The sequence below is a fragment of the Rhinoraja longicauda genome, chromosome 31, assembly GCF_053455715.1.
Source record: "Rhinoraja longicauda isolate Sanriku21f chromosome 31, sRhiLon1.1, whole genome shotgun sequence".
Taxonomy (NCBI): Eukaryota; Metazoa; Chordata; class Chondrichthyes; order Rajiformes; family Arhynchobatidae; genus Rhinoraja; species Rhinoraja longicauda.
The window spans coordinates 12,976,519-13,264,876 of record NC_135983.1 but is presented as its reverse complement, the minus strand read 5'-3'; positions in this window follow the sequence as shown (position 1 = coordinate 13,264,876).

Genomic DNA, 288,358 nt, shown 5'->3' with positions numbered 1-288,358 from the left:
GTGAAGTCCTGTGCCATGCCCACATCTTCATGCTTGGATCCAGGTGTTGGAAGTGCAGTCCAAGCATCCAGCGATCTCTGTGTGTCAGTGCAGTAGCACCATGGAACCATGTTTATTGGGGACATGCAACCAGTCCTGATGTCTGTCTGATTGCTGCTTTAACTGAGATTGCATCACACGACTTTGTCGATGCCAGAAACATGGCGACCCTTAGCCTAGGTGAGGTCTGTAATATATTTAACTGGGTTGTATGCAAAACAAAGCATTTCACTGTAACTAGGACAATAAAGTATCATTGGATCATTGAATCATTGCATCAGAGCACATTACATACTAATGATGCTTTGTGGCTTATACCTCAGGATTGTGTGGAGAAAGAAATAACTGCCATTTACTGATGTTTCTTTGCTGTTGTTTGATGTTTGCAATTGATCCACGATGGTGCACTGAACAACTTGGCCAATGAATTGTGCTAATAACAGGCAGTTAATACTCAACTCTCATGAAGCAGACAATGACTCTCTGAGGTTCCATTATTCCTACTGGATCCCCAGAGATTAACATCTTGGGTGGAATCACTGATCATTAACTGGACTTTTTGATATCAAAGTTCTGATTGCAAGTGATGTTCAGGCTCTATCATGGGCCACCTGTTTCCTAACCCCCTCCCCCCACAATGTCCTTTCAACATCCAGAATTAAGAACTAGGACTAACCCTCACACCTGCTTCGCCATTCACTATAATTTTAGTTTAGTTTAGAGACACAGCATGGAAACAGGCCCTTCGGCCCTCCGAGTCCATGCTGACCATCGATTACCCATTTACTAGTTCCATGTCCGACACGCTAGGGCCAATTTACAGAAGCCAATCAACCTTCAAACCTGCACGTCTTTGGAATGAGGGAGGAAACCGGAGCACCCGGAGGAAACTCACACGGGGAGGAAGAACAAACTACATACGGACAGCACCCGTAGTCAAGCTCAAACCTGGGTGTCTGGTGCTGGAAGGCAGCAACTCTGCCACCTTGCCACCCCTTTCACGGCAGAAGTTTTACCCCACTAACGCTTCCTTCACCTTGTCATTGATATCCAAAATTCACTTAAGCGCTCTCTCAGTGACTGACCCTCCATCGAACCTCTTAGGCAGAGATTTCCAATGGTTCATGGCTCAAAGGCTGAAGTAATTTCTCCTCATCTTGGTACTAAATAGCCAACTCCCTAATTCTGTGATGGTGACTGGTGGTTCTAGACACCCAGCCAGGGGCAACATTAACTCTGCTTGTACCCTGGCAAGCCAGCTAAGATTTTTGTACGACTCAATGGGATCATATCTCTCATTCTTCTAAACTTGAAAGAGCGCGGGGTTCTGAGCTCAATCACTCCCACAAGGTTCAAGTGAACACAAACCTCACCTGGACAAGTGTAGCCACATAAAACTCAAAGTGCTTGATTCATAAACCCCTCAAATGAATGTAACATCCAACTGCTCTATTGGTGCAGCTGTCGGGAGAACCAGTTGCAGGATGCACTGCAGCACCCGGATGCCACATCACCAGATGCCTCATGAGCTTTGCTGTCAAGAACAAGGACAGAAATACCTTGGGAACTTGCAGATAAATTACCAGTACTTCAATGCAACTGGGTCAGAACCCAGGCATTCTCTCTACATTAGCACTAGACTGCAGCATTCACAAAGGATGTCCAATTAATGAGGCACTACTCACCACTGATTTCCCAGGAGAAAGTTGCTAAAAATATAATTCAGATGAGATTTGCAGCAGAAAAACAAATGAATGCAAAGAGCAAGTGGTGCTTGGAGCATGAACCTATATCAAAGGTTTGTCCCACCAGTAGTAATTACACACATGCTGACAGATAAATCTAAATCTGCATGGAAATATTAGTTGTAAATTAATGACATATTAAGTTACACTCTGAATGAGCAGGGCGGCATGGTGGCGTAGAAGTAGATTAAGGACCTGTCCCACTCAGGCGATCTTTTTGGCGACTGCCGGCGACTGTCAAAGTCGTAGCAGATCGCCGAACTTTTCTTTTACCCGACGACAATGACCACGACAATGCCAAGTCAGGTCGAGATTACAGCGTCTTCTGAAACATCGCGAACATTCCCACGCTGTCAATGCTTCTCCGGCGTCCTGGTTTTCGCTGAAATCACTGACAAGTCGGTAAGTACTTGAGAGTTTTGACCCACATCTTGTATGGGTTATTTAAAAACCAAGCTTCACTGTAACAAGGAACAAACAGGATTTACTTCCAGTTTACTAATAGCTGTATTAAAAAAATGTTTTTAAGTGGTTAAGTGGATTTTTGTGAAAAGTGTGCGGGCATTCTTTGAAAATGTAAGGGAGATGTATATCTGTTTTTTTGGGTTGCTTATCAAGGTTTGGAGCTCACTTTAAATGTAATGGCTGAGGCCAAAAACATTGCGAAAATTCCCACGCTTACCTGACCGTCAAACTGTCGCCTCCAATCTACCTGTCAAATGTCCTGACGGTAAATAAATTGGTTAAACACAAGCATTTAATGGTATTTTGAAATGACTTTACTTATTTTTATATTATTCGCTTCTAATTGCATCTTAAGAGAACCTATGAAACCTGGGGACAGCATGCGACAGCGCCCGCAATATCATATCATATATATACAGCCGGAAACAGGCCTTTTCGGCCCACCAAGTCCGTGCCGCCCAGCGATCCCCATACGTTAACACTATCCTACACCCACTAGGGACAATTTTTACATTTACCCAGCCAATTAACCTACATACCTGTACGTCTTTGGAGTGTGGGAGGAAACCGAAACAGGTGCTTGATATAAATGTAAAAACAATTGTCCCTGGTGTGTGTAGGATAGTGTTAGTGTGCAGGGATCATTGGTCGGTGTGGACTTGGTGGCCCAAAGGGCCTGTTTCCGTGCTGTATCTCTAAACTAAACTAAACTATTGAAAATCATTAGTTAAGTAAAGTGCTACCTGATACTCACAGCAAACAGAAACCAAGCACATACTGCTTCCTAGGATGTTTTGGGTTTGGTAATAAGTAATGTTTCAGTCAAGTAATTGAACTGTCCTAATTTGGCACAAACATCATATTTAAACATGTAATTTTCCAAACCAAAATTAACAATTCCACATGGAGTTAATTGGACACAGTATTCTAATCTTTTCCTGGACAAAGCAATATGGCTTGAGCTATTTTTAAGAGGATCAGAATTATTATTTGAACTGAGGGAGTCACTTTTAATAGTCCACTGGAGCGACAGAATTGGCTGGATGGATTTTAATTGAATTATTATCCTCCTGCAATTACTTTCAGAATTCTTCCCCTCCGCAAACGAGTTTTTAACAAAGGCATCGCTGAATGCAGGTCTAATGTTACAACACGCTGCTGTGTCATTTTAGTTCCAGAGGCCAGTGTTGAATCAGCGCCATGTACAGTTATATTGTTTTCATTGTGAAAGGAATGTTCGCGTGTGTAGGTCGTGAGGATGAGGGGAGCTTGGTGGTGGGCGAACAAGCTGACAACGCTGGGGACTTAACTAAATGAAAGCAATGACAATTCCTGCTGGCCAAGATGGCAAGCTGGCTGGTGTCAGGGGTTATGGGGAGAAGGCAGGAGAATGGGGTTGGGAGGGAGAGATAGATCAGCCATGATTAAATGGCAGAGTAGACTTGATGGGCCGAATGGCCTAATTCTGCTCCCATCACATAAACTTATGGACTAATAGACAAACGCACAACCATATCAGGCTATGGATGGGGATATCTCTGGAGCAGCTTCTGGAAGACAGTGGGACTCAGCGGGTTGAGTCAGTCATGGATTCATATACCATGGAAACAGGCTTTCAGCCCACTATGTCCATGCTAACCACCGAGTACCCATGTACACTAATCCAGTCTACAATCCCTATGCAATTCAGGTGCTTGTCCAAATGCTTCTTAGATGTTGTGAGAGTCACTGCCTTCACTCCTCTCAGGCAGCCCCTACCAGATTGTAACCACCCTCTGGGTGAAAACATTCTTCCTTATTACAGGCACATAGACTCAGACAAACACACTAAAACAAATTGTGTGTACACTATACATACATTCTGCAAGAAGGTAAAAAAGTAAAAAGTGTAGAAAACAAGACATTAGTGCAGAGCACAATTGGAGAGAAAACAAGTCCGTGGCAGAGGAGAAGGTGGTCTACTGCTGAGGTGGGATTAGCAGGTCAGTTCAAGAAACTGATAGTTGTAGGAAAGTAGCTGTTCCTGAACCTGGTGGTGTGGGACTTCAGGCTTCTGTACCTCTTTCCCGATAGTCTCAGTGAGCAGAGGGAACGGCTCAGATAGCGTGGATCCTTGGTGATAGATGGTGCCCGCTAGAGGCAGAGCATCAGGTAGATGCTTCAATGAGAGGGAGGACTGTGCCCGTGATGGAGCTTACTGAGTCACACAATATTGCAGCTGTGGCCTAACCAATGTATTACAATGCGGTGCCATACATCCTTGCACTTATATTCTCTGCCCCAACAAGTGAAAGCAAGCATCCCACATGCCTTCTCCACCACCATATATACCTGTGTTGCCACTTTCAAGGACCCTTGGGCCTGTACAACAAACCCCCCCCCATTCCTCAATGCTCCTGAGGGCTCTACCATGTATGTCTGACCACTACCTGACCTCCCAAAGTGCATCACCTCACACTTATCAGACTTTATCAGGCCCAGCTTGTATCATTAGCCCTTCCTGATGCAAAAGGAAACTTGAACAATTGTCAATATGTATTTTCTAGCCTAGAATCCAGGTTGTTTCTGTCTGGGGAGGCAACACGGAACTAACCCGTCGACCACAAATAGGTTTTGATTTTCATTTTCCAGCGAAGGCCTCCCATCTTTGCTGCAGGTGCCTCGGTTAAAATTAGGAAACGGCAGAATGGAGGTCTAATTGAAAGATCGCATCAAGTGTTGTTTTAGCTGCTCCCCCTCCACCACTGGCCCACATCTCCTCTACCTGGTGCATCCAGGTGCGGCTCAGAGGAGATGATGCAACTTACTGAGCCTCTGAGAGAAAGGGAAACTTAAACCCATCTCTTCATTGAGCCTTTTCCAAAAAGAAGTGATGAGGTAGGTTTGGATGATTCCTGTGGTTAGTGTGGGTTTTGGGGGAGGGTTTCCGGGCCGACACCAGACTTTATGACTGCACTGCGTAGGCAATGTGCTCAAGTTGGAAGCCTACCAACTGACCCTAGAGAATCAGGCAGGGGGTTAGCCAAGATGCATGTGTAATTGCTGGAATCGTACCCTGAGTTGATTTAATGTCTCAATACAATAAGCTGTGTGCTACCAGGGGTTATATGAGTTGTTAAAATACCTCATTGTGACCACATCATTGAGAAAATCAAGCGAATTGGGACTTCTCCACAAAGGCAACAATATCGCACCGTTGTCTAGAAATACAATAGCATCACGGTGCTTTCCCTAACGTTACATAATAGACTGATATAAATCACACCTCTTTCAGTGTCAATAGTGCACGAGGTAACTATGTTTGTCCTCCCCTGATTTGACCTCCCAACGTGCATCACCTTGTGCTTATCAGACTTTATCAGGCCCAGGTTTGATCATTAGTCCTTCCAAGCTTTTTGGAACACAGTGGGGGAACTTGACCACGTTGGCTGGAGTGTAACTTTCACTGGGCAGTTGACTACAACTTATTCTTTCCAACCCCGAAATGTCCCGATAAACAGCCCCTGATGTACTGAGCAGTTGGCTACTTTAGCTGAATCTCCATTCCCGGCTAGACTCTGGGTGACCTATCCAAGATTTAAGTTGATAGATGTATCTTCTCTGACAAGGAATTTATTTGGCTCTCGGGCCAAGCTTAGTATTCTGAAAAATTATCCATCTCTGTGGTGTTTCTAACATCTATTTGGCAACCTAAACGGACTTTACGATGACATACATTGTAAGTAGAATAGTCTCCACTATTGCAGGAACACAGCCGTCATTTAGCTAGTAATGCGTTAATTATGAGACCGATTCTTTTTAGGAATGTTGATTGAGAGATAATTACTGGCTTACCTCTCCTTTGAGAGAGTCCTGTAACATCTTTGCCTGAAGTAATAATGGCTGTGCACTGTTTTGAGAATTCTGGCATGATACCTGCTCATCTTGGTTTGTTGCTCCAAATGTTTTCAAGTGCGAGTTTTCAGAAGCTGTTGGTTTTTTAGGCGTTGCCACAAGTTCTGATGAAGAATCTTCCATCTGACACGTTAACTCTGTTTCTCTTTCCACATCCACCATCCAGCCCATCTCACAATGCATTGCGTGCATGACTTGCTGAGCAATTCCAGCATTTTCTTCATTGCAAGAGTGATGGTTTAAATAATAAAATGAAGTACCTTTGTGTGTCAGTTTATTAGGTATGTCAGTGTGTCAGGTATGTAGGTTAATTTGCTGGGCAAATGTAAAAACATTGTCCCTGGTGTTTGTTGGATAGTGTTAATGTGCGGGGATCGCTGGGCGGCGCGGACCCGGTGGGCCGAAGGGCCTGTTTCCGCGCTGTATCTCTAAATCTAAAAACCTCAATCTAAAATTTATTCAGTTCCAGAAAGGAGATTCACATCGTGACTCAGGAGATTACATGACACAGAGCCAAAACTAACATCACTAGGCCATACCCACATTGGGAGAGCACATAACTCATTTGGTTTTCTCTTGATAAGTTCATAAGTCATTGGAGTAGAAGTAGGCCATTCAGCCCATCGAGTCTAAGCCATTCAATCATGACTGATCTATCTTGCCCTCTCAACCCTATTCTCCTGCCTTCCTCCCACAACCCTTGACACCCTTATACCAGTTAGGTATCTGCCAATCTCCGCCTTAAAAATACCTAATGACTTGGCCTCCGCAGCCGTCTGTGGCAATGAATTCCACAGATTCACTACCATCTGACTAAATAAATTCCTCCTCATCTCCTTTTCTTAAGGTACGTCCTTTTATTTTGAGGCTGTGCCCTTTGTGTTCTTCATTTACAGAAGGGCTGTGTAGAGAAGTGCGTAAGAATACAAACAAAGGTCATTGAGGGAATATAAAATAGACATCAGGGTTATCCAGTCGTGGTGTGCTAATATTGTTTGAAGGTTGAGTGTGAGATTGGTGTTCTAATATCAAGAGAAGACATGCCTTATCATTGGTCCAGTAATGGAGTGAAGTGACAGATAGGCCAGTACCTGATATCATAAGTACTGGATTTACAATGCTCGGCCTAAGCCTGCGACTTATGTTAGAGAGGAGTGAATGAGCACTGGTGGTGTCCCTTCTGAACTGCTGGACACATACTCTGCCCAGTATGTATGTGCAGAACTGCTGGATACATACAGAGTAACTCTGCCCAGTTTGTACAGTGCACAACTGCTAGACACATACAGAGTAACTCTGCCCAGTTTGTACAGTGCACAACTGCTAGACACATACAGAGTAACTCTGCCCAGTATGTATGTGCAGAACTGCTGGATACATACAGAGTAACTCTGCCCAGTATGTATGTGCAGAACTGCTAGACACATACAGAGTAACTCTGCCCAGGATTTTCACAGTGTACTTTCATCTCCTTTAAGATAAGAGTTTCACTCTTATTTAGACCACTTTGCCAGTAAAAGTTAACTTGATCTTTTCAAATGTTCTAATTTAAACGATATAGATAGCAGTCATGGTCTCCATTTGAAGGTGGGCGAGTGAGCAAACAGCAGATCCAATGAAGTCGAGAAATGAGGTTTGATTTCACTTCAGTCGTGACAGGAAGCAGCTTTTGATGAGCCTGGTGCACTGAATGTGAGGGGAGTTTGCAAATCCCTCGTTCATGCTGACTTTCGTCGCTTCAGCAAAAGTTCACGTCGACTGTGCTCAGCAGCTGTGCTCAGAAACCACTGAGGGTGTCTTTCATACCGAGACCAAATCAGATGATTGACCAAATCTTCTGATGCAAGCGGGCAGATTCACAAGTGAAACTAGTACGGTGAGTCCGCAAGTCCAAGACCCCACATGTTGGATTAATTCCTGGGATGAGGAGTTTGGTGTACTTTGAGATACATTGGCCCATACATCCCTGGAGTTTACAAGAACAAGAGGTTTCTCATCATGTCGTGTAAGACTCTGCGTGAGATTGACAAGGTCGATGTTTCATCCAGAGGTGTAGTCACGTTGCAGAGGTCCAACGACTTAGGAAAAGGAGTCAGGATCTTTGGATATGGAAACGTGATCACAAAATGAGGGGCTCTAAACTCAATTTAAGGGATTGGCCACTTCTGACTGAAATAAGGAGAAGTTTCTTAATGCAAGAGATTGAAACTAATTGGGATACTCTACCTTCGAAAGACTGTGGGTCTTCAGTCACTGAGTGTATTTGAGGATAAGGATGATCGATTTATGGCAACCATTAGAATCAGGTAACATAAGGATGGGATCAGAAGGTTAACCTGAGGCACAGAGTCAGCCAAAATCTCACTGTATGGCAGAGTGGAGTACCCCAGCTTCCACTTCCAATGTTCTCCAGTTTACCTTCAGAGGAAAGGGAGCAAAGGCCAGTGAGCCCACCAGGAGCACATTCTAGTTTCCATTGCAACCCTGAGCTAATGCATGGCTGTGTGGTACCCAGAGATTTCTCTTCAGTCAGACATCAAATATTCACAGAGCAATTACTTCCTTCCTTTCCATATTTTTAATGTTTCATGTTTGTAACGGATCTGACTCATAATTAGACCAATTACTCTGGAGGCTTGCAATAACTTTTCAACAACATTAAGCAATCTTTAATGTTGAAAGCTTGGCACATTGATGTATCCTTTCTTGGACCTTTTTATGATGTTTGAACTCTCTCTGGTAACTGTGCAGCTTTAACAGTTCTGCACCTGATATTTATGGGGATCCAGGGAGAGCGCATTGGACAAAGGATAGGTACATGGTGCAAATGCTGCTAATGTCAAGTTCCTGCAAAAAACTCTTGACTTAATGTCCTTGCCCATAATATCCATTCTGAACCAGGTGCAAAGTTAAACTCATCTCTTCGGTCTGCACATGATCGATAACCTCCATTCCCTGCATATCCATGTGCCTAGTTAAAAGCCTCCTAAATGCCACTATCATATCTACAACCACTGGCAGCACGTTCTTGTCACCCACTGCCCTCTGTGTAAAAAGAAACGCCCCACTTATCTCCTTTTAACTTTTTCCCTCTCACCTTGAAGCTGCGGTCTCTAATCTTTGGCATTTCCACCCTGGAAAACAAAATTCTGACTGTCGACCCTATCTATGCCTCTCATAATGTTATATGCTTCTATCAGCATACACATCGTGATATGAATTTATCAGTTTCACTTAAACCCACTGACAGTTAAACCCTTAATGTTTAGAGTCTGGGTTCCACTTTCACCCACTAATGGTCACCTATCCCCTTTCAAAAGCTCCCCCTTAGATTTGCAAATTCTATTACCAAAGAGCTCTGGAATATCACTCCTGATGTAATCATGTGGGTTATATCGCAGTGAATGTTGGCCTTGAAGTCCTTGACAATATTGAAATGCAAAATTAGATCATGGGAGTCCAAACAGTAAATAACATTTGTTAACATCTGGCACAAGCGTGGAGAAAATCTCATTTATCATTCTGACATTTCAACCTGCAATCAAAGCCCACGTGAAAACAGATGGAGGATGAATCAACTCATGCTGATTCCAACTGCTCAATATGATTAACAATTCTTTCGTGTCATTCATTGAGATTCATTTTCCAGCCTGCTAGTTGAAGACAATAGCATGGAATTTGTTTTGGAAGCGTTGAAGGTTGAATCATGAATGCATTCATTTTATATCATGAATGCATTCATTTTATATTATGAATGCATGAAATACTATAATAGTAAATAAATTCATCTCTAAACTCCTGGACCTTGTTCTAGTGTCCTCTGCAACTGGCTTCTGGACTTCCTCATGGTTTGAATTGGTCATAACGTTTCCGCCATCCTCCATGCTGGGTGGCACGGTGACACAGCAGTAGAGCTACTGCCTTACACGCCAGAAATCTGGGTTCAATCCTGACCAAGTGTGCTGACCGTATGGAGTTTGCACGTTCTCCCTGTGACCACGTGGGTTTTCTCTGGGTGGTCCCGTTTCTTCCCGCATTCCAAAGGCATGCAGGTTTCTAGGTTAATTGCCTTCTATAAATTGTCTCTAGTGTGTAAGATAGAACTAGTGTGAATGTATAATCACTGGTCGGTGTGTACTTGGTGGCCAAAGGGCCTGTCTCCACACTGTACCTCTAAACTAAAAAACAAAACTGGTTTTCCTCAAGTTGTGTGCTCAGCCTTTAGCTCTACTCTCTGTGCACCCACGACTAAAAGGTGCGGCATGTCCACGAGGATTCTGTTAAACTACAGATGTTCTCAGTAGAGAGTATTCTGGCAGGATGCTTCTCAGCCGGTGCAGCAACTGCTCTGCTCTTGACCAACAAGAGTGGTTGATCACACTCCAGTCCAAATCTCAGTCTCGTCACTCACCTCCACCCAGTCCATCTCCACAATGCGTTGTATCAACAGGGCTGGAAAATATCAAGGATGCCTTCCACCCTGGCTATTCCCTTTTCTCTCTTCTATCTTCAGAGAGATGATACAGGAGTTTGAAAGACCATTTGTCCAGACTTAAGAACAGCCCACTGCTCTTAGACTCCTGGACCAATAATCTCTTTGTCACCCTCTTCCTGGAGATGCTGCCACGTACTTTTACTGTTAACTCCACCTCATTTGCTTATTCCGTCATTGAAGTTTAGTCCTCAATCTGATGGTCTCGACCCAAAACGACACCTATTCCTTCTCTCCAGAGATGCTGGCTGACCCGCTGAGTTACTCCAGCATTTTGTGTCTATCTTCGGTTTAAACCAGTATTTGCAGTTCCTTCCTACACATTGTACTTTAGTATTTGTTTTACATTCTTCAAATTGCATTGCACCATATTGCTGATTTGCACCTGTCATTTATTTATTGCTGTATTTACTCAATGAGCTTGATACAAACAAGGAATATAATTGTACATTTCTCAGTCTTATGGCCTGTCATTTGAATGAAGGAAACATACTCACGTATTTATGCAGCAATAATACGTGACTTACACAAAATGCTGAAATAACTCAGCGGGTCAGGCGGCATCCCTGGATCTCAGTCTGAAGAAGGGTTTTGATCCGAAACATCACCTATTCCTTTTCTACAGAGATGCTGCCTGACCCATTGATTGACTCCAGCATTTTGTGTCTGTCTTCAGTGTAAACCAGCATCTGCAGTTCCTTCCTGCAGAATATTACACGACCGACTTCTATAAACCTAATCATTGAATGCAAATAAAATTGTGCTTTACAAAATAGTCCAACAGTCCAAAGCCCAATTTCTGCAGAATCTGAATCCATGTTTTATTGTCATAGGTCCAAGATGGAACAATGAAATTCTTACTTGCAGCATATCAAAAAGGAGAATGTGTAGGAAAGGCCAAAACATCACCCATTCCTTCTCTCCAGAGAGACTACCTGTCCCACTGAGTTACTCCAGCATTTTGTGTCTATCTAAAAGATGTTAATCTTTTTACTTTGTTGATTGGGTGAGAATGCAGTTATGTGAGCATGTTAATTATTCCATGTCAGTTTTGAGCCCGTATATCTTTTCTAAGTGCCCCCATGTACCCTACAGCTCTGTTAATACGGGTAGCCAAAAAAACTGCTTGCCTTCAACCTTTTGCCACACTAATATGATTTCACTCCCTTAGTCATATTTTAGCTTCAGAAACATTCTTTAGTAGATTAGAGTCACTTTGGTGATCTTTTTATATTTTCTTAATCCCTTTATCTCCAATTACTCTCAATAGTTATGTCTCCTTCTACTGCTGGAACTGAGGGTGGAATCTTCAAATGTAATGACTGCAAATTATTATCTACAGGGGTTCATCCATAAATTTTAATCCGTCTGTAATCCTGGTGATTTAGAGATCAAAAGTGGTAGATTTGGTTCTTGGTTCGATAACATCTCAAGCGCTTTTGCAAGTCAGGAGGGGAAAAACACTTCAGAAAAGAGCTTGAAAATGAGAAGTCAAGTCAAGTCAAGTCAAGTCAATTTTATTTGTATAGCACATTTAAAAACAACCCACGTTGACCAAAGTGCTGTACATCTGATTAGGTACTAAGGAAAAAAAATGAAACATACAGTAGCACGCAAACAGTTCACAGCGCCTCCTCAATGAGCCTCAAACGCTAGGGAGTAGAAATAGGTTTTGAGCCTGGATTTAAAGGAGTCGATGGAGGGGGCAGTTCTGATGGGGAGAGGGATGCTGTTCCACAGTCTAGGAGCTGCAACCGCAAAAGCGCGGTCACCCCTGAGCTTAAGCCTAGACCGCGGGTCTAGAAGTGGGTCTAGAAGTGGGTCTAGAAGTGGGTAAGAAGGAACTGCAGATGCTGGTTTAAATTGAAGATAGACACAAACAGCTGGAGTAACTCAGCAGGACAGGCAGCATCTCTGGAGAGAAGGAATGGGAGACGTTTCGGGTCGAGACCCTTCTTCAGAAAATGAGAAGAGTGATTTCAGTCATTATCTTCAGATCCAGGAGTGTAGATTAGGTACTTGGATCTCAATGTTTGAAAGTACTGGAAACATCGAGGGTTTTTTTTCTACCATTAAAGTAAAAGTAAAGTTGCTTAAAATTCTGCTCAGCCTATGGTTAGAATCATCTCAATGTTTATGTAGATAACATGAAAGGACACCTGGATGAGGAAACACTACCACTGTTGTGCAGCAGTGATTTACATCATGTTTCATTTTTAAATTTAAAACATTACAGCAGCTTAGCAAAAGTAAATGAAACACCAATATTTAGAGTCATTTGCCCATTAAAAAAAAAAATCAATCTTTATTAAAACCACAATATTATTTGCTACCACAACATGAATGCAAAGTGTGGAGCTGCACAAGATCAGATTTCACATCCCTTTTGCAGACCTGTATTTAATGATATGTTCTTTGGACAAATAAATTCCTGTGAAGAATATTTTGATAAACTGCTGGCAGAAAAAACCCCATCTGACTTAAATTGCTTTGGCAGGTCAACTGTTGCTGAACACTATTCGTTGCAATTCAGTCTCCTGGTATAAATGTAGCTTTTGAACATCTAACGCAGTGACAAAGAGCTAATTGTAATTGCTTCACTTTCTTGGTGGCAAGTCCAAAGTTTGGGTGAAGAAAGGAAATTACCTAACCAGGTGCCGGAATGGTAAAGGACTATTTCCTACCTCGTTAAAGGATTGTAAAAGAAAATTCCAGTCAGTTTGTTGGAAACTGTAACTAAGAAAAAGCATTTCGCTAACGTACATTGCAAATGACACCACATGTGCACAGTACCATCTTTTTTCTGGGCTTGTTGGATCAGTGGTGTAGACATATACCAGTGCTCTATCAACAACTCACTGATATTCTCAGTCTTAAGGCATGCCATTAGAATGAAGTAAACAGGGAATTATGCAGTCATTTTACGTGACAGGCTGCCGTAAACCTAATTACTGAATGCTAATAAATTTCGTTTTACAAAATAGTCCGCTAGTCCGAAGCCCAATCCCTGCAGTAGGTTTTTAAATCTCAACATTAAAAAGCACCAACCTTTCAGTGATTTTCTCTGTAGAAGATATCTGTTTCTCAAACCTGAAGGAAATAGTTTCATCGAGTAATCAAGATGTAAACTATGGTAACATTTGGCCCACCACATCGAAACCTTCCATGCTCATTAATCCCATCACCCAGCATCTGGACGTTCCTCTTCTCTGCCTAGGCAATTCAAGCATTGTTGAGGTATTTCTCAAATGCTGTCAGCTAACCTGCTTCAACCACTCTCTTGGACAGTGCATCCCAGCTATTCGCCACTCAGGGTGAAATACATCTGAATCTGAATCTGAATGACCTTTATTGTCATTCAAAATGAATTGAACGGAAATCATTTGCCACGCAGCCACAACAGTACAGAGTAAAAGACACAAGACACACAATTTTAACACAAACATCCATCACAGTGACTCCTCCAGACACCCCCTCACTGTGATGGAAGGCAAAAAAAATGTCTTCTCTCTTCCCCCATGCTTCTCCCACGGACAGATAGTTTGTCTTCTGCCGAGGCGACCGAGGCTCCCGACTCGCGCAGCCCCTGCAAGGAGATGGAAGGTCCCGCGGCCGAGCCGGGCGATGGAAAGTCCCGCGGCCGAGCCGCGCCGGGCGATGGAAAGTTAGGTTCCCCCCATCAGATCACTTCAAAATCTCTCATCCCCTTACCCTGAATCCATGTCCTGTAGCTTTATGTACCTCTGATGTTGGGTTGAAGTTTCCGGCAGTCCATCCTATCTATACCCCTCCACATTTTTTATACCATTGCTCCTCTGGCACCACTCTTGACAGAGATACACAAATCATCATTAACTGGGGAGCCCTGGTAACTAGAGCTGTTAACTAGAGCTGCTGCCTTACAGCTCCAAAGATCCAGGTTTGTTTCTGACCTGGAGGGCTGTTTGTGTGGAGTTTGCACTTTCTCCCTGTGACTGTGTGAGTTTCCTCTGGTTTTTTACTCCGGTTTTCTCTGCTTTTTTTGCTACGGTTTTCTCCCACATCCCAAGGACGTGCCGATTTGCTGGGTATTTGGCTTCTGTCAATTGTCCCTGGTGTGTAGGCAGCGGATGGAAAAGTGGGATAACATAGAACTAGTGTGAATGGATGATTGTTGGTTGGTCTCGACTCGGTGGGCCGAAGGGCCTGTTTTCATGCAGTATCTCTAAACTAAACTAAATGGGTGAGTGGCTGGAAGATTACGAGTTCCTACAGACAGCTATTTTTCTCATAACAATATCAGTCTAAGGGTTAGGGGGTGATATGAACATTGCTTCCCTTCATAAACTGTTGCTGTAGAGTCTTTTATTGCCACTGATGGGACAGACAGTAGCTGTGATGGTTGTGTCCTGTCCAGATGTGTCAGCCTGGATTATACACTCAAACCTCTGGAGTGGAAACCAAACCCATAATCAGAGATGGATATAAAAGGAACTGCAGATACTGAACTATTGAGCAAAACGCAAAGTGCTGGAGTAACTCCAGAAAGCACGTTGTACGTCTGGGTCAGAACAATCACATCAAGAGAGAAGCAAGAATCATAGAGGGGGAGTAATGAGAGAGTCATGAGGGCAAACGCAATGAGACTCGAGTCCAAACATAATGAAACTTGAGGGCAAACACAATGAGACTTGAATGCAAACACAAGGGCACCACAGGGACACTGTAGCTATCACAGTGATACGCGCTCTAGGAGCCAGGCTGAACGGTCATGTCAAGTCAAGTTTATTGTCATATGCACTAGTTCGTTGGAGTACAGGTACAATGAAAATCTTGTCTGCAGTAGCATCACAGGCACATTATCTCAGAGATTCACAAAAACTCATATGATACATGCATTCTTGAAGAAATGGAAAGCAAAAGATTGCGCAAAAGACAAGGCATTAGGCTTTCCTTCAGTTACAGCGCTGCAAGACTTCTTGTGGCTGCTGCTTTGTTTCTGACTCATACCAACTATCCAACCATTGAACAGGGATTGAGTATGAAATCCTCACTGGGCATTGTGTCAAGTTTTCAAATACACAGGACGTGATGTTAAAATCCAAAGTGCCAAATGTGAACTTGGTGGTAATGGGAGGCTTATGCACTCACCTATGCTCCTCCGATGTTGAGAAAGGCTGGGCAGACACGTCATTGGGGTTATCAAGCGGGCACCTCCTTTCATCGACGTTTCGCTGATTGGGCCCACGACGTGTCCAGTAGGCTCAGCGGTGCGTTCTGGCGTCCCAGAACCACCCCCCTCTGCATCTGCCTAGCCAGCTTTGTTTGTTTCTGCCAACTATCCAGCCATTGAACAGGGATTGAGTATGAAATCCTCACTGGGCATTGTGTCAAGAAACAACATTACAATCTCAGTATACGGATTGTGGGTCCTGATATTGGTATTTGATATTGGTTTATTTTTGTCATGTGCACCGAAATACACTGTGTGCATGTAAAAAACAAACTGTATGCACGCTATCCTGTCAAATGATAACACATATGAGAACAATCAAACCATAGATAATTACAATAGGGAGAAAGGGAAAATACTGAAGATAGTTTTACAGCATTATAGACTTACAGTTGCAGAGCAAGTGCAGAAAAAAAACCTATAAGGGCACAATGAGGTAGGTTTGGAGATGGGGAGCACACTTTTGGCTTATGAGATCCATCCACTATTCTTAATACAGCAGGGAAGAAGCTGTTCTTTAATTTGCAGTTACATGTTGTCAAACTTCTGTATCTCTGTCTGACAGGAGAAGGGAGAAGAGGGAATACTTGTTCCTTGATTACGTTGGCTGCTTTCCTGAGTCAGTGTGAAGTGTGGATGGAGTCAATGGTGGGGGAGACCAGCTTGTGTCATGGACTGGACTACATTATGAAAAATTTCTTACGATTTTGGGCAGAGCTGTTGCCAAGAACATCCGCCATCCGCAAAACCAATGTGGAGTACAAAAGCCCCTTTCGCAGTGGCTGGTGTGACAAAGGATAACAGAGCATAAGCACAGGCTTGCCACAGGGTATTGAATGTGCCAGAAGCAAAAGAGGTTAGAGCCAAACCTGGTGTCCCTGAACCCCGTGAAACAAAGGCTCCTGGAGTCTGTCTAAGCTAGCAGTCTGCTACTAAATACCTTGCACATTACATCACTTGGCTACTTCGGTGGTTCAGTTACATGCAATGGATTCCCTCACATAAATTGCATTGGATTTCCTATGTGGTGGCCTGAGCACTTACATCCCACCAGAGGGAATACGTGTTGGAATCCCCAGGGGCTGGCTGTCCAGACACATTTCAGGCAGTACAGCAATTTATTTACACGCTGGTAAGCGAACCCACAGAGGGATATAGTACCTACTCTTGGAAATATAACGTGCGAGGGAGTTGTGCACTGACTTTTAACTTAGATTAAACAGAATCAGACAGATTGATTACAGTGCCCCAGACAGTACAAGTGTCAGAACTCAGCAAGTGCTGATAGCAATGTAATTACAAGCCATTAATACTTCCCCTTCAAAGATTAATCATATTCTACTTCTGTAAATTAACTTACAAAGATTATGTTCTTAACAAATGGGAGCAGAGGGCAAGTCTGCATGGAATGAATTCAGGACAGTGGATTATAACGCTATTTAGGGCCGTAGAGTCATAGGTCCATTTGATTAGTACGGGTGTCAGAGGTTATGGGGAGAAGGCAAGAGAATGGGGTTAGGAGGGAAAGATAGATCAGCCATGATTGAATGGCGGAGCAGACTTGATGGGCCGAATGGCCTAATTTCCCCCCCCACAATCACTCATGACCTTATGAACTTATTGACTTATCCATTGAGTCATGGAGTCTTACAGCATGGAAAGAGGCCACCCGGCCAAACTTGCTCATGCTGACCAAGATGTCCCATCTATGCTAGTCCCACCTCCCTGCCTTTGCCCCATATCGCTCTAAACCTATCCATGTACAGTCATAGAGCATTTCAGCAAAGAAATGGGCCCTATGACCTAATTCGTCCATGGCGACTAACTTGCCCAACTGAGCAGATCCCAATTGCCTGCACCTGGTCCATATTTTTCTAAACCTTTCCCATCTATGTACCTGTCCAAGTATCTTTTAAACTTCATCGTACCTGCCTCTACACGTTCTCTGGCAACTCATTCCGCACACTCACCTCTGTTAAAAAAATCCTCCTCGGGTCCCTTTTGTTTCCCCTTTTATCTTAAACTTATACTCTCTAGTTTTAGACTCACCTATCCTAGAAACAAGACTATGGTTATTCAATCAGCTTGTTGTTTTTCACTTCATTTGGCTTGTTTAGTTTATTTAATGATAACTGGCTCACTGCGTTTCAAGAAAGAAACATTTTAACAGACTTGTTGGTTTCAACATTGGCACCGATGCTTTTGAATCCAAGACATATGTTTTGATTCGCAGTTTGGAAATTTGAGTGTAAGATGCATGCCAACGCAAAGGTGCAGATTCGAGGGAGTGTGCGACTGATTGAGGCACTGTCTTTTCCTCAGGATGTTAAGCCAAATAATGTCTGCCCTCTCAGGTGGAGGGATAATTCCATTGCGTCAAGCAGAGAAGATGATATCCCCGTTGAACTGGGTGATATTTGTCCCCCAACCAACGCTATGGAAAAAAATGATTTTGACACAGTCTCTTAGCAGTTTGTGTGACCTTACTGTCCACAAATTAACAGCTGAGTTTCATAAATTACAGCGGTTACCATTCAAAAGATTCCAAGAGGTGTTCTGGTATCCCGATGCTATGAAATACGCTAAATAAATATTTTCTTGAGCTTGAGGGGTGGCGCGGTGGTCGAGTTGCTGCCTTAGAGCGCCAGAGACCCGGGTTCGCTGTCTGTATGGAGTTTGTATGTTCTCCCTCTGACCCCGTGGGTTTTCTTTAGGTGCTCCAATTTCATCCCACACTCCAAAGATATACAGGTTTGTAGGTTAATTGGATTTGGTAAAAATAATTGTAAAAATTGTAATAATTGTAAATTGTCCCCAGTGTGGAGGATGGAACTAGTGAAATTTGGTCTTCGCGGACTCAATGGGCCGAAGGGCCTGTTTCGGCACTGATTCCCTCAAGTCTATATCACACTCACTTCAGAAAATATGGCTGCATAATGTGCAATGTGTGGGTGGGCAGAAAACTAAATTAAGCAGGTAGCTCCACCTCTCTTGGGTTTCACTGATTCTGCAGAAAGGTGGTGAACTGGAAGTCCTGGAGTTTCAAGCAACAGAAGCAGAATTTCATTAATTCCATTACAATAATCAGGAGATCCTGTCGGTGACTTTGGTTTCACATTACACATGTAGAAACCTCTTGAGATTGTTCGACTATTAAGGCAGAAATCAGAAATTTAAAGAAAATATTGTTTGGGTCACTTAAAGCTTCTACAGAATCTCAAATGTCACCACCGATGTGGGTAAGGTACTGTTGGCTTTCAAAGCGAAACAGTTCAAACTATTTTTCTTTCCCTTGTGCTCAGTGTCAAGTTAACACCTTCTTTCTTATTTAGAGCTTTATTTATTTAGATCTGTTAGTAATCTCTATTTCATTTTGTCTCAAATATTACAAAGTGACTAACCTTAGTTTTGTTTGCATTTTGACCTATTTTGCAGAATGATTTTATATCTTGAACTCAAGGGTGGTCATGTTCTACAGAAAAGCATTAAAACAAAATACTGCGGAAGCTGGAAATCGAAAATAAGAGCAGAAAATGGTGGAAGTGTTTAGCAGGTCCAATGGCTTCTGTTGTGGAAACAGACAAAGTTATTCTTCATCAATGATTTTTCATCAGAACTTTGGGGAAAGATACACTTATTTTATTACCCATGCAATAAATCCCTGCACTTCTGAGTAAAATCAACATGCTCTGAATTTATTGTTGATCTTCTCTGGTCAAGAGTTGAGGTTTATATTGTGTATATTTCATAGACTTGACATTGTTTCAAGCCAAGTTTCAAATCTTGGTTTTTCCTCATCTCCGTTCTAAATGGCCTACCCCTTATTCTTAAACTGTGGCCCCTGTTTCCTGCCTCTAGCGTGGCCAATCCCTTAGTATGTTTCCATAAGGTCCCCTCTCATCCTAAAGCCCAGTCGCTCCATTCTTTCAACATATCACAGTCCAGCCATCCCGGGAATTAACCTCGTGAACCTATGCTACACTCCCTCAATAGCATGAGTGTCCTTGCTCAAATTTGGAGACCAAAACTGCACACAGTACTCCAGGTGTAGTCTCACCAGGGCCCTGTACAACTGCAGAAGGACCTCTTTGCTCCCATACTCAACTCCTCTTGTTATGAAGGCCAACATGTCATTAGCTTTCTTCACTGCCTGCTGTACCTGTATGCTTACAGTGGGAGATAGGTGTAAAAGGACAGAGGGGGGGGGGGGGGGGGGGAAGGGGGGGGGGGAAGGGGGGCGGGCAAATAACAAGGTGACAAAGGTTGTGGGAGAGTTGCCAGATTGAGTGGGGGTGGGGGTGGGGGTGAGGTGTAATGTGATGTGCTTCTGAAGACCACCAGTCCCAACTTAATGTGTTGCTGATCTCAGCAGAAAGATTATTCAGGGTCTTATATATGTGTTCTCTGAATAGAGTGATAGACCAGAGGTGAATTCTACTTGCAATGGGTCTGATAGACCAGAGGGGAATTCTACTTGCACTGAGTGGAGAGAGGATTGGATGAGGTGGGGTGAACGGGCAATTTCTGTGGTGTACAATTCTATGATTCTATGAATTATATCGATTTAGTCTGGCCTGTCATTGCCACCACACTTGTCCATAACAAAATCATGAAAGCCAACTAATAAATAAGAGTCAACAGTCAAAAGTTTAGAGTGTTTAATTGTCTCAGGATCTGGCATCTCTTCTGAAGTTTTTAAAACTTTAGAGAACAGGCCCTTCGGCCCACCAAGTCCACACAGACCACCGATCACCCGTTCACACTCCCTACATGCTAGGGGGCAATTTACAGATGCCATTTAACCTACAAACCCACACATCTTGGGATGTGGGAGGAAAACGGAGCACCTAGAAGAAACCTATGCGGTCACAAGGAGAACATAATAGTAAGATAAACTAATCCCCTCTGCCTGCGTGTGATCCTTATCCCTCCATTTCCTGCATATCCGTGTACCTATCTAAACCCCCCTTAAACGGCAGCATTGTATCTGCTTCCACCCCCACGCCTCGCTGCACGTCCCAGGTCCCCACCACCCTGTGTGTACAAAACCGACAATCACCAACAGCTTCAATGTACAAGCAGAGCTTTTGACCAGTTGCAGAAAAGGGTGTTTAAAATTCAAGTTCTCAAACATGGCACAGAATTAACAGTTAGATCCCATATGTTCTCGTTCAAATCATTTGTATATACTACAAACAACAAAGGTCCCTGGTTTGATCCTTGTGGTACAACCACTTGTTCCAGACTGCCAGTTGGATAAACACCCATCCACCACCACTCTCTGCCTTCTACCACCAAGTCAATTTTGGATCCAATTCAACAACATGCCACGGATTCCTGGCACCTTCTCGATTGGGGAAAAGGTGCCACAATGCAGAATGAAAATATCATAGCATGCTTCTGATCTTCCAGTCTAATACTGTAAAGGTACTTTCACCCCGAGTATGTAATGTGACCCGATACATGAGTAACAGCTTCAGAAGAGGAGAAAATGAAAATAACCTGGGTGCTGTTAATAACTTTCTTAACCATGTCCAGACACCATGAAAAACAGAATAACGACCTGATCTACAGACTAAAGCATTTATTGCCATTCCTGAGGTCAACTCTAGAATTTAGAATCACCTGGTATTTATTGAAACTCACTTGTGGAAATTAATATTGTAAATGATAGGTATCCCTATTCAAGGTCTATTTGTTATAAAGCATTTAAGCATTTAACGACAGTGAGAATGAGGCTTTGTGAAGCTTTAATACATTTGTCATCCTGCCTTTGGAGTCTCCGCTGTTTAAACAGGAAAGCCCTTCCTTAACAGATCATTCTTATCTGGCTCATCTTGCCTACTGTTTGGTCAGAATTGGAAATCCATTACCGAACGTCATATATAAAGCAACACACACTGAACACATGGCTATCTTCAACTTATAATGTGGCTCTTTATATATTTCTTAATATAGTTCAAGATACCTAATCATAATCAAGCACATAAGCCACTTCCCCAGGATTCAGGAAAACACAGATAATCACAGTATTTATGTAAACACTGAAGGGAAACTATAAAGAAGAAAAAAATGTTTGAAATTGTCGGTCAAAAATATTTGAACATTTCCAATTTGTTTATGAACTGTGTATAAACCCTTCGGCATGGGCGAGTTTAGTTTCGTTGTTTATTGTTGTCACATATACCGAGGTACATTGAAAAGCTTTTTTGTTGTGTGCGATCCAGTCAGCGAAAAGACTATACATGATTACAATCAAGCCACCCACTGCGTACAGATACAGGATTAAGGGCATAACATTTAGTGCAAGATACAGTCCAGTAAAATCCAATTAAAGTAGATGTGAGGTCAGCAGCGCTCTGGACGGTGAGAGGATGGTTCAGTTGCCTGATTAACAGCGGGGAAGAAATAGTCCCTGAATCTGGAAGTCTGTGTTTTCAAACCTCTGTACCTCTTGCCTGATAGGAGAGGGGAGACTACTCCTTGCCTATGCTGATAGCCTTGCCAAGGCAGCGTGAAGCATAGATGGAGTCAATGGAAAGGAGGTTGGTTTCCTTGATGGACTGGGTTGTGTCCACAATTCTTTACAATTTCTTGCGGTCTTGGATGGAGCTGTTCCCAAACCATGCTGTGATGCATGGTTTAGAGGGCAATAGGCCAAATGCAGGCAAACAAGACAAGCCCAGTATACCAACTTGTTTGGCACAGACAAGCTGGGCCAATGGGCCTGTTTCTAGATTTTTAGATTTAGAGATACAGCACAGAAACAGGCCCTTCGGCCCACCGGGTCCGCGCCGCCCAGCGATCCCCGCACATTAACACACTCCTACACCCACTAGGGACAATTTTTATATTTGCCCAGCCAATTAACCTACAAACCGGCACGTCTTTGGAGCGTGGGAGGAAACCGGAGATCTCGGAGAAAACCCACGCAGGTCACGGGGAGAACGTACAAACTCCGTACAGTACAGCACCCGTAGTCAGGATCGAACCCGAGTCTCCGGCGCTGCATTCGCTGTAAGGCAGCAACTCTACCGCTGCGCCACCGTGCTGCCCTGTGCTGTGAAACTCTATGACTCTATAACCATGACCAGAACACCATGGGACTGTTGTAAAAACCCACCTCGAAAGGCTGACTTCTGTACTGAATTACTCTATTAGTTTGAGTGACCCACTCGACACCAGGCTTTGCCATATTTAATGCAACAGCTTGTGTCCCTTTTACAAGTAGTTTATCCCGTTGACCAGGTTGATGGTCTGACTGTACTCTCCTTGACCTCTCCTTGACCTCCCCTCTCAACAGGATACGATTTCGGTCTCAATTTCTAATTCATCTGGATTGCAAATTCCACTGGCGGGGGAAAATGCAAACAAAGTGACTTTGCTGTGGAAAGATGTTGCTTTATTTGCGCAGAAATCTCGGAGGTTCTCTTTCAGCGGAAGCCTTCATTTTGATCACAGTTTTGAACAGAAATCTGTAAAACCAAACCGAAGAAGAACCAGGAACAACAATTCTTTCCAGCTCTTCATTTTAAATTTTACATCTATTCAGTTCACCCAAGAAAACAAAAAATGCAGACAGGAGACACAAGCAACTGCAGATGCTGCAATCTTGAGGAAAAAACTAACTGCTGGAGGAACTCAGTGGGTAAGGCAGCATTAGTCTGGTAAAGGATCTCAACATGAAATGTTGTCTGTCCATTTCCCTCCACAGAGCCAAGCTCCCTGACCCACTGAGTCTGAACCAGCAGCTTGACTTTTGCACAAAACCAAAAATATATTTGTCAGAGTTTTCAATGGGTGATTGGGGAAAATATACATTTATGCAACATGGCTTTTTGTGCGTGACGATCAACAGATCCTTTTGCTGCACTATTCTAAGTTGGGATTGAAATATAGGCATAGGCTGGTGCAGAAAAAAATAGCAGCCATACCTTACCCGCTGGGACACGTTTACAAAGCCGGCTCACTTCCTAATCAGGGAGGGATATCGCTCGCAAGGAGCACAATTCAACACAGAGTGGAAAACAGGATTTCTGCTAGATTTAGTGGGAGGAGTTTCTGCTGTCTCTGATGCTAACAAGGGATGATGATCTAGACAGCTGTAAAGGAAGAGAAATATAACTCACCCAAACTGATGAGAATTATTTTACATCCAGCACCTTCCCATGGCAGAAGTCTGAGTGTTTGAGTTTATTTAGTTGTCCTCCACAGCAAATGTGTTACTTTTGATGAGCCATCATGTTGGCAAACATGGCAGAGGATGTGAGGGAAGGAACTGCAGATGCTGGTTTAACCACCATGGGTTGAGAGGGAAGAATAGATCAGAGCAAACTCAATGGGCCAGATGGCCTGATTCTGCTCCAATGTCTTATGATCTTATGATCTATGCACATGTACTGAAAAGTTTAAAGAGCAGGTTTGAGGTGCAATATTCTTAACATACATTGTGGGAGCGGGGATTCCCAATTCTAAAATGTATCGGCTTAAATGTGGAAAATTGAAACATTTAAGGAAATTCACCGTCATTTTCAATTTGCTTCAAGCTTCAAGTTCTTGGGTGGAAATATCACTAATATTTTGTCCTGGACAAGATAAATGGAATCTATGGCAAAAAAAGCATACCATTGCCTCAACTTCCTCAGAAGTGTGACATGTCTCCAATAATTCTTGCCATCTTCTACACTTGCACCATAGAAAGCATCCTGTCGGCTTGCATTACAGTTTGGTTTGGCAACAGCTCTGTCGAAAACCATATGAACTCGCAGTGGATTATGAATGTAGTTGCAGAACAGAGGAATGTAGGAATATAGGTCCATGGTTTCATAACTGCAGTGAGTAAGGTGGGCAGTGTGAAGAATATTTCACACTTTGTTTGGTATGCTTGTCTTTATAGGGAAGGGTTTGATCAAATAGTCCAAGATCACACTTGGAAAGGGTGCAGCGTAGATTCACCGGGATCTTACCTGGGCATGCTGGCTTGAAGTATGGACAGAGTATGGAGGATTAAGTGGGCTAAGGGCCAAATCAAGGCAAATGGGACTCGCCCAGTATGCCAACATGGTCAGCACGGAGTAGGTAGACCAAAGAGCCTGTTTCATGCTGTATAGCTTTCTGACTCTCGCCCAGTTCATCATATAAATCTATCTCTCCTCCATTGACTCCATCTACACTGCATGCTGCCTTGGGAAAGCACCCAATATAATAAGGACAATTGCAGCCCAGTCATTCCATCTTTTCCCCTCTCCCGTTTGGCAGGACATTACCCGAGCATGCAGGCTTGACTTTCTCTGCAATTGTAATGTAATAACACTGTAACACTATATATTCTGCACTCTGGTATTTTTCTCCTTGCACTGCCTGTTGTACGATTGTACTCCTGTGCAGAATGATTTGCCTAGACAGAACACAAACAAGTTTTTCTGCTGTATCTCGGTACACTTGACAACAAAAAGCCAATACCAGTAGGATTTCTTCAATGCTGTAATCTAACATTTCCTGATTTCCACTGGCAATCAGTGCAAACATTTCAGATCAGGCACTGTGTGAGGACAGCGACTGAATGACGTGGCAACTGTCCAAAGAAAACAGTGGAATGCCAACAGGACTTTGGATCACAGTTGGATACTTTTGGAAAGAGCAGAGAAACAGGATCTCTGGAAGACCCATTAAACTGGCATCAAACAGATCTACTGTACATTTAGTTAAGCTCAATTCTGATAATTCGACCAATTTCTCTTTCTTGCATTGGTGACTGCTGAACACAACACAGTACTGAAATATATCCAGGGAATTTAGCCTGGTTTAGGGCACAAATATTAATAAAACATCTGTAATCTCTATAACTAAATCATCATCTGTGGCAGCAGGGAGGAGGATTATATTCCGATTTCTGCACTTGGATATTTTTATGTAAGAATATAAACCTTAGCTGGTCAGGTAATCACAGCAAAGTACTTTTAAAATGATACATTGCCTATACCAAAGATATTATTTCTAGATTAATTACATTTAGTAACTAAACCAGCTGAAGGGGATGCAGATATAATTCTCATGGCTGTATAATGTAGCAAATAGCTGCTTTGGGATACATTTTCAAAAGGAAAAAAAATCATAATAGAAATATAGAAAATTAGAAAAATAGGTGCAGGAGTAGGCCATTCGGCCCTTCGAACCAGCCGCTATTCAATAACAATACAATCATGGTTGATCATCTAAATTCAGTACCCCGCTCCTGCTTTTTCCCCATATCCGTTGATTCCTTTCGCCCCAAGAGCTAAATCTAACTCTCTCTTGAAAACATGCAGTGAATTGGCCTCCACTGCCTTCTGTGGCAGAGAATACCACAGATTCACAACTCTCTGGATGAAAAAATGTTTCCTCATCTCAGTCTAAAACTGTGACCCCTGGTTCTGGACTCCCCCAATATCAGGAACTTTTTTTCCTGCATCTAGTCTGTCCAATCCTTTAAGAATTTTATATGTTTCTATAAGATCTCCTCTCATCATTCTAAATTCCAGTGAATACAAGCCCAGTCGACCCATTCTATCATCATATGTCAGTCCCGCCATCCCGGGAATTAACCTGGTGAACCTACACTGCACTCCCTCAATAGCAATAATGGCCTTCCTCAAATTAGGAGACCAAAATTGCATACAATACTCCAGGTGTGGTCTCATCAGTGCCCTGTACAACTGCAGTAGGATCTCCTTGCTCCTAAATTCAAATCCTCTCACAATGAAGGCCAACATGCCATTAACTTTCTTCACTGCTTGCTGTACCTTCATGCTTATTTTCAGTGACTGATGTGCAAGCACACTCAGGTCTCGTTGTACCAACCCTTTTCCTAATCTGACACCATCCAGATAATAATCTGCCTTCTTGTTCTTGCCACCAAAATGGATAACCTCACATTTATCCACATTATACTGCATCTGCCATGTATCTGCCCACAAACCCTACCTGTCCAAGTCACCCTGCAGCCTCATAGCATCATCGCAGTTCACACTGCCACCCAGCTTTGTGTCATCTGCAAACTTGGAGATGTCACATTTATTTCCCTCGTCTAAATCGTTAATATGTATTGTTAATAATTGGGGTCCCAGCACCGAGCCTTACGGCACCCCACTAGTCACTGCCTGCCAATCTGAAAAAGACGCGTTAATTCTTACTCCTTGCTTCCTGTCTGCCAATCAGTTCTCTATCCATGTCAATACCCTACCCCTAATACCATGCACTCTAAATTTACTTGTGTAGGACCTTGTCAAAGGCTTTTTGAAAGTCCAGATACAGCACATCCACTGGCTCTCCCTTATCCATTCTACCTGTTACATCCTCAAAAATTTCCAGAAGATTAGTCAAGCATGATTTCCCCTTCATAAATCCATGCTGACTTTGACCGATCCTGTCATTGCTTTCCAAATGCGCTGTTATAACATCTCTAACAATCGACTCAAGCATCTTCCCCATCACCGATGTAAGGCTAACTGGTCTATAATTCCCCGTTTTCTCTCTCCCTCCTTTCTTAAAAACTGGGGTTTCATTCTGATGGAGCTACAGTACTAATGGTCCTTCTGATGTAATACAATCAATATTTTTCAAAAATGGGTAATGTACATGTGCTTCGCTTTGAAATATCACGACACAAATAAGGGTGATATGAATTTGTGTTGTATCTTGTCTATTAGCAATGGCTTATTATTTCCACCTATACTGAGATACAGTGAAAAACTGATTTGCACGCTCTCGAGGCAAAACATTGAGTGTAATTATATCATACACGAGTTACAATGGGTGGTGCAGAAAGAGAAAGGCAACTGAGTGAAGAATGTAATGTTACAGCTACAGAGCAAGTGCAGATTAAAAAAAAGTACAAGGCCTGTAGCGAGGTAGGTTGGAAGATCAAGAATTATACAGCAATTACTACAGCAATTAATGACGTTTGTGCCTTCCCCGAAGTACTCCCATCATGTTAGTTTACTTTAGTTTAGGGATACAGTGCGGAAAAAGATCCTTCGGCCCACCGAGTCCGCGCCGACCAGCGATCCCCGTACCCTATCCCCGTACTATCCTACACGCTAGGGCCAATTTACAATTTATTTTTACCAAAGCCAATTAACCTATAAACCTGTATGGCTGTGGGAAGAAACCAGAGCACCTGGAGAAAACCCATGTGGTCATAGGGAGAACGCTACCGCTCTACCTCTGCACCACCATGCCACATGATATTTATCAGTCACAAATGATTGTGAAACTAGTAAACAACCACTCAGCCTTCTCAGCTTGTTATCTCTCCTTGCCATAGCCGCCCACACCATCCTCTCATGTTCCTTCACCAGGTGGGAAGACAGTCAGGGAACCACTTGGCATGGCTTCACCATCACCACTTGTACCATTGCCTGTTATTTAGCTCAGGGTGTTTTCCTTGGTCGTCTTTTGAAATAAATAGGCATGATATTCTCATCCGCTGTAACTTATTAGCATATTGCAGAATATATACTAACGCAATCAAGTGGTGTCCCAGAACATTTTTTAAAAATGCAACTGAAATATTCCTTAAGAAAAATAATGATGCTAAACTTTGCTTTAGTCAATGGATTTACCACAAAAAACATATTTTTAGTCGAAATATTTAGTTCACACCTACAACTAACTTAGATCTAAATCGTTGAAAATGATTTAAAAGTGAAAATACGGAAGCATTAGCTTGCTGTTGATTGGTATTGATAATAGTTTAATATTGTCACATGTACTGAGATATAGTGAAAACTTTGCATGGATTATACCATACACCACTGTATGTTTCTTTTTTTTTCCTAATCAGATGTGCAGCACTTTGGTCAACGTGGGTTGTTTTTAAATGTGCTATACAAATAAAATTTACTTGACTTGACTTGACGAATGCTATCTTATCATACATTAGTAAAAATGCAGAATATAGCGCGATAATGTCTTGGGCAGATAGGATGCATTCTATAGAATTTTTTAAGAATCATTGGAGACATGCCAAATTTGTTTAGTCTTTGAAGGAAGCAGAGTCATAGATTTATAGAATCATACAACAACAAAACAGATCCTTTGGCCCAACCTGCCCCTGCTGACCAACCATAATGCCCCTTCTAAGCAAGTACTACTTCCACAAATGTGTATGAAGCGTACTGGGAAAGGACGTGTGGCCTTGGTCTCGTAACCTCTCTTACAGAGAGGTACCACTTTAAAGTTGCTGGTTTGTTAGAACCTGAAGTGTTTGAGGCATGTCCTGTAATAGATGTTAGATGTGACTTTTGAGTTTATGGCTGTTCGGTGGCTGGCACAGATAGAATGGGCCGAAGGATCTGTTCCCTTACCATCCGTCTATATGTCTTCTTACAACTATTGCTTGACATCACATTGACTTCTGACTTCCAGGAATTTAAAAAAAAAGCAAAAAAAAGCCATGTTTACCTGATGCTGTCAGCAACAGAGAGATGGTACATATCTCAACATGTACAATCAAAGACGTACAGGTATGTAGGTTAATTGGCTGGGTAAATGTAAAAATTGTCCCTAGTGGGTGTAGGATAGTGTTAATGTACGGGGATCGCTGGGCAGCACGGACTTGGTGGGCCGAAAAGGCCTGTTTCCGGCTGTATATATATGATATGATATGATATGCAACACAAGAACCTACACTTGCTTTTGGCATTAAGAATAAGGCCTTGGAGTGAACTGCTGACTGTCTTTATTTTCATTGTGATTATTGTCTGGTTAGGTTATTAAAGGTGGGTGCAGTTTATATATATATATATATATATATATATATATAAACATGTACTATAACAGAAATGTGCCATACTTTCTTTATATTTAAAGTGCCTTTAGGTGCCTAAAAGTGACCTTGCTGTTGATGCGCCTTGTTATGTTATGTTAAATGTTTTTGTATGTTATTTGAAAAAGCAATAAAAATAATATTAAAAAAAATTAAAAAGAATAAAGCCAGCATGAGGTCTATAAATATTCCTTGTTCTAACGTGTTGTCATGTTTTCAACATGTTTTTACATCAGACTTTGAGCAGGCTAATGAAAGTGTAGTTTCTCCATTCACATTCTCATCTCAGGGCTACCTCAGATTTTTTTGTCTGTTCTCGGCTGCAGCCCTTTGCTGAGACCAGATGCTGCATCGCGGGAGATGGAAATGATATTCTCTGGTCTGTGCTCCCGTTGCGCCCACTAATCCATACATAAAGACTCGTGTTGCTGCTGTAACTAATGACTTGCAAGCCTTTTTTTAATTTTCAGTTCATTTTCGGGCAGCACGGTGGTGCAGTGGTCGAGTTGCTGCCTTACAGCGCCAGAGACCCGGGTTCGATCCCGACTACGGGTGCCGCCTGTACGGAAAACCCTGCGTGGGTTTTCTCCGAGATCTTCGGTTTCCTCTCACACTCCAAAGACGTACAGGTTTGTAGGTTAATTGGCTTGGTATAAATGTAAATTGGCCCTAGTGTGCAGGATAGTGTAAATATGCAGGGATCACTGGTTGGTGCAGACTCGGTGGGCCGAAGGGCCTGTTTCCGTGCTGTATCTCTAAACTAAACTAAAATAAACTAAATAGATGGGTGACAGGCTCAAAATGGAAGAGTAGTGACAAGCAACATGGCATTGTGCTCATCAACTGGTCCAACCAGTCCATGCACTTGTAATGAATAATGCATGCAAGTTGTGCTCTTCAATATTCTTACTGAGTCGGCACCAACCAGTGATCCCTGCATATTTACACTATCCTGCAGTAATATTCTTACTGTTTGACAACAGATCAATATAGTGAGGGGGTTACCCATAAAGGGTCTTCATGCTCTTTCATCAATATCACATGGGTCTTTTATTTCACCAGTTTTAAAGCAATGAGATTGTTTACTGCATTTGTGATCACATACTGGGCCTAATATATTTCAGCACAATAGTCAACTTTTGCTTTTATGTGTATTGGAATTCATATTTACTACTTTAGTCTGACGTGGGCTTCCAACCCAAAACTTCACCTATTAATGTTCTCCAGATATGCTGCCTGACCCGTTGAGTTGCTCCGGAACTTTGTGATTTTATTTGCTGCAATACTCTCTAGTATTCAGTTCAGGGAATCAGTGTCTGATCATTCACCTTTATCTTGATAACTTTGCCACCACATTATGATCCATTCCCAAAATTGAGTTTCACTGACTCAGTACCTACTGTCAGGAGGAAGATACCTAAAGTCCACACAACCTGATTCAGGAACAATTACTTTCCTACAACTATCAGGTTCTTGAAGCAATCTGCACAACTCTATGATTCAAAGTTTCTGTGGCAAGAATATTTGAAAAGACATGCTGTCGTACCATGAGTGCGTATTAATGTTATGGCTACAACAAGACTCACATTCTTCACATCTAAGTAACAATCACCACTTAAACAAACCTTGGCTTTATTAATGTCAAAATCATCAAATGTGGTTATAATTCTTCCTGTCTGGACAACTTGTTTCTTCTTATTTCCCTTTGCCTTTTTCATTGCACGAACATGTCCTGTCTTTGAAAGTGTCTCCAAAGCAAATTCTAAGCATGCCGAGTTCCCCAATGGAAATGGGATTGAACCAAAGTCCCACAAAATGTGGGTGGATGAAAGCAGATGTCCTCTTTTGGCACAAACCAAGCTTTGCATCAAAGGACAGATCAAAATTCATAAAGACCCCTGCCCTGTGTACTGAACTATGAATAAATAATTTCCACAAATAATTCTACATGGAAGTGCTCAAACAGTTGAAAAAACATTTGCTGCAAAGGTTGAGATTCAAGTTTTCATTATCTCATTCACATGACATTTGCCTTGGCAACATATTGCACAATTGGTATTGTATTGTTGCTGCCTTACAGCGCCAGAGAAGTGGGTTTGATCCCGACTATGGGTGCTGTCTGTATGGAGTTTACACGTTCTCCCTGTGACTGCATGGGTTTTCTCCGGGTGTTCCGGTTTCCTCCCACACTCCAAAGACATACCGGTTTGTAGGTTAATTGGCTTCGGTGAGATTATAAAATTGTCCCAAGTGTGCAGGATAGTGGTCACGTATGGGGCTCGCCGGTCAGCACAAACTCAGTGGGCCGAAGGGCCTGCTTCCACACTGTATCTCTAAAGTCTAAACTAAAGTCTAAAGTAAAATATAGTAAAATAAAGTAAAACAAGTTTTGGTTGGTTTGTCAACGAATAAGACCAAAATTGCCTTGTGGATACATGGGGCTTGGTTGATGGTCTTTAATGGGTGATGATTAATGCGAGATTGATCTGAATTCCATGTCCAACTCCCATATATCTAGCTGTGTGTGAGTTGGTGTTGCCCCTGGCTGGTGTTCCTACAACCACACTCTTTACATCAAGGTTGGCTCTCTACAGACAAGAAGATATTTCCTCACCCAGAAGGTAGTGAATTTTCTACCCCCATGATCTAAGCAGACTCAGTGCAAAACTCGAAGTGCTGGAAGAACAATGGCCAGTGGCTGAAGTTTTGAGTTGTGACACTTCTTCAGGCTGATAGGAGTGAGAGGGAGAAAGCTGGAAAAGAGAGAGAATGTCGAAACAAGGAACCGCAGATGCTGGTTCACAAAAGACAAAGTGCTGGAGTAACTCAGCGGGTCAGGCGGTACCTCTGGAGAATGTGGATAGGTGACTCCTTTTGTCCAGAGATGCTCTCTGACCTGCCGATTTTACAGCAGCTTTTTGTGTCCATCAGTGGAGGTAAAATATCAGCCAAGATCTTAATGATTGGCAAAACAGGTCTTGGGGTGAAAAGGTTGACTGCTGCTCCCGTTTCTTACTCTAGTTCCTGGTTCTTACATTGGTTTTGCAGACTAATGTCAATCTTTTCACATTTTTGTGATGATTGTTTCAATAGCAGCTCTCGGTAAATTCCCTATTGCTCATGATACAAAATCGGCAAAGGTAAAGTGAGATTGAAGGTTAGAACTTACCTTCTAACAGAGTCTGAAATAGAACCTTGAATTATTATCAGCACAGCGACTATTTGAAATGAAGTTGGGAAAATGTGTTGTGCAGAATGGAGCTAAAGACTGCAAACTAATCCACAAATCAATCATTCAATTAATCAATCAATCAATCATTCAATTAATCAATCAATCAATCAATCATTCAATTAATCAATCAATCATTCAATCAATCATCTTTGGGACTGCCACCTGGACAATTGAAGGGTCACTGATGAATGGCTTTGATTCTAATGTTACGAGCTTTCCTGGAGTTCATCATTTATGAGTTCATCATTATTTATTAACATCAGAATTCAGGAAGATATTTGATGTTTCTTGTTTCTTCACAGATTTTACCAGTAGCCCCAGCTCCCCTGGGAAATGAAATAAACCGAGTCATGCAAGACTGCTAAATTAATGCACTTCCAACTCTCCACTCCTGCAAGCATGCCCACTGGAGCAAGCAGTGGAAAGGGCATGACTAAACAAAGATCTGCCGTGTGGGGTCTCTCTCACACCCCACAAAGCCTTCGACAGCCTCTCATACACCTGCCTTTGACCAAGTCCCAAACATCCAGTACTTCCACACTTTGGGAATCTGTGCGGTAGGTCCTCCGGTGCGTTTCCCTAGTTACGGATGAGAGAGCCCATTAATTACGACGTTATTGTCGTGCTGAACGACACTGTGCCTCTGAACATTGTCTGACCCTCCATCTGCCGAATGACTTCTGTGAAAGTTAATGGCAAGCCAAGAGCGCAGCCAGTGAGCCACGCAGTTTGTGAATTGAGATAACGAGCTGGATTGGCCTTCCCTCGTTAATTATTAGTCAGCCATTGCGTCGTGCGAATACCTGCGACATAGTTACACCTGCGAGGACACTTTCCATTACAGTGCGACTGATGAATCTTCATGAATCTATCCCCTGCATTTGGGCGGCACGGTGGCGCAGTGGTAGAGTTGCTGCCTTCCAGCGCCGCGGATCCGGGTTCGATCCTAACTATGGGTGCTGCTGTATGGAGTTTGTACGTTCTCCCTGTGACCGTGTGTGTTTTCCCTGGGTGCTCCGGTTTCCTCCCACACTCCAAAGATTACAGGTTTGTAGGTTAATTGACTTTGGTAAAATCACAAACACCTGTTCGCAGCGTCGAAATGCTGGGTGTGAACATCTCTGATGACCTGTCCTGCAACCAGCACATGGATCTCATCACCAAGAAGGTGCATCAATGCCTCTAATTTCTGTACCTCACTGTACTTGTGCAGATTACAATAAACTCGATTTGACTTGAAACCTTTCTCATTAAAGGATATGTGTTAAATGTATGTTTTTTGGTGTTCTTTAGCTTGTTTTATGTGGGGGGAAGTTGGGGGAAACTTATTCCAATCTCTTACCTCGATGGAAATGCGATTTTTTCCATCTCGTATCTCCATCCGCACGGCGGCCTAACATCATGGAGTTGGTGGCCTTTGCTGGAGATCGACCGGGAGATCCATCGCGGGAGCCTGCGGACTTACCATCACGGTGATCGTGGTCCCTGTCGGGGGTCATTTTTGGGGGCTCCAACCATGGGAGCCTGCGGGACTTTAACATCGCTGTGCCCGCGGTCTCTGGTTAGAGACCGACATTGGGGACTCCAAGCCGCAGGAGTTTCGACCGCCCCGATGCAGGAGTTTCGATCGCCCCGACGCGGGAGTTTCGATCGCCCCGACGCGGGAGTTTTAATCGCCCCAACATGGGAGCTACGATCGCCCCGACCGTGGATGGTTCGACTGCCCTGACCTATGGAGAATAAAGAGGAAGGAGATTGGACCTTATTGCCTTCCATCACAGTGAGGAACGTGGGGAATCCTCTGTGGTGGATGTTTATGTTAACTTTTATGTAGTGGTGTGTCTTATTGCTTTTTTTTTAGTATGGCTGTATGGTAATTCAAATATCACTGTACCTTAATTGGTGCACGTGACAATAAACCGACCTTGACCTTAACCCTTGAAATATTTAATTACATTTTTATTGTGTCAGTGGGTGGGTTTCTGTTTTGTATCCATCCTATCACCTGCAATATTTGTTCTACTCTCTTTGCTTGTTACAAGTTTAATCTTTTCCCCAAATTCCACCAATGGAAATTGATTGCAGATGTTTAGCTGGATTTTGCAATATCCCTCACCAGGGCTGGAGTGAGAGTTTTGCTCAGATGCAGTGTGTATACTTCAGCGACCAGCAACTCATTCCATTCCAGCAGCGTGGCAGGGTTCTGGCAGACTGAATGCACCTGTAAATAGCTTGCACCCAGGGGGGATGCTGCAGCCACGAAGCTTTGAAGAATAAACCTGCTTTTACTTATGGGCTGGCGTACATTTCCTCCCGGCGGCCCGGTCTCGATGAGCTGCGTTCGGTTTTGGTCATCCTGCTGTAAGAAAGATACCATTAAGCTGGAAAGAGTGCAGGGAAGATTTACGAGTATGTTGTCAGGACTTGAGGGCCTCAGCTACAGAGAAAGGTTGTGCTGCCATGGACTTTATTCCTTGGAGCGCAGGAGGCTGAACGGTGATAGGATGAATACACAGATCCACCTTGCATCTATTTCCCCCCTTCCCCTCCTCTTCTACCTACATTCCTACCTCTGGCTTCACAATTCGCAACACTTCAATCCTTTTGTCTCATGCCTTCTGTTTTGATATCTCTCGTCTTTGTCCAGCCATCTGCCTTTCAAAAACCCCTGTCACCTGTATACACCTATTACTTGCCACGCTTTGCTCCTCTCTTCCAGCTTTTTTCCCCAGCTCCCCCTCCCCACAATCAGTCTGAATAAGAAGGGTCCCGACCTGAAACGTCACCTATCCATGTCAGCTGCCTTACCCGCTGAGTTACTCCAGCACTTTGTGTCTTTTTGCGCAAACCAGCATCTGCAGTTCCTTGTTTCGTCTACACTGTGAACATACCCAGCAGGTCAGGCTGCAATAATGGAGCTGGAGACATTTGCTGAGGGGAATGTTTTGGCTGTGGGTGCAAATTGTGGTCAAAATCGTTTTGAAGATTGGAAGGGAAAGTGAAACCAATTCAGGTGAACAAGGAAAAAGGGACAGGCAGAAATCGTGCTGTAAAGCAAAAGAGAATTCAAACATCACCCATTCCATCTCTCCAGAGATGCGGCCTGTCCCGCTGAGTTACTCCAGCTTTTTGTATCTATCTTTGGTTTAAACCAGCATCTGCAGTTCCTTCCTACACGAGAACTCTTCAAGGCATGCATTACATGGAATGGAGAGATAAGGATCATGTGCAAGCAGAGAATATTAATTTGGCTTCATGTTCGGCACAGACATTGTGGGTCAAAGCGTCTGTTCCCATGCTGTACTTGCTATGTTCTGTGTTGGCATTCCGGGAAGTGGCAGAGAATTTAACATTACATGAAACTCAAAGAAATCTGGATAAAAGTGAAAAATGCTGGAAACCCTCAGCAAGTATAGTTCTTTGTGTCTCGACCTTCCTCCCCCATGCATCTCCCTAGGCCACCCCCTGCTCACTAGCTCTTCTGTCTTCTGTCGACATGATTTCCATATTGTATCCGTGCCGCGCTGGGTAAAGTTTACCTGAATGCCATGTGGTGAATAAAGACACCCTGAGGAAAGCAAAGGGTTAAACTGTTCTGTATCTCGCTGGTTGGGCAATCTAAAAATAATCTAAACATCTAATCAGAAGTCTGAAGAAGGGTCCTGATCCAATACATCACCTATCCATGTTCTCCAGAGATGCTGCCTGACCCATTGAGTTATTCCAGCACTGGCCAGAAGTGAAGTTGGGGAATGTGTCCACACACATACCTTTTGGCATTGTGGGAGGAAATTGATTCCATTTTATATTTTAATTTTCAATCTTCAAATAATATTATGTTCACAGATGATATTAGATGATACATGAAAAAATTGGATTCATTAGCTGCTTATTTAGTCTGCTAGTCATGCTAATAAGCGAGTTAACTCAACTTAGGCACTGTTAACAGATACTTACCGGTGGCACAGTGGCGCAGCGGCAGAGTAGCTGCCTTACACCTCCAGGGGCCTGGGTTTGATCCTGACTATGGGTGCTGTCTGTATGGGTTTTGCATGTTCTCCCTGTTCTCCCTGTGCGTTTTCTCAGGGTGCTCCTGTTTCCTCCCACACTCCCAAAACATGCGTGTTTGTAGGTTAATTGAGTTTTGAATTTAGAGTTTAGAGACACATCGCAGACACAGGCCCTTCGGCATACCGAGTCCGCGCCGACCAGCGATCCCCATACACGAGCACTATCCTACAGACTGGGGACACATTTTACAAATTAGCTTCGGTAAAAATTGTAAATTGTCTCTAGTGTGTAGGATAGTGTTAGTGTATGGGGGTGATTGCAGGTCAGTGTGGACTCGGGGGGCCGATGGGCCTGTTTCTGCACTGTATCTCTAAACTAAACTAAACTTGGGTTGAAATGGTGTCCACTAAGAAATTGGCTCAGCCAGTAGCACATGGGATCCATGTGCCTAAAAACTTCCCAGCAACCGTCACACACTGAATGACATCACCAGCCACCAAACCTGATGACATCACCAGCCACAAACCTGATGACATCACCCGCCGCACACCTGATGACATCACCAGCCACACACCTGATGACATCACCAGCCACACACCTGATGACATCACCAGCCACACACCTGTTGACATCACCAGTCACACAGCTGATGACAAAACCAGTCACATACGTGATGACATCACCAGTCACCCACCTGTTGACATCACCAACCGCACATCTGATGACATCACCAACCGCACACCTGATGCCATCACCAGCTGCACACCTGTTGACAACACCAGCCGCACACCTGATGCCATCACCAGCTGCACACCTGTTGACATCACCAGCCACACACCTGACGACAACAACACTTGCACACCCTGTGTTTGCCTGTCACACTGTCACACAACCTGTGGCTTTCACCGAACGTCCGAGGTGCAACGAGGAGCCTGCCAAGCCACTGTTGCATTTACATCTATTTAGAGGGACCATCTGCTCACATTGACCAGGCAGCTGTAAAACTGGAGGCAAGTTGCTCAGGCACCTCCAGAACTTTATGAGCATCTAAATTAACATGGCTAAATGACTTTCAGTATGTAACTTCTGATGTATTCAGTCAATGGGTGCCTCAGAACCTCCTGTAAGAACTCAGACATAGACTTCACCATCTCAGTCCTTTTCCATTCTCAATGACTCTAAAATAGGAACTTAGCATTATATAGGAATGTGACAACAGTGATGGATGATCTTAAACCAATGCCATTGCAGTCTTAATACCCAAGTGAGGGTACCTATATCTGATATATAGTACCTATACCTATAGGTACTGAATCTATACCTATAGGTACCTATACCTATAGGTCTGAAGAAGGGTCTCGACTCAAAACGTCACCCATTCCTTCTCTCCAGTGATGCTGCCTGTCCTGCTGAGTTACTCCAGCATTTTGTGTCTACCTTCGATTTTAATCAGCATCTGCAGTTCTTTCCTACCTATATCTGATGTTACTTGCACATCTTTGGCCAGTTGGCCTCACGGCACAGGTTCATTGGCCTCCTGGTATCTATGGCTCAAGTTTACAGGATACCAAAGCACATAATGTGCCCACAGTGTGCTTGGTTGGAATTAGAGCTCAATTTTCAGGTTAAATTCTGTACCATATTGCATAAATATGTTACTTTCTTGGATAATTTCTAGGTTCTAGCTGTTATTTAACGTGATTGATGGAAATGATTACAGCACAAAGTCTATGACCCGTTCCTGAACAACTTGAAAGTTTTCACTTCCATTACATATTGCAGAAACCACATCACATCCAGCACAAATATTTGCTGTGTGAGTTACTTCTGGACCTCCTGAAGGTTCACCTTTGGTGGTTCGAATAAGACAGAAACTAACTTTTGCAAAACTTGCTCAAAAAAACAAAAACAAAGTGTGAATATTCCTAAAGCTGCAGAATGGAATGTGAGGCTGCCCACTTCCTCTTACAATCCTTTTAATAATTCACCTGTGAAATGTATGCAAATAATCTACAGTAAATGAACTGGAAAAATTAAAAGGAAACCCTTTAATTTGGATTGGTAATTTGCTACAAAATCAACCAAAATACAGCACAGCTAACCACAGAGATTGACAAGATGAAACGAAGGGGTGGAAGCAAACTCTCTCTTTCATTTATTCTTTGGCAAATCACCAACCTTTAATTAGACACAACATGCTGGAGTAACTCAGCGGGACAGGCAGCCTCTCTGGAGAGAAGGAATGGGTGACGTTTCGGGTCGAGACCCTTCTTCAGTCACAGTCTATCTTCGGTTTAAACCAGCATCTGCAGTTCCTTCCTGCACCAAACTTTAATTCATGTTTTCACAGGTGTGTGACCATTACTTGTTCAAAAGTATTTCAGGTCAATCCCAAGGTTGTGTGAGATGCTATATAAAACCAGCTCCGTCTTTCAAGGATGTATAGATTTCTTTTAATGGGAGCGATTGAAGTCCAGAGCTCGGAAGGTTTCCGCTGGGGTTGTGTGATTTGATATTCCACTGTTTAGAGTGGGGAAGCTGCTCCATTGAAGTTCTGTCTGGTGGGCTGTGCAGAGCATGACATGGCTGGCACGTAGGTTTTTCTTGTATCTGGGGGAAGCTCCTCAGAGGCTTGGAAAAACTGCAGCTGGAACTGTCAGCCACTGCTACGTAATCCGAGTTGATAAGTCCTTTTCCCCAATTATCCGATGGTGTCCGGATGTGGGTCTGAGTGCTGAAAATAACACCTGGGGCAGAATGAAGTCAACTAATCCAGGGTGGTCACGGAATAGCTGAGGAAATGGCTTGGACGGAAGTGAACTCACTGGGAATAAACCATTGGCAACTCGCTTGATGCTGACTGCTCATGCAGAATCCACAGATTTTAGGGGAAATTTGAATATATTCTTCAAGCAGTTACGATGAATATTATTCAGGTCCCAGTGCTCGCTCTCAAATCTCATGAGCTTCTTGCCGTTTGAGGCCTGTTAACAGAATCCTCACGAGAGCCTAAATTACTGTATCTATTCTATCAATGCAACAGACCTCCTGTGATGTAAACATATTTGGTTAAATACTGTAACTGCAAAACGTTACTTTATTGAGTTAGATTATGGATAATTGCCGTATGTTGATTCAAAATACTTTAATCTCTATGAAAATAGGAATTTACATACCACTGAATTATTTATTGTACATCCAAATGCATTATTAAAATGTACTGGTGGACTTGTGACTAACTATTTGGGGAGACTTCTCTCAATGCTGTCTTGTTTTATTACCAGTCCAGGTCATGGCCATGTATATATTATAGCTGAAATTATTGTCAACCTTCATTATCATTCTTTCCTCAAAAGGAGGTTTTAGAAATCCCTTGAGCAGATGACTCAGAATGTTTCATCCGAGCCTCGGTTATGACAGGGACGTAATTAGTCTGGGAATCCACACTCGGAGTCTCCATGAATCACTCCCAAGACAGCAGAGCAGGTCAGTAGCCTTGTTCAGTCTGAACCACGGACTGAGTATGGGCCAATTATGTCAGACAATTGGCCAGACATTCAGGGCCAATCTTATGGAAAGGACAAGACTTTTCCATAAGCGCAAAAAAATATTCAGTCTTTATTTTTCAAGATTTGTGCATTTACATTACAAATTGGTGTGTACGTTTATAAATTGACAGTTGCATTGGCCAAGCCAGCATTTATTGGCCATCATTGAGAGGGAGGTTGGGAGCTGTGATCTTCCAATCCATCTGGAGACGGGAGCACCCACCGTGCCCATGATCAGGGTGGTGCAGGAACTGGACCTGGCAGTAATGTGTATCTCTGTCAGAATCATGTGTGGCTTGCAATGAATCTGCTCCCCTGGGTGGCAGCGCTGGCAGGTTTGGCAGGCGCAGTCAGAGTAACCTGGGCAAGTGGCTGTAGTGCATTTTGTACCAAACAGGAAGTGGAGGGTGGTGCGTGGGTGTGGATTGCTTTGTCCAGGCCGATGTCAAGCTCTTGGGCTTTGGTGAAGTTGCATTATCCAATCAACTGGGGAGTATTGCATTGCACTCTGATCTAGAGCCGGTAGATGGGGCAAAGGCTTTAGGGCGTCAGGAGACATGACATTTACTGCACGATATCCAGCCTCGGATCTGCTGGTATGCACACAATATTTACGTGGCTGGTCCATTTGAGTTCTGAAGAAAAAGCTTTGATCTGAAACATTAGTTTTGTTAGTAGGAAATGCCTAGCAGGACCGAATCAATGAAGGGAGAAAAATTATTACAAATGTATTAGCTATCGGAGGACTGCTGGTGTAGATTCTTACAGCTCTGCTCTGCCCTCTGTGAGTGATGTGATCCACCTGTCTTTCCAAGTTCCTTTAAATGAGCCTGGAAGCTTAGTCCCTATAATTCGGAGTCATTGGCCCTGCCACTCGCAGGGAAGAAGTACTTTCCAGTGGCTGGATGCGTGCAGATAGTGTTTTGTGCACGGTCCTTTCTGTCTTGGCTGATGGGCTGTCAACCATGTCCGTGTGGGACTGAGTTGGCACGAGATTGCACAGTGGACTCGCTTGTTTTAAAAAACACTTTGGTTGAATATCTCGGCCATTTTAGTGCTTCTTAAAACAGCAATAAGGAAACCCAGGAAATACGTTTTCAAGTAAACAATACACTATCTATAAAATTCATATCCCGAACAGTACTGTTTAGTTCGGTTTATTTATTGTAATATGCATCGAGGTACAGTAAAAAAACATTTGTTTGCATGCTATCCAGTCAAAGAAAAGACTGTACATGGATACGATCAAGTCGTGTGCAGTGTAAAGTGTGCTGTGGCCTGATGCATTGCCAAGCTCCAATAGGTTTATCCTCTGTCTTGATTCCCTTAGTACCTGCAGCGGACATGAATTGGCACCTCTGTTTTCCTGGACTTGAAGATCTTGGCCTGCTGGAAAGCTTCTGGGTCGGCTTGAGCGCACACAACTGTCAGAAACTGTGCCACAAACTGAGCCCAGACGGCGCAAACTGTGCTCGCAGAGACAGAGAAACACCCGGGAACTGTGCATCCTTCGAGACATTGGAGATACAGCATAGAAACTGGCCCTTTGGCCCATCAAGTCCACACTGACCAGTGATCACCCCAGAGACTAGCACTGTCCTACACACTAGGGAATGTGATTCCTTGCAATGTAATTTTTGAATTATATAATTTATATTATCTAATCCTGATCTTTTTACCAAGATATATTAATTTTCTGCATTACATTTCATTGGTCCCATTCTACGAATCTGAAATCTATCGATCACTATACTTCCAAGTTTTGTGTCATCCACAATATTGCCTTTCCTTGACCTTCTGACTAAAATGCATTACATTTTTTGTGGCAATCCCTCTGTACTCAAGTCCATGGACTTAATATATATCAAGAAAATCTTTCCCTCGAAAATTCTAGGGAGTTTAAGAGGATTAGTGCAAGCATACATTCACATTTAGATTCTCCATTTGGCTGCAGTTGGCAGGAATGGTGGGATGTTTTTCTTGGGGCTGAATGGTCTATCTCCTGCTGCATTTACTGTATTGAGTGGGATAAATGCAGTGGGGGAGAGTAACGGTGGGGGCGACGGGGAGGGTGGGAGTAGGAGAGAGTGGGGGTGGGAGGGGGCGACTGGGGAGGGGGACAGCGGGGGTGGGGGGTTGGTGCTGGGGCAAGAGAGAGTAGGGGAAAGGGGTGTGCTGGGGAAAGGGGGGGGGGTGGGGGAGAGTAAGAGTGTGTCTGGGGGAGAGAGAATGGGAGGGGTCTGAGAATGGGGCCTGGGGAGGGGGACAACAGGGGTCGTGTGGAGGGGGCTTGGTGGTGGGGGAAAGAGGGGTACTGGGAAAAGGGGAGGTCGTGGGGAAAGGGGGGGTGTGGGGAGAGTAAGAGTGGGGCTGGGGGAGGAGAGAATGGGGGGTGTGGGAATGGGCTTTGCTAGTATAATATAAAAGCAATAACTGGCTGACTGGGTAGAAAACAAACTGTCGTGAGGGATTAGCGGGTCAGGTAGCAGCTGTGGGGGGAAGTGGAAAGACAGCGTTTCAGGTTGTGATCCTTCTTCAGATTGATGGACAAAAGGGGAGAGAGTTGGTTGGCTGGTACTTCATGTAACAACTAAAAGTAAGATTGGAACCATTAAATCACTATTCATTCAACAACAGTGAGAGGCAACTTTTTCCACACAGAGGGTGGTGGGAATATATGGAACAAGCTGGCAGAGGAGGTGGTTGAGGCAGAAACTATAACAACATTTGAAAGACATTTGGACAGGTACATGGATAGGAAAGGTATATGGGCCAAATGTGAACAGTGGGACTCGTGTAGATGGGGCACATTGGTTGGCATGGGCAAGCTGGGCCAAAGGGCCAGTTCCTGTGCTGTATGACTCTATAACTCTGTAACAGTGTGACAGTTCATTACATTTACTAGAAAATGGAAGTCAACTTAAAATAAACGGATTTGAGTATGAGGAGTAAATGCTGACTGCTCACTGAGTGTTATTATTCCAGTAGTTTTGTGCAGAGAATGGAAAGGTTGACATAATACATTTGATTTTTACTGTGCTTAGGATGGAAGGGCCTGTCACCAAATCCAAAAGATTAAGCTGAATAGTTTTGCTGTTCAGCAACACCATTAACATAAGGCTTACACTGCAAGCTGAATAAGTAATTTTGCGCAAAGTGCTTATTGATTTTTGGCATAGGTTACTTAAATATCAGTTCTGGTATAACTTATCTCGATTTAATAGCTGATACAAAGATTGTTAAATAATAATACATTGGCTACCTGAATATTACTTCTGATATAACGTATCTCAATTTAATAGCTGAAATAAAGATTATTAAATAATAATAAATTGCCTGCAGATTTTCCTCAGTAATCTCAGTTCTTTTTATGGAAATTGGTAACAAATGTAACATTTAACAAATTTACACTAGGTGTACAATGTTAAATACCATGCATATAAATTGTGGTTGCCTATTCGTAATAATTGTGGATGGTTACAGCAGTTATCATGACTACAAAAGGATTCTCCCTATTTGAAGGTGTGGGAAAGAACTGCAGGTAATAATAATAATAATGCATTACATTTATATAGCGCTTTTCATACACTCAAAGACGCTTTACAGGGATTTAAAGAACATAGGGAAGTGAATAAATAGATAAATAAGTAAACGAACAGAGAAAGGAGACAGAAGGTGAGGTGACCTTCAGTGGTTGAAGGCAGTACTGAACAGGTGAGACTTCAGTAATGTTTTGAATGTGGTGAGTGAGGAGGAGTCTCTGACGGTTTGGGGTAGTGAGTTCCATAGGGTGGGAGCAGCGATGGAGAAAGCCCTGCCCCCCAGGATCTGAGTTTGGTCCGGATGGGGGGGGATAGGAGATTGGCAGCAGCAGAGCGGAGGGTGCAGGTGGGAGTGTGCCTGTGGAGGAGGTCAGTCAGGTAGGATGGGGCCAGGTTATGGAGGGCTTTGTAGGTCATGAGGAGGATTTTGTACTGGATTCTCTGGGGGATGGGGAGCCAGTGGAGTTTGTAAAGGACGGGGGTGATATGGTCACGGATCGGGGTGTGGGTGAGTAGACGGGCAGCGGAGTTTTGAATGTATTGAAGTTTACTGATGATTTTTGAGGGTGCGCCATAGAGGAGGCTGTTGCAGTAGTCCAGACGGGAGGTGATGAAGGCGTGGATGAGGGTTTCTGCAGCTGTGGAGGAGAGGGATGGACGGAGACGGGCAATGTTTTTGAGGTGGAAGAAGGCTGTCTTTGTGATGTGTTTGTCGAAGGAGAGGGTTTGATCAAAGATGATTCCAAGATTCTGGATGTGAGGGGAGGTGGATACTGGGAGACCATCAATATTGAGGATGAAGTTTTGGGTGGATTTGGTGAGCGTTTTTGGACCAATGATGATGATTTCAGATTTGTTGCAGTTGAGTTTGAGGAAATTTGATTGAAGCCAAGATTTTATTTCAGTGATGCAGTTTGTCAGTGTAGAGTGTGTGGTGGTGGAGATTGACTTGGTGGAGATGAGGAGCTGGATATCATCGGCGAAGCAGTGGAAGTTGAGACCATGACGGCGGATTAATTGACCAAGGGGGAACAGGTAGAGGATGAAGAGGAGGGGGCCAAGGACTAAGCCTTGGGGGACACCTTGGGGGAGGGGAGCGGTGGGGGATTTACAGTTGTTAATGGAGATGAACTGGTGCCTGTCAGAGAGGTAAGATTTGAACCAGGATAGGGCTGTGCCGGTGATGTTAAAGGAGGTTTCAAGTCGGGTGAGGAGAATGGAGTGATTTATGGTGTCAAAGGCGGCGCTGAGGTCAAGGAGGATGAGGATGTTGAGGTTGCCAGCGTCGGAGGAGAGGAAAAGGTCGTTTGTGATTTTGAGGAGCGCAGTTTCAGTACAGTGGTTGGAGCGGAATCCGGATTGGAAAGTTTCATACAGGTTATTGCTGGTTTCATACAGATGCTGGTTTAAACCGAAGATAGACAGAAAACGTTGGAGTAACTCAGCGGGCCAGGCAGCATCTCTGGAGTGAAGGAATGGGTGACGTTTCAGTCTGAAGAAGGGTCTCGACCCGAAACATCACCCATTCCTTCTCTCCAGAGATGCTGCCTGTCCCGCTGAGTTACTCCAGCATTTTGTGTCTACCTCCCTATTTGAAATTATGTCAAGAGATCTCAAGTTCAAATTGATTTTATTTTCATATGCACAAGTATGGTGGGGTTCAGGTACAATGAAAAATCTCGGGTCCACCTCCCTTATACCGAGGACACTAAAAATCTAGCAAACAGAAATCAAGCAGAACACTTTGCAAAAGATAACAACCATAAGCAGACTAAAATCCAATTTGCATTCACTCTGGACATGGGTCAAAAATATCATTGCTGCAGCAATTTAGACCAACACAGTCTATTACTGACTAACATGGCCTTGATTAACTGACAAATGCCCTTTTCCATCACAGATCACCATTTCAGTGAAAATATAACATTATGGCGAGTCCGAAACTTGCTAGTTGTAGACGAAGTTTATTGCAGCCGCAATACACGAATACAGAGTCAAAACAACAAGTTACAGGACAACCAATATAAACTTACTGTCTTCCTTGAAGACTTCGCCGAACTGCCTAAATCGGGCGCCAAACGCGCACCTGACATCGCTGGCCAATCAGCGATGTCGTTTCCTGGACCAATCCCCATGGTCGCGTTCCCACGTGACCTCGCTGGCCAATCCGAGGGTTCGACGACCTGGACCATTCTCTATGGTCGCTACATGACCCCCCCCAGAACCCGAGGTGCGGAACCTAGCAGGGAGCCGGATTTCGCGACCATAACGAGTACGGAGAGGGACAGCCTGAACCACAGGAGCCGGACTTGGTGGAACAGCCGGAACGGGAGGTTCTGGAGGAACTACCGGAACGGGGGGTCCTGGAGGAACTGCCGAAACGGGGGGTCCTAGGGGAACTGCCGAAACTGGGGGTCCCGGAGGAACTGTCGGAATGGGGGTTTGTGGACTCGGCGGAACTAACGGAGGTCGGCCTCTTCTAGGGGTTTGACCGACCAGGACTGGTTGATCCGGGTCCAAATGGGCAGGTTTGAGCCGGGACACCGAGACGAGTTCACTCTTGCCGCCCATGTCTAAGGTGAAAGTAGCCGTTCCCTTACGTAAAACCCGAAACGGCCCTTGATAGACCCTCTGCAACGGGGCGCGATGGGCATCTTTACGCAAAAAAACAAACTCACAGTCCTTCAGGGAAGACGGTTCATGTACCATGGGACACCCATGACGTGAAGTCGGCACTGGAGCCAGGGAGCCCACCCGTTCCCGGAGAGCTGCTAACGCTGATGGGACTGTAGGGAGCAGGGCTGAAGTGTCCGGAAACAGATCTCCAGGTACTCGAAGGGTCGAGCCATATACCAGCTCTGCGGACGACGCACCGAGATCTGGCTTAGGAGCCGTCCGGATGCCCAACAGAACCCAAGGGAGTTGGTCTACCCAGTCTGGGCCTTCAAGCCTTGCACAGAGGGACGCCTTAAGTTGGCGGTGGAACCTTTCTACGAGTCCATTTGCCTGGGGGTGATATGCAGTTGTGGGTTGTAATTTGGACCCGTACAGTTCCGCCAGCGCGGCCCAGAGGGACGAAGTGAACTGTGGTCCTCTGTCAGTTGTAATAACTGCCGGGACCCCGAAACGAGCTACCCAATGAAGGGCCAAAGTCCTAGCACAAGACGCTGACGAGATATCAAACAATGGGAAAGCCTCTGGCCACCGGGTGAACCGATCCACCACCGTGAGGAGGTGGGTGTAGCCCCGGGAGGAAGGCAAAGGCCCGACCAAATCCACGTGGATGTGGAAGCCGGGACTTCGAAATCCTGTACGGGGGGCTGGACGTGGCGCTGGACCTTAGCGGTCTGACAGGGCACGCAGGAACGTGCCCACCCCGCTACCTGTTTCCGCAGGCCATGCCAGACAAACCTCGCTGCCACCAAGGCAGAGGTGGAGCGGATGGACGGGTGCGCCAGCCCATGAATGGCATCGAAAACCCGGCGCTGAAGGGAGGGCGGTACTACCGGCCTGGGGCGAGGAAGAGAAACATCGCACCAGACTTTCGTGCCCTCCGACCCACAAGCTACCTGGGCCAACTTCAATCCCGAAGTGGTGGACTGGTACGTCGAAACGGTATCCGCCAGGAGCTGTGCCTCCGCGAGCTCCTGGGGATCCACTTCGCAGTCCACCGCCGAAATAGGGGGAAAAGCAGGTCTAGACAGGGCGTCAGCAACGGCATTCAGCTTACCCGCGATATGACGGACATCTGTGGTAAATTCTGAGATAGCAGTCAGGTGCCGCTGCTGGCGGGCCGACCATGGGTCAGACAATTTCAAAAAAGCAAATGTTAATGGCTTGTGGTCCGTAAATGCCACAAATGGGCGGCCCTCGAGGAAATACCTGAAATGACGGACAGCTAAATGGAGAGCTAGAAGCTCTCGGTCAAATGCGCTATATTTCAGCTCGGCCGAATTTAGTTGCCGGCTGAAAAACGCTAAAGGCTGCCAACGGCCACCAACCTGCTGCTCCAGAACCCCGCCCACCGCCACGTCAGAGGCGTCAACCGTCAGGGCCGTGGGGGCGGAGGGGCTCGGATGGACCAACATGGTGGCGTCTGCCAAGGCTGCCTTAGCTGCCGTAAAAGCCGACTCTGCGGTCGGGGACCACAACAACTCTACCGGATTACCTGCAAGGCATTGGAAAAGTGGGCGCAGGACTCGCGCCGCTGCCGGAACGAATCTATGGTAGAAATTAACCATGCCTACGAACTCCTGCAGCCCTTTTACTGTGGTGGGCCTGGGGAAAGCCCGGATAGCCTCCACCTTCTCTGGCAAAGGGACAGCGCCGGCAGGGGTAATTCTGTGTCCTAGAAAATCGAGAGCAGGCAGGCCGAATTGACATTTGGAGGGTTGAATAATGAGCCCGTGGTCATGGAGCCGCTGGAACACGGTCCGCAAATGGGCCTGGTGTTCTTGCACTGAGGGGCTGGCTACCAGGATGTCGTCTAAATAAATAAACACAAAGGGTAAACCCCTGCCCACGCGGTCCATCAGTCGCTGGAAAGCCTGTGCCGCGTTCTTTAAACCGAAAGGCATACGCAACCATTCAAACAACCCGAACGGAGTAATAGTTGCAGTTTTTTGTATGTCCTCCGGTCGCACCGGAATCTGATGGTATCCTCGCACCAAATCGATTTTGGAAAACACCACCGCTCCTTCCAGTCCAGATGAAAAGTCCTGTAGGTGCGGTATGGGGTAGCGATCAGCCGTGGTGACAGCATTGAGACGCCGATAATCGCCACATGGCCTCCACCCCCCAGATGCCTTGGAGACCATGTGTAACGGCGAGGCCCACGGGCTGTCAGACTGACGAACAATTCCCATTTCCTCCATCTTCCTGAACTCCGCCCGTGCCACCACCAGTTTGTCTGGCGGTAGTCTCCTGGCCCGAGCGAAAACGGGAGGGCCTTCGGTGCGGATGTGATGGACCACACCGTGCTTAGCTGAAGGTGCGTCAAAACGTTGGACGAGCAGCTCTGGGAACTCTGCCAGAATCGCAGCATACGAGTCGGGGGCCGCGACGACGGCCTGGACAGTAGGGCTGGGCGAGGAGGCGATTGCCGGAGCGACGTGCTCGTCTTCAGCAGCGGGTCGGAGGTCGTTACCGCGGACATCAGGAACCAGTGAAAAAGCCCAGAGAAAATCTGCGCCCAGGATCGCTTGTTTGACGTCGGCTATGATGAATGGCCATTCGTACGTGCGGAGGCCTAACGCAAGGGACATCTTCCGTGTGCCGAAAGTGCGAATTGGGCTGCCATTAACCGCGATGAGGGTGGGACCTGTCTTACCCGATCTGGTTTCGAGGTCGGTCGGCGGCACTATGCTGACGATGGCTCCGGTGTCTACCAAAAATTCTGTGTCCGTGAATCGATCATGGACATAGAGGCGCCGGTTCTGGCCAATCGTAACTGCCCCTATGTACGATCGGCCGAGGCATTTCCCGCGAAGGTACAAGGCAAACGACAGTTGTGGGATTCGTTACCCCATCGTAGGTGATAATAGCACCAGCCGCGCTTGTGCGGATCTTTTTGGCGGGCTTTCGGAGAATTGGCGGGAGACGTGGCGCCATCTTGCCGTCGCTGTGGCGTGGTCACCGATGTCGAGACTTTGTTGATGGAATCACTTGCCTTGTTTTTTCCCGCTATGAGCGCGTCCGCTTTCGCTGCATATGCTTCAGGGTCCTTAAAAGAACAATCCGTAAGCAGCAGTCGGACATCCTCGGGAAGTTTCTCGCGGAATGCCTGTTCAAACATCGGGCAATCCGTATGCTCACCGACTAGCACCATCATTTCGGCCATGCGGACGGAAGGCAGTTGGTCTCCAAGCTCCGGTAGGTGCAGAAGTTTTGCCGCACCACCATGCTTATTTAACCCGAAGGTTCGCAGTAATGCCTTCTTCATGGTTTCATATTTGTCTTCCGCAGGTGAATTTATGATAAACCGCATCATGCGCTTGGTTGTGTCCGGCGATAGAGCGCTGACGAGGTAGAAGTACTTCGTGGAATCGTCCGACACCTTCTTTATGTGGAATTGAGCCTCGGCGTGGATAAACCAAGCTTGCGGTGCGTACGTCCAAAATAACGGAAGATGAACGCCTGCCGCGCTTGACTCCGATGTGCCCTGCTCGGTCATCGTCAACGAGGCGTCGGGTTCCTGCTCAGTTGGTGATCGTCCAGATCACGTTCGGGGTCACCAATATGGCGAGTCCGAAACTTGCTAGTTGTAGACGAAGTTTATTGCAGCCGCAATACACGAATACAGAGTCAAAACAACAAGTTACAGGACAACCAATATAAACTTACTGTCTTCCTTGAAGACTTCGCCGAACTGCCTAAATCGGGCGCCAAACGCGCACCTGACATCGCTGGCCAATCAGCGATGTCGTTTCCTGGACCAATCCCCATGGTCGCGTTCCCACGTGACCTCGCTGGCCAATCCGAGGGTTCGACGACCTGGACCATTCTCTATGGTCGCTACAACATAATGGATATTTTTAAGGCATAGATAGATAGATTGATGATTCGTACAGGTGTCAGGGGTTATGGGGAGCAGGCAGGGGAATGGGGTTAGGAGGGAGAGATAGATCAGCCATGATTGAACGGCGGAGTAGACTTGATGAGCCGATTGGTCTAATTCTGCTCCTATCACTTATGACCTTTTGACCTTATGCAAATGATATTTAAAGCTGTGTATTTATCACATAAGTAATTGAAATGATTCATTTAAAATTTGAATGAATCATTTAATATGAAGCTCACAGTGAGACTGAAACTGCTGGGCTTGAGGTGGAACACTCCCATTAGACTGAATAAGGTGATGCCCTGAACACACACACACACACACAAATACAAATACAGACACACAGAGAGAGAGACACACACACACACAAATACAAATACAGACACACAGAGAGACACACACACACACACACAAATACAAATGCATATACGCAGACACGCAGAGCCACACACATATATACAAATGCAGACACGCAGACACACACACGCACATACACGCAGACAGACAGACAAACACACACACACACACACACACACACACACACACACACACACACACACACACACACACACACACACACACACACACACACACACACACACACCTATTGCTCAGAAACAGACAGAGGTGAGGTACTTGTGAAATGAATCTTTTCATTGGCAACTTCAACAGCTGCGAGATATATTTTGCAGATTAGTTTGGGCCGTTTGGCATACAAAGACCTGAATGTGCTTTCACTAATCCTCCTGACACTATTCTAATCCTCCTGACACTCACACTGGTAGATGCAGTACCTGAAGGTTGATGGGGATACCCTCGCAACGTTTAAGAAGGAGCCAGATGTGCATCTACTACACCCAAGACTACGGACCAAGTGCAGGTGAATGGATTTGGTTACAGATATATATGATGGTAGGCATAGACAATATAAGCTGAAGGGCCACTTCTGTGCTCCATCAGTTTAGAAGTATAAGAAGGCATCGCACGAACAGAGGCTTCTCAGCACATCCTGTAGAGTCTTGCTGTGTGGGCGGACTGGTGGCATCCAGCCAAGTTCTTGATGGAGAATATAGCACATTGGAATTTGACCTCTTCCCCACAGAACTTTCAGGCAGCAAAACCAAATCCATTCAAGGATCTTACTGAGAAGCAATGAAGGAGCTGGTCATTGACTTCAGGAAGCGTGGTGGAGTATATCCCCCAGCTGGCATCAGTGCTTCTGAGGTGGCGATGGTCGAGAGCTTCAAGTTTCCGGATGCAAATATCACCAACAATATGACCTAGTCCAACCAAATTGATGATGCGGCCAAAAAAGCACACTGACACCTCTTCTTCCTCAGAGGATAAAGGAAATTTGACATGCCTCCAATGACTCTTAACAATTTCTGCAGATGCACAATAGAAAGTTATCCTATCCAGATGTACCTTGGTTTGGCAACTGCTCTGGCCAAGACCGCAAGACACTGCGGAGTTATGGAAGCAGCCCGGTCCATCACGCAAACCCCTCTCCCATCGATTCCATCTGCACTTCATGCTGCCTCAGGAAAACACTCAACATAATCAAGGTCTACTCACACCTCATCTCCCCTCTGCCATTAGGCAGATACAAAAGCTTGAAAGCACACACCATCGGATTCAAGAAAAGCATCTTCTCTGCTGTTGTCAAATTCTGGAAAGGACCTCTCATGTGCTAAGGATATATTCTCAATCTCCCACTCTACCATGTTGTGTCCTTGCACTTTTTTATCTGCACTTTCTCAGTCGCTGTAACTGAATATCCTGCACTCTTTTTTCCCTTTTGAACTACCCGTTGTACCCATTGTATTCATGTATGGGATATTCTGCCTTGATAGCAGGCAAAACAAAGGAAGAGGGTGGTCTTATTACCTACTTTATGAACTCCCGAAGACATGATTTGCTGCCCACCCTGCTCTTACTCCCTAGCTGTGCAGATCAATACAATACAAGGGTGCTCAGGTATGCTCATATTCACATGTACGCAGAATGCAGTATTGATACACACATACCAGTCTACCAGCTCAGCAAGCATCTCAACCTCTTTAGGCTTGGCAAGATTTAGTCCTTTCCCAGCCACACCAAGGTTTAGCAGCCAAGCAATAATAACATAGAAAGATAGGTGCAGTAGGCCATTCGGCCCTTCGAACCAGCACCGCCATTCAATATGATCATGGTTGATCATTTAAAATCAGTACCCCGTTCCTGCTTTTTCCCCATATCCCTTGATTCCATTAGCACTAAGAGCTAAATCTAACTCTCTCTTGAATACATCCGGTGAATTGGCCTCCGCTGCCTTCTGTGGCAGAGAATTCCACAGATTTGCAACTCTCTGGGTGAAGAGGTTTTTATTCATCTCAATCCTAAATGGCATACCCCTTATTCTAAAACTGTGACCCCTGGTTCAGGACTCTCCCAACATCGGGAGCATTTTTCCTGCATCTAGCCTGTCCAATCCTTTAAGAATTTTATATGTTTCTATAAGATCCCCTCTCATCCTTCTAAATTCCAGAGAATACAAGCCCAGTCGACCCATTCTTTAATCATATGTTAGTCCCACCATCCCAGGAAATAACCTGGTGAATGTACGGTGCACTCCCTCAAAAGCAATAATGTCCTTCCTCAAATTGGGAGACCAAAATTGCACACAATACTCCAGGTGTGGTCTCACCAGGGCCCTGTACAACTGCAGTAGGACCTCCTTGCTCCTAAACTCAAATTCTCCTGCAATGAAGGCCAACATTCCATTAGCTTTCTTCACTGCCTGCTGTACCTGCATGCTTACTTTCAGTGACTGATGTAGAAGCACACCCAGGTCTCGTTGCATCTCCCCTTTTCCTAATCTCACATAGTTCAGATAATATTCTGCAATCCTGTTCTTGCCACCAAAGTGGATAACCTCACATTTATCCACATTATACTGCATCTGCCATTCATCTGCCCACTCACCCAACCTATCCAAGTCACCCTGCAGCCTCATAGCATCCTCATCGCCGCTCACACTGCCACCCAGCTTTGTGACATCTGCAAACTTGTAGATGTCACATTTAATTCATTCATATTCATATTCATATATATACAGCCGGAAACAGGCCTTTTCGGCCCTCCAAGTCCGTGCCGCCCAGTGATCCCCGTACATTAACACTATCCTACACCCACTAGGGACAATTTTTACATTTACCCAGCCAATTTACCTACATACCTGTACGTCTTTGGAGTGTGGGAGGAAACCGAAGATCTCGGAGAAAACCCACGCAGGTCACGGGGAGAACGTACAAACTCCTTACAGTGCAGCACCCGTAGTCAGGATCGAACCTGAGTCTCCGGCGCTGCATTCGCTGTAAAGCAGCAACTCTACCGCTGCGCTACCGTGCCGCCCCTTGTCTAAATCGTTAATGTATATTGTAAATAACTGGGGTCCCGGCACCGAGCCTTGCGGCACCCCATTTTCTGCAAGCTCTCTTACAACATCCTATCAACACACTTCCACCGCTTGACCGTTGACAGTGAAGGACCTCAAGTTAGAAGTTTTCTGAGCCCATCACTGTGAAATGTTATTTGCCCAAGAGTCCTTTACAGATGGAAATGTCTTCAAGAGGTAAAGAGAGGAAAGAGTGAGTGCCTGATGTGCTACTTTTCCTGAGTTGCCGAGATCATTGAAGTTATCCATAGTCTTGAGATGAAACAGTAGAGACGCAGTAAAATGGTTTCCTGCATCAACTCCAGTGAAGATTCCTGATTAAGATGCTCGACAGACAACTTACAGTCTAGAAACTTGTTGACTCAGGTCTTTTTATCTACATTTATGTTAGTTCACGCTGAAAAAATATGTGGATCGTAAGCAATGGTATCTTAATGAGGAAAATTCTGAGGTGCAACCAAATTGCTCAGGTCTGCAGTTGTATGATAGACCTGTTGCCTTCACCTTACTCAGACCTTACCTAACTGGGCAAATTTCAATGAAAAACACCACACCAGGAGGGCCATGTTTTTCAACCAACAAGGTTGAACAAAGAACGGCTTGTAAAAATGGAAAACCAATGAATGGTGTTTATGTAGCCCATAACTCAGAGGCATATGCTGGGATACTGTATTATGTCTGGCACAGTGGAACGGGGTAAGGATAGATGTCAGCCCAGGGGCACACATACCCTACTACTCCATTACATCTTGGTTCTCAAAGACATGGCCCATTGACAGAAGCTGCCTTCAGCTATGAATAAGAGCACAGAAAGCTGGGACCAGGCTCAATCGTAACAATGGAAGCCTCAGTGAGTCTAACAGGCTCAATATTCCTTCATAAACACACAGGACTTCCCTGTCAGAAATGTGCTTCTAAATGTGAATTATTTCAGAAAATATTTTCCAAAACTCAACCTGCATGACTTTATTATTTGAACAAATATAAGCATTTACCTATGATAACATTTGTTGGCTCTTCTCATTGAAGGAACAATGCTGATGCTATTAATTAAATATTAATTTGCCAGCTGTCTTCACAAGCTCTCCGTAATAACAAATAACCATTTACAATCAGGAAGAGGGTCATCTAATACCTCCAGCCTGTCTAGATAATTGTTCTGCACCATCCAAAATAATTTACCCCGATGATGGATCCAAATGTTTTGAATCTACTTTGTTCCAGATATTTGATATTCTATTTACTTAGTTTCTTTCAACATGTTCTTGTGTTAGCTAATGAAGGACAATTAAAAGTGCAGCCACGGTGTTATTGTGGGTAATGTGGCAGCCAATTTGTGCACTGAAAACTCCTATCAGCAGTGATATTATAACGATCAGATAATCTGATGATGTTGAATGGGGGAGAAATATTGGTCAGGTCTCCAAAATATATTTTTTCATAGAAATAGTGCCATGGGACGTTACACACCTAGTGATGAGAGAAGGCACTGTCTTGGTTTGACTTCTCGTTCAGAAGACTGTACCCCTGCAATGGCTGCATTCCTCCCTGCTGCACTGAAATGCCAGCCCAGATTTCCGTGCTCAACCTCAGGAGTGGGACCTGGACCTTCTAATTCAATGCTAAGGGTGTGAATGTGTGGCACACATCAACCATTTGCATTGAATACCTGCACAAATACATTGGATATTGCAAAGGGTAAATGAAAATTGAAGGATACACATGAATGAGATTCAACCTCCTCATATGCTCAACATATGTTGAGGGGAGAGAACAATATATCTTTCATTCAACAAAGCCACAGAAACAGCATAAACCTATTAAATGCATTTAATTAGGGGGGGAAAAAGTCCCAGGAAAGCAAGTCAATCCCATTTGTATAGCTATTGAGAAAAAATAATATTAATACAGTACTTCTGAAAGGCTGTTTAAACAACCAGTAATGGCTTCTGAGGCAAGAATCAAATGGATTGGAATTAACAATCTGTGTAAATGCTCATAAAATGAATAGGTTGATAACTCTAATATGAGGGAATGAAATTTGATATTTATCTGTTCCTTCGTTTGTTGCAAAACTAATGCAGAAGACCACCGACCTTCAAAGGTTGGTCCAACAAGATTAATTTAGGAATGGAATATTTTGCCAATTGTGCCAACACCAGCCACCTGCAAAGTAGCGGAAATACCAGGAGAGACTCATTAAGGCAAATGGGCTTTACTGTGTGGTAAAGTCTGTGTTACTTTAGTGACTGATATTTAAGGGGATTAAGACGATAAGCTTTAATATTCAAGGGCAGGTGTATGGGGCAAAGTTAAGACCGTGCTTGAGGAGAGTGGGTCCCGCTGACTGATCTCCATACTCCCCTCCAGTGTGACGTTGGCATGGGAGCTGCCCGCTCATGGTAGACGGATTGCCCTTGTCAATCCCAGTGGTATCACCATGGCATCTGGAGTCTGACTGTGGGCCAGCCGGTATCTCAGTTTGCCGGCAAAACCAAAGCAAAGCCTCGTGGGGACTGCGGAGGCCACGGGCAAATGGTACTGGCATCTCACATCGGTTTTCTTGCCCGACAGTGTGAATGACTTTGTTCATATTATCTACACAAGAGCCAAGAGTCAAGAATGTTTAATTGTCAGATACACCGGGACTAGAACAAAGAAATTCTTACTTGCTGCAGCTCCATGGGCACATTTAACTCGACAGCACAACAAATAAATATACAATGACTTATTAGTTATACTAGGTAAACCTGACCATAATAGTGCAAGCCAAAGCAACTAGTGTAACCTATACTTAAACAATGTTCATAGTAATTTGGTGGCGAGGTAGGGTTGTGGTTATGTTGTGTCGGGAGGTTGCCGGCAAGACATTCTTGGAGCTGGCGGTCACGGTTCTCAAGCTCCTGTACATTCTTCCCAATGATAGCAGCGAGATGAGAGTGTAGCCAAGGTGGTGTGGATCTTTAATGATATAAGCTGCCTTCGTGAGGAAGCGCTTCCTGTACACTGAGATTTCATTGCAAATATTGAAGGTAAATTTCAAAATCTGGAGGTTTTGGATGCCTGTACGTTTGTTGATGTGGACTCTGGAGTTCTAATTCCAGTTTTTTTTATCAGCTGGGTGACTTTGCATTGGACCTGAGGTGGGAGCGGAAGCAGCAGGAACAGCGGCAGCTGTAGAAACAGCAGCAGGAGCAGCTCCAGCAGAGGAGCAGTGCCAGGGTCTGTGCCAAACATGGTCACAGGATCTCATAGCTGGCAACGCCAAGGTGTGTGGGCAAGCCGACTGCTTGATTGTTCACCACGGCAAGCAATCGTGTAAACTGTATTCTTGCAATGACAACAGCTGGGAAGAGATGGTGCTTGGATCTGCAATTCCCGACTGGATTCTCAAAGGTTCAGGATTATGTGGGCTGCACACAGACACTCTTCTGGTTCTGGTTCTGGTTGATTACTGCACAAACACCTCATAAGTGGTTATCTCGCGCAGGTTCTGGACAGTTGGTCCCACCTTCCCCTGGAAATGTTCACCAATAGACTTCTTTTTGTAGACATAAGGGGCTGCAGATGCTGGTTTACAAAAAAGAAAGAGACATAGTGCTCTAGTGCTATGTAACAAAGTAGTATGTAAGCAAAGTACTAGTAACAAAGCACAAAACTCCTAGGTAACTGCAGTGAACACTCTTGTTTAGTGGCATTCCGTCTTCTTAGTTCCTAAAGTTACTGTGTCAGTGCTGGGCGGTGATCGGGGAATGTGGGAATGTGTCAAATGTGGGAGTGTGGGGAATGTTACACCAACAGAGTGGGCTGGTGTGAGGGGTTTTATGCTGGAGGAGCCAGGGTGAAGGGTTGGGAATTCAGACACACCATGATACAGGAGAACACCTTCCTGCTCAACGACTTCCAGCATTAAAACCAAGTGCTCGCTACCAAGTTCCGACTCCATTGGCAATCCCTATCCACACCCCTTCTTAGTTCAGGCTTGCTCCGGCTATCAGGATGGAACATAATTTCCAGGGCAGCCTGTCTCCGTGTTGTAGGACCCTATAAAAGTTGTTATGCAGTTACAGAGTAAATTTATAAAGAAAGCAAAGGCAAGTAAAAAAAAAAGGATTGAGAAGCACTTGATAAAACAAGCTCAGAGCAGTAAGTGGCTCCTAAATAAACAGAAGGTGAAGAAAAATATTACTGAATATTATATTTGGAAGATAGAATCTGAGGTCAGGACAGATTTATTTTTCCTTCTTAGAAAAGTGGGAGCAGTTTTCCCTCTGGATCAGAGGGTTTGTGAGTTCAACTCTCCCTCCCACATTGAAAAAATCGCATCGCCTGACAACAAAAGTCGCTCTGAATGTTGTAACCAGTGTTACCATTCCCATGACAGTTCAATTGTCTGGTAGCAATTTGCTGCTAAAAGCCTCCAACATGCACAATCTACTGAGAGAGTTTATGCAGCCTGGATCCCATCTGCCGCTTGCTGTTTTCTAACTAAATCCCCGTTTGCCCTCCTGACTTCTCTCACTGACAGTAATCTGAAATATTGTTTTCCAGAAGTTGCTGTTGCTGGCGACACATGCAAACCCTCGCGGTTTGTTCATTCTGTCAATGATGAGAAGAGCCTCATGTTTCCCAGCTGCACAAGACATTGTTAATTAAATATTATCTAATATAAGAATTGAGGCTTATTAATAGTTCTATGGATAGGGAAGGATGCATATAATTGTAATTCACTGAGAAAATAGCATACATTTGGACATCATGGAATCAGGCCCTTCACTTCGCCATGTTGGCACTGATTATCAAGCACCCAGCTCACCAACCCCATTCATTTAGATGGACACAGCATACTGGAGTAACTCAGTGGGCCAGGCAGCATCTCTGGAGAAAAGGATTAGGAGCTGTTTCAGGTCGAGAACCTTCTTCAGACTGAAACCTAAACCGTGAAACCTCTCAGACTGAAGAAGGGTCTCAACCTGAAACGTCACCTATAACTTTTCTCCAGAGATGCTGCCTGACCCGCTGAGATACTCCAGCATTTTGCGTCTATCTTCGGTCTAAACCAGCAACAGCAGTTCCTTCTTACACATGCCCATTCATTTCCTTTTCCATCTTCTACCTCCCAACCCATCTACCCAGATTCAGGGTCACTTACAGCAGCCATTTATCCAACTAACCAGTCTGCAGAAGGGTCTCGACCCGAAACATCACCCATTCCTTCTCTTCAGAGATGCTACCTGTCCCGCTGAGTTACTCCAGCTTTTTGTGTCTATCGTCGTGTGGAAGGACACCCATGCAATCACACGAAGAACATTCAAACAGGCTCAAGTTCAGGACTGATGTAGGTCTCAAAGCTGTGAGGCAGGAGCTACAACCTGTGTCAGTGGTTCTAAACTGACCCCCACCTGTCCTGCATTTGAAAGATCTCAAGGAAGGGTAGGCAGACAACCAATGCCTTGTGTACTAGTTATTCCTCATCTAACATTGTTAATGAAACAAGTTATCTGATCGTCATTGCATTCCAGTCCAGGAATGTTATAACATTCCATAACCTTCCATCGCCCGGTGCGGCGCGGCCACGGGACTGAACAGCGCCAGCGCGGCTCGGCCGCGGGACTTTCCAGCGCGGCGCGGCCGAGGGACTTTCCATCTCCTTGCGGGGGCTGTGCGGGTCGGTCGCCTCGGAAGGGGTCGAGTTGTCTGTACGTGGGAGGGGCATGGGGGAAGAGAGAGGGGAAGTTTTTGGCCTCCATCACAGTGAGGGGGTGTTTGGAGTCACTGTGATGGATGTTTGTGTTGGGGTTGTGTCTTGTGTTTTTTGTACTGCTGGCTAAGTAATCTCGTTCGGAACGAATGACAAATAAAGCTATTTTGGATTTTTTATTTTTTTTTGTTAGTGGAGAGTAATCTTGGCTGAAGTGTAAACTCAGTGTTCCACTTGATTCCAGAGTGCGTTCCATTAAATTTACAGATTTGCTGATCTTACTGAGTTTTCTTTTAACATAACTCAGGAACAGGTCCATCAGCCCACAATGCCCATGACGAACACAATGTCAAGTAAATCTAATCTCCACTGCCAGCACATGATCCATATCCTTCCATTCCTTGCATGTTTATATAAAAAGCCTCTTGAACATACTATCATATCTGCTTCCACTGCCATCCCAGGCAGTGCGTTTAAGGCACCCATCAGTCAGCGAGTAAATAAAACTTGCCCAAAACAGATCCTTCAAAACCTTCTTCCTCTAACCTTAAAGCTATGGTCTTTCACATTTCCACCGTGGGGGAAAGGCTCTGACTGTTTACCCTATCTCGGTCTCTCATAATTTTACACACTTCTATCAAGTCTCCCCTCAACCTCCGACACTCTGGAGAAAACAATCCAAGTTGATCCAATCTCTCCTTAGAGTTAATGCTCTGAAATCCAGGCAGCATTCTGGTAAACCACTTCTGCACCGTATCTAAACCCCCCCACACCCTTCCTGTAATGGGGCGGACTGCACATAATACTCCAAATGCGGCAAAACCAAAGTTCTGTAAAGATGCCACATGACTTCCTGAGTCTTATACTCAATACCCTGCCCAATGAAAGCAAGCATATCATACACCTTATTGACAACTCCATCTACTTGTGTTGCTACTTTAAGGGAGTCATGGTCTCGGACCTCAGAACCCCTCTTTAAATCAACTCAATATATCAACATGTATCTTTCAGAAAATTGTAAATAGAGACACGAGCAAGGCTTTTGTCCTCTTGTGCCTGCTCTGTTGCTAAAAGGATTCCCAAATAACGTAATAGGCAGCTGCTCTGTGACATGAATTATGTGCTATAAGGAGAGCACCCCTCTAAGAATTGGAGCATGCGATCAGCTGCCCTCTATCTGTTGCTGTAAATATTTAAGTGCCGAGTTTTCTGGAAGTGGTTCATTCCACAGAAAAAGCAACTCTAGGAAATGGTGCTTTGTACCATGTATCTCAAACATATCTCCTCTAACCCATCACTGTTCCAGGGAGAGTAGACGTAGCCTCACCACTATCTCCTCATAAATGAAACATTCCAGCCTGGCATCCAGGTGAATCTCCTCTGCACCCTCTCCAGCCCCATCACATCCTCCTTCTATCGGGGTGACCAGTTTGGAGCAGAACCCCCTGCTCTCATATTGATTGTCCCAACTTGTGAAGGCCAGCATCCCATATGCACTCTGAACTGCCTGATCTATCATCTTCAATAACCTTTTGACCTTGGTAACTCAAGGTTCCTCAGTTCCTCAATGCACCTAGATGTACTTCCTGGCATCATTGGTACTCCCAAAGTGCATCACCTCACATTTACCTGTATTAGACTCTATCAACCTATTTCACCATCACAACGATGTCTCTCTGGAGCCTCAGTCCACCCTCCACATGTCAACAACTCCACCAATCTTTGTATCACCTGCAAACTTACTGATCATTCCACCTACACCCACATCCAAATTATTCACATATATTATAAACAAATATTGGGCAGCATGGTGGCGCAGTGGTAGAGTTGTTGCCTTACAGCCCTTGCAGCGCCGGAAACCTGGGTTCGATCCCGACTACGGGTGCTTGTCTGTACGGAATTTATATGTTCACCCCGTAACCGTGTGGGTTTTCTCCGAGATACTCGGTTTCCTCCCACACTCCAAAGACTTACAGGTTTGTAGGTTAATTGGCTTGCAATAAATGTAAATGGTCCCTAGTGTGTGTATGGTAGTGTTAATGTGCGGGGATCGCTGGTCAGTACGGACTCGGTGAACCGAAGGACCTGTTTCCGCGCTGTATCTCTAAAATAGATAGTACATGGATAGGACAAGTCTGGAGACAAATGGACCATGCGCAGGCAGGTGGGACTAGTGTAGCTGGAACATAGTGGTGGAACGTGTGGGCAAGTTGGGCCGAAGGGCCTGTATCCATACTGTATCACTCTATGACTCTAAGTATCCCAGCACTCATCCCTGTTGAATGCAGCTAGTTGACAGGCATCCAATCACAAAACAAAACAGCCCTCTACTAACATTATGTGGAAGCAAGGAACTGCAGACACTGGTTAACACACAAAAGGATACAAAGTGCTAGAGTAACACAACAGGTCTTGCAGGATCACTAGAGAACATGGATAGATGATGGAGAGAGTCTGAAGAAGGGTCTTCACCTGAAACGTCACCCATTCCTTCTCTCCAGAGATGCTGCCTGACCTGCTGAGTTACTCCAGCATGAAAGGGGAGACCTGGTGAATTAATAAGCACAAAGAAACTTCATCTTCTGCTTCCCATGCTTTATACTACGTTCAGCAGTGGGATAATAGGTTTAATTCTGCACTTTGTTTTCGCCAGTGGTGAAAATTTCTTGAAAATGCTCATAATTATGAGATGCCAAGGACGTACTTCAACAATTTACAATTCCATTCACAAAAGTAAGCTAAACAGAACTGGCCAACATCAGAGATGGAAACGCTAAGTTAAATCACTGGAAACAGAGGGTTATCCCAAATGATGATCTAATTGCCCAAGATTCCTTCCCAATGAAAACAAACCTTCAACAATGGGGCCGAGTTGAAATTTGGAGTGTGAAAATGATACTGATGTTTCAAGCAATCGTTACTGTATCAGCTTAAAAACAACACTTGGCAGGAAAGGTCATCTTGCTTTAATCATGGTCCATAGGGAATGAAGGTGGGGATTACCTCTGGTCTTCTTGACTGCGATCTACATTTTCTTCTGGGTTTGCTACTCTCGATTAATGAGGAACCCGTTCATTGTAAGCGAGCTGCAACTGGAAGTCACACGCTGTTTCTGTCTGACACAGTGGCCCACTCTCCGGCTGGCATGAGCTGCACACGCTCACAGTTCAACCCAGTCCACCTACCACAACACATCTGCATTCTATTTGCTCGCAGCAGCAAAGTTCACACATTTCAACACGTAATACTTCCAAGAAACACTCCACCAGTTTTAACGCAAGCTTAATGTATGGGAATGAGTCACATAGATTTACTGGATGAATCCCAAAAATGTAATTACCAATGGACAAGGTAAAGTATTTTGCATTTCTTCAACAGGATGAAGTTGTTTCATCCTGTGCCTTTGTTTTCATCGATACGCAAGGGGCTGCAGATGCCAGAATCTTGAGCAAAAATCGAACTGCTGCTAGAATTCAATAGGACAGGCAGGCTGAAGAGGGGTCCTGGCCCGAAATGGTATCGGTCCATTTTCCTCCGCAGATGCTGCCTGACTCCGTTGAGTTCCTCCAGCAGTTTTTTTAAAAACTCTTGTTTGTAACGACTCAGTAGCATCAATTGCAATGTCCCCCACTACTGGATTCTCCTGCTGATGTGGAAGAAGTCCAGTTGGATGAATTACGACAAGAGTTAGAGAAAGGATTAGTGGAACGGACTGTGGGCTGGCTGAGAGAGTTGCCCAAGAGCTGTGCACTTGAACTGCATGAAACATGTGAAAAAGGATTATGGAAACAAAAGCAAGCAATGGAGGATTATTAAACCATGTCCATGTAATAGTCACGTGGAGAGTAAAAAAGACGGACCATTCCTTCGGGGAAGATATATTTGGTGCAGAATTTCAAGTAGCTGGTAGCTGTAAATAGATATTTTTGATCTCTGTCTGCAATTATTTTCAGTGAATTTGACCTGGATGGTTGGTGAATTTATAAACGCTGAGTAGCATCATTACTCATTCTGTTGGAATTCACAACAGCAAGAATTTACATTCAGCTGCTACTTGAAATAATGACTCAAAGACTCCCTCAAAGAGTTAAACAGGAAACCGAATCGAGGATTTGGTCAATAACAGAAGAATATCAAGGAGGAGGGAAGATTGAAGAGAACGATTTCTTCGAGGCTTTCAAATGCCACAGGATTTAGGCGAGAAAATGTAATTTCTGGGTTTAATTTACAGAAAGAAGGTTCATTCTGATAAATAAGTCAGAAGTGGTGCAGCTAAATAAGCAACAAGGTAGAGACAAAGAACTGATGATACTGGTTAATGCACAAAAAGGCACAGAGGACTGATGCGTCTGAAGAAGGATTCCGACCTGAAGCTTCATCTATCCATGTTGTCCATAGGTGCTGCCTGACCTACAGAGTTACTTCAGCACGTGGTGGTTGTTTAAATAAGCAGCCAACTAGATTTCAGGCAATTAAGGAATCAGGGTGGAATGCAAGGTTGAAGGTTTTTCAAACAGAGTGAAGCATTTCTGGATGAATTTTAAAGTGGGATGAAGTTCTTCAAATTAATTGCTTTGGCTTATACCACAAGTTAGTGGTACTTATGTGCTTCAGAAACCGTTAACTTCCTTCAATCTGCTGTGAGTGTGAATGAGCCACACTGGAGCTGCAGATGCAAAGCCTGGTTTCAAAAGTACATTGATGTTTTAATGCAAAGATAACAATAGGTGATTAAATACAAATTCAATGGTGAAAATCATCTTTTTAACTGCAATATTTTGGGTTTAGTTTAGATACAGCGCCGAAACAGGCCCTTCAGCCCACCAAGTCCATGCCGACCAGCGATCCCCACACACTAACACTATCCTACCCACATTTGGGACAATTTACAATTTTTACCAAGGCAATTAAACTACAAACCTGTACATCTTGGGAGTGTGGGAGGAAACCGGAGCACCCGGGGAAAACTCATGCAAGTCATGGGGAGAACGTACAAACTCCGTACAGACAGCACACGTAGTCAGGATCGAACCCGGGTCTCTGGCCAGTAAGGCAGCAACTTTACCGCTGCGCCACTGTGCCACCACTTGCCTACTTGTAGGCAAATAACTTTGTCGAATCACATAGTTGCAATGGGACCACAACTCAATTGACAAGTCTGTTTTGAATATCGAAAGCTATGGATGGTCTAAAGGACACAGAACCCCAGACACCCAAAATATAGTTATTTTGCTACAGTGTTATGGGATGGTTCCCTGGATATGCAAATGCACAAACTATTGATTGATAAAACAAATGCCTTGAACTACGTTAAGTGGCAGTAATAAATGCCTTTAACTATACAAAGATAGCCACTTAATACCTTCCCTGATCTCATTTTGGGAGTTTCGTTGATGGTTAATTAAATAAACATTCATTTGTTGCCTCCCCTGTGATGTTACAATGGTGCAGACTAAGAACGTCACACACCCAGTGGCTAGTTTCAATGTCCGTAAGTAACAATGGGCGTAACATTGTACACATAATTTTTATGAAGACACAAGAGACTGTAGATACTGGAATCCTGAGTAAAAAACAAAATGCTGGAGGTGCTCGGCCGGTCAGGCAGCGCCTATGAAGGGAAGAGGACATACAACGTTTCAGGTCGGGAGCTTCCTTCAGATTTTTCACAAGGCTCCAAACCAAAGCACCGTCTGTCCATTTCCCTCCACAGATGCTGGCTGACCCATTTAATTCCACCAGGTTTTTTTTGAAGACTGGCTCCCGTTTGTATCAACAGGTTGCTACCCCCCATCCCATAACTCCAGAAAGATGTCCCGTGCTAATAATTCCTAACACATTCAAACAATAAATAAGGATCCAAATTCTTTATCTGTTACTGGTCTCTTCCAAAATGCACATCATAGGAACACACCAGATCATTTGAACATGGGTATTGGTGAGCAGAAGGGCCTGTGTCCTTGCTGTTTCTCTCTGTTGCTACATGACTCTATGATTGGTTATGATTTGAGCCTGTTGGGGAGATCTTTGTGAGCCCACAGATGTTCACCTGCATGTTGCTGGCATTACCAGGCTCTCTTTTGATTTAAAATCAAAGAGGACATCTTGTGCACGGAGTTATACATCAAACAAAATGGGAGGGAAAAGGACTGATAACCAATTTCTTCAGCATCACAATCAATTTTGGTCTATTCCAAAATCTTGGGAGAGGAAAATCGCCTCCGCCATTCCTCCTCTCGATGGAACCACTGGAATCAATATTTAACAGCGTGTATTATTTTAACATGGCAGCTGAATCTTCAGTTTCATCCTGAACATCTCCAGTGCTGCTACCACCCCATGACAAACAGGGGAACGTATTTAAACTGCACCTGATGCCAGCAATCATTTTAGGCTGTGCATACTCTAAAAAGTGCAAATAACTTTTCATATTCTAATTGACAACTTCAATGAATGACTATGATTGTAACTGTTTTCCATACAGCATAGAACAATACAGCACAGGAACAGGCCCTTCGGCCCACTCTGCCTGTGCCGAACATAATGCTAAGACCATCAGTTATCTACCTGCACGTAACCCATATTCATTCATTCCCTGCATAACCATATGCCTATCCAAATGCCTGTCTAAATGCCACTATTTCCACCACTACACTTGGTCTTCTCCTCAGTGGAGATCTAACTGGCTGTGAAAACAGTTTGATCTCTGATCGGCATTCTTGCAAATGCTTTTTTTGAGTTTTTAAACCTCATTCAAAAGGCAGTGGAACAGGTTGAAAGAAATAACTTGCTTTCTGCAAGGTAACAAGACCTTTTCTCATGTATTCAAGGGGCAATGCATTTATATAACAAATGTGCATTGCACATTTCTACTGCAGAAGTGGTTTCTATCCACTCCAATATTTTTGAATGATTAGTTCTTAAAGGATTAATTTTAAACAGTATTTTTGTGTTGCTTGTACTCAAGCTGTCCCCATCTTAAATTTAGGGTGATGTGAAATGTTCCTGGTAACATGCAGTGTACCTCACTCAGAAAGGGAGAAGGCCAGATTGTGCCAGCAAGGTCTGCCACCTACACCGCCCACGGACTCTTCTGTCATGAAAGAAAATACGCAAAGTGCTGGAGTAAATCAGCAGATGAAGGCAGCATCCCTGGAGAACATCCCTGGAGACGCTTCAGGTCGGGTCCCTTCTTCAGATTCTTTGCCCTACGACCCTTCTATCCCAGCCTTTCTGTACCAGATAAGGACAAGGCAACCCATCATGGAACCAAGGGGGAGTGGATCCAAGTGGCTAATAGGTCAGAGGCAACAAATCTTGGACCCTGCCCTAAATTACCCTGACACCCTTAGACAGCTCAGCAGTTGTTACAGACTGTTATTTAACAGTCTATAAATGCATCCAATAGTCACCATCTATATATTCAAATCGATTTTAAATAATTAAATAAATGAAATGATATTTTAGAAAATGAAAGGATAAAATTATGAAATACAATAACTGAAAATATTTAATTAAAAATAAAGTAATTCAAGCACATCCCATCATACACTTCCGGCTACAGGGCTGATGGTCCTTTTCAAATGAATGGAGTGATCTTTGTACTCCTGTCCACCCCAGTGTAAACCAGAGAGGGCAGGTGCGAACTGAATCTGGGATTCGCTTTTCAGCACCAATGCTCCTCCACTGAGCTCAGCAGTGAGTTTAGCACCGAGTCTGATGTTGTGACATTTGACCTTGGCTTGTCTTCTGCCTCCGCTGTGCCTGGCTGGCGTCCTGGCTTGTGCCAGGGTGGGAATGGCTCATACTCAGTGGTACCATTCAGGTCTGTTCTTGGTCAGCAGAAATGTTCTGTGGACAGTTCTGATGGAGCGACCATGCAGTCACTCAGCACTGCTCAATCCTTTAGTCACTATTTCATCCCATCTTGAACGATCCAGCAAAAGAGGTGGCTTTTGAATGACAATAGATCAATTGATCAATGAGTGCATTAGCTGAACTCTTGTCTCTGAAGAAGAAGAATCATGGATTCAGAAGGGGGAGAGCCTGTCTACCTAAGGGTCTCGACCCGAAACGTCACCCATTCCTTCTCTCCCGAGATGCTGCCTGACCTGCTGAGTTACTCCAGCATTTTGTGAATAAATACCTTCGATTTGTACCAGCATCTGCAGTTATTTTCTTATACCTAGTTGCCTGATTGATTTCAGGGGGCGCCATTCCCAGCGGACCCTGGGTCTGTCTGTGTCATGATTTATTGCTCCTTCAAAAAGAATATCAAAAAATACTTTAAAAAAAAATGTTGGGTTATCATTTATACCCAACGCTAACGAATTTCAGGACAAACTCTAGGAATAGATCAGAAACTGACCAAAGGATAAAACCATCAGAGTCCTTATTAGAAGATAGACACAAAAAGCTGGAGTAACTCAGCGGGACAGGCAGCATCTCTGGAGAGAAGGAATAGGTGACGTTTCGGGTCGAGACCCTCCTTCAGACTGAAAGTCACGGGAAAGTGAAACGAGAGATATAGAAGACGATGTAGAGAGATAAAGAACAATGAATGAAAGATATGCAAAAAAGTAACGATGCTATAGCGAACAGGTCATTGGTAGCTGTTTATTGGATGAAAATGAGAAGCTAGTGCGACTTGGGTGGGGTTGGGATAGAGAGATAGGGAATGCCGGGGTTACTTGAAGTTAGATAAATCAATATTCATACCACTGGGCTGTAAGCTGTTCAAGTGAAATATGAGATGCTGCTCCTCCAATTTGCGTTTAGCCTCACTGACAATGGAGGAGCTAGGACAGAAAGGTCAGTGTGGGAATGGGAAGGAGAATTAAAGTGTTTAGCAACCGGGAGATCAGGTAGGTTCAGGTGGACTGAGTGAAGGTGTTCAGTGAAACGATCGCCCAGACTACGTTTGGTCTCACTGATGTATATTGAGTCCGAGTTCTTATTAGATAGGCTTGTTTAAAATGCAAGGGGAAGTGCTAAATTTGATGCCCCTGAACACCAAAAGTGCAGACTATATCCCTGCATAATCCTTTCCTCTGACTTTTTTGTCGATCTGACTACTGTCTCCACAGCAACAAGCAACGGGCTCTCCTATTTACTCTAATCATTCATGATTTTGAAATTTCCTTCTCTTAGGCCTGTTTTCTTGATCTGGAGAACAGCATAATTTCACCGTTCCCTTCAGGTAATTGACACTGGGGAATTCATCGTCACACAGAAGGTATTTATTCACAAAATGCTGGAGTAACTCAGCAGGTCAGGCAGCATCTCAGGAGAGAAGGAATGGGCGACGTTTCGGGTCGAGACCCTTCTTCAGACTGATGTCAGGGGGGCGGGACAAAGGAAGGATATAGGTGGAGACAGGAAGATAGAGGGAGATCTGGGAAGGAGGAGGGGAAGAGAGGGACAGAGGAACTATCTAAAGTTGGAGAAGTCGATGTTCATACCACTGGGCTGCAAGCTGCCCAGGCGAAATATGAGGTGCTGTTCCTCCAATTTCCGGTGGGCCTCACTATGGCACTGGAGGAGGCCCATGACAGAAAGGTCAGACTGGGAATGGGAGGGGGAGTTAAAGTGCTCGGCTACCGGGAGATCAGTTTGGTCAATGCGGACCAAGCGCAGGTGTTGAGCGAAGCGATCGCTGAGCCTGCGCTTGGTTTCGTCGATGTAAATAAGTTAACATCTAGAGCAGCGGATGCAATAGATGAGGTTGGACACACAAGGTGTTCATTATCTATCTATCTTATATTACTAAAACTCTCTGTCCGTGTGTATGTGTGTTTGTGCGCAGCATAACTTTTATGGTTCGCACAGCCAAAACGGTACACCACAGCGCCACAATGTTTGCACCACGTTACTCACCGACTGACGGCAGTGCCGTGTCAGTGCCTTCCTCTCCCCTTTCCTCTCCCCCCTTGCACGGAGAAGCTTTAAGCATCGTTGCTGGGCCCGCAGGAAGGGGGTCGAGTGGGTGGAGGGGAGGGTGGGGGTAGGAGGGGAGTGGGGGTGGGGGGGAAGGAGAGAGTGGGGAAGGAGGAGGAGGGGGAGGAGAGAGGGGGGGTGGGGGTAGGAGGGGAGTGGGGGTGGGGGGGAAGGAGAGAGTGGGGAAGGAGGAGGAGGGGGAGGAGAGAGGGGATGGTGGGGGTAGGAGGGGAGTGGGGGTGGGGGGGGGGGAAGGAGAGAGCAGGGGAGGAGGGGGAGGGGAAGGAGAGAGGGGGGGTGGGGGGGAAGGAGAGAGTGGGGAAGGAGGAGGAGGGGGAGGAGAGAGGGGGGGGGGGGTGGGAACGAGTCAATTATATTCCCTTCCAATTTATTTTTCCTTTTATTTAATGAAAACATGAAACCAGCTCCCATTCTTTAAATCCTATTTAATCCCAATGGTTTAGTGGATGTCTCTACCAGGAAGGAGGCAGCCGCTATGATTTTGTTAACTTCATCGTTATTCTTTGGTCTCTAAGATTCTGTTCGCTCAACACGGAAAGGCTTAAAGCTCCTTCATGGGTCTTCATCTGGTCGAGGATAATACAAGCTCAACAAGTACATGCACTGTGGAAAGTATCCTCCCTTGTGGCATCATGGCCTGGTATGACAATTCCAATACACAGAAGACTGCAGAGAATGGTGCATACATATCATATATCATATCATATATATATACAGCCGGAAACAGGCCTTTTCGGCCCACCAAGTCCGTGCCGCCCAGCGATCCCCGTACATTAACACTATCCTACACCCCACTACACATTAACACTATCCTACACCCACTAGGGACAATTTTTACATTTACCCAGCCAATTAACCTACATACCTGTACGTCTTTGGAGTGTGGGAGGAAACCGAAGATCTCGGAGAAAACCCACGCAGGTCACGGGGAGAACGTACAAACTCCTTACAATGCAGCACCCGTAGTCAGGATCGAACCTGAGTCTCCGTCGCTGCAGCCCCGTCCATCACAGCCAGAGCCCTCCCTACCACTGAAGGCATATCCGTGCGATGCTGCCTCAAGAAGGCGACATCAATTATCAAGGACCCCCACCATCCAAGCATGTTATCGCCTCGCTGCTACCCCGGAGTAGGAGATACAGAAACCTGATGTCCCACACCACCAAGTTCAAGAACAGCTACTTTCCTACAACCAATAGGTTCTTGTCTGAAGAAGGGTCTCGAACCGAAACATCTCCCATTCCTTTTCTCCAGAGATGCTGCCTGGCCCGCTGAGTTACTCCAGCATTTGTTGTCTACCTTCGATTTATACCAGCATCTGCAGTTTTTTTCCTACGGGTTCTTGATGTGATCTACACAGCCCTAGTCCTACCTCAGAATTGTACACTACGGACCACCTCTTGCACTACCGAGGACTTGTTCTCTAATTGTGATTTGCTCTATTTATGCACAGTCTATATTCTGCTCAGTCCTTTTCTTTTCACTATATTGTCGAACTTATATGTAATTTATGTGTAATTTACATTTTTGGGTGTTGCCTAAGTCTATGTGTCAGTGATGCTCCTGCAAGCAAGATTTTCTTTGTACCTGTGCCTCACTGTACTTGTGTATATGACCTGAAGATGTGGGAAAGTTATTTGTATTGCACTTTCAATCGTGCGAGGAAGAACTTCCCTTGTGCCTGATGGCTTCAAATGACTTAGCTTGGGCTGGTGCCAGGCTTCTTTAGATGTCCTTAAATGGAAGAGATTACTTTTCCTGTACCTTCCCATGAGGATAGATGGCAAACCATTCAAGGCCTCTCCCTGGGGCAAGTGCTTCCATCCTTAATGACAAATTCCAGACCTCTGTGAGCCCTGACGTTGATCGGCTTTGACCACCCTAGTTGTCAGAATTCTTCATTCACTGAGGTGAGAACTAGTTGATTATATCCATGGAAGAAAAGATAGGAAGGAAATGCTAATAGAAATTGAACATTGTTTTGGTTCCTTATTATCCATGGACAATATTGACCACTCCATTGTACCACTGAACCATTTTAACTAGGCCAGGCCCATTTAACACCATGGACTGCATTGTTAACTGATCTCAGATCAGATGCTCGGCCTAACTCCTTGACCTTGAGGGCATTTACCCTGCATGGGAATCAGATCCACTTCTCTGTCCCAAGTTGAAGTGGAATAGTCCGCTGACACGGAATGCCTTCTGTAGTCTGACCTTCCCTTGGGAATCTTGTACAAGCCAAGCAGCGAGCACTTTGAGGGGGGGGGGGGGGGGAGGAGATTATAATCAAAGTTAGATAAGCTGTTGGGAAAAGAAGTGTAAGCAAGGAAATCTGCAGCCGTTAATAGGTTCAGTAAAGGCATTATTCAGAGCAGTAAAATGTTTTGAAATGTCATCATCATCTCAAACCCCAGTCACTCTGCTCCAAGGTTCTTTCAACATTCCTCATCACCAAGCCAATCCTCCTGGACTCTGCAGTGAGAAGCTGCCAGTGCAAACTATTGCAGCATAAAACCACCTGCCGTTTAATGCTTAGTTTTGCTAATAGATATTGTGCCAGTTTAAACTACTTATATCAACTTTTACACACTCAATTGAACAATTACCCTCAAAATTCAAGCTTACATACTAAAAATGGGATGGAACTGCAGAAGGTGGTTTACCACCAAGGACACCACAGTGGTGGAGCTACTCAACGGGTCAGGGGGCATCTCTGGAGAACATGAGTAGGTGATGTTTCGGGTTGGGGACAGATGGTGATCGGTGGGTGGGAGGCAGGAGAAAGCTGGAAGAGAAGTGGGCGCAGGACAAACCATCATAGTGTTTGCACTGTATTCTGCTCGAGTTCACACAATGTTTTTGCCTCTACGTTCCTCCAAAACCTCAAGCACTTAAGAGCTGCCATTGCCAGAGTTCTTTCCATTTGTGGACACTGATCCTGAATAACTTTGGGAATGCTGTTCCACAGTTGGAATGAACGTGTCCCAATTCATTGCTGTTCTTCCCTTCAGGAAGGGAGAGGTTCTTGGTGAGCACTGTGGCACACAATGTCCCTAATGCTGAGCAGGATAATCTGTTCAAACGATTCTTGTAGAAGAGCTAAAATCTTGAAAACTAATCCCAATTCAAATGCTATACGACATCAGTAAATATTACGTTTTAATGCAATAAATTTTAAAATAGAGTCATTCATTGTTGATTTTAGACATGGATACTTGAAAGAATATCTCAGACATTAATAAGTTTACCATTCTTCAAAAGCTTTTAGATATACAATGTTTGAAAATACGATTTTACACTAAATGGCAATGACATATTTATGGTCTCTTTGAGTGCTTTTGCATTTCCCAGAAAATAACAAATAACAGATATTTCAAGTAGTGCCATTGTCCTAACCCTCCAAGTCCAAAACTATTTGTACTTGCTTGTCCTGAGCTGTCCTTTCAACAGACCCTTCTCACCAAAAGGAGAAAAATAGAAAAAAATCTGTTTTACTAAAAACTGATTCCATGCATATACAGCACTCAAAGCATAACATGCACTCTCTCTTGAGGATGAATAAAAAAAAACTTCTCCTCAACTTGTGCTCTTCATCTGAGCCCAATTGTTTCTTCATTTTTAAAAGCTCATCATTCATCTTTATCTTCAAGTTTGTGAAGTGATTTTGAAGAAAGACCTTTCTGTCTTTCCTTGTTGTCAACTGCCTAGGTGTGGTGATGTTCTGTTCAGTGATGTCCTAATTGGCAAACTTAGGGCGGCACAGTGGTGCAGCGGTAGAACTGCTGCCTCACAACGCCAGAGACCCGGGTTCAATCCTGACCACGGGTGCTGTCTGTGAGGAGTTTGTACCTTCTCCCTATGACAATGTGGGATCTCTCTGGGTGCTCTGGTGAGGGTGCTGCATCAATGCAGGAGAGGTTTGGGCCCAACGGGTCCACTTGGTCTAGTTGTTTCTTAAACATTGCAATAGTCCCTGCCTCAGCATCCTCCTCCGGCAGCCCGTTCCATACACCCACTACCCTTTGTGTGAAAGAGTTACCCCTCAGATTTCTATTAAATGTTTTCTTCTTCTTTCAATGGCTTGTCCACCAATATTTTCCATAGTCCACCGTAATAAAATATCCTGCCTTCTTTTGACACATTTCCTGTATCTGCCAGCAACATGATCTCTGTAGCTCCTCCAAAATACTCGCTTCATTGAGTTCTAAATAAAACATGTGCATTTCTGATCATAAATTTGCGATGTTACTGCTAATGCACTGAACACATGGATATTTGTATTATCATATCATATCATATATCTACAGCCGGAAACAGGCCTTTTCGGCCCTCCAAGTCCGTGCCGCCCAGTGATCCCCGTACATTAACACTATCCTACACCCACTAGGGACAATTTTTACATTTACCCAGCCAATTAACCTACATACCTGTACGTCTTTGGAGTGTGGGAGGAAACCGAAGATCTCGGAGAAAACCCACGCAGGTCTCATGAACTTCCAATGGTCGACAGATATGCATTCCTTCCAAGTCAGTGAGATAATTCTTTTTCAAATTGCAACCAACTTGAAATTGGATTAAAGTCCTCTCCACACATCCCAAAAGCGAGGTATAGTGAAGGGATTGACAAGCCAGTTAATATATTAGTTACGGCAAATCAAAGAATTATTTCAGTCACTCCCCATGAATGCCGATAATTTGTCAGAAGCTACAACATGAAAACAACCTTTTCATCTGTTCGTTGCCCATTTTCCATCTTCCAAAGAAGCAGTGAATGTCAGACATTACCGCAGCGTATAAAAATGTTCACCTGAATAATGCACCATCTGGTGTTGTGGAGGTTGCAAGTAAACTGGGTAACATTTCCTCAACTCTTTTAATGCAGAAAGTACACCCAGATTAGCAAATAATCATTTCGAATTGATTGCAAACCAGACTGGATTAAGCTTCAGTGATATTTGAAGTAAAAGCAGAAAATGCTGGAAATACTCAGCAAGTCAGGCCACAACTGTGGGAAGAGAAACAGAGTTAATGTTTGAAGTCAGAGGTTTGATTTCCTGCCTGCTTCACTCATACGCTTTTTCCCCCTTTTGGTTGTATTTTTACACTCTGGGAGTGGAGGACGTGCCCAGCCTGCCTGGCACGCCTTTCTACTCATTTCATAACTTCTACATTCTTCTGTCGATGTCCACATTCTCCAACTGCTCCCACACACAAGCAAACCTTGTGTTCAGCTTTAGGTCTAGGGTTAGGTTTATTATTGTCACATGTACCGAGGTGCAGTAAAAAAGCTTTGTTTTGCATGTCACCCGAACAGATCAGAAACACCATACATGGACACAATCAGTTCAAGCTCAAGTACTTGTTCAAGTTCAAGTTCAATCTCACAGTGCCAGATTGAGCAAAGGGAAGATACAAAGTGCAAAATACAGTTCTCAGCATTGTAGCATGTTATAGCACATCAGTTCCTTAGATAGAGTCTAATGTCCTCAATGGGGTAGAGGTGAATCGAACAGTAACCTAGCTTATGGAAGAACCGTCAGAAGCCTGATAGCAGAGGGGACGAAGCTGTTCCTGAGTGCACACTTTCAAGCTTCCGTACCGTCTGACAAATAGGAGCAGGGAGAAGAAGGAATGATTAGGTGGGAAAAGTCTTTGATTATATTGGCTGCTTTTCCGGTTTTACCCTGACAGAGGCAACCCCCTCCCCCACGCGCCCTGCATCTTAACAAACTTCTTTTGTTTCCTTTCTCAGACCTGACGAAGGGTCTCTGACTTGAAACATTAGCTCTGTTTCTCGTTCCACAGATGCTGCCTGACCTGCTGAGTATTTCCTGCATTTTATTTTGGCGTTTATTTTAGATTTCAAGCATCTGCCGGTTTTTGTAAAAATCTTTATTTTGTTCACTTCCCTGGGCTAGAGCTACTTGGTTGATGAGATTACATTACCAAGAGGTGTTGTAGGACAATGAGGGCTGTATCGTACATGATGCCTGTTTGGGATTGGCATAGTTCCTTTTGCCAGCAACAAATAATCAAAATGTGCCTTGATTTAAGAAGCCATACATCAGAATGGCTCAGCCACTGAAACAGATGGGATAATGAGGGACCAATATTACAATGGAAGAAAGGGTAGTTGGATTGCTGCCCTTCACCATTTTGAACAGTTAAAGTGTTACAATCATTTGTTTCTAAAAATATAACAACACCACTTTCTCTGCTGCATTCTTATTTGTACATACTTTGCTAATTACCTTTTTGTCTTCCATTTCTCTTCAGCGTCCCTGAATCGCAGTATCCTTTTCTACAACTGTGAGTGGCACGGTGGCACAGCAGTAGAGTTGCTGCCTCACAGCGCCAGAGACCCAGGTTTGATCCTGACTACGGGTGCGATCTGTACGGAGTCTGCACATTCTCCCTGTGACTGCGTGGGTTTTCTCCGGGTGCTCCGGGTTTCCTCCCCAATTCCAAAGATGTGCAGATTTGTGGGTGAATTGGGTTTTGTAAATTGATCCTAGTGTGTGTAGAATAGAACAAGTGTACAGGGTGATCGCTGGTCGTCACGGACCCTGAAGGGTCTGTTTTCACGCTATATCTTTAAAACTAAAACTAAACACTGATAATTGTCCGTGCTAGATAATCTAAAGAAGGGTCCCTACCTGCAACATCGCCCATTTTCTCCAGAGGTGCTGCCTGACCCGCTGAGTTATTCCAACACTTTGTGCCTATCCTTGGTACAAACCAGCATCTGCAGTTCCTTGTTTCTGGATATTTATCCACCAGGTTGCAGCAGAAAGGGTTAAAACCAAAGGTGACATAAGTATTCTTCAACAGGAAGGCAATCAACTCAGTCCAGACAACATGGCTGGCAAACACTCTCTCAAAGGTGAAAAAGTTACCAGCATGAGTCACAAAGGCACTGTCAACGGAAGATATGAATTTCTATAATCTGATCAAAGGCAGGCATTTCATGCACAGGTCAAAAAGGAGCATCATTCGAGCTGGTCCCTCGGGGAAACCAGTGATTTAAAATTTCCATGTCTCAGTATGGCCTCATTAACAACCAACACCCCAGCTCTTAATAAAAAACAATCCACTTTGGGATTTTACCTGATCACAATTAATAACCAACTGCAGATAATCATTCATTTCAGAATTTCATAGAGTGCAATATAGTTTGATAACTTTGCAATCGCGAAAGTTGTTTACAAACGCCGACAGCTTCCAGGTCACCGAGAGTGTCAAGTGGGTCAATCAATAGATTCGCCACACAGACAATGAGATGATTACGGCCTGAACCACGTTGCCTGATTAGCCAACTGTTGAAACTGAGCCAATTTAAAGTGCTTTTAAACTCGGTAAGCAAAACATTTTTTTTGGCAGCTGTTTAATCGGCATTGTTAATAAAGAATGTAATTCTGTTTATCCATCATTTATTGCCATGTCCACGCGGAAATGGGCTGGTTTTCGGTCCTTTAATCCCATTTTAGTATCGTCTGGTGAAGGCCTTGTGGGAGGAAATCGCGTTTCTTCTTGTAGTGCGTTCTTTTTATTAAAATGTTTGGAAGTGCAGGGAAGTTAAGATTCAATGAGCGAACTTTTCGTGTTGCACCTTGAGCTCCGAGCAGTGTCAATGGGCACCCATTGTGGAGCCCCAACTTGTCCATTTCAATCAATGCCATTGAGACATGGGTCACCTGTGTGACAAAGAGAGGTCATCTGTTTTGCAAGGTGAGTTTTTAAAATCTTCGACGGACCATTCCTCGACCGAGAAATTAAAAAAAATTAAGTAAACAGCGCATTAACCGTGGACTTGTATCATTTCCCCCCCCTCCCCTCCAAGATATTCAGTCGTGGAGCTTGCCGTGGTTCGGGGCAGAAGCAGATGCTATTGAGTTGGTGGCTTTGGCTGGTCACCATAGTGAACAATATCAGTGGGGAGGAAACTGCGTTCTCCACATCAATATCCGTACAACACAACGAACCCCATTATTCCACACTGGGTCACTGAGGTATCAATCCACGACTTCCAAGGTAACCAGTGATTAATTTCAGCAGCACACCCTTTTACCAAGTTACCCTCTGTTGAAGGGAGGGGCAAAGGAAAATAAAAATATTTAATTGGCATTTATATGACAATCTGCTCTCACAAATTATAGTTAAATCTTATTTGTTTATATCACGATTTACATGATTTTGTACTTTGAAACGTTGTACTTTTTTTAAATGTTTACTTTTTGAAAATGCTTTACCAAAGGATTAATTGTCACCGCTTTTAACTCGGTGTAGTTACTCCAGCAGTATGTGTCTTTTTCTAAAATGTTGGTATATTGTACGTTAGAAAATGACACTATTCAAAAAAAAATATTGCAGTAGCAACATCAGAAAATTAATCGTTTGGTTACAGCGTTCATGCTTTGATAAATACATTCTGAGAAAGTTTTTTGTTGCATGATTATGTGACATCTGAGATGCCTTTACACAAATAATTAGAATTAATTTAATATTTTTGATGCCACATATTAATGCAAACAAATTGCCAATACATTGCACCAAGATGTATTGGCCATCCATGGAGCTACCAATAAGAATATACAAAAATGGAAATAGATATTACTTCATTAAAATGTGTTTCCCATTGAAGGTTGCTTTTATGTATCTCCTCCATCACAGGCCTCCTGCACCCTGCATTTCACTTCAGGTGATGTTCCCTATGGGAAAGGCAAGGGAACGTGTGATAAACAGCAGGTTTTTGAGTGGTGCAGAGCAACAAAGAGACCTTGTAATGTATCTTCACATAGTTCAATAAAATGGTTATAATGAAATGTGGAACACTGTTTTTGTTAGCCAAGGTAGGGAACTTAGTCTGGAATTACACACACCATTTGCTATACAACAGCTTGAGTACTGTGTGCTGTTGTAGGGCACCACATTATCGGAAACGTCTGATTACATTGGACACAGTACAGAGAAGATTCACCAATTGGCTAAGACTGAGAATTCTTTACGAAGAGGGAAAAAAGGATATTGCAGGGTTGTTTTCTGTGGAAAAGCGGCTTAATTGTGATGTACAAAATTATTTTGCCCTAAGATGAGAAAATAGAAAGACATGTTTTTCTTTGCAAAGGGGTCAAGTACTGACTTAAACTAATTGGTAGAATAGTTAGCAGGGAAGTGGAGGATGGGTTTTCCACCCAGAGGGTAATAGGTATCTGAAACTTGCTGCCAGAAGACTGATAGATGGAGAACTTCATCACATTGAAAATGTACGTGATGTGTACTCAAAGGACAACAAAAGCCAGTGCCCGAAGGTGGGAGTAATGTGGGCAGCTCTTTTTCAATTGGCTCAGATATGATGGGCTGAATGGCCTGACTGTTATACATGTTCTATGACTCTCTGCTATCCCTCCTACCATAAAGAACGTAAAACGTTGCAGCCATACTCCAGTTGAGCCCATCTGTGGCTGACATCATCGCTGCCTTTGTGACCTCCAGACTTGACTGTTATAGCATTCCCTTGGCTGCTAATCCTTCCTCTAATCACTTTGAACTTCATCCAAAGTCATTGAAAAATCTGCTTCCATCCCAGCTCCAAACTCAGTATTTTACGTTCCTAGTTGGCTTCCATACCCAGTGATTTAAGAGTTTTATCCTTCAGTTTAAATCCCCTTGTTTCTTCCTATTTTTATAATTTTCAATTGCATTTCAGCTCTCTTCTCCTTGACCCTGGCCAGCCTCCTCTTATGCTTTGTGCTATCATCTGCCAACCTTTGCACTTCCTCAGTACCTTCAACAGCCTCACCTCCTTGAAGGCATTTTTTTCAAAGTCACTTTTTCAACCAATCTTTCACTTGCTTAGAGTCATACAGCATGGAAACAGGCCCTTCAGCTCAATTTGCCCAAGCCGACCAACTTGCCCCATCAACTCTATTCCCACCTGCCTGCATTTGGCCCATATCCCTCCAGCTTTTCCATCCATCTACCTGTCCAAATGTTTCTGAAACGTTGTGATCGTACCTGCCTCGCCTATCTCCTCTGGTTGCCTGTTCCATTTTTACCTACCACCCTTAAAAACTTTTCCCTCTGGTTCCTATTAAATCTTTCTCCCTCTAACTTTAAACCTGTATCCTCTGATTCTTGATTCCCTTACTCGGGGTAACTGACTCTGCATTTACCGTGGTTAATCCTCTCATGGTCTTATACACTTCTATAAGATCACCCTTCATCTTCCTGCACTCCAAGGAATAAAGTCCTAGCCTGCTCAACCTCTCCCTATAGCTAAGGCCCTCGAGTCCTGGCAGCATCCTTGTAAATCTTCCCTGCAGCTTAACAATTTATTTTCATACTCAGCTTGACTTGTCTGATATCTCTCAGATTTGACATTCACCATTTATGAATTGACCTCTACCCTAGATGACAATGTTGCAGAAACATCACACACCCGCCCCACATAGTGTGGATTGCCTGACCATCACCCCCTTCAGGGGTCTGCAGCCTTAGTCTCAGCCTCTCCCACGTGTGTGGGTCTGCCTACCCGATTGTACACCGAGGCTCTCTTGCTTTAGCAACACGCACCAGGAAACAAATCGGAGACACGAGGAACAGCAGATGCTGACTTACCAAAACGACGGTGCTGGAGTAACTCGACAGCTCAGGCAGCAGTAGATGGAGAATGTGGATAGGTGATGTTTCCTGTTGGGATCAAACCAGTTAAGAACTCAACGGATCGGGCAGTGTCTGTGAAGGGAATGGTCAGTTTATGCTATGGGTCGGGGTGCTTCTAGAAACTAAAGGGTCTGAAGATTCTTGAAGGCTCCCGGCCAGAAACTTAGCCTGTCCATTCTCTCCACAGATGTTGCCTGACATGCTATGTTTATCCAGCACTTTGTTTAGGATTCTGGCATCTGCAGTCCCTAGTGTCTCCAGAGTTGCAAATTCCTGGATTTGGATAGAGTGGCAATGAGGAAACAATTGTTACTTGCAGTTTATCAGCCCAGTGTGGTTTCTTTGAACAGAATTATTGGTGAACATCTCCACTTCTACATTTAAAAAGAATACCTGTAAATGTAATTTGTCATTGTTATTAATGAATGCTTGAGACAATTGTAACGTAATTGGATTCTTGAGGACGTACTTGGGCTCTGGAGTCATTGTTTCTATTCCTGCTGCATCCAGGAGCTGCACAGAAAGAACTTTCTGTGTCTTGTTAAATGTGCGTTTGCCACGTTTTATTGTTTAAAAACGGTTGCTATTTCATAATGGGATCTGTCCCCAGTTATCCAACTTCCTGAGCAATTCTTCATCTTTTCAGAGCTTGAAATATTCCTCTAGTTTTTACTGGTCTCCTGGTACCGCACAGATTAGGCAACATGATGAATGAATTTGTATCAAATCGAAGAGCCAAGATATTAAAGCCTTTTAAATAAGCAAGTCTATTCAGTGAATCTTTAAGAATGCTATCTGGTTAAGCGCAAATCCATTTACTTAATTTTTTCACATTTATTTTTACTAAGTTTCTCATTGCAAGATCTGTTTTTCTTTCTTTATGTTCTTTGCAGAGTGTTTATGTCTGTGCTTGGTTTCCATCGAGTTGTCCAACAATAGACATTTTGGCTCCTATGTGTTCTCTGTATTTACTGAGCCAAACATTCTGCAAAACAGCTCCTGTTCTCATTTTGAAAATTGCCTTTTCCATTGCATATTTTCTATTGAACTTTGTTGGCCTTTTATATCTCGCTTGGTAACTTCAAATGTCATCGAGAGATACAGCGTGGATGCAGGCCTTTCGGCCCACCGAGTACGCACCGACCAGTGATCCTCGCACATTAACACACTATCCTACTCTAGGGACAATTTTTTTACATTTATACCAAGCCAATTAACCTACAAACCTGTACATCTTTGGAGTGTGGGAGGAAACCAAAGTTCTCTGAGAAAACCCACTCGATCACTGGGAGAACGTACAAACTCCGTACAGACAGCACATGTAGCCAACATCTCTCGTTATTTTAAACTAGCAAGGCATTCTATGACTTTTATTCCAAGGGGTGATTTTTGCCTTGAATTGTGCCGGAGGTGAAAATCTGGGACTTTGTGCTGTTCTCATTAGCAACCATGATGCGAGTGAGAAGTTACTATAATAGTTGAAAGATTAACTAGGAAGTGGAGTGGTCATTGTAAGTGACACAGTGTTGCTCTGCTCCAGCCACTCGAGTTTAATCTGGATCTCGGGTGCTGTATGTGTGGAGTTTGCATGTCCACCCTGTGATTGCATGGGTTTCTTCCTGGTGCTCCTGCTTCCTGGTGCTTACTGACATCCAAAACCTGTGCTGGTGGCTAGGTTAATTGGCCGCAGGAAGTCCACTCCAATGTTTGTGGCTGGTAGGTGGGGGAATCAGATTGGGGTTGATGTGGAAAGTGAGAGAACGGGAAATAGGGGGGAGGAACTGGACTGATGGGAATGCTCTGTGAGCTGACATAGCCATGTTGGACTGAATGGAATTATGAGAAAAGTATGGATCATTGGAGTCCCAAATTTCTGCTGCACGGCCTTGCAGAGCTGAGCTTTGAACAAAATTACTGAGTGAGGAAATTGCATGGTTGTGTACTATTATATTATATCATTATATCATTATTTGCGCAATTATGCACGGTAGCGCAGCGGTAGAGTTGCTGCTTTACAGCGAAGGCAGCGCCGGAGACTCAGGTTCGATTCTGACTACGGGTGCTGCACTGTAAGGAGTTTGTACGTTCTCCCCGTGACCTGCGTGGGTTTTCTCCGAGATCTTCGGTTTCCTCCCACACTCTAAAGACGTACAGGTATGTAGGTTAATTGGCTGGGTAAATGTAAAAATTGTCCCTAGTGGGTGTAGGATAGTGTTAATGTACGGGGATCGCTGGGCGGCACGGACTTGGAGGGCCGAAAAGGCCTGTTTCCGGCTGTATATATATGATATGATATGATATGATTACATGACATTTTGTGGTAAACTTTCCTCACTGATATAGCCTTACTGGCAAATATCCTTGGACCATGATTTCATTAATAAACCTTGAAGTGATATCCAAGATGGAATACAAGGAACAAGAGTTATTACCCACCCATACCTATTAAGTTTAGTTTAGAGATACAGCACGGAAACAAGCCCTTCGGCCCACTGAGTCCGCACCCAACACCGTACATTAACACTATCAAACACTCACTAGGGACAATTTTACATTTATACCAAACCAATTAACCTACAAACCTGTACGTCTTTGGAGTGTGGGATCTCGGAGAAAACCTACGCGGTCACGGGGAGAACGTACAAACTCAGTAAAGACAGCATCCGTAGTCTGGATAGAACCCGGTTCTCTGGCGGTGTAAGGCAGTAACTATACTAATGCACCAATTGCCGCCCTATTGCAGAGAGAACGCAAGAAGTAAAAAATAATATATAGGAAGAAATTGCACAAAATGCACAAAAGGCACAAAATGCTGGAATAACTCACGGGACAGGCAGCAGCTCTGGAAAGAAAGATTGGGTGATGTTTCGGGTCAAGGGATGATTAAGGGTCTCGACCTGAAGGTCACCCATTCCTTCTCTCCAGGGATGCTACCTGTCCCGCTGAGTTACACCAGCATTTTTGTGTCTATCTTTAAGTTAAGAATGATAATGGACACGGCAAACTCTTGTACAATTGTCCTATTCTACACAGCATACATTGTTTATTGCTCAGGTCACCATCCCAGCACATTGACTAATTAGTGTGCTGTAAAAACCCAAAACCCAATGTGCTGATAGCTTATGATGTCAAAGTAAACGGTTCGCTTGTCAGTTGCAGGTATCTTAGGGAGTTGGGGTGAGTTTCACTTCCTGCAATTATTCAACGTTTAATGTCTCTTCTGCAGAGTTAACAAGGAGGTATGATTCCAGCTGTCCTCTGCTGACAGCAGTTGGCAAATGGGGATCGGATTAATGTCTGCAACCTCTAACGATGGTGATCTTGGGGAAAGTCTTACAGCTGAAGATCTGCAAACTGCACATCACCAAAATAGTTCCTTTAAAATCATCTTGTGATGGTAGCTGCTCTATTAAATCCAGTCACTTTGCAGAAGGGTTAAGTTTTGTGTTGTTGGTTGTGACACTTCACATTGATTCCCACTGACTTCAATCCCACCAGGTTGAATCAAGGCTGTGCTGAGGTCTGTGGCTAAGTGAAGCAGCTGAAACTCGTACGTATCAGTGACGATTAAGTGCTGTGTTGTAGCACTGATAATGACTCCTTCCACTCCTCTGCTGTTGATTGAGAATAGACACTTGGGGTTGTGATTATCACTCATGCTGAGCACTACATAGCTGAGGCAATTTTCCACATTGTCAGGTTGACGCCATTTTGCAGCTGCAGCAGAGTTTGATTTGCTCTGGAGTGAAGCATTGCAGTAGGATGTTATCTTATCCGAATGCTCCATTGCTCTCGTTGATGGCTTGATCTTTGCCTGAACCAAATGTGTTAAAGACAATTATTTTAAAAGTGAGAGGACCTCATTCAAAGCCAGGACTGGTCATCTGCAGCATATTTAACTGAAGGGTTTAAAAATGCTTCAGCCTCTGCCATGGACACTACCATCAATGAGCATGGTGATATTCTTGAGCCTTCTCCGCCCATTAGCTGTTTGCCACTATTTACAACTGGACGGGGCTAGACAGCAGAAATCTGATCTACCAGTTATGGGGTAATTGAGCTTTGCTATTGCATGCTGTCTTTGGTGTTTAGCAGACGCATTGTCTTGAAGAGGTCGGTAGCTTTCCAGGATATCCAGTGTTGGTCCAGACATTAGTAAGTAGAGTTGGATACCTGGCTTAGAACTTGCCTGGAGTAGGGTTTTATTCTTACCAGGCCACAAGGTTAAAATTCCGCTATTGTTGATGACCCACAGGTCATTGAATGTGCAGTTTGAAGAAGTGTGAAGAAGTGTTGGGTAAACATAGAAACATCGAAAATAGGTGCAGGAGGAGGCCCTTCGAGCCAGCACCGCCATTCATTGTGATCATGGCTGATGGATAGTTTGTCAGCAAGTACAAAATATGTAATCTTAACAGATACTAACCTACTAATTGCTTGCTTCCAAGATGGAGCCCAACCCAGGTGACTATTTGTGTGCTAGCCTCGGAGGCAGATCTATAGACAATAGACAATAGACAATAGACAATAGGTGCAGGAGTAGGCCATTCAGCCCTTCGAGCCAGCACCGCCATTCAATGCGATCATGGCTGATCACTACAATCGCATATTACAATCACTCCACACTTTTAAATCTCTACCCCTCCAGAAGCACTTCTTCACTAAAAGTTATTCTGTTGTCATGTATCTCTACACTGTAAAGGGTTCAATTGTAATCATCTATTGTCTTTCTACTGACTGATTAGCACGAACCAATAGCTTTCCACTGTGCCTCGGTACGCGTGACAATAAACTAAACTGAACTGAACAGTATGTCGGTAAAAGTTTGTGTCCCACGCCTTTGCTTTTTATCTGGTGAAAAGATGAGAAATTATTATGGTTGCTAGTTTGTGTTCTTGGAGAAGTCAGATTATATTTTCCATGTTTTCCCTGTCAAACCTTTTCGTTATTTTAAGACCTTTCAGGGATCTCGAGTGTAACATAATATTGTTCTGAGTCAGCAAGTGATAAACTGCAGCCACCAAATCCTGCTGGGAGAAGGTCTTCCTCCTGCTGCGATACCTTGAGTCTCTTTAGACCGTGACTTATAGTCACATCAACTAAAATGCCTGCCCCTGCCTGCGGATGCTGTGTTCGGGGTCTGGTCCCAGTGAGTTGGGCCTCTGGAATGCCCCCCTCTCAGATGCAGCGGTGGGGAGGTGGAGAACAACTCGTGGCAGTGGCTGAGGGTTTAGTCCATTGTGATGTTGTTGTGGGCCCTGCAGCACCACACTATGGTGATGGGACTCTGCAGGAACAAGCGATGAAGGGGCAGGCAGCTCTTGAGTGTGGAGAATGGATGGCAGAGTTCTCACACGGAGCTCGAGATGCAAAAGAGTCAAGAGTGTTTTATTGCCATGCTATATGTGTTGAAGCAAAACAATGAAACTCCAATTTTGACAAACATTTCTTCCTCTGCAATCAGTGGCTCAGCTGATAAAGCTGCTGCTTCACCGCACCAGAGACCTGGAGTTCATTCCTGACCTTGGGTGCTGTCTCTGTGGGTTTTGCGTGTTCTCACTGAGACCGTGTGAGTGTCCTCCGGTTGCGTGGGTTTCCTCCCATATCCCAAAATTGTGCTGATTTGCAGGTTGATTGTGCTCCTGAATTGATCCAACTGCATAGGGGAGTGGGTGAGAAAGTGGGATCATATATATACAGCCGGAAACAGGCCTTTTCGGCCCTCCAAGTCCGTGCCGCCCAGCGATCCCCGTACATTAACACTATCCCACACCCCACTAGGGACAATTTTTACATTTACCCAGCCAATTAACCTACATACCTGTACGTCTTTGGAGTGTGGGAGGAAACCGAAGATCTCGGAGAAAACCCACGCAGGTCACAGGGAGAACGTACAAACTCCTTACAGTGCAGCACCCGTAGTCAGGATCGAACCTGAGTCTCCGGCGCTGCATTCGCTGTAAAGCAGCAACTCTACCGCTGCGCTACCGTGCTACCGTGGAACTAGTGTGATCGGTGTAGATTCTGGGCGAAAGGGCCTGTCTTCATGTTGTATCCTTTGATCGATCTGCCAGCAGGATTTCTGTGAAGTTAATTTTTCTACAGAGTCACGCAGGAATTGCTTTGCTCATCCAGGTTTCACTGCAGAGCTTCAAGAAGCTCAGGAAATCCAAGAGCACAAGTCCAAGCCTCAAACTTCTGTCGCTGTTGCTCTTGAAGAATAGTTTGCGTGTTGAGGTTAGTGATCTGCCACTCAACATGTTGTCAATTTTCCAACATTAAATTACTTCATCCTCCTCAATGCTACCCAGTCACAGGATTAAACCTGTCCCCACTTGTATGCACAGCAGTGAGTTAAGTTTAAATGTAGCTGACCAGTTTCCGCAACTGGTAAGTAAAGGAGGATATTATTGTAATTACGATGGAGTCAGTTTGAAACTTCTAAGAGAGTAATTCTGAGCGTTGTTTTTGTTGCCAGCCCTCTGTTTAAACCAATCCAAATGCTTATTCATTCTCCCCACAATGTAGACATCGATCTTTGCATCAACCAGTCTTGTGGCAAAATATTTTAGTTCGAAAACTCACTGAGATTGAAATTCTTCCAAATTTTTTTTTCATTTAATTTGATGGCCCTAATCGGTAGCAGGAAGCATGAAAGTTTTATCTGCTTTGCTCCAGTGGAAATAAACTCTATCTTCATAAACTATCTTTCACTGTCTCCGGTCATGTCTGGGGGAATTTGATGCTTTTTCATCATCCTGTTTATCATATCATATCATATATATACAGCCGGAAACAGGCCTTTTCGGCCCACCAAGTCCGTGCCGCCCAGTGATCCCCGCACATTAACACTATTAAAATGCAAAATGTTGTTCTTTCCTACTGCATTTTTAAACTGTGTACTTCATAGTCATAGAATCACTCCGCACACAAAACAGCTCCTTCAGAACATAGACCAAGTATGTAAAAGCAGTAATTCCTCAGGAACTACATGGTTGTCCTTCCAAAACTTATTGTAACTGACTTGCCTGAGGTTCTGCTGAAGGGAGATGTTCTATTTCAAATAATTATTTTTTCCTTCACCACCTCCCTATTACTCTCTCTCCCCCCCCCCCCCCCCACCTTCCATACAAGTGTGTTATGCAAGAACTCCTTTCTCTCTGTTTACCTTGCATCTTGCTCAACGGATCCTGTACTCCTGATCTAATATTGGTTCCATTTCACCTAGATCTCAATTTGCAAACTTGCAATTTTAACTCTTCCATGGCTTCAACCCTCTCCCTATCTGTGAACCCTCTTTCATCCCAGAGACGATGAGAATTCTTATTTCCTTTCATATTTGTATCCTTTTTTTCTTCCCAAAATTCATGACCCTGCACCCCTCTGCTGTACCTTATGCTGTCATCTTCAATCTGTCCCTGCCTTCCTTTGGTCCTGTTACCAGCAATATCACTTTCAAAAGCTTTTTCCCCCAATGAGATTCAATCTTAATGTTATCCCTACTTCTCTCATCTTTTTTTGTGGTTAAATTTGCTTTAAATCTCAATATGAGAGGCTTAAGGAATTTGTGGCTTAACTTTTCATAAGAACAGAAGAAAAATGGTCATGGCCCATGCTCTATTATTCAAGCTCATCGAAGATCCATCCCAGTCGCCATATCCTTTAATATTCAGAAGTCTATCGATCTGCCCCGATATATTCGACAACTATGGACCAATAAGTTCCCTGGGTAGAACACTAGATTTTCAGAATGCGATTTTTTGCATCTCGATCTGAATTGGCTTATCCTTTATCTTGAGACCCTGTCCCTTTGTTTTTCACTCTCCTGTTACATTGACACCAATAAAAGTAGTAGTGTTATGTGTGTTTGTACAATCAGGGACAACTACTCAGTGTCTGGTAAATAATGTCATAGTAAACCATTTTTCATAAATGGCTAAACTAGTTCCAGATGATATTGGAATATCATTTTGTGGTCTAAAACTGACTACTCATCAATTCAAATGGAGTTGAGAGGGAAAAATAGATCAGCCATGATTGAATGGCGACGTAGACTCGATGGGCCGATTGGGCTAATTCGACTCCTAGAACTTGTGACCTTATGAACTTGTGAAAATCCATCAGCCATAGTTAACCTACTGTGTTCTTTGTAGTTTATGGCCTGTCTAAACCACCATTAATTTGCCATTATGTATGCCATTACGTACACCGTAGTCTCTCAACTGTGCTAAGTAATTCGTGAATGATCATGGACAATCGGATTCGTATTGTTGTGGTACACCAGTTATCATTTCCTTTCAATTTCAGCACATCCCATGTGTATAGTACATCTGGCTGAAGTCTGAATCTTAACTGGTTGGGTTTAACCTTGCTCTGCCGTTGTGTAATGTCCCTGTTTATCCATGGACACATTCTGTTCTGCTGAAACATGCAGAATGATGTCATGCCTAAACTAATTTGGATTCTCAAGAAAAAAATTGTGGGAAAATGAAATATTATTTTTCAATATAAACTCACTAAATCTATGGCTGGAGCTTTTCTCAATCATAAATAATAAATATAATTTGAAATGGTGTTTAAATTTAATCTATTGGCTGAGCAGATACATTTTGCAAATTAGATTGGGAAGGCAAGTAGTTGATTTGGGGTTTATGATGCATTAACCTTCACAACTGCAGCTTAAACATGGATTTCGTTTTGTTATAAATCATCCTGTATCCCATGTAAATGTTTGTATGTAAGTGATATTATTTATGCATGACCTCTTAAACCATGCATAACTGTTTCATTCCTATGTGATTACTTACTGTGCAAGGATTTACCACTAAAGAAATGAGCATGGCCCTAAAATGATTACTAATTTGTCATCTAAACTTTAGGCCATCCATTCAGAGAACCAGGAATTCCAAAGCTCTGTTGTAAGGTTAAATGTAAATAGAGAGAAATGTTATGCTGTCTGGGAAATAATAATCTGCTGTGGTACATTGGTCCATTAGAGAGTCAGAGTGGACAGCTATGTGCTGAGCCGGAAGAAATGGGGGAGATATTAAACAATTTCTTTTCTTCGGTATTTACCGAGGAGAAGGATATTGAATTATGTGAGGTAAGCGAAACAAGTAGAGTAGTGATGGAAATTAGGAGGATTAAAGAAGAGGAGGTATGGACACTTTTGAAGAATATAAAAGTGGATAAGTCTCCAGGTCCTGATAGGATATTCCCTAGGACATTGAGGGAAGTTAGTGCAGAAATAGCAGGGGCTATGACGGAAATATTTCAAACGTCATTAGAAACAGGGATGGTGCCGGAAGATTGGCGCATTGCGCATGTTGTGCCTTTGTTTAAAAAAGGTTCTAAAAGTAAACCTAGCAATTATAGACCTATTAGTTTGACGTCTGTGGTGGGAAAATTAATGGAAAAGATACTTAGGGACAATATATATAATTATTTGGATAATCAAGGCCTGATTAGAAACAGTCAACATGGATTTGTGCCTGGAAGGTCATGTTTGACGAATCTTCTTGAATTTTTTGAAGAGGTTACCAGGGAAATTGATAAGGGCAAGGCTGTGGATGTTGTCTATATGGACTTCAGTAAGGCATTTGACAAGGTTCCACATGGAAGGTTGATTAAGAAGGTTAAATCGTTGGGTATTAATAGTGAGGTTGCAAGATGGATTCAACAATGGCTGAATGGGAGATACCAGAGGGTAACGGTTGACAATTGTATGTCAGGTTGGAGGCCAGTGTCTAGTGGAGTGCCCCAAGGATCTGTGTTGGGTCCACTGTTGTTTGTCATTTACATTAATGATCTGGATGATGGTGTGGCAAATTGGATTAGTAAATATGCAGATGATACTAAGATAGGTGGAGTAGTTGATAGTGAGGTAGATTTTCAAAGTCTACAGAGAGACTTGGGCCTTTTGGAAGGGTGGGCTGAAAGATGGCAGATGGAGTTTAATGCTGATAAGTGTGAGGTGCTGCATTTTGGTAGGACAAATCAAAATAGGACGTACAGGGTAAATGGTAGGGAATTGAGGAATGCAGTGGAACAGAGGGATCTGGGAATAACTGTGCATTGTTCCCTGAAGGTGGAATCTCATGTGGATAGGGTGGTGAAGAAGGCGTTTGGTATGCTTGCCTTTATAAATCAGAGCATCGAGTATAGAAGTTGGGATGTAATGTTGAAATTGTACAGGGCATTGGTGAGGCCGAATCTGGAGTATGGTGTGCAGTTCTGGTCGCCAAATTATAGGAAGGATGTCGACAAAATGGAGAGGGTACAGAGGAGATTTACTAGAATGTTTCCTGGGTTTCAGCACTTAGGCTACAGAGAGAGGTTGAACAGGTTGGGTCTTTATTCTTTGGAGCGTAGAAGGTTGAGGGGGGACTTGATAGAGGTTTTTAAAATTTTGAGAGGGACGGACAGAGTTGACGTGGGTAGGCTTTTCCCTTGGAGAGTGGGGAAGATTCCAACAAGGGGACATAGCTTCAGAATTGAGGGACAAAGGTTTAGGGGTAACATGAGGGGGAACTTCTTTACTCAGAGGGTTGTGGCTGTATGGAATGGGCTTCCGGTGGAAGTGGTGGAGGCTGGCTCGATTTTATTATTTAAGAGTAAATTGGATAGGTATATGGATAGGAGGGGATTGGAGGGTTATGGTCTGAGTGCAGGTAGATGAGACTAGGTCAGGGAGAATGGTCGGCGTGGACTGGTAGGGCCAGACAGGCCTGTTTCCATGCTGTAGTTGTTATATGTTATATGTTATATGTTACATGATATTCAAGAAGCTTTGTTTCATTAGAGGAATTCAAAAACACTCTTCCATTTGAAATTTTAAAACTACCTTGACCAAAGATTTATTTCATGCTGAGTAAGGTGCATTGCTTTATTACTGAGTAGTTGCAGCAAAATTAAATCTTTAGAAGGGAACTGCAGATGCTGGTATATGCCGAAGATAGACACAAAATGCTGGAGTAACTCAGCGGGACAGGCAGCATCTCTGGACAGAAGGAATGGGTGACGTTTCGGGTTGAGATGCTTCTTCAGACTGAAGGTGGGTCTCGACCCGAAACGTCACCCATTCCTTCTATCCAGAGATGCTGCCTGTTCTGCTGGGTTACTCCAGCATTTGTGTCTAAAATTAAATCTTTGTTCTGTGTGGAGCGCCTGGTGACTTGCTTTTTGTGGCCAAACTTCAGCGTGATTTGGTCCTTGATAACTGAGGAAGGTGCGTTGCTGTCGTACGGCACTGACACTCAGAGAGCAGAGGTGGAAGTGTGCTGTATGTGGGCCTGTAATCTAATCCAGATTGTCCACCGTCAATATCTGATCTGTCTACCACATAACAACTCTAATTGTGCCTCTATTACTTCCAAATGACTTCAGCAGTTATTGCACTTTAACACCTCAATTTGTGTTGAACATTGAACATTTCTTTGAAGATAAAGATTCGTGTCTTGCAGTCTTTGGGACTAGCTCGCACATAACAAGATAATTACAGACAAAGTAAGGATTTTGCTCAAATCCCTTCAATCGGCCAAACGGTGTTAGCTTCCATTACAGAATCCAGTAGGTTTTCTTTATTGATTTTCTGTTACTGTCTCTGGCATTCTGTCAGAATACAGTCATCGGTTACTACTTTGATCTCGTGTCCATTTCCCCATCCTTTCAAGTTCATTTATTGTTTCCAGACCATTTATTAACAGGCACAACAGTGAAATGCCATGTTTCAGAGGTCTCCATTTTGGGATTGAAAAGCCACACAACTTGAATCTCTAACATGAGGGGCCCTGGGCAATGAATTTTCCACTTTCTAAATGAACATTTTCAGTGAGTGGTTGTGTCATTGGATTGGCATCCAGTGGTGTGAACCTTTAATCAAGAGGTGGGATCCCATCATGACATTCAGAACTTAGAATGCAATTATAATATTGGTGACCACAAAGCCTTTAAAAAAAAAAATTCTGCTTCAAGATAATCAGCCATTTTTACCCAGGTGGAAACTCTGCTCACCGAGTCTGTGTCGACAACTATCACCCATACACTAGTTCCATCCTAAACACTAGGAACAATTTACAGAAGCCAATTAACCTACAAACCTGCACGTTTTTGGAGTGTGGGAGGAAACCAGAGCACCCAGAGAAAGCCACACAGTCACGGAGAATGTACAAACACTATACAGACAACACCCGTAGTCGGGATCAAAGCCGGTCCTCTGGTGCTGTAAGGCAGCAACTTTACGGATGCACATCACATTTGGACCTGTATGTGGCAATAAACCCACCAACATAGTTGACTCTTAACTGCATTGTAAGATAGAAAATAGGGGTCTTTGGATCCTGTGAGAGAATAATTTAAATTTTTCTGTGAGATCAAGACGGAATGTCGAGCAGTCAACCTGGTGAGTTTGTGCAAACCAATTCTGAGATGAAAAGATTTTCTGATATTAATGGAATGAAGGGCTAGTGCTGGAAAATGGTACTGATTATAAGATTCCCCACAATCTCATTACATGGTGGAACGAGCTTGCAGGGCCAGACAGCCCATCCTGCTCCTCTTCCTTGTGTTCTTGTCTTCAACAAGCTAAATTATGTGTTGATAACTGAGAGTCTGGTTGGGCTTTTATCCAAGATATTTTAAGCTACCCAGTGCTGGGAAAATTGAATCAGATTGACTCAATTCAGAAGTGAATGTTGAACGAAAAGCATTACCTCATGGCCCATGCAACCAGAAAGGACCCATTAGTGAATACAGAGGCAGGTGACTTCCCTTCCTCTGACTCTTTCAGTAGTTTTGGTTTCTGAGCACAACACAGTGTCAGATTGATTGAATCAAAATGTAATGGAATGCTGTCGAGGGAAGATAGAGGAAAAAGATTTTTCCTGTTTCGAAATTTAAAATGAGGAGTCATTGACCAGAAACTATAGGCAGGGTTTCTCCAGCTACTGGTATTACTTTATTATTGTCACGCATCGCTAGATATTATGAAAAAACTTGTTTTGTGTGCTGTCACAATCAACCATACACATGTACAGCAGGTAGTGCAAAAAGAGAAAGAAAGCAGAATGTAGTGTTACAGCAAGAGAAAGTGCAGATAAAAAAATAAAATACAAGGGCCGCAATGAGGTAGATTGCAAGATCAGGACGACATCCTTTGGTCTCAACCCAAAAAGTCATCAATTCATGTTCACCAGAGATGCTGCCTGACCTCTTGAATTACTCCAGCACCATATGTCCTTTTGTGTGTTAACCAGCATCTGCAGTTCTTTGTTTTTACATCTTTGGGTATTGTCGGAAAACATTTGGAGCAGAAGTGGCTAAAGTTTGGAACTGATTTCCAAGAGTGAAAATTAAATGAATCGAAGGTCAAAATATTAACCTTAAACATGTGACCGTTACATCCCTTACATTGATTGGACACAACTTCAACATCCAAGTAAGAGTCCCAAGATTAAACAAAATTCAAACAATAAAAAAATTAAACAATAAAGCTAAAGAAAAATAATAAAATATGGAATAAACAGCAAACCTTTAGAGACACAGTGTGGAAACAGGCACTTCGATCCACTGAGTCAGTGCTGACCAGTGATCCCGATACACTAACGCTATCCTACAAATACTGGAGACAATTTACAATTTTTCTTTACCAAAGCCAATATACCCACAAACCTGTAGATCTTTGAAGTGTGGGAGCGAACCAGAGCCCCCCGGGAACATCCACAAAGGTCACGGGGAGAACCCACAAACTCCGTACAAACAGCACCCGTGGTCAGGATTGAACCTGGGTCTCTGATGCTGTAAGGCAGCAACTCTACCAATGTAGAAGGGTGTCGACTCAAAAGTCACCCATTCCTTCTCTCCCGAGATGCTGCCTGACCCACTGAGTTACACCAGCATTTTGTGTCTACTCCATCAATGTGCCGCGTAAACTCTTCATTTAGCGTACAGATTTAAATGATCAGGGCTTAATCTTTGTCAAATGAATTCTCCATGGTCCTGAGCCACCCTAATCTGGGTCTGTGATCACCTGTGCAGGTTGAACATCCTGGAGCTCATCAGCAAGGCCCTGTGTGGTACATGGGCCGGAAAACCATGTCATCGGTGTAGTGATTAAGTTACTGGACTAGCATTCAGCGATCATTGATCCAGAGACTGAGGAGGAGATTGAATTCCACCACGGCAACTGAGCAAGTCAAATTGAATTAAATAAATCTGAAACCAAAGTGAGTTTAATTGTCTGAAACAATGAAGTCAATAATTCAACAGCCTGCCCCTCATTCTCAAACTCTTGTTTTCTGGTCTGAGAGACTTTTCAGTCATGGGAAACATCCTTCTGTTCAACCTCTTATGAATTTTATACATTTTTATGAGATCTTCTCCCATTCTTCAAAACTCTAGAGAATGCAGTTCCATCCACTCAATCTCTCCATAACTAGTGAACCCGCTGTTCCTGGAGTACAATGTCGCAACTGAAATATAATCTTTGAAGAATGAAGGCAATGCACCTAAATAATTTTAGAGGCCTTTGTAAATTATTAACAATAATGTAACGCTGCAGAGTTAGAATTTCTAGCTCTCACCTCGCCAATTTAGTTTATCACTGTGCTACCTTCTAAGATTTAAAAAATACAAGCTCTGCATTTCTAGAAATGAAAAGAATTCGGAAAAGACTGGAAAAACATCAGAATGAAGGTGGGCATTTCAAGGAAGGAAGTTTTCAGAATAAAATAATGAACAAAATTTTAACAGAATTTCAACCTCTCGCACGAGGAGGTAATTAATGGAATGAATAATCTGTTTTTAAATGTTGGATTGCTTGCCCATTATTGTTTGAAATAGAGCTAAATTTATCATTTATTATTTTAAGCCAAGTGCTTTCATGCACGTTTTGGTTGAGATGCACCTGGACAAAAGATTATTGGGCCATTGCAGACAGTTCCGGTTTGAGCCTCGAACACCAGTGCTGAAGCTGCAGTAAATCCAGGAATATGGCACTTGTGGTGCCAGGTGCTGAGGTCCTGGACTTACTGCTGCTAACGTCAGGACTCGGGATCTCTTGGTTACTGACGCTTGCCTGTGGTCCATGCTGGTGAACTTCCTCTTGGATCGTGCCTGGTGCCAAGTGGAGATTGCTGGGCAAAGGGTTGGGAACAAAGAAAGTTATTTAATTTAGTTCAGAGATACAGTGTGCAAAAGGGACATTCCACCCACCGAGTCTATGTCGACCATCGATCACCCATAGTTTTATCCTACACACTAGGGAAAGAAGACAATTAACCTACAAACCTGTGCATCTTTGGAGTATGGGAGGAAACTGGAGCACCTGGAGGAAACCCACGCGGTAGCAGGGAAAACGTGCAAACTCCACACAGACCGCACCCGAGTTCAGGATCGAACCTGGGTCTCTGGCGCTGTAAGGCAGCAACTCTAGTGCTGTGCCACTGCTATTGTTTTAAATGATTTTGCTTTACTTCATATTTTTAATTATTTTGCTAAATTTATTTTTTCTCATTGCTAAGTATTTAAATTTTGCTCAGAATGGATCATGAATGAGGTTAGACACAAAAAGATGAAGCAACTCAGCGGGACAGACAGCAATCTCTGGAGAGAAGGAATGGGTGACGTTTCGGGACGAGACCCTTTTTCAGACTGAGGTGATCACCTCGGGTCGGGCGATATCTGACCAGCGCTCCACAGATGGTCTCAGGCCTTTGTCTGGAGATGGAGTTCAAATGTTCTGAGTTCATGGGCTGGATGCGTTTTGATTTCAGCTCTTCAGCTTTGAGACTGGATGGTGCATTAATTAATGCATGCAGCCCCATTTAATGTGTGACTTAACCATCTTGATTAGAAAAACGGCTGCAGGTAACTGGTTTGCTTTATATTTTTTTACTTGAGCCTGATGTTTTGAAGCACGTTTATGTTTTATGGTATTTTTAGCTTTTTCTTTTTGAGTAATTAAAATCTGACTGCACTTTTTTTTTTAGTCATCTGGGACACTAGAAAGCAGAACTGTCAGCATTGGCCAGCCCATTGATCTTTGGTTGAGGTACATTTAAATCCAAGCCTAGGACAGATGCAATGAGCTGTTTACAAGCCCTCTGGGTGATTCCAGGACCCTGTGCACGTTTGTGAACTGCGCACTCCCAGTGACAATGAAGTCTTCTACATGAGGTTCCAAAAAGGGAATGCATTCTGGGGGATGAGTGAGTGTGGGGAGGGGGTGCAAGTCGAGCAGGGTCTGGCCCATCACATTTAATGGTGGCTGAATGAAATAGTCACTCCACCTCTGGAATTCTTTGCCACAAAAAGGCTGTGGAGGCCGTCAGTGGATATTTTTAACGCAGAGATGGATAGATTCTTGATTAGTACAGGTGTCAGAGGTTATGGGGAGAAGGCACGAGAATGGGGTTAGGAGGGAGGGATAGATCAGCCGTGATTGAATGGTGGAGCAGGCTTGATGGGCCGAATGGTCCAATTCTACTCCTATACCTTATGACATAGAGGTGTACAGCACTGAAACACCTTGTCCATGCCTCCCAAGTTGGCATCCTGAGGTAGACACATTTGCCCCCTATCCATATACCTGTCCAAATGTTTTTTTTAAAGTTGTATTTGATTCCACATCTGTAGTTTCCTCTGGCAGCTCATTCCAGATACACCACTGAAAATTACTAGCCTATTTTACCACTGGTAAAATCCAGGCACAGTCTGGGTTTTGTGGGTGTGGCTCCATCATCCAGCCCGGTTGCTGCTGAGATTGTGCTCCTTTACTTTATGAAGCAGATGGCTAACATGGGAGGCTCTCTGCGTGTAGGCGGATGTGACGTAGGTGTCATGAGGCGGCATCTCCGGGTCAGGGGCCAGGCGAGCCTGACCTCGCACAGTGTGGAAGCTCTTTCAGGTTCAGATTCCCAAAGATTAGCCATTTTTTGAAATTGCTTTCACCATGGCTGAACCACATTGCTGATAGATAAACACAAAAAGCAGGAGTAACACAGCGGGACAGGCAGCATCTCTGGAGAGAAGGAATGGGTGACATTCCGGATCGAGACCCTTCTTCAGACTCGACCTGAAACGTTGCCCATTCCTTCTCTCCAGAGATGCTGTCTGGCCCGCTGAGTTACTCCAGCTTTTTTGTGTCTTTCTTTGGTTTAAACCAGCATCTGCAGTTCCTTCCTGCCCATTATAGGACCATAGACTCTGGTCCCTGGCCCCTGATGGGGGGACTACATAGAGGCAGAGTGATGGGCAGAACGGCGACGTGCAAGGGGAAAATGAGTAATGTTTAGAGAAAATAAAACAACTTGCTGATGTGGGGACTGCTGATTAATTCATGTTACTCGGGCAAATTAAAATGGGCCAATTTGAGTGAAGTGACTTTGTATAATTGTTGCATGATTAGTTCATTCACTGTGAATTAAAGCAGCTTATTAGTTGGATGCAGCAAGCATCCTCTTGTCAATTTGTAATCCCTGCAGCTGCATTTTTGCATTCCGTTCCCCTCTCCCTGCTCTTCATCAGCCTTTTTCCAGAATCAAATTGACTGAGAGGTTTCCTGGTGTAAGCGTCCTTTGGCACGTTTGTTTTCTGAAGAGATACAGCAGAGAAACGGGCCCTTTTGCCCATCGAGTCCAGGCAGACTGTCAATCACCCATTTACTCTAATCTGACACTCATAAAATCTTACTTTATCCTCTCGAAAGAATCAATTTCTCCCAGATTCTACCACTCACCTGCAAATTACAGGGGCAATTTACAGGGGCCAATTAACCTGCCAACCCACACCTCTTTGGAATTTGGAACTCCACACAGACAGCACACAAGGTCAGGATTGAACCTGGATCTTTAGTGCTGTGAGGCAGTGGGTCTACCTACTGTGCCACCATGTAATTCCTCAATTCAATATGTTCAGTGTTGATTACAATTTGTAATGAATCGGTTGTCAGAGTCTGGTGAAAATAGAATCAAAATATCTGCCCGAGCTTTCCAAAGCAGCCAACGATTCCATCAGATGCCACTGGAGATGGGCCAGCACCTAATGTAGCACCTATAGGTTGGGGGCTGCATGCAGGAGCTAATGGTGGAAACCAAATACATTTGGTTCTCACGCCTTCGTACTTGATAAGATATTTAACGGAAGAATTCATCTTCTCTCGCTTAAGTTAAAAGGGCGCGAGGATATTGAGCAAATTGCAGAGTTCCCGAGGAACTCAGTGGGTCAGGCAGCATCGGTGGTGGGAATGGACAGGTGACGTTTCAAGTCAGGACCCCTCTACAGACGCTCATAGTGCAAGTGTAGTGACAGAGCCTTGTATCTATCTCCACATGTTTAATTCAACGGAGCTCAAAGGTTCTCTCACATGGGAGATGCGTGCAATCAATAGTGATACTCTTGCACGGTGCATGCTAGCATCCATAGGGCAACATATTCCCCAGAGTCCTTTATTAGGCAATAATGCTGGTCACAACAAGCAAGTTATTCATCTCCGCACTCTTGCAGTAAACAATCAACGCAATGTACTCTCATAGAAACAAGGAAATGCAGATGCTGGTTTGCAAAATAAGACACAAAGTGCTGGAGTAACAATGGGTCAAGCAGCATCTCAGGAGAACATGGATAGAATGGTCCCAACTCGAAAGGGCACCTATCCATGATCTCCAGTGATGCTGCCTGACCTGCTGAGCTACTTCAGTACTTTGTGTACCCTCTTGCTTTATAATCCTTTCCATTGACTTCAGGCAGTGGATTGCAGAGACAGTACAATGCACTGAATGCCCAGATATTGCATTTAGCACTAACAACCAAGTATTATTTTTGAGACAAATATTTCTGCAAAATTTGGAATAGGTAGTTCTCCAGCATCGTAGATCACTGCAAAATATCTTTATGCATTTAAATGTGTGACGAAGGTAAGATGAGCTAATTACACAGTTTAGAAAAGGTATTAAGATAATAGCAGAGGAAAACCTTGCCTTCGACATTCTTAAGTAAAAGTGTATTTCATGAACTTTAGATAAACCTCTGGTGAACTAACTACATATTTTTCTCTCACTCTTGATTAATAGGATCACTTTTAACCAAAAATGCTGCAGGATTAAGGCATAAGATTAACATGTTTGTCAGATAAGTTTTGTTAATTCCTCACATTTTGGGTCAAGTTCTGAACATTCTTTCCCTTTCCAGCTCTGTTCTTGAAGAAGCTCTTTCTCCCGAGCCTCTGTAGTATTATGAAACACATTTTCTTGACCATTGGTGATATTCATATTATCCTTTCCAAACTGAAATGCATCCAAAAATGATATAAGCACATTGGTTTTCAACTGGATCAGGAAATTGCCACATCGACAGTCATGGGGGCCACTAGAGACATCTCGGCTAAAACAAAGTAAAACAGATCTAAATAAAATTACCAGGTAGACCAAATATACAATGACCACAATTCCTCGGCAACTACATAGTTATACCTCTGAAAATTTTAGTAACCTTTGATTGCCCATTAATTTCTTTGTGTTTGAGGTTTTGTTGCAGTGAAATATTTTTTTCCCACAGTGGAACTTCAGAATCACCTCTCAGCTTTTCTAGAATAATGCTGTGCAAGACGACTTCTGTTTTTTTTTCCCCCTCCTTGCACCCATTCCAGTTCAGTGATCACTCCAGGGTCTCGATCCAAAACGTCCCCTATTCCTTTTCTCCAGAAACGTTGCCTGACCTGCTGAGTTACTCCAGCATTTTACGTGTCTTCAATGATCACTCTTATGCTCCTGGAATAATATTAGTTTTATTCCACCAAGGCCTCTGTTCCAAAACTTGTACTTTAATGATTCCATGGCTTCCCCCCCCTCTATCTGTGAACAGTCTTTCACCCCTGAGGCAAAGGTTTCCTTTAATATTTGCATCTGACACTTCCTCCTCCACACACAAGTATTTTTAATTTCAACTGCCCGAGCTTTTAGTCCTCCTCTGCTAAACCTTTCCAACTTCCTTTGAGATTCTGCCTCCTCGACCAACACCTTAAAGTCTTCCCTATGTAGTTAGTATCTTGGCTTCTTACTTTTTACCATTTCTTAGTTGGAACATTTAAAAGACATTTGGACAGGTACATGGATAGGAAAGGTTTAGAGGGATATGGCCCAAACACAGACAGGTGGGACTAGCGTAGATGTGGCATAGATGGTTGGCATAGGCAAGTTGTGCCAAAGGTCCTGTTTCCATGCTGTATGAGTCTCTCTGATTACATTCCTGTGAATTTCCTTGGAAATGCTTGTGAAATTCCTTGGAACATTTATCACGTTAGCAGCTTTATATAAATCTTGGGTCTTGTTGTCTACTTAGGCAGATGCCACAGAGTCATAGAGAGGTACAATATGGAACCATGCCCTTGGCCCATTGAGACTGCACCATCAGCTACCTATTTTCCACTAATCTGACAATAATCCTATATTTTCTAATTTTCTCCACATTCTCTTTAACTCCACTCAGATTTTCCCACTCACCTGCACATGAGGGGCAATTTATGGTGGCCAATTAACCTACCAATCTATAAGTCTTTGGATGTGGGAGGAAACCCACTTGGTCACAGTGAGGAGTGTATTAACTCTACACAGACAGGATCCGAGGTCAGGATTGAACCTGTGGTCTCTGGCGCTGTGAGGAAGTGGCTCTACCAGCTGTGCCACTGTGTTACACAATACCAAAAGTGGAGCAAGATTCCAAGCTCATGACACCACACTGCTGAAAGTATTGCCAGACCTAAATCGGCCAACAATTAAATTGTAGACTTTAACACTGAGCTCCAACTAAGGAATATATGACTGACCAAATGCAGCTTGCACTAAAAAATGGTATTAAAGCATATTGACAAGGTATTCCTCATATGCCTGAACCACGGTCATGTGATTCTAAATTACTTTGTTGACAAAAATCAGATGAAATGAGATCCCAAGATGTGGCTGAATATCAGTGTGCAACAAAAATCCGGAACTTCATCCCCATTAAACCACTGGCGTCCGTACACTTCGATGGAATGAATTTTGTAGGCAGGGAGAGAGCACGTAATGTGGAGTTCAGTGACTCCAGGGTAAAGTTCCACACATTGTTACTGATTGCCTGATTAAATCGTTTGAGAGAGAAACCACTTCAGTGGTGGGCGTTGAACGTGTATGATGGCACAATGGTGCCTTCACTCGGATGTTGCACTCCGAGGCAAAAGGGTGTTGGTGGAGTAAGTGCCTGAGGGAACTATGGTGGCATTTTACATACAGAGGGAAGTATCACAAGAATGATCAGTAATCACCTGATTCAATGCGCATGCTCATTGATGTTGTGAAGCTGGAAAGGGAACGGGGAAGATTTACAAGGATGTTGTTTGGACTCGAGGGCCTGAGTTATAGGGAGAGGTTGAGCAGGCTGGGACTTGTTCCTTGGGGTGCAGGAGGATGGCGGCATGATGGTGCAGCAGTAGACTACGGGTGCTGTCTGTACGGAATTTGTACTATCTCCGAGTGGGTTTTCTCTGAGATCTTCGGTTTCCTCCCACACTCCAAAGATGTACAGGTTTGGATGTTGATTGTCGTGTCATAAGTGTAAATTGTCCCTAGTGTGTGTAGGATAGTGTTAATGTGCTGAGATGGCTGGTTTGTGCGGACTCAATGGCTGAAAGGTCTGTTTCCAATCTGTATCTCTAAACTAAACTAAAAGAATGAGGGATAATCTTATAGAGGTGTATAAGATCATGTGAGGAATAGATTGGATAAAAAATTCAGCCCCAGGGGATGTCTGTTTTAAAACGCAGGGTCGTTTCCATTATCTGTGAGTGTTTGTACATTTTGATGGAAACATGAATAGGAAGGGTTTAGAGGGATATGAGTCCAACGCAGGCAAATAGGACAAGCTAAGCATCTAGGTCGGCATGGTTGAGTTGGGCCAAAGAACCTGTTCTGTGCCATATGACTATGACCATGAGGCTATATATAAATCCTTGGCCTGCAGCTTAACAATTATATCAGCCTCAGGTTATACATACACTTAACAATGGAGATAGACACAAAATACTGGAGTAACTCAGCGGAAAAGGCAGCATTTCTGGAGAGAAGGATGTTTTGGGCCAAGACTTCTGGTCTGAAGAAGGGTCTTGACAAGAAACATCACCCATTCCTTCTCTGCAGATATGCTGTTTGTCCTGCTGAGTTACTCCAGCACTTTATCTTCGGTGTTTATCTTTGGTGTCAGCCAGCATCTGCAGTTCCTCCCTACACATACCGCTTAACAATGGAGCAGATTGTGAATAGGTAATGGCCATCAACGGTTGATACGTTTGCGAGCATTTAGCAGCGGCAAAATTAAGCTATTTTCCAGTCAATGGCTATTGTACCACAAGCTTTTGGCTATTGTACCACAAGCAGTCATTCACAAAGTGGAATTATGTCAAATGATACCTTTCGGCCTGTAAACCACTCGGACATCTGAAGCCTATGATGTGTACCTAATGATGATAAATATGGATTGTATACGTGACTGGTGCAAACAACATAAGAGTCCACTGTAGGTTTTACAATCTTGTTGATTCACTGAAACCTGCTGATGCTGCTGACTACAGAATAAAAAGACATTCTAGATAGTAAAGTGAAGCTGTTCTGCAGTATATCCTAGGAACACTGCTGCCAAAAGCAATAATGTGATCCAGATGTGTTCTGTTTCATATGCAGGTGGTTACTTAGCAACTGCTAATAGATATACATCCTCAAGGTAATCTTGAAATAATTCATTTTTATTTTAGTTATTTAAAAGTCCAGGGCAAAGATAATATGAAAAGACCATTATGCAGAAGCAATCTCTTTTTCAGCAGTTGTACACTTTCTTGACCGTAGAGCTTCTGAACACAAGGCAGTTTGAAAGTACTGTCAGTTACGCAAACACAAATTAGATGGCAGGGGAAAAAAAAAAAGAATAAATGTTATAATATTTAAAGACATAAAAGTAATAAATTGTTGTTTCCAAGGAGATTTGCACACCCTCTTCTACTGGGGGTTTTGTATCCAGGAATATTCTATTTTCTTTATAATCTGTGCTGATAAATTCAGATTGGTTTTCCTAACACTATTCTTGCTGAGGTGTTCCCCTCAAAATCATCTCAAGATGTTTTCCTTGTATCTGATATCCTTCCTACAAATAAGAGAGCCTTGACTCTGTAGCTGAGAGTCTTTGAGGCCAAGGACAAGAGAGTCATCTTTTGGTGTAGCGTAGGTTACACCATAGGTGGCACGGTGATGCAGCGGTAGAGTTGCTGCCTTACAGCACCACAGACCCGGGTTCGATCCTGACTACGGGTACTCTCTGTATGGAGTTTGTACGTTCTCCCCGTGACCGCGTGGGTTTCCTCCGAGATCTTTGGTTTCCTCCCGCACTCCAAAGACGTACAGGTTTGTAGGTTAATTGGCTTGGTATAATTGTAAATTGTCCCTAGTGCATGTAGGATAGTGTTAATGTGCGGGGATCGCTGGTCGGTGCATACTCGGTGGGCCAAAGAGCCTGTTTCCGTGCTGTATGTCTTATCTAAACTAAACTAAGGTGTAAGAAAGTTCTGCAATATTTGGTCTGTGTTTGTTGGACGTCCATCTTAATGAGTGGGATGGGGCTGCAGTAAATGTATCTGTCTGAATGACCAATGATGACAAATTACATGAGTCTTCTACCTGGGCACTTCTCGAAATGTCAAAATAAACATTACTTTCTTGAAACCACTTGAATCAAGGTTAATGCTCATTACACAATGTTGAAGTTGGACTGTGGGCTGCAATGTGACCTGGTGCAGAGGAAGACAAAGTGGCTGCAAATCATCCGAGCTGTCTGTCCTTTCTCAGAACTGGTGACGTGCTTCCATAAGAAGTATTGCCACTCTGTGATTTACACTGACAGCAGAATCCCCATTGAGCACCACATGTTTGTCAAACTCTTCTTTCCCAATGAGAATGTTGGATAACAAGCTGCCAAAACTGTTGGAACACCATCTGCTTAACTGAAAATATTTTCAAACAGCCCGATGTTCTGAAACAGATTTGTTTTTTCGGCTCTCCTTGTTGTTGGTTACAGTGTACTTTGAGGTGGTCTGAGTCTCTCCTGTTAAGCTTCAAAGTTCTGCCTGTAATTATCTTCAAGAGATCCCTGGAGCTTCAGAACATGTGTCGGTACTTGAACGCAGACTAACTTCTATCGCATGCATGACCAGGTCATTATATCATGCACACTTGCCCAGAGTAGGAGAATCGAGATTTGCCCAGTGTAGGGGAATCAAGAACCAGAGGACATAGGTTTAAAGTGAAGGGGGAAAGATTTAATAGGAATCTGAGGGTAATTTTGTTCTCACAAATGGTGGTGGGTGTATGGAACAAGCAGTCAGAGAAGATATTTGAGGCAGAGACTATTGCAATGTTTAAGATTAGAGAATTAAACATTTTCACCTTCCCTTCTCTTCAGAGATGCTGCCTGTCCTGCTGAGCTTTTTTTGTCTTTCTACATGTATAGGAAAGGTTTAGAGGGATATGGGCCAATCGCAGGCAGGTGGGACTGGTGTAGATGGGACATGTTGGTTGGTGTGGGCAAGTTGGGCTGAATGGCCTGTTTCCACGCTGTATGACTCTATGACTATGACACCCTCATGACTCGTTTACATCTTTACATAAAGGTACACTGGGTCGGTTATAAAAGTCACTAGAATGCAGAAGGATGAGGGGGGATCTTATTGAAACATATAAGATAATTAGGGGATTGGACACATTAGAGGCAGGAAACATGTTCCCAATGTTGGGGGAGTCCAGAACAAGGGGCCACAGTTTAAGGATAAGGGGTAGGCCATTTAGAACGGAGATGAGGAAGAACTTTTTCAGTCAGAGAGTGGTGAAGGTGTGGAATTCTCTGCCTCAGAAGGCAGTGGAGGCCAATTCGTTGGATGCTTTCAAGAGAGAGCTGGATAGAGCTCTTAAGGATAGCGGAGTGAGGGGGTATGGGGAGAAGGCAGGAACGGGGTACTGATTGAGAGAGATCAGCCATGATCGCATTGAATGGCGGTGCTGGCTCGAAGGGCTGAATGGCCTACTCCTGCACCTATTGTCTATTGTCTATTGTCTAATACAAAATGTCAGCCGTTAAATTTGACATTTGCCTTTTTAATTAAACAACCGAAGATGGAGATGGGCCAACATCAGGAATGGGAAACAGTTGAGTGACCATCTCTCTTTCACTCTCTTCATTGATGTGGTGGGAATTTCCTTTTTAAGTTCTGCAGTATTTTTATTTTGGTGTCAGTTTACTCAATGTTATCTGGCGCTGAGGAAAACATTGACATAAGCTGCAGTAAAACTTGACCCTCCATACTCACTGAAGCAACTCACTCCCCTCAGAATGGAACCGCATGAGCCCTGCCTCATAGAGATGTCCAGTTATAAAACTGTACAGCACGGAAACAGGCCCACTTGTCCATGACGGCCGCCTTGGGATTTGGACTGCTGGCCCCATTTGTCAGCGTTTGTCACCCCGCCTTCCTAACCATATCTGTCCAAATGTCTTTGAAAAGTCTCCTTTTACTTCAGTCTCTGTCCATTGACCGATTTGAATTTGCCACTCCATAGCAACAAAATTATTAACAGCATCTTGTTCATTATGTCGAACACTTATGGCTGCTGAACCTTTCATAATGCACATGAAGTTTCCTTTTCTAAAACATACCGGGGAGCTTTGCATGTAAGGGGGCTTTCAGTTGTGAACCCAGACTGTAGCAACTTGTGAAGTACTCTTGATGCCCTGATGGTGAATCATCTCCTTTCAAGTGACAAGGTGCCTCCTAGCTTTTCAAGGTGTGTAGGATATCCGTTGGTTCACACATTACCCGGCCAGCAGTCCTAGCCCACCACAGCTCCAGAGAGGCTCTGTGAAGCCAGCTGGTTGGTCTGTCTTGTGTTTGCAAGCCCATTGAACGCAGCACCTGAAATGACTGCCTGGGTCCACTCCACTTGTTTTCCTCAAGTAACCAGTAAATTACTTTTAAACCTTGACGTGCTTTACATAGTGACATATTCTAACATCCGGACAAATTGTGAAGATCACGTCATTGAACTCCAAAAGAAGCCATCAAGAAATAATGCAAGAGGAAAGAAGGGGGAGGGGGGGATGGGGGGATGGGGGAGGGGGGAGGGGGGGGGGAGCTGCACACTTCCCCCTCTGTGGCTGATAGCAGCTTCAGAGCCTTACTGAAGGTGGCTGGAGCTGGGTGCACCAGTAACCGTGTGGAAAATTGCCTCCTTGTCTTTCTGGCTTCAGCGGTGTGGGTCCTGCAGTAGATTTGCCTGGGAACGGTGGCGCAGAAGGTTACACGTGGTTCTCTCACAGCTCCCAGAGGTTCGATCCTGACCTCCGGTGGTGTCCTCGTCAGGGTTACACCTTTTCCCTGTGACCAAGCGAGATTCCCCTCTGGTTTCCTCCCACATCCCCAAAGAACATGGGCTAATTGACAGCGGCAGACTAACCTGAGTGTGTAGGTGAGTGATGGAATCTGGGACCGTTGACGAGCTTGTGAGAGAGAATACATTACAGGGAAATGAATGGAGAATGTGATTGATGGGGTTGCTGCCAGAGCTGGCATCGCCTTGATGGGCCAAATGGCCTCCTTCCATAATGAAAGAATGAAAAGCCAGAAAGTCAACTTTGATCTGCCGTTGATTTACGGGATATTCATGAAATATCATGCGCCGGCCGCTAGCTTTTGCAGAGTTCATGATGTAATGCGATGATGTAACCAGTTGTACATAATGTATCTAATATGTGACTAGACTCCATGATGAGTATTAGCCTGACTGCCTATGGTTATAAGTCTCCCATGTCTCCCATGTAATAAAGGGTTATTGTTTGACTCCATACTGAATAAGCTGCCATGTTAAGACTGGTAAGAAGCCTGCAACACGGATTGTAATACATGCAGTACCAACATGCAGCATTAACACTATCCTACACACACATCAAGGACAACTTACATCTATACCAAGCCAATTAACCTACAAACCTGTACGACTTTGGAGTGTGGGGGGAAACCAAAGATCTCGGAGAAAACCCATGCAGGTCACGGGGAGAACGTACAAACTCCGTACAGACAGCACCCACAGTCGGGATCATACCTGGGTCTCTGGCGCTGCAAGCGTTGTAAGGCAGCAACTCTACCGCTGCGCCACCGTGCTGCCATTTGTTGGCAGGAGAGCATCGCCTGGAGAGCAAACACAACCACTGTTGAGCAAGAGCTGCGGTTACTTGGCCTAAGTGGACCAGGAAAGGACGCACACTGGTGGAGTAACGCAGCAGTTCAGGCAGCTTCAACAGAGATTCTGCCTGGCCCGCTGAATTACTCCAGCACTTTTGTGTCCTTTTGTGTAAACCGGCATCTGCAGTTCCTTGTTTCTATACTATGTCGGCCAGGTATGTCTTCAGGACTAAAAAAAAACACCTCCGAACAGAAGCGGCGTGGCCCATTGAGATAGGGCAGAAGAAAGAGTCCCAACTCTGCAAATTGCTTCAAAGACAGCCCAAATGATCCACATCGTTAATGCTGAACAAAACACTTCTGGGATAATGGACTTTGAAGATAATATTCATGAAGAAAGGATCAGATCCATTCATCCAATCTCTCTGAAATATTTGGGAAAGCTCTTGAAATAAGCTTGAAACATTGAATTATGTTTTCATCCAAATAGTATGTTAAAATCAGTGTACTTTGAGAACATTGGTATATTTGGAACTAGGGTGAACGAGTAAGGAGTGCTGAATGTATTGCATGGAGACAAGGAGGCAGCTAATATTTAAAAGAGAACACTTTATTTTCCTTGTGATTAATACTGCCTTGATTTGGATGGGTACATTCCATAGTCCTAGTTAGTTTAGTTTAGAGATACAGCGCGGAAACAGGCCCTTCGGCCCACCGGGTCCGCGCCTAACAGCGATCCCCGCACATTAACACTATCCTACACCCACTAGGGACAATTTTTACATTTACCAAGCCAATTAACCTACGTCTTTGGAGTGTGGGAGGAAAACCGAAGATCTCGGAGAAAACCCACACAAGATCACGGGGAGAACGTACAAACTCCGTACAGACAGCACCCGTGGTCAGAATCGAAACCGGGTCTCCGGCGCTGCATTCGCTGTAAGGCAGCAACTACTGCTGCGCCACTGTGAGCTGGATTGAGGTCTGATTCCATTTGATAACAAGTTGCATATCAATGTGTTACTTTATCTGTGAACCCCAGGGTCCAAGCTGTGATGAGGTTTTGGCATCACGCGGTGGTCTGTGTTTGAATTTGTTTTTCTATGTTTAGAGCTGGCACATGGAACAGCATAAGATCATGCCCTGTGGCTCACAATGTCACAGTACACTCTGAAGAGGAAGATAGACACAAAGTGCTGGAGTAACTGAGCGGGTCAGGCAGCATCTCTGGAGAAAAAGGCAGGTGACGTTTCGGGTCGGAACCCTTCTTCAGCCTGAAAGTAGAGGGGGAGGTAACTAGAGTAGGAAAAGGGCAGAACAAATCAGGGCCTGCAAAATATGACCACGGAAGGTTGGAGTCCATAATGGCCCAATGATGGCTGGGGAAGAGGTCACCTAGTCTACCTTTAGCCACACCAACATAGAGGAGGCCTCGTCAAGACCACTGAGTGCAATAGACGAGGTTGCAGGAGATGCACGTAAATCTTGGACTCACCTGAAAGGGCTGTTGAGGTCCATGGTTAGAAGTGAGAAAGGAGGTTTAGGATCAGGTGTTGCATCTCCTGTGTTTGTAGGGGAAAGTGCCTGGGGAGGAAGTAGTGGATAGGGAGGGATGAATGAATCGGGAGTCGCAGAGAAGATGGTCTCTGCAGAAAATGGAAAGGGGTGGGGAGGGAAGGTGTGACTGGAGGTGGGATTGCATTGAACCTGGCAGAAATGCCAGAAAAAGACATGGGGAGGGGGGAGTGGTGTTGGGGTGAAAGCTGACGTCCAAGGGAACTCCAGCGGGGGAGCTGGCTGGAGAGCAATGCTACAGGAAACTGAGGAAACACTGGTGAGGGATTTATCTGTGACTTTGGGGGGGGGGGGGGGGGGGGGGGGGGGGGGGAACCATGTTTGTTGAAATAAGGCAACATCTGGCATGTCCTCGGGTGGAACACTTCATATCAAGAGTGGATGTGCTGGAGACAGATAAACTGAAAGAAACGGATGGAGTCCTTGCAAGGGACAGGGTGGGAGGAGGTGTAGTCAAGGTAGCTACGGGAATTGGTGGGTTTACAGTAGATGTGGGTGGATAGTCTGCCTCTTGAAATGGAGGCAGAGAGATCAGGAAAGGGGAGGGAGGCATCAGAGATTATCAAAGTGAATTTGAGGACCGGGTGGTAGTTGGTGGTGAAGTTGCTGAAATGGGCAATGTCTATGGGCATCGGAGGTAACCCCAATGCAGTTGTCGATATAACAGAGAGAGATAGACATAAAATGCTGGAATAACTCAGCAGGTCAGGCAGCATCTCTAGAAAAAAGGAACAGTGATGTTTCGGGTCGAGACCCTTCTTCAGACCTTGATCACCTATTCTGTTTCCCCAGAGATGCTGCTTGACCCGCTGAGTCACTCCAGCATTGTGTGTCTTATCTTCGGTGTGAACCAGCATCTGCAGTTGTTTCCCAGCAGAGAAAGAGTATCATGGTACATTTGGAGCCAACATTGTTGAATGTGGCCAATGAATAGAGTGGTACAGCTAGGGCGCATGCGAGTGCAAGGGGAGTTTCAGATTTCAGCAGTGATCAGCATGTCAGGGCATTCATGTCCAAGCAGCGAGTGGTGAGTCCGTGTGTGCAAGAGTCCCTTAAATGCGTCTAGATTTCTATCTCCAATACTTAAGAGCATTGAAGATATAAATCTAGAAGCATTTAAGAAACTCTTGGATTCTACAAAGGAGAACTATTGGAGAGGGTCTGGGCAGGCAACCAAACATGGGACAAGTGGCCGGCTTCAACTGCATTAATCTTGTCGCTGTTCCTGCAGCACCAATCTATACATTTCTCATTGAATCATTGGACTGTATTGGGTGTTTTTATTGGATTATTAGGGTTTCATTAATAATCATGAGCAGCATGCTTTATCGAAAAGTTAGAAACAATGTTTTCCAGACTTGTTAATATTACACCGCACTTGGTTTTCCCCCCCCCACTGATAGCAATCTTTCAACATTTGGTGTTCATTTTAACGTTGAAAGTATATCAGTATATCAGTATATCAGTCCCAGACAGTATATCAGTCCCAGGGATAAAGCCAGCGTCACACCACTCAACTGTCTGAAGAGCCTGTTAACGCGGATGTGAATCATCGGATTTGGATAACACAGCTGCAATGTGTGCACTTCTAATTCTACTGCCCAAGTCACACACCAGGATAGCTCAGTTCATGGATACATACGTGTAACTCTGGAACTGAGGATGAAACCACCAGAAAGACCAAAACAATTTGCGTTCATGAAGATGAAGCCACTGAGTGGGAGAATGTCAATGACACCCAGATTGTAAAGATTGGATGGAATATTTTAATACTACATTAAAATCACTGTGATGGATGTTTCTTTGATGGATGTTTCTTTTTTTGTGTGTTTTTTTGGGGTTGGGTGGTTTGAATGCCTATTTAATGCATTTATTGTTGGACTGTGTTTTGGGGGGTTTTTGGGGTTGGGTAATTTGGGTGCCTGTTTAGTGCTTTTATTGTTGGACTGTGGGTGATTGAATTAACATTTTGTTCAAGATGGCCGCGCCGTTGTGTTTGGCTGCCTGCCACTATGTTTCTTTTTTTTTTTTTCCTAGTCAGATGTGCAGCACTTTGGTCAACGTGGGTTGTTTTTAAATGTGCTATACAAATAAATTGACTTGACTTGACTTGACATGTCTTTATGGCAATCCAGTACCTGCCACGAAAGGAATGAACATGAATTGTGAGGTCAAAATAAAAAGACAGATTGGATAAGTATTTGGCTAATTGCAAAATGTATGCAAATTGTTTTAACTGCCTCGCTCTCGAGTAAAGTTCACCAGGATGTTTCTGCAAATTTATACTTGTAAGTGAAACACAGACTGCAATTAACCTTTTTCTCCAGAGAACCTGCCTGTCCCACTGAGTTACACCAGCACCTTTGTCTTTTTCTCTGTATTTAAGTCAGCTGGTTGTCAGGAAATAGGCCTGGTGTAAAATGGTATCGAAGGTTTGATATCTCAAATGTTTAATTTGTTGTCTTTATGGTTAATATTCTGTAATCACAGCTCTAACACGTTTCCCAGTCTAACTCAGTTACAAAGGAACAATTACTTTCATCACTAATTGGGTGGGAAAGTTGCTTGTGATTTGACTAGTGATGACACTAAAGTTATAGATATGAAATCTTTATTCCATTCTGTTGGCTGCCCTCTCAGTGAAAACGCACACCTCCAGATTCAGGAACAGTTTCTTCCCAGTTATCAGGCAACTGAATCATCCTACCACAACCAGAGAGCAGTCCTGAACTACAATCCACCTCATTGGTAACCCTCGGGCTATCCTTGATTGGACTTTGCTAGCTTTACCTTGCACTAAACAATATTCCCTTATCATGAATCGATATACTGTAAATGGGTCGATTGTAATCATTTATTGTCTTTCCGCTGACTCGATAGCACGCAACAAAAGCTTTTCACTGTACCTCAGTGCACATGACAAAAAACTAAACTATAAAATTGTAAATAAACTATACACAAATGTAAGTCAAAGCGCATTGAGTTGCTTTTCAAGCAAAGGCAACAAAAGATTAATTACAGTTTCAACGGCCATTAGTCAAAGACACCAATAAATGATTAACTACAGTTGCAATGGAGTATTGCAATTACAAACCAAATTATTGTGTACATTTTTGGTCACCCTGCTAAAGAAAAGATGCCGTTAAACTGGGAAGAGTGCAGAGAAGATTTGAGGGTGTGGTTAGGATTTGAGGGTCTGAGCAAGAAGAAGAGGTTGGGTGGTGTAGGACGTTATTCCTCAGCAAGAGACTGAGAGGTGATCTAATAGAGCTGTATGAAATAATGAGGGCTATGTCTTCACACTATGCTTTAACAATTTCAATGTCGACAGGTAATGTTGCAGATTTACACTTCCAACAATGGGAGACTTTGCAGATGCCAAACTCCTCTGAATATTCAAGCAGCTTTGCTGGGATCAAGTCATTCACATGGATGGTTTAGAACACTGTTTCCCAATCTCCAGCTGCAGATTGTAGCTCTTTATTGGAAAGAACGCAACCTCTCACTTCTCCCCCCACCCCACCCTTAAACCCTCTAATGCTTTAATATGCATTCCTATTAAAGCGTTATCTTGGGCTTATCAGCAGACAAAGTTGTGAATGTGCAAACACGGACAAATATTCAAAAACTATTAAAAATTAATCATGCTTGTAAAAAAATAAATGTCATTAATGCTCACACAACAGCTGCTGAATACATTTAAGTAAATTTAAATTGTCAATTAATTAAGAAAAAATAAATGACCAAGCTTGCCTATGTCCTGGAAGCCAGTGATGCAGACACAAGGAACTGCAGATGCTGGTTTGCAAAAAAAGTCACAAAGTGCTGGAGTAACTCAGTGGGTCTGGCAGCATCTTTGGAGAACATGGATAGGCGACGTTTTGGGTCGGAATCACCGAGAAGAAAGGTCCTGACCCAAAACATCACCTATCCATGTTCTCCAGAGATGCTGCCTGACCCGCTGAGTTACTCCAGCACTTACTGTCTTTTAAAAAAATCCTGGTGCCGTTTTGGCACCAGGTGGCAACAGTGCCACTGTTTGCAAATGGCAATGAGTTCATACTCCAGTGTGGGACCTAATTGGAAGTCCAACACTGGAGTATGGTCGGAAAGACAGCAGCAGCAAGGGTCTCTCAGGATGTTCAGGACATCTGTGGTGTGCAATTGCAAATGTAGTTATACACTGCAGCATGCTGCAGGAAGAAGTTATCCTTTTTATAACTGATGCAAGGTTGGAAGAATTGGCAGGATAATCAATCGACATTTTGTAAGCCATCCTGTCAAGCAAGCAGATGTCGATGAAAGTGATCATTTTCTCACTGGAGCAAGATATTTTCCAAGTGGTTTGAACTCATTGCCATTGTCTTTACTTGGGATTCTTTTGGTTGTGATTATTTGAGTTTGTTTGAAATCTACCCAACTATGATCTCCGCAGAGATTTGTCCTTTAAAACAAGAAACAGAATGCTGGTCTATTATTGTCACGTACAAAGAAACAGTGGAAGAATATTGTTTTGTGTGTTATCCAGGCAAATCTTATTTTATATGAGTACTTTAGGTAGTGTAAAAGAGAAGATAAAGAAAGCAGGATACAGTATTACAGCTGTTAAGCTACAGAGAAAGTGCAGATAAACAAAGGTGCAAGGGGTACAACGAGGTAGATTGGAAGATTGGGAAGTCATCCCTAGCATATGAATGGTTTGTTCAGGAGTTTGGTAACAGCAGAGACGAAGCTGGTCTTGAATTTGGTGGTATGTGCTTTCAACCCTTTGTACTTGCTGCTTAATGGGAGAGGAGAAAAGAGAGAATGACCAGATGTCATCGAGTCAAAGGGTGATACTGTGTGAAAATCGGCCCTTCAGTCCAACACCGGCTAACATGTCCTAGCTTGACTATTCTCCCCTGTCTGCGTTTGGTCCATATCCCTCCAAACCTGTCCTTTCCATGTACCTGTCCATGTACCTGGGTGTGAGTGGTCCTCGATTTCGAGGCAGCGTTAAGATTTGATTCAGTGGTGGGGGAGGGGGGAGGGGGTGGGGAGGGGGGGCTAGATGTGTGATGGAATGAACCACGTTCACAGCTGTCCGCAATTTTAGGCAGAGCAGATGACAAACCAAGCTGTGCTGCATCCACATAGGATGCTTTCTATGGCACATCTGTAGAAAATGATACATAATCGTTGGAGGCATGCTGGATTTCCTCAGTCTTCCGCTATGTCTCCTTAGTAAGAAGCATTTCTTGGCCAGAGTGTGAATGATTCAAAGCTCATTTTGCAATTGCGATTCCATTTGCAACAGTTTGAGGCTAACCAGTGCTCATACATCAGCTGAAAACCTCTGTCAACAGCTTTGTACATGAAATCTTTGTATGTATACAGCTGTCTCTGCTATTTGAACAATGGCTACATAAGTGCTAATGTAACTGTGAGGTAATGTCTCCACTTTAAAGGATCTCTGACCACAAGCCCACGCTGTGATACTTGAGATTTAACTATCTGAGAATCTTTTCCATAAGCCCAGTGAAATGCAGTGACTCACTAATCAATTTCAGGAAGGTGACTTCCATAGTTTAGTTTAGTTTAGAGATACAACATGGAAACAGGCCCTTTGGCCCACCGAGTCTGCACATTAAAACTAGCCTACACACATACGAGGGACAATTGTTTTTTCCCATTTTATACCAAGCCAATAAATCTACAAAGCTGTATGTCTTTGGAGTGTGGGAGGAAACCGGAGCACCTGGAGAAAACTCACGCAGGTCACAGGGAGAACGTACACACTCCATACAGACAAGCACCCGTAGTCGGGATCGAACCCGGGTCTCCGGCGCTGTGAGGTAGCATCTCGACCACTGCCCATAGGTTCAATCAATTTTTTCTTAAAGACTGTTATCACTGTTGGTAATACCAAACTTGCTTCTATAGCTAATAATTGTAAAATGCAGTATTGGATGGCAGATTTTTAAGGTAACAATATGTTTTTTCTTTTTTTACAATGGAATTTGTTCAAATTATAAAAGGCTTGACTTTTACCTAAATATTTTGCTTTGTGTGAAATGGATAAATTCAGAGGATTAATAACAACAGTGGGGCATAATTTTTTTTGATTGAGATAGCATTAAAATAACAACCGCCTCTAGTTAAAATAATCCAATACTTTCAATAATCTTTGATCCTGATGGGCGTTTGGGCAACTAGGGACAAAAACTTTGGACAAATTGAATCGCATTTTCATGAGATATTCCAATAGTTCTGCTTGAAAACTGCAAGCATGTCCCCACTCAACACTGGGAAGTTTAGGAGTGAGATGATCATTACTGTCATTTGTCTGTCCTGTTACAAAGGATACCTGTAGAAGCAAGGAACTGCAGAGGATGGTTTATACCAAAGATAGACACAAAGTGTTGGAGTAACTCAGCTGGTCAGGCAGTATCTCTGGAGAAAATGGATGGGTGATGTTTCAGGTTGGGACCCCCCAAGGAAATGTACTAGTTTAACTTGCATTAGACTGGACCTGGTGTAGCTTTGGAACTTGAATAAGAGGGAAGGGGAAGGAGGAGAAAGGTAAATTAGTGCGATTTTTATCCTTTGACTTAACTAAGTTAAGTTGAAACTATTGCATTTCTGGTGGTTTATAACTATTTTATTTTTTATAATTTCTTAACATGTTTAATTTTCCACAGTTATTGAATACTTTAGGATTTTCATGAAAATCAGAGACAATTGTAAAAATTCACACATTTTAATTTTGTTTTCGACAGTCCATGTGCCTCGAAGCAAAGCACAGTGGCACTGCATCAGGACAAGCTTGCCTTCAAAAAGCAGGATGGCCCAGTTCAGGGACAAAGTTGCTGACAGAAGCTCTTCTGCAGGTAAGGGTGGACCTACCTACCGTAAGGACACGACAAAAGCTTTTCACTGTACCTCTCTGTACATGTGACAGTAAACTAAACTGAACTGAACCTTGTGGACAGTTTACTGGAGGTGACCGCCGCTCACAGGATATCACCGGCCCCAGGCTTCTCGCGCCTTAAAAGGAGATGTGTGGAGCAAATTATTTTACGCAGAACGTGGCATGTACCGGGAACTTGCTGCCAGGGGTGGTGATGGAGGCATACAAAATTGTGGCATTTAAGAGACTTTTAGATAGGCACATGGATATGCGAGCAATGGAGGGATATGGATCACATGCACGAAGCTGATATTAATGTATCTTGGCACAATGTTCGGCATGGGCAGTGTGGGCCGAAGGGCCTGTTCCTGTGCTTTTCACTGTTCTATGTTCTTCCAAGGTGAGAATGGTGACTATTTCCAGACCAGAGTGGTGCGCGACTTGCAGGAGAACTTGCAGGGATCAATGGATTAGTGCTCATTGTTATATTGCGCGAAGTGCTAATGTAGTGAAATTCTTTTTTGTACAAAAATGGTGATGATCTCGTGCTAATATTGTCTGTCTTGTTGTTGGAGGCTTTGCAGTGTCACATCGGCATGTAACTGCAGCGCCTCGTGTGAATGGCCAAAGGACACTTGTGGTGGAAGGAATAAATGTCATAAGGTCATAAGTGATAGGAGCAGAATTAGGCCATTCGGTTCATCAAGTCAACTCTGCCATTCAATCATGGCTGATCTATCTCTCCCTCCTAACCCCAGTCTCCTGCCTTCTCCCCAGAACCCCTGACACATGTACTAATCAAGAATCTATCTATCTCTGCTTTAAAAATACCATTGATGTTTATTCCATTTAATTCCATTGAAACATACCCATTGAAATGTTTTGGATGATTGATGGGATGCTGATCAATGGGGCGGTGGAATGCTGGGCATGTTGTCAAGCTTCTTCAAGGTGCTGAAGCTGCACTTACCCAGGCAGATGGGAATATTTCTTCACACTTTATGCTGTTTATGAAAAGGCTTTGGTACGTTGTGAGGTGAATCGCACCACCAGTTCGTCAGCCACAGTGGGGACATTATTTACATTGTTAGTGCGGCCGAGGTTCTGATCCATGATGCCCACTGAAGATAGCAGATTCTATGATGGCTGTGTGATAGATGGTTCAAGTCTTTCTTAATGGAGATGGTCATTACCCAGAATGAGTGTTGATTCCCTTTGAGCTTTGACATGATAATGTAATTATTATTAACTATAATAATAATTGTTACTATAAATAGGAAACAATGGCCATAGCTATAGAGTAGAACTGTTGAGATAGAGTTAGATAGAGGTCTGGGGGCTAGCGGAATCAAGGGATGTGGGGAGAAGGCAGGCACGGGTTGCTGATTGTGGATGACCAGCCATGATCATAATGAATGGTGGTGCTGGCTCAAAGGGCCAAATGGCCTCCTCCTGCACCTATTTTCTATGTTTCTATAACAGGTTGCTTTGGCAAGAGCTTTGCCAAAGACCGCACAAAACTGCAGGGAGTTTAGAATGATCCCAGGAATGATTGGGTTAACATATGATGAGCATTTGAAGCCACTGGGCCTGTACTCGCTGGAGTTTAGAAGGTTGAGGGGGGACCTAGTTGAAACATACAGAACAGTGAAAGGGCTAGATAGAGTGAATGTGGGGAGGATGTTCCCACTAGATGTTGCCAACCTACCACATTACAGCCTTCGCACTTTTTTAATGTGTCTCTGTAACTGTAACTTTCTAACATTGTAACAAATCATTCTACATTCTGGTATTTTCCTCTGCACTACTTATTTTACTTGTGTTTGGCTTGATTTTAATCATGTATCGTCTAAACTGAGTTCAATTCAATTATTTTTTAATATTTTAAATATATTTTATAATTGTAATAGTTAATTAATGTGTAATAGTTTGTTTTTGAATGTCAGATATGTACAGAGACATTCATGCTTGTTAAATAAAGATGAAAGTCAGCATAGCTGGGGCTATGGTAGACAGGGCTGTTCTACCTTATCTCCACAAGACAGGAATTACACACTGGAGTTGGCTGTCATCTCACAGACCTCACTATAGTGGGATTGGCTCCCTTCATCCACACTACATACCACTCGCTACACAACAGTTCTGCTGTGTAAGAAAAGTCATTCTCCGCTCAGCCCGAGAACGGGATGGAGTGTTAATAGATCACAACTGGAGTAAAAATGTCAGCCAACATATTATTTATTTCGCAGTGAACAAAAGGGTTGATTTATGCTTGCTGCAAATGAAATCAATCCATCATATTTTATGAAACATCTGGTTCATCTCATTGTGTAAGTTCCAAATGAATTTGGAAAATCAAATCATTGAAGAAAATGAGTGTCAGGTGAAAACTGGTGCTTAAAAATAAAACATGATCACTATTGAGACATTACCGTTCCCGTCTCAGACAGTGGCTTACAACTTTGATCCGATTCAAGTCGAGTTGAGTTTATTATTCATATGCACAAGCACAGTGAGCTCCAGGTATGATGAAAATCTTGCAGCAACACCACAGGCATACAGACTTGGGCTTCACAACAACTCATTGTACGTAAATTATAAATGCACTCTACAAGATGACGAAAACATAGAAACATAGAAAATAGGTGCAGGAGTAGGCCATTCGGCTCTTTGAGCCAGCACCGCTATTCAATATGATCATGGCTGATCATCCAAAATCAAGTTCCCCGTTCCTGCTTTTTCCACATATCCCTTGATTCCGTTAGCCCTAAGAGCTAAATCTAACTCTCTCTTGAAAACATCAAGATAAAGGTTGTGCAAATTAAAAAAGACATTAATGCAAAAATGCAACGGTATAAAACAAGTCCATGGCAGTGCACAAGGTGTTTTTAAAATTTCAATGTTTAAAGCACTGCAGTATTCTGTTGCCCACAGAGGAAGTTTCCCAAACATCTTTGGAAAATAAAACATGAAAATTAGCTTCATGTGAAGTGATTTTAAATAACAATTCAGAAATCTTTTCGGACTGAACTTTCACTGAGTGTTTTAAATATAATAATTCTGCGCAGTGGAAATTTTCATCTGCAGAAACAAGGCTGATAATTTCCCCTCAAACCTTTGTTCAAAGGGAGCTGAAATTGAAGCTGCTGTAAAGAATAACAACTCCTGGAGCCTAATATTTCACTTAGAATTCTAGGCTTCTGTTGGAAGGTGGACTGAATACAAACGAAAGTTAACACAGTTCAGGGACAATATGATCTGGTAAGGATGAGAAGTTGGCAAGACGAGGGAACCATAGATTTCAGATGTTATTGAAGGTTTGATCAGTGAAAAAAACTAGAAGCATATGACAGGTAGAGGCAACAACAATAGTGCAAGACCCATGAGGAATATAGTGGGGGGAGAAAAGGACTTAACTTGAAGGAAATTAGGAGGGCAAAGGGTGTTCATGGAATATTATGGCAGTTAAAATTATGGAGAATCCTAAATCAATTCATAATTATATTTATGAAAAGAACATATCTGGGGAAAGAGTGGGTAGTCTATGTGTAGAGCCAAAGGATGTGGGCAAGTGCAAAATGAATATTTCTGTCTGTAATCCTCACAAAGAAGGATGTGAAGGAGAGAGAGTTCAGGGAGAAGTGTGCTGATAGTCTGGAGGAACAAGTATTAAGGAGGTGGAGGAGTTAGATGCATTAGAACAAAAAAGGATGAGTAAATCTTCAGAGTAGAAACGAGGAACTCCAGGTGCGAGTTTACAGCCACTATCTTCCACAAAAGGGACAATTTACAATTTTTACTCATGCCAATTAACCTACAAACCTGTACATCTTTGGAGTGTGGGAGGAAACCGGAGCACCCGGATAAAACCCACGGGGAGAACGTACAAACTCTGTGCAGACAGCACACATAGTCAGGATGGAACCCGAGTCTCGGGTGCTGTAAGCGCTGTAAGGCAGCAACTCTACCGTGGCTCCACTGTGCCGCCCCTAAAAGTGTTGAATGTTAAAATTTAGTCATGTGGCCCTTTGCTCGTATTACCTTCAGGTGTGACTGTGGAGGCAGTGGCAAACTTCACTCTGCTCAATGCAGTCTTACCGCACACAATGGATACTCAGCAAATGAGCTAAGTTCAGTGTTCAGAAAACTTCAAGGATTTAACCACTGAGAACCAAACATTTGGTTATGGACCTGTTCAATAGGGCCCTGGAAATAGGACATGGTTTATAGTAGGAGCAGCCTTAAAGTATCTACATTGTGACCTAGACAATGAACTGGAAATTGGATTAAAGTCACAGAGATTAATAAAGTAACTAGTTCAGAAATGCAGAGTTGCTGATAAAATTTGAGGCCACTATACTTTCAAAGAGTCTGGATAACATGACCATACGATATGAGCTTCTCCTGGCCAGAGTATGGAGTCTGATAAGGTGTTCTTAATAATATTCGGTAAAGGACTTTACAACTCTGAGAAACAATTTCATTCATGAAGGATGGAGTCAAATTCTTCTGGACTAGTGAGACATTTAGTATTGGCACTCTTTCATATGGAGTTCATTGCTACGAGGACGAAGGATTGTTTAAGAATGAGTTGAATGGATCTGGAAAGGATAGGAAACTGATCACAAGGGTAGCATATATATTTATACGTGCATTTTAATCCAAATTCTTTCATGACACCAATGGCCAAATCTAAGAATAAAAGTTTCCTGATGTAAAAGACTTTTGGTAACACTTCAACACAATATAATGCTTTTTTCTTCTGATTTATGACTTTGGCATTAAACATCAATCATGTTATAAAATCTTATAAGGAGAGTCAGAAAAATCCATCAGACTTTTAATAGCTGTTTTTGATGGGAAAATACTAGTCCAGAATGAGACATTTCTCTAATAGGATGCATAAATATATCACTGGTAGCTTTGAATGAAAAGAAAATTGATAAACAGCACATAAATGGTAGTAAAAACTGGCGCAATCTGTGGAAAACTTTGCTCTGTATTTGATATTCTGCTTTCCAGAACATAATATTTCTTTGAAGCTTGGTTGCTATTTTATTTAATTCTAGGACTCAAGCTAATCTCAAAACGAATCATTGAGGAATTGTTGCTGAGCTTTCCATCACATTTCTTGTGCTCGTTGTTAAAGCTCTTTCTCTGAACCCTGTGATCATTAATTGACGCTGCATGTGGGCAGTGGACCTTCAGGACATGATCCTGACTCTTGGAGAGCAAAACATCTCGGACTAGTGAATTAGAGAGATGGTGTAGAGTTTCTCCTCTGGGAAAATAAGAGGCTAAGTCCCATTAGGTTTCCTTCAGTGTTTCATTCTGATTGGGAGAAATTGTGTGGAGCTATTCATGCCTGGGGTTAATGAAACAAATAACCTAGTCCTGATTCCGTCTTTATTATTAAGTTGACTTCAAACAAATCCATTCAGATTGTTCTCAGTGTGGGCAGGAATAACCGCTGTGAAGGATGCATAACAAATGTTGAAAGATATCCTTCATATGATTTGATATATATATATATATATTGGAGAGATTAAATCTTTATTGTAGAAGAACTCTCATAATTAAACAAAGTACTGGAAACACCCAGAAGGTCAGACAGCATCCATGGAAAGAGAAACCGTCGAGATTATGTCAGTTTTGTAAATACACCCTAACTATGTTGCTAATAGTTACTTATGGTACTAATGACACTTCATTGTCACATGTACCTAGATACAGTGAAAGTCTTTGTTTTGCACACAATTCAGTAAAAATCATACTGTATACATAAGCACAATCATAAATAAGCACAAAAGTGCATCAATTGTAGTGCAAGAATAGTAGATTACACTGTACCAAAGAGTGTGACCTAGACACACTCTAGGACTAAACATACTAGTTGGTGCCGCGTTTTTGGAACCAACTAGTATCTTTCAAGTTCTAAAAATATGTAGTCTTATCTTGGGTTTCCTGTTGTCCTGGTGGCAGCACTTGTTCAGAGTTGTAGGGATTGGCCTGGCCTACATTTTCACCCATTTTCAACTCAAAATGTTGGATTAATGTAGAAATATAATGTGCACAATTGAAAGGCTTAGCTTCCTCTCACCTTCAAAGATGATCAGCATCTAGATGAGCACTTCGATCATCACGACAAAGAAGGCTAAAGACCAAGTGCAGGAAAGAAGTTAAGCAGGGGATGGGATGGCTAAAGGAGACATGAAATGTCCCTGGTGAATAGGATTGACGAAAATCCCAAAGCATTTTGTTCATACATTAAAAACTGGCAGGTAGCCCTAGGATGAGCTAGGTATACTCAATGATAAATCAATGAATTTATGCTTGAAGTCAGAAGATGTGATGTGGCAATAAACAATTAATGAACTTTGCATCAGTATTCACCAAGGAGTAGGCCAAGGAGGGTAGTGAGACCAGAGAAGGTTAAAATGTTGATCTCAAAAAGGAGGAGGTGTTTGGGTTGGTTGAAGAACATTCAGGCAAATATCTCCCCAGGGTCTGATGGGATCTATCCCAAGCTATGAAGAGAGGAGATTGCTGGGGTCTTGACGGAGATCCCTGCATCTACTTTAGCCATAGGCGAGCTCAGAGGTCTGGACTTTAGCCTATATCGTGCCTCTGTTGTATCGTGCCTCTGTTTAATGTATCGTTCCTCTGTTTAAGAAGGGCAATAGGAACAAAGCAGGATATTAGTAGCAGGGAACTTATTGAAGAAGGTTATAAAGGATAGGATCTATTGGCATCTGGAAAAGTAAAGACTTACTACAGATCGTCTATGTGGCCAGGGCAGTATTGTCTTACAGACCTGATTGAGTTTTTAAGGAGCTGATGAAGATGATTGATGAGGGTAGAGCAGTTGTCCACTTAGACTTTAGCCAAGTATTCTACAAGGTCCCTCATGCTAGGTTGATCCAAAAGTTCAAGGCATGGGATCTACAGTGACTTGGTAGATTTGCAGTTGCCTGCTGATCCTGACAACGTTAGTGTATAGATTCTGAAATATTAACCATAAACTGAAGCACAATACAGTATCACACCAAGGTTTCAGGCAATGTTAGTGGAGATTTTTCATTACACTGTAATTCTTTCCCTACTTGTGATGATGTAACCGAGGCCGATTAAACAATTATTTTACAAGTAAACTAAAATCCTTTGCAAACAGCAGTCTGTCGATTTGATCTCACTCAGTTTGTGCTGCCATCGACTTTAAAATGTGACAAATTGTATCCTCTAACTTGCCATCAGCAGCAACACAGGAGATTTATTAAATCATGATCACAAAGACACATCACAAAGACAGCCTTCTTCCACCTCAAAAACATTGCCCGTCTCCGTCCATCCCTCTCCTCCACAGCTGCAGAAACCCTCATCCATGCCTTCATCACCTCCCGTCTGGACTACTGCAACAGCCTCCTCTATGGCGCACGCTCAAAAATCATCAGTAAACTTCAATACATTCAAAACTCCGCTGCCCGTCTACTCACCCACACCCCGATCCGTGACCATATCACACCCGTCCTTTATAAACTCCACTGGCTCCCCATCCCCCAGAGAATCCAGTACAAAATCCTCCTCATAACCTACAAAGCCCTCCATAACCTGGCCCCATCCTACCTGACCGACCTCCTCCACAGGCACACTCCCACCTGCACCCTCCGCTCTGCTGCTGCCAATCTCCTATCCCCCCACATCCGGACCAAACTCAGATCCTGGGGGGACAGGGCTTTCTCCATCGCTGCTCCCACCCTATGGAACTCACTACCCCAAAAGTTAGAGACTCCTCCACACTCACCACATTCAAAACATCGCTGAAGTCCCACCTGTTCAGTACTGCCTTCAACCACTGAAGGTCACCTCACCTTCTGTCTCCTTTCTCTGTTCGTTTATTTATTTACTTATTTATCTATTTATTCATTTCCCTATGTTCTCTAAATCTCTGTAAAGCGTCTTTGAGTATATGAAAAGCGCTATATAAATAAAATACATTATTATTATTATTATTATTATGATGCTTGTACGCTTTGGACTTTCTTAAATACAAATATCTAATAAAAAAACTCTACACAATGTAATGTACGAAATAGCATTCTGTAATCTTAAATCCTTGCCATTTCACCACAGTAACTCTTCCGCTTTACGTTGGACAGTGTAATCTGCAACTTCCACAGTGCATTCTTTACTGATCCACTAATCCACAAACACTTGGTTGGCTAGTAGTAAGTCAGCTTGGGAAATTCACAGAACCAGGATCTCGGCTTCAGCCAGATCCATTCTGGGCAGCTCTTTGAGATTAATAACTTGGATCCTGTCCAATGGCTTGCACAATCCAAAATATTCCAGCTGACGTTCTCAAATCAGAATGAAAAAGGAAAAAGAGGGATCGGACAGATGATTTTTTGGGCGGGGCTTCGAGACCCTTGAAGGGTCTCCACCCGAAACGTCACCCATTCCTTCTTTCCAGAGATGTTGCCTGTCCCGGTGAGTTACTCTAGCAATTTGTGTCTGTCTTGTGTTTAAACCAGCATCTACAGTTCCTTTCTACACAGAATATTTTGGGTCAGGACCCTTTTTCAGACTGAAGAATGGTCCTGCCCCGAAACGTCGCCAGTCTGAAGAAGGGTTCTGACCTGAATCATCGCTTGCCCTTTCCCTCCACAGATGCTGCCTGACTTGCTGAGTCCCTCCACAACTTTGTATTTTGCACAAGATTCCAGCATCTGCAGGTCCTTGTGTCACCTGCTGGGTGTTTCTGGGAGTTAGATGGTGCTCAGTGAAAAGTTATCTCCTTCATGGCAGAATGTTGTGGGTTCAAGACCCATCTGATCTGGGTTCTGCCGTTTGGGTGACTTATTCAACCATTCTGAGGAAGATGCACAATACCTATTTTGAAGTAATGAAGCTCTTCCTGTTATCATTCTCAATATCCATCCATCAACCAGCATCACTGAAACATTTTGCTTCGAAGTCGACATCTTTTAAGCAGGACACAAATTGAAATGTTTTTTAATGGTGAGAAATTGAAAGGTGTTGATATTCTGAGGGAACTGAATGTTCCTGTCTTATAAGTAATATTGCAGGTGTAGCAAGCAATTTCTGACACAAATGTCAGACTGCATACAGGCGTGGGGAGGAGCAAATCGAACATGCTGAAGTGGGGGATATACTGAAGATGCGGCAGACTGCGAGTGCGGACGGGGCCTCCAGATTATGGAACATCTCCTGAGCTGTTACATGCTGCATGACACACGCACTGCAAAGGATCTTGCAGAGGCCAACGATGTGGCACTAATATTTGCTCGCTATTGGCAAACGGTTGTGTGATGACACGAATAAATAAAAAGCAAACAATTTGGAAGGTATGCAGCAGGCTGACCATTATTGCATGAAGATTTGAGCTAGAGAGTAGATGTATCTTCTGCCAAAGATATAGCACCCTGGTGAGACCACATCAGGAAAACCATGTACAGGTCTGGTCTTCCTATCAAAGGGAGATTTGATTTGTAAAGGAAGCTGTACAGTGAAATCACACCAGATTGACTCCTGGAATAGCAAGTTTGTCCATGGGGAGAGTTTAAGTAGACTAGCCTCATACCCTCATGAATTTAGAAAAACATGAAGTGATTTCATTCAGTTGTCAGTCGCATAATGCTGGAAATTAAATATCCATAAGGAGTTCAATGTGCATGAGTTGACATTTCGTATCAACACATGACAATCACTTGTAGATGGGTCACTGAAACCCCGATGGAATAAGGACACACAGAGAGATGCCAAGAATGAACGAGACACTGGGCATTCTCCTGTGATAAGAAACACAGTTTATTTTTGCATCCATTCCAACACAGTATAATGTTAGCTGTGTCCAAGAATGTAATCCCTCGATTGTTGCCCAAGCCCACTGCTCTGTCTGGTACCTTTAAAACCGGATATGTAATTGTTATTTGTGTGTTGTTTCAGTTCCATGAGAGGACCCCTGTGACTTTTTATTTTCTAATCATTACTTTTCCCTTTTCCACCTATTAATCTCTCACACATTCCTCTGAGCTTTCATAAATGTGCTGCTGCCAAAAGTAGTTTCAGGATACAAACCTTCTTCCAGCTCTAACACCTTGGCCTCTTGCCAGATCACACACCATCTGTTGGGGACTGGTTAGCAGCCAGTGCCAGGCGAGTCCTTGCCTCATTGATCATTTGAGGGTGATCGTAAGTCACAGGAGCAGAGTTAGGCCATTTGGCCCCTCGGGTCTACTCCGCCATTCAATTATGGCTGACCTATCTTTCCCTCTCAACCCCATTCTCCTGCTCTCTCCCTGTAACCATTGACCCCCTTACTAATCACGAGCCCATCAATCTCCGCTTTAAAAAATACCCAAGGTCTCCACAGTTGCCCGTGGCGATGAATTCCACAGATTCACCACCCTCTGACTAAAGAAATTCCTCCTCATGTCCTTTCTAAAGGTACATCCTTTTATTCTGTGCCCTCTCATCCTAGACTCTCCCACCAGTGGAAACATCCTCTCCACATCCACGCTATCCAGGTCTTTCATTATTCCGTAGGTATCTTAAAACGTGAAGTGTCAATTCAGCGGACATTATTTCATTCATGTTTATGTCACCATACTTCTATGTCGTAATGCATGCTAATGGTTTATTACCTTTACTTTTTATAGTGCTAAAAAAAGAAGTGATAATAATAATCGATGCTCAATGCCACAATAATGAAAATTGCTACTGAATCAGAGTTTTCATTTGGGAATCAACCATATGATTGTTCCCTGCAGCTGTGAACTTGCCAAGTGTGAATTGACTTAAGCAGCAATCTGGATACTTTGCTCCTGGACACAGCTAACATTACACTCTGTTGGAATGGATGCAAAAGCAAATGATGTTTCTTATCAGGGTAGAGGGCCCAGTGGCTCATTCATTCTTGGCATCTCTCTGTGCCTTTAATCCACTTGGATTTCAGTGGCCCATCTACTGAATTGTTTTGAATTGCACATCTATCTTGGGAGAAGTAGTAATTGTCTTGTTTGTGGATGAATGTGCATTGCATGTGACAGTCTGAATGAAGGTAAATGTGAAGCCTCTCAATTGAGCTGCTGTAGCCTGATATCTGCTGTGGAGTCCAGTTCAGGCGAAGGACGCAGTGCACTAAAATAGCTGATTTAAATTACTCGAATCAGTTCATTAGCTGAAGTTAAGTTAAGCCATAAAAATACACTGTATTCTCAGGACAATCAAAATGCTCCATCGTGCAGAGATAAATTATATCAGTGTGATAGCTTCTGGAATTGCCACCTACTCTGCTTCATTTCACCAAGAGAAATAAGGCTGAGATCAAATTGCACAAGGGAGTTAGCGTTGTTGAATGATTGAAGACTTTGCCAGCTAGATTAATAACTTTATCTGCTGGTCACTTTGGCATCATCTAAATATGTAACTTACTAAAGGGGATACAATTACGAACTTCAAAAGACATTTCGACCGATACTGTATGTGGATCGGAAAGGATTGGAGGGATATGGGCCAAATGCAGACAAATTGGACTAGCCCAATATGCTAACTTGGTCAGCATGGGCAAGGTGGGCCGCCGGGCCTTTTACTGTGGAGGCAGGAGCTGAAGATGCTGGTTTACTCCGAAGATAGGCCCACCAGGTGGCGCCGTACGATGGCAGCCTCACCAACGGTCTGTCGCGTCCTTTTCTTCTTTTGTTGTTTTTAGTCTGTTGTTAAATGTATATTTTAGTGTATCTTTAGTTTTGTATTATGTGGGGGGAAGGGAGGGAAACTTTTTATCTCTTTCCTCGACTGAGATGCGACATTTCCGTATAGTATCTCGGCGGCCTAACATCGTGGAGCTGGTGGTCCCTTTGCTGGGGATTGACTTTGGGAGCTCCAAGTGCGGGAGCCTGCGGACTTAACATCGTGGAGCTCGCGGTCTCTTGGTTAGGGACCAACTTCGGGAGCTCCAACCACAGGAGCTTCGACCGCCCCGATCGTGGGAGCTTCGATCGCCCCGACGCGGGGGCTTCGATCGCCGGCTGCGGGAGCTTCGATCTGGAGGAGAAAAGGAGGGAAAAAGATAATTACATTATTGCCTTCCATCACAGTGCGCCGTGGTGGATGTTTATGTTAATTTTTATGTAGTTGTGTATCTTGTTGCTTTTTCGGTATGACTGTATGGCAAATCAAATTCCTTGTATGTTTTTACATACTTGGCTAATAATTGAATTACAATTACAACAAATTCTGGAGTAACTCAACGGGTCAGGCAGAAAAGGAATAGGTGACGTTTTGGGTTGAGACCCTTCAGACTGAGAATCAGGGGAGAATCAGGGGAGAGGAAAGCTAGAGGCATGCACCTTTCATTGCAATTCAGCTCAATTACTCTATGACAAATGGCAAAGGCTTATCTTCTGTTGCTGCACCACCGATATACAAATGGTTCTCTGTGGTCGGTGACAAACCAAGAATGTTGCTTTTCGTGTCATAAGGATTAGGCCATTCGGCTCATCAAGCCTATTCCGCCATTCAATCATGGCTGATCTATCTCTCCCTCCTAATCCCATTCTCCTGCCTTCTCCCCATTATCTTTGACACCTGTACTAATCAAGAATCTATCTATCTATGCCTTAAAAATATCCACTGACTTGGCCTCCACAGCCTTCCGTGGCAAAGAATTCCACAGATTCACCACCCTCTGACTAAATAAATTTCTCCTCATCTCCTTCCTAATAGAACGCCCTTTAATTTTGTGGCTGTGACCTCTAGCCCCAGACTCTCCCACGAGTGGAAACATCCCCTCCACATCCACGCTATCCAAGCCTTTCACTATTCTGTATGTTTCAATGAGGTCCACCATGTGTGGTGCTGCCAGTGACACGCTGCAGACGGTGGGAGGATCGTACACTTTAATGTGGAACAGAGACCAACTGAACATGATGCAAAGAAAATGGAATCACATATGCCTGCACATGGTCCAAATCCCTTCACTCCCTGCATATCCAAAACTCTCTTCCCAGGGCAACCAAGGTAATCCATCCCAATCGGTCCCAGCCCCATTTGAAAAGTAGAACAACTGGTCAGGGTTTTTCATAGAAACATAGAGCAGGAGAGCATGGAAACCGGCCCTTCAGCCCATCGAGGCTATGTTGACCGCCAAGCATGATTGACACTGATCCTATTTTATCCTTCCCAGATTCCCCATAACTGCCCGCAGCTTCTACTAGTTACCTATCCACCGGGGGAAATATGCAATGGCTAAATAACTTACCGAGCCATATACCTTTGGAATGAATGGGAGGAAACCAGAGCACCTCGCAAGATTGCACTGGGTCACTGGCACTACATGTTACAGGCACAATATGACTTGTCAGTGCCTACAGAACTGACAATCCAAAGGCAATCCAAAGATTTGATTGCATTTCTCTCTCCTCACCGCTACCTGATGATGGAGGGGGTAAATTTTACACACTTCATTTTTTTATTTAACAATCTTGTGTAGTTTACATATAGTTGATCTGTTTTGTGTTTGTCTGAGTTGCTGCCGCGAGCAAGATTTTCATCGTACCTGTGTCTCACTTTGTGTGTGCAGAGGACATTAAACTCTACTTGGCTTTATGTTCATAACGTTATCCTCGTGCCCCGTGAGAACACCGAACCCCAGCGTTGTTTTTACCATGGTGTCCCATCTGGGAATATCTCATCAAACCAGCAGGGGGGGGGGGGGAGGGGTTGGGGGGGGCAAGGCGGCTGATTACGTGTGAGAGAGAGTAGCAAGTATAGAATTGGGAGCAATCTTTCACCGTAAGCTGTCATGGAAAGCCCTTTTGCTGCAGTTACTTTGGGGAAATCAATGTCACAGTGAAGTGGGTTTCAGGCACTGTACCGTTACAAAGTGAGGAGTGTAGCTGCCAATAATCCGCACGGAACCTATAGTCTTTCCACAAGTGCAAGGCACATTGGATGCCGAGGATCAAATAACAGAACAGAAGGCGCTGGGAGTACTCAGCAGGACAGGCAGCTTCTGGGGAGACAGACATTTTAGTCCTTTGACTTTTCATCAGAACCGTTTTGATGAGAGGTAATTGATGTGGAATGTTGATTCTGTTTCTTTCTCCACAGATGCCACCCGGCCTATCGAGTGTTTTCTCATTTTATCACGAGTGTCTGACACCTCCGTATTTGCTATTTGATTTTCATCAACACTGATTGGATGACCCAGATTCCACAGGCTATTTATTCTGACTCATTGAAGTTAGGATTATGAGCTCGGAGAACGGAACATTTCTGATCTCCAACAGCTGGCCGTCACCGTCAACCGTTTCACATCTAGCAAAACAGCTGGATCCATTCCTGCACTGCTGTTGTTCATAAGTTCCAGGAGCAGAATGAGGCTGTTCGGCCCATCAAGTCTACTCCGCCATTCAATATGATCTATCTCTCCCTCAAACCCAATTCTCCTGTCTTCTCACAATAACCCTTGACACCCGCACTAATCAAAAATCTGTCAATCTCCACCTTAAAAAAATATCCATTGACTTGGCCTCCACAGCCTTCTGTGGCAATGAATTCCATAGATTCACCACCCTCCGATTAAAGAAATTCCTCCTCATTTCCTTTCTAATGGTACGTCCTTTTATTCTGAGACTATGCCCTCTGGTCATAGACTCTCCCATTAGTTGAAACATCCTCTCCACATCCACTCTATCCAGGCCTTTCACTATTCGGTAAGTTTCAATGAGGTCCGCCCCTCATCCCTCTGTAGTGTTGGGGCAGATCGTAACTGTTACTGAATGCTTCTGAATGTCTCACAACATATTCCATTATGCAAGAGCTACAAGACTTGTGAACACCCTCACACGAGAGCAGCTTGCACACTCAGTTTAATTTTGCACAAGTGACACCAGTCCCGCATTGCATGTAATTTGAGGCCAGTGTTCCTGTCTGGAACCCTTTGTGTTTAAGCCTCCAAGAACAGGGCAGCCCAGTAATAATAGAGTCACTGCCTCACAATGCTGCAACTGCAACTTCTAGAAGTGCTTTAATAATTTCGGGGTTAGTCCTGACTTCCGGTGCTGGCCGCGCGGAGTTTGCATGCTCATTATGTGATGCCTGCTTTATTCCCTCTGCTCTCTTTTTCCTCCCATATACCGAAGATATTCGGGTTGATCGGTGAATTGAACACGACATTGCCCCGAATATATGGATGGGCAGTCGAGTTGGAATTGATGGAAACGTGAGAAGAATAAAATAGCAGGTTAGGATTAATGTGTTAGAATTTTGATTGAATTACTGTTAAAATTCAAGCAAACAAAGCACCCAACAGGACACAAAGTGCTGGAGTAACTCAGTGAATCAGGCAGCGTCTCTGGGGAACACGGATTAGTGATGTTTCCGGTTGGGAACCTTCTTCCTCCAGATGCTGCCTGATTAGGTTAGAATTACTGGATGGGCCGCAGGGCCTGATTTCATACTGCATCTCTCTAAGACTATGAAGGTACTCAGTATTCTGCACCCACGGAGTAACCAGTGCAGCAAACATTCTAATTTAACTTCTCTATACCAAGCACAAACGTACCTTGTGACACAAAAGCATTTCTAGGCCATTATAAATACTTTTCTGGAAATACTTTGTAGTTCTTACATACTTATTCCCAATCCCATGTAACGATAAGGAGGAACTGGAATTCTTGGTGAAATTCTTCTCAGGTCCTCACTGAATTTTTTTTGATGAGCACCAAGCATCAGTTTGTATTGGTCAGGATCGGGCCATGAGTGTAGAAACCTCGGCCATGGATCCGTCCCACAGCATCCTGGAGTGTTAAAGAGGCCGTGAACAGTGGAGTGAGTAGTTGTAAGATAATGATGAAAGAATGGATTGACTGGGCTTATAGATGAAAGAATAGATCAACTGGCCTTATATTCACTGGAATTTAGAAGGACGAGAAGGGATCTTACAGAACCATATAACATTCTTAAGGTATTGGAAAGGCTAGATGCAGGAAAAATGTTCCCGATGTTGGGGGAGTCCAGAACCAGGGGTCACTGTTTAAGAATAAGGGGTAGGCCATTTAGAACTGAGATGAGGAAAAACCTTTTCACCCAGAGAGTTGTGAATCTGCGGAATTATCTGCCTCAGAAGGCAGTGGGGACCAAATCCCTGGATGTTTTCAAGAGAGAGTTCAATTTAGCTCTTGGAGCTAACAGAATCAAGGGATATGGGGAGAAAGCAGGAATGGGGTACAGATTTTGGATGATCAGCCATGATCACGTTGAATGGCAGTGCTGGCTCGAATGGCCGATTGGCCTACTCCTGCACCTATTTTCTATGTTTCTAATGCTTCCAGAAGATGTAACACAGACGGCATAAAAAGGAATTATTTAAAACAGTTACTCATTTTAATGGCAGTAATATTAATTTGTGTTCGGGGACGAGACTATTCACCTGATGGAGAGCTTTTGCATTCTTCATTTTGGATGAAAGAAATCTGGATGGCTCCCAATCAAAATGTCAAGCAACCAACAATAGGTTTTAATCAGTCATCTAGTACGGATAGAGAGAGAAAGTATATTTTCTTTGCATGGAGAAGTCCCTATTACTGCCCACGCAACACAGTAAAAATGTCTGTTATACAGAAGCAAATAGACTACCGGCATTTGGATGGGAAAATCGTTTGTTCTTTGCCAAAACCAGACGAACTGAAACACATGCATCGCTCCAGATATCCCTTTGTTTCAGTTTGGATTATTTTGCTTAGAGATACAGCACAGGAGCAGGCCCTTTGGCCCACTGAATCAATGCTAACCATCGATCACTTGCTCACATTATTCTGTGTTACTCCTCTTTCACATCCACTCCATACACACTGCGGGCAATTTACAGAGGCCAATTAACATAAACCCGCATGTCTTTAGGATGTAGGCGGAAACTAGAGCATGATGACATGCAAACTCCACACAGATAGAACCTGAGGTCAGGATCAAAGATACTAGAGGAGCAAGATCGACCACTCCGCCAAAATCGCCTATACTGAAGTGTAGTACGCAACGGAGCAGAACGTCCGCCATTTTAGTCGGCAAAACCCGCTGTTCGTTATGCCTCTCGCATTGTAATCAGTGTTGTGGGGGAACAGTATGTGTGATGATACCATAAAAATGCAGAGTATATTTCATCTATCAATTCACAGATTTTTGATATTTTTCTTTGTAAATGTTTCTGCAAGTTTCTGCCTACTAAAATGGCGCCGTGACATACTACAGTTTTGAGGGTCGAGTGGTTTATTATCTTTGGTCAGGATCGGCCTCTGCTCTATTATCTTTGGTCAGGATCGGCCCCAGGCCTCCGATGCTGTGAGGCAGTGGCGCCACCACTGTACCATTCACACCTCCTCCTACGATCAGCATTTTGATCATGCGTCCTAATATATTCTCACTGGCTTGACATTTTATTTTAGATTCGATATCTTTGAGAAACATTTGTATATTTTTGTAAGTTAAGGGCACTGTGTGGGTACAAGTCTGGAAATCCATGAGATGCTCTCATTATATTACAGTGGGAGACTGCTGACCAGTAGCTTTTTCTCGGATGCTGGAGAACAATAGCAGACTGTTGAGCAATAATAAATGGATTTCCTTTGTCAATATGCATTACTTCTTGCAAATGCATGTGCATTATTGCTTCCCCCGAATTAGGAATAATAATTCATTTAACATCATTCCCACCGATTGGTATACCAATGATGTGATGCAATAATACTCCCTATATAATTTTGCTACTCAGAGGAACAAATAACCTCCAGCAGCTTACCGAAGGAGCTGCCCTGCATGCATAATTTTGCAGAGTTTAGTACTCACAACGCACTCAGTGGGTCAGTCCGCATCTGTGGAGGGCGATGGATAGGCAACATTTGGGGTCCAAACCCTTCTTCAGCCTGAGAATCTTCATGAATTATGTACCAAGAACATGCAGGTTTCAGAAGTCAGGAAGGCGTAATTTAAGGCATCGTCAGGTTTGCAGAGTTATCCACAGAAAGGCTGCTTCCTGGTTGCAGGAAGCAACAAAGTCTTTTGGGGAAGACAGGCGCAAAGTGCTGGAGTAACTCGGCGGTAGGTTTGCCAACTGTCCCGTATTAGCCGGGACATCCCGTATTTTGGGCTAAATTAGTTTGTCCCATACGGGACCGCTCTTGCCCCGTTTTAGTAGGGTTGCCAACTTCCTCACCCCCAAATACAGGACAAAGGGTGACGTCGCCGCCTCGCGCCCCACGTGACCTCACCCAGCAAACGGCCGCCATTGGTGAAGCGGGAGCACGTGGCCGCTGGCTAGGTGTGGTCACGTGGGGCGCGGGGCGGCGACGTCATCTTGTCCCGTATTTTGGCGGGCCAGGTGACATTTTGGCGGGCCAGATGACATCTCTGGAGAAAAAGGATGTGTAACTTTTCTGGTCAGGACCTTTCTTCAGACTGGAATTAGGGGTGGGGGGTGGGGATCTACTTTGATCGATCTCCTCATTGAATGGGATGAAATTTGGTGCATGGGCCTGAAATGTCACACTGCCTCTTTATTTATATCACAGGGTTCCAGCTCCAGCTTAGGCAACATTCTGCCAATGTGTGGAAATAAGTTGTTTCACAACTTTAGGAGGATTGGAAATAGGGTGTGAATTTTCTCGTTGTGAGGAAAATTCCATTTCCTTCTTTGAAATCAGATTGACACGTTGGCCTTGGCCTTCATAACGAGAAGATTTGAGTGTAGGAGTAAAGAGGTTCTTCTGCAGTTGTACAGGGCCCTGGTAAGACCACATCTGGAGTATTGTGTACAGTTTTGGTCTCCTAATTTGAGGAAGGACATCCTTGTAATTGAGGCAGTGCAGCGAAGGTTCACGAGATTGATCCTTGGGATGGAGGGACTGTCATATGAGGAAAGATTGAAAAGACTAGGCTTGTATTCCCTGGAGTTTAGAAGGATGAGAGGGGATCTTATAGAGACATACAAAATTATAAAAGGACTGGACAAGATAGATGCAGGAAAAATGTTCCCAATGCTGAGGGAGTCCCAAAGACTGGGGCCACAGTCTTTAAATAAAGGGGAGGCCATGTAAAACTGAGGTGAGAAGGAACTTTTCACCCAGAGAGTTGTGAATTTGTGGAATTTTCTGCCACAGAGGGCAGTGGAGGCCAAATCACTGGATGAATTTAAGAGAGCGTTAGATAGAGCTCTAGGGGCTAGTGGAATCAAGGGATATGGGGAGAAGTTGGGCACAGGTTATTGATTGTGGATGATCATCCATGATCACAATGAATGGTGGTGGTGGCTCGAAGGGCCCGAATGGCCTCCTCCTGCACCTATTTTCTATGTTTCTATGACACTGCACAATACCCTAACTTTTTTACAGCCATCAAAGGGTTGACCACAGGGGAGACATTTGTGATGACATCCTGGCACCGTGAATGTAACATTAATTCCCATTCAATGGACCCAGTGTGACAGCTTTTGTAGAAGGCAGGCGTTAAATCAAAATTCTGAATTCATTCAATGGTCTTTGGTGTGATGTGGACCGATTGTCACGGTGCTTCATAGATACAGGCTCTTCAGCCCACCGAGTCAGTGCCGACCAGCGATTACCCACTTTACTAGCATTATCCTGCACACTAGGTACAATTTACAATCAACAGAAGCCGGCCTGCATGTCTTTGGAGTGTGGGAGGAAACCGGAGCGCCCAGAGAAACACCACATGGTCACAGGGAAAACGTATAAACCCTGTACAGACAGCACCCGTGGTCAGGATCGAACCTGCGTCTCTGGTGCTGTAAGGCAGCAACTCTACCCCTGCGCCACCGTGCTTATCGGGCAGAGGAATTGTTCTCGGGATTCATATATATCTTAGTGTTTCCTATGGAAATCTTCACTGTTCAGTAAACTGCGTGACTTGTGTGGGTTTTCTCCGAGTTCTTTGATTTCCTCCCACACTCCAAAGACGTACAGGCTTGTAGGTTAATTGGCTTGGTAAATGTAAAAATTGTCCCCAGCGGATGTAGGGTAGTGTTAGTGTGCGGGGATCGCTGGTCTTAGCGGACCCGCTGGGCTGAAGGGCCTGTTTCCGCGCTGTGACTCTAAACTAAACTACAAAACTAAATTGAATGGAGCTTATCTAAGGGCAGCATTTGGCATTTGCTCCATGGTTGATTCACACATTTCCCAGAGATTTCATTTCTGTCCGGTGGTCTCCTCGAGTTATGTGCCAGTCTCCTTTGTGCACTTGTTCTCCCATGTTGTGGCACCGGGGCGGCTGGGCGGTTGGTTTAAAATGGAGATCGAACTTCTGATTGAACATGGGGGTCTTAACGCCTGCCAAGAGCAGAGAGAGGAGAGAGAGAGAGAGCTTCACAGATGGTGGTGCTGGGGTGAGCATTGTGATAGAGATACATTATTCAAGGCTCTATCGACCGACACCCCACTAACAATTCCGAGCACGCTGCTTGGCACATTTGCACTGATGCTCAGTACAATGTGGAAAGCAAGTTGATGCAGTCTGCCACTCTCATGCAGTCAGGCAAGCGAAACAAAAGACCAGTCTTGTGTTTGTCCCTAGACTTGCACAATATCCTTGTTGTCCCAGTTGAAGCTGCAGTAGAGCTGTACTCTTTCACATCAGCTTTCGAGTAAAATGGAAGAAGCATTGTACTTATCTTGGCACCACAGCATATGTTTAGGCATGTTATATATTATATATATAGTAGCACCAAGTGGAGCTTAATATCATTAATACCATCATACATCACAGCTTCAGCATATGTTCGGCCACATTATATATTATATATAGTAACACTGAGTTTCTCCAGCGACGCTGCCTAACCTGCTGAGTATAGTTTAATTTAGTTTAAAGATACAGCGCGGAAACAGGCCCTTTGGCCCACCGAGTCCACGCCGGCCAGTGATCCCTCTACGCTAACACCATCTTACACACACTGGGGACAATTTACAATTTTGACCAGGCCAATTAACGCGCAAACCTCTCTGGAGCCACTTGCCTACTTGTCGGCAAATAACTGGAGAATCACATAGTTGCAATGGGACCACAACTCAATTGACAAGACAGTTTTGAATATCGTGGTCACGGCGAGAATGTACAAACTCCATACAGACAGCACCCGTAGTCAGGATGGAAGCTGGGTTTCTGGCGCGGTAAGGCAGCAACTCTACCGCTGCGCCACCGTGCCGCCTCTGTGCGCCACCGTGCCTCTCCAGTTACTCCAGCACTTTGTGTCTAACACAATATCATTAACAACACCGTACATCGCATGGCTTCAGAATATGTTTGGGCATTTCGAAGCTTTTTGTGAACAGTGAATAGCCCAGATGCTGGTTTTGCTTAGGATGGCCAAGCATTGTGTGATTGAAAAGTGTTTTCATTTTGATACTGTGTCCTAATCCAAGGTGTATTCTCCCCGGTTACAGCGAGCCTACCGGGCAGTAACCTCGACAATGGGTTTAGCCTTGACTTGCACTAAATTACTAAATGAGCACGTTATTTTGGAACAGCAAAGGCCTGAATGGTCAAATGTGCTGAAGTGGGGGGGAAGGATATTCCTCACCCATACTTCTCTTCGACGGCCGTGGGAGTAGGGGATGGGTGGGGGGGGGGGGGGGGGGGGGATCTGCTTCCACTCGGGGTGTGAAGAAGTGGACGAGGCTGAGATCACTGTGGGACACCAGGCTTCATTACAGGGGACAGGAGGTGCAGGGGAGGGGAGGATAGATTTGTAGTTTGGGTGGTGGCCCTTTCCACTGGGCCTCGTGTGCTCCTGATATTCCCAGCACCATCCTGGACACACCTTCTCCAATTTGATAATTGGCCAGGAATTCCCACAAGCCAGTGAAGACGCTACAATTTAAAAGAAAGCTTTGCGAACATCCTTTGTTCCACTTCCTTTGCCCCGCTCATAATGTCTTGCCATGATGGAGCTGGGAATTGAGCGCCTGTTTCAGGAGTCTGATGGAGACAAATGTTGCAACCTTGAGCAAAACACCAATTGTGAGTGACTCAGTGAGTCGGGCAACATCTGTGGAGGGAATGGACAGGCAATGTTTTATGGGTTGGACCCCTTCAGACTGATTGTTGTAGAGGGGAGATAGCTGAACAAAGGTGTAGGGGCAGGACAAAGCCTGGCAAATATAGGCGAATGTGGGGGGGGGGGGGGGGCGGGGGTTATTGGCCGATGGGTGGAATGAGTGACAAAGGCTAGAGATGAAAAGGGTGCTCAGATACGGAGAGAAGAGGAGTGAAATGTAAAGCCAGAGGAAGAGAAATAGGAGGAAGAGGATAGGGGGGTAGGAAATTGGGGGGGGATAGTGGGAGAAATGGGTTTGCACAGGGATTGGGGGGGGGGGGGAGGAGGTAGGGGCACAAGAAAGAGCTGGGGTGAGGGGGTATTACTTAAAATTGGTTCATACTTGAGGACCAAAGCTAATACCATATCAGGGGTTTAATGTTGGGCATGTGAATGTGGTGACTGCCTACTGGAGCCAGTTAAGTGTAATTAGTGCCTCTGTGTTGGGGATGTTGACCTGGAAGAGAATACTGACATTGATTATCCTGGCTGTGGTTTAGGGAGGGTATTATGGAGACAACATGGGTGTTACCGCTCCGATTCCTTGAGGTGCCCACTGATGGGGATACTGGTCTCTGAAACATGGTCCTGGTGGAACGTGAACTTTGAACCAGCTTTGAAGACATGACCTTCAGAAGGTCAGTGGCTGTGCCGGCTCAGTGAGGATGATGGTAAATGTTATTATCAACGCCCACCTTCACTGAGGGGCGGCTCGTGAGATACGAGAAGTGGTCCACTGACATCTCTGGGGTCAGGCCAGGAGGAAAGGTTGCTCCAGCAAACTTTCTGAACCATCAGAGCTCTAGTTTTGTGTAGGAAAGAACTGCAGATGCTGGTTTACACCGACGATAGACACAAAATGCCGGAGTAACTCAGCGGGGCAGGCGGCAACTCTGGATAGAAGGAATGGGTGATGTTTCGACTGAGAGTCAGGGGAGAGGGAAACGAGGGATATGGAAGGGTAAGGTGTCAAAAAGAGGGATCGAAGAGGAGGAAGATCAAAGGGAATGTAGAATAGATCATTGTTAGCTAGGGGAAGGTGACAACGAGACATACAAAGTAAAATTAAATCAGAAGGACTGTCAAACTGGTCGGAGAACTAGAATGGGGAAGGGATGGAGAGAGAGGGAAAGCAAGGGTTACTTGAAGTTAGAAGTCAATATGCATACCACAGGCAGCCAGCGGTATGAAGATTGACTTCTCTCACTTCGTAACTCAGCTCTACCAGCTGCACCACTGTGCCACCCTCAAGAAGAGTTGATCAAAGTTGGACGGAAGAGTTTGCAAAAACAGAAAGTAGGAGCAGCTGCAGAGCAGGAAGGAAGATGGCAATTGATGATGCTTTCTCTTTTGCATCTGTAAATGTGGATGTACAAAAAGTACTGAAGGAGTTATATTTGGCTGAGATGCTTTAAGCTAATCAAAACACCCAGGTGTGATGTGCACCGTTTTTTGAGAGATTCCAACTGCTGGCTCACTTACGTCAGGAGAACTAACAGATGGAAATAATTAGACTCTTAAGCCTTGCCTCAGCCACTATACGCATGCAGACAAGAGAGCCAGCAAGGTTAAAGTAGCAGTTTAGATGAAACGTCTTCCTGATTTGGCTTTCAATACACTGCAGGCTACCAACAAATGTTACAGCACTTGAACAAAATGTATTCCTCTCTAATTAACAGGTTTATTTATAAACCTGGCTTCCCCTCACCAAAATAATGGAGGAAAGAACTTCAGATGAATTAATTTAATGTTGCTACACTGGTATCCCTATCTTAATGCCAAAGTTTTATCATTTTTAATCGTTCACTCTACACTTTCTTTTCTCAACTTTTTTTTACATTAACAATATATTTTGGGTTGTTTGGTTAGCTTCCTGATAAAATCTAGAAGTTAGCATGGCAACATGGATTAATCCAGTGTTTAGTTAACACCAAATTAGTGTCACTCGCCAGAATCAAATTCCTACGGTCTAGGAATTCTATCCACAGCATAATGTTTTTGTGCACTGTAGGACTACATCTGAAATCCATCTAGTAAACCCAATGAGGTTTAGTTTCGTTTAGAGATACAGCACAGAAACAGGCCTTTCGGCCCACTGAGTCCGCACTGACAAACGATCCCTGCACATTAACACTATCTTACACTCGGGCCAAATTTTATACCAAGCCAATTAACTTGAAGGGTCTTGACACGAAATGTCACCTATTCCCTTTCTCCAGAGATGCTGAGTTACTCCAGCTGTTTGTGCCTAACCTACAAACCTGTACGTCTTTGGAGTGTGGGTGAATACCACGCTCGTCACGAGGAGAACGTACAAACTACGTACAGACAGTATCCGTAGCCAGGATGGACTATGGGTCTCTGGCGCTGTAAGCACTGTAAGGCAGCAACTCTCCTGCTGTGCCACCTAGTCTAGGGGCAGCCATGTCCTGGAGGTGCTTGGTTCACAGGGGACATATATGCAGGGCACGATTGAGCATTTGCAGAGATGTCAACATGCATTGGATGCTACTTCAGTAAACCTGTACAATGCTGCTGCACAAATGTCATGGACCTCAGACCTCCTTGAGGTGAGGGGGACTTTAATTGGAGGGTTAAGGCCTGCTTCACGCCACTACCTTCTCCCTTCCATTACCAAGTAGTCTGGGAGCTTCGTTGTTTTCCATATAGATCTCCTTTAAGTGATTTCTTAGGGTTTGCTCCGATGCATCCTGTCTGCAGATGATGTTGTCAGGGCCACCCTGACCACCTTTCTGAATGTCCCCCTCACACTGTCATCGCCAGTCAGCTGCCTGGTCAGCCATCACCATACATTCCCATCCCTGCCCCTCCTGTAAAGCCCCTCCCCACTCTCCTCATTGTTACCTCCACCCATCACCCCTTCATCAGAAACCTGTGACCTCTTGTATGAGTGACCCCAGCCTGGTCTCCTATTGACAATCAACACCCATCTGCTCTGATGCTTCCTGATCCTTTCTCCACCCCCAAACCCACCAATCTATCCCTGTAAGTAACGATACATGGAGATGGAGTGAAAAAAGGGGGCATATGGTATGTTCGCCTTCATCGGTCAGGGCATTGAGTATAAGAGTTAGGAGGTTGTGTTAAAGCTTTATAAAAGTTTGGTTGGGCCACATTTGGAGAGTTGTGTGCATTTCTGGTCGCCCTGTTACAGGAAAAATGCAGCGGCATCCATAAGGAGAGAATGAACAAACTTGGAATGTTATCTCTGGGGAGCATCAGAGGTTGAGGGGAGACCTGATAGAAGTATATAAAATTGTGAGAGGGCTAGATAGCGTGGGCAATCTGAACCAATTTCCCAGGGTAGAAAAGTCAAAGACTTGAGAGCACAGCTTGAAGGTCAGGGAAAGGGAGGTTTACAGGAAATTTGGGGGCAAGTTTTATTACACAGAAAACTGCAAGGGGAGGTGGTGGAGGCAGTTACGATAGTGGCATTTAAGAGGCTTTTAGACAGTCACTTTAATACATAGGGGATAGAGGGGTGATGTGCAGGCAGAGCAGGTTAGTTGAACTTGGCATTGTGATCCGCATGGGCATTGGGGGCTGAAGGGCCTGTTCTTGTGTTCTACTGTTCTATGTTCTATGTATGTTCTGTATACATCCAGCCCAACTGACTTGCTGCGCACAGCAAATAGTGGAAGGACCTTTGTTGCACAAAGTTCTACGCTCTCCTGTTTGACCTCCAGGGCCTTGTGCAGGATAGAATTTCACTGCCAGGGAACTGTACCCCAAACAACCTTGCCCTTTGCAGCACCTGGAATTTCTGGCTCTTTATATCTTTTCACTCTAGTAAGTGGAATAAATCATTGAAAAGGTGTCAGAAACCATTGGATCTGTTGCAAGAATTTGATTCATCTCCAGAAATATCTACAAAAAACAGTACTGCTCAAACAAAAACTGTATCTGACTTGGAATAACGCCTTGTGCGGTTTCTCAATCTCCAAATCTGAGATGAAGATTGAAGATTATGATAACTGTGGTCTGCAGTCAAGAACAAAGATGAATTGTTTTTCCAAACAAGGAATTGAGATTTTATTGTGATATTTATACCTAATTGCTCCAGGCTGTGAGAAGTTGTGATGTTCTTCCTTTCATGTGTTGAGTTAGTTTGCTTTGCCATAGTGCACTGATATCAACTAGTGCAAACTCACCCAACATTGTGTGGCCGCTGCTGATGGAGGTATTGAGGCTCTTTGGCGCGTCCGCAGTAACTTGGGGCGGCAATAGAGTTGATGTGGTTAGATTGTTTTTTCCTGAAGGTTAAACATAGTAAACACTAATGTAATAACTGTCTTCACCTGTCTAGTTTTGGAGGCCCTTAACTCTCGCGACGCTGAATTTTGCTATAAGGTAGACACAAAATGCTGGAGTAACTCAGCGGTACAAGCAGCATCTCTGGAGAGAAGGACTGGGTGACGTTTCAGATCGAGACCTTCTTCAGACCACTGAATTTTGTTATTGGGTCTTTAGAGTGGAGTTTGAGTTCCTGTCTCAGCTTTTGTGAGATGGATGGTTTGAAAGTTTTGTTTTCAGCCTTTGTTTATTTTCTCTTGAGGGATGACGGGGCGGACAATGATGTCATAGTTGCCAACATCCTGGTGCCTGAAGAGTTGAGTGTTCTGTTGTCATATGTCCCGAAGTGGAACAATGAAATTCTTACTTGCAGCAGCATGTTCCCAATGTTGGGGGAAGTCCAGAACAAGGGGCCACAGTTTAAGAATAAGGGGTAGGCCATTTAGAACTGAGATGAGGAAAAACTTTTTCAGTCAGAGAGTTGTGAATCTGTGGAATTCTCTGCCTCAGAAGGCAGTGGAGGCCAGTTATCTGAATGCATTCAAGAGGGAGCTAGATAGAGCTCTTAAGGATAGCGGAGCCAGGGGGTATGGGGAGAAGGCAGGAACGGGGTACTGATTGAGAATGATCAGCCATGATCACATTGAATGGCGGTGCTGGCTCAAAGGGCGGAATGGCCTCCTCCTGCACCTATTGTCTATTGTCTATAGCACAACAGGTCTGTAATTACAGTACTCAATAGCTAACACAATAAATAAACAAAAGGCAAGGACTTCAAAAAATAAAAACCCAATGCAGACGCTCCCCGGCCCACGTAAGGGTTATGTCCTGCGGATCCTTGTGTAAGTGGGATGTTGCGTAAGTCGGAAATGGTAGTGTTACTGCGCAAGTGTAAATTTGTTGGAGGTGGAGACCATGAGGGAGCTCCGATGCAGAGACCACATGCGCCTCAGGAATCGCTTACGTAAGTGTGAGTTTATGCCAGTTGCCAACTACGTATGTCGGAGAGTGCCAGTATAGAGTTCGTTGTGTTCAATAGCTTAATGGTTGTTGGGAAGAAGCTGTTCCTGAATCTGGACCTTGCAGTTTCCAGACTCCTATGCCTTCTTCCCCATGGCAGGAGTGAAATGAGAGGATGGCCAGGGTGGTGTGTGTGTGTGTGTGATTAATGATGCGGCTGCCTTTTTGAGATAACATCCCTTTTAGATCCTTTCGATGGTCGGAAGGTCAGAAGCCCTGATGAATCGGGCAGTGTTCATCACTTGCAATCTCCTTCGTTCCTGGGAATTCGAGTTGCCGAACCAGGACGTGATGCAACCAGTCAAAATCCTGCATTGCGTTTATAGTATCAACGTTCTGAATGCAGCAGCCGATGGAAGGATAAATTCTGCTGCACAGTTGCTCGATGAAGAGATACTTCATCCCACATTTTGACCGTCAGCGATCCTGACCATGAGTTCTTTGTGTTGAAGAAGATCACACTTGACTCAGAAAATTAGTAATAGACACAAAATGCTGGATTAACTCAGTGGGACAGGCAGCATCTCTAGAGAGAAGGAATGGGTGTCAGAAAATTGGTGGATCTTAAAGTAGGAGCCCACTGCTTCAAGGAGAAAAATCAAGGATTGAATGTCCATATGATAACTTTATCTTTACATTTAGGGCAGGACCAGTTGCCCTGCTTTGTAGGTACAATAGAGAGGAGTACTTGGGTCAATACATCATGTTGCTCCCTCTAGCCTACTCCGCAAGTTAATAGCCCTCTGAGCAACAGCTCGGATGATGTACATGATGTACATGTGGATAGTGTGCATTCTGAACATCTTTGATTTTATACGAGCAATTGGTTCAGACTTCAAAAAACAGGAATAAAGAAATCCAGTCTGAATTTTCACCTTTTATGTGAATGTACAGTAATATAATCATTATTTAAAAAAAATCAAATTCATGTCCCTTGCAGCCAACATAACTGTCCTAAATAGGATTGAAAGTAGAGATTTTAAATTATTGTAACTTATTGAAGGAAATGGTTACCCCTGAACAGAAACCATACTGTGGCTTTTTTTTTTTGCCAACAAAGGGTTTAACTTAAGTGTTCTCTCGAGCCTTTCATGACAGCAAACTCTTGATAGACTACAATATATTAAACAGACACACACTTTAAGATTTCAGAGACTTCATTTTAATTGTACTAAATGATTTATGGCCACTTTCTCGGCAATGTCACCGGACACATAGAGCCCAAGAATGCAGTAGGTTTTAACCAGATTTTAATCTTCCCCAGTTGTGTGAGACCAAGCACTTCACTGCGAAGTGTCTGCTTGACAGATGAGACCCTGATTGGGGAACCCAAACCCTCACCAGGAGTTAAGCGTAGGTCGTAAAGCTTGGCATCAGGCGTGAACTCTTGTTCTATATTCAGCAGCACGGAGATGTGCCTGGAGGAGGGGAAAAAGGTTTCTGACTGGAACAAAACGGTGGCCAGATCTATATTTCTCAAGTGACTGGGGAGCACTGGTGAAAAGTAATAAAGCTTAGTGCAATATTTATCTGTGTAAACTATGAACAAGGAAAATTTACATGCTCAACTTGTTCATGACACACTCACACAGTCTCACTTAAAGACATTCCCAGTCTAATCCTCAGCCCCGTCTTATTGCAGTTGGATTCTGTCCAGGGTTTCCAAACGGCAAGTTGTTTTTTGCGGGGAAGTGGAATTTATGTGGAAATTATTTTGCTCCCTATATTTGCATCTTACACTCCAATAGATGCTATTCTTATCAGTGGACTTTGCTCACTTAACAAAGATGACTGGATAATGTAATCATCCATTGGAATGATCAGCCATGATCACATTGAATGGCGGTGCTGGCTCGAAGGGCCGAATGGCCTCCTCGTGCACCTATTGTCTATTGTCTATAATGTGGTTTTGATGCAACAAGTAAATCATGAACAACAAACATGCAGATAACATGTTTGGGGGGGAGATTTTTCTTCTGTCCTATAATTTGGATGAGTGAGATAAGATCAGTAGGTGAGAGCACGTGGAACCTCTGGAGCAATGGCTAGACACCTCACTGCCTCAGGAACCAACTTACAGACAACCCGGTCACACTACTGAATCCCCATGTACACTTCTGTCAAAGAAACTTTGTTCAGCTGTTCTCTTTGTTCCAGCCCATTCCACAGACAACTTGCAAGAAAGGTATTGCTCTTCTGTTAATTGGTTCTGTTAATAGAACATATAGTGCCACACAGTGGTGCAGTGGTAAAGCTGTTGCCTCACAGTGCCAGAGACCCGGGTTCAATCCTGACTACGGGTGCTGTCTGTACAGAGTTTGCACGTTCTCCCTGTGTTCACTTGGGTTTTCTATGACCCGTGTTCAGGTTTCCTCCTACATTTCAAAGACATGCAGGTTTGTCGGTTAATTGACCTCTGTAAATTACCGCTTGTATATAGGAAGATAACTGCAGATGTTGGTACAAATCGAAGGTATCACAAAATGCTGGAGTAACTCAGCAGGTCAGGCAGCATCTTGGAGAAAAGGAATGGGGTCAAGACCCTTCTTCAGACTGATGTGATGCTTGTATGTAGGATGTGAACGTGGATAACATAGAACTCATGTGCGGGTGATCAATGGTCTGTATCTTTAAACAAAACTTAACTAAACACAAGAACACCGTGCTGCACATGAGGTGCACCAACTCATAATCCAAATCTTGAACACAAACGTGGACAATTGGGAGTAGCTTAGATGGGGCATCTTGGTCAGCATGGACAAATTGGGTAGAATGGCTTGTTTCTCTGCTGTATGACTCTATGGGTCTATGAGTCAAATAATTAGTTTAGTTTAGTTTGTTATAGACACGTGTACGGAGGTATACTGAGAAGCTTTTGTTGCATGCTATCCAGTCAAAGAAAATACAATACATGATTACAATCCACAGTGTACAGATATAGGGTACAATATTTAGTGCAAGATGAAGTCCGATTAGAGTCCATTCAAAGGTCTCCAATGAGGTAGATGGGAGGTCAGGACCGCACAAGCTGGTGAGAGAATATTTCAGTTGCCTGATTTCGCGGGTGAGATATCGCAGGTGTGATGTCGCAGGTGATGTCGTGGGTGTGATGTCGCGGGTGATGTCGCGGGTGATGTCGCGGGTGTGATGTCGCGGGTGTGATGTCGTGGGTGTGATGTCGCGGGTGAGATATCGCGGGTGTGATGTCGCGGGTGTGATGTCGCGGGTGTGATGTCGCGGGTGTGATGTCGCGGGTGTGATGTCGCGGATGTGATGTCGCGGGTGTGATGTCGTGGGTGTGATGTCGCGGGTGAGATATCGCGGGTGATGTTGCGGGTGATGTCGCAGGTGATGTCGCGGGTGAGATATCGCGGATGATGTCGCGGGTGATGTCGCGGGTGTGATGTCGCGGGTGTGATGTCGCGGGTGATGTCGCGGGTGATGTCGCGGGTGTGATGTCGCGGATGATGTCGCGGGTGATGTCGCGGGTGTGATGTCGCGGGTGTGATGTCGCGGGTGTGATGTCGCGGGTGTGATGTCGCGGGTGTGATGTCGCAGATGATGTCGCGGGTGATGTCGCGGATGATGTCGCGGGTGATGTCGCAGGTGTGATGTCGCGGGTGATGTCGCGGGTGTGATGTCGCGGGTGTGATGTCGCGGATGTGATGTCGCGGGTGTGATGTCGTGGGTGTGATGTCGCGGGTGAGATATCGCGGGTGATGTTGCGGGTGATGTCGCAGGTGTGATGTCGCGGGTGATGTCGCGGGTGATGTCGCGGGTGTGATGTCGCGGGTGTGATGTCGCGGGTGATGTCGCGGATGATGTCGCGGGTGATGTCGCGGATGATGTCGCGGATGATGTCGCGGGTGATGTCGCGGGTGATATTCCAGGACAAGTTGCTGGTGATATTGCGGGTGAAATTTGCCTGCACCCAACATTGGAGTTAATGTCACAACTCCAATATTGTGGCGTTAACCTAGGATTGCACAGGGGCACAGCTGGTAGAACAGCTGCCTCACAGCACCAGAGACCAGGGTTCGTTCCTGACTTGGGTGCGGTCTGTGGAGTTTGCTCTTCCTCCCCGTGACCACACGGTTTCCTCCGGGTGCTCCGGTTCCCCCCACATCCCAACCGCAAAGACGCTTGGGCTTGCATGTTAATTGACCCTCTGCGAGTTGCCCCTAATATGTAGGCAGTCTGATAACAGAACTAGTGTTAACAGGCGATGGAAGGCCGGCGTAGACTTGGTGGGCCGCAGAGCCTGTTCCACACTGTAGCTCTCAGCTAAACTGATGCAGTCACGTTGGCTGTGGCAAATTGATGCCCGGTTTCCCAGCCGAACGACAACCAACATTGCTGTTGCATGTTCAAACACAGGAGCATTCAAAGAGACATCTGTGTCACATTACCAAATAAAATGAAGCGGTTTCAGGTGGGCAACTACAGCTCGAATGTTCCACAACAGATCCATAAATATACAAGGGAATGATCGTAAAGCGAAGAAACTGAGACAACACTAATGTTTCCAATTGTCAGCAACATGTAAGTACAGTTTACTACAGCCACACATCCTGGTAAACAAGGCCCTGGGGAACTTTAAAACATTGATCTGCATTATTGATGCGGAGAACTCTTCTTTGCAAGCACAGCATCGATGAACGTGCTCTCATTAGTTTTGTGAAACTAGGCAGTTTAGGAGTTTATTAAATCAGCCTCCAGCTGGGACGCATTCAGGTCAATCAAATGAGTTTCAATTGGTGCCATGGGTTCTGTAACCTGTTGCAACCCAGTTATCCAATCAGCTGGTTCATGATCTCAGGTCGCCAGTATGGATTTTTCCAGACCAGGATACAGCACTCTGAGGAGCGGTTTCCAATGCAGCAGCAACAACAGCAGCGGCGTGTGCATCCTCTGGCTGCCGTCTGGGGCTATACCTGCTCCTGATATAAGGGGGGCTCTGTGTTAATAAGTGATTTGACCATCCACGTGTGATTTAATCAGCATTCTGTCCCCCACGTCACCAGCGAATCTACACTTTCAGACACTACAACGATAGCTTAGTTCTGCTTTGAATGGTCTCACTGACTGCAAAAAAGTTGAAATAAGGTAGTGGCGTTTAAGAGGCATTTAGATAGACACATGGGCGCAGGGTGTACCGGGATAGAGAACATGTATAGGCTGATGAGATCAGTTTAACTTGGCATCATGTTTGGCACTAATATAGTGGGCCAAAGGACTTATTACTGTGCATACTGTTCTATATAAATCCAAGTCCGATACCAGATTAATGTGTAGGAAGGAACTGCAGATGCTAGTTTACACCAAAAATAGACTCAAAATGCTGGAGTAACTCAGCGGGTCAGGCAGCTTCTCTGGAGAAAAGGAATAGGCAACGTTTCGGGTTGGAACCCTTCTTGACACCCTGAAGAAGTCTGAAGAAGGGTTCCGACCCGAAACTACGCCTATTCCTTTTCTCCAGAGATGCTGCCCGGCCCGCTGAGTTACTCCAGCGTTTTGTGTCTACCTACAGATGAATGTCAATTTTACAATGCCCCAACTTTCCAGCTTTAGTTTAGTTTAGAGATACAGTGTGGAAGCAGGCCCTTCGGCCCACCGAGTCTGCGCCGACCACCGACCCTCGCACACTAGTTCTATCCTACACACTGGCGCCAATTTACAGAAGCCAATTAACCTACAAACCTGCATGTCTTTGGAGAGCGTGAGGAAACTGGAGCACCGAAGAAAACGCTTGTGGTCACAGGGAGAATGTATAAACTCTGTACAGACGGCACCTGTAGTCAGGATTGAACCCGGGTATCTGGCGCTGTAAGACAGCAGCTTTACCACTATGCCGCCCTGTAAGGTTCTGCAAGGCTATTCGGTGCAGGATTCTTGCGGCTCACAGTAGACGATCTTTGTGTTTTGTATGACTAAGCTGCCATTGATATGCACCGAGGAAGCAAAGCAGCTTCAGAGAGAACGGCTCTGGAGATTTCCTTTTTCATCAGCATTGCATTTACAATGCAAACAGTATCATCCAGAGAGAAGGAAAATAGGCCAAATAAAACGGACTTTTCAGTGCAACCCACAGTCAGGCGATTGTTTCCTTTTGTCACTAAAATTGTACTTTCCATTCTGCATGCTTTCCATGAATATTCTGCAGAAATATCAGAAAGTAATGGCATTCAGATTTGAATGGGACAGTGTCAGCTGCTCAATCCCTGTAAACAATTTTGTCTCTCCAGATCTTGCCTTGCAAGCCAAATTTTTGCCATAAACATTGTGTCTTGGAAATTGCTTCTCTTCACTCCGAAAGAATGTTGAAATCTGTTTTTCTTTTAAAAGAGTATTCCCATGTAGTTGCTTTTGTCATGAATGCAGTGGGTTTCATTCTTTTGATGTGTGTAATAGGATACAGTGATAGCGTGTGAACATTTACTCGGGAAATAAATTCTTTGTCCCTTCATTACTCCATATTGTTACGTGTCTGATTTGCCTCCATTCAGGGGACCGGGCTGATTAAATGAACCTACAGTCCCCTCAGTAAAGAGCTGGCCATCGGATTATGGGTCCCCTATGGACAAGCACCAGTGAGGTGCGACTCTCCACGGCTTTCCTTTGCCTCTGTTTAAACTCCATGAATGCGGCTGTGTTCTTGCTTGCCGAGCCAGATGGGGGCATTTCAGTCCTCTGTGTTTAGCGACGGGCCTAACCACGTCTCTTCAGCAGAAGTGTAAATTGCTTTGAGCAGCAGAGCCGCAGGCTCTGGGTGCCCTTGGGTGCGTCTATTCTAGGTTTACACAGTCCTGAAATATTTTAATAAGCCCACTGGTGTCTTCCCACAAAGTCAACTTTGTTCTCCCGCGCCCCTGCAAATTGCAGCCATCCTCAGAACAGCCAGCTTCCGAGCGCCACTGTATTTCTGTGCATGTGTGCTTTGGAACTTGAGTTGCTAACAAAGTAAAAAGGTGAATGATAAAACGGTTGGTGCAATGTTTATTTGTGGAAGCTATCATTAAGTAAAAGTTATGCTTGCAACTGGTTTACAACACATACAGATGCACACGCACACACTGACGCACATGCACACACAGATGCACACGCACACGCATACACATGCAGGCACATAAACAGGCGGACACACAGACACAGAGTTTATTTGTGGAAGCTATCAATAAGTAAAATTTATGCATGCAACTGGTTCATGACTCACAAGCGCGCGCACACAGATACGCACACACAGACACGCACACATAGGCACACATACATAGGCACGCAAACAGAGGCATGCACACATAGGCACGCAAACAGAGACATGCACATACATGCGCACGCACACAGACGTGTGCACACACAGACACGCACACACAGACACACACACAGATACGCACACACAGACACGCACACACAGACACGCACACACAGACGTGCACACACAGACACACACACACAGACACGCACACACAGACACGCACACACAGACACGCACACACAGACTTGCACACACAGACACGCACACACAGACACGCACACACAGACACGCACACACAGACACACACACACAGACACGCACACACAGACACGCATACACAGACGTGCACACACAGACGTGCACACACAGACGTGCACACACAGACGTGCACACACAGACGTGCACACACAGACGTGCACACACAGACACGCACACACAGACATGCACACACAGACACGCACACACACGTGCACACACAGACACGTACACACAGACACGCACACACAGACACGCACACACAGACTCGCACACACAGACACGCACACAGAGACGTGCACACACAGACACGCACACACAGACACGCACACACAGACACGCACACACAGACTCGCACACACAGACGTGCACACATAGACACGCACACACAGACACGCACACACAGACATGCACACACAGATATGCACACACAGACACGCACACAGAGACGTGCACACACAGACACACATACATAGACACACACACACAGACACACACACACAGACACGCACACACAGACACACACACACAGACACGCACACACAGACACGCACACACAGACACGCACACACAGACGTGCACACACAGACACGCACATGCAGACACGCACACGCAGACATGCACACATAGACACGCACACACAGACACACACACGCAGACACGCACACACAGACGTGCACACACAGACACGCACACACAGACGTGCACACACAGACACACATACATAGACACACACACACAGACACGCACACACAGACGTGCACACACAGACATGCACACACAGACGTGCACACACAGACAAACATATATAGACACACAGACACGCACACACAGACACGCACACACAGACACGCACACACAGACACAGACACGCACACACAGACACGCACACACAGACACGCACACACAGCTGTACACATACGCAGGCATGCATACACACACACACACAGCCACAAAAACTCACTCTCACACAGACGGTCTCTCACACAAACATTCTTGCACACAGGCAGACGTGCACAGGCAGACACACACAGACAGACACACACAGGCAGACACACACAGGCAGACACACACAGGCAGACACACACAGGCAGACACACACAGGCAGACACACACAGGCAGACACACACAGGCAGACACAACTATCAAATTATATTCATCTCATTTATCAAATATATTAATTTGCTTAAAAACTGGAAACATGTTTCCATTTTCTTTTAACTCATTACAATACTCATGTAATGTTAAGGGTTTTTTTTTTGTCATCTGAACCTGGACCAGAACAATGAAATTCTTGCTTGTTGCAGCTTTACTGGGCCTTTCAACACGACACCTCCACAAATAAATATACAGTATCGAGGATCAGCAGACTGAGAAATATAGATGATAAGAACATAAGAATCACGTCTTGAGCCTGCTCCACCAGTTGACATCTTGCAAGCTGATCTTCTAGGATAACACCATTTTTCTGCACTTTCTCCGTATCTCTTTATTTTCTTAACAGCCAGCAACCTATGGCTCTCTGCTGAAACCTATAAACTTCCGCTTTGAATGCAATCATAAAGAGCAGTTCAGCGTGGAGATTCATAACCGACTGAGTAAAGCCCTTCCTCTTCATTTCATCTCTGAACGGTTCACCATTTCTAATGAGACAGTGACTCTCAGTTCAAGACTCTGTGGCCAGAAGCAACACACTTTCTGCATTGGCTTGTCAAGTCTTGTGAGAAGGTTATGTGTTTCATTGAGATCATCTGTTATTCTCCTAAACTGGGGAATGAAGGCGTAGCCCCGTGGGCATGATGTACTGGCACCTCTAATAAGGTAAACGCACTTGTTTGTTTTCCCGCCAGGTGACGTATGTTTATTAAAGGCGCGTGCTGGTATATCATATCATATCATATATATACAGCCGGAAACAGGCCTTTTCGGCCCTCCAAGTCCGTGCCGCCCAGCGATCCCCGTACATTAACACTATCTTACACCCACTAGGGACAATTTTTACATTTACCCAGCCAATTAACCTACATACCTGTACGTCTTTGGAGTGTGGGAGGAAACCGAAGATCTCGGAGAAAACCCACGCAGGTCACGGGGAGAACGTACAAACTCCTTACAGTGCAGCACCCGTAGTCAGGATCGAACCTGAGTCTCCGGCGCTGCATTCGCTGTAAAGCAGCAACTCTACCGCTGCGCTACCGTACCGTATCTTTTTTTTTAAACAGAAAAATCACTGGCCTAGCCTATCAATCTCTCCTTATATGGCAAACCCACCACCCCAGCAACCAGGGTAGGTGAGTGGGAGAATGTGAGGGGAGTTGATGAGTTTGTGGAGAGAATTGGGGCGGCACGGTGGCGCAGAGGTAGAGTTGCTAACTTACAGCGCCAGAGACCCGGGTTCGATCCTAACTACTGATGCTGTCTGCACGGAGTTTGTATGTTCTCCCCGTGACCGCGTGGGTTTTCCTCGGGTGCGCCGGTTCCCTCCCACACTCCAAAGACATGTGGGTTTGTAGTCTAATTGGCTTCGGTAAAAATTGTAAATTGTCTCTAGTGTGTAGCATAGTGCTAGTGTATGGCGATCGCTGGTCAGCGCAGACTTGGTGGGCCAAAGGGTCTGTTTCCACGCTGTATCTCTAAACTAAACTAAACCGAATAAGCAATGAGGAAACGATTAGTGTAAACGGTTGCAGGTGGGCACAGACACAGTGGGCTGAAGGGCCTGTTTCCACACTATGCGTCAATGGCACTGCGGCTCTATGACGTTCCCACCTGGTTTCATGCCATTGGAAATGTTGCATTCGGTCCTCGTGACACAGTTTGTGAATAGGTCTGAAACATTAACCGTGCTCCCTCTCTCTGACCTGCATAGTACTTCCAACAACGTTTCTGTGTGTTTCAGACATAAAATAGTGGCTTCATTCTGTTGTGGTGCTACTCTTCCAAGCTTCAGGATATAGTTTTAGGTCACCTTCGCGAAACTAAAATAGAATTAGAAGTGCATTTTGGCATTTGTATAATTTAAAATAAGTCGACAGCAACAATATTCGGAAGCAGAATTCAACGTGTAATTGTCATCAAATTATATGTATAGCACATACTACAGAAGATGAATGTCTACCCCAGGTACATTCACGGTGCCAGGCAAAGGATGATGGAGTGCCTGTCTTGTGCTGGAGAAAGGCCTAGGTTGTCAGTGGAAAGATGTTTGCCTGAAGACGGATGGCAGGAAACCCCACCATAGACCTGTGTCATTATGTATGGGGGAATGGACCAGGCAGACACCATAACACACCAAAAGTATTTCATTTTCGGCCCTTCACGCTCTTTGGCCCACCAAGTCTGCGCCGACCAGCAATCCCCGTACACTAGCACTATCCTACACACTCAAGTATTTCACCTCAATGCACCACTGCAGTGCTAAACTAAAGTTGCAGCATTAGTTCAGACAAGGCCAGAGATACATTGCAGAATACCATGTTGAGAAAGAAAAACAGACAAAATGGCTTTCACTGGACAGTTTCCATGTCAGCGACTGGTTTAGGCCCCTGCCACCAAATTTAATGCAGTTAGTTATTTCTCGAAAAGACGCCAACGTTCAGCAATGTCTAAATCAAAGATCAGAGGGTCTGGGCGACGACACGAATTAGCCATAATGGAGATAACAGGAGCAAACTAAATAAAGAAAATAAAACCCGATAAACGCAGAGGAGTAGGTCCGAGTTGACTCTGACACCGTGTAATAAAGTGCTTAAGTCCACGCTAAGATACAACGCATCATTTTATTGAAGCACTTACATCATAGGACCTGCAGTACTTTACAGCTCCGAGCTGCTACATCTACTGCCTGACGTAGGCGCGTTCTTAATATTATAAAGCACATACTAGGCGGAACTACTACTAACAAGCACTACGATTGGCTAGCATGCAATAGCCCATCTACACGGGGTATTTGGGGAGCAGGAATAACAATGATTGTTTTGATGAAGTTGCTACAACCTCTGATTCCTCTACAAGCTGCACCCTGGTTACAAACATCCATCTTAGATACGGGCCAGCTGCCATAGTATCATCACATTCACAAACTGTTGTGCGTATGTATATACATCTGTTCCTGAGGACAGTGGAGCTGGTTTCCTCTCGCTTCACTTTTAGTAATTTTTTTTAAAATCAGTCTCATGCAATTTTAATGCGATTCGTTACAACATAGTGGAGATATGTTTACCACATCGAGCCATTTTTTGTGTATTTCCATATGAACAAAATCGACATCAGTATAATCAGAATCTGTTCGTTGTCTGATAATGGCCTGTGTAGGGAACATTAATTTGTCAACCTTTAAAATGATCAACAAGTTTTTTCAGAAGTCAAGAGACGAATGTTTAAGTGTCATATGTTCCGACAATGGAACCATGAAATTCTTAGTTGCAGCAGCTTAACAGGCCTGTAAGTGCAATACATGCGGATAATATTTAATGATTAAAAAGGTCAATAAATTAATAACTGCAATACTAATGCAAAATGACACAGTCCATAGAAGTTCATATTGTTGAGGTTAGTGTTGTGCAAGCCTGATGGTTATTGGAAAAAAACTGTTCTTGAAACCTGGTGGTGATGGGTTTCAGGCTCCCGTTGGTAGAAGTGAAATCATGTAATATAATTATGAAATAATAATGATGTAAAAACGAAATGAGAAATTGAAGTAATATAGTCAAACAATTTTTTTTTGCTCTGACGTTTTTATACCATTTTTGATGTTGAGGTGCTTTTTAATTTCATTTGTAATAAATAATGGGCTGTTTTGAACTTTACACTAATAGTAACTAACGACTGGGTTGAGAATCTCCTGACCATTCACAGAATATTTCATAATTACTGTTAATGCAAAATGATTATTAACTGGCAATTAATGGAAACCAATTTGCGCTTTGACTTTTAAAGTTGTCATGAACCAGTAGAGATGGAAGTATCTTTTTTTTAGAAGTTTCATGATACAGAGCAGAGTGATGCAGCGTATATTTTTGAATCTGACCCATGTGACATTTGACACTCAAGTTAAAACCAAACACTTAGGAAGATATAGAAAAGGCATTCTCCGTGTACTGTAAAGTAATGTTAAAAAAATCTATTTCAAATAAATAGGCTTGGAGCCTTAATATTACACACAAACCAAATAAACAATTGCTAAATAGACACAAGATGCTGGAGTAACTCAGCAGGTCAGCTAGCAGCTCTGGAGAAAAGGAATAGATGATTTTTCAGGTCAACACCCTTCTTCAGACTGGCATCTTGGTGTAAAGCAGCATCTGTAGTTCCTTCGTAAACAACTGCAAGGATTGATACACTTGCTCCATTTTGCAGATAATTGGGACAAATCAATATTATGTCGCTTGGGGAGAGCATTGTATAATTTGAAAAGCAACTTAAGGTGCAGAGAATAAAGTCTTCGGTACAAACCATGCATTGAACTTTGTTGAAGTAACTGTAATTCTTTGGCCTTAACGCAGCATTCTGCTAAATCCTGCATTGTTTGTGCTGGCTCGAAGGGTCGAATGGCCTACTCCTGTACCTACTTTCTATGTTTGGAAGGAGTGCTCTATTTAGGTTGGTTTAATGTGTTTGCTCATTGATCGGTGAAAGCGAACAGGTCAATTCCTCCCAGTCAAACAGCAGGAAGGGATATTTGATGTGAGCCTCTTTAAGTTTCGGTATGATATAATTGATGAGATAATTAGCTCCCTGTTCACTTGGATACTTGTCCCCGAAGATTAAATAAATTCTGCAGCCAGAGTTTCCTCCGCTCCTACTGATTTGTAATTAGGCGCACTCCAAGGCTAATCGGAAGCCTAGCAAGAGTGATGTCAACAAGGCAGTAGAGAAACTAATCTAATCATGGTGGGCAAATCATGAATTGCAAAGTACAAATTCCCTTCAGTTTTTTTTAAAGCATTTTATCGGAAATGAAATTAAGTTTATGGCCTCTACAAAGAATTAAGATAAAACTGAAACATAAGCATAAAGATAATAAAAAGTTAACTGTTTTAAAAACTATTGATTTTGGAAATACTATTCTGAGCGAATAGCAATTGACAAACGCTAGTTAAATTCTTGAAGTCTAGAGGTTGTTTGGCTGTAATTGTGATTTAGCACTGCAAAAAAAAACTCAGTCACATCTCATTTAACAAAGCACAGCATTTACAATGCCTTTTACAGCAGGGAGGAAGAGGCCTTTGAGTCCACTGTGTGTTAGTTCTCAGAATAACTCTACCCTGGCTCATCCACCACTCCTTGTGCACTAATGTCAATTTTCTGCAGAGAACATCAAATACTAGAGGACATGGCTTTAAGATCAGAGGGGGAAAGTTTAAAGGAGATGTGTGGGGCAAGTTTTTTTTTACACAGAAAATGATGGGTGCCTGGAACCTGCTGCCAGGGGTAGTGGTGGAGGTAGATACAATGTTGGCATTTCAGACGTATTTGGACAGGCACATGGATATGCAGGGAATGGTGGGATATAGATCTCATGCAGGCAGATGAGATTAACAAGGCATTATGTTGAGCACAGATATTGAGGGCAGAATGTGCTTGTGTTGCACCATGTAATGTTTTACGTATTCCAATCATTAATGAATACCATAGATATTTTATTATTATTAGAGGTAGTAGTATTACTCGTTATGGTAGTATTGGTACTAGTAGTAGTAATAGTTGTAGTCATAGTAATATTACTTGCTTGAGCATGCTTTCAAAAGGTGTATGAGAATGTTCATATAGTCAGAGATCTGTAAGTCAGGTTGGCTGTAACCGGGGAAGCCCTTTTATTGGGTTCTTAGTCTGTTGTTCATCAAGAATTTTGCCTGGAGCAAAGGAGAGGTTTGTAAAATAATGAGGGGCTTAGAGTGGGTAGAGAGCCAGTGTCTGTTTCCTATGGTATGGGTGCCAGAAACTAGTGGTTGAAGGTGAGAGAGTGGAAGTTTAAAGAGATAGATTTTTCATGCAAAGCCTAGTTGGCATCTGACAAAAGAGGACATGGTGGCAGGAACAGTGACAACACTGAGAGGCACTTGGATAGGCACTGGAACAAGAAAGTTATAAAGGGATATGGAATTAATGCAGGCATGTAGGATTACTGTAGGTGAGCATGATGGTCGGCTTGGACATGGTGTGCTGAAGGACCTGTACTTGTACCGTTACAGCTCGATGACTCGATTCAGCTACCAACTCGCACTTCTTTGGGTTGCGAGGGGAAACCGGGAAAACGTGCAAATTGTAGGCAGACAGCACCAGAGGTCAAGATTGAACTTGGATTGCTGGAGTTGTGAGGCAGCAGCACTAACCGCTGCACCTTTTTAATGCCCAAATTCCATCTGAGACTGTGCATAAAAACGTGAAATTCATATGAAATCGCCAATTCTGTTTTGATTGTACTTTCTATGAGTAGCACACCCTATATAGAAGCAAAGTTCACCATTGGCTGCACTAAAAAAAACCTTAATTGTGCAGAAAGGACTTTGAGACATCCCTGAAGTTATGAAAGATGATATTTGAACACAGACCTTGCTCTCTGTCCTCGTTCGCTCTCTGCCCACCTGAGGTAAGCCCAGCCAATCCCAGAGACTGCTGTAAAATGTCCACTTTCCCATCAGCAGCGCTATCGCCTTTCAGAGTGAGATTTGGCCGTGCTGATGCCAATTAGCGTTGAATTGTGGACAATGGATAAATTTCTGCACAGAGAGTGGCAGACGGATAATGCCCAAACATTATTTCTCGGGGTGATTGTCGCCAGCAGGGAGATCAAACTAGCTGAGTGATGCAGCCAAGACAATCCCCCTGTTGTTTTCCTCCTGACATTTAAATGTCAGCTCTCGTGAGTCCTATCAACACGACGGACATTTCTATCCAGACCTGACACAGTGTGGAGAGTTCACATGGCAGTGACGGGACCAACAGGTGGGAAAAACGTAGTGTTTTTAAAACACATACCTTGGTGCCAATGTGTAAGTACATCGCTGTCCATTACAGAGCACTGCAAATGTTATGATGCACTTTTAACCTTGCACTCAAATGACGGGGCAACATTTTTCTGGGAGCTTGTGGTGAGGGTAGGTATGTCAACCCTTCTAGTTTCCATCACCCAACATTTGCTCCATTTCCCCTCCTCCCCCTGATGCAGGCATCCAGTTGCACTGACGTTGCCACTCCAACTGTGGGTACGTATCAGACTATAAGAAAATCGGTAGATTATTTATTAAAAAGAATAAGAGGTGACAACTTCATTGACATTGAATTTCAGACATGGAGTACAATCCACAAATTTTACTATTTCCCTCATAAAACACACACACACACACACACACACACACACACACACACACACACACACACACACACACACACACACACACAACTGGGGATAAATATTAGAACATTTTGCAATAAAGAGTTGAGAGAAAGAAGGGAAGATGAAAGAGAACAAAGGAGGATAGTTCATTCAGGGTTATTGTCAGTAAAATGCCAGTGCTGAAAATGACCAGGGTGGCAGCATTCATGTTTAAACTTCTAAAGCATTATTAAGTGGTAGTTGGATAGAACTTTTCCCAGGAAATGTATTTGGAATTATTCCAGCTGCTAAATTAAATTAAAATAATTGAACTATTAATGTTGTTTTGTAAATAGTCCAAGGAATTTGATATAAAAGATGACGCATTGTAATATAATAACGCACAAAATAATTCCAGTCGACAATATAAAAAATATGTTTAATTAAAAAATGTCAAATCCATATTTAATCATTACAATTCCTTCCAAGCGTTCATCAATTGTCTTTAATGAAACTCATTTCCCCTTGAGAAAGACTGCAAGAGAAGGGGGCTACATTTAAATGACGTTGGTTTGATCAATAAGATAGTCATCAATAGATGTGACAGCTCCTGTTTCAACAGGATCTCAATGTGCTTTAATAATAATTACAGCAGTGAGATGGAAACTCGGGTGGATTATCCTGTGTGTTACAACTATAGGGCACTGCTGCAGGTCGCTACTAAGTATAAAATGCATAGGAATGTGCGTTTCTTTCCAGCAGATATATTATAATTTTGTAAATTAAATCAATAAATTTTACCATAACCTCGATGTGATGCATTGGAACATTTATATCTGTGCTGCAAAAAGGATGGGCTGAAATTCTACCTCCCGTTATTTTAGATATCTTTTAATAATCCATTAATATTAAATAGGGGAAGAATATCCGTGAGGTATTAAGCATTTATATGCAGTATTCATAGCCAAAGAATTTGTGGTCTTGGAGTTAAATAGCTTGAAGAGGAAAAGTGAGAGAAAGAGAAATAGGCATTCATTCACCCATCTCAAGCACTCTGCTGGGCATTGGTATCAAATCTTCTCAGGGGATAATTAGAACATGTGGCATGGTTTTTGACACAAGTGCATAACAGTAGCATTCGGAATGGGGTGCTATCAATCAATTTAGGCTCACATTATTCATGGAAAGTCTGACTTGGTTGAGCTTGTCTTTTATTAAATTGTTGATTAGTTAAAACTTTCAGACATCCTACAAAAGATTGGCCATCTCATGGCCATCTTATTTTTGGTCGATCTAGATGAACTACATTGTTGACTCTGGTTAAAAATATACTTTACCGCCATTTTAAATGAGCACCTTTCACCGCAGTTTTGCATTCCTCTGTTGCTTTAGTAAAAGCTTCAACTTTCCATAAAAATCAAACCCTTCCTTACATTTTTTCTTAAACAAATATTTTCAAGAGGGAAACACTTTTCTGCCTCAGTTAAATTTTTCCCTTTACGAATCTTTGCTCTCACCCCAATTCCCCTGGAATGAATTAAAAACCTGTTCTAAGTGTTGTATTCAATGCTCCTGTATTCTGCAGCTTATAGATTTGACCTAGAATTATGCAAAAATCCACATCTCCAGTCGGCCCTTCTCTCCCCTTCTACTTTTTAAATGTTTGAGACTGAAATCCTTGGAAGCACAAGGAACTGCAGATGTTGGAATCTTGACCAAAACACAAAGTGCTGGAGGAACTCAATTGGTCAGGTAGCACCTGTGGAGGGAATGGACAGGCAACAGGTGATGGAAATCCTTGATATGTGGTGGAGCTCTCTATTTTTGGAGTGCACGAGACTCTAGCACAAGACCAGTATTACTTAAAGGAGAAACTGGGGTAAAGAAACCACTCACTCACTGACTCAGGGGCACGAGCCACTGTTCAGCTATTCATTTTCCACTGAGATGCTGCTCTTCTTGAGGTAAATGGTTTCCTATTATTCTATCTAATGAACCTACAAGTAGTGTTTTGAAAATGGATTCAGCTACTGATATTTGTCAACATCTTTGTGGTCCTTTTCCCCTTCACAGAATAATTCTAGTGCCCATGTAGCAGCTATTCTTCTCTACAGATATGTAAGTTGTAGTTTTCAATTTGCAAACGCTTCTCCCATTTACAAATGCCACATTTTCTGGTGCTGAACAATGTGTTTTGTTCAGAGCCATGGAATCGTGCCTTTGTCAAGCTTCATAACCATTGAACAAGCTTCAACCTTTCTTGGTCTCATCTATATTACGCTCTCTGCCTAATCTTGGCAAAGGTGCTGAACAACAGATAGTGGGGGTGCCATCTAGTCGTCTGTCCGCTTTGTGTTGGCACTCAATGCATCAGTGCATTTATCGTGCGTTGTGAAGTTCTGAGACGTTCTCTGAAAACCAAGTTCAGACTTTTCTGAATGTTTGTTCCCACCTCAAATAAATCAGAGTGGCTGGTAAATACACGTCTGGCAAAATATGGGTCAAAAAAAAGCACCAATGTATAGCTTGTAAATGTATTTGTACAAAATAATATTTTGTTTTATGGAACACTAAGGACCATCTATTGCACCATCATGGACTCATTGAAAAAAAAAGTGTTTTACACTAATGTTTTGTACTTTTTGCATTGTCTTTCTTTTAGAAATGCTATGTGTAATTTATGTATAATTTATGTTTTTCTGTGTTTGTCTCAGTCTATGTACCTGTGATATGACAGCAAGCAAGATTTTCATTGTACCAAAATCCCAATTGGACTTGGGATATATTACACGGATGGTTTGTAGTGTTTTGAATGTTGTTTAGTTTTGTTTTAATTCACTATGAGGGGAAAAAAAACTAATTGGTAAAGAATGATTTGGAATTTAAACTTTTCTATAAACAGAAAACTGAAATCTGAAATTTTAATGTACAGTATACGCTGATGACATGAGGAGAATTGACCAATTCTGGGCAGCCTGGCAGAGGACTATTTGGCTCCTGGCATCTTTGTTAGCGCTTTGAAATATCCATTCGATGAGTCAAATCCCTTTTTCTCTCTCTGTTGCCATGCAATTATTATATTGGTGTCATATTTTCTTTAAGATGCTTTAATTGGCTGTACTAGCAGAATGGTTTCAGGCAAAGAATTTCACAAATGTGGACACAAGTTCCCCTCGTTTCCCTCCACAAACACTGCCTGACCTGTTAAATTCATCCAGTTTGTTTTTTGCTCAAGGCTCTGACATTTGCAGTCCCTCGGGTGTCCATCTTGGGTTCAAAACAGCCCCAGTAGATGCATGGTTACTATTACTGAAACTAGCTTCTTGTTTTACACCCACATTAACTTATATTTGCCAGCTGTCATTGTGGGAATTAAACTTTACACCAGTGCTGTGGAATTCTTATTTAACTACTGCACTGTAATGAGTTTGACAGCCATGCTAACAACACTAAAGATTTTCTGGTGTGGGCTGTAACTGGTGGGAGGCACAACAATATCCCTTTGGGGAGGTAATTGGCCTCTGACCTTCCAGACACAAGGTGAGGTTGCTCACTTAATGTTCACACACAACACCAGCGAGAACTGAGATAAAGATGTGGACAATCTCAGAGCGGTTCCTTGCAGTGTAGTAACACACACCATCAAAGCTGGTCCCAGCCACAGTTAAACAATAACCTGATTCGAAACCCCGACAATGGAATCAGTAGACGGATAATTGCAATAGTGTGTGTGTGTTTGAAGGATTTGCACTGTGACCTACCTCGCTTGATTCAAATGGAAATTGAAGGCTCCCCATAAATCTTCAGTGAACAAATTGAAAACGCAGCCAAATCATTCAGCCACTTTCACTGCAGTTGGATGAAGGAAAGCAGCAGAGAAGTAAAGAGATTGTTTTTCCCATTGTTCTACTTGAATAATTTCCAAGTGCTTTTCCCTGCATCATTTGTTTTTGACCAATGTAATTGTACACGATGAAGCACGCACCAAGAACATTAATTTGATTAAAAAGTGTGTCTGAATGACAAATATACAATGGCATCCCGGTGAGGCGAAGATGACATAGAGTCACAGATTTTACATCGCTTTTGTTAGATCTTCCTGAGCGCCATGTCACAAAAAGGACTTTGGGGTAACGGATAGTTCGGGGAGGAGGGGGCGCGGAGGGCTGTAGAGACGTTATGGAAACATGAAGATGGATACAAAGTGCTGGAGTAACTCAGTGGGTACGGCAGCATCACTGGAAAAAAGGAATAGGTCACGTTTCGGATCGAGACCCTTCTTCAGACCAAAAGCATAGAAACATGATACCATAGGTGTGTGAATATTCATTTAACAAAACGATATGACCAAAATGTGTATCAGTCCCTCTACTCTTGATAGAAAAAGACTGAGGGAAAATCATTATGGAGATCTTTAAATGATGAAAGGTTCTGAGAGAGAGGGTGTAGAGGGAATGTTCCTACCTGTGAGAAAGAGCAGAAGCAGCGATCATGAACCGAGGTAGTTAGCAGGAAATTCAGAGGGAACTTTCTTGCCGAAGCATGGTGAGAACATGGAACTGTCTCCCACAGGGAGAGGTTGGAGTGAGTTGTAGATGTCTATGTAAGGGAAGGCAGGGCGAGGGTAGAAGGGAGAGGGGACTGGAGAACTTGGCTGATGGATGGATGTAGCTGATGATAGAGAGGACACTTGATTGGAGCACAACCACCAACATGGACTGGTCTAGGCCAAATGGCCTTTTCTGAGCTATTCATTATATGCATCTCTTCTTTATATAAAATGTGAATACTGCATTAGTAAATCAAGCTGAAATGAACATTGAGGAAGAGGTAATGAACAGTAACACACTAACAGGATCATTGCATTTGCTGATGTGTTTAAGACCAATGCTTTTGGATAAAATCCTCAACCTGCATCAATTTCACTGCATGGTCTCAGGAGTTTACAGTATTCTGCTGTAATATTGCCACTGTGTTTCACCAGACAGAGCAAGCTATTTTGCCAATCATGACACATGGGGTTACAGGCCAGGAATTTTCCCAAGTGTCTGGTATCAATGTCTGATGTCAATGTTCAGTTTAGTTTAGAGATACAGCGTGGAAACAGTCCCGTCTGCCCACCAAGTCCACGCCGACCAGTGATCCCCATACACTAGCACCATCCTCAGCACTTGGGACAATTTAAAAGTTTTACTGAAGCCAAATAACCCACAAACTTGCACGTCGTTTGGATGTGCGAGGATACAGGGAAAACCCACGCGGTCACGGTGAGAAAGTACAAACTCCGTACCGACAGCACCCGTAGCCATAACATGGCATGTGCAGAAGCAGTGACTTTCACAGCTACTTGCACTTTGCGCTGGCACCCACATCTGAACATCTGCCCAAAATCTCGCCTTCATGTCAAGTCAAGTCAAGTCAATTTTATTTGTATAGCACATTTAAAAACAACCCACGTTGACCAAAGTGCTGTACATCTGATTAGGTACTAAGGGAAAAAAAAAAGAAACATACAGTAGCACGCAAACAGTTCACAGCGCCTCCTCAATGAGCCTCAAACGCTAGGGAGTAGAAATAGGTTTTGAGCCTGGACTTAAAGGAGTCGATGGAGGGGGCAGTTCTGATGGGGAGAGGGATGCTGTTCCACAGTCTAGGAGCTGCAACCGCAAAATGTCTTGGTGAGAAGGCTGGCTGGCAGTCAATTTACTGATCGATTGCACAGTTAGAACACCAATCCCAACTCTGAACCTTTGAGGTGCATGAAAGGAGCCAGTTGTCATCTGTAAATGATGGAGACATCAAGGAGGTGAGGCAAGTGCTTCATTGTCCCTTCCATGACAATCAAAAAGTTTCAGTCACTTTTTACATGGTTGTTTTTTTTCTCCAGAGTTCAATGAGAAAGAGTGTAAATCGAGTTCCCAGACCAAACTTGCTGGGAAAGACAGTTAAAATCACAAGGACTGACAACTGGCTCTGTCCTTTCAGAGATGGAGTTCAGGCCAGATTCCCTGCCATGGTGTGTTCACAACCTCACCAGGTGTCTTTGTTCAAGCAGGAGCACTCATATCATAGACAAATAGATCCAGAGGCCCTTCCAGTGATCAGTGTGAGGTTATGAAAGATGTGCACCATAGGCCGGTGGTGGGGGCAGATACAGAGTAGATGGTAAGATGGTCACATGGTGTGGTTTACTTGAAACAGGAGAAATCAATGTTCATGCCGTTGGGTTAGAGGCTACCAAAGTGGAATATGAGGTGCTATTCTTGGTTTGCTTAACCCTCCCCGCTCAACCCACCACCTCCCCAGACACTTTCTCCTGCAACTGCAGGATATGTAACACCTACCCCTACAGTCTGAAGAACGTCAAATGGCCCAGACCCAAAAGGTCACCCATCCCTTTTCTCCAGAGATGCTGCCTGCTGCTGGGGAGGGGAAGACGGGAAGACAATGGAGACTGGGCGTGGGGAGACTGCCGTGAAGAACAATGGAGGACCCGCGGTGAGAGGACAGCCGTGAGGGACGGTGGGAGAACAAAGGGGGACCTGGCGTGGGGGAGGGGGGGCACTCTAGTTTTAGAATCCTCTGCCCAGGGGATAAGTCTGTGTTCGTTTGTTTGTTCGTTCATTCCGGTTAAGGCGCTGTGCACACGGCAGCCAGCCAACAGTCGCTTGTCTTTTTATTTTTTTCACTTTTAAATTCATTTTAATTACAAGTTTTCGTGTACCCTGTTGTTCGTTATGGCTGTTGGCAGACCAGTTTCCCTCCAGGGATGAATAAAGTTCTACCTTATTGTATCGTATTGTATCGTATCGTATGCAAACTGGAAGATGCTCATCACTTGCCAGCTTTTACCCTATCCCTTGTACTAACCTCTTTCAACGTTCTCCCCTCCATCCCATCAGTCTGTAGAAGGGCCTGAACCAAAATGTCATCTGTCCATTTCCCGCCACAGATGCTGCCTGGCCTGCTGAGTTCCTTCAGTGTATTGATTGAGAAGACTACTTAATATATATGATGATTATATTATTATTGATTATATTATTTCAAAAATAAATACAATCCTTGTACATTTGAATTTTTTCCCATTTTTGTTTAGGACTTATTATACGTTTCTGATGTACTAAATTACTTGCATATTTTGTAGTGTTTTTAAAAATCACTTCTACATGACAAAGTTAACATTCAAAGCTTTGGCTTATTTATATTTATAAATTGTCTAACATTTTTAGAAATATCGTATGGAACATTTATAAATATTATTCCTCCAAAAATAAATGTGAAGGGGAATTGTTAAGAAAATTCAATCAATTCACCATTTCAATAGGTCCCCTGACAAATACCAATTTAATATTTTCATCCATCCGTTCAAATGACTCAACCTCTCCCTTTCACTATAAAATTCTCCAGCCGTACGTCCTTATGAGAACACAGTGCTACTGTGTAGTATCTCCACCTCCTTTTCCACACCGCTGCTCTCTCTGCTCTCTCCTCCTTTTAAAGCACTCATTAACATCGAAAGATAGAAAGTAGGTGCAGGAGTAGGCCATTTGGCCCTTCGAGCCAGCACCGCCATTAAATATGGTCATGGCTGACCATCCAGAATCTGTATCCTGTTCCTGCTTTTTCCCCATTTCCCTTGATTCCATTAGCCCTAAGAGCTATATCTAACTCTCTCTTGACTTCATCCAGTGAATTGGCCCTCACTGCCTTCTGTGGCAGAGAACTCCACAGATTCACAACTCTCTGGGTGAAAAGGTTTTTCCTCATCTCAGTCTTAAATGGGCTGTTTCTTATTCTTAAACTGTGTCCCCTGGTTCTGGACTTCACCAATATCGGGAACATTTTTCCTGCATCTAGCCTATCCAAACCCTTAAGAATTTTATATGTTTCTATAAGATCCCCTCAAATTCCAGTGAATGTAAGCCCAGTCGATCCATTCTTTTATCATATGTCAGTCCCGCCATCCCGGGAATTAAACTGGTGAACCTACGCTGTGTTGTGATATTGCTGGGACTACTTTGTGTATCCAAGGACTACTTTGTATGCCTGTGTATATAAGTGATTGGTGTGATTAGGCAATCACTCTGGATCCAGGCGGCCTTGGAATAAACAGCCTGGAGTTAAGCTCCACCATGATAACATCTTAAACATGTGTACTCGTGGTCCTTCCAGAGTCACAACAAAGGTACAACAGGTACCGGACCACGAAGTACAACACGCTGCACTCCCTCAATAGCAAGAATATCCTTAAAACCTATCTCTTCAGGCTAATAGTATCACCTTCTTCGGCACATTGTAAATGTCTTTCCGATGAGAATTAAATGGAGCACCTTGGGAAATATTTATGTTTTAAAGAGAAAATATTAATGGTTTAATGGTCGTTTATTCTCAGGTATGCACAGCATTGTGAAATTCTTTAACACAACCACAAATGCACAGTCGACACAATTAAGTCCTGGAGTGCCCCCTTTCCAGAAAGCCTGCAGCCTTCTCCACTGCCGACTGCCCCTGTGTCCCGGGGATGCCTCCTGCAGCCGACCTTGACGGCACTGGAGGTGGTCGCCAGTCCCTCTCCTACCGGTCCACTCCTCATACCCGTCGCCCTCTCAGTTTGTCTCAGTTTTTGAAGATGCATTAATTGAATTGATACACTTCCCATTGTATTGTTTTGTTAAATGAGTTACCGCCACCTCAAATCACAGAAAAAGTAATTTCGAAATAATGTGAAATTTAATTCATTTAAATTCAAATAGATTTCAATCTAAAAGTAATTTCTGTGCATTTAGTGCACAGAACAATTTCAAGGCAGCATTGCCTGTAACGTCCCATTCAAGTCCAAAACAAGCCTAATGAATGGTGTTGAGGACAATTTCAGTCTGAAATACTTGGATCAACAGGGGATATGCAAGTAACAAGGATACAGTGTATCATATTAAAATAATTATCAACAAGGAACATTCAGACTATATTAAGTTCCTACAATGTTCATATTCTGGCGATGGACTAATCCCTGATGAAGAAAACTGAGATACATTTGCATGAATGGGCAAAGAACTAACTTAGTTTGGAATATCGCTGCATTGAATGGTCTTTGTCTTTCCTTGTTACTAAATTTAATTCAGACCATTGCCAAGCCTATATGCAGGATGCTGCTGAAGGGATTATCTGAGAAATGATGTTGACATTTAAATGATATATCTGCATCTTACTTGGGATGAACATCCCTCTGATTTTAAGCAAGAATATTACACGGTGAGGAAGGATTCTGCCATTCTGTGAGCCTGAACTGTTCAGATTTTCCTCCCAACCTCTTACCTGGTTCCTGTTTTTAACCAGTATTCCAAGCACGCTGTCTTCAATGTCACATAAAGTGGTCAGATGAGGAAGACTTGCGACTGTGCATTCTTTGGCTTCTCACGAGCCTGGCCCACAGAAATGCTTGTAAGCATTTGCCATAACGTCTTTTGTAAGGCTATTAATTACTGTGGGCAGTTGGGATTACCGTAGATTGGACATTTTGGTCATTGTGGACAAGTTGGACTGAAGGGCCCGTTTCCGCGCTGCTTGACCGTATGACCCTACTGTTCTGCTCTTGCCTCATAACATTCCAGTCAACTTATTTTTAAAATGTACACCTGATTCCTTTTAGAACATTACCATTGAATCTACTTCTATAAATCTTTATTCTGCTTACCTCAGGCACTAACTTTTATGAAGATAGACACAAAAAGCTGGAGTAACTCAGCGGGTCAGGCAGCATCTCTGGAGAAAAGGAAAAGTTGATGTTTCGGGTCGAGAGCCTTCTTCAGACTGACAACGTCTGAATTTGCTCAAAATAACTTGATATTGATGCATGATATGATCTTCTGTACAATATTCCAAATATTGAGCTTTAATTTTATCTAATAACTCATGATGCAGCGCAAACCCATTGAAAAATATCGTATTTTACATCTTGAGATTTATGTCATGAACTGAAGAACTGTCCAGTAATAGAATCCTGATACAATCGTCTACTTTATTTCAGCCAAGTCTATTTTCAACACAGAAAAAGTAGTAAATTCACATCGATCTGGGCACACACAGGAATTATTGTTTCCTTTCAATGAAAGTAAGGGAAATACTCTAGGCTACAAGAGAAATATACTGGGCTAATTCACTTGACTACAGAGAAGAATAAGCTATTCATTCAGTCTACATGTTGTTATATGAATGGGCAGAGAATGTACAGTGCAAATTAATTCCAGCTACATTGTACCATGCCATTGAGAATGGCAGGCTGATTTAAGGATTCAGCTCCCTCATCCTCAGCTCCCTAGTAACACAAGTGTGTTACTGCCTAGTAACACAAGTGTGTGTCTGCAATGACACTGAACTTGACGAGAATACACTATCGCCTCCCACAACTCTACTGCCTATCGGCACATCTTCAGAACAGTAAAAGTGATTTACTATCATTTCAAAATATAAGTTTATGCATGTAAAATTGCATCCAAAATGGTAATGAAATGCTATGATTTTGTTTTCAACAAAGCCAATGCAGGGAGAAAAGGTGATTAGAATTCTCATTCACGCCTGTAAATTGATTGCCATTTCAAAGCAAATGTTTCTCGTCGGCTTGCTGCTAAAGACATGGACAGGGCTAACAGGGTGTGTATAGTTCTCAGGGGAGTTGAAAATGACAGCAGTATCGATCACCCCGGCAGGGACTGACTTCCACCTTCAGTGGAGAGCAGCAAGTCCAGCATTTACTGCAGATTTTCCATGACACAGCAGCACAGCGTACCAGAAGGAGCCTACAGAGGGGTAGAGGCAAAGACAAGAGAAGTGAGACCTATTAACTCAACACCAAATTCAGATCCTACAAGTGATTATCCTTTATCAAGAGTGCATTTCAACACTGTACGTTTCAGAATGTCAAATAATTAGAATCATGTTCCAAAAGTCAAAAAGATAATATTCAGCCACGGCATTACATCAAAATGTGTAATATTTTGCATGAACCATGTGAAATATTAGGCCATGTTGCTGAAGATACTGAGATGTGAATGCACTGAACATAAAATAGAATGTAAGACATGTTCCCCTGAAACTGAGTTCTAGGATTCATTATCTCTAAGCAGTTCGAAATCTGGATTTGTTTAAATTATTTTTGATCGGTCGCAGAATGCACAGAAAATGATATTAAAATATGTTGGAAGAGCTAAAAGGAAATGGGATAGCAAGATTCTGATTACTTGTTAAATTGCTGATGATTTTATGTGACGTGTTCAATTTTTGAAGTATATTTATTTGGTCCCGCAAATGGTAACCATAATCTGAAATTGTTTCTTCTGAAATGTTACCTGTTATTTTCGTCAGATGAGACTGAAAGAAAACTAAAATTACAGAGAGATTCGATTTGCATTGTGCGTTGAACAGCATTAATAGAGAGACACAAACAGAAATTCAGCTGAAGAAAGCAAGGCTCAACCATCATCTTGTGGTAACAAGAATGCTTTCTCAACAGACATGAAATTTTATCTGAGAGATAATATTTCAGCACTTTAATTGTGAACAGCTACTTAAATGGTTACACAGCTTTAAAGACCAAAGTGCTGAAAATGTAGTCTGAGGTATCCAATATTAGTTATTTAAAAATTCAAATTATTTTCCAAGATATTTTTCTATGCATTATTAATAGACTTTGTAATGTGGTGAGAAAGGATGTTACATTTTGTCCAGTTAGTATAGTTTGCAGTGTATAATTTTTGTCTCATGTTTAATTTAGTTTTCAGATACAGTGTGGAAACAGGCCCACACCGAGTTCCCACCGACCATGATCAACTGTGCACTAGTTCTATCCTACACACTAGGGACAATTTAAAAAAGGCAATTAACCTACAAACATACACGTCTTTGGAGTGTGGGAGGAAAGCCAGTGAAAACCCATGTGGTCACAGGGAGAACGTCCAAACTCCAAACGGACAGCATCCATAGGATCGAGCGAGGGTCTCTGGAGCGGTAAGGCAGCAACTCTACCTCCGTGCCACTGTGCCAATCCTATGGATGTATTTTGATTGAATATGTTTATCCACATCCCAGATTAGCGGGATTCTCGATATCTCACTTGCTTTACACGTTTCCCTATCTGCGCTGCGTCCAGATTGTTGAGACATTATCACAAATCAATCCATATTGATTTAACTATATAAAAGTAGTGTAAGAAAATAACTGCAGATGCTGGTACAAATCGAAGGTATTTATTTCACAAAATGCTCGAGTAACTCAGCAGGCCAGGCAGCATCTCAGGAGGGAGGGAACGGGTGACGTTTCGGGTCGAGACCCTTCTTCAGACTGGCTTCAGTCTCAAGAAGGGTCTCGACCCGAAACGTCACCCATTCCCTCTCTCCTAAGATGCTGCCTGACCTGCTGAGTTACTCCAGCATTTTGTGAAATAACTATATAAAAGAATCCTTAAACTGTAACAGTACATTTTTACTGCACAGTGCTAATCACAGTCATTTCAATTGGTCTTCAATAGAGTTAGAAATTATTAGTTTACCCACCTTATCACAACTAGGCCTAAAAGTACTTTCCCACCTGGAAAGGCTCATCACCCTGTGAACCTTCAGCACCAAGGTGACAAAAATCTCTTGAACACCAGACCCAACTCACTGCCTGCCTTAGAACAGGCCTTCTCTAACATATACAGTCCTTTGCTCACTCATGTAGTTGGTCACCCTGCTCTAGGAAAGATGTAATTAATTCAGTTCAGTTTAGTTTATTGTCACATGCAAAGAAGTCTTACAATGATGTTGCAAGGACTCATGGGGCTGGGTTACAGCGGGAGGCTGGGCAGCTTAGAACTTTTATCATTTGTGCAGGAGTCAGAGGTATAATCTTCTAGACGTATATAAAAGCATGAGGGCCATAGATCGGGTGAATGAACAGTCTTTTTCCCAGGTTTTGGGCATCAAGAACACGAGGGCTTAGGTTTAAGGTGAGAGGGAAAAGATTTTATCAGAACCAGAGGGGCAGCTTTTTCACACATACAGTGATTCGTAAATGGAACGAGCTGCCAAGGGAAGTGGTTGAGGCAGGTATAATAACAACATTCAAAAGACATTTGGACTAATTAAGAGATAGGAATGATTTGGAGAGATACAAGTTTCTGTTATATAGATATGTAGCACAGTGCTCTATGATTCGGGATTCTAACAAACTTGAGTTGCTGGGTCTATGGTGAGTCAGGGGAGACGTTTAGGCTTTGGGTGGGTGTGGATCCGAACAACATTTGAGGGATGAGATGATAATGAGAAGTTATATTTTAGCAAGAAAACCCAACTGCAGTCAATTGCCTACTCCTGAAACCTCAGGCTGGGGCCTGTCGGACAGGCAAACACCCTTTCAAGGAGAGACACAAAGTGCTGGAGTAACAGCAGGTCAGGCAGCATCCCTGGAGAATGTGGATACGTGACACTTCGGGTCGGGGCCCTTCTGAGGGTTGAGCCAGAGATGCTGCCTGTCCTGTTGAGTTACTCCAGCATTTTTGTGTCTCTCTTTGGTAAACATCAGCAGCATCAACATCTGCAGTTCCTTGGCTCTGCAAGCATCCGTTCCAGCCTGACCTCAGAAACCGACGCATCCACTGCAAAGCCAAGCTTCGACACAAGCCCCCTACACTGTCCACAAGCCACACATCTACAGCTATATTTACCTGAAGTTGTACCAAACTAATATTGCTACCACTCGGTGTCTCTGCAAATGTTTACGTGAGGGACATTATCATCAACAAAACAGTGACTTCCTGATCGCTGTTGATAATTGGTTGTGGATCATTTGGAGCACATCAATACTTAAACGAATTCCAGTTCATAATTCCTGATTCTTATTTCATTCATCTGAGAAAGCTCCAGCACAAGTTGGTGAATTATGAGGGACATTAATTCATTCTTTTAACGCTGGAATATTCTGTGTTTCAACCCTGACTAATGAAACTCATAAAATATAACTCTGCTCCTTCCCCCGTATAAACACAATTACATCTCAGGACTATTAATGGTGTTATTTTCTATGTGCACGGTGCTATGGAAACGGGAGTGTAGTCAGACCAAATTTAGGTGACTGAAAGCTGAGTTTAGTTTAGTTTCGTTTAGTTTGGAGATACAATGCAGAAACAGGCCCTTCGGCCCACCAAGTCCGCACCAAAAACTGATCCCCGCACATTAACACTACCCTGCACACACTCGGGACAATTTTACATTTATAACCAAGCCAATTAACCTACAAACCTGTACATCTGTGGATTGTGGGAGGAAACCTAATATCTCAGAGAAAACCCACGCAGGTCAAGGGGAGAACGTACAAACTCCGTACAGACAAACCCGTAATGAGGATTGAACCCGGGTCTCTAGCACTGTCAGGCAGTAGCACTACCGCTATACCACCATGCCACCCATAGTTAAAGTAGGTAGGTTTGAATTCATGACTTAAAGGACCGAGAAGTGGAGAGGTTGTGAGGTTTGGGGAGAGAGGCTTATTTCCAAAGCTTGGGCATGAAGAGCAAGAGGGGAATGAAGCAACATCAAGATGTCCAAGAGAACGGAACTGAACAGGCAGGGCAAAATCTCTGGGAGTTGTCAGGATGGAAGAGATTTCAGGGACCACGATGAAGGGGCTTGGGCAGAAGAAGATTTACAACATTAAAAACTAATTGATAGTAAGACTATGATTTATTACAATCCAAGAGCGTTAACCAAAGTTGTTTCACCAGCCAATGCCAGATAATCAGTCTTCTAGTTGCTGGTTTTAGGTGTAACGTGATCCTGAGTGACCCATTTGTTTCAGCATGCACAAACTGTACTTGTTTTGTCACCTGTCTGACCTTGTGTTGCGCCTGTGCCCAGCTGACGCCTTTCTGATGGAAGTCAGAGAGCCTGAGACAGTCACTGTGCCTCTGCCCTTGATTGATGTGATGCAGCTTCTCGGCAGCCAAGAACAAATAGGCTAACTGACCAAGTGTTTCCAAGTGATTGGGTGGCACGTTCACCTGCACTACAACAGTGCGAGATGTCATTAAAAAACAAGATATATTAATGAACAACAAGTAAATAACATTCATTTGAATTATTGCTGATGGGTATATGGACCAAGCTGGCAGAGGAACTTTGTGGCAGGTATAATAACAAGATTTAAGAGACATTTGAACAGGTCTGTGGACATGAAAGGATTTGAGGGATATTGGTCAAACGCAGGCAAATGGGACTAGCAAATGGGGCATCTCAGGAGGTATGGATGAGTTGGGTCAAAGGCCCTGTTTCTGTGCTGTAAGACAAACTAAATATGTTATTACAAGCTGATCCATGTGGTCTAGTTACATTGTTAAAATGAACAACATAAACAATATAATATGTATAATATAGGTATAAATACATCCAAACCCTTAACAATTAACTGCAGTCGACAATTAACTACGGAAATATAAATAGACTTCAGTGGTTTCTCATTTAATCAGAGTTAATCCCTGTTATCTGCATGGTCATCAAAATAATTATTACATTAAGCGTTAGTTTATTAGGTGATAATATATGATGAAATCATTTCTGTTAACAGTCATATAAATAAGATCTGCTTTCGTACTGATCCACAGGGTTTGGCTGTCCTCTGATAACTCACTTAAATGCCAGTTCTGGTCGCCACATCAGTTCAGTTTAATGTATTGTCATGTGTACCGAGGTACAGTGAAAAGCTTTTGTTGCGTGCTAACCAGTCAGTGGAAAGACAATACATGATTACAATAGAGCTGCCATTACAATGTATAGATACATGATAAGGGAATAACGTGTAGTGCAAGGTAAAGCCAATAATGTCTGATCAAAGATAGTCTGAGGGTCACCAATGAGGTAGATAGTAGTTCAGCACTGCTTTCCTGTTTTGTTAGGATGATTCAGTTGCCTGATAACAGCTAGGGAGAAACTGTGCCTGAATCTGGAGGTGTGCAGTTTCACACTTCTATACCTTTTGTCCGACGGGAGAGAGGAGAAGAGGGAGTGGCCAGGGTGTGACTCATCCCTGATTAGGCTGCTGGCCTTGCTGAGGCAGCGTGAGGTATAAATGGAGTCAATGGAACATGAATCAATGGAATAACAGGAAGGATGTGGAGGCTTTGGAAAGAAGAGGAGGTTTACCATAATGCTGCCTGGATTAGGAGGTATTAGCTTCAGGGGGAGGTTGGACAGACTTGAATTGTTTTCTCTGGAACATCGGAGGTTGCTGGGAGACCTGATAGAAATATATAAAATTAGGAGAGGTATAGATAGGGTAGACAGTCAGAATCGTTTACCCAGGTTGGAAAAATCAAATACGAGAGGGCATAGCTTTAAAAACATAGAAACATAGAAAATAGGTGCAGGAGTAGGCCATTCGGCCCTTTGAGCCAGCACTGCCATTCAACATGATCATGGCTGATCATCCAAAATCAGTTCCCCGTTCCTGCTTTCTCCCCATATCCCTTGATACCGTTAGCCCTAAGAGCTATATCTAACTCTCTCTTGAATACTTCCAGTGAATTGGCCTCCACTGCCTTCTGTGGCAGAGAATTCCTGAGATTCCGAACTCTCTGGGTGAAAAAGTTTTTCCTCATCTCAGTCCTAAATGGCCTACCCCTTCTTCTTAAACAGTGAACTCGGGTTCTGGAATCCCCCAACATTGTGAACATTTTTCCTGCATCTAGCCTGTCCAATCCTTTAAGAATTTTATATAAGATCCCCTCTCATCCAGTGAATACAAGCCCAGTTCACCTATTCTTTCATCAAATGTCAGTCCCGCCATCCTGGGAATTAATCTGGTGAACCTAGGCTGCACTCCCTCAATAGCAATAATGTCCTTCCTCAAATTAGATCAAAATTGCACATTATCCTCCAAGTGCGGTCTCACCAGGGCCCTGTACAACTGCAGTAGGACCTCCTTGCTCCTAAACTCAAATCCTATCGTAATGAAGGCCAACATGCCATTAACTTTCTGAAGTCAAGTCAAATTTATTTGTCACATACACATACACGATGTGCAGTGAAATGAAAGTGGCAATGCCTGCAGGTTGTGCACAAAAAAGAATTACAGTTACAGCATATAAATAAAGTTAATAAGTTACTATTAGTGTCGACAAAAATTTAGTCTCTGGGGTTATAAAAGTTGACAGTCCTGATTGCCTGTGGGAAGAAGCTCCGTCTCATCCTCTCCGTTTTCGCAGCGTGACAGCGGAGGCGTTTGCCTGATTGTAGCATCTGGAACAGTCCGTTACTGGGGTGGCAGGGGTCCCTCATGATCTTGCTTGCTCTGGATCTGCACCTCCTGATGTATAGGTCCTGCAGGGGAATGTGTGTAGTTCCCATGGTGCGTTCTGCCGAACGCACTACTCTCTGCAGGGCCATCCTGTCCTGGGCAGAGCTGTTCCCAAACCAGACTGTAATGTTGCCGGACAGGATGCTCTCTACAGCCCCAGAGTAGAAGCAATGAAGGATCCTCAGAGACACTCTGAATTTCCTCAATTGTCTAAGGTGGTAAAGGCGCTGCTTAGCCTTACCCACCAGTGCAGCAATGTGCGTTGCCCACGTCAGATCCTCTGTGATGCGGACTCCCAAGTATTTAAAACTGCTCACCCTATCCACAGTAGACCCATTTATCTCCAGTGGCGTGTACGTCCTTGGATGTTTAGCCCTTCTGAAGTCCACAATCAGCTCCTTTGTTTTAGTGACATTCAAGAGGAGGCTATTGTCCTGACACCAGAGTGCCAGATCAGCCACCTCCTCCCGGTAGGCCTTCTCATCGTTGTTGGAGATCCGGCCCACCACCCCAGTGTCATCAGCAAACTTGATGTTGGAGTTTGAGCTGAACCTGGCCCCACAGTCATGTGTGTACAGGGAGTACAGTAGGGGGCTAAGGACGCAGCCCTGGGGGGATTCTATGTTCAGGGTGAGGGAGCTAGATGTGTGTTCCCCCATCCTGACCACTTGGGGCCTGGCAGTGAGAAAGTCCAGGACCCAGGCACACAGAGGGGTGCTAAGCCCCAGTTCCAGCAGCTTCTCAACCAGTCTGCTGGGGACTATTGTGTTGAATGCTGAACTAAAGTCAATGAACAGCATCCTCACATAGCCCCCCTGGCTGTCCAGATGAGAGAGAGCGGTGTGTAGAACCTGGGAGACCGCATCATCCGTGGACCTGTTCGGACGGTATGCGAACTGTAGTGGGTCCATGTTGCGAGGAAGGAGGGCGCAGATGTGCTTCTTGACTAGCCTCTCAAAGCATTTCATGACAACCGAGGTGAGGGACCACTGCCTTCTGTACCTTCATGCTTACTTTCAGCGACTGATATACAAGGACACCCAGGTCTCGTTACACCTCCCCTTTTCCTAATTTGACACCATTCAGATAATAATCTGCCTTCCTGTTCTTGCCACCAAAGTGGATAACCTCACATTTATCCATATTATACTGCATCTGCCATGCATCTGCCCACTAACCCAACCTATCCATGTACCTCTGCAAAAGTGTTTTATGTGCCATTAGCGTATCTGCTACCAGCACATTTCAGGCACGTTCCTGCAGCCTCATAGCATCCTCATCGCAGCTCACACACTGCCACCCAGCTTTGGGTCATCCACAAACTTGGAGATGTCACATTTAATTCCCTCGTCAAAATCGTTAATATATATTGTAAATAACTGGGGTCCTAGCAGCCAGGTGGTTGAAGCAGATACGTTAATGGCACATAAAACACGTTTGCAGAGGTACATGGATATACATGGTATGGAGGGATATGGGTTATGTGCAGGTAGCTAGGTGATGGTCTTGGCATTGTGTTCAGCACTGACATTGTGGGCCGAAGGCTGGACTGTTCAATGTTCTAAATAGTTGACAATGGTGTAACAATAGTTTCCCATTGAATCTCCACCAAATCGGCGTTTAAATATAATTTGCCAGTCTTGGCACGGTAGCGCAGCGGTAGAGTTGCTGCTTTACAGCGAATGCAGCGCCGGAGACTCAGGTTCGATCCTGACTACGGGTGCTGCACTGTAAGGAGTTTGTACGTTCTCCCCGTGACCTGCGTGGGTTTTCTCCGAGATCTTCGGTTTCCTCCCACACTCCAAAGACGTACAGGTATGTAGGTTAATTGGCTGGGTAAATGTAAAAGTTGTCCCTAGTGGGTGTAGGATAGTGTTAATGTACGGGGATCGCTGGGCGGCACGGACTTGGAGGGCCGAAAAGGCCTGTTTCCGGCTGTATATATATGATGATATGATGATGATCCTAGCTAATTCCCGTCTCATACCTTCAAATGGTGGTGATTTCTTTAGATGGGGAACAAGAGTTTGAAGGCAAACTAAAAGTACTGGCTGGTTTGTGAGTAGAAAGTGGACTTCCTTTTGCCAGATTTTGCATAATGTGAAAAAAATACATGTTCATTTCCTCAGCATCCTTTAGCAAATGCTCTTTCTAAAAGATCTTTTGATTTTGCGATATGAATGTCTTTGACATGCTGTGTGGAGACAGGGGGGGAATGTCTGTTTATGTTATTAACGCAAAACTATCAGTCAGCTCACAAAGGGAAGGATGTTCCAGGAGAATTAGTAATGCTTTGCACGCTTTCTTTTTGGATTCACATGAATTGTCCCAGTGCTCATTTAACATTTTGGCATCTCTGCAGTTCCAGGAAGAAAAAAAAAACACTTTCTACAGATCTTGTCTCATTCTTGGGACTTAGCTCACAATTTGTGCTATTCATTTGTGCAGTAAGACAAAAGTCAATTGTTGACTTGAATTTTCACAACTTATATCACACCACCTGAAGACGTACAAGGGGGAAGAGACTGATGAGAGGAGGAAACTAGGAGCTTGAAGAAAGCAGTGATTGCAAAGTCAAGCAATAGCTGGACATCATTGACTGCAAATGGCGTGTACAAAGATATCTAATCATCCATTATTTTTTTAAACAACATGGTTCAGTTATCTCACTGTTAGACCGTCATCTACCCTTTGACAGTAGGATTCATCTTTGTGAAAGGTTCCCAAGGATATCTATCAGGGGTTTCAATTTAGTTCCCACTGAAGGTGAATGCAATGCCAAAGCAAACTGAATGGAAATGTGGGCTTCTCCTAAGGAAGATTAAAACTTACCGAATAGTGAAAGGCCTGGATATGAGTGGATGTGGAGATAATATTTCCACCAGTGGGAGAGTCTAGGACTAGAGGTCATAGCCTCAGGATAAAAGGATATACCTTTGGAAAGGAGATGAGGAAGGATTTCTTTAGTCAGAGGGTGGTGAATCTGTGGAATTCATTGCCTCAGAAGACTGTGGAGACCGTCAATGGATATTTTTTAGGTGGAGATTGATACATCCAGGTGTCAGGGGTTAAGGGGAGAAGGCAGGAGAATGGGGCTGAGAGGGAAAGATAGATCAGCCATGATTGAATGGTGGAGTAGACTTGATGGGCCAAATGGCCTAATTCTGCTCCTATAACTTAAGAACCTATGATGATATACAAGTGCATAGTTGCCAAAAATAATATGTGGCCTTTTCCTGGATAGTTTTGATAACATGTGGGAGCACATCAGGTATATCATTAGACAGGAGGGAAAGGAAGTAGGTCATAATGTGTAGTACAGGTTCTAGGGGAAGCAGAGAATCAAATTATAGGTCAAGTGGAGAAGAAATGTTTAATTGACAGCAATGGCCCTACTCAATGCGAAGAACCGAGAGGAAATATTAATTTCCAACCTTCATTCATATTTTAAAAAACACTCAAGATTAATTCCGATTTTTAAATGACATTTTAGTATTATAATTAGAGCATGTGGGAACATTTGGAAGGGTGATTGTTATAACTATATAAATTCTAATGCCATCAGATGAAGCCGAGGACTGAAAACAGAGACATAATTGCACTTGGTAATTACCCTCACACAATTATTAAATGAATTTGTCGCCCTGGCTCTTAAGCAGCCAAACTCCACTCAATGATGAGTTTCAAACTTTAGTCAGGCTCCAATAATATCGAGTTCAAAACTCATCATTTTAGCCAGTGAATATCAGCTGAATGCCATTATAGTCATAGTGTCATACAGCATGGAAACAGGCCCTTCAGCCCAAATCGTCCATGCTGACAATGATGCACCATCTAAGCTAGTCCCATATGATTGCCTTTGGCCCATACCGTTCTAAACCTTTCCTATCCAATCCCTAATCCAGAGTTATGTTCTAGTTTGGCTAAAAATATGGACCCATGGTATTATTACAAATTGTACTCCAAAACCTCAGTTTTTGGATTTAAGCTCTTCAAGGCTCCAAGAATTGACCATGTCACTGGGCAGACCATGTTTAGAAGTTTACGCAAAGTGACGTTGAAACAAGCACGATTACTCCCACCCAGCAATTATGTCAAAAGCTTTATTCCTGCGATGTTAATCTTGTAAGATCCCTCCAAATGGAAACACTACTGTTCTTTAGTTAGATCCCCCCACCCCCTTTATTGTTCGATGTTCCTACCTGTTGATAGATGTGATCAAAGGTCTTACCTTTGATGCTCATCTGGTATGTTACACCTCAGGAGGACCTTAAGGATCAATTTATTCACAAAATGCTGGAGTAACTCAGCAGGTCAGGCAGCATCTCGGGAGAGAAGGAATGGGTGACGTTTTGGGTCGAGACCCTTCTTCAGAGGATCAAACCTTAAGGATATCATAGCCCCAGGGCAACTCGCTACTCAAAGCAACAAGAAGCAGATGGTGTGATGTGAATAAAGAGCATAAATATTCAGGAAAGCATTATGGTTGAAGAGATGGTACTTCCAACCTTCGTTTCTCTCGCCTTGATAAGGTCTCCCCTTGGTTGTGGCTTTCAGTGGGGTGGGACCCTCAAATTTACCAAGACTTGCAGCTACTTCTAATAGCTGTAACCATTAAAGATGTAATTTCAAACCTCTCTTGCAATTAATTATGAGTCATGCATAGTCATAGAGATGTACACAACAGAAACAAGCCGCTTGACTCATCATGTTCGTGTTGGCATTTTTGCTCATCCATACTAATCCCATCTGTCTGCATCGGGACCAGACCCTTGCCTTACCTATTGAAGTTCTATTCTTTGCCAAAAAATGTACTGAGTTAAGGCTTAATAATAAACTAGACCAAATGGACCCGTTGGGCCCAAACCACTCCTGCATTGGTGCAGCACCCTCTCCTCCCCAACTCCCCCCCCCCCACATCCCTCTCCCCTCTCCCCCCCACTTCCCCCTCCCCTCTCCCCCCTCCCTCCCCTCCCTCCCCCCTCTCCCTACTCTCCTCGCCCCCCTCCTCCTCCCTACCCCCCTCCCTCCTCCCTCCTCCCCCCTCCCCCTCCCTCTCCCCTTCTCCCCCCTTCCCCCTCCCCCGAGGGTTGCCTCTCCTGCATTGGTGCAGCACCCTCTCCTCCCCACTCCCCCTCCCCACCCCACCCCCACCTCCTCCTTCCCCACTCCCCCCCCACTCCCCACTCCCCTCTCCCCTGGGTGGCGTGGCGAAGGCGCTGAGTCGGCTGGGGAGTGGAGGGGAGACGGGGGAGGCGAGGGCAGGCCCAGTGCCAGGCCCAGGCCTCGGCCTCCACCTCCATCAATGCCCAGCCTCACCGCCGCTGCTGCTGCTGCCGCCTTTCCCCTTGGCCCACCTCAGGCTCGTGGTTACCGAGTCATGACCAGGCCCAGGCCCAGGCTCCGATTCCTTCCCTCGGCAGCACGCCTGGCTCTCCCACCCCCAAGAGACAGGTGGCTGAGCAGGGACGGTATGCGTTTGTTCTGCGCATGCGCGGATGCGGCGGCCATCTTACCAGATTAACGGAGCCCCAACTGCGCATGCGCAGTTTTTTAAACTTAAAAATGTGAATAACTTAAAAAATATAACACTGATTTCAATGAAACTTCTTACATAGAACCATGGGACGCCGGTGAGTAAGGTGGTCTTAAAATTGTCACTCTGTCGTGTACCACTTTGGCTGCAGTTCAGGAACAAGCGAACAAACGAGAGTTTTAGTATATTGATGTCACGCGTAGTACATGGATGGCACTGGACAGTGCAAACGTGGCCAGGTACAACTGTCCTCCATGACAGGACAGATCTAGACTGTGGGTTGGGTGGTTGGGTCATCAGTCGCCACTGCTCCTCCTGAGAGTGGTTCCTAGCTCAGTCGCATGGGAAACCCACTGAACATAATCAACAACAGGTAGCATTATCAAGGACTTTTCATATTTTGCACAAAAGCAAATACACTATGAATGGCTCGATTGGAGTCATGTATTATCTTTCCGCTGGCTGGTCAGTACACAACAAAAGCTTTTCGCTGTACCCCGGTACACGTGACCATAAAATAAAATAAACTAAACTAAACTAAAGTCGTGCTTTACCAGCATGACTTTTTGAAAGTAATAATTTAATAAATGCAAGTACACTTCTCATTAATGTTAGGGCGGCACATTGGTGCAGCTGGTAGAGCTGCTGCCTCACATCGCCTGTGCCCCACGTTCGATCCTGACCTCGGGTGCTGTCTGCGTGGAGTTTGCACATTCTTTCTGTGACCACATGGGTTTCCTCCAGGTGCTCCTGTTTTCTCCCACATCCCAAATATGTGAGGGTCTGTAGGTTAATTGGCCTCTGTAAATGTCCTCACGAGTGTGCTGGGGATGGATAAGAAAGCGGGATGTCATGGAACTAGTGCGAATGGATGATTGATGAACAGCGTGGACTTGGTGGGCCGAAGGGCCCGTTTCCAAGCTATATCATTCAATTCAATTCAATTCAATTCAATTCAATTCAATTCAATTCAATAGACACTAGACAATAGACAATAGGTTCAGGAGTAGGCCATTTGGCCCTTCGAGCCAGCACCCCCATTCAATGTGATCATGGCTATTCATTCACGATCAGTACCCCGTTCTTGCCCTCTCCTCATACCCCCTGACTCCGCTATCTTTAAGAGCTCTATCTAACTATCTCTTGAAAGCACCCAGAGAATTGGCCTTCTGAGGCAGAGAATTCCACAGATTTACAACTCTCTCATGAGTGCAAAACGTTTTCCTCATCTCCGTTCTAAATGGCCTACCCCTTATTTATAAACTGTGGTCCCTGGTGCTGGACTCCCCCAACATTGGGAACATGTTTCTTGCCTCTAGCGTCTCCAATCCCTTAATAATCTTATATGTTTCAATAAGATCCCCTCTCATTCTTCTAAATTCCAGTGTATACAAGCCTAGTCGCTCCAGTCTTTCAACATATGACAGTCCCACCATTCCAGGATTAACCTAGTGAAGCTACCTCTTCAATAGCAAGAATGTCCTTCCTCAAATTTGGAGACCAAAACTGCACACAATGCTCCAGATGTGGTCTCACTAGGGCCCAGTGCAACTGCAGAAGGACCTCTTTGCTCCTATACTCAACTCCTCTTGTCATAAAGGCCAAATTAATTCAATAATATGGAAAGGTTATTGGATATTACACCCAGGAGATGAGGAAATGAATGCAGTATCACTTCACACTGTTCCACATCACGTTCTACTCTTCCACTTCTCCTGAGGAAAGGGAACTATCACTCACAGTATCACTGAAGAAGGGTCTCGACCCGAAACGTCACCCATTCCTTCTCTCCCGAGATGCTGCCTGACCTGCTGAGTTACTCCAGCATTTTGTGAATAAATCGATTTGTACCAGCATCTGCAGTTATTTTCTTATACTCACAGTATCAATGTCCTTGTAACTTGGGGGTAACAATTTTTGTATACAAGTGATTTAAAATAAATTAAGAAAGCCATCGATGCAATAGGTTTTAGTTTACTTCAATCTCCCCTGTCCAGAAAAGTGCCAGATGGAATTTAATAGAGGGAAGTGTGATGTGAAGCATTTTGGCAGAAGGGGTGGGGAGACGTGATTTAAAGTTAATGGCACAGTTTTAAAGAGTGCACAGGAATAGAAAAACCTGGAGCCTGGTCTTTGAACGTGGCAGGACACATTGAAAGTGTAGTTAGCAAAGCAGATGGAATATTGGAGTTTATAAGCAGAGGTATTGAGTACAAAAGCAGGAATGTTTATTCACTGAAAGATACAGCATGGAAACCAGTCCTTTGTTGTACTGAGTTCATGCTGATCATCAAAACCTCTACGTTAAAGATAGACACAAAATGCTGGAGTAACTCAGCGGGACAGGCCGCATCTCTGCATAGAAGGAATGGGTGACATTTCGGGTCGAGACCCTTCTTCAGACTGAGAGTCGGGGGAGAGGGAGACACAGAGATATGGAAGTGTAAGGTGTGAAAATGAGATATCAAAGGGGGTGAGGCTCAAGGAAAATGTAGAATAGATCATTGTTAGCTAGGAGAAGGTGACAACGAAGCATACAGGGATAAAATTTAATCGGGGACAATCAGACTGGTTGGAGAACTAGGAAGGGGGAGGGATGGAGAGAGAGAGAAAGCAAGGGTTACATGAAGTTAGAAAATAACTGCAGTCAATATTCATACCACTTTGGTGTAAGCTGCCCAAGTGAAATATGAGGTGCTGTTCCTCCAATTTGCACTGGGCCTCACTCTGACAGTGGAGGAGGCCCAGGACAGAAAGATCAGTGTAGGAATGGGAGGGGAAGTTAAAGTGTTTAGCAACCGGGAGATCAGGTATGTTTAGGTGGACTGAGCGGAGGTATTCAGCGAAACGATCACCGAGCCTGTGCTTGGCTGCATCCCCTTTGATGTCTCGTTTTCACACCTAACACTTCCTTATCTCTGTGTCTCCCTCTCCCCAGACCCTCAGCCTGAAGAAGGGTCTCAACCCAAAACATCACTCAATTCTTCTATCCAGAGATGCTGCCTGTCCCGTTGAGTTACTCCAGCATTTTCTATCTATCTTGTAAACCAGCATCTGCAATTCCATCCTACACAAGACTTCCACGTTAACCCACTTTCAATGTTGCAATGTCACGGGATTGGAAGAGGGAATTGGATCCAGCGTAAAGAAGGAAGTTAAAGGGATATATATTGGTAAAGAAATACGACAAAATAAGTTGATGAGCTTGCAGAAAAACAAGGAACTGCAGATGCTGGTTGAAGAAGGGTCCTGACTTGAAACGTCACCTATCCATGTTCTCCAGAGATGCTGTCCTGACTCGCTGAGTTACTGCAGCACTTTGTGTCTTATTTTGGTGAGCCTGTTCACTGATAAATTCCTCAATTATACCTGATAATCTACATGTTAGAGTTTCGTAAGAGGTGAAGGTTCTAGTCATCGTTATCCATAGTTTTATAGATACTGGAATGCCTCCAGCAAAATAGAGGATAGGACTGACAGAGAAAACCCGGGAACACACGAGTTGTTGCCTCACATCTGAAGTGGAGAAAATGCTGGATATCTGGGCACTTGGAAAGAGAAATCACGTTTGACTAATCTATTGGATATTGTCCAGTGGAATGGATGAGGTGCAAATAATGGATGCTACGGACTTGGAATTTCAGAAGGCTTTCAATCAGATCCCACACAAGTGGTTTGTGAATGAGCTCAGAGCCTATGGAATTAAGGGGTGGAGGAGTGAGTAATGCATTAGTGTGGATTGGACTGGGTAACACGTGGAAAACAAAGAGGTAAGTCTTCCTCGGGTTGGCAAGATGTGACTTGTGAAAGTCTGAAATGATTTTGTGCTTAGCATATCAACACTTTGGCTGAAGGAATCAAATAAAGCCTTTCCAAGTTTGCTGACACCACAAAACAAGTGAGAGTGTGAGTAGTGTCAAGGGAGTGTGAGGGAGTGATCAAAACCATGGCAGAGGGAGTACAATGTGAGGTTATCCATATCGGTAGAAAAGTCAGAAATACTAAGTATGTTGAAGTGATGAGAGGCTGGGATACATTGACATGGAAAGGAACCTGGGTGCCCTTGAACACAGGTCACTGAAAGCTGAGATGAAGGTTCTATAGGCAGTTAAGAAGGCAAATGTTATGTTGGACTTTGCAATAAGATGAAATGGGCGGCTCGGTGGCACAGCGATAGAGTTGCTGTGTCAGAGGCCGGGTTCAATCCTGACTACGGGTGCTGTCTGTACGGAGTTTGTACGTTCTCCCCATGACCTGTGTGGGTTTTCTCTGAGATTTTAGGTTTCCTCCCACACTCCAGTGACTTACAGGTTTGTAGGTTAATTGGCTTGTTATAAATGCAAATTGACCTAAGTGTGTGTAGGATAGTGTTAATGTGGGGGGATTGCTGGTCGGTGTGGACTCAGTTGGCCAAAGGGCCTGTTTCCACGCTGTATCTCTAAACTATGCTAAATTAAATTAAACCAAACTAGACTAACGACTACAAAAGTAAGCATAACTTACTTGATTTATATCTTTATATTTTACTAGACCAAGTGGACCCGTTGGGCCCAAACCTCTCCTGCATTAGTGCAGCACCCTCTCCTCCCCCCTCCCCCTCCCCCTCCCCCTCCCCTCTCCCCCCATCCCCCTCCCCTTCCCTTCCCCCTCCCCTCTCTCCCCTCCCCCCTCTCCCCTCCCCCTTCCCCCTCCCCTCCTCCCCCCTCCCACCTCCCTCCTCCCCTATCCCTCTTTCCCCATCCCCCCTCCCCTCCCCTCCCCTAACTCTGCGGGACAGGCAGCATCTCTGGAGGGAAGGAATGGATGACGTTTCAGGTCGAGACCCTTCTTCAACCAGCATCGGCAGTTCCTTCCTACTCAAATTCCAGATGATGTTTATGCCATGACACTCTGAGTGTGCTCTAAACCTTTTGCCAGCTGGGACTGTGTACATGATCCTAAACGCAGCAACCCATATGATAGAAAGATAGAATCCCATTCATCAGACATAAACTGTCGCTGGTAAGTCCTCTGATCCTCAGACTACTTTACAAATTCAACCCATTGAGTGACCAAGCTTGTGTCTCCACAACGTGGGCAACACCAGCAAGCATTCACAAAAATAATGGAAAGTGGTGTGTAGCGATTTACTCAGGAGCTGCCATGCATTTCATTTTTTAGAGATACAGCATGGAAACTGGCCCTTCGGCCCACTGAATCCGCACCGATCAACGATCCCTGTATATTAACACTACTCTATACACACTGGGAACAACTTACATTTATACAAAGCCAATTAACCTACAGACCTGTACGTCTTTGGAGTGTGGGAGGAAACTGATGATCTTGGAGAAAACCCACACGGTCACGGGGAGAACGTACAAACTCCGTACAGACAGCACCCGTAGTCGGGATCGAACCCGGGTCTCTAGCGCTGAAAGTGCTTTAAGGCAGCAACTCTACCGCTGCGCCACCGTGCCGCTCTATTGAATATCATGGTCCTGCTTTTAGAGGAGAATGGTTGGTATTTTCTAAACCGCACGTGAAAGGGCTGATTCGCGGAAAAATGTAAAGCTGAGCAGGTTGTCCAACAGGCGACTGACCTGATGCCTTGTGTTGGTGGGAAGTGAATACCATCCCACAGATGTCACACACTGACAACAAATACTGATGATCATTTAATGAGCATGGATCATACTCTTCCCCCTCTCACATTCAGCAGGAGCGAGCAATCTAAACCAATGATGTGATATCAGAATGTATTAAACTGAGTAATCACACACTAATATAAACAGCACTAACTACCGACATTAAGCTGCACCTCCATTTATTGCTTGACTAATCTTGAATATGAATTGTTAATTACCGATATAAAGTTGTATCTTTTTTTCATTATGAAGATGCACTCTTAACAAACTGCAAATACCGCCCTCTTCTGGAGACCAGAAAATACATGGTTCCAGCTTGAGATCAGATGTAACTATCCCACAGGTTATATTTTTTCCATTAAAAAGTTAGTGTAGGTGATACTGAGTGAGTATGTTAATCAGTTAAATAAATGCATATTAATCAGTTAGTTATAAAAGCAGTTACTTTTTTCATTATCTTTGTCAATGACATAGATAGAAAACATTCTATTGGGATAATAATAATAATAATAATAATAATAATAATAATAATAATAATAATAATAATAATAATAATAATAATAATAATAATAATAATAATAATAATAATAATAATAATAATAATAATAATAATAATAATAATAATAATAATAATAATAATAATAATAATAATATTCATTTATTGTCATTGCAACGAGTACAACGAAATTAAAAAATAGCCAATCCTGACGGTGCGTACAAACATATATGCAATAAATGCAAAAACAAATAAATACAATTATATTAAGTACAAAGATTTTTTAACGGTGTTGCCTAGTGCAGAAGGTAGTGTTCAGTTCTCGTATGGCCCTGGGGTAAAAACTGTTCTTAAGTCTGTTTGTTCGGGATGTATCACAGATTGGTTTGGCAACAGCTCTGCCCAAGACTGCAAGAAATTATAGAGAGTTGTGAATATAGTCTAGTCCATTACACAAACCAATTCCCCCCCCCCCCCCCCCACCCCATTGCTACTTGGGGGCGCAGCCAACATTTACATTCCCTCTTCTCCCCTCTCTCGACGGGCAGAAGTTACAAAAACTTTAAAGCATGTACCACCAGATTCAGGAACAGCTTCTTCCCCACTGTTATCAGACTACTCCATAAGCTAGGGTGGAGTCCTGATCTTCCAGCCTACCCTATTGTGGAGTTTGCCCGTTTTCTTTATCTGCACTAACTAACTGTACCGCTACAATGCTGTATTTTGCACTCTGGTGTATTTCTCTTTGCCTTGCCTATTGTACTTGTACATGGTGTGATTATATCTTTTGATTTGACTGGATAACATGCAAACAAAGATTTTCACTGTCTCTTGGTATATGTGATAATAATAAACCAATATTAAAATACAAGACTGTTAGTGAGGACAGTCAGCATTTGCGACACCCAAGCCATAGAGGTGGTGAAAATAGATTCAACTAGACATTTCAGAAAGGGACTGAATAGTCACATAACCATTTCTAGAGCTGTGGGGAAGTGCAGCGAAGCGAGGTTAAATGCATTGTCTACAACAAGAGAGCAAATACTTTACTCCTGCATTGTAATAATAAAATCATTCTTGAAGGAACGTAAGGGCAGCTTGCTACGTTATTGGCAATAACAAGACCTATTAGGATCTCCATGTTAAGAATTTCGCCATGGCTGAATATTAAGCTTGTCACTACTTGCCTGTGTATTCTATTTCAGCTTCACCACCCAACTATCTCAGAGCCAAAGTAAGGATCAAGAGTTAAATACTAGCAGGGCTGCCAACAATAAAGGAAAGAAGGAGTCAGATCAAAAGAGGATTAGGCAATGTCACATCTTGGTTTTAAATTAAAAGCAGTTAGCAAGATTGAGTGGTGTAAAATGCTGTGCAGTTTTGAGCAACTTCATGTGACTGAGAAGGACCGGTATGGGATGCCATACTTGTGGCCTCAAAGGCTGAAAGATGGTGACATTCACAATACTCAGCACAGTAGCGTCAATGATGTTCTGAGATGATAGAGAGAATAGAGATGTTCAGTAGAGATGGAAAATTGTACTGTAAAGATGCCTTCCATTATGCATATAATGACTTCTTGGGCAGTTTAGAAAATTAGATGTTCATGATGGGAAAATAAATTTCTGAAACTCTCAGAGGGAGTTTTAGCAACAATTGAAGACCAAACACAGGGAATGGAACCAAATATATATATAGATAAGGAGACTAAGATTGAGCGGCAAAGGAAGGAGGAAGCGGTCAATATGTTTCACTGCCATTAGGGAGAGGGAACGAGAGGGAGACAGGTGGAGGTGTATGGAACCCTTGAGCTAATGCAACAGAGTCTGTACTTGAAGGAGATCGGGCAATGTGAGTGTAATCAACAGCATGGAAATGTTATGAGGGTAAATTGTTGAGGGAGATAATTAAACGGCTGACTCTATAACATAATGTTACTGAACCTCTGTTGTATCAAGATTCTGCTGTTAATTTGCAGGCAAAATCAAGAAAAATCAAGAACTTTGGAGCGAATAAATAATTTCAGAGTTAAAGATCTATTTCTATTTTAATTCAAAATTCCAGAACTTCAGACAATGGCCTGGGAAAGAGAAGGATTTGTGTTCTAAAATGCCTTCTCAAGAAACCTGAACAGAAATAAAGGGGCAAAGACAGAGATTTAGTCACCCCAGCCCACCACAACACGTGGCGATTTCCGCCATCTTCCAACGGAGCAAATAAGAAGCAGAAACTCCACTGACCAATTTAGAAAAGAAAATTGTTCTTTGCCACTAAAGACAGTCAAACAGAAGGTGTAATATGCAATCACGGAATTGTACAGCAGGGAAACAGGCCCTTCGGCCCATCTTGTTCAGGTCAACAGTGATGCCTACCTACACCAATCACATTTACCACATTAACTCTGCACACTTCTTTCCTGTCTAAGTACTTGTCCAAATGTCTTTTAAACATTGTGATTGTATCAGGCTCAGCTTAGAGGCTGTAAAACAGGATGTATGATTGGTAACAACCTGGTAAACCATCTTATGTATGCCGATGATCTGGCGGTTTTTTCTCCTAGCAGTGCTGGGTTTCAGCAGATGTTGAATATATGCTCTGAGTATGGTGTCCAATTTGACGTGAAATACAATGTAAAAAGAGCGTTGTCATGATTTGTAAAGTAAAAGGGGACAAAGATCTAGTCTTCCCATCATTTTACCTGTCAGGGCAGGTTCTATCTGTCTGCTGTAAAGCTAAGTATCTGGGACATGTCATCACAGATCAAATGTCTGATGATGAGGACATGTATAGACAGTGCCGCATGTCGTATGCACAAGCTAACATGTTGGTTAGGAAATTCCACTGGTGCTCAGGAAATGTCAAGATAAACCTGTTTAGAGCGTACTGTACTCCTCTTTACACAGCTCCTTTGTGGATAAAGTTTAATAAGTCAAGCATCCATAAACTTAAGGTTGCCTATAATGACTGCATGCGCATATTGCTTAGAAAGCCAAGGTGGTGCAGTGCAAGTGAACTGTTTTGTAGTGCAGGAGTCAATACGTTTCACGCCCTGTTGAGGAATCTCATGTTTAAATTTATATGCCGATTGAATGGTTCTCAGAATTCCATCATTGTGCTGCTGGTAAATCCTGGTTTCAGTGCCATGAGATACCTGTCACCTATGTGGAAACATTGGTATTGATGCCTTTTCTAATTTAATTTAATTTTATATGTATATACTGTGTGCTGTATGTGTATTCTAATGGACCATGAGTCTGCTTAATAAATTTTAATAATAATAATAATAATTGTAATAGTGCGTGCAAAGCTGCAGCAAGTACGAGTTTCATTGCTCCGTTCCCAGTGCATATGGCAATTAAACACCCTTGTCTCTTGCCCTCCTTTGGTAGCTTGTTAAAGATTCCCACCAGCCTCTGTATGAAAAACCTGACACTCAGATTAAGTTCTCCACTCTTTTCTTAAACTAGGCCCACAGTTTCAGACTCCCCTGCCCTGGAGAAAAGACTCTACCTATCCTGTCTGTGCCCCTCATCATTTGTATACCTACATAAGGTAATCCCTCAGCCTCTTATGTTCCAGTGGCAATGAACCCAGACTATCCAAATGGAGTTTATTGTCATATGCACAAGTATGGTGAGTACTGGTACAATAAAAATCTTGTAGCAGCACACAAAATATAAGTCATACATAAATTATACAAGACGGTAAGAAGAAAAAGACTGCAAAACAAAACATGGGTGCAAAAACGCAATCAGAAAACAAGTCCATGGTAGTACAAGAGTTGGTCCGTCATGTTCCGTTGCTGAGATAGGATCAAGAACCTGATGGTTGTCGGAAAGTAGCTGTTCCTGCCCCTGGTCAGGTTTCTGCACCTCCGTCCTGGCGATAGCAGCGAAGAGAGGGCATAGCCTGGATGATAGGGATCCTTGACAGTAGATGCCACAATCATGAGGTGGGGAGGACTGTGCCTGTGATGGACTGGTCTGAGTTCAGCACTCTTAGCAGTGTCTTGCACTCCTGTGTGTTGGGATTGCCTTACCAAGCTGCGATGAGTTAGATAGGGATATGGGGAGAAGGCAGGAACGGGGTACTGATTGTGGATGATCAGCCATGATCACAGTGAATGGCGGTGCTGGCTCGAAGGGCCGAATGGCCTAATATTGTCTATTGTCTATTGAAAGAAAGGCACAAATTGCTGGAGTAACCCAGCAGGTCACGGGGAGAACGTACAAACTCTGTACGTACAGTATCTCTGCAGAACATGGATATTCCTCAAAGTTGCTGCTGCCTGACCCGTTAAGTTACTCTAGCACTCAGTGTCCTTTTTTGCAAACCAGCATCTGCAGTTCCTTGTGTCTCCAGGCAATGACGAAACCAGCCAGGATACTTTTTACAGTGAATCTGTAAAGGTTTTGTTAGTGTTCAGTGATGTGCCAAATCTCTTTAAACTTTAAAGAAAGTAAAAGCTCTGGCCAATAACTAATAAACTCCATTACCCGTATAGTCAATGTTTTGTTTGCTCCGATATAACCAGTCAAACTTACAATTGATCTTCAGATCTTCATTTAACACTGCTTTGTGCTACATTTGATTGCAATTTTGGAAATTTCCGATGCATTAGATGTACTGGGCTCAGGACCAATCAACTTTACAATCTTCTCAAAGATTGTGACAAAATTGATAATTCAGGACCTCTGTATCCATACACTATATTGGGATTCCTTACTAACCATGCATTATCCGAATATTCTTACTATACTTCTCTAATAATTTCTTCTGCAGCCCATTCTCAACCTGATTTAAAAAGTATGTAGAAAGGAACTGGAGATGCTGGTATACACTGAAGATAGTCACAAAGTGCTGGAGTAATTCAGCGGGTCAGGCAGCATCTCTGGAGAAAAAAGATGGGTGACATTTCGGGTCGGGACCTTTCTTCAGACCCAGAGTTCAGACTTCTTCAGACTTCAGACGGAGGACATGGATAGGTCTGAAGAGGCATCCTGACCAGAAACGTCACCCATCCCTTTTCTCCAGAGATGCTGCCTGACATGCTGAGTTACTCCAACACTTTGTGTCTATATTCTGATTTGAAACTTATTGGACTATAATTCCAAAGCTGTGTCTTGCTCCTCTGGTAAGGCTGCCAGATTGCACCAAAATTGATCAATTTGTGATATAATAGATCTCACAGTTCCAGAAGTAGTCTTTGGCAACTGTCGCTCACCCGAGCACTTGGTAAGATTTAGCACCGTGGGAATCTGTGACTCACGACAAGTTTCCATAGTATTTGATCTCTGCCTTTCCATTTTTTTTGTGGGAGGTGATGGATACTGTGAATTGGCAAGTGTTCAAGGGAATGGGAAAGAAATAGCAGATACAAGAAGAAGAAACCGGGCGGTGACGGTGGTGCAGCGGTAGAGTTGCAGTCTTACAGCGAATGCAGCGATGGAGACCCGGGTTCGATCCTGACTACGGGTGCTGCCTGTACAGAGTTTGTACGTTCTCCCCGCGACCTGCGTGGATTTTCTCCGACACACTCCACAGACGTACCGGTTTGTAGGTTAATTGGCTTGGTATAAATGTAAAAATTGTCCCTAGTGGGTGTAGAATAGTGTTAATGTGTGGGGATCACTGGTTGGCATGGACCTGTTGGGCCGAAGGGCCCGTTTCCGCGCTGTAACTCTAAACTAAACTAAGTGGTAGACACAAGGAACTGCAGATGCTGGAATCTTGAGCATAAAGCACAGAGTTCTGCAGTAACTCAGCGGGTCAGGCAGCGACTCTGGAGGACACGGATAGACAACGTTACGGGTCGGGACCCTTCTTCAGACCAATATCCGAAGTACGGGTCCTGATACGCAAAGATCCCTTTCCCGTTCCCACTGGAGACGCTGCCTGACCGGCTAATTTACTCCAACACTGTGCTTTTAGTTGAGGAGGAAACGAGATAGATAATATGTGTAGGAAGGAACTGCACAATGGGTCAGGCAGCATCTCTGGAGAAAAGGAATAGATGACCTATCGGGTCGAGACCCTTCTTCAGACATGTCTGCACCTCTAGGAGCCACACGGACTTGATGAGCTGATTGGCTTCTTTCAGTAACACTATTCTATGAAGTGGACTTTGTGGATCTGTACCTACCCCTCTTTTCGAAGATGGTTTATAAATGAAATCAAATAAATGTTTTTAATTGCTCTGGTTCAATTTGTCTCATGATATCATGAACATTTCATTGTGTATGACATAAGGCAGAAGAGCACTCAGAAGAGGTACACCATACAAGGAGGAATTCCACAGGACTTGTAGCTTCCAATTAGTATAGAGTGAAGATAGACACAAAATGCTGGAGTAACTCAGCGGGACAGGCAGCATCTCTGGAGAGAAGGAATGGATGACTTTTCAGTTCGGGACCCTTCAGAATGCCCCGGACAAAATGGATCTAGCCTGAATAAGCGCTGATGCTGGTGTTTGATTGTCGAACATGGTGTCGTGGGAGAAGGCTTTGTAACAAAATCTTATCATTGCAATCAGGGCAGAAATGTAAGCTTTCCCTTCAACAGCATCGGCAAATGAACAATGAAGTCTTAACACTAATCTTTCGGCTAACTACAATGAGTTTGCTGCAAATAAAATAGACTGTTCCAAAATTAAAATTGACTTTATTGATTCAGGCAGCCTCAATTAGAATATTAAGCTGATCTAATCAACAGTCACATGGTGAAACTTTCAGTTATTCCTTGATGTTTTAATATAATGTGATCGGTATTATATCTGGCCACTGAACACACGGTAACTCTTTCAAATTGCATTAACAATATGCCTTTCTCATTGGATCGGGTAGATAGAATCAAGGACTGATCAATTCAGACTGGTTGAGATGTGATGTGGTCTGAATGACAGCTTTTACTCTCAGCTCAGTGAACTGTAACTCTAACAATGGGCTTTCCCCATTTGCCTCGAGGTAAACATCTACACACTGTGTCCACCTTCAACTCCTCTAGGAATCCATCAGCAGGTATGGATTGAACGACCTTATCATTGCAATCAGGGCAGAAACGCTGCTTATTGTGACACAGTTGAGAACACTGCCATGCTGCGATTGGAGGGACTTAGGTTCGTTTTTTGCACGACACGGTTGCTGCCTGTAAGTGTAATATCAAGCGACACTAATGGATGTTGCCTGACTGCAAGATCTGAATGAAACTTCTGAATGAAAAATGATGGAATGAAAACCACATTGATTGTCTTAAGTGGAGCCTGTGTATGTTTCCGTGCACGCTGGTGCTGCCTTGCTTTGAGTGATTCCACTGAGACCTTGCCTTTGTGAAAAATATTGGGGCTCAATCACTGACTCGGTACATACAGTAGGTCAAGAGAACCGAACTCTAGGGGAAAGGTGTAGGAAGGAACTGCAGATGCTGGTTTAAACCGAAGATGGACGAAAAATGCTGGAGTAACTCAGTGGGACAGGCAGCACCTCTGGAGAGAAGGAATGAATGGGTGACGTTTCGGGTCGTTTCAGTCTGAAGAAGGGTCTTGACCCGAAATGCCATCCATTCCTTCTATCCAGAGATGCTGTCTGTCCCGCTGCGTTACTCCTGCATTTTGTGTCTGTCTAGGAGAACTGAACCGCATAAGAGCCACAGCTTGTTCACCAGCTTGTTCACCAGTCATGACCAGGGGTTTCAGTAACAGGGCTACCACTTGCACCTCTCTCACCCAAGCTAAGGAAATGGATTTTGAAATCCAAGGCAGAGTCTCACTAGTGATTCACTTGTCCGTAGTAGAATTATGTGATGGCAACAGAGATGTGATGGTCTTTAGCGTTCCACATTTTGATATTGTGGTCTGTACATGAAAGTCATCTTCTGGGCAGTGACCGAGGGGATGGTGCCAACAAGGGGTACACATGCCCCTAGTCCCTGTTTAAGCCCCGATCTGAAGACGTGACCGCAAAAAGCAAAGTGCTGGAGGAACAGATGTTCTTTATTTCATTGCGGCTGGCATGAGCCAATGGGTTAATAAAATACGCTGATTCTAAGATTCCAGCAGCCGCAACTATGTGAGCTGTAAAACTCTTTGAGACGGCCTGAAACCTGGAAGGTGCTTTACAGAGATTAATTGTTCAGTACGCCAGGGGTCTGTACGAGATGTTTGTAAAATAAAAACGACATTGGGAGGAGGAAATGAAAGAAGAGGACGGCTTGCTGTGGAATGGGAACATGGCAATAAGAAGAAGGAACATTCTCCTTTCAATTTATTAATTGGTAGGATGTGCACATTACTGGCATGGTTGGTATGTACCATCCATCCCTCTGAACTGTAATGGCTAAGTATCAACCATATTAATGAGTGCGGAGTTATATCGAGACCAGACTGAGGTCAATAGTTAAGAGTCAAGGGAGTTTAAGGGTCTCGACCCGAAACGTCACCCATTCCTTCTCTCCCGAGATGCTGCCTGACCTGCTGAGTTACTCCAGCATTTTGTGAATAAATCGAGTTTAATTATCATCTGCAACAAGAACAGAGCAATGAAATTCTTGCTTGCTGCAGTTTAACTGGAACATTAGCAACACAACAAATAAACATACGATAATCAACCATACAGTACAATGAGGAGAAATGCCTTTAGCCAGAGGATGGTGAATCTGTGGAATTCATTGCCACAGACGGTAGTGGAGGCCAAGTCATTTGGTATTTTTAAAGAGAAGATTGATAGGTTCTTGATTAGTAAGGGCATCAAAGGTTGTGGGGCGAAGGCAGGAGAATGGAGTTGAGTGGGAAAGAAAGATCACCATGATCGAATGGTGGAGCAGACTCGATGGGCCGAATGACCTAATTCAGCTCCTATGTCTTATGATCTTATGAACGCAATAAATTATCCCTAATACTAGGTAACGAGACCCGAATAGTGCAAACCGAAATACACTGTGAACCGAGTGGTGGAATTATTGGACGAGCTAGAGTTTCACAGTTACTCTTACTGGCCTTACTATTTCATTCCAAATTTATTTAATATCTTGAAAATCAATTCTCCAACTCCTGTGTGATATCTATTGTGATTTAAAAAAACATAAATACCCTGGATGGCAAACACACAATCACCTGGGGCCTTTTCCATACATTCCTGTGTTTAATTTCAATAGATTTGCACCCCGGAGAAATTAACGTTGGGATGAAGTCCAGAGTATGTGATTGACCCCATAGTGCAATTTCTGGGTCCATGGCAACACTTTCGTTTATTCATGTTAGGGGATCTAGGCTCTGCTTGCAAAGCCAACATTTATTGCCTGTCCTTAACTGCCCTCAAGAAGGTGATTATGAGCTACTTTTTTGAAACACTTCACCATCTGGTAAAGATATTCCCAGATTCAAATTACGCCTTTGAAGACGTAATTCCAGGATTTGGACCCGGAGCCGATGAAGGAACAGTGATGTCGTTCCAAATCAGGATGGCATGTGCATCGGGGGGGCATCTGTGGCTGGTGGTGTCCACGCGAACACGTCATCCGTAGCGAAACACAAAGTGCCGGAGAGAGTCAGCAGGTCAGGCAGCATCTGTGGAAGAAATGTACAGATGACGATTCGGTTCAGGGCCCTTCTTCAGACCCGGACCCGAAATGTCGCCTGTCCAATACCTCCATGCTGCCCAACCCGTTGAGTTCCTCCAGCTTTTGGCTTGTTGCTCGAGATTCCAGCATCTGCAGTTTCTTGTGCCTCCAACTTGTTGCCCATGCCCATACTTGGTGGTGGAGGTCACAGGATTAAGAGATGTTTTTTGGAGTTGGCAAGCATTTCCTGAGTGGCACGCACACCGCCCTATGCCAATGGCGCTGGGGTAGATGTTGAAGGGTGTGGATGGACAGTGTAACAACCAAACTGTACGGTCATAATTCACCGGTTCACAAACTATAGGAGTAGAATTATGCCATGTGGTCCATCGCGTCCACTCCGCCATTCAATCATGGGTGATCTCTCTCTGCCTCCCAATCCCATTGCCCTGCCTTCTCCCCATAACCCTTGACACCCGTTCTAACCAAGAATTTGTCTATCTCTGCCTTCAAAATATCCACTGACTTGGTCTCCACAGCCCTCTGTGGCAATGAGTTCCACAGATTAACTACCCTCTGACTAAAGAGGTCCCTCCTCACCTCCTTTCTAAAAGAGCGCCCTTTAATTCTGAGGCTATGGCCTCTGGTCCTAGACTCTCCCACCAGTGGAAAGATCCTTTCCACGTCCTCTCTATCTATGCCTTTCATTATTCTGTAATGTTCAATAATGGTGGTGAAGTAATGGTGCAGCGGCAGTCAATCCTGGGCAGCAGGCATGAAGCAAACACAACAGCAATCATCAGCCAGCCAGCGAATTTTGTGCATTCCCAGGAAAAGGTATGTTGAGGATCTCCGCAAGGTCCCTTTAGCACGTTTTTATGACTTAATTCAAGTGGAATTTAGGAGCTTGGCAACCAGGCAAACTTTTATGATACATGATTATCAGCTATTGAGACGCACTTTAAACACATGTGATTTCATTTGAGGAAAGTGTTTGCATTTGATTTCGGTTACCCTCTTGGATGCATTTGACCCGAATCTGGTTTTTATTTCACTAGTAAATGGTCTCTGTTATTAAGGTGACTATGAAAATGGCAGACAGTCTGCTTCCTGACAACTGATACGAGCATGGGTTGCCATAGAAACAGCTATCCGGCAAATACCTTCCAGCTTTGCCACACGTATTTCCAACAGTGTGCACAGTTTCTGTTGGCTGCAGAAAATTTGCTTCATAAGGTTCTAGATTTGAAGTGGAATAAGATGTTAAGTATTCGCAAATATGCCTCGTTCAAACTCTGAGTTTGGTCATGTATTTAAACCTATCACTTAAATCTGCACAAAAAAAATAAAGGGGGAATTAAATGATTGCATTTCGTTCCTAACTGTTGATTCCACAAACTTGGAAATTAAATTTCCTTCAACTACAAATCTTTTGCAAACATATTTAAAGATGTTGTTTTTGCTTCAGAAACTGCAATGGAGCAGGGCAAAAAGAGAGAAACATTTCTTATTCAATGAATAGCCATGATCAGGAACTTACTGCCCTGCTGGGCTGTGGAATTAGAATCAATCAGTGTCTTCATAAGCGAATTGGATAGACACTTGAGAGAGAGTTAATTGCATTGCCATGGAGGAAGGGCAGGGTGAAATGGGACTGTGAGGACCAGTATAGACCAGTATCGGCGGCACGGTGGCGCAGCGGTAGAGTTGCTGCTTTACAGCGAATGCAGCGCCGGAGACTCAGGTTCGATCCTGACTACGGGTGCTGCACTGTAAGGAGTTTGTACGTTCTCCCCGTGACCTGCGTGGGTTTTCTCCGAGATCTTCGGTTTCCTCCCACACTCCAAAGACGTACAGGTATGTAGGTTAATTGGCTGGGTAAATGTAAAAATTGTCCCTAGGATAGTGTTAATGTGCGGGGATCACTGGGCGGCACGGACTTGGAGGGCCGAAAAGGCCTGTTTCCGGCTGTATATATATGATATGATATGATATGATATGATATAGACTCATTGGCCTGAATGGCCTCCTTCTGTACTCTGGCAATTCTGTCATTCCCTGAATTCACTTTGTTCTACACAAATGTATCCCATATGGATACTTCGAAGAAGGAACAAGGGTGAGATGTCGGAGGTGGTCCATCAGTGTCATGTTAGCTGACACATGCCTGGAGTGCACCTGCGGCACCTGCGGCACCTGCGGCGCCTGCGGCACCTGCGGCACCTTTCAGCCCAACAATGAAGAAGGAATGCCAGCATCTCTACTTTCTTAGAACTTGAAAGAGATTCGGCAACGGCACTGAAACTTTAACACATTTCTACAGAAGTGCTGTAGGATGCATCCTGACTGATTGGAATTGCCACACGAGGCCATGATTCAATGCACAGGGACACAAGAGGCTGCAGAGAGAGAGAGTGGTGAACTTGGACCGGACCAACACATGGCACAGCCCTCCTCACCTTCGAAAGCATCGACGTGAATTGCTGCCTCATGACGGCAGCTTCCACCGTCAAGGACATCTTTGTGCGTGGGTTTCCTCTGGTTTCCTCCCAAATCCCAAAGATGTGTGTGTTTGTAGGTTAATTGGCTGCTGTAAATTGTGGATGAGAAAGTGGGATGATAGAGAAATAATGTGAACAGGTGATCGATGGTCGGTGTGGACTCTGAACTGAAGTGCCTGTTTCCATGCAGTATCTCCATGCTGTATCTGCATGCTGTATCTGCATGCTGTATCTCCATGCTGTATCTCCATGCTGTATCTGCATGCCGTATCTCCATGCTGTATCTCAATACTGTATCTCCATGCTGTATCTCCATGCTACATCTCCATGCTGTATCTGCATGCTGTATCTCCATGCTGTATCTCCATGCTATATCTCCATGCCGTATCTCCATGCTGTATCTGCATGCTGTATCTGCAAGCTGTATCTCCATGCTGTATCTCCATGCTGTATCTCCATGCTGTATCTCCATGCTACATCTCCATGCTGTATCTGCATGCTGTATATCTATGCTGTATCTGCATGCTGTATCTCCATGCTGTATCTCCATGCTGTATCTCCATGCTGTATCTCTAAACTGATTTATGCCTTTAACTTATCCACGCCCAAATTCATATCGCCTCAGCCCCTTCCCCAGATTCTAACATCCACCGACACACTCGGGACAATTACGGTGGCCAATTCACTAATCGATCCGTACATCTTTGGCATGTGGGAGGAAACCAGAACTGCCAGTGGAAACCAAAGCAGTCACAGGAAGAACATGTAAACTCCACACAGACCGCATCTCAGATCAGTAACCAAGGTTGAAGCTGCGTCTCTGGTGCTCTGATACACTGTTCCTTTTCCACATGTAAACACTACCTCTGTTGGTAAGAAATATTCACCATATTTGAGCAAAGTTTTCACTTATTTTACAGTCAGCTCACCACTACAGAGCTCAGCACTCATGCTCTTCACAGATTCTTAAACTCACTCATGAAACCACAGCACACAGATTTATCCTTCATAACATATTTATGATTTGAACCAGCTCCAGTATGTTCCATAGTTTCCAATTTATATCATAGGCTTATATAATACACTACTCTTTGTATAATGTACAACTTGATTAATGTAATGAATTTATTAGAAACAGAAAAATAATAGGTGCAGGAGTAGGCCATTCGGCCTTTCGAGCCAGCACCATCATGGCTGATCATCCAAAATCAGTACCCCGATCCCGCTTTTTTCCCCAAATCCCTTGATTCTGTTAGCCCTGAGAACTAAATCTAACTCTCTCTTGAAAACATCCAGTGAATTGACCTTCACTGCCTTCTGTGGCAGAGAATTCCACAGATTCACGACTCTTTGGGTGAAAAAGTTGTTCCTCATCTCAGTCCTAAATAGCCTACCACTTATTCTTAAACTGTGACCCCTGGTTCTGGACTTCCCCAACATCGGGAACATTTTTCCTGCATCTAGCCTGTCCAATCCTTTAAGAATTTTATATGTTTCTATAAGATGTCCTCTCATCCTTTTAAATTCCAGTGAATACAAGCCCAGTCGACCCATTCTTTCATCATATGTCAGTCCCGCCCTCCCTGGAATTAACCTGGTGAACCTACGGTGCACTCCCTCAATAGCAATAATGTCCTTCCTCAAATAAGGAGACCAAATTTGCACACGATACTTAGGTGCGGTCTAACCAGGGCCCTGTACAACTGCAGTAGGACCTCCTTGCTCCTAAACTCAAATCCTCCTAAACTCAAATCGTCTCGCAATGAAGGCCAACATCCCATTAGCTTTCTTCACTGACTGAGGTACCTGCATGCTTACTTTCAGTGACTGATGTACAAGCACACGTAGGCCATTCTGAAAAGGACCAGTTAATTCCTACTCTTTGCTTCCTGTCTCCCAGCCAGTTCTTTATCCATGTCAATACCCTACCCCCAATACCATGTGCTCTAATTTTGCACACTAATCTCCTGTGTGGGACCTTGTCAAAGGCTTTTTGAAAGTCCAGACACACCACATCCACTGGCTCTCCCTTATCCATTCTACTTGTTACATCCTCAAAACATTCCAGAAGATTAGTCAAGCATGATTTCCCTTTCATAAATCCATGCTGACTATGCCTGATCCTGTCATTGCTTTCGAAATGTGCTGCTATAACATCTTTAACAATCGACTCACTACCAATGTAAGGCTAACTGGTCTATAATTCCCCGTTTTCTCTCTCTCTCCTTTCTTAAAAAGTGGAATTACATTGGCTACCCTCCAGCCCTCAGGAACTGATCCAGAGGCGAGAGAACATTGGAAAATGATCATCAATGCATTCACAATTTCCAGGGCCACCTCCTTGAGTACTCTGGGATGCAGACCATCAGGCCCTGGGGATTTATCTGCCTTCAGTCCCAACAGTTTACCGAACATCATTTCCTGACTAATATGGATTCCCTTCCGTTCCTCCCTCCCACTAGATCCTCGGTCACCTAGTATTTCTGGGAGATTGTTTGTTTCTTCCTTAGTGAAGACAGAACCAAAGTACTCATTTAACTGTTCTGCCATTTCTTTGTTTCCCCATTATAAATTCACCTGTCTCTGATTGTAAGGGACCTACATTTGCCTTCATAAATCTTTTCCTTTTCTACATATCTAAAGAAACTTTTAGTCAGTTTTTATATTCCCCGCAAGCTTTCTTTCATGCTCTTTTCTCCCCCTCTTAATTAACCCCTTTGTCCTCCTCTGTTGAGTTCTAAATTTCTCCCAGACCTCTGGTTTGCTGCTTCCTCTGGACAATTTATATGGCTCTTCCTTGGATTTAACACTATCTTTGATTTTGCTCGTTAGCCACGACGAACTGCGTTCCCCGTTTTATTGGGTGAACAATGTTTGGAGTTCATCCATGCGGTCTTTAAATCTTTGCCATTGCATCTCCACCGTCAACCCTTTAAGTATAATTTGCCAGTCTATACTAAGTTCTCATAACTAAGTTCAGGACCCTCGTCTCTGAATTAACCGTGTCACTCTCCATCCCAATGCAGAATTCCACCATATTATGGTCAGTGTTGCCCAGGGGGCTTTGCACAACAAGATCGCTAGCTAATCCTTCATTAGCATAAGAAAATATTTCAAAATGCTTCATAGGAACATTTTCAGCTAAAATTTGTCACCAAGTTGCATGAGAAAATATTAGGAAATATCCTGTCTGAAGAAGGACCAAAACGTTACCCATCCTTTTTCTCCAGCGATGCTGCCTGGCCCACTGAGTTACTCCAGCAGTTTGTGTCTATCTTTGCTATAAACCAGCAAGTGCAGTTCCTTCCTACACAAAATATTTGGAAAGGTGACTAAACTCCAGCAACGGGCTTCAAAGAGCATCTTGGGAAGGGATAAGCGGCAATATTTACCAAGCGACATTTTACGTTTGTATTCATTTTCATATTTTCGGTTGGCTCGGTCTTTCCGGCACGGTGTGACTGTGACAGCGAAGCTTGATGAAGCAGAGCCCACGCCTGTTAAATGACAAGTGCCTCGTGTCTCACGTGCAGCTTTGACAACAGCCGCAGCGCCCGTCACACATGCAGCGGCAGGAGCTGCAAGCCCTTGCCAAAAGCCCCTGTCATCTTCCAGCAAAGCTTGGAAGTGTAAATGAGCTGCCTCAGTGAGCGATCACACCCTTCAAGATTAACGAGTGCCACTGGAGTTTTCAGCCCTGAAATAGGGCCAGAAGCCAATTTATTATTATTTTTTTTTTCCTTCCATAATTATTTCGGCAAATGAATTCAAATTACAAATGCAGCCCATGCCACGGAACTCGAACAAAGGCGCCTGCATAATCTTGGAAAATCTAAAGTGCAGCCATGGTTTAGGTTTGTGTTGTGCCGGTCGGTCTGACCCACTGGGCCACGTTTAAGGTCGTTTTGAATCAAGGACTGAGATGGCCTCAGGGGATTACCTTGTCACTTCACAGGAGAAAACAAGAACGATTGTCGGTTCGGTAATCCAGTAATTGAGCTTGTCACTGTCATTACTGACAGGAATCCAAGGGCATGTTTTGATTTGGGGAATTGCTAACTCTGTGTTTGATTAATGCAAACTCAGTGAAACCTGGAACACCGCTCTTTGACAAACCAAGTGTCCTCTTCGAGTCGGTCTGAGCGCTTTCAGACCTGCTCTTGTAATTGAAAGCAAATCTTCCTTTCACATCAATATTCCTTCTTATCTTTCACTGTGGAAGGCTGCTTTGGTGCATTTCAAGCAACCTCCCCTCAGTGTCCACTGCCAATCAGGCTGGTCTACTGGTGGACCCGAAACGTCACACATTCCTTCTCTCCAGAGATGTTGCCTTTCCCGCTGAGTTACTCCAGCGTTTTGTGTCTATCTATCTTCGAATTAAACCAGCACCTGCAGTTCTTTCCTACACATTACCAATTATGGGCATTTGAGTCACCCTTTAAGAGGTGTAGGCCGGCTTGAATCAGCACCATCTGCCTTGAACTGGTGCCCCTCACTCCTCACTAAGCCAATCGGTCAGCATGTTCAGGGCTGACGCACTGAAGTCATGGCCCTGAGCTGGCACCATGAATCCTGTGATGGTTTGCGAGGCTTAATCGCTCAGCAGAATCACATTTCTAACTGAAATGGGGTAACCTCTAATTTTTAAACAATGACCTTGGAACCAAAGTCTCCCTCTAGAGGAAGCATTCTCTCCACATCCAACCTGGCAAGACCCCTCACGATCAGGTCGGCTTCACTCAAGTTTCCTCTCACTCGTCTGAACTCCAGCTGCAAAGCCAGCCTCCAATCTTCTCTCACCAGGCACTCGCTGGCTTGAGAAAGACTCGGAGAACAATGTTGCCCCCGTCTGTCCCATCTCTCTCTCTCTCTCCAGCAAACTGCTCAAAAACGCCACAGAGCACTCCGCTACTGCTACTGCAAATGGCTTATCCTGTTGCTGGCTTACATAAGTGTCTATTCACTAAATGCCACCGTGGGAGCCTGCGTTCCTTAATCCATAACCTACCCTTGTGTTCCTGGGAGGTGTTTCCAGTTACTGCTTGAAGGTGTAGGAAAGAACCGCAGATGCTGGTTTACATCAAAGATAGACACAAAATGCTGGAGTAACTCAGCGGGACAGACAGCATCTCTAGAGAGAATGAATGGGTGACGTTTCGGGTCGAGACCCTTCTTCAGACTAGAAGGCAGGTGGTTGCTCTGGTTCAGTCACCAGTTCTGTGATTATCTGTGGTCAGTGGCATTTAGGAGCCATCTGCCCTGCCAAAACCCATGGTCCCAAAGGCCATCTGCCCTGCTTGGCTTTCTGACACCACATAAAGAAGGTTCCACTCCAGTTGGCTGACTCTCTCTCTGCCATTGGGCAGAGGCTCTGCAATACCATTGATTCAGTAGGAAGACCCTCTGCTGGATGGTGCATATTTTTAGCGCCCCTTTATGTTCTCCAGGTTTGGCTGCAGAACTTCGGGGCAGTACATCAGAAACCTTCCACGTTGCCTCAGTTTCCAACGTTACAGTGGCTGCTTGACAGCCAGCCAACACTTAGCACTTCATATTTTTCTTTGAAAATTAAATCCTTCAATTTAGTCCGAATTCAAAATATAAAATAAGAACCCTTCAGAAAAAGTTAGAATCTCCACCACCTTCAGACTTGGGAACCTTGCCCACGGAAACACTTTTCACTTTGCACTCGCTTTGCACTAACTGCACTTTGCTGTTAACCTGTATGGATGTTAACTCACTGTCTGTGTGCTTGCATTGTGCAGCTGCACTGCCTGAGTTGTCAAGTCCTGGCAAAGGGCACAGGAACAAGGTTTGGCATAGATTGGCAAGGATAATGGATGGACCGGCATGGCACTGAAACATGGCCCCTGGTTTGTCCTTCTGATTATGTGACTGTGTGAGGCAGAGGGCTGAGGGGGAAGAGAGTGTGAAGGAAAGATAGCCAGGAAACCTAGTGTATGTGGGTCACACTCTCACCACCTAATGAACTGGCACAGTTGTGTCTGCCCCTAATGTCGACATCGCTCAGTTCGAGATGTCTGCTGTGTTGTAGGAAAAGCCTCCTGGTTCCTAGAGTCACTCTTAGATATTGTGCTGGGGTTACACCAAGAAATGTGGGATGGGTTAACTTGTGCCTTATTGTAGGGATATGGAAGAGAGAGACTAGGACTGTGTGAATGCTGGATGTATCGAGTGTGGCCAAACAGTGAAGTTATTTTGATGGTAATAGAACCTGGGCGTGTAGGTGTGAGAAAACATGTGTTGAAGTGGCCCACTTTTAGCGAGAGATGTTCCTGTTGAGCGGCATGTGGGACCTTATTGTTCCACACAGCAGCATATGGCACGATGAATATTATGCTTAGATCAGATCCATTTGCAAAGCAAGCATGACAGGCATTTTTCTTTCGCCTAGTGCCGGCGATTTAAGCCGTTAGTCAGCGTTGGAAACCGTATTTGTTAATCTCCTGCTATCAATGAACCAAGTCCTTTGGCTTCAGATTCTTGGAACAGCAGTGAACAGTGGATTCCGTTGTGGACTAGCCTGAGGATCAGGTGCAACACAGCTGGGAGACCCTGGCCAGCAGTGATCCTGCTTTGCAGCCCCTGCTGGTTAAGTTCAGCAGCGGCCGAGGCCAAGTTTTTTTTCATGGTGTTCGAAGCTTGATTTTCAAGAGAGCCAGTAGTTCTATTTGTATTAATGCAATTCAGAATCTCTTGAGACGTGTAGGTGCTGTCAACGTAGTCTGGGCATCTTGATGTGTTCACTTCGCCTGGGAGGACTTAGATCTTTGTTATTATAATGTCCGCAAACAAATAGACTCAATATCCTCAAGGCGAAAGCTTCCCTCTAATGCCATCCAGACTGTTTCCCATCCAGACTGTTTCCCATCCAGACTGTTTTGCAAGTGGCATTGATGAAATTCCACCACACATAAAATCTCCAGAAGAATTATCCCATTAAACTGAGCTGGAACATTTCACCAGGAGAGACCTAGCTCAGGGATATTGTGAAGAACACATCTTTGTGATTCTCTGTTACAATTGAAGGCTAGGCTCTGGAATAAATTCAATGTGTAGGAAGGAACTACAGATGCTGGCAAAGACCGAAGATGGACACAAAATGCTGGAGTAACTCAACAGGCCAGGTAGCATCTCTGGAGAAAGGTTAATACATTTGTTGCATGAATCCTGGTTACTAATATGCAGGGCTCCTAAAGGAATAGGAATCCAATCTTCTCATTCTACCTGTTGAGACTTACAGTAATTACTGACTCATTTCTATTTTGGGTTTGTCTTTTCATTCCACTGTTATTTGTCTGTCAAAAGACATAACTAATTGGTTGTTCAAGTAAAATTGGATTACGTCATGGTTCTTGTGAGCCTAATGCTGTTAAATTCGAGTTGTTCGGTATTGTTCACGTGGTGTAAGAAGAAAACTGGTTCTGTGTTCATCCCTTGGTTATTAATTCACATTCCCTGAGATGAGGCGATTAAAGAAACTGTATTGGTAAGATGAGCCATTTTGGAAGGTTATTTGAGTACGATTTAAAAGGAATGAGAGCCCGTGGTGCAGGAGCTGCTGCCTCACAGCTCCACACACCTGGGTTTGATGCTGCTGCCTGGTGTGGAGTTTTTACATTATCTCTGTGACCATGTGGATTTCTTTCGGCTGCTTTGGTTACCTCCCACATTCCGAAGGGGTGCAGGTTGGTAGGTTTATTTGACATTGTAAGTTGCTCCTCGTGTGTCGGTGTGCGGCAGAATCGTGGGGATTCTGATGGGAAAGTGAGCAGAATAAAATGGAATCGGGTAGGGTCAATGCAAGTAGTTCATGGTCAGCACTTATTTGGCGGGCCGAAGGGCATGTTTGCATGCTAAATTTCTCTGTGACCGTGACTCATAAAGGTAGACTTGACCACGACTTTGAGCAGTTGAGAAAGCACAAGTGATCTCAAGGTCATAGAGTCATACAGTGTGGAAACAGACCCTTTGGCCCAACTTGCCCACATGCCCCTTCTACACTAGTCCCACCTGCCAACGCTTTGGCCCATAACCCTCTAAACCTGTCCTATCCATGTTCCTGTTCAATTGCCCCTTAAATGTTATGATAGTACCTGCCTCAACTACCTCCTCCGGCAACTCGTTCCATATACCCACCATCATTTGTGTTAAAAAGTTGCACACAGGCTGGTGGGTATATGGAACAAGGTGAATTAGTTGAATACAATGTTTGAAATTGTCAACATCCAGAGAACAATTTTTGCATTTATATTTAGTCTGCATGGCTAATAAGGTTTAGTGGGATATTGGATAAACGCGGCAGGTGGGACCTGTGTAGAAGGGGAGAACTTGGTTGGCACTGGCAAGTTGGGCCGAATGACCCGTTTCCATGCTGTATGACTCTATGACTCTATGCTGTCAGTTTCTTCTTCACTTCAACTTTTTTCCTTTTTCCTTTTTTGAATGTTTTCACCTTACTTTCTGCTGTGGTGGTCGATGTGACAGCACGCGCATTGAAGAGATCTGAAAGCACTTGAAGGTTATCCTCCTCTACAATCCCACCTCATGCAGCACACATAATAATGAAAACTGTTTGGGACAAGTGAACTTTAATGCTCATCAAGGAAACTGAAAGCCTAGTTTCTCTCTTTATCCTTTGTCTATTCCTAACCCATCACACACGATCGAGGTCTTTGGTCATGGGGAGAGATTGGACAGGTTGTGTTTGTTTTACCTGGAGTGCAGGAGGCCAAGAGGTGGCCTGACAGAAGTATGCAAGATTGCCAGAGGCATTGATAGACTAGATAGTCAAAATCTTTTTTGCATGCTGAAGATATCAAAGAGAAAATGTGTTTCTGAGAGTCAGATTTGAGAGGAAAGTTTTTCACTAAGAGAGTAGCTGATATCTGGAACATTCTGCCGGAGGAGTTGGTGGAATTAGATGCAATTCTGTTTACTAACAATGAACACTTGAACTTCTTAATTGCCGCCCCTCTCCAAAAAAAGATGGTAACATTAAAAATACAGGGAGGTGTCAACTGGAATTAGCTGGTTCATTAAGGGTGTACAGACAGAAAATAAAATTATATAGATGTGGAAATAAAATCTGACAAATATGGCAACATGGAATCAGGGCATGGACCTCCTGTCTCTCTCCAACAGATTGATTATTTAATCCTTTTATTAGCTTTCTGATGTTAAACGTGATGCATGTTCCAAGTGCATCAGTACTGAGGAAATCTGTTCCTGCAGCAAGCAAATGGGAAAGATCAGTTTGTAATGTGATGTAAAACATAAGACCTAGAACTTGATGTACTCGAGGAGCAAGATATCATTTGCAATCCAAACATGTCACCAAATACAGCTGGGTCCTGCCACGTGTGTTAATCTGACATGAACATCGGCATCACGTTGATTCAATGTCTCATGGCAGTGGATGAAGTAAACTAAAATGTTTTTACAAGTTTAATAATAACAAACTCGATGTTCCCAGTTAGTGACTGCCATGTGGGCATTGTGTCACACACAATGATATCAATCAAGCTTCCATGCTGGAGATATCGCATGCGGTCATTTTAGTTTTTAATTATCAGTGCATTTAAACAGATGGTTGAATAATTGTGATTTGCTTTGAAGGATCTCACCTGTGGAGCCAGTTAGCAAAGCAAGTTACCTCTGGTCATTTATGTAGTCTCAGTAAATCATTTAAGCTAAAGTTTACCATTTCATTTTGGCTATTGACCAGGGGCTGGTAAAATGTACATTGCTTAAATGAAAAGTGAAAGGTTCGTGAGAACTGCTTTCACATGCTTAATGCTCCTGTCTCTTTATAATAAGAGAGGGGAAGAGCTTATCTATCTTGTGGTACTTCTCAACTGCTTCCGAATGCTGTGCCAAGTGTTAACTGGTCCAAACATAACACAACTCCAGTTACCAAGTTGTCAGCACTTATGTTAGGCTTAATGCGAAGTGTCTTTCAATGCAAGTAGAATCCACCTGCACATATCAGTAGTTCTTCAAACAGGCAGACCGTGAAATGCAGAGCTTTTTCAACTTAAACTGAATCAACGGTGCCAAAGGAGTATCAGATTGTTCTGTCGTGGAAGGAGTACAGTGCCATTGAATTACAAACTGCACTCTAGATTACAGCAAAGATTTACCCAAGCATCTCACATTAATTAGCCTGTGCAATGTTAATGCCCCAAAGACTACATATTTGATACTCAACAGTGTAGGTTTTTGCCACTGGTATATAATGGCCACTAAGAATTAAAGGGTGTTGTGGCTGACTCACACAGTGGGGAAGTGGAAATATTTTATATAAATTAATGTATATAGGATATGGTGGAAACCAGAGCTCCTGGAAGAGCATGGAAACTTCACACAGACAGCATCCAAGGCCATTGTGCCACCTATCAAATAAGTGCCAGGAAATTCTTATGTATTCCTTGACTTCTGATTCCTCTCCAGTGCTGTTGAACATCATGGCAATGAAACCACAAGACTACAACAGTATAGAATAGCACTGGAGTAGTCAGCTTGGTATTTGATCTTTGTGTTCATTCCTACACCATACGTATGTGTGTGTGTGTGTGTAAGTGAGAGAAAAATAATTGGGCCATACAGTGTGGAAACAGGCCCCTCAAGCTGAGCATTAAGCACCGGCGTGGGGTGTCTCTATATGTTTGTGTCTGACTGCCTGTGTGTTGTGTCTACCAGTCTGTGTGGGTTTGTGTGTACATTGTATGCTGTGCCTTTACATTTGTGTGCATTTCTTTGTTAGTGTGCCTTTCTTTATGTTTGTGTCTCTGTGCGTATCTGTACTTGTGGTATATTTTTGTGTCTCTGCATGTTTTTGTGTTTCTGCCTTTATGTTTGTACAGGTGGGTGCCTTTGTGTGTGTGTGTGTGTGTGTGTTTGTGAATGTATGTATGACTTGTGTGTGTGTATCTTTGCGTATGTGTGTATGATTTACTGCGTGTTTTGTGTGTGTGTGTGTATGTGTCTGTGTCTGTGTATGGCTTGCTGTGTGTGTGTGGGTGTACACGCTTAGGTGTTTGTCTTAGTGTATGTGCCTATGGCTTGCTGTGTGTGTGTATGTGTCCATGTCTTTATTTATGCGGGTATGACTTGTGTGTGTGTGTTTCTTTGTGTATGTGTCCATGACTTACTGTGTGATTATCTTTATTTATGTGTGTACAACTTGTGTGTGTGTGTATGTCCATGTCTTTGTGTATGTGTGTATGACTTACTGTGTGTATGACTGACTGTGTGTATGACTGACTGTGTGCGTGTGTGTGTGTGTGTGTGAATGAGTGTGACTTGCTGTGTGTGGGGTCTGAGTTCTGGACCTGTAAACAACACAAGAGTCTGCACTTTCACTTTATCAGGTCATGGAACTTTGTGTCTCACAAGACACTGCTGTGGCCTTGAGGAGAAGAACGCTCAGATTGGGTCAGGTGCAGTCTCCAATAAACCATTGAGCATAGGTCAGGCCATGCAGTGCCATGCTGCTCTGGTTCAGCCCTGTAATGAGGTCAGGATGATTGACACAGTTAATATTGAAATTTATTCTTGTGCTACGTGAAGTCTTTCATCTCCAAACAGATCAACAGCACAGACAGTGCAGTGACCTGCAGATTGAGCTGCTCTGCTGCCTCAGAACTCCAGCAACTTAACATTAATCCTGACGTCAGGTGCTGTCTGTGTGATGTTTGCACTTTTACATGTGACCACGTGGGTTTCCTCACTTTAGGACTCCAGCCTGACATCAACAGCACTGTAAAATGCCGGGGCTAAGCTAAATCTTGTGTTTAATACGTGGGATTTATGTCAGAAAATTGGGCGGCACCATGGTGCAGTGGTAGAGCTGCTGACTCACAGCGCCAGAGACCCAGGTTCAATCCTGACTATAGGTGCTGTCTGTGCTGAGTTTGCATGTTCTCCCTGTAATACCTGTTTTCCCCAGGTGCTCCAGTTTCCACCTACTTTCCAAAGACGTACAGGTCTGTAGGCTAATTGGCTTCTGTAAATTGTCCCTGGTGTGCAGGATTGAACTAGTGGTTAGAACTAATATATGGGCGATTGATGGTCGGCATGGACTCGGTGGGCTGAAGGGGCCTGTTTCCACGCTGCACCTCTAAACTAACCTAAACTAAATTAAATAAAAGAAGCTTTGCTCTCTATTTACCTCAGCAGCACTTCATTATTGTCCACTTAGTTTAGATTTGCAGCCCTCTCAATGCATTCTTAAACCTTTATTCATCGCACTTACGAAGCTAACAATGGGGCATGGAGAAATATTTGATATGGCTGTTTGCAGGATTGTCTGTGCTCTGCATCATTGCTTGAAAGACGTGGATAGCTGCACTCGAGTGTAATTAAATTATAGACTTCCTAAAGATGAAGATTATATCTAAATACTGCCTAGTGCTGTAATAGTTTATGTAAGGACTCAGGAGAGGACTTGACATTAAATCATCAGCCTCATTACACTGAAAAGCCTTTAACAGACTCCATAGTGAAAGGATGTGATTGGAAGCAGTTTAACAATAAGTAGCAGGAGCTTTAAAAAGCTTAAATTGTTTCATAAATAGGATGCCCTGCAGACCACCCAGAAATTATAGGCCTTTTTTAACTCAGAATAGCATTACTCATGTAACCGTAATGTGATGTATCATATGGACAAATATGCATTTAATTAAGAGCAGTAGATTTCAATCAAATTGAAATCATTGTTTAAATCTCCCACAAGTGATTTTACGTGAAAAATATTTTGAGTGAGGTAATATAATTTTCCCTTCACAATTTCAATAAAAAATAGCTTTCTTTATCTCCAAATGCGTATTAGATAGGGTTGGTTTATTTTGATATATTTTCTTTATTACATGTTTGAAGTCTCCCAGCTATCTGAGATGAAAGCCACATGGACTTGTAAGAGAGCCAGATGAGATAAAAAAGCATCAAAGTCTGTCCTACATTATAAAAAACCTGTGGATTTATGCAGCAAATCAACTTAGTCAAAACAAACTACGAGTAGAGTATAAATAATAAGCATTACGGTTCCATTCAGCCTTTCAATCTGGCCTTCTCTTGGATAAACACCAAACTAATACAGGAAACATTTTTTCACCCATGAGATAATAGACCTGGGGCATAAGCAGCCAGAAAAGTGCTCTGAAGTCGCAGTAGTCAGAATCAAAAGAGTTTCTCAAATCAAAATGAGTTGAGGGACTTGGTGAGAGAGAGTGGTCAAGCATAAAGCCAGCTCGGCCTAATGTTTCCTCTGTCCCTTCTTTTAGCTCAGTTTAGTTTTAGTTTATTTTCACGTGTACCGAGGTACAGTGAAAAGCTTTTGTTGCGCGCTAACCAGCTTCTTTTAAGCTTTACTCTTGAGAAAAGCATAATCTCGTGTTGATTTGGAGATCACACATGCAAAACAGTTTCTAATCAGTTGCTGCATCACCACTTTCTGCCAAACATTTTGAATTCATACCAAGGTAATGACATTTTTAGATTCAGTTATTTATCTTGGCTCTTCCATTCCTGCTGTAAACGTTGCATGAAGTGGACGAATCGAGAGATATTCAGTGACAATAACATTGGTATCAAGATAGTTACTCCCCTGAGAGAGTCTTCATTTGTGTAATCTTAGTTTATTGTGTTGCATTTATTTTTGTAATGTTTATAATACTACTTTTCAATATATTATTGCTAGGGTTATTATTATCTGACTAGAAATGATATTACCATTATTTTGTGGGAATTTGGCCAGTCATTCTTACCCCATGTTAATTTTAAGGAAGGAACTGCAGATGCTGGTTTACACCAAAGACACAAAATACTGGAGTAAATCGGCAGGACTGCGTCAGCCATGATCACATTGAACGGCGGTGCTGGCTCGAAGGGCTGAATGGCCTCCTCCTGCACCTATTGTCTATTGTCTATTGACCGGCAGCACCTCTGTTAATTTTGATTCCTATTGGCAATCTGTTGAATTGGAGAGCTTGTTTAGTGCAGTAGAGAAAGTCACCTGGAGGATATGTGGAGGCTGCATGTTGAGTTACCTGCTACTGTGATTGCCTGTGATTAAAGAATAGTAAAGCCCAACTGTGGTCAATTATTGCCCACATCCCAGAGTGAGTGGAATAATTCGACACAAAAAACATCGAGTTACATTTGTTTCATCTCCAGCATGGTGCAAAACATGCCCTAATCGGCATGGCATGGATGATCCAAGGATTCGGAGACAGTGAAATTGGTTGATGGACCAAGTGCAAGGAAAAAAAGCTTCTGGGCTGTCTTTCCTATTATGTAGGGCATTGCCTCACGCTCGGGCGGCCTGGACCCCATCCATACACCCTAGCTGGATGAAATGAGTGGGAATCCGTGCCTGGCTAGTTTGTAACACAAATGTTGCAACACTGGAATTCCAAAATGTACCAGATTTTAGAAATATGAAACATTATCCATCTCTATTCAACATCACACGAACAAAATGAATTCTGTCGATATGGTCAGTGTGCATTCACCCTGTTCACCTTCGAAACAGAGGAACAGGAGAACCCTGGCTGTCAGTTCCCTTCACAGCTCAAGAATGTTCAGCCCTCCCCCCTCCTATCTACACCTCCACACATTCCTACTCCCCTCCGCTCCACCCCCACCACTCCCACTTTTACCTGTAATCAACAAATTCAGCATCAGCCAAGAACAAAATATTTGTTTTGTTTTGTTTAGTTTAGTTTAGTAGGGTCCAGCCCAAAACATTATCTATCTATCCATGATCTTCAGAGATGCTGCCTGACCCACTGAGTTATGTGGTGTCTTTTTTGTTCTAAACCAGCATCTAAACCAACATCTGCCGTTCCTTGTTTCCACATTCTCTCGTTTAGTTCAGAGATACAGCATGGAAATAATCTCTTCGGCCCACTAAGCCCACACTGACCGTCGATCGCCCGTTCACAATAGTTCCATGTCATCTCACCTTCCTTTCCACTCCCTACATGCTAAGGACACATTTACAGAGGCCAATCGACCTGCAAAGCCGCACGTTTTTGCGATGTGGGTGGAAAACGAAGCACCCGGAGGATGCCCACGTGGTCACGGGGAGAACGTGCAGACATGTTCTGAATATTTCAGTTACAGGCCATGTACTCAATCACTCATTGATTCAGGCAAGGAATCCAAGTGTTATTACTTCATCATTTAGGAAATCCACCCAGCCCAACAACCACCATGATGAAGGAAGACATTAAGTACCACCAATGGCAATTATTTGCAGGAACATATTTCAATGAAACCTTTCTATTCCGTCACATTATTGGGTTACCAAAATGAAGCAGCATTTTGGAAGGCACCGACCGTTCAGCAGATGTCCTGGTACTTACTGTGCTCATTCCTGTAGTAACCAACCACACATGTGCTAATCAAAATCCTGGTCTGCAAGTGAAGCAGCGATGTGCATTTAAGCCATGATTTTGCAGTGTGTGCGTTTGCTCCCTCCACCCACAAGCCCATTAAGCAACACGGAGATGCATATCCTTTTGTATTAACGCCCTGACATACTAAAACTTTACACACATGGCTTGTTAATGGAAGACACAAGGTGTTAGAGTAACTCAGCAGATCGGGCAGCATCCCTGGAGAACATGGATAGGTGACGCTTTGAGTCGGGTCCTTTCTTCAGAGTCAGAAGAAGGGTCCCAACCCCGAAACGTCACCTATCCATGTTCTCCAGGGATGCTGCCCAACCCGTTGAGTTACTCCAGCACTGTGAAATATCACCTATCCATGTTCTCCGGGGATGCTGCCCAACCCGCTGAGTTACTCCAGCACTGTGAAACGTCACCGATCCATGTTCTCCAGGGATGCTGCCCAACCCGCTGAGTTACTCCAGCACTTACTTTGTAGGATGGCGATGAACCAGATTGTTTATGGCAAGACAGTAGAAGGGGTGTGAGTACATCGCTACCATCACAGACCCAGCAAATCCATGCTGGCCATCAACTACCCATTAATAGTAATCCCGCATTAATTCTCTCCACATCCTCATCAACTGCCCCACAATTCTACCACTCATCTACACACCAGCGGCAATTTACAGAGGCCAATTAACCAACCAATCTGCACATCCTTGCAACGTGGGTGGAAACCAGAGTACTCAAAGGAAACTCAGTCAGTCTTCGGGAGAACATGCAACAGCATCCAAGCTCAGGATGGAACTCGGGACTCTGGCGCTGTGAGGTAGTGGCTCCTCAGAGCTGCTCCATCAACTGGCTCTGCTTTGGGTGTGAGCACTTTATGGAAACTGAAACAGATAATTCAGAACATTTCTCTTTCCACAGTTGCTGTTTGACCTGTTGGGTGTTTCCAGCATTTTCTGCTTTAATTTCAACTGGTTTCTTGATTTTAATCCGGTAAATTTACACGGAGAGGCTTGTTAATGCTCAGACTTTCAGATAAACCTTTGCCGTGCATTGCTTTTCTAGTTCATGTTTCTGCCTATGCTTCCACTACTCACAGCCTGAACGGATGGATTAGTTGCCTTGTTCCAGACGCCTGTCACTCTGACCAACCCGTGTAGAATAACATTCAGATTTTTATTTCCCTCATTTGTGGAATTTCCCTGGACTAAAAATTCTCCCTTGGCCCAATGCGTGACCTTGCAATGTAGTGGCACGTGATTAAGCATGTAGAAATTTTCTTCCGAATTTTCTGTCCAGCGTTTCCTGTGGATTCACTGTGCAGGAAAGAGCTGCAGATGCTGGTTTAAATCGAAGGTAGACACAAAATGCTGGAGTAACTCAGCGGGACAGGCGGCATCTCTGGAGAGAAGTAATGGGTGACGTTTCGGGTCGCTGTCTGAAGAAGGGTCTCGACCCGAAACGTCACCCATTCCTTCTCTCCAGAGGTGCTGCCTGTCTCGCTGAGTTACTCCAGCATTTTGTGGATTCACTGCTATCGCTCATTCAGCAGTGTGGCCGAGCTCCTCCCGTGGTTACCTTTCCTCATGAGGAGCATTGTGGCCACAAACTAGCAGTGTGACGTTCAGTGAAACATGACATTCCTAAACAATGCCCAGCTACTTTTTCCCCAGTATCGTTTGATATTCATCATGGGAACATAAGCATGAAAAACTGACAAATGTAACAAATATGCAAAAGAAGGGCCATAAATCAGATCCAGATTCAAATTTAGCGCATTTCAATGCAGCATTTTAATTCATCATTTCAAAAGCAGCAAAACAATTGAGGTCAATAAATATTGGCAGAGAATTATGTTCAACATAATATGTTTCTCACATCTAGTAAACGAAGTGATAGCAAACATCCTCCATCTATCCTGTGCGACATCAACTTACATTGATTTGAATGTAGTTACATGGCAAAGAATGGAAGGAAGTGAGATAAATATTGCCCCCTCATTATGGATCAGTATTTGTTAAGATCCTGGCTGATCTGAATGTTATCTCAGTACTATAATTCCTCCTACCCTCACTAATCCCTCGCGGTTGTTCCACTTCTGCCTTCAGAATATTCACAGCCTTTACTTCCACTGGCCTCTGGGGAAGAGAGCTCCATAAGCTCGCATCCCACCGAGGGAAGAAACAAACAAACCTCATTTCTTCTCCCCTCAGGGGAATGACCAACCCCTTATTTAGACGTTGTCGGTCTGGACACCTCAGACAGGAGAAACATTAACATCAGTGTCAACTGCCCTGTCAAGCTCTGCGAGACTTTTGTACGGTTCAGCGAATTCACCTTTCATTCCCATGAGAGAGTATAAACCCAGTCTGCTTATTTTTCTTCTCATACAGCAAACACACCGTCTCAGAATATTTGCTGTTTCCTTTTTCCACCAATACTTGCTTTCTTAGATAGGAAGGTCAGAACTGTGAACAGTATTCCAGATGTGGTCTCACCAGCACCCTGGGTAATTAGAATGCGAGGTCTCTACTTGTGTAATAAAATGGTCTTGGATAATAATTTACCTTCCTAAATGCTTCCTAAATGCTTGTGAAGATTACCTCACTGACTCATGTACAAACAAACCAGGTTCCAATGAATATCATCACCATTTAAAAAGAACACTGCCTTTTTTTAACCAGAGAAGTGGACGTTACAATTTTCCTTATTCCATTTGTCATAGCTTTGTCCATTCAATTAGCTGGTCTACATTCCCTGAAGACTTTCTTTATCCGAGACGCAATGAAGCACACTGCCAAACATTGCCTTGTATTAACAATAAACTTAGATATAGACACTTAATCCTTTATCTGTGCATTGTGGATGGCTTGATTATAATCATGCATAATCTTTTCTTTGACTGGATAATACGCAGCAAAATGCTTTTCACTGTACCTTGGTATACATGACAAAAATTGGTGGTGTTACGGATAGAGAGGAGGGTTATCTAACACTGCATCAGAACAGTTGGGCAGAGCAATGGCAAATGGATTTTAATCCTGACAAGTCCAAGGTGATGCACTTTAGGAGGGCGACCTAAGGTAGGGGCATCTCAGTAGGACCCTGGGGAGCGTTGATGAATAGAGATACCTTGAGTACAATTTGATGAACTGATATATCTTGGGTATAGTTGTCTGGAAGTGGGAACACAGATGATAAGGTGATGTAAAAGGCATATAGCCTGTTTGCTTTCATCAGCTGTGGCAAAGAATATAAGAGCTGGATGTCACTTTATAAGTTTATAAAGCATTTGTTAGGCCACATGTGAATTGTTGTGTGCGGTTGTGGTCACCACACTATTGGAAGGATGTGACTTTGCAGGTAGATTCCACCATCAGCAAACCTTTGTTTTCTCCAACGATCATCTTCAGCTTTTGTGATTATCTCCACCTGACTCATCTGACGATGAACCCCTTCTTATTTGGATCCCCCCATCACTTGGCAGTCTTGCCCCACAACATCCCCTCACTTCATTCTACCTGCTTTCCACTCTCTGCCTCAATATTGAAGAAGGATCCTGACCTGATACTTCATCTGTCTAATTCCTTCTACAATTGCTACCTGACCCACTGGGTTTATTTTATGGTTGAGTTACCTAAAACCTGCTTCTTTTCCTCAGAGGCATTAGTCTCATTTGCTGTGCATTTAAGTCCCTGAATCTGGCATTCACTCACTTGGTGCCTCAGGTTCCCAGATGTTTCTGCTGGGGAGATGCAGGTGTGTGGCATTTGCCATTGGATCCCACATGTTGTCATGCAAAGGGAAGCAATCAGAACGACAGCACGGTCGACATTCTGGGTAAATAGCTATCAGAGGACATTCACATTTTCAATCTGGCTGTTCCCACAAAAATAATTGTGCACCACTGACCCATTGTCTTGGACCAATGTCTAATTTCAAATGCTAATCCTTTGCCTTTATCCTTTTCCCATTTAAAAGAAGAATGTTGGTGTGCAAATATACGGATCTTGCATCCTTTTGTAAAAGGGCCCCAGCTATGCCTGTCATTATGTTAGTTAGGTGGACCAGTCCTTGTTCCAAGCATACCACCATGGTTCCAAGCACCATCCTTCAACTCTTTCTCCACCACACTGATGACTGTATCGGGGCAATCTCCACACCTCCTCCCTCAAATCCATCCAGGGACCCCAGCATTCCTTCCAGGTGAGACAGAAGTTCACGTGCATTTCCTCTAACCTCATTCACTGTTTCTGTTTGTTCCCAATTTGTCTTCCGGTACATCGGTGAGACCAAGCATAGACTCTGCGACCGTTTTGCCGAACACTTGTCCTCGGTCTGCCAAGGTCTACTGGATCTCCCGGTTGAAATCAAGTGTGGCGACGCTGCCTTAGCAGCTGCGGGTCACCTGCGGTTCGTTTGTCTTTTTTCCCTGTCTTGTTTTTAATGTTAGATGTATGTTATAGTTTACTTTTAGTTGTGTATTATGTGGGGGGTGGAGGAAACTTAAAAAAAAATCTCTTTCTTCAACGGAGATGTGACCTTTTTCCGGGTCACATCTCCGTTTGCGCTGTGGCCGAGCAACAGGGAGCTGGCGGCCTTCAGCTGGAATCGACCCTGAGGGCTCCGGTCACAGAGCCTGTGGACGTACTTACCATCGCGGAGCCGGCTGACTTCGGAGGCTTCGGCCGCGGGCCCTGTGGGTTGTGACATCGGGAGCTCGCAGGTCCCCGGTTGGCGACCAAATTTTCGGGGGCTCTAACAATAGCATCTTCGGCCACCCAGAATCATGGGCCTTGGGTCGGCCCATTCGCAGGGCTTTTCACCGTCCGGCGCGGCTTGGAACAGCCACGGGATCTTCCATCGCCCGGCAGGGGCGTCAGAGTCGGGAGCCTCGATCGCCTCGACGCAGCAGTGTTGACTGCCCGGCTGCCGGTGAAGAAGCAAGAAAGAGTTAAGACTTTCTTTTTTACCTTCCATCACAGTGTGGAGGTGCCTGGAGGAGAGAGAGTCACTGGGATGGATGATTGTGTTGAATTATGTAGTTGCGTGGTTTTGTTGCCTTGTTTATTGTTGTGACTGCATTGTAACCAAATTTCGTTCAAACCTGTTTTGAATGACAAATAAAGAAATTCAATTCAACTCAATTAATCCTTTGAACTTCTCTTCCCATTCCCATACTGACCTATCTGTCCTGTTCTCCTCACCCCTGCCAGAGTGAGGCCACATGCAAACTGGAGGATCCGTGCCTTATATTCCACTTGGGTAGTTTACAACCCAATGGTATGAACGTTAAATTCTCCAAACTTAGGTGACTACCAACCCTCTCCTTTCGTCCCCTCCGCCTCCAATCTACCCACTGCACCTCACCTGGACTCACACCTATTTCCCCCCTTCCCCTCCTTTTCGACCTACATTCCTTCCTCTAGCGTCACAGTTTGCAACTCCTCAATCCTTTTCTCTCACACCTTCTGTCTTTTCATCTCTGGCCTTTGTCCATCCATCTGCCTATAAAACCCCCTTCACCTGTTACTTGTCAGGCTTTGTCCTGCCCCTCTTTTCTCCAAGCTTTCTCCACCACTCTCCTCCTCCCCACAATCAGTCTGAAGAAAGTACCCGACCTGAAATGAAATGTCGCCTATCCATGTTCTCCAGAGATGCTGCCTGACCCGCTGAGTTACTCCAGCACTTTGAGTCCTTTTGTAAAGGCCTTCTTCAAGCTGGGTTTTATTAATTGCTCACTATTTCAGACAAAACACGAGCACCCAATTTATAGCTTGGATTTGTTTTTGGTAGCAAAATTGGAGGATCCCTGGTTATTATCACAAGAAGGGTCATGATACAACTGAAATACTTTTGTTTGAAAGGCAATTTTTTTGCTGTCGTCTGTCGGGGTTGTTAATGTACAGTGGCTTAAAATCACAGCCATCCCCGCTGGGTAGCTGTCCCGTCCAGCTGAACAAACAGGAACTTCTGTGCTTAGCATAACAAATGCAGCGAATAACACCACATTAACAAATGCTGTCACTGTTCAACACTTCCCTTCACAAAAATATCAAAAATCCTACTGCCCGACCTCAGTCTTGAGGATGTCTGGGGTAATTTGTGCTGGTTTCATTCCGGCACAATGCACCAGACGTTAGCCAGAGCCTGCCTTTGGGAAATGCTGAAACTTATAATGAATCTTTTTGTAGAGGTGTCTTGCGGAAGAGCACTTAGGCTGTGTTGTACCCCTCTGGACTGGCTGCACTTCCTCCACGATTCTCCAGATAAAACACCCAAGGATTTCTTAAATTGCTTTAATTACACGTTCATCTTTATGGAGTGGGATTTGTGAAATGTATTATTCTCCCTGGAATGTAAGTCACTGTTAACCAGACACTGTTAATATTATGAGCTGAGAGAGAATTTTAAAGAGAGGGATGGGAATAAATTTGATAAGGGCTGAGTTATTCCGCCTCTGAATTGTAGAAAAATACTTAATTTTATTCCAACAGTTAAAAAATAACTGTATGTGTTGCAGATATATATGTGTGCCTGAATGTGTATACATATGGATGTGACTGTGTTTTGTGTACCTGTCAGTTATTCATGTGCAAATGCATTTGTATGCATAATTGCACCCTTCTTTCAAATTAAAGTCAACACCAAATTGGACATTATAACAAAAGGCTGGAGGACCAGGTACATGGATAGGAAAGGTTTAAAAGGATATAGACCAAACACAGGTGTGAAACTTGTGTACATGGGGCATCATGGTTATCATGGTAAAACTAAACTAAACTAAACTAAACTAAACTAAAATACGCTAAGGCAATCAACGTGGTCAAGGAGAGAATGTTTGAAGAAGGGTCTCAACCTGGAACGTCACCCATTCCTTCTCTCCAGAGATGCTGCCTGTCCCCTGAGTTACTCCAACTTTTTGTGTCAATCTTCGAGCGAATGTTTGAACTCGATATGGACAGTGCCAGAGGTCAGGATTGAACCCTGGGTCACAGAAGCTGTGAGGCAGCAGCTCCAACAGCTGCATCATTTTCAGGTTTTTTTAATAGTGAAAAAAAATGTGAATAATATTGTGGGTTTTTTCATTGTTTTGTTGAAATCGGTTGATGGTTCACTGCTTTCTGATAGGGGCTAGTATCCATTAAACCAGTAGCATTAACGAGTGGGCAAGGGTGGACTAGTCTGCAACAGCCCAGTCCAGTGAATGAGTGATAAGATTGCAAGGCTGTTGATGGGTGTTCCTTATCCACCCTCAATTTACACTGCAGCTCAGGGTTTAGTGGCTTCAGAGTAGCAGAAGAAGAGAATACAAACATAATGATTGCAGCAAAGGCTTTTAATGAACTTCTGAATCGAGGGTCAAGGTTCATTTAGAAGTCCCAGTCATCTGCTAGACTGACGATTATTTTATTCGTAGGTAAACAATGGAAAATTATCTCATTCTCAGCGACTCATTTCTCATTTAATATGCCATTAAACTCTCTTATCCACTTTTATCTTTGAAGGAAAACATACGTCAAGTTAGAAATTGATGAATGTTCTCTCGTACGATTAGTTTAAACAAAGTCAGGCGTCTACAATTTTTGCTTCCATTTACTCCACATACTAATCCTACCACATTCCCTGGAGACTGTTTCTTAAATGAATCCAATGTCTGGGTCTTAATCACCCTTTCTGGAAAGGTAATCCAGCTGTAGATCTCACTCGATGTGAGCCTCGATGTAAAGAATTAAGACTGTATAAAATTTAATTTGCCACAGGGCTTGGCAACATTGAGAGGTAATGACATATTATTTCCTTTACGAGATTCTGCGCGACCACAAGCTAATCAGACCTAACGCGTGTATCATTGGGCTTAGTCAAAACAAGATCCTCCAGTATTCATTGAAAAGCAAAAATCCTGCAACCTCAATCTCATTACATACCTGAGCTCCCAGTGTAAACCCAGTTTAGTATTGCACGTTATCCCCTGGCTTCCCTGAGCTTTGTGAGCTTACTCAGACCTAGGACATCAAAGCCACCTCCAGACCTCACAGTCTCCCCAGCCGCTCCCAAGCCAGTGCCATTGACTTTACAATCAATCTGAAGAAGGATACCGACCCAAAATGTCATCTATACATGTCCTCCAGATATGCTGCCTGGCCCGCTGAGTTTCTCCATCACTCTGCGTATTTAAAAAAAACTAATCTCAGCCTGGGCGTGGACAAAATTCCTTCAATTAGATTCTCAATATTCCTGAACAGGAAGAATAATAGAAGTGATTTGAATCATGAAATGAGGCATTCACCCTGTCGACTGGGTGACAATATGAGGATTATGCAAAATTCATCTCGTGACTTTATGGCCCTTAGAGATTTTCTGCCAGTATTGCGGCAGACAGCCATTTGGTTTTCACCGTGATAACAGCGCCGCTTTGATTTATTGAATGCCAAGGATTCACAGAAGCATCATCACACAAGCTCTGACACCAAGCCCCACGAGGATCTGTTAGGCCTGAGGATCTGAGGTAGGTTTTAAAGCATTTCTTAAAGTGGCAGGAAAGAGATTGAGGGAAGGAATCTTTGCACTTGGACGGTGCCTGCTGTATGAAGACCATAGATGGACTCAAAATGCTGGAGTGACTCAGTGGGACAGGCAGCATCTCTGGAGTGAAGGAATGGGTAATGTTTTGGGTCCAGACCCTTCTTCAGACTCCAGCCCCAGATTAAGACCATGAATGAGGAGGTGTAGAAAAGGTGATGGATGGATGAGGGTGGAATGTAGCTGGAGGTTTGAGGGATTGGAGGTAGTGTTAGAGATTGGAAGGGGTAAAGCCTTTGGGGAGGAGGCGATTTGGAAACAAGGACGAGACTTAAAATGCTTTAGGTGTGTGCCTGAAACATTTGTTGCAATGGTGCAGAAAGTCAGGAGGAGTTCAGACCAATCTGTACTTGCATAAATAGATAATGCTCAGTCAAGTTCCATTCTCTACACATCCTCACAAAGTAAAAGATGGTGTATCATACCATACCACTGGATGTCTTTATCGAATTGTGGAAAATCTTAGCAAAGAATGAAACCACTTGCTTCCTTGAATCCATTGCAGCAACTGAGTCCCATGACAATAGACAATAGACAATAGACAATAGGTGCAGGAGTAGGCCATTCAGCCCTTCGAGCCAGCACCGCCATTCAATGCGATCATGGCTGATCACTCTCAATCAGTACCCCGTTCCTGCCTTCTCCCCATACCCTCTCACTCCGCTATCCTTAAGAGCTCTATCCAGCTCTCTCTTGAAAGCATCCAACGAACTGGCCTCCACTGCCTTCTGAGGCAGAGAATTCCACACCTTCACCACTCTCTGACTGAAAAAGTTCTTCCTCATCTCCGTTCTAAATGGCCTACCCCTTATTCTTAAACTGTGGCCCCTTGTTCTGGACTCCCCCAACATTGGGAACATGTTTCCTGCCTCTAATGTGTCCAATCCCCTAATTATCTTATATGTTTCAATAAGATCCCCCCTCATCCTTCTAAATTCCAGTGTATACAAGCCCAATCGCTCCAGCCTTTCAACATACGACAGTCCCGCCATGATGAGGAACCATCTTCAGCAGCAGGGAATGGGAATTCCAGAGTATATACTCCTCACGCCATTTTCATTCACCAAGATTAAAAAATGAGGAAGAATCATCATCTTCAAAAATATAATGTTGAAATGGATCTTGATAAATGGTCATTAAACTTGAGACACAAGAAGCTGCAGATGCTGGAATCTCGATCAAAACACAAAGTGATGGAGGAACTCAGCAGGTCAGGCAGCATCTGGGGAGGGACTGGACTGGTGACGTTTCGGGTCGGGACCCTTCTCCAGACTTGGCTGCTTTCATTTCACAGGCTAACAATGTCAATTTAGTGCAGCGTGAAGCTGCTGGAGCTTGGAGTGAGTTTCTGCTCCCCTCCAGTTGGAACTGGGAGAGTGCAGTCTATTCGTGTGCTTTCTCAGCTCAACCTTTCAACACCACAGTGGATGTTTTCTTTGGAACAGAAGAGGCCGAGGAGGAAAATTGATTAGGCAGCATAAAAGTATGAGGGACCTAGTCATAATAAATAGGAAAGATCTATTTCCCTTCGGGGGCAAAAATCAGCAGGGCACATATTAAAAAGAATAGGTTGAATTATTCCAGGGGAAATGAGGCAGGAAAAAAAAATCAACCCGAGAGCTATGGAGGTGTGGAACTGACTTCCTGAGAGGGTTATAGGTAGAACCATGACCTCATGGTAGAGGTTGGGAAAAGATGAGGTACCAGGTTCTTTCTTGACCTGATGTGGTTTTGATGAGGCAAATGGACTTTGTGTGTGCTGTAAATCTCCCATGATTGAATGATAATCCACAAAAAGTGGATGTGCCAACAGAAAACATATTTTTAGTGAATTTTTAGGACGGTTGTTCAAATGTAAATTGGAGAGAAGATGCCCTCTGCACAGTCAGTAGGGCTGGATCGTTCTGACTAGTCTGTCTCCAGAGGGAGGGAGTCCATATTACACCTACAGCCTACAGCCATTCGGTTATTAAACACTACAACCTCAAATAAGTTCTGAACTACATAGACTATTACTGTTATTATTGCACTATTATTGTTTGTTTTGTGTGTGTGTGTGTGTGTGTGTGTGTGTGTGTGTGTGTGTGTGTGTGTGTGTGTGTGTGTGTGTGTGTGTGTGTATTTGCATGTGTATATAGACACATTGAACTTGTTTTTTTCTTTCTCGTTTATATTGCTTACTGTGTACTATGTTTACATATTCTGTGGTGCTGCTGCAAGTAAGAATTACATTGTTCTATCTGGGACATATGACAATAAAACACTTGACTCTGTAATTAGCTGGGCTGAATACGGGAGGACTTGTTCAGTAGTCCTGTAGCTCTGCCCTGGAAGTGACTGGGCACAGGCAAGGAAGTGAAGAGATCCCTATCCTAAAATACTTCTGACAGCTGATAAAGCTGGAGGTGCAGCTTTGCCAGCTGTCAAAGCTCTAACTACCTTAAAAGTTTTTATATCTTTGATTTTTAGGGACATTTCAAAACTATTATAAATTAAGTATTTTTAAATTGTAGAATACAAAAGGGTACAATTAACTAAAAGCTTATAAATAACTGAAAACATTAAACTCGTGAAATATCATTTAAAAACAGTCACTTACTTTCCACGTCACCTCCAAATCCAATGAACAAAAGTCACCGAAAACAGACACAAAATGCTGGTGTAACTCAGCGGTTCAGGCAGCGTCTCTAGAGAGAAGGAATTGGTGACGTTTTGGGTCGAGACCCTTCTTCAGTCTGGGATTCAGGGGAGAGGGAAACTAGAGATATAAAGTGGTACAAAGATCAAATGAATGAACGGTATACAAAAGAACAAACCAATGGCAGCAATGATGATCAAGGAAAGGTGGAGCCCACAATGGTCTATTGTCTCGGTTGGAGTCAGAGGGGTCTATGATCTGTGTCGAGCCGGGACAGCGTCGAAGCACAGAAAGACTGGGCCTACTTGCTGGATGCCATGTGCAACGCAGCAGCAGATTCAACCTTCCGAATTTGTCACTAAGGCCCAATTTCACAAAAAGTGCTTGAAAGCTCATTTCAATGACTCGACACGAATGGATTTGGCCAGAATCATCGGCAAAAGTAAGCATGAGCTGGCCTAGAAAGCACGTTCAAAAGGTATTTCTGACATACAAAGGTATTTCCAAATCCACCCAAAACTTCATCCTCAATATTGATGGTCTCCCAGTATCCACCTCCCCTCACATCCGGAATCTTGGAATCATCTTTGATCAAACCCTCTCCTTCGACAATCACATCAAACGCATCACAAAGACAGCCTTCTTCCACCTCAAAAACATTGCCCGTCTCCGTCCATTCCTCTCCTCCACAGCTGCAGAAACCCTCATCCACGCCTTCATCACCTCCCGTCTGGACTACTGCAACAGCCTCCTCTATGGCGCACCCTCAAAAATCATCAGTAAACTTCAATACATTCGAAACTCCGCTGCCCGTCTACTCACCCACTCCCCGATCCGTGACCATATCACCCCCGTCCTTTACAAACTCCACTGGCTCCCCATCCCCCAGAGAATCCAGTACAAAATCCTCCTCATGACCTACAAAGCCCTCCATAACCTGGCCCCATCCTACCTGACCGACCTCCTCCGCAGGCACTCTCCCACCTGCACCCTCTGCTCTGCTGCTGCCAATCTCCTATCCCCCCACCCGGACCAAACTCAGATCCTGGGGGGACAGGGCTTTCTCCATCGCTGCCCCCAACCTATGGAACTCACTACCCCAAACCGTCAGAGACTCCTCCTCACTCACCACATTCAAAACATCACTGAAGTCTCACCTGTTCAGTACTGCCTTTAACCACTGAAGGTCACCTCACCTTCTGTCTCCTTTCTCTGTTCGTTTACTTATTTATCTATTTATTCACTTCCCTATGTTCTTTAAATCCCTGTAAAGCGTCTTTGAGTATATGAAAAGCGCTATATAAATGTAATGTATTATTATTATTATTATTATCTCTGATATTGGAGAGATGTGCTGGTGTTTCTTCCCCCGCTGCCAACTACACACCTCTATCAAACAGCATGATAGAATCACACCAGTCTATCAGCCAACTCATTAAGCTCTACTCAACCTGGAGCAGCTGGCCTGGCTCGATCAGCCCCATAGATGGTAGATGGGAAGCTCCCACTAGTCCTAGGATGGGCGTCTGCAGCTGGGTAGCAATGTTTGGAAGCCCGAAAATGTGCTTCAAAGCAGCAGGGGATAGAAGCTTTTTGGAATCACTTCCAACACGATAATTTCACAACTTCTATCTCGCCAAGGAAGTCATTGCTCCTGTGTGGAGTCTTAGATATAATTAAACATGATGGTGATGATTACAACAGCCAAGCACTCCAATAGTCTCAGCACATGGTCTAAAAAGGGGTAAAGGGCATGGGTAAATAATATACAACACACAGCGGATAAAGGAAGAGCAGGCAAGGGCACAAACCGTTCGTCAGGGCATATTTGGAGAAATGAACACTCATTTCACAGATACTAACACCGTTCGTGAAAAGGATGTGCCTCAAGGTTCATCCATTGAGAGACACCCTTTTAGCGGGCAATGTTAGCTTACTTTATGTGAGGCCGTAATTGGATCGAACGTTTTGACTCCAACTGCGATCATTCTTTACACACAAGGTTCCATTAAATTGGGAATATTCATAGGAGCTTTAATGTTTGGAAACTTAAACAGAGAAACTCTCATGATTATTGGAGTCAAAGCCAGCTAATAGAATTGATAACCCTGCTTTGAGATACAATCATAGTAAATCACAGTAAACCCTTCAGCCCATTGAATCTGTTGCCAGCTTCTCATAGAGCAGTCTCATCAATTTCGTCATCTCATTCTTTCCCCTTATTGTTCAAATACTCAATGCAGTAAAACTGTTTCTCTCCACATCACCTTGTAACTTGTGTCCAAAATGATCAATCTGCATCCGCCGAGCCTTGAACCATCAGCTAACGTGAACGGCTCCATTGTGTTTACCATGGTTTACCAGACGTCATACTGCAATTGCTTATCAATTTTATTTTCAAATGTCTTTACCCGGAGGTGAACAACCCTGTGTGTAAACATTCGCTCAAACTGCTCATAGTTGGAAATATTGCAATCATTGCTTCTGTGCCTACATTTGGACTTCACCTTGTTCCACGGCAAGAATGCATCAGAATGTTTTAGTTGTTGTCTAACCATGCTTTGTTCAGCTTTAACATAATCTCCGCGGATTTGTACTCTGTGCCACTGCTTATGAATCCCAGAATCTCATGTACATTATTTAGCACTCTTACAATATGTTATTCCGCTTTGAATGGTTCATGTACAGATCCACTCAAGTGGCTTTGTTTCCAAGCTCCTTTTGGATGGTGCCATTGATCGATTCCGTCATGTAGATATTAGAGGCAAAATGGCGTGCAGTCTCCTGCAGGGGGATGAAGGACTGGTGTGAAATAGCCGCAGAACGTGGATCTCGTGCGCTGGGCTTTCAGCTCAGTGAAATCAAATTCCATTCATTTTCGACATAATTTGTGAAAGTGCAGGCATTTGTTCAAATCCGACACCATGAAATTCGACCCAGTTGTGGTGCATGCTGACACACAACAAATGTTCGGGAGTATTGTTAAATAAAATTGGGTCATGGTTTAGAAAAATCATGGGCCACACACAAAGCACATTGGTTTCATTGTGCTGCATTCCCGACAGTTGCACATCCATTTACTTTAGTCCATTACAAGGACACTCGGAAGGTACTGCAGTGAGAGCGATGCCTGGGTGCATTGCCATCTCTCCATTATTGCCTCCCAATCATTGTGATGGTCCTGTCTGGTGCCCTGCTTTATTCGAAGCCACAACAGTGTCAGAGGGAGAGTTAAGAGTCAAAAATGTTTTGTTTTGAAAAATTTCATTTAGTTTAAGATACAGCTTGGAAACACGCCCTTTCGACCCACCGACTTCACGCCGACCAGCGATCCCCGCACATTTACACCACCCTGCACATACGAGGGACAATTTTACATTTATACATTTTTGCTGAAGCCAATTAACCTACAAATCTGTACGTCTTTGGAGTGTTTTCTTGTCATATGTCCCGAAATGGAACAATGAAATTCTTACTTGCAGCAGCACAACAGGTCAGTAAACACAGTACTTTACAGTAGATACCATAGTAGACAACAAAAAAAGTTCAATGAATGAAAAAAAATATATAGCGCTAAAACAAAAACAAAGCTCGGTATCCGTAGTGCAGTTAAGGCAGTTCGCAGTTCAGAGTTTAGTTGGAGTTTGTAGGGTTCAATTAGTCATAGGGTCATAGAGTGATACAGTGTAGAAACAGGCCCTTAGGCCCAACTCGCCCACACCAGCCAACAATGTCCCAGCTACACTAGTCCCACTTTCCTGCACTTAGTCCATATCCCTCCAAACTTGTCCTATCCATGTACCTGTCTAACTGTTTCTTAAACGATGGGATAGTCCCAGCCTCAACTACCTCATCTGGCAGCTTGTTCCATACACTCACCACCCTTTTGTGTGAAAAAGTTACCTCTTGGATTTCTATCAAATCTTTTCCCCTTCACTTTGAACCTATGTCCTCTGGTCCTCGATTTCCCTACTCTGGGCAAAAGACTGTGCATCTCTCCATTATTGTGGATCTCTCATGATTTTGTATATCTCTATAAGATCCCTCATCCTCCTGCGCTACAAGGAATAGAGACCTCACCTACTCAACCTCTCCCTACAGCTCATACCCTCTAGTCCTGGCAACATCCTCGTAAATCTTTGATGGTTGTTGGGAAGAACTGTTCCTGAACCTGGATGTTTCAGTTTTTGGGCTCCTAAACCTTCTTCAGACAACCCTCAGCCATTGGCTACTCTGATGATTCAGTCCCCCCCCCACCCCCATGAATTCCTACCCCATGAAAGAGTCACGCTGACCCTGAAGGTTCCATCTCCCTTCCCAACACTCACACACTTCCCCCCTAGTGTCCCGCCACCTAGCCCCACATTTGGACCTGCGATCTCCCTGTGTTCCTTTGTGTGTTTTCCTGGGATTGTACACGGTGGACTCTTGTGGCAATGGGCCAACTCAAACAAACTGTTCACCGCTCTGCTGTCATCGCCCATTCAGTGCGGCTCTCCTGACGCCGTCCACTGTTTCCGCCAACAGTAATGGATCCCCGGAGTTTATCTGCCCATTAGATAACCATACATCAAGATCTCACCTTTGTTAAAATCGGATTATCTAGTCATTTTTCGCACTGCTGTTTCTGGGAGTTTGTTGTGCTCAATTTGCAGTCAGTCTGAGAAGTATATAGTACGGAAACAGGCCCTTCGGCCCAACTCGTCCAAGTTACCCAGCTGAGCTTGTCCTACTTGTCTGGGCCTGGCCCATATCTCTCCAAACCTTTCCTGTCCACGTACCTGTCCAACTGTCTTTTAAGGGTCATAATTACACCCACCTCTACCACTTTCTCTGGAAGCTCGTTCACATATTTGTGTGAAAAAATTTCCCCTCAGATCCTTTTAAAATCTTTTTCTTTTACCTTAAACCAGTACTGCCTATTTTTACTCCCCAACCCTGGGGACAAGACTGTAGCTTTTCACCATATCTAGACCCCCCATGATTAAAAATATGTCAATAAGGTCACTGCTCAGCCACTTACACTCCAAGGAACAACGACCCAACCTATACAGCCTCTCCTTATAATTGAAACCCTTGGACCTGGCAATATCCTTGTCGATCTTTCCAGTTGAATGACATCCTTCCTATACCAGGCCAACCAGAGTTGCACACAGACAGTAATGTGGCCGACAACATTTTGTTGGGCTGTAACATGACATCTGAATTCCTGTACTCATTACCCAGGCCTCTGAAAGTAAGCCAAATGTTTTTTCACCGCGCTGTCTACCTGTGTCGCCTTTTTCAAAGAATTACCTACCTGCACCCAAGATCTCTCTGTTCTACAACTCTCCCCAAGGCCCTACCATTTACTGTGTAAATTTTGTCCTGCCTTGTCTTACCAAAATGCAACACCTCATATTTATCTGAATTAAACTCCATCTTCCTCATCCCACTGGCTCAGTTGATCAAGATTCCATTGTAATCTTAGATAATGTTATTTTGTCTGCTAAACCATTGATATTAGCCTTTCTTAAAAACGTCACCCATCTCCTCTGGCTCCACACATAGACAGCCATGTCCATGTGTGATCAATTTCCCTCCTGGGATAAATAAAGTTCTATCATATCGTATCGTATGTTTAAGGGGCCCTATTCTAACCACAGTCACTCTTCCGCTTTGAATAAACTTCATTCTATTTTGTTTTTGCAATTGTGCAGTTGGTATTTAATTAGCTGTCAGGCAATTGTCGATATGCTGAGATCATGGAGGGCTGTACAATACTTCACGTCAGAGTCATAGAGTTACACCACACAGAAAAAGGCTCTTCAACCCAAATTGTCCACGCCAACCAACCAAGTGACAAGAGTAAGAATATTGGAGAACTGCCGATGAATTTCAAAGTCATTAGGCTTGATTAGCTAAGGATAATTACGGTCCATTTCAGAAGTATTCAGACTCTGTTTTACTGTGTTATTCTTCCTTTGCCATTGAGCTTAGCTGTTGTCAGGGTGGCTCTGCGCCCCAACTCACAGCTCCAGCAATCCGGGTTTGATACAGGAGTATGGCTGTGCGTACCACCAGACTTAAGAACAGACTTAAGACTTACCATCAGGCCATCAGGCTTCTGAACTCATAAACACATTTCAAATCATATATGTTGATTATTTTTAATATTGTCTTTTTACTATTTCTAATATTGTCTTTTTACCTTACTAATGTCATTTTTTTTCCAAGTAATATCCTTGGAATATTACTGCTGAGGTGACCCGTTGTCTTGTCAAATACATTTCATTGTACCGTTGACCCTGTGCCAACCTACATTTGACAAATAACATTTATTATTATTATTATTATTATCCTGATCTCCAGTGTAAATGTAGCTGATTGTGGGATTGATCATGAGCTGTCACCCAGTGCCAAACTCATCAAGTGGCACATCGAGTATGGAGTGCAGAAACTGACTGCTGGTAGTGATATTAGCAAATGAATACTTGCCACACTCTTATAGCATATGCTTGTAGATTTAAGTCGCAGTGGTAATCTAGTGAAATAAATGTGCTGGCACCTCTGCAAAAAGATGAAATAAGAAAAAAAAATTACACAAGCAATGCTCGTTCCTTAATATTTTTGTCAGCATTTTCTAGAGAGCAAAATGACAGGTTATTATATTCTGTGAAGGAAGGAACTGCAGATGCTGGTTTACACCAAAGATAGAGACAAAACGCTGGAGTAACTCAGGCAGCATCTCTGGAGTAAATGAATAGGTGATGTTTCGGATCGGAACCGTTCTTCAAACCAAAGTCTGATGAAGGGTTCCGTTCTTAGTGCTAAATAGCCATCCTTTATTCTGAGAATTTCTGGACTCCCCTTCTTCAAACCGAAGCCTGATGAAGGGTTCTGACCTGAAAGGCCACCTATTCCTTTTCTCCAGAGATGCTGCCTGACCCGCTGAGTTACTCCAGCATTTTCTGTCTAACTTCAGCCGTGATATTCTGTTGTGCTGGGGCAATGATTTTGATGGCTTTGTGGCAGATGCCAGATGCATTAGGCTGTTCAGTGTGCGGGTGCTGTGGTAATAGAGTTGTGAGGTGGCTCCTTGCTACGTATGAAGCTACGTATTGAACACCCACGGTGACATCTAACAGCGTAAAGTTCACTTCCCCATCGGTTCAATGGTCTGATAACAGCGAGGAAGACGCTGTTCCTGAAACTGGTGATACGTGCTTTCAAACATTTGTATCATCTGCCAGATGGGGAGAAGAGGGAATGAGTGTGTGGTCCTTGATTACGTTGGCTACTTTCCCTAAGCAACATGGAGCACGGATAGAGCCAATGGTGGGGAAGGCTGTTCTGTGTGATGGACTGGACTGCATCCCCACCTCTCTGTGGTGCTTCCTGATAGGATGCTTTGTACAGTGCATCTGCAGGAGTTAGTAAGTGTCATTGGAGATATTTATTTTGTTTATCTTCCATAAAGGGCGGCACGGTGGCACAGCGGTAGAATTGCTGCCTCACAGTGCTTACAATGCCGGAAACCCGGGTTCGATCCCGACTACAGGTGCTGCCTGCACGGAGTCTGTACATTCTCTCCGTGACTGCGTGGGTTTTCTCCGAGATCTTCGGTTTCCTCCCACACTCCAAAAATGCACAGGTTTGCAGGTAAATTGGCTTGGTATAAGTGTAAATTATCCCTAGTGTGTGGAGGATAGTGTTAATGTGCGGGGATTGCTGGTCGGTGCGGAATGGTTGGGCCGAAGGGCCTGCTTCTGCGCTGTATCTCGAAACTAAACTAAACTCAACATGCCAATTTTCCCTGGTCATCTACGGAGATTGATTTGTTGGGGTGCTTTCTTGGTCTTAGCTTCAATGTGCTTGGTCCAGACAAATTGTTGTGATATCTATAGCGAGGAACCTGAAGCACTTGACCATCTCCACTTTGGCACCATTATTGCTTATACAACATTGGTGCCCTGCGATCTCACACAAACATCACAGAGGTGTATACATTGTATAGGTCACATTAAAAAAAAAGAAATAGGAGCAACAATAGGTCATTTTTTGCTTTGAACCAGGTGAATGAATGAATGAATGAATGAATGAATGAATGAATGAGTGAATGAGTGAATGAATGATACTTTATTGTCACATAACAGTTCAGTTCAACAGAGCTTTATTTGTCATTCGGTACCAAGGTACCGAACGAAACTACATAGCAGTCACACACAAAAAAGAACACAAGACACATGACCCCAACACAAACGTCCATCACAGTGACTCCAAACACCCCCTCACTGTGATGGAGGCAACAAAACTTCCACTCTCTTCCCCACGCCCACGGACAGACAACTCGTCCCCGACCGACCCGCAAAGTCCCCGCAAGGGGATGGAAGTCCCCGCGGCCGAGTCGCACCAGGCGCTGAAACGTCTCGCGGCCGAGCCGGGTGATTGAAGGCCCCGCGACCGAGCCGTGCGGAGCTAAGTCCCGCGGCCGAGCTGCGCCGGGCGATGTTAGGCCCCGCGGCCGAGCCGCACCGGGCACTGTTAAGTCCAGCGGCCGAGCCGCACCAGCGATGTTAGGCCCCGCGGCCGAGCCGTGCGCAGCTAAGTCCCGCGGCCGAGCCGCGCCGGGCGATGTTAGGTCCCGCGGCCGAGCCGCACCGGGCGATGGAAGGCCCCGCGGCCAAGCCGCACCAGCGATGAAAAGTCCCGCGGCCGAGCCGCACCGGGCGATGTTAGGCCCCGCGGCCAAGCCGCACCGGGCACTGTTAAGTCCAGCGGCCAAGCCGCGCCGGGCGATGTTAAGTCCAGCGGCCGAGCTCCGCCGGGCGATGGAAGGCCCCGCGGCCGAGCCGCACCCCGCGCCGTGAGGAAGAGACCTAAAAGCGAAAGGTTTCCCCCACCCCCCCCACCCACACCACCACCCCCCCACCCACCCACACCACCACCCCCCACACATACACAACCAAAAAAAAAAAACCCCCAAAAAAACCCATCCCAACACCGACACACAAAAAAAAAGGAAAAAGACGAAGACTGCTAGCGAGCCGCAGCCGTTAGGCGCCGCCACTTCCGACTCGTGACAAGTCACAGTGATATTCTTTCCTTTGTAACCCCAAGGACACTGATTGAGTTACAAAGTATTCCACGCCAGGTCATCTCCAGATCATGGCTGACCTTCCACTTCAGCACCAACTTCCTGCCCTATCCCTATTTCCTTGATTCTGTTAATGTCCAGAAATCTATCGCTGTCTGTTTTGAATCAACTCAATGACTGAGTTTCCACAGCCTTTCACGTTAAGAATTCTAAAAATTGATCACTCCCTCTGCTAAGAAACTTCTCTTTATCTCGCTGCTAAATAGCCATCCCTTATTCTGCTCAATCACTCCTCATACAGCAAACCCACCGTCCCTGCAACCCGTCAAAGAATCCTCACCCCCTTCCCTCTCTGACATGTGTATCTTTTTAAGTGAGGAGATCAGAACTGCGGTCTCACCAAGGCCTGTGTGATTGAAGCAAGCCATTTGTAACCTTGTTCTCAAATCCTCTCACGGTAAAGTCCAACACATCGTCTGCCCTCCTAACCTTTGCTGCACCTACAGGGTGGCTTTCAGAGACTTGCGTACAAGGGAAACCAGGTTCCTTTTGACGTTACCCAATCTGTCTGCATTTGCAGAATCCCGAGTTAAGTGCACGGCAGTGGATAAATTCAACTCTTCCACATTATATTGCAATCCTCCACGTTCTTTCCCACTCACTCATCTTGTCCATAGTCTCTTGATGCTTCTTTAAACCCCCTGCTGCACTCACAATCCCATCCAGTTTTGTTCCATCAACTGTCGTGAAAATGTGACATTTGGACCCTTCAGCCAAATTGTTGATAAGAATCACAGAGAACTGGCCAAGGACTGCTTCCTACAGGAGTCCACCTGTCACACCCTGCCAACCTGAGAAAGATCCACTTATTCCCACTCTTAGCATTTTACTCCCAAATCTAACCATGTTGACCAACCTGCTGAGTGAGGCTTTGTCGAAAGCCTTTCAAGCATCTAAATACTCCACATCCACCGGTTCTTACTAATCCGACACGTCCCGTGGAGCACAGGAGGCTGAGGGGTGACCTCGAAGAGGTATATAAATTCAATAGGGACTTGTATAAGGTGAATAATCACAGTCTTTTACCTGGGGTAAAGGAGATAAAACAGGAGAGCATAGGTTTACAGAGAAAGGGGAAAGATTTAAAGGTGACCAGAGGGGCAATCTTTTCATACAGAGGGTGGTGGGGACATGGAACGAGTTGCCAGAGGAAGGGGTTGAGGCACAATAACAACATTTAAAAATCATTTGGACCACTACATGGATAGGAAAGGTTTAGTGGCTTAAGGGCCAAATGCAAGCAAATGGGACCAACTCAGATAAGCACATTGGTTAGTGTGGACAAATTGGGCTGAAGGGCCTGTTTTTGTGTTGCATAACTCTATTGGTCAAACATAAGATGTATGTCATTAAATGCATGCTGACACTGCCCAATCCTACTTTTTGTTTTGCTATTACTCATTTCAGGTGGCTCAGGAAAACAAAACCACACGTTCATCGTCATTGACGATAATCAGTTTATGACCTTTCATTTTTACGTCTTTATTTTCAACTGCAACTCTAAACAAGCAATATCGTGAAGGGAAGTGAATCGGCCCCACTGTGGAAGTGGCCTTTCCTGTGGAGCCGGTAACACAGCAGACTGAGTTGACTGGTAACTTGAGTCGAACTTTGCAGCTTTTGCTGGTGGCATTGGTTGACCCGAGGACATCCTGGTGGGGACGGGTCATCGGTGGGGCAACGGATCATTGGTGGAGTGTATGCACACTCTTCTAGCAGAGCAATATCATTGCCATTCCCATCATTGACAATGAGCAGTTGTTCCACAAAGCTCAACTTTTATATGCAAGGGGTTTGCGAAAGTGTTCCTCCTGAACTAAGGAAGCATTCACGAGGCATTCCATCCCCATCTGTTTGTCATTATATTTCAAAATATATATGTTCTTTCAGTGAAATCAGCAGCCTTAAGAATCATTCACTGGTTTCTTTGTCCTTTACGTTAAGGGTGGTTTGTGTTGGTCGTGATTGATGGAAACAAAGCAAGACCACCAGTTAATTCGACTCAGCCCAGTGTCCTCCGTCTAAAAGTGCAGACCCTTCTGTTCAAGGGTTTATCCTGTTTAATCATCCCTCACAGCCGTTAGTAACGAAACATGATTTATTATATGTTGACAACAGCTCTATGTTTTGTGGATACAAACAACATTTAAAATCCTGTTTAGAAAACCGCAAACCACTTGTGGAAACAAAAAGGACACAAAGTGCCAGAACAACTCAGCGGATAAGGCAGCGTCTCTGGAGAACATGGATGGGCGACGTTTCGGGTCAGGCAGAAGGGTGTTCTGAAGATTGGTCCCAACCCTAAACGTCGCCTATTCATGTTCTCTGGAGATGTTACCTGACCCGCTGAGTTACTCCAGCACATTGTGTCTTTTTTTTTTGTAAACCAGCAAGTGCGGTTCCTTGTTTCTGCATTAAAAACAATTTGTGAACCTTTCTTTAATTGAATAACAATCTCTCCTGCATTGTGCTTTTCATCGGTCACTGTGCTACAAATTTGATTTAAGAGGAATTTTGTTTTACTATTTGCCTTATCGAACAGGAGTTGTATTTGGACTGGGGTTATTTGGCCTGCGGTCTTTTTTTTCCCAGAAAAAGGAGAAATAAAAATAGCCATCAGGGCGGCTTACCAGCTTGAAGAACAGCTTCTTCCCTGCTGTTATGAGACCACTGACTGGTTCTCCATGAGGCTAGGGTGTAGTCCTGCATTTCCAACCTACCTCACTGCACTGCATACCATGCAGTATGTCTCTGTAACTGTAATACTATTACGTGGTAACACTATGTTCTGCACTCTTGGGTTTGTCTCTTTGCACTACCTGTTGTACACGTGTAAGGCATGTATGGTATGGTTCGACTGGCCAGCATTGCAAACAAAGCGTTTCGCAGTATACGTGACTATAATAAGCTAATAATAAACAACTGATCCAATAATAAAGAAGATAGACACAAAGTGCTGGAGTAACTCAGCGGGTCAGGCAGCATCTCTGGAGAACAGGAATCAGTGACATTTCGGGTTGAGACCCTTCTTCAATGATCTTCCATTAAGAGGCTTCAGCTATGTATTGACTGTAAATGAGAAATGTTATATATAGAGAGAAAAAAAGAAAGTGTCACTATTTCAAAAATAATTTTAGAAAGATGCAGTGGGTTTTCGTTCTGAAATCTGTAGCTCTGGATTGTGTGCCCAGCAGAGAGTTTCCAGAGAGGCAGCTGGAATAAACAGCCAGTGATTGAAAACCACAACTATAAGGTTCCAAAGACAAACTGCTGAAGGAAGTCAGCGGGTCAAGCAACATCTGTGCCTGGAAAGAAATTGTCAATGTTTTGGGTTGAGACCAGTGTCAGGACTGAAAGCATAGAGGGAGGATCACTGATATAAAGTGGAGAGGGGAAAGGCTGAGGCAGAGGCTGGTAGGTGGACCTAGACAGAATGAAGGATCATGGGCGGAAGGCATGAGATGGCGGAGTGGGTGAAGTTGGGAGGCAGAAACAGGAGTTTTAGTGTAGAGATACAGCATGGAAACACTCTCTTCGGCCCATCTCGTTCATGTTGACCATCGATCATCCACTCACAGTGATTCAATGTTATCCCACTTTCTCATCCACTCCCTGCACATTAGGGACAATTTTGTAGAGGCCATTTAACCTACAACCCTTTACCTCTTTGGGATGTGGGAGGAAACCAGATCATCCAGAAAAGTCCCCCATGGTCACAGCGAGAACCCCACACAGATAGTACCCGAAGTCAGGATCAAACTGGGGTCTCTGGTGCTGTGAGACAGCAGCTCTATCACAACTGTGCTGTTCCTACAATAGATATATGGAAACAAAGAAGGACAGAATAACATGGGAGAAAAAGCAGAATAATCATCAAGTCCAAATTCATCTTTGCTCAGCTGGGCAGTTCTGGCCTTCCCAGTGGAAGAAACTGTTTAGAACTTGACTTCTTTAGATAAATCTTTCCCTCTCAACCCCATCCTCCTGCCTTCTCCTGACATCCGTTCTAATGAAGAATCTGTCAATCTCCGCCTTAAAAATATCCATTGACTTGGCATCAACAGGCCTCTGTGGCAATGAATTCCACAGATTCACCACCCTCTGACCAAATAAATTCCTCCTCATCCACTTTCTAAAGGTACGTCCTTTTATTCTGAAGCTATGGCCTCTGGTCCTAGACTCTCCCACTAGTGGAAACATCCTCTCCACATCCACTCCATCAAAATCTTTCATTATGTGGTAAGTTTCAATGAGGTCCCCCATCATACTTCTGAACTCCAGCGAGTTGAGGCCCAGTGCTGCCAAACACTTACCATCATCCCCTCCACCATCCTGCTATCCTCCACATCACATGTGTGAAGATCAGGGGCGTGGGACTGCAGTGGAGCTGAAGTGGACCAGCCCATATCAAACGCAGGGAGAGAAGCTACAAGCAGTCACCTCTTGTACAAATGTAGACCAGGCTCTTCTGGGCCCAGGAGCTAGAGTTGTAGCATTCCAAAAGCAAAATAAAACTACAAATGCTGGAAATCTGAAATAAAACAGAAAATGTCGGAGATACACAGCAGGACAGGCAGCATCTGTGGAGAGAGGAACAGAGTTAATGTTTCAGGAGGTTGCAGCGTTTCACGGTCTGGGACTGTTGGAGAAATTTGTGAGTTTGATCTGCACCCTGAATCTGGCTTTCATGTGGGGTCCAGCCACCCTCTTAATTACGGTGCAGGACACAATGAAACTCTCATCCTGTAGTGTATGTTTCTCAAACAAGTTGGTTTATTCAGTAGTTGACCGTACATATTGTGAAGCCCTGCATTAGAAGGCTCAAAATACTTCACTCACTTAAAACCTCAAGCAATATCAAGTACTTGCATAACAATTGTTTTCCACGGATTTTACATTTTTACAGCAATCCGCCAGTAACCCACCTTTCCTTGGAATTGTTGATCCTTGTTTATCTTTACGGGAGTTGCCCCTATCTATCTAACAGCTGAGACTGGCCTTCCATTGTCTGGGAACGATTTTCTTCATTTGCTCTGTAAATGGGTGTCATAAAGTGACTCCCCTTAACTTATCATCAATTTACTTCACCAAGTCTGGTTTACAAGCATCCTATGTTTATCTTTGCTCCAGCTAGCTGTGCCTTGCAATCTAAACATGTCCTTAATCTAATTACTGCCTCTTTATGACCAATACGTTTCCTTCGCAATATTGACCTAATTTCCCATCATCCATTTCTAATATGTAAGGCTCTCAGGTTAATGATATTACAAATTTGCCCAATTTTCTTATAAGCTCTAGATCTGAGACCACCTGCTCGTCTAACAAAATTAATCTCGATACACCCACCACAAAATCTCACTAAGGAAGGGCTTTAGCTTTGGGTTCCTTTGGAACGGTTGGAATCGTAAAATACCTCAGTTTAATTGGGATATAATTCATATATCAATGTAATGTTGATATATGAATACCGTCTGGAATATGAAGAGTGAACCACTTTAAAGTTATATTCCTCAGAGTTCTGTTTCACCTGATTTACCTGTATTCACACTTTGCAAACAGTAACATTTGATTGTTTTTACAAACTTTATAATTGAGGTGTCATTTTGGAAATTTAAGTAAAGAGAGGGTTGTAGAAGCAAGCAAGTAAATATTTTGGGGTTGAAAGGGGAACTGCAGATTGGCTGATTTAACATCGAGCTGTGGCTGGAGGTTGAACTAAAGTTAAAAGAGAAAAGGTAAACTATAGGTAATGAATTATGGCTCGAATGCAGCTGGGTTTGTGGTTTATTTAAATAAAGAGGGTTGTTCTTGGCACACAATCTCCATCAGTGTTTTCACTGGTTGCCATTGGAAGGTCCAGGTCCATTATTCAGCCTGTTTCTAATCCCCTTTCCTGTGTTGAATATTGGTTGATTTGTTCAATCTATACATTGGGTCTTTTCATGAACGCCAACCTGGTAGGAGCGATGTCCATCTACACTGCCTCTAAAAGAAAGTATTCTAAATGTAACCATTTTCCTAGAAGTGATTCTGAGGGATTCCCACGATCGTGGCTACTAAAACACAGCAATTCTCCAGATTCAAATAATGAACTTCGTTCATTCATGACAGTCGGGGTAATAAGTGGGATGCTGTATCTGGCCTTGATATCCATGTGGTGGATCGATTCCTTGTGAATAGTTGGAACCTTTCATACATGCATTTTGGCTTTCCAGTCCAATTGAGTAAATAATACTTGGGCGTGATACTCTAACATCCAGGAAACTTAATGTTAGCAACGCTGAGGTGAAGAGTGAAGAAATAAGGGTGTGAGGGTTAAGTTATCACGTTATTTGTGTATTGTTGTGCCCGGGTTTCCGGATTTGTACTGTTGCAGCACATTCTCCAACGTTCTACCTCTCAACCAGTGAATCACAAGCCATTTCGCTCCTCACCATTTCGCTGTTCTAATTTAATTTTAGTTTACAGATGTAGTGTGGAGACAGGACCTTTGGCCCACCGATTCGGGGTTGACGATGGTCACCTGTACACTAGTTCTATCCTACACATCCTGGACAATGTACAGAAGCCAATTAAGCTGAAAAGCGTCTTTGGAATGTGGGAGAAAACCGGAGCACCCGGAGAAAACCCACGCAGTCACAGGGAGAACGTGCAAACTCCACACAGACAGCATCCGCAGTCAGGTTCAAACCTGGATCTCTGAAGCTACAGTATAAGGCAGCAACTCTACCGCTGCACCAGTGTGTCGCCCTACTGTACAAGAGTAATTCAGTTATTCCCATTGTGAAGTAGATAATACTCCCAAGCGGCTTCCCATTGATTTTAACATGTATCTACATTATGTTTTGCGATCTGCCACTGAGACAATTTTAGACCTTCAACCACATGATAAACTTTTATATTATCTCTAAACTTTTCACTTGCATGCATTTCTTGCGTGCAGATTCAAACCATTGACTTGCCTAGTGGTCCCACCACAAGCAGCCTCCCAGTGATTTTAACATGTGTCTACATTATGTTATTTGCTATCTGCCACTGAGACAATTTTAGACTTGGCTTGTGTGGTTTCATGGATTTTTATTTTTCTGTACATTCTCGGATAGACTCGGCTTGTACTCGCTGGGATTTAGAAGATTGAGGGGGGATCTTATAGAAACTTACAAAATTCTTAAGGGGTTGGACAGGCTAGATGCAGGTAAATTGTTCCCGATGTTGGGGAAGTCCAGAACAAGGGGTCACAGTTTAAGGATAAAGGGGAAGTCTTTTAGGACCGAGATGAGAACGTTGTTTTTCACACAGAGAGTGGTGAATCTGTGGAATTCTCTGCCACAGAAGGTAGTTGAGGCCAGTTCATTGGCTATATTTAAGAGGGAGTTAGATGTGGCCCTTGTGGCTAAAGGGAACGGGGGTATGGAGAGAAGGCAGGTACGGGATACTGAGTTGGATGATCAGCCATGATCATATTGAATGGCGGTGCAGGCTCGAAGGGCCGAATGGCCTACTCCTGCACCTATTTTCTATGTTTCTATTTTGTGGCATTGTACCTAGTCAAATTCTTTGCTTAAAAAAAAATTCAGGTAGACTCCATCAAAGGCTGTAGCCTCACTTCTTTGCTACTGACTGACAAAGTTCAACAATAGATGTGACCTTCCTTGAAGCGATCCATGGTGAATGTCCTTGTTTGTGTTTTTTTTTAATGTTAGTTGTCCAGATGAATTTCCAGTAATCTGATCACCGCTTGTAAATTAGTATCTTTCTTTAACCCTTGGCGGACTGTCAACACCCAGCACCATGCCCAAAACCAAAGAAGATTGTAACATATACTGCTAAGCCTCTGCTATTTCTTCAATAAAAGCAGAACATGGGGTAAAGTGATCAGCGGGTCAGGCAGCGTCCGAGAACAGCGAAACAGAGATAAACTTCGATCATCAAGACATTGACCTGACACGTGAACCCTGGCGGTCTCTCCACACCTGTTGCCTGATTCACTGAGTATTTACAACATTTTTCAGTTTTTAATTCAGTTCACTTAAGATGGTGCCCAAGGCAGGCGACTCTCTGCGTGATGGTCCCAGAGGTGGATCTGCAATCTCCCATTACAGTCGCTCCAATCTATTGAACCTCTACTCCTACAGCAGCTTTTCTTACTTTAACTATGCTCTTCTTAATCTCCTCCCAGATCTCTGTATCATGTATCTGTACGCCGTGGATGGCTCGATGGTAATCACGTGTAGTCTTTCCGTTGACTGGTTAGCGCGCAACAAAATCTTCTCACTGTACCTCAGTGCATGTGACAATAAACTAAACTAAACTTGACTGGATTTCCAACATCTGCAACATATTTTCTATTTCACCATCCCCGCCTCACCTCTCATAGGAGTCCACGATGCACCTTGTTTAGGCTGAGAACTTGCGATCATTTTGAAGATGGAATCCCCTAAGCGTTTCTATCCTATCATATCTAATGTTTCATTTAGAGTTTAGAGTTACAGCGCAGACACAGGCTCTTCAGCCCACTGAGGCTGTGCCGACCCCCACACACTTGCACTATCCTATGCACACTAGGGACTATCTACAATTATACCAAGCCAATTTACCTACAGGCCTGTCGGTCTTTTGGAGTGTGGGAGGAAATTGAAGTTGCTGGAGAAACCCCACGCAGGTCACGGGGAGAACGTACAAACTCTGTACAGACAGCACCCACAGTCAGGATCAAACCCGGGTGTCTGGGGCTGTAAGGCAGCAACTCTACCGCTGCGCCACCTTCTTCTTTAACTTCAACGAGATAGATTTAAGATCAGGGATACACCCTTGGCCTGTGAAAGGTTAGTTCAATAGGCATATATCAGCAGGGAAGAAACTGGTCTTGAATCTGGTGGTACGCACTTTCAAGCTTTTGTATCTTCTGCCCGATGGGCGAGAGGAAATGAGGGAACCACCAGAGTCAGTAGATAAGTCACACATTTAGGAAAGATTCGAGAATGATGATGACAGGGAAGAAGGTCTTTCAATCCATTCCAGTCATGCCAGCTCCCTCCAGAGCCATTCACTCATTCATTCCTTAGTCCTTTATCCACTGCAGATTACGTTCCCTTTGAAAGCCCTGATGGATTCTGCAGCTACCAGCCTTACAGGCAGTGTGATTCTATTACACTCCTGTCTCCCCGTCATTTGAAATATGGGTCCCCCCGATCCTTGAACCACCTGTAAATGAGAAAAGTTTTATTTTATATATCCTGTCAAAACCCTGATGTTGATTTTGATCGTGAATACCTCCATCAAATCTCCCCTCGACGTTTTATGCTCCATATAGTGTTGGAAGTCTGCAATTTTTTATGGAGGGACTGAAAGAAACACAGCCGTTCTTTATCCTTCCGATCGTTGCTGCCTTTGGTTACACCTGGCAAGTAAAATCCCCCTTACATCCCTATTTCCTCCTTATTTCAGTCTTGGACTATAAGGCACTGCAGTGAAAGGGCCCAGATTTGCATTAGTCCACACAAAGCTGGTCTGAGTGTGAGCCAGAGTAATAGCACGAGCAACTGATTTTTCAGGAAATGGAGGCACTCAATTATAAGGTTCACCTGCTCAGCCCCGTAAATGCATGGGAAAAATATTATAACTCCTCCGAGATGTCAAAAAACCCAAGATGAGTGCTCTTGACGGAAAGCAAAAGTGATGAAAGACTGCAGACTTCTGAATATTTGTTAAGCTCTCCGCACACACACAAGCAACATAAACGTCCGTCAGAATGGCAGAGAATCCAAACGATACCATTCGGAAGAGAATTTTATTGGAAGGTCAAAATCTATTTGACAATAATGTGCACACAAAGAAGGAAGTGAGAAAATATGGAAATGTGTTTCTCAGAATAGAAAACTGAGGAATGATTGCAAGGATTTGCAAATGTCACATTCCTTGTGCTCCTGTGAGGTAATTGCTGGTAATCCCCGTGGGATCCCTCGACTGTGCAGTCATCAATTCCTTGTCACAGTCTTCAGGGTTTTATCTGTTCCTTCTATTATACCTTCAGAACAAAGGTGACAATTCCATCTCCTGCTTCGTGAGACTCCCAGAGCGAAGGCTGATTTGAGAAATTGTGCCCGGTAGTATCAATAATCGCACCGAAAACGCAGTGGGGTTGAATATCCCTCTCGTTGTTTATGTTCATTCTGTCGTCAGATTTCTTTTCCTGCCTTGTCCCGCAGAAGTGAGAGTGCAACTCCCCGCCCAAAGCAAGGTGCAGGTTGAGAAGGAAATAATATTGCACTTTATAGACAATAGGTGCAGGAGGAGGCCATTCGGCCCTTCGAGCCAGCACTGCCATTCAATGTGATCATGGCTGATCATCCACAATCAGGCCACTTTGTGGCCTGTCTGAGAGTGTTGTGACTGCAAGGAAGACTGGAGATGAAGTAAGGACGTGATTTACAAACTAGAATTTTTTCAAGGCGAAAACGACTGAATTTTCGCTGTCAACTACAAAGTTTGTGTTTTTCTGCAAACAAGAGAAAATATCTGAGAAGGAAAAAAAATTTCTTCACTTAATTCACAAAATACATCATGGATGGTGAATTTTGCTTTGACAAATCTACCATCTATAACAAGCTTCTGAACATAATTCATTCTCATTTTCAGCTGTGCAATATTGACATTTTAGGCTACAAATTTTAGTCATGAAGTCCTACAGCATGAAAACAGGCCCTTTGGCCTAACTTGCCAATGCTGACCAAGATGACCCAACTACATTAGTTCCGCCTAGCCCCTGTTTGGCCCATATTGCTCTAAATCTTTCCTCTTAAATGTATCTGATCAAATGTATTTTAAATGTTATATGTCTCACACCCTCTGTGTGAAAAAGTTATTCCTCAAGAGATTAAGAAGTCCTAAAGATGTACAGCACAAAAATGAGACCATCGGTCCACCATGACCATGCTGAATACTTTGCCCATCTAAAGTAATCCCATTGGCTGCATCAGAACCACATCCTTCTGCGTCCAGTCTATTTAGTTCATGAATAGTAGAATTAGGCCATTCGGCCCATCAAGTCTACTCTGCCATTCAATCATGGCTGATCTATCTCTCACTCCTAACCACATTCTCCTGCCTTCTCCCCATAACCTCTGACACCTGTACTAATCAAGAATCTATCTCTGCCTTAAAAATATCCACTGACTTAGCCTCTACAGTCTTCTGTGGCAAAGAATTCCACAGATTCACCACCCACTGACGAAATAAATTTATTCTCATCTCCTTCCTAAAAGAACGTCCTTTAATTCTGAGGCTATGACCTGTAGTCCTAGACTTTCTCACCAGTGGAAACATCCTCTCCACATCCACTATATCCAACCCTTTCACTGTTCTATTAGGTGTCTGTTTAAATGCCTCATGCACCTGTCCAAGTGTCTTTTAAATTTTGTTATTGTACCTGCCTCAACTACCTCCTCTGGCAGCTCATTCCACATACCCACCACCCTCCATTGTTGACCTGTTGGTTAATCTCATAGCTTGCAATCCTTCATGAAGCAACGTGAGGTCTGGCATTCCCACCACCACGTGTGAAACCTGAAGACAAAAATCCATTGTGGCACTGCTGTTTCATTGGGAGGGAACACTGCACTGTATGCCATCAAAAAATATATCCAACCAAAGTTTAGAATAGGGGAGAGGTCAGGAGGGAAACAATGCAGTGACTGTTGAAATGGTCCAACAAACCAGGGACAGTTGGGGATGTGCAATAAACATTGGATTCTCACTTTCACGTACACTGATAAAAAATATGGAATGGAATGGAAGACTTTATTGTCACATGTGACAAGGCACAGTGAAATTCTTTGCTTGCATACCCAGGGTATGCAAATATACTTATGAGCGTGAGAATCATGCAGGATGTGGAAAGCACTCATTATTTTATGTGCACTAACCATTTGAAATGTTTGAACTCACTTCAAAGATTGGCTTACATCTGATGTGAAACAACCAGTGTTTTGCGTTGGCAGATCTTCCAGCTGTCCCACCACAACCCAAGCTTCATGACCTGAGCGACGATTTATCTGTCCTCTGATGCTACGTGCTGGGAAAGGAATGTTGGCCAGCACACTGCTCTTCAAATGGTGCTGTACGATCTTTAATCTTCAGGGGGATAGATGCACAATGCCTTGCTCTTAAGTCTCACGCCAAGGGCAACTTCCAATTGGATTGTCAATGAAAATGGCGACTTTGAGCCCCAGTTATGGGGCTGAACCCTGGACCCGTTGGCCGTGGAACGATTGGCAGTGAAATGGGCCAGCGGCCAAAGGCAGTTTGTTATTAAACACTAACGGGACGTCTATGCAGGGAAAATGGGCACCAAGAAAAGAAAAGGTAGAATGAAAATGTTGAGATGGAACTGTGTGAAGGCAAAATCAATAATCAATGAGGCAGAGACCTGTTAAAATAAGTCACAAATATATAGACACTAAAGCAAGTCAAATAATTATCATGGAAAAAAAATGAAGAATGTTGGCTTCAATGATGACCTGTAAATCAGCTCAAAGCAGATACCCATCCTTAACACAATTCAACCAGTGTACAATTCTGAGAAGTAACACCATTTCAAATAAATGCAAGGCACTGTGTGTTTTTTGGAGAAAGAAATTTTGATGGATTCTGGAAGCTCCTTCTGTTGTAACATTTCTGCTCATTGTGAAGAGATACAGGCCCTTCCGCCCACCAAGACGATACTGACCAGCGATCCCCACACTATCCTACACACACCAGAGACAATTGACATATATACCAAGCCAATTAACCTACAAACCTGCACGTCTTTGGATTGTAGAAGGAAACTGAAGATCTCAGAGAAAACCCACAGGGAGAACGTACAAACTCCATACAGACAGCACCAGTAGCCTGGATCGAACCCTGGTCTCTGGCGCTGTAAACGCTGTAAGGCAGCAACTCTACCGCTGTGCCAGCGTGCTAATGAGATAACAACAATGTCACACAGATCATAGTGAAAATAAATGAAAGACAATTCGTGCAAACTGTAATCTTGCCACATCTTGGGTGGCTTAAACATTACTCATTTTTAATGTCATTTGCCTTGTTTTTAATCACCTCCAGGTTATATTTAGCCTGGCCATCTGTTGCCTGTGCTCGGAAGATGAGATTTGTTTCCTGACTTCTAGTCTGCTTTCCTATCTGAAATTCTACACATCAAATATACTTCTGACTAGTTGATAATCTGAAGAGGAATTATGTGCACGCTTATCTTGGGAACAAGCCAAACTGGACGGAAGAGGAGATGCAATGAAAGGATATCTCAGTAGTGAAGAGAGCCCTGACGATTTTTGCTTAGCAGATTAGGACCAGTAAATGAAGTAAAAGAAACTGCAGATGTTGCAAATCCGGAAAAAAAGCAGGAAATGCTGGAAACACTCAGTGGATCAGGCAGCATCTGTGGAAAGAGAAACAGCACTGATGAAGGGATCTAGATCTGACACATTAATTTTTCCACTCACCATAGTTGCTGCCTGATCAGCTGAGGTATTTCTTCACAAAATGCTGGAGTAACTCAACAAGTCAGGCAGCATCTCAGGAGAGAAGGAATGGGTGACGTTTCGGGTCGAGAGCCTTCTTCAGACTGATGTCAGGGGGGCGGGACAAAGGAAGGATATAGATGGAGACAGGAAGATAGAGGGAGAACTGGGAAGGAGATGGGGAAGAGAGGGACAGAGGAACTATCTAAAGTTGGAGAAGTCAATGTTCATACCGCTGGGCTACAAGCTGCCCAAGCGAAATATGAGGTGCTGTTCCTCCAATTTCCGGTGGGCCTCACTATGGCACTGGAGGAGGCCCATGACAGAAAGGTCAGACTGGGAGTGGGAGGGGGAGTTGAGGTGCTCAGCCACCGGGAGATCAGGTTGAAATTTCCAGCTGAGGTATTTCGGTGTGTTTTGTTTGCCATAGAGTGATACAGTGTGGAAACAGGTCCTTCGGACCAACTTGCCCACACCAGCCACACTAGTCCCACCTGCCTGCATTTGGTCCATATCCTTCCAAAGTGTACTATCCATGTACCTGTCTAACTGTTGCTTAACTGTTGGGATAGTCCCTGCCTCAACTACCTCCTCTGGCAGCTTGTTCCACACACCCACCACTGTTTGTGTTTCAGATGAGGGTGATTTTTTGATAAAAAGCAACATCAAGGAACATTAGCCTGAGGAAGATATACTAAGCCTAAAGCAGACACTCTGAGATGTTTCTCCCCTGACTCAATCAAGGAAGCTGGTTCACAAGGACATCTCTAGATTCGACCTGAGACTGGTCAAATATAAAACAAATTCCTCTTTCGCAGACAGTGCTGATATATGATTGTAACTCTGATCAAATCTGAGCGAATAGCTCAACGTGCAAAATGGAAAAAGTTCCCGACAGCTGGAAAAAAACAAGCAGATTCCAACTTTGTCTCATCTGGAAAGTGTGAAGAGGTCATGCATTAACTCCCTGTTGGAATAATGACCCCCAAACATGTTGGCAAAGCTAAGATTTTTTTTTCTGAAACAAGAAAAGCTAGGATGGATTCCCAAATGTGATGGAACATTCCATTAAATCCCTGATATAAATATTATTGAAACAGTGTTGGGAAAGGATAGTCGCTGGCAAGTTAAAAGGGGGTGGGAATCATATTGAGATGTGGAAAACATTGGATACTGTTTAGAGATGGTCTATTGTCAGACTAAGGAAAATAAAGCAAGAAAGTCCTAATCCAATATCACAAGGAATTGTGTTGAAGGTTAGTGAATTTTTGATGAAGATTAATGCATTCAACAACTGTGTTATCACATCTTTATTGTTATGGTTACCGCAGTTTGTGTTCAAGGAATACACCTGAGAGGGTGGCACGGTGGCGCAGTGGTAGAGTTGCTGTCTCACAGTGCCAGATACCCGGGTTCGATCCTGACTACTGGTGCTGTCTGCACGGAGTTTGTACGTTCTCCCTGTGACCACGTGGCTTTTCTCCGGGTCCTGCCACACTCCAAAGACGTGCAGGTCTGTAGTTTAATTGGCTTCTGTAAATTGTAAGTTGTCCCTAGTGTCTGGGATAGTGGTAATGTACGGGGTGATCGCTGGTCGGCGCCGACACGATGGGCTGAAGGACCTGTTTCCACACATGCATCTCTAAAGTCTCAAGAAAAACATGCAACTCAGAGGCAGAACGATGGATGAATTGAGACGATTGAACGACTACGTGCATTAGCCACCTTCTAAGGCCACTGACAGCCCTGATCTATGGGCTCCTTTGATATTGCAGCACAAATATTATCAATATTGCCTGACAAATCCATGGTAAAAGATTGCCTGATTAAAACGCCTGCTTTAAGTCAATTTTATTTGCTAGACATATCAGTAATAAATATCCTTTACGGTTCATATGCTTTCATGTGCACACATACAATCAGTTTCAGTCTGAGGTTTTGCAGACATTTCATCATTCTTTAAGGATATCATAATATTGTGGGAGAATGCATGTCAGCCTACCTGGAGTTATAGATATAGCGATAGACAGAGTTAGATATAGCTCTTTGGGCTAATAGTGGAAGCACTAGAAATAGTGGAAGCATTGGAGATCATTTTTCAATGTTCTATAGATTCAGGATCAGTTCCTGTGGATTGGAGGATAGCAAATGTTATCCCACTTTTTAAGAAAGGAGGGAGAGAGAAAACGGGTAATTATAGACCAGTTAGTCTGACATCAGTGGTGGGGAAGATGCTGGAGTCAATTATAAAAGACGAAATTGCTGAGCATTTGGATAGCAGTAACGGGATCATTCCGAGTCAGCATGGATTTACGAAGGGGAAATCATGCTTGACAAATCTACTGGAATTTTTTGAGGATGTAACTAGGAAAATTGACAGGGGAGAGTCAGTGGATGTGGTGTACCTCGACTTTCAGAAAGCCTTCGACAAGGTCCCACATAGGAGATTAGTGGGCAAAATTAGGGCACATGGTATTGGGGGTAGGGTACTGACATGGATAGAAAATTGGTTGACAGACAGAAAGCAAAGAGTGGGGATAAATGGGTCCCTTTTGGAATGGCAGGCAGTGACCAGTGGGGTACCGCAAGGTTCGGTGCTGGGACCCCAGCTATTTATGATATACATTAATGACTTAGACGAAGGGATTAAAAGTACCATTAGCAAATTTGCAGATGATACTAAGCTGGGGGGTAGTGTGAATTGTGAGGAAGATGCAATAAGGCTGCAGGGTGACTTGGACAGGTTGTGTGAGTGGGCGGATACATGGCAGATGCAGTTTAATGTAGATAAGTGTGAGGTTATTCACTTTGGAAGTAAGAATAGAAAGGCAGATTATTATCTGAATGGTGTCAAGTTAGGAGGAGGGGGAGTTCAACGAGATCTGGGTGTCCTAGTGCATCAGTCAATGAAAGGAAGCATGCAGGTACAGCAGGCAGTGAAGAAAGCCAATGGAATGTTGGCCTTCGTAACAAGAGGAGTTGAGTATAGGAGCAAAGAGGTCCTTCTACAGTTGTACCGGGCCCTGGTGAGACCGCACCTGGAGTACTGTGTGCAGTTTTGGTCTCCAAATTTGAGGAAGGATATTCTTGCTATTGAGGGCGTGCAGAGTAGGTTCACTAGGTTGATTCCCGGAATGGCGGGACTGTCGTATGTTGAAAGGCTGGAGCAATTAGGCTTGTATACACTGGAATTTAGAAGGATGAGGGGGGATCTTATTGAAACATATAAGATAATTAGGGGATTGGACACATTAGAGGCAGGAAACATGTTCCCAATGTTGGGGGAGTCCAGAACAAGCGGCCACAGTTTAAGAATAAGGGGTAGGCCATTTAGAACGGAGATGAGGAAGAACTTTTTCAGTCAGAGAGTGGTGAAGGTGTGGAATTCTCTGCCTCAGAAGGCAGTGGAGGCCAGTTCGTTGGATGCTTTCAAGAGAGAGCTGGATAGAGCTCTTAAGGATAGCGGAGTGAGGGGGTATGGGGAGAAGGCAGGAACGGGGTACTGATTGAGAGTGATCAGCCATGATCGCATTGAATGGCGGTGCTGGCTCGAAGGGCTGAATGGCCTACTCCTGCACCTATTGTCTATTGTCTATTGTCTATTGAGGCAAGAGCAGAGCAGTAGGGTCATACGGTCAAGCAGCGCGGAAACGGGCCCTTCAGTCCAACTTGTCCACAATGACCAAAATGTCCAATCTACGGTAATCCCAACTGCCCACAGTAATTAATAGCCTTACAAAAGACGTTATGGCAAATGCTTACAAGCATTTCTGTGGGCCAGGCTCGTGAGAAGCCAAAGAATGCACAGTCGCAAGTCTTCCTCATCTGACCACTTTATGTGACATTGAAGACAGCGTGCTTGGAATACTGGTTAAAAACAGGAACCAGGTAAGAGGTTGGGAGGAAAATCTGAACAGTTCAGGCTCACAGAATGGCAGAATCCTTCCTCACCGTGTAATATTCTTGCTTAAAATCAGAGGGATGTTCATCCCAAGTAAGATGCAGATATATCATTTAAATGTCAACATCATTTCTCAGATAATCCCTTCAGCAGCATCCTGCATATAGGCTTGGCAATGGTCTGAATTAAATTTAGTAACAAGGAAAGAGAAAGACCATTCAATGCAGCGATATTCCAAACTAAGTTAGTTCTTTGCCCATTCATGCAAATGTATCTCAGTTTTCTTCATCAGGGATTAGTCCATCGCCAGAATATGAACATTGTAGGAACTTAATATAGTCTGAATGTTCCTTGTTGATAATTATTTTAATATGATACACTGGCAGTGGAGGCCAGTTCGTTGGATGCTTTCAAGAGAGAGCTGGATAGAGCTCTTAAGGATAGCGGAGTGAGGGAAGAAGGCAGGAACGGGGTACTGATTGAGAGTGATCAGCCATGATCGCATTGAATGGCGGTGCTGGCTCGAAGGGCTGAATGGCCTACTCCTGCACCTATTGTCTATTGTCTAATGGAATCAAGAGATATGGGGAGAAAGCAGGAACAGGGTACTGATTTTGGATGATCAGCCATGATCATATTGAATGGCAGTGCTGGCTTGAATGGCCTACTCCTGCACCTGTTTTCTATGTTTCTATGTTACACAGTTTCTATGTTACACATCACTTAAAGATATGTGCTTTGCATTTGAACGGTTAGCTCAGAGGTGTCAAACTCATTTTCACCCCGGGCCACATCAGCATTATGGTTGCCCTCAAAGGGCCGGTTGCAACTGTAAGACTGTATAAATGTAACTAATCCTTAACATATTGTTAAATAACTGTCTGCATTTGATTATTATTTATTGAAATGAACAAATATTGTACATGCATTAACATAAATGTAAAAGTATATGTAAGCACATTGACAAATTGGGCCCGTTCCTTGTAGGGTTTCCATTGCGACCTGGGGAAATCGCGTTTTTTCTTTAAAATAAATTGTCTCTTAAAAAAAAGAAAAAGAATCTCAATGGGGGGGGGGGGGGGGGGAGGTGGAGAGGGGAGGGGTGGGTGAGGAAGGGAAAGGGGAGAGGGAGCCTCTGACACCGTCCTGCCAGCGGCCATCTTCTTTCTCCTTCACTGTGGTGCCGTGCTCCTCCAGGGGAGGGGGAGCGCAATTAAAGGCGGTACAGGGAAGGGGAGAGGGTGTGACTGAGGAGCCTTGGACCCAAAGGGCCTCTCCTGTATTGGTGTAGCATCCTCAACCCCCCTACTCAATCCTCCTTATCCCTCCTCTCCCTACCCCCCAATCTCCCATCTTCCCTGACCCCCAGTCCCCTTTCTCCCCAACCCCCACTCTCTCATCCCCCACCAACACCCCCTCCTCCCCCCCCACCATCCCCTTCCCCCCACCCCTCCTCCCCACCCGCACTCTTCCCTCCTCCCCACCCCACCCTCCTCCCCAGTAGCACTCTCCCTTCCACCCCCACTCGCACTCTCCTCCACCCCCCATTCCACCACTCTCTCCTCCCCCCACCCCCATTCTCTCCTCCCCAGCCACACTCTCCCCAGCCCCACTGTCTCCTCCACCCCTCCTCACCCACCCCCGCCTCCCCACTCTCCTCACCCCCTCCCACCCCTACCCTCCCCTCCACCCACTTGCCCCACCTGCATTCTCACCGCCCCCCTCCCCCCCACCCCCACTGTCCCCCTTACCCCCCACTCTCTTCCCCCCACCACCACCCCCGTTCCCCCCCACACTCCCTCTCTCCTCCCCCACCCTCCCCCTCCTTTCACTCTCACTGTCCCCTTCCCCATCACCCACCTTTCCCTCCCTCCCCCACTCTCCCCTTTTCCCTGACCTTCACAGTCCCCCTTCCCTCCCACCCCACTCTCTCTTCCCCACCACCACCCCCTCCCCCCACACCCCCTCTCCTCCCTCACCCCCTCCCTCCACCACTCTCCCTCCTCTCTCTCCTCCCCTCTCCCTCCTCCCCACCCTCCTCTCCCTTTCACTCTCACTGTCCCCTTCCCCCACCCACCTTCTCCCCCTTTGCTTCCCCCCCACTCTTCCCTGACCCCCACTGTCCCCCTTCCCCCCCACCCCCACTCTCTTCCCCCCCCACCACCCCCCTCCCCAGTCCCACTCTCCCTCCCACCCCCACTCTCTGCTCCTCCCACCCCCCTCTTCCCAGACCCCCACTGTTCCCCTTCCCCCCACCCCCACTCTCTCTTCCCCAACCACCCCCACTGTCCCCCTCCCCAGTCCCACTCTACCCCTACTCTCTCCTCACCCACTCTCACTCTCCCCCCTCTTTCCCCACCACCCCCTTTCCCCACCACCCCCTTTCCCCCACTCTCTCCTCCCCCACCCCCATAATCCCATTCTCTCCCCCCCCCCCCCCCCCATCCCCCATCCCACCCCCACCCTTCCCTCCACCCACTCGGCCCCACGTCCACTCCCCTCCCCTCCCCTCCGTGGAGCCGTTGGCGGCGAAAGGCACTTACCGAGCGTGCATGGAGGAGGCAGCCCCGGACTACTCGAGTCGGGCAGCGGAGGTGGGACTACTCGAGGCGGGCGGGGCCGGTCTGGGAGCGTCGGGAGGGGAGAGAAGCGGGGGAGAGAGGAGAGAGGCGCTGCGGGAGGCGCGCAGTCTGAAGTCGCGACGGGCCTTCGGTGGCAGCGGCCCTCGTCGACGCCCCCCATCGGTGGAAGGGGGGACTCGAGGACGCTGTACGTGGGTTGAAGGGACGGAAGGGAAGGATGAGGACCATCAGTCCGACCATCTCCCTCCTGCTCGGGAGACAGTGTCCCCCGGGTGTGGGAGAGCGGGGAGGGGAGGCGGTGATTGCGGGCGGGCGGGCGGCTCCACTAACGGCGTCCATCTTGTTTGTGCGAGTGAGGAGCGGCCGTGTCGTGCGTGGTGACGTCAGACGCACAGCAACTTGGAAAAATGTGTTTAGAGATGAAAGTTTGAAAGTTAAAAATGTCTGTAACTTAAAAGATATACGATTAATGACAATTAAGCTCTCCCGGGCCACATAAAATGACGTGGCGGGCCGCATTCGGCCCGCGGGCCTTGTGTTTGACACCTGTGGGTTAGCTAAACCAGAGCTACAAGAGGCCAAATGATTGTCCCACCAATGTTTGAAACGAGCTTGGGAAATCCCAGTGTTTCAATAGACAATAGGTGCAGGAGTAGGCCATTCGGCCCTTCGAGCCAGCACCGCCATTCAATGTGATCATGGCAATGTGATCGTGACAATGTTTCGCTGTGCGAGTTGCTCAGGGTCGAGGTCAAGTGGTTCAAGGTCCGACTAACTTTAATTGTTTTATCAATGGCCTTTCTGTCCATTCATAAGGTAAGAATTAGGGGATATTCAGTAATAATTGCACAATGCTCAGCTTCATTCACAACTACTCAACAAATGAAGTGATGGAATGGGGCTAGGCCTCGACAATGACCTGCCAAGGGTTGAGAAGTAACGATAGTGACGAGTAATGTTTATGCCACAGAAGTTGCAGAAGATGACAATTTGTAACAATGGAGAATCCTACGCTTGACATTCAGTGGCATTGTCATTGCCGAAGATAGACACAAAAAGCTGGAGCAACTCAGCGGGACAGGCAGCATCTCCGGAGAGAAGGAATGGGTGACGTTTCGGGTCAAGACCCTTCTTCAGACCCCGGCCATTGTCATTGCCTAGTTCCCTACCGTCAACATCATGGGTATCACCCAGTGATGGAAAAGTTATCTGGACCAACCACTTAAATACCATAGCTACAGGAGCAGGCCGGATGCTGGGTAACCTGCGGTGTGACTCATCCCCTTGCACAGAGCCTTTCCATCATCTCCAAGGATCAGTCAGGTGCGTGATTGAATAATCTTCACTTGCCGAAGCTAATGCAGTTCTAACGGTTCTCAGGAAGCTCTGTACCATCCAGTTCAAAGTGCCCTGTAAACCACCCTGCGTGCAAAATGGCTGCCATTTGTCTTGTCTACAAAAATGCCCAGCAGTTACTTGCTTCAGCTGCCACAGCAACACCTCCCACAGCAACACCTCCCACGTCCGCGACCTCGAGCATCAACAAGAACAAGGGCAGCTGGTGCACGGGGAAATGCCACAGTCTGCAAGTTACACACCATCTGGATCTGGAAATGTATCACCGGTCCATTATTGTCACTGGATCTATATCCTGGAACTCCTCCTTGTCAATAAGAATAGAGTCATTGAGTCAAGCAGCACATAAACAAGCCCTTCCACCCAACTCGTCCATGCCAACCAAGATACCACATCTAAGGTGTACCTCCATTAGACGAACTGTAGCTGTTCTGGAAGGTAGAACACCACCAGCTTCCCCAAGGGCAATTATGAGGGGCAATAAATATTGATCCAAACAGGAACAGCTATTACATAGAAACATAGAAAATAGGTGCAGGTGGAGGCCATTCAGCCCTTCAAGCCAGCATCGCCATTCATTGTGATCATGGCTGATCATCCACATTCAATAACCCGTGCCTGCCTTCTCCCCATATCCCTTGATTCCACTAGCCCCTAGAACTCTATTCCCCCAAAATTATGAAAATAAAAAATATTGTGTTTAGTCCAAGTCGTCCAAAATCCAAGTATTGTTTGACTACAGGAAGTGGTTTCATAAATCCTGACCTCAGTGTATTAAACAAACTGCCAACTGTACCACTTTGCTTGCATGACTGCTTAGCAAAAGTAATAACTTAATGAATCCATAGACTGCATTGAACTTCAGCACGGAAACCAGCCATTAATTTTCATCAGTCTATGCAAGTTTATTTAATTTGTCCATGGGGTCATCCACATCAGCGTGTCTGCATTCACATACAGACTGGGTAAGGTTGGCTAATTTCTCTCCCTGAGGGAAAGGAATAAACGAAGTGGGGTTGTACAACAGTTCTACAGCTCCGTGTTGATCATTCCTTGACATTTGCTATTTAGTCCACCTTTATTTAATTTCCTGAACTTAAATTCCACAGCTGCCATGGTGGGATTCAACCTCCCTTCCATTGACTCTATCCACACCACACGCTGCCTCAGCATAATCAAGGACCAGTCTCACCCCCTCTCACTCCCTCTTCTTCCCTCTCCCATCAAGCAAGAGGTACAGAAGTTTGAAAATGCATACCTCCAGATTCAGGGATAGTTTAATCCCACCTGTTATCAGACAACTGAAAGGTGCTCTCATCGGCTAAAGTGAAGTGCTGACCTCCCATCTACCTCACTGGAGTTGTCTTTGAACTATCTTTAACAGACTTTATTGGACTTTATCTTGCACTAAATGTTGTACCCTTTATCTGTACACCGGATGGCTTGATTGTAATCATGCATACTGTTTTCTTTGACTGGATAGCACGCAAATAAAAGTTTTTTTCACTGTATCTTGCCACACGTGCCAATAATAAACTAAACTAAACTAAACTAAATTAAACTAAACTAATGCTTCTGGTCCAGGCCTCCAGTTCCTATTATGGTAACTTGTCCTCTCTGTAACCATTCGCTTATGATTCACAACATCCATACCTCATTGCTGTTTGCTTTACCTCATCCAGATCATATATCCCTCAGCTCCTTTCTCCTTCAGTTACTTAGTAGTTTACCATTACCATTATCATGCAATTCATCTCACCCACTCTGTTTGGCAATGTGGTTGCACATTCTCATTACTCTCTCAATGAAAACATTTCCCTCCTTATTGGACTATTAGTGACTATCTTTTATTGGCTGTACCCTGTCGGTATATCCTTGAATGCCTGAAGTGTTTTCTGAAATATGCTTCTAGGAGTTCAAGGTTAATTGAAATAGATGTTTCCATTTTTAATTATTAATTGAGTTAGCCCGGTAGTTAAAACATTCATGAGAAGTGATGATGGCCAGACAGTCATTGAAATCATGATCAAGATACAGGATACTTCTATTTGTTTCAACTCTTCCCTCTACTCTGTTTCCTATCTGTAAACAATCTTGTGTGCCAAGGTGCATGACTGAAGCAAAAAGATACACACTTCAATTCAATCCTCATTTGATATCTCAACCCTCTTTAATTCTGTAGTTCTTTAATAACCTGTTGCTTGGAACATAATGTCAACCAACTAAGATCCTTCAAAGCTTGAAATGACTTAATAAAACCCCAGAAATGTAGAAACAAGGAACTGCAGATGCTGGTTTACAAAAAAAAGACACAAAGTGCTGAAGTAACTCATGAAATCATAGAGTCATACAGTGTGGAAATAGGCCCTTCGGCTCAGCTTACCCACACTGACCAACATGCCCATCTGCACTAGTCCCACCTATCTGTGTTTGACCCATATCCTTCTAAACCTATTTTATCCATGTACCTGTCCAAATGTTTTTTTATGTTGTGATAGTATCTGTCTCAACTACTTCTTCTGGAAGGTCATTCCATATACCTGCCACACTTCGTGCAAAAATGTTGCCCCACAGGATCATATTACCTTACACCTATATCCTCTCACCTTAAACCTATGTCCTCAGCTCAGTGGGTCAGGCAGCATCTCTGGAAAACATGGGAAGGTGACTTTGTGGGTCGGGACCCTTCCTCAGACTCACCGTTTGAGTTTAAATTATGTTAATGGCACAGTTCTAGCGACTCATGGCTTGGGAGAGATTTTGCCATTGTTTTCAGGCCTTTAACTGAAGGATTATTTAGATGGGGTATCCCCACAATATGTTTTGGAAAGCAACAATTCATAATTATAATTTCACCGCACAGTAAGTCGGTGCTTCACCTACTGCAACCATAACAGGACAAGCATAATAGATATGAAAACATAAGAACTGCTGATGTTAGAAATCTGGAAACACTCGACAGGTCAGGCAGCATCTGTGGAGAGAAAAACAGTGTTAACATTTCAGTTGAAAGACGTTTCAAGAATGATGGACATAATGGTCATGTGTTAGATTTCCAGCATCTGCAGTTCTTTATAGATTTTCACTAAATTGGGTTTTGGTTGCATTATTGAGTGACACATTCTTTTGTTGTTAATGGGTGTGCTGTTTTTCTGGTGTCTGATCGCACCATCTGAAGATGATCTGAGGAAGGGTCCCGACCTGAAACGTCACCTGTTCTTTTTCTCCAAAGATGCTGCCTGACCCGCTGAGTTACTCCAGTTCCTTGTGTCTATCTTTTGTTTCACCTTCTCTCCTGTCAAGCCAAAACCAAACTAGGAAAATAAATTACATAAGACTTGGAACTCATCCCACGCGCTAAATATGGGAAATATGAGTGCAGAAACAAGGAACCGCAGATGCTGGTTTAAACAAAAAGACACAATGTTCTGGAGTAAGTCAGCGGGTCAGACAGCATGTCCAGAGAAGATAGATAGGAGGCATTTCAGGTTGGGACCATTCTTCAGACTGAGTACACATTGAACATCACTTCTGAAAATCATTTCCAGTAAAGCAAAATTTTACAAGTTCAGTGCAAAGAATGATTTCTTTATGTTTCATTTTCTCCCTAGGCTGCTCTGCCCACTGTCACACACATTGCTCCCTCACTCTCACCCCATTCCCCACAATCAGTTGGAAGGAGTAAATGTGTTGCAGTGAACAAGTGAAGGCTGTACCAGCATCTGCATGAGGTAGGTGGACTTTATGTCAAATATTACAGTGTGCAGCTTGAACAAGAGGCAAAAGACACAAAGTGCCAGAATAACTCAGTGGGACAGGCAGAACTGTGAGAACATGGATAGGTGACATTTTGGGTCAGGAAAGAACAAGGAACAATTAGGTTGTGATTATCCTTCGGAAATGTAAGATTAATTAGGCTTCTTTATGATAGAGTTGTAGCTTAAATATCTGATCTCAAACATCTCATGGAGTGGTTCAAGACAAAATATTGTATTCTGTCTGATTTTTGATTGCTTCTCATGTGGTCTGAAGCTGCAATGGGCTGTTGGATGCGGCAGCAGATTTTTATTTTAAGAGATGCTGAATTCTGGTAATTGTTCGGTTAATATTGTAACGATTCAGCTATCCTTGCTCAGCATGGTTGGAGCCAGACCTGAATACTTCCGACTTGGTGGGAAGCATTGAGAACGTCATTCTCTCCAGCCAGTGAAAATAACACAATAGGACACTTATGCTGCTATCAATGTGACTTTTATTTGAGAGTTTCATTTCATGGCTGAGGAGGAGGTGATGGCTTTGGGGAATCCTGCAGCAGACCACGTTGATGACGTACATTTAAATGAGTCCTTGCTGACCCAACAAGAGTCATCAGAGGACAGATTCACTCGTAGAACATAGAAATGTATAACACAGGAACAGGCCCTTCGGCCCACAACGTCCGTGCCAATCACAATGCCACGATAAACTAATCTCATCTGTTTGCACATAATCCATTTCATAAGTTCATAAGTTTATAAATCATAAGGGCTGAAGTATGAAGCTGAAGGGCGGCACGGTGGCGCAACGGTAGAGTTGCTGCCTTACAGCGAATGCAGCGCCGGAGACTCAGGTTCGATCCTGACTACGGGTGCTGTACCGTAAGGAGTTTGTACGTTCTCCCCGTGACCTGCGTGGGTTTTCTCCGAGATCTTCGGTTTCCTCCCACACTCCAAAGACGTACAGGTATGTAGGTTAATTGACTGGGCAAATGTGAAAATTGTCCCTAGTGTGTGTAGGATAGTGTTAATATGCGGGGCTCGCTGGGCGGCGCGGACTTGGTGGGCCGAAAAGGCCTGTTTGCTTGCAGGTGAGACTAATGTGGCTGGGACATATTGGCTAGTTTCGGCAAGTTGGGGTGAAGGGCCTGTTTCCGCACTGTATCACTCTGAGACTCTAAGTAGGCCATTTTACACATCGAGAGTAGTCTGCCATGCAATCATGGCTGATCTATCTTTCCCTCTCAACCCAATTCTCTTGCCTTCTCTCCATAACCCTTGACACCTTTACCAATCAAGTATCTGTAAATCTCCACCTTACAAATACCCAATGACTTGGCTTCCAACGACTGGACTGCTTGGCTTCCAACGACTGGACTGCTTACCCAAAGTGGAACATGAGATGCTGGATTCTTGAATGACCGCTTCCCACAACAACAGTTTCAAACTGTACGCAGCCTACATGCAATGTCATTATTAATATGGGGAAAGGGCAGAGAGCAGTAACATATTAGGCTCATACTCCATTGAGTAAGAGACACATGGGGTGTCTTTGATTTGTATCTGCCGTTGCACCTTTTCCTCTGATATTATGTTTCGTTCTATTTTCCTTTTGATAAAATAGCTCTCCCATGCACATATTTCCCTTCGTTGCCTACATATTGAGGAGCCTATCCAAGAATCTCTCAAACATCACTATTGTGTCTGCTTCCACCGCCTCCCTGGCCACATGTTCCAGGCACCCACCACTCTCTCCACTTCACTGGTGTGAATGGGCGATCGATGGTCGGCATGAACTCGCAGGGACAAAGGGCCTGTTTCCATGCTGTATCTCTACACTAAACTAAAAGACTGGACATGACCCTAGGATATATCCCCAGACTTTAACCCCAACCCTCCTCTCCTCTCTAATCTGCTGTGAAATTTATGGACTGATTTTTTTTAAAGCATGCACAGAAACCTCTAGGCAATTGAATTATTTACGCCCATTTTCCATGTTCTTTATGCCAATTCATTCCAAAACAGAAATACTCATCAGCAAATCCAGGAAACCTATGCAAACACCCCTCCAGAGGCCACCGATGAGCACAAATCTCCATTAATGTGTCAACAAAGAAGTGGTTCGAGATTATATTAATTTGAAGAGATCACTGTTTAAGGTATGGGAGCATCTATCTGGAAATTGAAAAGTGTAAAATATTTTGTTTTTGAAGACTCAGGGGATGTTTTGGAGTTCCCTTGCTCAAAGCAAACAGAATTGTGGAATACTTTAAGGCATAGGTTAGTAGATTCATAATAAGCAAGGGGTGACATGGACGCAAAGCTGAAGTTACAATCAGGTCAAGTATGAATTTATTGAATTGTGGAGCTAGCTCAAAGGACTGCGTGATTAACTCCTGGTCCTCATTCATATCGTCGTCTTGCAAGCAAAATGAAACTGCGTACTTCAATCAGAAGGAACTTCAAGACCCCACGTCAATTGCAACATGATGGAATGCTTTCATGAGAATAAAAGATTTCCATTCTGCTTCAAAGACAACATTTGGAATAACATATGGATATGTCTTTCATTAATGAACTGAACATTGCATCTGCTTTCATCTGTGCCTGCAAATGCTCCTATTGCATCTCCGAGCAACCAAAATATAGGTCCAGACCAAATGGGTTCAGATTATGGAAATCATTTTTGTGTTTTGTTTTTCCCGTAGAATTTTAAACTTTGTATTCTTTTTCTCCCAGTTAATTCTTCTCTAAATTTAGAAGTGCACAATTTTTTGGTAGTCATAAAGTAAAAGATGAAATAGTCAAATTCAGTGAAAAATGCACAATGCAGCATCATGCCATGTGGATAATAGTTTCCATGTAGTAATTATATTGCTACAGGAGCTGGAATTGAAATCATAATCATAATCATACTTTAGTAGCCAAGTATGTTTTGCAACATACGAGGAATTTGATTTGACATACAGCCATTACAATAAAAAGCAACAAGACATTTAAAAAAAATTATTTTACTTTTTTAATTTAAAAAGTGATCATTTTATTTTATTTTATTTATTATTTTATATTATTTATTTTTATTATGTTTATTTTTCTTTAATTACATGTTTCAAAGTCGAAAGGGAGACTTGTATTGGGGTAATTTTCCAGGAAGATTTATTTGTTATTGCAGAGAGCTGTGGTGATTTTTTTTTTTTTAAGTTACATCTCGATCCACTAAAAAAATCTTTGTTCTCTGTCCAAGATTCCTTTTACAGAAGCCCATCAACTAAGTCTTGCTGCTCAAGTATTACTGAACAAAGCGAGTGGACTCCACTCCTCCGCACTTCTAATGTAGAAGACTGGTTTGTGGTATGGGATCTGTAATCTTGGTCAAAATCCAGGTTAAATTGAATCCTTGGCCCTTTCCCAATTGATGACCCAAACGTGTCTACAATTAAGTCATCCTTTGGAGTTCTGTGTTATGTCAAGTCTTAGTCTCTAAGACTATTAAGTCATATGTCAGGAATTGAGCCACAATGAATGTTTCCATCAATAGGAGCCCTTGTGAGTCAGTGACAAGTATTGTTTAGATTAACATTCTTTTTATTACGACGATGTTCATTTTAACATCGTTAAGTGTGTATTTTGTCTTGGCATCTTTAAAAATGGAATCAGTAGTGATTTTCAGCAGGACAAACAGTTTGATTGAAATAGTCTTTAAGTAGCTACTTAATCTGTTTGTCTGTAACAATTTATCAATTGACTTTGTGCAAACTCCACCAGGTTTCTAATAACCTGGTGTGAAGTTCTGTTCACTATTTGTGATCACTTTGTATGGTTTCTTCAATTTTTTTCCTTCCTGCTATGAATTATAGGCATGGTGGCGCATGGTATGAGGCAGCACGATTGCGTAATTGTAAAGCTACTGCCTTAAAGCGCCAGAGACCCGGGTTCGATCCTTACTACGGGTGTTGTCTGTACGGAGTTTGTACGTTCTCCCCGTGACCACGTGGGTTTTTTCACCGAGATCGTTGGCTTCCTCCCACATTCCAAAGAGATGCAGGTTTGTAGGTTAATTGGCTTGGTATAAATGTAAAATTGTCCCTAATGTGTGTCGGACAGTGTTAATGTACGGTATTGCTGGTTGGTACGGACTCGGTGGGCTGAAGGGCCTGTTTCTATGCTCTATCTCTAAACTAAACGAAAATAAACTATGAGTTATAGAAATTTGCATATCTGAATGACAGTAAATCCAGGAGTCAATTGTATATTCATGTGAGATGAATAGATTTTTGGTCGGTGAGGTATACCTGCTGCCATTCTACCAGCCTCCCTCTGACATGGTATCTGTTCAACGTCCATTCATTTGAAAGCACACACCCAATGTCCATGGAAAGCCAGTGGTTTTCCCACTCGTACCTTTCTGTTGCACTGGGTTCAAGAGATTACCTGCAGTTTTGAAGAATAACCTCACACCTGCAGGACATTGGCCGGAGGTGATGGGTACCACTGTGGTGAGAAAGGTTGGGCCAAGAACTCACCCCTGTTTGGCATTGGTCTTCACTGAGATTTTCTCTGCTCAAAAAGAAAATTTAAGAAAAACTTCAGATCCAGAATAAAAATGGAAAATGCTAGGACGTTAACTGTTTCTCTTTCCACAGACACTGACTGACCTATTGTGTGTTTCCAGCATTTTTTGTTTTTAATCCCCTGGCAGTAGACACATTCATTGGTGTTGTAGCTCACCTGATGCAAAATCGTTACAGTTCACTCGAAGGATAGGGCGAGGAAACTAAATGCCCCCCTCAGGCCTAGGAAGCCACATTTGAAGCTCACCCAACAACGCACCCCCAAAACACTCTTATTAAGTCTCTGACTTAGGTGGAGATTACAAGGAGACAGAGGGGGAGATTTTAAGGATGTGCTCAAAGCCTCATTGAAAACATGTAACCTCTCCAGAGCCTCCCAGGTATCTTCCACCCATGGCCATTCAAAGTGCAGAAGGAGCATTTGGGATGGTATTGAGAACTTCACGTCGATGAATCAAGCACACACAAAACCCCCTGTGTAAAGGTGTAAGGATTACATGACCTTACAAGCTATGCATCGATTCATCCATCCATCCTATGGAGCACCTGCCGTCACCTGTGGAAGAAGGGTCTCGACCCGAAACGTCACTCATTCCTTCTCTCCCGAGATGCTGCCTGACCTGCTGAGTTACTCCAGCATTTTGTGAATAAATCGATTTGTACCAGCATCTGCAGTTATTTTCTTATACTTATGTCACCTGTGGATGAGTCTGTAATTCCCACGTTAGCCTCATTGGGCACCCCAGTGCCCACAGAATTAATCTCTGATGCCAAGGAATTGCCTAAGTCGATTAAAGTGTAACTTCATGTTTAGATACACCTGGGTGCTTTGCCAAGCCAGCCAAGAGCCAGCGACACTGCTGAAGATTCAGGACTGCATCCAGCCACAACCGGTAAAGATGCCAATCTCCTTCTTCATTCCACTCTGCCAACCATGAACCTATGATCGACAATTGAGGATGGCAATTTGCTGAATTGTTGTTTGACTGAAGCCATCAAAACCATCCAACATCTGACATTCTTCCTCTTCTACCTTGAATGTGAAAGGCCACACATTGAGCGATAGGTTGAATTATATATAATACATCTTTTCACGCAAAAACTGAAATATTTTCTGTGGATCTTTAATAAAGGTGCCATGAAATGTGCAGACCTTATCAATAATATGCTGGTCCTGTGGGCTATGAGAGAAGAGCTCATGTCTTCATAGGCTGCCTGTTGTACCTAAATGCTGAAAACAGGAAAACAAAAAGTGAATTTCACCTGTCAGTCTGTGCAGCATTATAAAGAGAAATCTGCTTTCATTATTACTTACTGATTTCCAAAGACTTTCATATAAAAACAAAGTTGTTTCTGCTTTGGCGGATGTTAATTTAATCAAACAGGCCACCAAGAGATCAGCGGGGGATCTGTGCGTCCTAAGATAGCCCTGCGACTTGTGTTGAGATTCTATGTGTGGTTCTACAAGGCGTTATCATATATATCATTCATTTTCCCCTCTCGTTAGTACATCTGCAACAAAGATTCCTGCTGCTGGTGATTTAATGTGCTTCCACATACAGGACAGTAGAAAAGCAAGCATTTGTTTTCCATTTCTTTGACCCACCTCTTTATAAAGTCTACAGAAGTGTGGGTTAGGCATCTTTGCAATTGTCTGCATAAGACCACTAAAATGTAACTACAGAGCTTCTGCTTGTCATTGTTACTCTCTTCTGTCTTCTTTAAAAATGGTTGTACTTTCTTTTGCTCAGTGCATTCTCTATGAGTCACGTGTTTACAGATCTGTTATGCTACTGCAAGTAAGAATTGGATTGTTCTGTTTTCGGAACATGCGACAATTAAACACTCTTGACCATTCGCATTCATACATTAATACCCACTCTGGAATATCTCCAAATGATCCACTTTCTTCCCTGTTCCAGCTGATATTTCTTGGTCCTTCACCCGACTTGGAATACGGATTTAGTAGATAAACCAGTGTTTCTCCCCATCTCATCACACCTTTACGGAACGCTGCTTTTGTGCACTACCCTCCATGCAAACCAAAACAGATCAACAATGAAAACAGCAGATGCCTTAAAGAGGAGGGAGGATGATCAGGGGAAGAAGGGCAGGCCTTGTTTGAAGTTTACAATGTGTTAGTTAGTTAGTTGAATTTATTGTCACGTGTACCGAGCTACAGCAGAAAGCTTTTGTTGTGTGCTAACCAGTCAGCGGAAGGACAATACATGATTACAATCGAGCCATTCACAGTGTACAGATACATGATAAGGAAAGAACGTGTAGTGCAAGATAAAGCCAGTAAAGTCCCATCAAACATAGTCCTAGGGTGACCATTGAGGTAGACAATAGTTCAAGTCTGCTCTCTAGTTGTGGTAGGATGGTCCAGTTGCCTGGTAAGTGTGACAAGTGTGGAACTGTGATTGTTATCGAAGGGCTCGAAGGGCCGAAGGGCCGAATGGCCTACTCCTGCACCTATTTTCTATGTTTCTATGTTATGTTGGTTTGGAAAAGCTTTGCAAAGGAGAGGAGCAGGCTTTGATGGGGAATCAGACGGAGCTAGAAAGACAAAGTTATTGGAATTAGGGAAGGAGCAACCAAGCTCCAAATGGTGGTTAACCATGGGCAGTGTGAGGTGCAGCAGCAAATGCTGTTACCTAACACCCCCATTGACCATGGTGCAATCCTGACCTCTGGTGCTGTCTGCATGGAATGTGCGTATTTTTCCCAGGTGTTCTAGTTTCCTCCCACATCCTAAACACATGCGGGGATCGTTGGTCAGCTTGGATTCAGTGGGCCAAAAAGGCCTGTTTCTATGCTGTGCCTCTAAACTAATTATACAGAACGGAAACAGGACCTTCAGCCCAACTCATTCCTGCCGACCAGGGTATCTTTCTGAGCTGGTCATATTTGCATGTGTTTGGCCCATATCCCTCTAAACCTTTCCTATCCATGTGCCCATCCAAATATCTATGAAATGTTGTTATGATAATATTTATGATTGTAATAATTGAATTGAAGTGAATTGAATTGAATACGTTTATTGGCCAAGTATGTACACATTCAAGGAATGTGCCTTGGTGCTCCACCTGCAAGTAACAACCCAAACATACAGTAAACAATTAAGATTAAAGCATAAAACATTAAGAATAAAACATTATAGTTTCAACATGTGAATGAAATAAACCAGAGCAAAAGGAGGCTACAACTTTTGGTTATTGAGTAGAGCTACTACTCGCAGTAAAAAAGCTGTTTTTATGTCTGGCTGTGGCTGCTTTGACAGTCTGCAGTCGCCTTCCAGTGGGAGGTGCTTCAAAGAATTTGTAGCCAGGGTGAGAGGGGTCAGAGATGATCTTGCCCTCTCGCTTCCTGGCCCTTGCAGTGTACAGTTCGTCAATGGGGGGAAGGTTGCAGCCAACAACCTTCTCAGCTGATCGAACGATTCGTTGCAGCCTCCGGATGTCGTGCTTGGTGGCTGAGCCAAACCAGACCATGATGGAGAAGGTGAGGACGAATTCAATGATAGCAGTATAGAATTGGACCATCATTGCCTGTGGCAGATTGGGTTTCCTCAGCTGCCACAGGAAGTACATCCTCTGTTGGGCCTTTTTGACTGTGGAGTCGATGGTGGCCCCACATTTAAGGTCCTTGGAGATGATGGTTCCAAGGAATTTAGATGTGACTGTGGTGTTGTTGATAGTGAGTGGGGGGGGGGAGGGGAGGGGGAGCTCTCCTAAAGTCTACTATCAATTCCTCTGCCTGAAGAGCATTGAGCTCCAGGTTGTTACGAAGGCACCAGGATGCCAGCTGTGTCACTTCCTGTCCTTAGGCAAATTCGTCCCCATCCTGGATCAGTCCAATCAGGGTTGTGTCGTCCACAAACTTGAGAAGCTTGACAGGGGAGTCTGAAGAGGTGCAGTTATTGGTGTAGAGGGAGTAAAGGAGAGGGGAGAGTAGGCAGCCTTGCGAACTCTTCCCTTCTCAATTCAATCAATTCAAAGTAATGATTTGCTCTCAGACACTTTTGCGAAGTATGATGCTGTACTAATGTAGAATGTGCCATCTGTATTTTTTAACCCACACTTAGCTTCTGAATTATTGCAGTGAACTTAGGGGTTTACGACTTGTCACTCAGAATAATATATTGCCACAGGGGCTTTCCAAACATGTTCCAAAGATTTTCTTAGTTTAGTTTAGAGATACAGCGCGGAAACAGCGAGTCCGCACCGACCAGCGATTCCCGTACATTAACACAAGCCTACACACACTTGGGGCAATTTGCATTTATACCAAGTATACAAACCCAAGCCAATTACCTTACAAACCTGTACGTCTTTGGGGTGTGGGAGGAAACCGAAGACCTCGGAGAAAACCCACGCAGTCAAGGGGAGAACGTACAAACTCCGTACAGACAGCACCATGCAGACTGCAGTCAGGATCAAACCAGGCTCTCCGGCGCTGCAAGCGCTGTAAGGCATCAACTCTACTGCTGCGCCACAGTTCTATTCATTCATTCTAATAAGCAAGGTATAATTTACAGTAGTTGCATACATTTTAGATGGAAGATTCACTGTACATTCCCCACACCACGAGCGAGAAAGTATAACTCCAACCTTGTACCATTGAGGCACTGAGACTGATTCATCCTTCAACAACACTACCTCTCTCTTTGTAACAAATAGTTTCCCAACGGAGCTTTACCTGCTACTGTTTCAAAATAACAAGATATAATAGCTATTTTCTCATGCCTCCAATGTCTGGAGATTATATTATTTATGGCAACATTAAGGCTCTCATTACTGACTTTCCACGGCTTGTGTCAACAGCTCAAAACCTCTTGTCCTTCATTTTAAAAACAAAGTTTACAAGTTAGTTATTTTACAAAATACATAAAATTTACATTAAAGGTGTTGAATGTCTAGTTTTGTTAAAAACAAGCACAACTTATATTAATCTGAAAGAGCAAAGGTATGAAAATATTGCTGATAATGTTTGTTCTTGGGATGCTGGTCGAGTGGATTTGGTATTGAAGATGTACAGAGATGTAGGTGTTTCTGGTTTTGTTTCTGTACCTGCAGCAAGATGAGCAGATTAGTGATGTCAGATGTCAAACTATAAAGGCTGAGTATGTTTCAAACCGAATCAAAGTCGCTTTCTAGTGGCTGGCTATTAAACCAACTCCACAAGGAAAAGTTGATGCAAGATTCAATGGCACTTTATTGTCACATGTACTTAAGTACAGTGAAATGCTTAGTTTTGCGTACAGCTCGGTAAAATCATACAGCAGAACTCACCAAGGCAGTAAGCAAGAGTTGCCACATTTCTGACACCCACAAAGTTACATAGGTTCACCAAGTAGTACAAAGAAAAACAGATAGGTTTTCATGGTCAAGGAAATGCAACTGTCCAAACAAAAATCAGTCTTCTGTGGGTATCTTCTTACAGATTTTAACAGCCCTTTTCTTCAGTTACGTTTTCACTGAATTCTTCTGCAGTGACATTACTCACTCATGGTCTCGACCCGAAACGTCACCCATTCCTTCTTTCCTGAGATGCTGCCTGACCTGCTGAGTTACTCCAGCATTTTGTGAATAAATACCTTCGATTTGTACCAGCATCTGCAGTTATTTTCTAACTCACTCATGCTGGTTAATTGTGAGATAAAGCAGTTATGTAAGAGGAGTATGGGTGGTGCAACCATGTTGGCTATCCATGGGTCTGAAGAAGGGTCTCGAGCAACAACGTCACCCGTTCCTTCTCTCCAGAGATGCTGCCTGTCCCGCTGAGTTACTCCAACTTTTTGTGTCCATCTTCGGTTTAAACCAGCATCTGCAGTTCCTTCCTACACGTGTTGTCTATCCTTATGGTTTGAAAGAAAGGGAAGAGTGGTGTGTAAGCTGATGTTATCACTCAAATTCTACCTCTGGTCCCATCCACTGTGACTGGAATCTTGTATATGAGACAGGTATAGCCAAAAATTGAAGCCGGATTTACTGCTAATTTTTATTGCCTCAATCATGCATGCAGCTGAAACAGCGTATCTCCAGTAATAACAATTAGTTTGAAAAAACATGTTAGGAAGTTGTCTTGGGGGTAGCACTACACAAGGCAATATCAGATGGGCTGTCTATTCTCCTTGTTTAGGGTTAACGGAGCAAGAACAACTAAAGATCCAGCTTTCTTGAGGAAGGGAAGCATTTCTCGGTAAAATTGCTGTACAATTTGTGTAAAAGGCAGATGTGTTTTTACGGGATCAGGAATGCTGAGGGCATGTTCTGCAGACTCGTAATCTGCCATTAGTGCATCAAATGGCCTTGGTCGCCATGCCCCACTGATATCCCAGTTTAAACCTTTCATGTTATGCAGCAGAGACACACTCTAGTCCAGTCAGCCACTGGGAAGGGACACGCCTGAAGGCTTTGCAGGAGGCTCAGAAGTTAGATGTTTCTCCAGTTGTTGGTTTCTCTCCACACATTCCTCTAAGTCACCATATGGTTGCTCCACTTACAAGGATGAGCCTGTTTAACACTCAACTTTATTGAAGGCAATGGAACTGAGTATCAGGAGTGGCTGACATATAACGGGCAGCCAATGCAACACACTTCATGCCTTTGGATGTTCTTACTCAAACCTTAATATTCCGAAGATGGACACAAAATGCTGGAATAACTCAGCGGGACAGGCAGCATCTTTGGATAGAAGCGTTTCGGGTCAAAATCCTTCTTCAGACTTCTGAAAAACTGTCTGAAGAAAGGTCTCGACCAGAAACGTCACCCATTCCTTCTATCCAGAGATGCTGCCTGTCCCGCTGAGTTACTCCAGCATTTTGTCTATCTCCAGTGTAAACCAGCATCTGTTCCTACACCTCAATATTCCGATGTGAGAGAATTGGGGGTTGTTTTGCCACAATCTTTGTTTTACAATTTTTATCATTATGCACTCATGTAAAGCTTAGTTTTAGTGGTGCTTCATTGTCCAATTCACGGAAAGTAATCGCCTGTTTGAATTTTACTGCCAAATTCCCATGTCGTTCTGAGTGTTGGACAAAATGAGTGGGATTTACAGATGGCTTAGCTTCTTGGAATCAATCCTGGCGCTATATGGAACTATGTAAGAAGGAATTGCAGAAGCTGCAGATTTAAACAAAAGATAGACACAAAAAGCTGCAGTAACTCAGCATCCCTGGAGAGAAGGAATGGGTGACGAAGGGTCAGACTGAAGAAGAGTCTCGACCCGAAACATCACCCATTCCTTCTCTCCAGAGATGCTGCCTGTCCCGCTGAATTACTCCAGCTTTTTGTGTCTATCTTCGCTACACGGAATTATGTCTGTCCCAGTATTCTGGAGGAGGGCATTCAGTAATCAGAGTTAAATCATTTGAAAGGTATGGAGTGGGCAAAAGTCTGACAACGGAATTATTCTTGCATGACTAATTCTTCTTAAGCAGCACAAATTTGACATTTAGTGCCCTTGAATTGCTGCCAGTTAAGCACAAAGTAAATCTATTTATATGGATTTTTTTATTACTGTCATATAAGTGCAGCAAATCATTTTCTGACCCTCCACTTCACCATAATAAAAGTGTACCTCCTACTTGTTGGAATCACAGACTCAGTTATGAGTCCCCTCAAAGTTCCTCGTCTCCTTGACGACATGGAAGAATGAGATCATCTATAAGTCCATAAGTATTTTTACATTCTTAATCTCAAAAGTAAAGCTATAGATAAATATCTCTCTTGATCTCAAACACCATGGATTTGTTCCATGTCTTCTTCATATGCGAAGGATGGTTTCCCGATCTTCCAATCTACCTCATTTCAGCCTTTGCACTTATTTTGTTTCTGCACTTTGTAGCTGTAACATAATATTCTGCACTCTGTTTATTTTCTCTTTTCCACTACCTGCTGTACTCATGTACATCAGCCAAAACATTATGACCTGATGAGCCAAAACATTATGACCACCTGCCTAATATGCTGTTGGTCCTCCGTGTGCAGCCCCATTCGCAGCAGGGTGTGATGCACTGTGTATTGTGACACATTCCTCCCATTAACATTTTCTGTGACTTGTGCCACAGTAGACCTTCTGTCGGTTCGGACCAGATGGGATAGCCTTTATTGCCCTCATGCATCGATGAGCCTTGGGTGCCCAACACCCTGTCACCGATTTGTGGTTTGTCCTTCCTCGGATCACTGTTGGTAGGTACTCACCACTGCTGACCGGGAGCACCCCACAAGCCTTGCCGTTTCAGAGATGCTCTGACCCAGTCGTCGGGCCATAACAATTTGGCCCTTGTCAAAGTCTTTCAGGTCTTTACTCCTGCCCATTCCTCCTGCATCCAACACATCAACTTCAAGAACTGACTGTTCACTTGCTGCCTAATATGTCCCACCCCTTGACAGGTTCCATTGTAACAAGATAATCAATGTTCTTCACTTCGCCTGTCAGTGGTCATAATGTTTTGGCTGATCGGTGTATGATACAATTGTACTCTTGTATGGTATGACCTGGGTAGATAGCAAACCAAATAAAGCTTTTCACAGTACCTTGGTGCACATGACAATAATGAACCAATACTAAAACCAAATGCCAATCTAGTATTCCATGACCTACATCTCCAAATGCTTCTGCTAACTCTGCAATGCTACATTCTGACAACATAGAAAATAGGTGCAGGAGTAGGCCATTCGGCCCTCCGAGCCTGCACCGCCATTCAATATGATCATGGCTGATCATCCAGCTCAGTAACCTGTACCTGCCCAACATACCCATTAATGCTTTCAAATACAAGGCTGATGATAAAGGCTTCCATCCATCCTTCATGGGGTCCATCAAGCATTGCCTGGGCCTGGTGCAGAGGGAACGATAGGATGGGGAGGTTGGATCATGTGTGGAGATTGAAGCAAATCTGTCGTACCTTTTAAATTAGTGAGAGGGAAATAAAGTTGACCTTGCTGCCAACTCCATCGTTATCCCTTCTCCACCTCCTCCAAATCTCCTTTCATTTCACCGCTTCTATGGCCACTTGGGGCACAAATTCTGCAGAATGTGATTTTAACGATACTGATCAAACTATGGATCCCAGAACAAATGTTTTAAAATGCGCATGTTGGAAATTGAAATAAACAAAACTGAAAAAGAAAATGCTGGCAGCATGGAACAGCTCCAGCAAAATCTTTGGGGAGAGAAACAGAGTTGACATTCCAGGTCGATGATCGGCGGGTTGGGAACTGTGATAGCTGAGATGTTAAAGTAATTCAGCAACCCCAACCAATGATCTAGAGGTTCAGTTCCAATCCCACCGATCCCACCATGGCTGCAGTGCAGTTTAGATTCAGCTCATCATTGGAGATTTAACCAAAGAAATACAATCTATGAAGTGATGATCCGAAAACTATCAGAAAAAAAAAACATGGTTGGTTTGCAAATGCCTTTAAAGGAAGGAAATGAACCATCCTTCCCTGGTCCAGCTGAAACAGCGCTCTAGATCCACAACAAGATGGCTGACTCTTCAATGTTTGAAATAGCCTTACAAACTTCTTGGTTGTTTCATAAATATTGGTCATCAACTCCCAGTTTGGGTTTCACCAGGATCACTCTGTTCCAGATCTCATCATCATCTTGGTCCATATATGGACCAGACAGACAGATGCTTCATAATATTATTGTGGGAAGAGGGGAAAGTGGGATTGAAGTTGTGATCAGATCAGCCGTGAATCTTGTTGAATGCCAGAACAGATGTTCACAACATGCCCCAAATTTGTTTGTTTCGTATAGACTAGAGTGCAGGATTGAAGAGGTGAGAAGGAATGATGCCCTTGACATCTCGGAAGTATTTGATCACATGTGCCATCTAGGATACCACCATAGTAAAATCAAATTCAACGAGCATCAAAAATACTCCAATGATGGTTGTCTATATCGTTGCAGAAAGTAAAGGTTATGATTATTGGAGATGAATTCAGCCCAAACTGAGCATATTGATGATGATTGCACAATGTTCAATTCCATGGACAACTCTTCAATGAATGAACTAGTCTGGGCCTGCTTGCAGCAAGACTCAGATAATGTTCAGGAATGAACCGATAAGTAACGTTCCTACAACAAACGATCATCTCCAACAAGAGCAGCCGCTTCCCTTAAGATGCAATGGCATTACGGTCACTGTGCTCTCCATCATTGGTCATGAACAAGCTTAGGGGTCACCACTCAGCTGCACAAAGCGTATAAACACTAAACAGTTGGAGGCTGGGTACACTGTTACTGAGTGACTCACCTACTGACACCTCAAGGCCTTTCCGTTACCCGCAAGACGCAACTCAGGAGTATGAAGGAGCTCTGTCATGGGAAAAGATTACCAGGTGGACAAGCCAAAGATTCATGGATGTGCTAAATAATCTCTTAATAAAGTCTCTTTGAAAAATTGCACATCTCCGTGGACTACAGAGAATCCCTGAGTCGTAGAACATAGAACCTATCGGCCCACAATGTTAATTGGCTGGGTAAATGTAAAAATTGTCCCTAGTGGGTGTAGGATAGTGTTAATGTACGGGGATCGCTGGGCGGCACGGACTTGGAGGGCCGAAAAGGCCTGTTTCCGGCTGTATATATATGATATGATATGATATGATAACCTATCGGCCCACAATGTCTGTGTCTACAATGATACCAATTTAAATTGCAGATCTGCTTGTACATGATCTATATCCCTCCACCTCCTGCCTGTTCATGACCACTCAAATTAGAAAACGAGCATTTGGGATGGGATTTAGAACCTCAAATCCGTGCATCAGGACAAAGAAGCCCCCTGTAGGTGGAGAATGAGGACACCATCTGACAAACTACCCTCCTGCCCAATCCATCAGCCACCTCCTGCCGAGCATTTGGGATGGGATTTAGAACCTCAAATCCGTGCATCAGGACAAAGAAGTCCCCTGTAGGTGGAGAATGAGGACACCATCTGACAAACTACCCTCCTGCCCAATCCATCAGCCACCTCCTGCCCCATCTGTGGCAGAGTTCCCTCATTGACCTCATCAACCGCCTCAAAATCCACAAAACCGGCAGTAAGCAAGTCATCCTTCATCCAGCACAAGGAGTTGAGAAATATTCCACTCGACTAATCATCAAGGCCACAAGAAATTACCTTAAACAATGCCAGTTTCAACAGAAGATAGACACAAAATGCTTGAGTAACTCAGCGGGTCAGACAGAATCTCTGGAGAAAAGGAATAAGTGATGTTTCGTGTCAAGACCCTTCTTCGGACCATTTTCAACTGCATTGCTAAAATGTCTTCAAAAATGTGACTCAACTGCAGTGGTTTCTTGGAACAACTCTGCAGGAAAGCTCCAATTGGAAGCTCACCGTTTAAGAAGATGGTGTGTCATCAGCAAAAATACATAGAGCTTTACCAGTTCCTTAAAGCACACGTTGGTATCCCACGAGGAAATAGATCTATTTAGTGATACTTAAGCAATTATTTTGGAAAGTCTAATACCCCTTTTAAATCAGTTTGATTTGGACACACCGCATGTGTAAGAGAATGTCATACATTTTACTGAATCAATAGTGCAATTGTTGCTGCCTTTCAATTTATTCAAATAGACAAGAAACTGATTCTCCAATGTATCCCCTCTGATCCAATATAGAGATCACTTCAGGCCATTGGCATTAAAAAAAATGTTCCTTGTGTTTTCTAATTTATTTGGGGAACACATAAAAAATAATTAGAAGCAAAACCATTCTGTGGCTACTTTGGTAAGTCATGCATTTTTCCAAGTCTAAAGAAGCAAGCAGTTGTGGTTGTGGCCAGAAACTCTACAAAGCCAGTAGACGAATACATAACTATGTGAATGGTTTGACACAAATCTGTCCCAATTATGCTTGTTATATTTATCCAAATTTTCCTTCTCTAACTCTTTGTCCATGTTGGTTCCATGGTTTTAAAAGGGAAGTCTGTTTCACAAATTCTCAATTATTTCCTTTTACACAACATGACTTACCACTGTATGCATCTGGTACATTATCTGTGTCTGAACTGAACTCCACAGTCCATTTGTGTATTCTTCTGCACCATATTAGTCCATGTTTGCACGCTGCGGCTTTACTATTGTCTGCATAATGTCATCCCGGATTATTCAGGCAGCTGAAATAGAAATAAAACAAATGACATCTATGGAAATCTATCATCAGTGCAACTAAACAGTGAACAGACAATGTTCTTTGTAGCCTTTGTAACTTATACAACATTGGGTTAAATACATAATTCATTGTTTGTGCCTGCTTAAATTCTACCATATTGTTTGGAATTTGTTAAAACTTAAATGCTTGGAGATATAACTTTTTCCACTTTTCTAACTTACTTAAATTTAGCATATTTAGTAACTTAAAAAATACCAATACCTATATATTTGGAGCAATGTTGTAAAGTAGAACAAGCATTGAAAGTCGACTGCATAGGAATTTTAGGATCTGTTTTTTTCCCTTGAGAGACATAAAATTGGGAAGGTTGGAGATTTTCATTGAAAATCCAAAATGCTGCAGGTGATGGAAATCTGAAATAAAAACACAAAATGTGGAAAATGCCAGCAAATCAGGCAGCATCTGAGCAAAGACAAGCAAAGTTACATTTTGTTTGTCATCAGAACTGGGAAAGTGTCAAAGCAAGGTGTAGACATAGGGAACTGCAGATGCTGGAGTTTTGCGTAGAACACAAAGAGCTGGACAGGCCAGGCAGCATGTGTAGGTAGGAAGGAACTGCAGGTGCTGGTTTACACCGGAGATGGACACAAAAACCTGGAGTAACTTAGCAGGTCAGACAGCATCTCTGGAGAAAAGGAATAGGTGATGTTTCAGGTCGAGACCCTTCTTCAGACAGAGTCAGTCGAAAGGGAAATGAGAGATGTAGACGGTGATATAGAGAGATATAGGACAAATGTATGAAAGATGTGCAAAAAAGTGACGATAAAGGAAACGGGCCATTGTTAGCATCTCTGGAGGAGAGGGGTAAACGCCGGTTTGCATCAGGAGCCTTTTTCGGACTCGGAAGAGATTTTTAAAAGTTACGTAAAGTTGCAGAGAACGTTAGGGAGGGTTGTATGGGACAAGGAATATCTCTGATAGAATGAGACCATTAAAACATAGAAAATAGGTGCAGGAGAAGGCTATTCAGCCTTTCGGGCCAGCACTGCCATTCAATATGATCATGGCTGATCATCCAAAATCAGTACCCGGTCCCAGCTTTCTCCCCCATATCCCTTGATTGCATTAGCCCTAAGAGCTATATCTGACTCTCTCTTGAAAACATCCAGTGAATTGGCCTCCACTGCCTTCTGTGGCAGAGAATTCCACAGATTCAAAGATATTCCTTTTGCCCCATTCATCCTCCTCCACCCTCGCTGCCGTTTTCTCACTTTCCCAGGTCCGATGGAAGGTATTTGACCTGAAACTTTAACTCGGTTTTTCTTCCTACAGTTGCTGTTCGACCTGCTGAGTGTTTCCAGCATTTTGCGCTTTTATGTATCATTCCCACCACATTCTTCTGAATCAAAGTGAATCCGTCATCCCCACAGGATGCGGCTATAAGCATCGGTTTTATTCATCCAGCATTCCTGAAGATACTGTGGGTTAGAAATTGTAACCACATAGTTCACTCCAGCAACGTCATTAACAACATCAAGAATCATTTCCACTCTCCCAATAATTAGCTTGTTCATGGCTATTGTTACTAAATTATTCATTTTTAATGTATTACTATCAATATTCTAGACAGAAAGATTTATTCCAAGGCGTTTCTTGATAAATGAGGGCTGGAATTATTGAAGGGCATTGTTTGCTTAATGGTGAAGTGGTGTATTCCATTAAAGTATTGGTTACATACATCATAGGCATATTGTGACAATGCTTTAGGTGTTTTGGTTGCATCTGATCACCGGATGAATTTGTTTATTGCAAGTGGAATTGAGGACAAACGTAGAGAGGTGTTTGTTACATGGGGTTGTGGTCAGACCACATTTGGAGTACTGCATAAGGGTTTTGGTCTAGTTATTACATGAAGGATGTAACCGTGTCGCAAGCAATTCATAGACAGCTCTCTGGATGGATACATACAGCGGTCGACACAAGGAACTGCAAACACAGGTTAACAAATACAGACACAAGGTGCTGGAATAACTCAGCGGATCAAGCAGCATCTCTGAGGAACATGGTGACGTTTTGGGTTGTAAGCCTTCTTCAGAATGGTTGGTTGTTTTCTGAGAAAAGATTGTCTCCACGGGAGTTGAGAAGAGGTAGAGGTGAAATATGTAACACATTGCGGAGTGTTGATGTAGTGTTTGTGTAGACAATGTGTTCCCTTGTGAAAGAATCTTGAATTATTCATTGGAATCAATGGATATTAATTGTCACATATGTGGCACCGTTTTATCGAGTTCAAAGTTCGGATTCCTGCGTGTTTGTTTTACCGGAGCGGCTCCCAATCCCCTTCGTTGCCCATGACCCCAGCTCGGCCCACAAACCGTCGTCCCTCTCGTCTCGTCGCCAGCGAGCTTGTGGGCAACCTACCTAAAGCCTATCTAAAGGTGCTGGAGTTGTTAGCCCGGTTCAACCACCCTTGCTCTCCACGCCCGATGCCTCCAGCGTTTCCATTCCACGTCTGACGGGCTTTTGGGTGGTTCTAGGTCTGAGGAGCCTCCAAGCGAGTTTGTCCGCCCAGCAAAGCCTCTCTGCCAGTTTTGGCCTTCCAATGATGCCTCTGTACGCGTTCAGCCTTCCACGAAGCATCTGGTGGTTCCGAGCCGAACGAGGTCCGAATGGGGGTTCGGTCGTCCACCGAGCCTTCATGGCTTTCTGGGTCGGCATCGAGACCACAGCACCTCGATAAAAGGCCTCTGGCTGGGTTCCTGGACCGCAGACGCCGCTCGGCGGGAAAACTTCTGCAGCGTGGCTCGGCGGGAGCACCGATCACAGATGAAGTGACATTTTCTTTTCTCTCTGTCTTTGGAACTCTCTTCCTCAGTGAGAGAATCGGCAAGCAGAGTTTAAAAATATATATGTTTAAGACAGAGGTCTTGGGCGGCACATTGGCGCAGCGGTAGAGTTGCTGCCTTACAGCGCCAGGGGCCCGGGTTCGATCCTGACTACGGGTGCTGTCTGTAAGGAGTTTGTATGTTTTCTCTATGACTGCGTAGGTTTTCTCCGGGTGATCTAGTTTCCTCCCACATTTCAAAGACGTGCGGGTTTGTAGGTTAATTGGCTTCTGTAAATTGTCCCTAGTGTGCAGGATAGAACTAGTCTATCACTGGTCTGCACGGACTCGGTGGGCTGTACCTCTAAACTAAACAAAAAAGGAAAGGAGTGGAAAGGATGCCAGGGACTAGAGTTACAACCAGTAAAGCCATGATAGATTCAAAATGCTGGAGTAACTCAGTGGGACAGGCAGCATCTGAATAAGGGCCTCGACCCGAAACATCACCCCTTCCTTCTCTCCAGAGATGCTGCCTGTCCCGCTGGGTTACTCCAGCATTTTGTGTCTATCTTCGGCTTGGCACAGTATCTGCAGTTCCTTCCGACAGAGTAAAGCCATGATCCTATTCGAATGGTAGTGCAGGGTAGAGGGGCCTAATAGCCTAATCCTGCTCTTAATTTGTATTCTCCTCTGCAGCCAAGCAAGGAGCACAAAGAGAGATGAATGTGAAGAACTCGGTGGCAATTGCAAGACCATAACATCAGGGAAGCGTCTTTCTACACTCACAGAAAGATCTTTCTTCGGTGTTGACAACCACCCCATGCTCCCTGTCAAACAGTTTCCCTCCACTGCAAATGTTTGGCAGAAAAATGTATTTGTTGGAAAATTTGTCCTGTTGCAACAGAGCTCTCTGTTATTTTCCTAGTTCTGTTAAAACTGATTGCATCTTATAATAACAATGTGAGGTCTGGATTTTTTTTGGACAATTGTGAATAGAGTACTTCAGCCATTGCATGAAATCAAGGCTAGCAGGGTCATGGGCAGCAGGTAGTCTCACCACCATCTATCGTGCATACCGTCTGCCCTGGCTCCCACTCCTGAGCCAGGGTGGCACATGAGCGAGAGAGGAGGACGGGGGTGATGACAGTGAACCAAATGTGCAATGCACCTGGTGCCCATCGCACCGCATGTAGACACAGAATGCTGGAGTAACTCAGCGGGACAGGCAACATCGCTGGAGAGAAGGAATGGGTGACGTTTCGGGTTGAGACCCTTTTTCAGACCGAGTCAAGGGAGAGGAAAACAAGAGATATTGAACAAATGAATGAAAGGTATGCAAAAAAAGGTAGGAGGAATCACAGAGGGGGAACAGCGAGAGAAGAGGTTTCAGAACTCTTGTTGGAGAGAGGAAGAGAACTTCTTCAAAGTAGACAAACCTTGAGGAGATTGCCCAGTGGAGCAGACGAAATGTGTAGGAAGGAACTGCAGATGCTGGTTTAAACCGAAGATAGACACAAAATCCTGGAGTAACTCAGCGGGACAGGCAGCACCTCTGGAGAGAACGAATGGGTGACTTTTCAGGTCGAGCCCCTTCTTCAGACTGAGAGTCAGGGCAAAGGGAAATGAGAGATATAGATGGTGATGTAGAGAGATATAGAACAAATGAATGAAAGATACGCAAAAAAAGTAGGAGGAATCACAGAGGCCATCGCACCACCTTAGTTGGGCGTGTGTGGGTCAGGCCGATAGGTTAGAGAGACGTCTGTCCCAGCCGTCGTGAGCTGCATTCGATGCGTGGGCCGGCTGGAGTTAGGGTTCACGTACCTCCTGTGCACAAAGGCAGTGGATGTGGATCCACTCGTAAGTGCGCACAGGGAGAGTGGGGTACATGGTCAGGGTTGTTGAGGGTTTCCAGTATTGTTAGCCCTGCCCATTTGAATGCACCAGGTTTATGGAGAAGGCTAGCTTTCACAAGTAGTTGTTTGGAGCTGAGAGTCTATGAGCTCCACCATAACGTTGATGCAAACATAGCCGTAGAGTCAGTCATACAGCATGGAAACCGGCCCTCCAGTCTAACTTGCCCACACCAACCGCACTGACCAACATGTCCCATCTACACTAATCCCACCTGCCTGCAATTGCCCCATATCCCTCTAAACCTGTCCTAGTTTTACCTTTAAAGATACAGCATGGAAAAATTCGGCCCACTGAGTCCACACCATCAATTGCCCACTCAAACTAGTTTATGTTATCCCACTTTCTCATCCATTCCCTACACACCATGGGCAATATTACAGAAGCTAATTAACCTACAAACCCGCACGTCTTTGGAATGTTGGAGGAGTCCGGAGCACCCGGAGAAAACCCGCACGGTCACAGGGAGAACGTGCGAACTCCACATGGACAACACCTGAGGTCAGAATCATAACTGGATCCCTGGCGCTACCCTCACCATCTGATCAGATGGCATTTATCAGATTACAACCACTTTCTAAGGAAAACCTTTTTCACCCAGAGAGTTGTGAATCTGTGGAATTCTCTGCCTCAGAAGGCAGTGGAGGCCAATTCACTGGATGTTTTCAAGAGAGAGTTAGATTTAGCTCTTAGGGCTAAAGGAATCAAGGGATATGGGGAGAAACCAGGAACGGGGTACTGATTCTGGATGATCAGTCATGATCATATTGAATGGCGGTGCTGGCTTGAAAGGCCGAATGGCCTACTCCTGCACCGATTGTCTATGTTTCTATGAAAACATTCCACCTCAGTTCCCCAAGAAACCTCCTACCGCTTGCCGTATATCCGTGCCCTCTTGGTTTAGACACTCCAGCCAAGAGATGCTTGGGTAAAGTCCTGTCTAAAGTTACCGGTATGTTCCGTGCCAGTGATTTTTTCTAATGATGTGAAAAGAATGTGCACATTTGCCACGAATTCTTTCAGTTTAATTTGCGGCATGCAATTATCCTTCTTATGACTTAATGTAGAAATGCCACACTTAATGATCTTCCACTTACTGTTGAACTCACTGTTTGGGCAATGGAGATGTGTAGCTGCTTACCTCATGGGCAAATCTGAGGTTTTGCTGGAACATTGAGACCGTCAGGAGCAACTTCCTGCAGCCAAATGGGAAGCATCTGCTTCATTTCAGTACTTCACAGTTGTGAAGGCTTGGTGCTGGAACAGTGACTGAATTAAACAAGGCAGGTTTTTACTGTGCCTCTGTGTCAAGGATAGGACAGAGGATGGGTGATTGTAGTAAGACCACATTTGGAGTATTGCGTGCAGTCCTGGTCACCCCATCACAGGAAGAATGTAGAGGATGTGGAGAGGGTGCAGATGAGGTTTACCAGAATTCTGTTCAGATGAGGCAGTATTAGCTACAAGGAGAGATTAGACATATAGGTATTGTTTTCTCTGGAGGTTGAGGAGGGACTTGATAGAAGTATATAAAGTTATGAGAGGTCAGAGAGGGGGTAAAAAGGACAGTGAAAATCGAGGTGATCTTATTTGAAGAACCTACTGATGTTGAGATGTTTCCATTAGTGGCAGAACCTCACATGAGGGGATATTTAAGGCTGAGATGCAAGGGAGTTTCTTCTTGTATGGGTGTGCAATCACTAGAACTCTTCCCCTCAATGGACTGTGGAGGCTACGCCACTGGAAATACTGAAAGGGATTTAGGGTAGCACAATGGCATAACTGGTAGAACTGCTGCCTCACAGCGCCAGAGACTAGGGCCCGATCCTAACCTCAGATCATGTCTGTGTGGAGCTTGCACGTTCTTCCTGTGACCTCGTAGGTTTGCTCCAGGTGCTCCAGTTTCCTTCCAAATCCCAAAGACACGTGGGTTAATTGGCCTTTGTAAAATTGTCCCTTGTGCGTGGGGAGTGGATTTGAAAGTGTGATAATATGGAACTAGTGCGACCAGGCGACCGATGGTCAGTGTGGACTCCGTGACCTGAAGGCCCTGTTTCCACGCTGAAATAAAACTAAAACGGGTGATGGTGGATACATTGTTGAAAGATTGGGGGATTAAGAGCTTAGGGAAACAGAAACACAAGGCGCCAGGGCCCTGGGGCAGATCAGCCTTGATCATATTGAATGACACAGCAGGCTAAGGGACCGAGTGGCTCTTGTGTTGTGTTGTGCTTCTTGCGTTGTGCTCTTGTGAGCAAAGTTGCAAGTCCTACACTGGTCCTTGCTAATAGTCCGTTTCAATTTTAATATTGATTAAGAGTACATTTCTAACATCCTCACAAACTAAAAGCACCTCACAAACAAAATCTAGCTTCTGCCATCATCAGCTCAGACTGGAGTACTCAGCACCTATAGATGACAAAGGCAGCTTTCAGACTGGATTAAATATATAATGGACACCTAAGCCTCACTGGTTAAAGTGTAGCCACTTAGTTTGATATCTATTGTCACCCCTCTATTCATTTGGCTGGTAATATTAGCATATTAATATTTGTTCTGACAATTAACATAGTTGGGGTAGTGGAATCAACAAATTTAATATGGGGAGAGTGATACCTGGAATCCTCCATACATCTTGTGGGAAGGAACTGCAGATGCTGGTTTATACTGCAGACAGGCACAAAATGTTCGAGTAACTCAGCGGGTCAGGCGGCATCTCCAGAGAAAAGGAATCGGTAACATTTCGGGTCGGAACCCTTCTTCAGCCTCTGAAGAAGGGTTCCGACTCGAAACATCATCTGTTCCTTTTCTCCAGAGATGCTGCCTGGCCCGCTGTTACTCCAGCATTTTTTGTCGAACCAGAATCAGATTTTCCCTGTTGGACAAACAGGAATTATTCATTGGAACATGGTCTCCTTTTATTGATTACTTAAAGGGTCAGAATGGTTCAGCACAGGGACCTGACTAGCACTCGGACTAAAGAATGGATGAAATGCTATACTTTGAAATGTACGTATATATCTCGAATGAAGTTTTTGTTATTTTAATAAATTTTTCCATTCTTCTTTAACTAACTTTTTCCTTATCTTTATAATTTGTTTTTGTTTTTGTTTTTATTTTGCTTCTCTCTCTTTTCTTTCTTTACTTCATCTATTTCTTTAGTTCTATCTAGTTTTTTTTAAAAAAAGGGGGCAAAAGGTATTGGAGACAATATAATAATAATTGACAATATTATCAATTTAAAAATGTATGACTGTAAAGATGTACCTATCTCCAATAAAAAATTTATCTTAAAAAAAAAAAGAGATGCTGCCTGGCCCGCTGTTACTCCAGCATTTTTTGTCGAACCTCCACACACCTGCAGGATATTTTGTGTGTTTTGCGAAGATCTCCTTTGTTCTTGGCTGATCCTCCGCCCATGACAGGAGTTGTTCCCAAGGAGCAGCGTCCCCAAGCCCGTCGGGGCCCAACCAGTATGAAGGTTGGAACTGGAGACTGAGTGAGATGTAATGAAGTCCCATGGTAATTGGTGTTGGCCGGTTTAGTTTCAGTGGAATTAGTGAATTGCACCTGAGGATGCAAGAGAGTTTAAGGATGCTGTCAAATGCTTCACAATTATTTTTGCCAGGTAGAACTGTTATTATGAATAAAGGCTCTCTGCACGTCACAAGCCATATCATAATAAGAATGTTTGTTCTACTGCTTTCAGGAGTCTAAGCTGCAATAAAATGACATAACCTAGTTACTGCACAATAAACAATATGGGTGTCTATTTGATCTCTGAGTATTGAAACATGGATATGTGCAATTGAAATGTACTTGTCATTTTAATTAAGTGCATTTTCTTTAATTTAGTTTAAAGATACAGCATGGAAAATGGCCCTTTGGCCCACTAAGTCCAGGCTGATCATCGATCAACCGTTCACTCTAGTTCTATGTTATCCCACTTTCACATCCACTCCCAACACACTAGGGGCAATTCACCAAAGCCAATTACTGGATCCACTACTGGATCCCCACATGTCTTTGGGATGCAGAAGGAAACCGGAGCACTTGGAGGAAACCCAGGCAGTCACAGGGAGAACGTGCAAACTCCACACAGACAGCACCGGACGTCAGAATGGAACCCAGGTCTCTGCAACTGTGAGGCGGCAGCTCTACCAGCTGCCCCATTGTGCTGCCCTTACATCAGAGGTCCGAATTCTGAATAATATATAACTTCATAAAATCAAGATCAATTTATTCTCATAAGCACCAATTAAAGTACACTGAAATTTGAGTTACCATACAGCCGTACTACTTTACTACTGAAGACGTGGTTGTGATGTCTACCATAATCTTAGGACAATAATAAAAAGTACTGAAATATAAATAAGGAAAATATATTTTATAGCTCGAAAAATGTTCTTTCCACCCGAAAGATGGATTTGGGTCCATCAAGCCCATCAACATTGCGTTTTGAAGCTATATAATAGTATGGTTATCAGCACACAGACAATGCTGGAGATATCTAACAGGTGGAGCAGCATCTTTCTGTTCATTGTGCTCCCTGGGATGATATACTGACTGGAGACGTGGCCATGTTACAAAGCAGGTGTTTCTTTTCACCGAGTGTAAAAATCTCTCCGAGCCTGACATTTAGCAATCCTAAATTGATGTCAGATGAATTGCATTGTGGAAAAACAGTGCAGTTGTGCAAAAATTCCAGACCGCAGCATAAATTCCAGGCAACCTGCTTAAGTCTTGAGCGCGAGTGAAAATAGCTGAGAACTAGCCCCTCAATAAAAGAGTGATCAAATTTAATAATTTATTAGACGTGAACTAGAAAATCCTATGAGACTGTATAGGGTTTGGTTCATATTAATATTAATCAGGGTTGTGATTTATATAATAGATGGAGCTTTAAATTACCTATGTTTTTTAGTGTGGAAAACTCATGCGCTTTGTCAGTAGATTGTGGATAAATTAGATACCTATTGCTTATATCTTAAGCCAAATACCTATTGCTTATTGCTTGTGTGCGAACTATAGTTGTGTCATGCAGTGAGGTCTTAATACAGAACTGGTTCACATCGTGTTGAATGGAAATGTAACTTTTCTAATCTATGAGAGTGTGAATATGAATGTACTATTTAAACAATGGCACACTAATCTGCCCATTGTTAATGTTCTTTTTTTACTACACTGTTATTTTGAAGAAGATTGTACCACCTGATGGTAAATGTCACAGATGCACAACCAAATTACCCTTCCTGGCACTTCCTGACACTTTAGGCAAACAAACTGTAACAGAATGTAAATTATATGCCCAGCAACAGTTTCCATGGGGATGCATCATCTGTGAGACCAAACGTAGACTGGGTGATCGTTTTGCTGAACACCTTCGCTCAGTCCGCCTGAACCTATCTGATCTCCCAGTTGCTAAACACTAATTCCCCTTCCCATTCCCACACTGTCCTAGGTCTCCTCCATTGTCAGACTGAGGCTAAATGCAAATTGGAGGAACAGCATCTCATATTTCACTTGGGGAGCTTACAGCCCAGTGGTATGAATATTGATTTCTCTAACTTCAAGTAACCCCGGCATTCCCTATCTCTCTATCCGCCCCCCACCCAAGCTGCACCAGCTTCTCATTTTCACCCAACAAACAGCTAACAATGTGTAAGAAGGAACTGTTTAAACC